At 41.7% G+C, this 231,085-nt stretch overlaps 4 protein-coding genes and 1 long non-coding RNA gene across 15 annotated transcripts; 3 read left to right on the top strand and 2 right to left on the bottom strand.

Annotated features, from left to right (window-relative positions):
* Window positions 1-39,310: 39,310 nt before the first annotated feature.
* WIPF3 (WAS/WASL interacting protein family member 3) lies at window positions 39,311-98,636 on the top strand. 5 transcript variants are annotated; one of them, XM_084618793.1, is made up of 8 exons: window positions 39,311-39,391; window positions 63,279-63,435; window positions 85,695-85,827; window positions 86,915-87,043; window positions 91,736-92,446; window positions 94,268-94,423; window positions 95,378-95,479; window positions 97,134-98,636. In XM_084618793.1, the coding sequence occupies exons 2-8, from the start codon at window positions 63,334-63,336 to the stop codon at window positions 97,172-97,174; spliced, it is 1,374 nt and encodes a 457-aa protein (XP_084474919.1). In that variant the 5' UTR covers window positions 39,311-39,391; window positions 63,279-63,333; the 3' UTR covers window positions 97,175-98,636. The 5 variants fall into 5 exon arrangements, with proteins under 5 accessions (XP_084474919.1, XP_084474920.1, XP_084474922.1 ...); XM_084618794.1 differs by lacking the exon at window positions 39,311-39,391 and adding an exon at window positions 39,545-39,871; XM_084618796.1 differs by lacking the exon at window positions 39,311-39,391 and adding an exon at window positions 39,545-39,875.
* An 8,025-nt stretch (window positions 98,637-106,661) lies between these two features.
* SCRN1 (secernin 1) lies at window positions 106,662-165,615 on the bottom strand. Its single transcript, XM_084620038.1, has 9 exons — window positions 165,427-165,615; window positions 148,497-148,656; window positions 131,044-131,225; window positions 125,147-125,349; window positions 122,086-122,280; window positions 120,389-120,554; window positions 113,660-113,840; window positions 107,315-107,474; window positions 106,662-106,978 (listed from the first exon to the last, which is right to left on the bottom strand). Exons 2-8 carry the CDS (start codon window positions 148,653-148,655, stop codon window positions 107,316-107,318), a joined length of 1,245 nt encoding a protein of 414 aa, XP_084476164.1. The 5' UTR covers window position 148,656; window positions 165,427-165,615; the 3' UTR covers window positions 106,662-106,978; window position 107,315.
* Window positions 165,616-173,905: 8,290 nt separating this feature from the next.
* LOC311516884 lies at window positions 173,906-183,011 on the top strand. The gene is made up of 2 exons (XR_014710526.1): window positions 173,906-174,347; window positions 182,246-183,011. It is a non-coding gene; the product is annotated as an uncharacterized lncRNA (long non-coding RNA).
* A 1,063-nt stretch (window positions 183,012-184,074) lies between these two features.
* Window positions 184,075-196,041, bottom strand: FKBP14 (FKBP prolyl isomerase 14). Of its 6 annotated transcripts, none has more exons than XM_084621262.1 (5): window positions 195,933-196,041; window positions 195,351-195,477; window positions 192,821-192,972; window positions 189,782-189,909; window positions 184,075-185,471 (listed from the first exon to the last, which is right to left on the bottom strand). In XM_084621262.1, exons 1-5 carry the CDS (start codon window positions 196,024-196,026, stop codon window positions 185,313-185,315), a joined length of 660 nt encoding a protein of 219 aa, XP_084477388.1. In that variant the 5' UTR covers window positions 196,027-196,041; the 3' UTR covers window positions 184,075-185,312. The 6 variants fall into 6 exon arrangements, with proteins under 6 accessions (XP_084477388.1, XP_084477391.1, XP_084477392.1 ...); XM_084621265.1 differs by lacking the exon at window positions 195,933-196,041 and adding an exon at window positions 195,608-195,926; XM_084621266.1 differs by lacking the exon at window positions 195,933-196,041 and adding an exon at window positions 195,778-195,926.
* Window positions 196,042-196,341: 300 nt separating this feature from the next.
* Window positions 196,342-229,981, top strand: PLEKHA8 (pleckstrin homology domain containing A8). Of its 2 annotated transcripts, none has more exons than XM_084618415.1 (14): window positions 196,342-196,579; window positions 207,287-207,403; window positions 208,406-208,561; window positions 210,914-211,038; window positions 212,766-212,924; window positions 213,815-213,855; window positions 215,205-215,362; window positions 217,106-217,274; window positions 217,804-217,889; window positions 218,296-218,354; window positions 220,424-220,554; window positions 221,228-221,298; window positions 222,433-222,494; window positions 223,492-229,981. In XM_084618415.1, the coding sequence occupies exons 1-14, from the start codon at window positions 196,540-196,542 to the stop codon at window positions 223,687-223,689; spliced, it is 1,572 nt and encodes a 523-aa protein (XP_084474541.1). In that variant the 5' UTR covers window positions 196,342-196,539; the 3' UTR covers window positions 223,690-229,981. The 2 variants fall into 2 exon arrangements, with proteins under 2 accessions (XP_084474541.1, XP_084474542.1); XM_084618416.1 differs by having other exon boundaries at window positions 196,497-196,579; window positions 207,274-207,403.
* Window positions 229,982-231,085: the final 1,104 nt, after the last annotated feature.

The following is a 231,085-nucleotide window of genomic DNA, read 5'->3' as shown; positions in this document are numbered from 1 at the left end:
GTGGTTTTGACTTTTATCATTTTCCTGTGTGATTTCATCTGAGAGCACAGTGTTTGTCTGGTTTCACCCACGTAGTTGCTATTGGGGCATTTAGTGCACTGGATGATGTATACCACATGTTGTGATAGGCCAGTGTAAATCTCCTAGAACTTGAAAGGTGTGTTGTGGGGGACGTTGATCATTGTAGCAGTGGAGATATGTCTGCAGGTTTTGCATCTGTTGTTCTGGCGGGATCTGGTGCCGCTTTGAATTGGTGTGGAGATTGCTTCTGATGATGAGCTTGGAGAAGTTGTGGGGGGTGGGGTGTTGATTGAAGGCCAGAAGAGGGGGTTCAGGAAAAAATTCTTTCAGCAGTCCCCATCGAGTATGGGTTGTAGTTGTTGATGATACCTCATATGAGTTCTAGTGTGGGATGGTAGGTGACAACAAGGGGTGTGTGGTTGGAAGGGGTTTTATTTCTGTATTGAAGCAGGTTCTCTCAGCATATTTCGGTGGCCAGTTCCCTGATGTGATCAACTTCTCTGGTGGAATGTCCTTGTCTGGTAAAGGCAGTTTTGGGTGTGTTAAGGTGTATATCCTAGACTTTCTCCTTGGATAAAAAATATTACCTCACCCACCTCATCTCTGTAATATCCTGGTACCGACACAGCTACAACAACATGGCACACATAATCAAAAACTAGTTATTTTTACTAGAACATGGACCGCTCTTGCAGTCCTGCTAAGGCAATGCGAGGCTTGTCTGTACAGGCGCTGGAGGACGGGCTCCTAATTGGACAACTAATACTTAAAAACATGTTAGTTCAGCAAATGCAAGAATCCTGAGGGAATACAGCACTGCTTCTATGTGGACAAGGTCTTTTAAGGCTTACCCCATCTAGATATTCATAAATTCTGCCGCAGACCCTATGATCACATGGAAACTCTGCATGCTGAAACTCAGAATTTCTAGTCCCTTCTAAAGGGATTTCCCCATATCTGTCTGCCTAGTTAGGCACTTATTGGGCTTCCACCACTGTAATGCCCATGGAAAGGTTGATTTGTCCCAACAAATGGACTTGGGAGCTCACCTGTAATGAGGCTTATTCCCATCACCCATTAGGCAAAGGGGTTAAAAGCCAAATAGGGCACCAGTAATTGATTGTTGCCTGGGGGCAGAGGTCAGCAACGATCACTAGGCACCTTCCCTTATAAGGGAGCTCAGGAACTGCAGAGGCTGTCATGGAGAAAACCCAGTAGAGTGTAGGTTAGTGGACAGGTGGAAGAGTGGTGAGTTCAGCACAGAAAGGAGATGCTAGGAGGGTTGAGGGAGAAGCCAGAGGCCTCAGAACCAAGGGGAGGTTGTGTTAAGCACAAGCTGTGGGGAAGCAGCCCAAGGGAGCTTAGAAACAGTAGCACATCTGAAGAAGCAGACTAAGCTGTTTAATACAGGGCCCCTGGGCTGGAGCCCAGAGCAGAGGGTGGGCCTGGGTTCACCTACCAGTCCCTGAGGAAGGGGCATGGAAGCCACCAGCAGAAGTATTGAGCCCAGGGTGGGGTGGAAGACTGACACCAAAGGCTGAGTGGAGGAATAGCCCAAGGGGATGGAAGGCTCTCATGTGTTGGGATATCTTGTGATGTTTCAGTTTAGACCTTTCCTTACCCTGGAAAGGGATTGAACTTTGTGACTTGGCTGAGTCTAAGCCACAGAAGACCTGGTGAGAGGCAGGTGGCCTGAAGGAGGTACTAGAAATGAGGGCCCCTTGTGGTATTACACCCTGACACAAGAGGATGCAATGGGTAGTGAGTACGCTACCTTATGCCATCATCAAATGTAAAACTATGCTGGCCTTTGTTCTTTCCAGATCTGGGCAATACTACACAGGCAAGAAAGAAAAAATGATCCTGCCCTTGCCTACTATGTAGTTGAGATTGTTGGATTATATTTTTAAAGTACTGTAGATTGAAATAAAATGTATTGACAGTGTGGGTTGTACTGCTAACAAGTCTTTGTTGGCTTTGTGTTTATTGGTCAAATCTTCTTTTTGAGAAGATATCTATATCGTTCACTTACTATTACACCATTTGCTGTATGGAAGTAAAAGAGAGATAAAATCAGAGAGGGGTGAGAGAGAGATTAGCTAATTTAAATTCTCTCACCTGGATAATTTGTTAGGTATTTCCATATATATTTACTTTCTTTATCATTCTTATAGTAAAGCAGCATACATTTGGGACCTGTTGACATAGTAGGGTCTCTTTGGAGAGCAAATAACTATACAGCGAGAATAATAATATTTGTGCATGCACAAATTTGTTGGTATCAACACATCTGCTGCCAGCTAAAGAAAAGCAGTTAGTTCTAGCTTCAGAATGGATCTTCTAGAGTTAGGGTTTTGGTACCAAGAATTATTTCTGAAAGACAGTGAATTAAATTACACTGTATAGGAAAGCAGCTGCTTCTCCCAAGATCATAGAAATTGCAGTTTATAATCTATTTTGGCCAAAACCCTCATATGGTCCCATGACATGTCCCTTATTAATAAACCAAGAGTGACAGATTACAAAATCCAAACTGTTTAATTTTAGCCTGTAGTTCTTTGGCACTTTTCTGCATTATCCCATGTATTACTAAGTGTACGAGGTCTGTCACAGGACATGCCCTCATCCCATTCATGGAAAGACTAATGAGCATGTCTGCACTCAGGAAGCAACAATTAGGTGAAGGTGGTCTGCCTGGGGAAGGGAAGCTTAAACAAGTAAAACTTGCCAAGGAGCGGGGGAGGGGAGGAGTTTGCCCAGGAGGCGAGGCTGCTAGGAACTGCTATTGAGCTCCGGGAGCCAAGCCTGAGGCTGGGGCTAGCATTTCCTTCCTCTGCCCCCCTCTGTTTGGGGACAGACTGATACTACAAGGCAGACATGAGGCAGAGGCCCCAGAAGGCTGCTCCTAGCCAGTGCCCTGCAGCATGCAGCCAGGGACTAGAAGTAATTGGACTCTGAGGGGACTTCGGGAGATAACTGAATTCCTGCCAGTGACAGAAGGATTCCCCAGGAGTGGGGGCTCCTTTATGGGGCAAAGGGACAAGAGACCCAAAGGGTATATCTACAATGCCATTAAAAAACCTGCAGTGCCAAGTCTCAAAGCCTGGGTCAGCTGACTTGGGCTCATGGGGGCTTGGGCTCACAGGGAGCCCAAACATTTACACAGCTGTCTTTAGCCCCCCTGAACCCAACTCAACTGACCTGGGCCAGCTGTTGCTGTGCTGTGGCTCTTTTACTGCATTATAAACATAGCCAAAGAGACTACACCGAGCCCAGGCTCAGAGTCAGCCAACTGCAAGTCAAGAAAATGGTCAGGGATGGCCTAGATAATACTTAGTCCTGCCTTGAGTCTCTTCCAGTCCTGTGATTCTAAGAAAACAGAACTTGAGCAGTGTTCTCATTTAGATCAGTTGTGCTGTTGTTCAGTAGGGAGAGGTCTGGTTTCAGGTATACATTGTATATATCTCATATAAATTTAAGAGGGATGGGTGAGGAAATATCTTTTACTGGACCAGCTTCTGTTGGTGGAAAAGACAAGCTTTTGAGCTCTACTGAACTCTTCTTCCTGTTTGGAAAATTTGATAGTCAGTTACTCACTTGAGCCTTGGTAACTTTTTAAAAAGCGAGCGCCACCTTGTGATCTAAGGGAATTAATGCTGCTCGTACAGTGCTGCTTTATTTGCTCATTGTTAGCGGCAAATCAATGATACATGTGTATCATCTTGCTTAGAAAAGTTTGTGCAGATCAAAATATGCAATCGTATAAATGTATTGTAAATACTGGAAAGGATACAATAAAGCAGGCAGTTTTATGATGTGCTAGGATTGTCCCAAAATGTTAAAAAAACAAAAAGTTGTTACAAATATCTGTGTGCATAGCATGATGGGACAACTCAGGGTGACTATTTTTATGCTTCATTGGAAATTGTAAAAACAGTCAAAAGCCAAATGAGACACTGCTTCAGCTACTGATGCTGTTTATCCAGATGGTGATCGCAACTGGAACATGCAACTCCTTCACAGTCCTTAAGAAAAGCCATTGTAAATTTTGACTTTAACACATTTATTCTCATTGGATGGATTTCAAGTTGTCTTTATAATCACTTCATTTGTCGTTAAGCAATCGCAACTCTTCTCTGTACTAGTAAACGTTACCTAGAGTGTAGAAGTCTTGCAATGGAAATAGCGAGACTAGTATGCTAAACAGTTGGTTTGTTTTCACTAACTATACTGAATGTAAAGGAGCCAGATTGCACAACAGCAAGCAAGTTAACTGATCCTTAAAAGGAGACCGTCAACTTGAAATCTGGTCAGCTGTAAAAAGTGAATTTAAAAGGAGCTTCAAAAGCTACACCTGCCCCTAAGTCACCCTAACAATGTTTCCAATCCAGAGCCACAAGCGTGGTGTTACAATCAGGGTCTCCTCTTTCCCCCCCCCCCCTTTGCTTGGCTTTTTAATATTTTTCATTCCTGAGACACACCATGCAAACAGGCACAACTGGCTAAATGCATATAATCAGTTTTCACTGTTTATAGAGTCAAAGCACTGAGGTTCTCCCCACCCCACCCCTTTCATGTCTCTGGTACATGAACATCACATGTTATTTACAACACTCTCCATTTAAACGACATTTTCCCAACCCGTGTTCCTTTAATTTTACTTTCTTGAGTGTTTAACATCAGAATGTTTCCTCTGGATTTCAGACTGAAGAAATGCCATAAAAACCTATTTGACCGAATAAAAAAATGGCCCACAGGAAATTAAAAATTATACTGTCTGGCGTATGCATGCTTCACTCATGAAGTGCAGATACAGTGACTGTGCTTAAGAAGCCCATACAGAGATCCATTGCACCGCTGAGTCCTGGGACTTATTGCTTTGTGCTAGAGGGAAAAGTGACTTGGGATCCCAGATTTTGTGAAATGCAGTACTTGCATAACCATGAATCCTCTCCTGTTTATCTCTGTTTTTGATCTAATATTCATGGGTTGGGGTGGGAAATCTCAAGTTTCACACACATTCTCTAACAGAAGGCAAGTATATTGTCAAGCCACAACTGTGGCCTCCTCCTGAGCCCTTAAACAAAGACAGCCTTTTACATCTCTGGTGATCCATGGAATGGGGTATTGTGAAACGTCCCTGCTGCTAATGCACTGTGAGGTGAGCAACCACCTGGACTGCTTACTGCAATCAGCTACAAAAATGGGCGAAAAACAAAGTGATTGTGTCGTCCTTCCCACTCTGGAAAGAAAGAACCTCATCCAAAGATGGTGTGGGGAGGGGGCTATTAACACAGGGATCTCAAACTCCATTCTGTGGAGAGCGCTGCATTACAGCTACGGGCCCTACAAAGTTAGAATCATGAACTACCATCCCTCCACAATAGCTATGCCCCACTGATAACAGTAGGCTTCATCCTGAGAGGAGTTGCAGGTGCTTAGCAGCTCGCAGGGTCAGCCCCCACAGAAGGTTTGCCCAGAGAGCAAGTATAAAAATGTGGCCTATATCTAGTCACTCTATATTTTTAGAGCCAGATCCTGGGCTCAGTTTTGCAGGGCCAACTTCTGTTGACTTCAGTGGGAGTTGCAACTGTGTTAAGGCCTGATCCAGTTCTACTGACTTCCGTGGATTTTGCAACAGGTTCTGTGTTCAGAATTGACCATTAGCAAAGCTACTATTGCATTCAAAATCACTCAGGGCTTGTCTCAACAGTTCTTGTGCTGCAGATAGAGTTTAAAGCAATACAACTCTCTCTATTGTTGCCAGAGCCTTACTGGTATACAGGTACTTATGTAGCACTCAAGTTAAAACAGGTATGTAAAAGTATTTTCATGTGAATGTTTTGTTTAAGAACTAAATGGAATGCCAGGGCTGTATTTTCCTGGACCCTGTCCCTTTAAGGATTAGAGCCGTACTGCAAAGGTCCGAGGGGAGCCAGCTTGAGGGAGCAGGGATGTGGTCACTGCAGTGTGGTATGCTCCTGTAGGACTCCTGAAATAGTTTTGTGCAAGCTGGATTTTTTGTACTTGTTTTCTGGGGTAATTTTTACTTATGGCAAAAGCTTCATAAAATGCTCCTGTTTTAAACTGTCCCTGGTCTGTCAGTATCATTGCTAAATTGAGGGGAATAAGTTACTCCAATATAGGTATAACTGTCTACGCTGCAGAGCTTGTGCACTTTAACTCTGTTAGGCCATGTCTATCTGTGCAGGGGTGCAGCTGTTCTGATGCAGCTGCAGCACATCTGCTGAAACCGCTCTACGCCGACATAGCGCTGTGCACATGAATGGTTATATCGTTGTAACTTACGTCGCTCAGGGGGGTGGTTTATTCATACCCCTGAGCAACATAAGTTATGCTGACATAGGCTGTAGTGTAGACATAGCCTTACGACATTGGTGTAGTTAAAGTGGTACAAAAACTACCAGTACACCAGGCTTTAGTGGGGAATAATGATGCAAGGAACTCTTAGTGTCACTATTTCTGCCCTTTATGTATCTGGCCATTGGTGGGTTAAACTGCCTGATCTGTGCTCTCAGCTGCTGAAAGAACAAATTAGGCACATGATTGCAAAAGCGAAATTCATTAATACCCCGATAAACTGAATGGGTAGTTTAAAGCACTCACAGGGCTGCTAAGTAAGGCTATCTCTGGTCATGTTTAGTAGACTGTCTTGTCTTATTTTCGAATACACGCTTGTGTGATGGCTGCCATCTTAGCTGACACACCAGGTGAGGACTTCCAGGGGTAAAAGTGTCCATGCTACAGCTTGAGCTAAAGAGCCAAGGTCGTGGCCATTGATATCCTCTGTGGATCAGCACAGAGAGGGACCTGCAGAATGTGCTCACCAGCAGAATCTGGGTACCTCAAGCACATTAAATTCAGCTATGGTGTTGATCAAATGAGCTAGGGCTATTTTGCCATCTCCCCCCTATATTAAATGAATACATTGCAGTGCAAAACACTACACCCAGTTCATTTTTACTTTCATTTATACAATAACAGCTGTCAGTAGCCACAGACCACAGTGGGTACTGAACTCTGACATGTGACAAGGTTGTTAACCTTTTGTAAACCTGAATCAGGTTGTGAGGGGGAAATAAAGACCAGCCTCTCAAGGGTGTGTGTGTCATACCTTTATTACAGTAATGGACAGTGCTTTCACATGAACTCAAGTCCTGTTTATCTTTTATACACATTTTAAACGAGAAGTTATGAAACTCTGATTTCACACCAGACATGACATGTTCACACACAACATACACTTAGTTTCTTTGCACAGAAAAACAGGATGAAAATAATCATAATCGTGGCAGCTGTCTCCAATGGATAAGGATCATCTTACTGGGTCCAATTAAATATTTAGTTGAATACACTTTAGTTTTGTGTTGTGTCATTCACTTGATTTCAATGAATTTGCACCAGCATGATACTACAGTACTGAAGTAATGAATCAGGCCCACTGTCTCCTAATCAGTGATCTGATGTGCTGTGACCAGCTTGTCTGAGATCAATAACATTACTGAAAGCCAGAACCTGATTTCCAGGCTTAAGGGCAGATTTCACAGGTGTTCTATAGTGGAACCAAGTACATCTGAATAGGTGGTTAGCTGCTGCAGATTGGCAGAATGGTCAGTATTTTGATGCTCCTACCTCTGCCAGCCATAAACCTTCTTGATCTTTGTGTCTAAACTGTTCTGCAGTGTTGCTGTATACTGTTATATAACTGCATGTCAGCAGTGGGAGAGAAGATTCCTATACATATAATTTGTGGAGAGAAGATTCCATACGTATAATCTGTAGAGAGAGCCCCCCAGCTGCAAAGTTTTGATCCACATCAGGCATCTGGATTTGATTTTTAGCTCACTAAAGAAAGATTGGTTTCAAAGTAGCAGCCATGTTAGTCTGTATGCGCAAAAAGAAAAGGGGGACTTGTGGCACCTTAGAGACTAACCAATTTATTTGAGCATAAGCTTTCGTGAGCTACAGCTCACGATGCATACTGTGGAAAGTGTAGAAGATCTTTGTGTGTATATAAAAAGATCTTCTACACTTTCCACGGTATGCATCCGATGAAGTAAGCTGTAGCTCACAAAAGCTTATGCTCAAATAAATTGGTTAGTCTCTAAGGTGCCACAAGTACTCCTTTTCTTTTTTTAAAGAAAGATTGAATTCTAAATCTGTGGATGCTTACATACAGGGATTGGTTTGGATTAGTCTCTCATTGCTGGCAAAATATTTTGGGGCTGAATGGGACTATAGAAATGACTCCTCCATGTCTACCAGAAGTTATTCTTTTTAACTGCTTCATTCAGTTTAGTACCCTTTCATTTAAAAAGGGATTCACTACTTTTAGGAATAGATTTGTTTATATTCAGGCCTTTTCCTTTTTCTGCTGTACTAAAATTCTTCCTCTTGCTATCTTTTTAATGTACAGGGAAGTTAAATATGGTTCTACATTATTGTCTTTTTTTTGTACAAAGTATCATTAAGTGCTTTGCAGTGACCGTTAAAGTGAAGTGAAAAGGAAGACTTTAAAGGACTAAGAGGAGGCTAAGACTTCAGGAGCAGACATTAAAGTAGATGGATATTAGGTCTGATTGCAGAGTGCAACAAAACCATGGAGAACTATGAAAAACAGAAAGGTAAAATTGAAGCAGATTCAGAAATGGACAGGACACCATTGGAGATAAACAAATGATTATTAGTGTGATCCCATTTTTCTGGCCCTAGTAGTTTTGCCTCAACCTTCTGTGTTCCCTGAAGCTTACAGAATTGTGATTTATATACAATGTTAAGAGAATGGCTATCATCAGGATGGAAACTGTTGAAATGAAAAAGGATTTCAGTAGAGATGGTGAGTGAGGATAAACTCTAGTTGTGTGTTGGAGGAGGTACTAAGAATGCAGAGAATGGAGGTGTTGGGAATTCTATTCAGTCAAGAATGACTCCAAGATTTATGGACTAAGATCAAATTTATCTTCTGAGTTAAAGATGAATCAAAGACATAGGAATATGGAGACTGTCCGGATGGGTAAACTGATAGGAGATACAAGGATTTAAAGACTGAGTTAATGACATTTTAGATTTGGTTTTATCCATAATATCTGGAGTTCAAGCTAGGAATGACCCTGAGATGTCCTAGACAGAAATCATAGCTAAGCTAAATACTAGTTAAGGTGGTCCTTGAGGTGCTCTGTAATAAAGAGTAAGGGGAAATTTCTCCTTTCCCCCCCTTCAGTTCAGTGAAATTGTTACAATCAGATATAAATTAGAGCAGAAGATGATCAGCCACTGTAGGGTGAGTTGAGACAGGGGTCTGTGATCAGAGGTATGGAACATCATTGACCATACCAAGAAAAGTAGCTGTTTCATTAGTGAGGATACTCGGAGTGAAATTCTGACTCCCCTTAAGTCTACATCAAAACTACAATTGATTTGAGTGGGGTCAGGACTTCACCCTAGATGTCTGACTGGATCCCATGTGGAGAACAAAAAAATGTATAATGTGCCAGGGCAAAGATAGAAGGGATGGCAGAAAGTGGCTGTTAACACACAGAGGAGTAGCTGGGTAAAAGGACAAGGACATAATCTATGGAGACACGATGACCTTGTTGCCTGTAAACTTTTTTTAGAGGGTGTTTTGTTAGTGACTTTATCTTTGGCTGGAGTAAACTTGGCAGCTACTGCAATCTAGAGGTGTTAGCGCATTGCTAGCAAACAGTGGTTGGCTACAATTCTGCAGGAAGGTCATTTTGCCCTCTGTACTGAAACGAATTCAGCTGGCAAAAGTATTGTATTGGGTTCATTTGTGCTGAGCACCTGTGGAGTTTGGCACCAGCCTTCTATGGAATATTGTACAGGAAAAGGAAATTTGAACATTTTTCCGGTGACTTCATAGAAAGACTCTCTGCTATGGGGCCTGCTCTTAATGCAATCCAGGGGCAGTTTGATTAATGGTGGGTCATGCCTTCCCATAGAGTAACTTTACTGACCTCAGAAATAACCAGACTGGATTTTATTTAATCTTTTGTTTTTTCAAGGGCATTTCATACTTGTAAAATGGGCTGGTTGGCTGGGCTGTCCTGAACATGGGAATATGTCTTTAATAATAACACTGGTACCTTTATTTGTATTACCATAGTGACTAGGGGCCCTAGTCATGGATCAGGACCCCACTGTGCTAGGTGCTGCACAAACATAGAATAAAAAACAACCCCTGCCTTAGAGAGCTCACAATTTATGTATGTCCTGGGTAGGATCGAGCAGTCCCTGCCAATTGGATGGACTAATTGTAGAAGTGTAAGCAGTGTCAGGATGAGCTCCACCCTGACATCTGGTGGTGAGGTGTGGCAAGTTGTGGAAAAGAATTTCAGGGGCCGATCTCATTTGCATAGGCACACCCACCACGCCTAGAATGAGACCATAGCTGCCCAAATGGTCACTTTGGCTGCTGTGGGATCCCCAGTGTCTCTGTTATTGGGGCAGGAAGAATAAATTGTTATTACCCTGATTATGGGAACTGTGCTTGGAACTGTACGTGGCCTTTTGTTACGATGGAGGGATTCACCATCATCTAAGTAGCACTCGCTAGGCAAGGGTCATGGGTTCCAAAACTGTGTGAATGGAGAGAGGCTGGGGACAAGTATTAATACTTGGTGGCATGGGCCCCTTGGTGAGGGCCTTACATGCTAATTGCACTTCCTCCTCTCTCCACTGTGGAATATCAGAGCTAATTTTGATTTCATTAGAAGTCTAGTTACAGGCTGCTGAGCTCACTTTGGGCTGACAGTGCACCAGCACTGGGGCTCCCCTATTATAAGCTGAATTCACCTAAGCGCTGAAATCACTGAGTGTTGTGTTAAGTAGTGGGGGAGCCTGAAGATATATTGTGGAGCAGTTTGCGGGCCGGCTGGCGAAGCAGTTCGACACGGAGCAGTGTGTGGATGGCAGGAGCTGCTTGTGGGCCGTGGAGCTGAGCGAAGGAGTTCGTGGGGCGGCTGGCGGAGCGGAGCGCAGCTGAGTGAAGGAGTTCGTGGGGCGGCTGGTGGAGCGGAGTGCAGCTGCGCGAAGGAGTTTTGTGGGGCGGCTGGCGGAGCGGAGCGGAGCGCCGCTATGGAGCTATGGGGCGGTCAGCTTCAGATCACGTAAGGTGCCTCTTACCCCCGTCCCATTTCCACCCAGGTTGGGAGGTAAAGCTCCGCCGATAAACTTTCGAACTCTGGGGCTGCCCTGACCAGGGACAGAGACTTTTGGGGCATTGGACTTTTGGGGTTGCTGGACTCAAGAACCAAAGGGAAAAGGGCATGCCCCAATTTGCCTGGGGTGGGGTTGTTTTTGCTCATGGGTTGTGTTATGAATCCGGTTGGTGGTGTTTCCCCAACATAATGCCACATTGTTTCTCTCTGTTATTAAAAGACTTTTGCTACACTCAGACTATGTGCTTGCGAGAGGGGAAGTATTGCCTCTTGGAGGCGCCCAGCGGGGGTGGTATATATTTGTCCCAGGTCACTGGGTGGGGGCTCGAGCCGGTTTGCATTGTGTTATTGGAATGGAACCCCTAGATATTGAACCCGGCCCTTGTTGCTGCCAACTCTGACGGGCAGAAGGGTTACATTTTTGGGGGCTCGTCCGGGATCGCCTGGGTCAGTACCCCTCGCAAGCACCTGTTGAGTGATCCACTACATTGGGAAACAATTTATATATTTTTTTTGTTTGTGCTTATATTTTGAGGAAATTACTGTTTGTATAATGGCTAATATGTCAGGTTTGTTGGGCCCTGGCTCAGCAGCTTCTAGCTCGGAGGCTGCAGCCTCGGCTGATGATTGGACAAAAGCTCTGGGGCAAATATTGGAAAAGGTTGTGCTGCCCCATGCTGAGTCAGACTCTTGTCGTAAGTTAAGATTATTTGCTGGGGAGGAGGAGTTTGAACCCTGGTTAGAGCATACCACTGAAATGCTGCAAGAGTGGGCCGTACCAGATGCAGAAAAGCGAAGATGCCTTATAGAGAGCCTTGGCGGCCCAGCATTAGATGTGATTCGCACCCTGAAGCTCATTGACCCTGGGGTCAGTGTGAAGGACTGCCTAGAGGCCCTTGAACACAACTTTGGGAGCGTAGAGGGCCCTGAAGACAGCTACTGTAAGTTCCTTAATTCCCGACAACAAAAGGGCGAGAAGGCTTCAGCCTACATACAGAGACTGGAGAGACTGCTTCAGAGAGCTGTCATGAGGGGAGCAGTGACTGCTGAGCAGATGGATCAGACCAGACTGGCTCAAATTGTAAGAGGAACTCAGTATCAGAACCCGATTCTACTTCATCTCCGGCTAAGAGAACGACGGGAACATCCCCCAAGTTACTCCCAGCTGATAAAAGAGGTCCGAGAGGAGGAAGAAAGGCAGGCTGCCAGTGAGTTTTGGGAAGCCCAAACATCGGAGCCAGCCAGCACAACACCACTGCAAATGGCCAGTGTACTGATGGTGAGCACCAGAGAGGAACTTGCCCAACAAATGCAGGTCCTGACGGAATGGATAGCTGAGCTGCAAAGTACCGTTGACCGAGTTAAGACTTCTAGGAATAAGAAGCCTCAAACTGTGGCGATTGAGAAGCCCACACTTAGAGCCACCATCCCCCCCAGGCGAAGGGGGAAAGGTCAATTCTTCTGCTACCGATGTGGTCAGGATGGACACAGTGCTGCCAAGTGCCGTAATGAAGAAAACCCCTCCTTAGTGTATGGAAAGCTGAGGATCAGTTGGGAGAGATCCGGTAGCTGCCAGAGGGTCTGGGGACGGGGACCCCCCAGGTCTGCAGGATTTGAAGATTCCCCCAGAAAAGACTGTCCAGCTGGGATCCCTGCAGGACTGATAGGGCCTCGAGCAGAGGTCATGGTGAGGATCGAAGGGGTGGAGTGTAAAGCAGTGCTTGACACTGGATCTCAAGTGACTATTATATTTCAGTCATTCTACCAACAGATGCTTAGGCACCTGCCTATACAGCCACTGACTGGCCTTGGCCTATGTGGCCTCAGCATGGATGAATACCCCTATCAAGGGTATGTCATAGTGCACCTGGAATTCCCAGAGGAGGTTGCTGGGGTGAGAGAAGAGGTAGACACAGCTGCCTTAATATGCCCTGACCCTAAAGGGACTTCTGATGTGTCTGTGCTGATAGGGACCAACTCCAGTCTCTTCAAGGTACTCGCGGATTACTGCAGAAGGCGGGCTGGGGACCAGTACCTGAATACCCTGATGATCCATACGCTTTGTGCTGAAGCCTATAGGAAAATTGAGAGCGCTAAAAGGGACACATCTGAGCTACCGCTTGGGGCACTGAAGTACGCGGGCACAACCCCCTTAGTAGTGCCTGCAAGGACGGAGCAAGAAGTGCTTGTCATGAGTACCTGTCTGAAAGGCAGTAAAGGGACGTTAGCAATGATAGAGCAGCCGATGGGAGGAGAGCTCCCTGAAGGAGTGCTGGTCCCCAGTGGAGTCATAACCCTACCTGCTGAAGCCCAGGAAAGGGTGACTATACTGATTGCTAATGAAACGAGTCGTGATATTTTTGTGAAGCAAGGACAAAAGATAGCAGACCTCTTTGAGCCTGAGTCGATTGTAAAACCCCAGTATGAAACTCCAGTTCCGGCAATAGACCCAGCAAAGTTTGACTTTGGAGATTCACCAGTGTCCGAGGACTGGAAAGATCGCCTGAGGAAGAAACTTTGTGAAAGATCCAAGGTGTTCTCACTGCATGAGTGGGATGTGGGATGTGCAAAAGGAGTAGAGCACAATATCAGACTACATGACTCTCGACCTTTCAGGGAGAGATCTAGGAAGATTGCTCTCTCTGAGATGGAAGATGTGCGACATCATCTTCAGGAGCTGGCTGCGAATGGCATCATTACAGAGTCCCGCAGCCCATACGCCTCACCCATCGTGGTAGTCCGCAAAAAGAATGGGAAAATCCGGATGTGTATTGACTACCGCACCCTAAACAGCCGTACGGTGGTCGACCAGTACACTATGCCTCGAGTGCAAGACGCCTTAGACTGTTTGCTGGGAAGCCAGTGGTTCTCTGTGTTGGATCTTCGAAGTGGATACTACCAGATCCCTCTGGGAGAAGAAGATAAGGAGAAGACAGCCTTCATCTGCCCATTAGGGTTTTATCAGTTCGAACGCATGCCCCAAGGGATTTCTGGAGCACCTGCCACCTTTCAACGTCTCATGGAGAAAGTTGTGGGAGACATGAATTTACTGCAAGTGTTAGTTTATTTGGATGACCTGATTGTGTTTGGAAGAACCTTAGAGGAGCATGAAGAAAGACTTCTTAAAGTGCTTGATAGGTTGGAGGATTATGGTCTGAAGCTTTCAATTGACAAATGCCAGTTCTGCAGAACCTCAGTGAAGTACGTGGGTCACATTGTGTCCCAAGAAGGTGTGAGTACTGATCCTGATAAAATAGAAGCACTCACTACATGGCCACGTCCAAGTAACTACAGAGAACTCAAGACCTTCCTTGGATTTAGTGGCTACTACCGCAGATTTGTGAAAAACTATGCTACGATTGTAAAGCCTCTGAATGATCTTACCAGGGGACATCAGTCCAGCAAGAACAAATCTAAGTCCAAGAATAAGGGGAGGTCCCCAAAGCCTCCTGTGCAGAGACACAATGGCCCCTTTGCACCATTTGGGCCACGGTGGGATGAGAGATGTGAAAGGGCTTTTCAAGAAATCATTACTTGCCTAACTCATGCTCCAGTCCTAGTTTTTGCTGACCCAAGCAAACCATTTATCCTGCATACTGATGCCAGTTTGGAGGGTCTGGGAGCAGTCCTGTACCAGGAAGTGGAAGGCAAATGTAAACCTGTAGCCTTTGCCAGCCGAGGATTGTCTGATAGTGAAACTCGCTATCCCACCCACAAGCTGGAGTTTTTGGCCTTGAAATGGGCCATCACTGAGAAATTTCGAGACTACTTGTATGGTGCTCAGTTCCAGGTGTGGACAGACAACAATCCACTGACTTATGTGTTAACAAGTGCTAAGCTGGATGCTACAGGGCAGAGATGGGTGGCCGCCTTGGCTAGCTATGAGTTCAGCATTCAGTACCGATCAGGGAGAAGCAATGTAGATGCAGATGCATTGTCCAGGCGTCCGCAGGCTCCAGAAGTTGCTGTGATACCCACAGATGGAGTGAGAGCTATTTGCAGTGTGAGTCGCCGAGAGCCAGAGGCCCGTGAAGACTTTCAGGGATGTGTTGCAGAAGCTTTGGGCCTGCCCCCTGAATGCATGCCTTCTGCTTCGGTGAACTATATTGCATTAGACCAATCTCCTTTGCCCATGCTCAATGCGGCTGACTGGCAAGAAGCCCAGCGGCAAGATATTGACATTCGTGATACACTACTTGCCAAAAGGGAGGGGCGAAGCCCAACTGCGGTTGTCCCACCTAACCCGGAGGGTAAACTACTATTGAGAGAATGGACCAAACTAAAACTGATTCAGGGAGTGCTACACCGAATGACCACTGACCCTTTACAAAAACAACGAGCACAACTAGTACTGCCAAAAAAGTACAGAGCCCTGGCCATGAGGGCCCTGCATGATGACTTTGGGCATTTAGGGATGGAGAGGACCCTGGAACTTATTCGTAGTAGGTTCTATTGGCCCCGAATGGCTGAAGATGTTCGCAGGAAATGTGAGACTTGCGCTCGATGTGTTCAAAGGAAAACTCTGCCCACGAGGGCTGCATATCTCAAGAACATCACCAGCAACAAACCTTTGGAGTTGGTATGCATTGATTTCTTGTCTGTAGAGGTAGACAAGAGGAATGTTGGGAACATTCTAGTAGTGACTGACCATTTTACACGGTATGCACAGGCATATCCCACACGTGATCAGAGGGCCACCACCGTTGCTCGAGTATTGTGGGACAAATATTTCTCAGTCTATGGATTCCCGGCTCGGATACACTCTGATCAGGGGCGGGATTTTGAGAGTCACCTTCTGAAGGAGGTGCTGAAGATAGCAGGAATTAAAAAGTCTAGGACAACGCCTTATCACCCCCAAGGTGATCCTCAGCCAGAGAGGTTCAATCGAACCCTATTAGATATGTTGGGAACTTTGCGACCAGAGCAGAAGGCAACCTGGAGCCAGCATGTCGCATTTCTGGTGCATGCCTACAATGCCACAAAGAACGATGCTACGGGAGTCACCCCATATCTCTTGATGTTTGGGCGAGAACCAAGATTACCCATAGACTTGTGCTTTGGTGTATCAGAGGATGGAGATAGCTATGAAACTCATCAGCAATATGTATCCCGACTAAGAGAAAAGCTGCGGGATGCTTATCGCTTAGCTACCGCTGCGGCTCGGAAGAACGCAGACCGCAACAAACATCGATATGATGCTAGAGTGCGTTCGCAGGAGCTCCAGCCGGGGGACAGAGTCCTGCTGCGAAATTTGGGTATTGCTGGCAAACACAAGATAGCTGACAGATGGAAGGCAATACCTTACCTGGTGATGGAAAAGCTGGGAGATCTGCCGGTCTACAAGATCAAACCTGAAGACGGTCCAGGGCAAATAAAGACGGTGCATAGAAACCTTTTGTTCCCTGTGGGGGAATTGGTAAGCACCCCTTGTGAGATGGGCCACGGCAGGGCCGCCGGGCAGAACAGAGGTGCTAGACCAAAGCCGCCATCCAACACAGACAGTGGGCCCCCTGCAGCTAACTTACCCCTATTCTGCACATCTGAGAGTGAGTCTGAGGAGGAAGACACAACCCTGGTGTATCCTGGGATGGAGACAAGATTTCAGTCTCGATCAGCTGAACCAAACGAGAGTTTTCCCTCTTCCGCCCTAAACCCAATGGCGGAACTATTTAGGCCCCTTTCTGATACCCCGGTGCTGCTGATGAGACCCCCCTGTGATGACACACACAGCTTATTGGACAATGGGGACAGACAGGTAGAGGATGTCCTGGGCACCTTGGACCCTCCAGCGTTAGAACTAGGAGTGCAGGGGCCTACGCCAGTAGCCGAGGGACCCTCCAGGGAAGCCTCTCCATCCGTCACTCAAGAGGATGTTCCCCTTACTTCGGCAACAGAGATTCTCAATAGACGAGACAGGGTGATAAGACCAGTGAAACGGTTAACTTATGATGCACCTGGGGTGACTAGTGAGGAGCCAATACATTTAGCACACAGGCTTGTGGAAGCTAAAGTGGGCTTCCTGAGGCCCTTTGGAGGAAACCAATGAGTTGGTATAAAGGGAGTGTGATTTGTCGGGACGACAAAGTCTCGGCTGGGGGGAGGATGTAAGCAGTGTCAGGATGAGCTCCACCCTGACATCTGGTGGTGAGGTGTGGCAAGTTGTGGAAAAGAATTTCAGGGGCCGATCTCATTTGCATAGGCACACCCACCACGCCTAGAATGAGACCATAGCTGCCCAAATGGTCACTTTGGCTGCTGTGGGATCCCCAGTGTCTCTGTTATTGGGGCAGGAAGAATAAATTGTTATTACCCTGATTATGGGAACTATGCTTGGAACTGTACGTGGCCTTTTGTTACGATGGAGGGATTCACCATCATCTAAGTAGCACTCGCTAGGCAAGGGTCATGGGTTCCAAAACTGTGTGAATGGAGAGAGGCTGGGGACAAGTATTAATACTTGGTGGCATGGGCCCCTTGGTGAGGGCCTTACATGCTAATTGCACTTCCTCCTCTCTCCACTGTGGAATATCAGAGCTAATTTTGATTTCATTAGAAGTCTAGTTACAGGCTGCTGAGCTCACTTTGGGCTGACAGTGCACCAGCACTGGGGCTCCCCTATTATAAGCTGAATTCACCTAAGCGCTGAAATCACTGAGTGTTGTGTTAAGTAGTGGGGGAGCCTGAAGATATATTGTGGAGCAGTTTGCGGGCCGGCTGGCGAAGCAGTTCGACACGGAGCAGTGTGTGGATGGCAGGAGCTGCTTGTGGGCCGTGGAGCTGAGCGAAGGAGTTCGTGGGGCGGCTGGCGGAGCGGAGCGCAGCTGAGTGAAGGAGTTCGTGGGGCGGCTGGTGGAGCGGAGTGCAGCTGCGCGAAGGAGTTTTGTGGGGCGGCTGGCGGAGCGGAGCGGAGCGCCGCTATGGAGCTATGGGGCGGTCAGCTTCAGATCACGTAAGGTGCCTCTTACCCCCGTCCCATTTCCACCCAGGTTGGGAGGTAAAGCTCCGCCGATAAACTTTCGAACTCTGGGGCTGCCCTGACCAGGGACAGAGACTTTTGGGGCATTGGACTTTTGGGGTTGCTGGACTCAAGAACCAAAGGGAAAAGGGCATGCCCCAATTTGCCTGGGGTGGGGTTGTTTTTGCTCATGGGTTGTGTTATGAATCCGGTTGGTGGTGTTTCCCCAACATAATGCCACATTGTTTCTCTCTGTTATTAAAAGACTTTTGCTACACTCAGACTATGTGCTTGCGAGAGGGGAAGTATTGCCTCTTGGAGGCGCCCAGCGGGGGTGGTATATATTTGTCCCAGGTCACTGGGTGGGGGCTCGAGCCGGTTTGCATTGTGTTATTGGAATGGAACCCCTAGATATTGAACCCGGCCCTTGTTGCTGCCAACTCTGACGGGCAGAAGGGTTACAGAAGTGAGTGGGTAATTTCCATGTTTGTTCACGCCCTTCTGTTGAGACTGCCAATGTCTGCAATGTGGCTAGAGAGACCACTTGGCAGAAAACTTTCAAAGTATTTTTTTCCTGAAAACTGGCTTTTTTTATTTCTAATTTTGTCTGTGACTTGTCCATGTTATTTTCATTTCTCATGAAAAATGTTCTGCATTCTTGGATCTTTAAAATTTTTTGAAAGTTTGGAAACTAGCATTTGTGGAAACTCTTTTTCAAAGTAAAGTATCTTTTGAAGCGTTGAAACAAAAACAACTTTTAACATCTTGAAAACTTCCACAAAAACTTCTCATTTTGCCACCAGCTCTACCAACAATTCACTTCAGATAGGCCACTTACAGCTATCTGAGGATAACTATGAACTGGATTTGAAGCGTTGACCAAGAGGTGAAAGGCTCTGTATCCCATTCATATTCACCTAAGCATGTCCTCTGACTTTTTGCACACACACTGGGGCATTTTTCTCTCCAAAATGGCCCCAGATATTGTAGCATAGTTAGTTAGGCTTTATTTAATAAAGTTAGGCTTTATTTTTTAAAAATTTATTCATCATAGGCCAAACTCATAGGTACTTATTCAGGTACAGGCATGCTGCAATTCTCCAAAAAGGGCCATAGTTTTGGAGTTAAATGTACCCACACACAACCACAGCATATATCATTTGAAAGCTTATTTTATGTACATTTAGATGAGGTATGATGTGGAGCTTTCCAATGGTGCTGTAAGCCTGTAGGTGAGGTGAAATGATGGTACCAAAATGAGAAAATAGTTTTTTGCACAGTTTCAGAAACACTGCAACATGACTGACTACAGTTCTTACTCCTGAAGTTAATTTCAACATCTTAATATGGTGTTAAGTGATCACAGCTACCAAAGGACAATGTATTAAAAGATTTTTATTGGTTTTGCATAGGCAAGTATTTTGAGAAATAATTAAGCTGCTTAACATATAGCAAAGTGGCAAATATCAACATTTAGCAATATACTAATGTGAAATATATTCACATCACATTCTTAATTGTCAAAGCATCTCACAAATGATTATAATTTTCTATATTTTAAATTGAAATTTACTGAGCAGATCAGTCTCACACTGAAGGTTGTGAACCAGTAGCAGTAAATTGCATGCCCAGAGTTTGTACTGCATAATGGGTAGATATAAACGTACATGAATTCCTAATGTAATGCTTTGCTACATACAACATAGCATCTAGTCTGCCTGGTAGAAGGTTTTAATTTAATTTTAATTTGTAATTGTCTATGCATGCAGTACTAGTCTTTGAAATATTCTAGAAACTAGCTTTTTAATTCAGTGATGCTTATGCACAGGTTAGTATTAGAGAGGACAAAACAGTGGCCTTCAGTTAAAGTGCTCACTAAACAAAAATGACAATTCTGAAAGTAATTAAGCACAAATTATGTTAGATATGTCTGTATATTTGTACAAAATGGAAAGTGTGGTGGTAATGCTAACAACATGCTTTGGGAATCTTACCTTTACAGGAAAGTTACAGTAGAAAGACATTGACGATACAAGCTGCTTAAACCGTACATCAAGGAGGAAAAAGCTCTCAAACTTTGAAAACTGTGTTATTTCACAATAAAAGCAAAAGAATGCAAAACTGTCAAAAGCTGCTAGTGCTGGACAGAATTCTGTGATGCTGGCAGCAGAAGCCAGGAGAGATGAACTGTATTGGTGGCTGCTGAATGAGTTTTTCTAGTTTTGCAAATCATCTAATACTCCTATCACAGGGATTGCTTTCAGAACTACTCAAGCAAGTTGAATTTGGCATGTTAGAGTTTAACTCAGGAAAGACACTGAATTTGATCAGATTCAATCATGTTCACCTGCTTCTATAGCCACCAGAAGGAGCATGTTCTCCAGTGCTTGGTCCTGTTGTTGTTTGTTTGCTTGAGGAAAAATAGAAACATTTTGAGAGAGCAACCATCTAAGGGAGGCAGCTCTCCAAACAGGAAATCACATGTTATTGTCCAGAATACCCGTGAAAGACTTAAACTGCACCCTTGGCAATCGTCACTTACCATGCCTTTCTTTCTACTTGAGTAAAATGAATCTTAAATCAAAACTATCTGGTTACACTGCAACAATAGTCACCTTTTGTCATTTCATTTTATCAGCTGATTGAAGAGAGAGACAATGATGTTGTAGCTTTGTAGCAGCTTGGAGAGAATAAAACTGTACTTCTCTCAGATGTAGAAACTGCAAGCTACTCCAGAAGCAAATTACAGGCAAGTCTAGAAAAACACTGTCATAAATGTAAAGGGAAGGGTAAACCCTTTTAAAATCCCTCCTGGCCAGAGGAAAAATCCTCTCACCTGTAAAGGGTTAAGAAGCTAAAGGTAACCTCGCTGGCACCTGACCAAAATGACCAATGAGGAGACAAGATACTTTCAAAAGCTGGGAGGAGGGAGAGAAACAAAGGGTCTGTGTCTGTTGGTATGCTGCTTTGCCGGGGATAGAACAGGAATGGAGTCTTAGAACTTTTTGTAAGTAATCTAGCTAGGTATGCGTTAGATTATGATTTCTTTAAATGGCTGAGAAAAGAATTGTGCTGAATAGAATGACTATTTCTGTCTGTGTGTCTTTTTTGTAACTTAAGGTTTTGCCTAGAGGGATTCTCAATGTTTTGAATCTAATTACCCTGTAAGGTACCTACCATCCTGATTTTACAGGGGTGATTCCTTTACTCCTAGTTACTTCTATGTCTATTAAAAGTCTTCTTGTAAGAAAACTGAATGCTTTTAAATTGTTCTCAGATCCAAGGGTTTGGGTCTGTGGTCACCTATGCAAATTGGTGAGGATTTTTACCAAACCTTTCCCAGGAAGTGGGGTGCAAGGGTTGGGAGGATTTTGGGGGGAAAGACGTGTCCAAACTACGTTTCCCAGTAAACCCAGTTAGAGTTTGGTGGTGGCAGTGGTTATTCCAAGCACAAAGGATAAAATTAATTTGTACCTTGGGGAAGTTTTAACCTAAGCTGGTAAAAGTAAGCTTAGGAGGTTTTCATGCAGGTCCCCACATCTGTACCCTAGAGTTCAGAGTGGGGGAGGAACCTTGACAAACACTGATTCTGCAATTTCATCCCATGGACAAGGCAAGCCTACCACTGTTCTGTGCAGTACAATGCCATTAGCTGATGTCATCCAAGCTGCCAGCTATCTGAATCAGGAACTTAAGTCATCCAAGTGTTTTGTGATGTTCTCCTGGAAAGTGAGCCTGATGAACAGCTTTCAAAAGAACAAGTGTTTTTTGTATAATGTCTCGTCAATCCTTCAGTCTGAAATAGCCAAAATGAAAGCTTCAGAATATTATACAAAGCCATATCATCCTTCAGAAGACCTTAAAAGAAGGTGCCTCTGAAATGCAGAGTGCATAGTATTTAACAGTTCTAAGATTATCACATCACTGCACATAAGACTGGCTGCCCAGCTACACCCTGGATCTGGTTCTCACAGTTTAATTTAATACTACACCTTCACGGATTCTGCATCAATGATGATGACTGGAGATAGTCTATCATTAGTGCTGCAAAATCTGAAGTAGTCTTCAGGGAGGTGTGTTCTTCATGGGTGAGATTTCCAGCAGCCTGAAGAAAACATAGTTATCTATGTAGAAATGTAGAATGTAGAAACCACCGATGAAAAGAATACATTCCACTCAGTGACTAGAGTGGTATTTCAAGAACAGTCTGCAAATAGTCCAGCATCACAAGAAATATCATTGTAGCATGGGAAAGAAGTCACACACTTTCCCCGGGCAAACAGAGTCTCTTATGTAGCATATGAAAAACCTAGAACATATCCAGAACCGGCTTGCCATGGAAAAAGCACTTGAGAAAATAAATTAGGTTCATTTGTAGATAAACAGGTCTGAGATCTCTCCTGGTGGTGGGGATTTTTTGTTTGTTTGTTTGTTTTTTTTTGGTCTTTTTAAGACTACTACCTTGTGATGTCCTACCAATACGAAATGACATTTGATATTGTTAATCAGTTGATTCCATTTTGGACTGGTTTCAATCACAAGCTTGCAACAAAGAGCAGCTACACAGCAGTTGCATATACACCTTTTCTGGAGATCAAATCAAACCAACTGACAGAGCCACAGTCCATACTACAATGCTGAAATGTCAGCAGCTGTAGAACATTAGCATGCTGCTTGGACCATGAATCAGCTGCTCTATCTGTTGCCCAGCAAGTGATATGGACTATCCCAAATTAACTTAGTACCAATGGGATTCACCCGGGTGGTCTTCATACCCTGTGTTGTTTCATTGCACATATTGGGGAATTTTTGGGGATGGTTAGATCATCTTGTTGATTCTGGTGTGTAGGCAGCTTATACTACAAGCAAATACTTGGTCGTAAGTAATTCAGCTGTGCTCTTTGTGGCTTGACTCTCTGGCATTTGAGGCAACTGTGCGCTCTGAAACATTATTCATTTGCCAAGTGGTGTGAGCAGGAAGGAGGTACTTGTATAGTTCCAGCATTTGTCTGGCAAGTGTTAGCTGACACTCAAAAGGTGTCATTAAAGAACTTGATGCTGTAACCCAGCACATGCTACCACTACTGGAGGAATTTCAGACCTGGGGGGGTATGCCCAGTTTCCTACATTCAAGTTCTGGGATCACTTTCTCCAGGTTTTGCAGATACTACGTCTAAATGGCTGAGTCAGAGGATGATTTGGAAATTTCTGTGAATGGCTAGCCAACTACAAAAGCAGTTTCTCCTCCCTTGGTGTTCACACCTCAGCTGCTAGAAGAGGGCCTCATCCTCCCTAACTGAACTAACCTCATTATCCCTAGCCTGATTCTTTCTTGCATATTTATACCTGCCTCTGGAAATTTCCACTACATGCATCCAATGGCATGGATACTCACCCACGAAAGCTCATGCTCCAATACGCCTGTTAGTCTATAAGGTGCCACAGGATTTTTTGCTGATTTTACAAATCCAGACCAACATGGCTACCCCTCTGAAGTTTGACACCAGGCAAGGCACTGCATTTAGCCGTATGAGTGGAAATCCATCAACCTCATGAAGAAACTTGCACAAGTACAGACAGATATCTTCCTTTCCAAATGCAAACAGATGGACATCGTACCAAATGGACTGAAGGTGAAAAATCCATTGCTAGCTACATACTACACAGACCACAGTGAGAGATTATGCCATACACTATCAAAGAAACCGATCAGCATCCTATACAGCAACTATCCTATCCTATCCCTACACTAACACTGGAACAAATCAACATATCCTTAGAGCCCCGACCAGGGTTATTCTATCTACTACCCAAGATGCCTGGGTAGTAGAAACCCTGGACACACCGGCATTGGTACTCTCACTGAAGGACTGTCAGGATATTTGGACTCTCTACTCAGACCTTACGGCACCAGCACTCCCAGTTATCTCTGTGACACCACTGATTTCCTGAGTAAACTACAATGCATCGGTGATCTTCCAGAAAACACCATCCTAGCCACCATGGATGTAGAGTATCTCTACACAAACATCCCACATGCAGATGGAATACAAGTTGTCAGGAACAGTATCCCTGATGAGGCCACAGCACAACTGGTTGCTGAGCTCTGTGACTTTATCCTCACGCACAATTATTTTAAATTTGGTGACAGTCTATACCTCCAGACTAGTGACACCGCTATGGGCACCCGCGTGGCCCCACAATATGCCAACATTTTTACAGCTGACCTGGAACAACGCTTCCTCAGCTCTCGTCCACTCATGCCCCTTCTCTAGCTACGCTACATTGATGACATCTTCATCATCTGGACCCATGGGAAGGAAACCCTGGAAGAATTCCACCATGAATTCAACAGCTTCCACCCCACCATCAACCTCAGCCTGGACCAATCTACATGGGAGGTCCACTTCCTAGACACCACGGTGCAAATAAGTGACAGTCACGTTAACACCACCCTATACCAAAAACCCACCAACTGCTATCCCTACCTTCATGCCTCCAGCTTCCACCCCGGACACACCACACGATCCATTGTCTACAGCCAAGCGCTGAGGTACAACCGCATTTGGTCCAACCCCTCAGACAGAGACCAACATCTACAAGATCTTCACCAAGCATTCTCAAAACTACGATATCCACATGAGGAAATAAGAAAACAGAACAACAGAGCCAGACGTGTACCCAGAAGCCTCCTGCTGCAAGACAAGCCCAAGAAAGAAACCAACAGAACTCCACTGGCCATCACACACAGTCCTAAGCTAAAACCTCTCCAACGCATCATCAGTGATCCACAACCCATCCTGGACAACAATCCCTCACTTTCACAGGCTTTGGGAGGCAGGCCTGTCCTCGTCCACAGACAACCTGCCAACCTGAAGCATATTCTCATCAGCAACTACATACCACACCATAGTAACTCTAACTCAGGAACCAATCCATGCAACAAACCGCGATGCCAACTCTGCCCACATATCTACACCAGTGACACCATCACAGGACCTAACCAGATCAGCCACACCATCACCGGTTCATTCACCTGCACGTCCACCAATGTAATATATGCCATCATGTGCCAGCAATGCCCCTCTGCTATGTACATCGGCCAAACTGGACAGGCCCTACGTTAAAGGATAAATGGACACAAATCAGATATTAGGAACGGCAATATACAAAAACCTGTAGGAGGACACTTCAACCTCCCTGGACACACAATAGCAGATTTAAAGGTAGCCATCCTGCAGCAAAAAAACTTCAGGACCAGACTTCAAAGATAAACTGCTGAGCTTCAGTTCATTTGCAAATTTGACACCATCAGCTCAGGATTAAACAAAGACTGAATGGCTAGCCAACTACAAAAGCAGTTTCTCCTCCCTTGGTGTTCACATGTCAGCTGCTAGAAGAGGGCCTCATCCTCCCTGATTGAACTAACCTCGTTATCCCTAGCCTGTTTCTTGCTTGCATATTTATACCTGCCTCTGGAAATTACCACTACATGCATCCAATGAAGTGGGTACTCACCCATGAAAGCTCATGCTCCAATACGTCTGTTAGTCTATAAGGTGCCACGGGACTCTTTGCCGCTTTACAGATCCAGACTAACACAGCTACCCCTCTGAAGCTTGGAAATTTCTCTCTCTCTCTTTGCCCCTCCCTCCGCCCCCCCACCCCGCATCCATTTCCATACTTCTTACTGCAAAGAGGCTCAACTATGCCAAGTGGATACCAGTCTACATTCTTGATATGTTAAATCTTCCTACACAGAACTGTGTATCTGCCAAGGCAGCGAAGACTATGGTAACCCATACACTCTGACAGATCATAACGATGAACAAGATATTGACTAGAAATATCACCAATCTATTACATTTCAGTGATACTTGAATTATTATTAGACTTATATAAATAAATTATTAGAGTTTGTTTTAGCTGTGACCTCAAATTCTCAAAGATCCCATTTTATGTCTTGAAATAATAGTCATTAAACTAAAGAACAATGACCCCATCTAAAGGTCAAAATGGCTGCTTTGAAATATTTGTATCAGTTTATATCTGTTTCTATGGTAATGGCACCACTTGACAGATCCATATCATCCTCATCTTAATGTAGAGGTAATAAATTTTCAAATGACTCTTATGGGGGGTGTGTGTGTGTGAGGGGTGGAGAGGGTACATTATCAACCAAATTGGTGATGTCTGTGGCTCACCTAGTAAATTTTGAATTTCATTGTTAATAGTGGTTCATCTGAGAGAGAACTAGGTGGAGACCTCACAACGTGATTCAATAAAAAATATTAGCAGAGCTGGTTTATAATTTTCCAACAAAATGACTTTTTGACAGTTTCAGGTTTTGACATTTTCAATTAATGTTTTTCTGATTTATGAAAAACTTTTGAGAGAATTTCATCATCTTGGATGTGGAGTGGGAGGGGGACCCAGAGGCAGAGGATGACTCAGAGGTCAGAGATGCATGCAGCCAGGAGCTCTTTTCTACCCCAGAGGAGGCTAGCCAGTCACAGCTGTCAGATGCTGGTGAAGCGCAAACAGGAGAGGAGACCCCTGGTAGGTGGATCTGATTTTGGGAATTGCTGAAGCGAGTTGTTGGGGGCAGGAGGTTTGCAGAAAGCAGACTTGTGTCTCTGTGATGCACATACCACCACATGCCTAGTCTGAGTGGCTGAACAGGCTGTTGATTGACTCCCTCACTTCCCGGGAATCTCTCTCAGATCTCCAGGAAACTCTCATGGAGATACTGGGCAAACCACTGCTCACCCTCAGCAGCGAGATATCTTCCATAATGATCACATCCTGTGAAAAGTGTGGGGACAGGAATGGTTATCAGGCCCCTCCTACAGTGCTGGCTCTCCCCAAGAGCCACGTGCCCAGTGTACAGCAGCGTCCATGATTTACCCTGCCCCTGTGGCTAATCACCAGTTTGGGGGACTTGTGGTTCATGTGTGGTTGCCTGGGGTCAGCCTGTTAGTGGACAGGTGTGTGAGTACTTGCTTTGTTTTAAATCACTGAATCAGTGTTCTGTTGCAAACAATACTGCTTCTGTAAAATGTTGCATTTCAACTTCACAGAGATGACCCTCTTTGTTATCTGCAGCTGAATGGCTGTGCAGAATTAGAAAGTGGCCAAGAAGAACTAAGGAGGACTTTCTGCGTGAGGTTATGATGCACTCCGCGGCCAAGAAGGAGGAATTGAAGGAGTAGCGGGACAGCAAGATGAGGGACTGAAACGAGAATGTGGCATGCCAGAAAGAAGCCACGGAGCGGCTCTTAAATGTTATGGAGCGCCAAGCAGACACGCTTCAGGCGATACTAACTCTGCAAACTGAGCAGCTCCGTGCCTGCCCTCCCCTGCAGCCACTGTCTCAAAACTCTTTCCCATGTTCCCCCCAGACACCGCCAACACACTTTTATCAACCTCCTGGCTCCAGTCTCTACCCGCAGCATTCCACTCCTCCCCCCTCACAGACCAGCACTGTGGACTCCCACTACCCACTGCACTCAACACCCATCCCTCTGCAGTTTGGCCCTGCTGAAGTACAGCACCTGCTGCACTGTACTCCAGAGGAAAAGGTTGGACATGATCCCTGGACATACTCAAATCTTTAGTTGTCCCAGGACCCCACCTCCTCCTGAGACCTTCCCTTCCCCCATACTCCTCACTGCTGAGGGGTTGTTTTTTGGGTTTGACTCTCTCCGCCGGTGGTTGTTTTTTAATAAAAAAATTGTGTTGGTTTGAAAGCAAACAGAGCCCTGCGAAGCAACAGACAATAATGTTAAACCTTCATATTTCATCGTCTGCACCAGTCACCTCCTAGCATTACAAGCACTGCACTCCCGAGCATCGCAACAAATATTAGTGGCTTTCAGCTGCAAATTGCTGCCTCAAGGCATCCCTGATCCTTACGGCCCCACATTGTGCCCCTCTAATAGCCCTGCTCTCTGGCTGTTCAAACTCCAGGCGCTGAGCCTCTGCAGTCCAGCCCTGAGTGAAGCTTTCACCCTTCCCTTCACAAATATTATGGCGCGTACAACACATGGCTATAAACATAGGAATATTGTCATTGGCCAGGGTCAGCTTCCCATATAGGCAGTGCCAGCAGGCCTTTAAATGGCCAAAAGCACACTCAACAGTCATTCTGCACTTGCTCAGCCTGTTGTTGAACCGCTCCTTGCTGCTGTCAAGTTGCCCCATATATGGCTTCATAAGCCATGGCATTAGGGGTAGGCAGGATCTCCCAGGATCACAATGGGCATTTCAACTTCCCCTTCCGGTGATGATCTGGTCTGGGAAGAAAGTCCCTGCGTGCAGCTTCCTGAACAAGCCAGTGTTCCGAAAGATGTGTGTCATGCACCTTTCCAGACCAGCTTGTGTTAATGTCTGTGAAATGCTCACGGTGATCCACTGAGAACCATTGAGAAATACCCCTTGTGATTAAGGTCCTCGGGGGCTAGGTGGTCTGGTGCCAGAATTGGAATGTGTCTGCCATCTATCACCCCTCCGCAGTTAGGGAAGCCCATTTTTGCAAAGCCATCTGCAGTGTCATGCACATTGCCCAGAGTGATAGAATCATAGATGATTAGGGTTGGAAGAGATCTAAGGAGGTCATCTAGTCCAATCCCCTGCTCAAAGCAGGACCAACACCAACTAAATCATCCCAGCCAGGGCTTTGTCAAGCTGGGTCTTAAAAACCTGTAAGGATGGAGATTCCGCCACCTTGTGGAGAATCATGGTCTTTTGCAGAAGGATGCAATTAATAGCCCTGCACACTTCCGTCAACACAAGTCCAACGGTCGACTTTCCCACTCCAAACTGGCTAGTGACCAATCGGTAGCAGTCTGGAGTAGCCAGCTTCCACAGTGCAATCACCACGCACTTCTCCAATGGCAGGGCAGCTCTCATTCTCTTGTCCTTATGCTGCCAGGCTAGGGCGAGCTCATCACACAGTCCCATGAATGTGGCTTTCTTTATCCTTATCTGCAGCCACTGCTCATCATCCCAGATGTGCATCATGATGTGATCCCACCACTCAGTGCTTGTTTCCCAAGCCCAAAAGCGGTGTTCCACTGTGGTCAGCACCTCCGTGAATGCCACAAGCAATCTTGTGTCATAGCTACTATGTGTGGCAACAGTGTGGGATCCATTCCTGAAGACCGCAGAGGCAGGGCACGCAGTACACAAACCGTTGAAAGATGGTGCCAAATGTGGAGGGAAGCACAGGGATTGCTGGGATGCAAAGCAATGCATTGGGATGGGACCCAGGATGCCCCGCAACCTCCTCTGTCTTCCCACAAGTCTTAGTGGCAGAAAAGGAAGAAATGCTCTGTGGATAGCTCCCCAGAGTGCAACACTCTGAATATCGCTGCAAGTGCCGCAAGTGTGAACACGCTATTGCGCAGGCAGCTGACAGTGTGAACACACACCAGCGGTTTCCCTTCAGCGCTCTCTGAGCGGTGCTATAACTCCCGGCACTGTAACTCTGCCAGTGCAGACATGCCCTCAGTATGGCCCCTCCAGTGACCAGGGTCAGCTCATCCTAACGCAGTATCCTCCTGGGTTCATAAATGTCAGTGACTCCTAAAGTAAAAGCCATTAGCACCTTTTGCTATAATACAAAGCATGTTGAGATCCTGGGATGAATGATGTTGTTGCAAAACAGTAGGTAAAGAATGAGCTCCTTAGTAGCATGTAATAGTTACAGGTTCGTGTTCTCAAATCACGTAAAGCCAGTTAAAACTATTAGCAGTAAAAGTACATTTGGATTTTATGAACACAGCTGCATTTAAAAAGATAAAGTATGTTAAAAGTAAATGTGCCTCCTTGATTCAACCTCCTCTTTGGCACATGTCTAGATCTGGTCAAAAGGAAAAGAGAGATTCTGCTCATTCAACTGCCTCAAAAAATGTCTGAAGACTACATGGAAGCTAGAGTGTAAGAGTTTATTTTAATGAGCACAAGCACATCATAGATTAACACCAGCAACTTGAAGTTATATCACCAAATCAAGGCTGTTTCCATGGGAACGCCTCCAATTCCCAAGAACTACTGTTAATGCACCAGTAAAAGCAAAAAATAAAAAGCTGGACCCAGGCTCCCAGGTCCTTAGCAACATGGCAACTATACTGTCAAGCTTTGTTATAATGGAAAAGAGGATATTTACATTTTGTAATATAAGAATGTGAGTAAATACAAGGTCCCAGCCTGTGAGATGCCCTTGACTCCTATTGAAGTCCAAAGGGCTCCAGGGCCTTCAGGAACTTGTAGGATCAGGCCCATGGTATATAATTTCCAACTACTCTAGCTGTACTGTGTCAACTCTCATTACAGCAGAGTGTAATGTGGGCTCTGCTAGTGAAATAGTTTTCATCAATGTAGTAAATCTGGCCCTGTCTGAGTGATATCTTTTGCAGTTAAGATTATGACTAGCAATTGAGAAATAGGTCCAGTGATTGAAGGATGTGGAAGTTGGGGATGTGGGGGAGGGAGGAGAGAAATATTTTAAAAAAAAGAGAAAAAGGTATTAAGTAGATTCCTTCCTCCCCTCTGCCCTGAACGTACACTCTGAAAGGGGCATTGAATAGAATAGAAAAGTAAAGCAATGAAAATCAGAGCTGTGCCTAAATTTGCTCATTTATTATTTTTTCTTCTCCTGTTTATCTAACTGCCCCTCTCTTCTAGCTAACAGCAGGCTCTCTTCTGCCATTGGCTCTCACTGTTACGGTGTGCACTCCTGGGGTTCAGTGCCTGGCCCACCTCTTCTCTGCCTTCTTCACTATCTGTCCAAACTGCACCATATCACATACTGCACCTATCCCTGGAAATGCTGGAACAAATTTTCTCACTTTCTTCTCAGAAATCTCTTCAGAGGCTTCCTGTCCATTTCAGGCTCCAGAATGGCTCTTCCGTCAATGGACACGTCCTTGTCTCCCTGACAGCTCCTCTTCCTATTATCCAGTTCATTCCCCATACACCACAAATATCAAACTTTCTTCTGCCCCTCGTTTTCCTACACTGCCACATTAATTGGAATAGTCTCTCTCCACTTAGTGGACTCCTTACCTACCTCAAAATCCCACCTCAAGAGCCATTCTTCCTTTGGCCTATGAGTCTTCACTTTCTCAGTAGCAAAACATCCATATTAGATTCTATCTCCACTTGTAAGGAAAATATTTTTAATCTCATGGTTCTGTTATTTAAGACTGCAATTATGTGGGTATATCTTCAATTTAACAGTAATTTTTTTTATTGATAGGCAAGTGTGTTAGTGGTACATTGTTCCAGAGTTTTGCAGTGAAGTGCTGAGATTCTGGGAAGGATTTCACTAACTGCTTTTTCAAATGTTGTTTTTAAAAGATACAAAAGGCCAAATTCCCCTCAAGCCCCCCTCTCCTCCCTTTCCCCCCCATTTTTAAGGCTAACAGTCACAAGATGTAGAAATATATGCTTCTTTGTGGATCAAAACTTATGGTCATAGTTACCATAATTGTGTGTGAAAGACATTTTGCATATACAAATCACTATGTAGACATATTTTGACAAATTTATGCCATGATCCCATAATCTGACCCACACAGACAGACCCCTGCACTTGTGCTTTGCAGGACTAGGGCATATGTATTACTCCTCTATTTCACCTTTTGCCAGAATTGTAAGAGTGAATGAACTTTAGGACAGATATAATTAAGAGATCTAGGAGTTGAGGCATGTCAATTGTTTCAGTTACAAAGAAGGAGCACTTAGATAAACTGAGGCATTTGTACAATACTCAATTTGCATGCACAATGGCAGGAATTGTGTGCGCAAATGTGTGTGAACCTTGGGTATTTGTTTTTAAATTCTGTTCCATAATCTTGTTCTTGGTACCCTGAGTTGCATCTTGCCATTAGACAGTTAGATTTGAAAATTTTGGCCTAAACATTACGCATGGCTGCCCTGACAAAGGGACTTCAGTATGAGTACAGGTCTGGCCTGCAATGACTAAGGAATAGAGAGATTTTTCTACCTTTACAAGGGAAGTGGAAAAGGAAAACACCGTCTTGAAAAATGCTGATGTTTGTGCCCACAAATCACATTGTACTGCTTTAGTAATACTCCCCCTAGTGGAAATGAAAATGTTATCCTGTTCCATAATATAACATTTAATGGCTATAGCAAAACTCTCAATGCCAGCTATTTGGAGTGGATCTTATTTCATGGCTATGATTTAAGAGGAGAGTTTTATTGTCTCATTTTGGTAATAGTCTGTTATACTCTAAAAAGAGACTCAACGTATTGTAGCAGCACACTTACCTGCTGTAGCTCATTCTGTACACAGTCTCATGGGATCATGTCCCAGCTAGTACCTAATCCTGCAGTTCTGATGCAGGCAAATCTCCCACTGCTTCACTGATTGTCTTGTTCGGGAGAAGGCTGTAGAACTGAATCCCTTATTTACTGTTTAGCTGTTCAAGAGCTGTCCCCAGTTAGTCAGGATTGTCCCACTTATTTGTCTAGGTACAAAGTGGCCCGCAACACTGTAGTATCTGAAAGCCTCATAATTATTAACTAGTTTATCCTTGAAACACTCTTGTTTTTATATTTCAGACTGGGAGCTGAGGACCAGAGAGATCCAAAGGAATGGCAGAGCCAGGAATCAAACCCAAATCTAGTGCCTTGACTGTGTAATGATAATACGTTCTCCCATAGACTCACTAAAGAACAAAGAAAAAGTAGGCAAAGAAAACTCAGGTGGTGTAGAAAGGTAGCAGTATGTGCTATTTATTCACTATAGGCCCAGTCCCGAAATCCTAACTGCAGCCGCACTGAAGGCAGTGAAGGATTTTCCCAAGTAGGTCATGAGTAAAGACTTTGGGATTTGGATCTAAAAGAACAAGTGAAGAATAATACTTAAACTCACCAACAATAACAATACTAACATTTTTAGAAGACATGATCTCTGAATGTATTTGAGAGAGATTACAAAGAGTATTTCTGCTGCACCAACTTTTCAGTCCCTGCATGCCTGATGTGCATTAGTATGGGTTGTGAACTGTGTATAATCTTTCTCTAATTTTGTTCAGGCAAAGAAAAGAGCATTACACTTTTCCCAGATTTAGGATCATATTATCAGAGATGACAGTCTCAAAAAACCCTACCTCCATCCCCCAGAAGAACACCCCAACAAGGAACATATCAAATATTAAATCAGTACTAGCACTTACTCTGTATATTAAATAAGATGGCTGAATGCAACTAAACAACTTCTGTGAACATTTGCATTTTTAATTAATGTAGTTCTCTTTAATTTGATTGGATAGTGCAAAATGTATATGTTAGTGCTATTTGTATTACTTCAGACTATCTAAAACAGAAGATTGTTAAACTTAACTTCTCAGATTGTGTCTCTTTTTTATATTAATGGAAAATTAGTATTTTAGGTAAAAAGAAAAGGAGTACTTGTGGCACCTTAGAGTCTAACCAATTTATCTGAGCATAAGCTTTCGTGAGCTACAGCTCACTTCATCGGATGCATACTGTGGAAAGTACAGAAGATCTTTTTATACACACAAACCATGAAAAAATGGGTGTTTACCACTACAAAAGGTTTTCTCTCCCCCCACCCCACTCTCCTGCTGGTAATAGCTTATCTAAAGTGATCACTCTCCTTACAATGTGTATGATAATCAAGTTGGGCCATTTCCAGTACAAATCCAGCTTTTCTCCCCCCCCCCCCCAAACCCACTCTCTCCTGTTGGTAATAGCTTCTCTAAAATGATCACTCTCCTTACAATGTGTATGATAATCAAGGTGGGCCATTTCCAGCACAAATCCAGGGTTTAACAAAAACGTCGGGGGAGGGGGGGAGGGGAATAGGGATAGGAAAAAACAAGGGGAAATAGGTTACCTTGCATAATGACTTAGCCACTCCCAGTCTCTATTCAAGCCTAAGTTAATTGTATCCAATTTGCAAATGAATTCCAATTCAGCAGTCTCTCGCTGGAGTCTGGATTTGAAGTTTTTCTGTTGTAATATCGCAACTTTCATGTCTGTAATCGCGTGACCAGAGAGATTGAAATGTTCTCCGACTGGTTTATGAATGTTATAAATCTTGACGTCTGATTTGTGTCCATTTATTCTTTTACGTAGAAGAATAAATGGACACAAATCAGACATCAAGAATTTTAACATTCATAAACCAGTCGGAGAACACTTCAATCTCTCTGGTCACGCGATTACAGACATGAAAGTTGCGATATTACAACAGAAAAACTTCAAATCCAGACTCCAGCGAGAGACTGCTGAATTGGAATTCATTTGCAAATTGGGTACAATTAACTTAGGCTTGAATAGAGACTGGGAGTGGCTAAGTCATTATGCAAGGTAACCTATTTCCCCTTGTTTTTCCCTATCCCCCGCCCCTCAGACGTTTTTGTCAAACCTGGATTTGTGCTGGAAATGGCCCACCTTGATTATCATATGCATTGTAAGGAGAGTGATCACTTTAGAGAAGCTATTACTAGCAGGAGAGTGGGGTGGGGGGAGAGAAAACCTTTTGTAGTGGTAAACACCCATTTTTTCATGGTCTGTGTGTATAAAAAGATCTTCTCTACTTTCCACAGTATGCATCCGATGAAGTGAGCTGTATCTCACGAAAGCTTATGCTCAAATAAATTGGTTAGTCTCTAAGGTGCCACAAGTACTCCTTTTCTTTTTGCGAATACAGACTAACATGGCTGTTACTCTGAAACCTGTCATTTTACTTTAGGTAACAAATTCAAGTGCAGGAATGTTTTGGGTTTTTTTAGAAAAGATTAATTTTAAAAGAATAATGGAGATTATTCACAGAAGGCAAACTTCAAATTTTCTTTTCATGAAAACTTGCACCAAAAACCTGATTTTTCCCTGCTCCCACCCCAGATTTGCCTCAACCAATAAACCAAGCAAAAGAGAACCCCCTGCCCTCCTGCATCTGTCTCATCACACTGAGAGCCTTTAGAAGCTGAATAGTCTCTGTGAACAGCTTGTGAATGAGCTGCATAAGAAGAATTATTTGTAAATAATTTGGCAAATAATTTTGAATAACAAAATCAACAAAATTATACCTTCCTTGTGAAAAGAAAAAAAGATGGAATGTGTTAGAATGAATAAATTATTTAATCTTAGGGGTTTATAGTGCCACCTATCACTGAAGTATCCGAGAGCATTCCACATTAATAGCAATAGTGATGTCCCTAGTGCACTTCCTGCAGTCGGACACCCTACGATGTTCTCCCATTATGGGGTCAAAACTCTGCTTGTGGTAGGGTGGTTTTTTTTAATGTATTAAGATACTTTTTTTGTAGTTTGCTTTGTTTAGATTTTTTGGATTGGTAGGGGGATTTGGGGTAGAATGAGGTGTGAGTGTCATGAGCATTCTGATGCTGGAAAAAGGAAAAGGACAACCATATAGTTAAGAATAATTATACTTAACTCTAATATTGAGTTCAGAATGGTCCTTTTAGCCCCTGGTTCAGAATATGAATGGGGAGAAGCTGTTTGTATTAACTGATATTCCTTCTTTCATTAACCAATGTTATTCAAAACTACATTTCCATTATGGGTACAAATGCTCACTAGCTACCATTCACCCATCACATATTGCACAATACCACCACAGGCCATGCTCAATATGCCTTTATGGGCCACAGCATCAAGAGGCCACTTACCCACTATATATAGACCACAGACTGTGCCCCTGCCTATCTGAGCTTCCCTGTACTTCTGGATCACATTATCATTGATTTGGGCTGTTGCTAGTTTAGGCATCAGTAGTCCCTTAGCAATTACAGGCCTACAGTGAATTTAATTTTCCACATACTGGTCTAAACTGAGGTGCCAGAAAAGCCTCATGTCGGCCCTCCTGTGAAAGTGTTTTTTAAGGGTGTAAATTCAAGATGGGATTAATCTGAACAGGATATGTAAGAAAGCAGCTGTAAATCCCAGGTACGGTGGCTGAGCACGATGAAAGAATGAGACTGATGAGCTAGGAGTGTTACACAGCTCAATTCATGAAGGCTAGCAGGAAAGCTGCTCACTGGTACAACATTCAACACCCATTAAGGGCGAGTAGCTAAACCCACAGCACCCAAAGCAACTCTTGTAGCTGCTCAAGCCAAAATACAAAGGAACCACAGAGAAGGTCACACTGACAGCATGGGACCATTACAGACTGCCTTATTGGTGAAATGGATACATTATCTGATCTACATTAAAATGTATTTTTCATATAATCAATTAAAATATATATTTAAATATTCCAAGATTGGAATTTTTTAGAATGGTAAAACATAATATAATCCATGTATTCAGAGCTAGATACTGCAAAACATTAATAATGTATTGCACTGATACACTTGATATAAAACTATTTTACTGATACAGGTATAACATATAGTAACTATACTAATCTAGTTACTTAATAAAACTCAGTAAAGGTCAGTATAAAATGATGGGAAAGCTTCATCTCTTTAGGGTGGTGCAAATTGCATTCTTCCAGCCTGAGTCCATGGAGCTAGCTGTGAGGAGAAGGAGGAGGATCTGGGGGAGGCAGAAGACAATGGGGCTCTGTGCAGGTGTCCACCTGCGCAGAGCTGATTATAGTCCTTGGGGCCTTTTTTGGCCACTTACACCACCACTGAATTGCTGTAGTGTGATTTTCCCCCTGACACTGGAAGACCCTCTCTTGGACATGCCCCACCTCTTTTTTGCAGCTACACCCAGATCCCTGGATGACTAAACAGAGTTAGACAAATTTTAAATAGTTTGGCACTAAGCCCTTTTTTCTGACTAACACTTAATGTACAATAGGGATATGTAACAAAGATAACTACTGCTGGCCAGGTGTCAAGAACATAATATTTAAGTGTGTTTGAATCATTTGGCATATAAATTATGTACCGTGGGTGAAATTTACCACTGTACAGAGCACCAAGATGAGACTTATGCACCACAGCAGTCCCACTAAAGTCCTTCAAATAGGGCTTAGGTGGTACTTAATTCATGCATAGCCCCTCTGCACAAGGTGAATTTCATCCTAATTACTTACGATGGGTTGGAAAGGGGAATAATCCTACACTTTAGCTAAACAATCCACAGGATCAGCAAGAAACAACTTTTAAAAAATATTGCTCTGCTTTTTGGTTTCCTCACTACTCCTGTCTCTGTATTTTCCTCTTTATGCTGAGGCAATATTTGTGTATAAATATATAACCTGATTTAACCCAAATAGATCATTTCAGTTTAATAATATAGGTTCCAAGCCCATTCCATAAGAATTTGTGCAAGTAATTCTGGATGTAAGTAGCCCATAAAATTGATCTCTAATCTAAGCTAAGGAGCACTGTCTTGAAAAATTGACACAAAAACTATTTTAAGATTTGGCACTTAAATCTCTCTCTCAAGTACATTTTCAATGTCATTTTTCTTCTTCTTCACGTAGAACAAAGTTGGGTTTTGGTTGTTTGGAACACCCACTCGAAAAGGGACTCACCCCAGCCTGGTGTAAATGAGGGAGGGAGGGAGGGAAGGATGGTGGGTGAGAGAGAGTGACCGAGTGGGTTGGGTGGGGTGAGGCCTAGAAAAAGAGGTGGGGAAAAGGTGTTCCGTTTTGTGCGATTAGCAAATTGACAACCCTTTAAGGTGCAAGTTAAGCACTCACTGGAAATGTGTTTAGAAGAATTTAAAACCTGTGGAACCAACTGGAGCAGATTATTGAGGCCAAGGATTTCCTGGTTTGATAACTAATCTGAAAACTGATTTTAGCAGAAGACAGAACAATGGGAAAAGGGATTTCCATGATTTAGAATTCCAGGGAAAGACTTTCCATACCTACAACACAAAGACAGTGGTCCATAGCCTGCCAGCATAGCCTTTCAACATCTTCAGTGAGATGAGATTTCCATTCTCTGGATCTATGTGAAATGGATTTGCGGAGCCTTGGAACTATTTAAAAATCCTGCAGGATGTAGAAACACCTCATTTAGATTTTCTAAAACACCTGAACATAATTTTCATTGATACAGCTCCAAGGAAATGAGCATCCAGTTACCTGAAGCACCTAGAAGGGGCTGGTGATTAAACAATCCCCAGATGGAGGATTTTCTGTTATACAAAAGCAACCACAAACATTTCTCTTTATTCCTGAAAAGCGTGGACAGAGCCTTTCAGAACACAACTTGATTGTGTGTTTCTTCCCGCGTGAGCTTTTGATAAAGGAGAATCACAGACTGAATTTGGAAAAGAAAATCTGCTGGGATGAGTAAACAATATTTTGCCTTTATAATTTAGAAGGCAAAGTCCTCCTCCTCAAGAGTTATTCTTGGGAGTGTAAAGATTTCATTTGTAGTTTCATCAACTAGTAAAACCCCCCTATTTTTATATGGTACAATTTGGGGTTTAGGGCTCCCAAAATGGCCAGACTCCAAGTGCTTTATGTATCTGTGTTATGCATCGGAGTTTGGATTTTCACAGTGGAACAGGAGCAGCTGCACTCTTCTGATTAGCAGGCAACTGTTTTAGGATTTGGGATTTTAAAAAAACAAATGCTGGATCCAGCAAGTTCCAGGGGCAGGGTACATCTGTGTTGTGCAGCTGCTCGGGTTTGCAACAGGATCTGGAATTTTTCTTTAGACACTTAAATCCGTGAGGGACAAGGAAGGGGGTAGATTTAACAACTGCTGGGCTCCAAGTAGTAGAACTGTGTGCTTTCCAGCGCTATTGGACCGGCATTCACCAGCTCCACCGAGCGAGACGGTGCAGTGTGGGGCTGAGTCACACCAGAAAAGCTGGGGAACCAGGGCCAAAAGTGGGCTGGGGCTTTTACTGTCCTCCTGCTCCAAGCTGTGCCGAAGCCCGGCGTCACCCCCCTGCCCCGGAGAAGCCAGGGGCCTTGGGCTCTATGGGGATAGCGCAGCTCGGGGGCTGGCGACCAAAGATCTCAGGATCCAGGTCTGAAGATTTCCTTGGGGAGCGGGTCGGGGCTTCGCAGGCCCCTCAGCAGGGACACCCGCCCCCGGGGCTGGGCCTGGCAGCGGAGGAGCAGGTGGGAGGGAGGGAGAGCCCCGCCCCCGCCCCCGCCTCCGCCTCCGCCTCCCCGCCCCGCACTTCCCTGCCGGCCGCGGCCAGAGCGCAGAGGAGCAGCGCCCGGCGCCTCTCTGCGGGGCGGTGGCGGCCGCTGCGGTAGCGCCGGCAGGTCAGTGAGCCAGGCTGGGGCGCGTGTGGTCCTGCCCGCCCCCTGCTGCCAGGACCCCCCCCCCCTCCGCTCCCCTCCGGGGGCAGAGTCCAGCTCCCGCGCTCCCTGAGGGGGCACCTCGGTGCTGCTCGGCGCCGGGCTCGCTTCCCTGGCGGGCTCTGCCCTCAGCCCGGCTCCCTGCCCCGCGCCGAACTTCCCCGGGCGCGGGGGACTCCCTCGAGGGAAGGCGTTCACGCCTGGGGTTTCCGCCCACCCCTTTTCCCAAACGGGTGGGCTGGGAACGGGCTGCCTGGGCAAATGCAGCTTGTCGGCATTTCCGTGCAACGCAGCCTGGGAAGCGCCCGGAGATGGACTCCAGCGGTGGAAAGTGCCCCGGGTAGCCCGGCGATGGGTGCCCACCGCCCTCGATTATCTGTCTCTTAAACACCTGAGTGGCGAGGCCCTGCCTCCCGAACCGCCTGTGCTCTTATAAAGCGCCGTGTGGGTAACGCATCTTTTAAATGGCATCTTTGGCATGAAAATGATCCACACTAGGTGCGACTGCTGAGTGCGCTCGGGACTTTTCTTGCAGTTTCTAGCTTCTAGGTGGATCCACTCAACCTTCTTGTTTGTCCAGCATTTTTTAATTATTAGCTGTAGTGGTTATATAAATAATTATACCTCCCTTATATAAAGATATAAACTAGCAAGGACTTCAATGGGGCCAAGATTTTGCCCAAGGTGCTTCAGTCCAAAGTTAGACCAAACCCAGTACAAACTGAAAACAGGGATGGTGCATGGGCCAGTAGGGTAGCTGTAAATAAGAGGGGAAAGAGTATAGCCCTTTGAGATGTCCTTTCTTTCAGCAAGCAAGAGGTATAGTGTGGCTGGTGACAATGTGGGTTTCATGTTAGTTACAAATTTAGTTAGCATCAGTCTTTTTTTTTTTTTAATCTCTTTGAGTCAGAATAATTTGTAAGAATTTATAAAGTTCCCCCTTTTCCTGTAGTTCTTAGCATTTCAACTAGATTCCCAGGGTATCTGACATAATTATTCTTGAACAATGTTAAGTTATATTAAGTGCATATAAACAGAGAATTATGTGTCTATTGTCCTTAGTGATTTAGTATTATCCATGTTAGCATAGCATATCAGGAGAATATATAGCTAAAGGATAGTTGGAGAGTTTTTTATACTTCAAATGTTGCACATTCATGAGAGTGTGAGATTATGTCACAGGCGATAGGGGGGTTGGAGGAAATGTGTGGCTGTGTAGTTACAGTTAAGAACATCAGGAGTTCTAGGAATAGGAAAGAGGCGTCCGGGCCAACATGTCAGTCCTTTTTTGGTTTGTTACTGAAGACTGGATAGTTCTGGTTAAATATTTTAGAATAGTAACAAAATCTTGCTAAAATTAAAACAATTTTCTGCATGGAAGTAAAAAGGGCAGTTAATTCAACAGGAGAAAGGAACTCTTCAGCTATATGGTAGGTGGTGGTCATTTCTACATGGAATAATCATGGAGCAGTCTTTACGTAGGGTCTGAAGTTTCCAAATGCTTTCAGTGATATAGAAATATTGCTTGAGATCATCTTCATCCATAAAATTGGTAGCTATTACAGTGTATGTCGTGATTGTTTTTATTTAACTATCTATTAATATAACTGATTTTTAACATCTCAGATGGCATGTTCTACAGACGTATGTCTTTGTATATAGATGATGTGAAAAATTAAATGAAGCAGGCTCATAAATCAAAAATGGAACTTTTAACTTTTTCTGTTAGATCAGAGTGTTTTGTCTCTTTAGTTTTATATAATTTTGTAACTTGAATACAGTCATTATAATGTTAAATTAATAGTAATAACCTAGCTTCATGTCCTTGTTTTAATAAACATACAGCATAAGTTGTCTTTGGGCAAGTTTTGCTTTGCCATAACAGTACATGTAATACCTAGCCACTGAAATATTTAAGACTGACTCCTGCTTCCCTACCATCTTCCAGGCACAGAAGTTCCTAAACTCAGTAGAACTTCTGTATGTGGTTCACTTGCGCAGGAGGGCAAGCCACAGAGAAGCTATGCAGGGAGATTATGCAACTCTATTCTTTGATACCTCTCTGAGTTAGCTTGTGGGGGTGGAGGAGTTGTTGGGCATATGCTGGATGCTAGTGCAAGTCAAATATACTGATTCACTGGCCTAAACGTTGACATGAATGGAGTGCACAATGAGCATGGATGCTGCTGCAGCCAATGGCCTTTAATAGTTTTTGCATGATCTTGGGTGAGGAGGGAAGATTCTATTCCCCCGCATCCTCTACCAAGTTCCCCTGGAGAAGACCCTTTTACTTAAGCTTCGCACATGGGTTCAGAATTCTCCCCTTAGGAGAGAATTATTCCCCTGTTTTGTTGTGCAGTTGGTTGTTTTTTGCCTTAATGATGGCAAATTAAATATGGACTTGGCCCCAACCCTGCAAGAAACTCTGTGGGTGTGGATCCTGATACCCACACAGAACTCCTTACAGGAATGTGGCTTAAGATATTACATGCAACCCATTGCCATGTTAATGCAACACTGTTATTGATTATATACTGTTTATATTACCTATGGGCTCTGTCAGGGTTCCTTCCCCACTCTGAACTCTAGGGTACGGATGTGGGGACCCACATGAAAGACCCCCTAAGCTTATTCTTACCAGCTTAGGTTAAAAACTCCCACAAGGTACAAACTTTGCTTTGGCCTTGAACGGTATGCTGCCACCACCAAGCATTTTAAACAAAGAACAGAGAAAGAGACCACTTGAAGTTGTCTTCCCCCAAAATATCCCTCCAAGCCCTACACACACCCCCTTTCCTGGGGAGGCTTAAGAATAATATCCTAACCAATTAGTTACAAAATCATCAAAGACCCAAACCCCTGGATCTTGGAACAATGGAAAAATCAGTCAGGTTCTTAAAAGAAGGATTTTATTTAAAAAAAAAAAAGGGGGGGGGGTGTAAAAATCATCTCTGTAAAATCAGGATGGAAAATAGTAAACTGGGAGGAGTGGTAGATACGCTGGAGGGGAGGGATAGGATACAGAAGGATCTAGACAAATTGGAGGATTGGGCCAAAAGAAATCTGATGAGGTTCAATAAGGATAAGTGCAGGGTCCTGCACTTAGGACGGAAGAACCCAATGCACAGCTACAGACTAGGGACCGAATGGCTAGGCAGCAGTTCTGCGGAAAAGGACCTAGGGGTGACAGTGGACGAGAAGCTGGATATGAGTCAGCAGTGTGCCCTTGTTGCCAAGAAGGCCAATGGCATTTTGGGATGTATAAGTAGGGGCATAGCGAGCAGATCGAGGGACGTGATCGTTCCCCTCTATTCGACATTGGTGAGGCCTCATCTGGAGTACTGTGTCCAGTTTTGGGCCCCACACTACAAGAAGGATGTGGATAAATTGGAGAGAGTCCAGCGAAGGGCAACAAAAATGATTAGGGGTCTGGAACACATGACTTATGAGGAGAGGCTGAGGGAGCTGGGATTGTTTAGCCTGCAGAAGAGAAGAATGAGGGGGGATTTGATAGCTGCTTTCAACTACCTGAAAGGGGGTTCCAAAGAGGATGGCTCTAGACTGTTCTCAATGGTAGCAGATGACAGAACGAGGAGTAATGGTCTCAAGTTGCAGTGGGGGAGGTTTAGATTGGATATTAGGAAAACCTTTTTCACTAAGAGGGTGGTGAAACACTGGAATGCGTTACCTAGGGAGGTGGTAGAATCTCCTTCCTTAGAGGTTTTTAAGGTCAGGCTTGACAAAGCCCTGGCTGGGATGATTTAACTGGGAATTGGTCCTGCTTCGAGCAGGGGGTTGGACTAGATGACCTTCTGGGGTCCCTTCCAACCCTGATATTCTATGATTCTACTTTACAGGGCATTCAGATTCAAAACACAGAGGATCCCCTCTGGGCAAAACCTTAAAGTTACAGAAAACAGGAATAAACCTCCCTCTTAACGCAAAGAAAATTCACATAAAACAAAAGACCTCCTGAGGTCCCTTCCAACCTTGATATTCTATGATTCTATAAACTAATCTGCCTTGCCTGGCTTACCTATACTGGTTGCAATATTGGAGACTTGGATTAGGATGGGTTGGAGAAGATGGATTTCCGTCTGGACTCTCTGTCTCAAGAGAGAACAACCAAGTAAACAAAGAGCACAAACAAAAGCCTTCCCCCACCACCTCAAGATTTGAAAGTATCTTGTCCCCTTATTGGTCCTTTGGGTCAAGTGCCAGCCAAGTTAGCTGAGTTTCTTAACCCTTTACAGGTAACAGGATGTTTCTTCTGGTCAGGAGGGATTTTATAGCACTGTATACAGAAAGGTGGTTACCTTTCCCTTTATATTTATGACACGCCCCCCCAAATCACAGATATCACAGGGTGAAACACTGGCTTTTTCTCCTAGAGCTCCAGGAAGAACAGAGTTAATAAGACACATGCACCTCTAAATATACTACTAACTGTATAAAGACTAACAATATTTTCCACATCTCAAGGACGATTTTAACCAGTTGATTCTGGGAAACTTTCACGGGAGAGTGCATCAGCTACTTTGTTAGAAGCTCCTTAAATGTGTTATATGTCAAAATCAAAATCTTGGAGAGCTAAACTCCACTGAATAAGTTTTTTGTTATTTCCCTTGGTGGTACGAAGCCACTGTAGCGCAGCATGGTTGGTTTGCAGGTGGAAACGCCGTTCCGAAACGTATGGGCGTAGCTTTTCCAGAGTGTAGACAATGGCAAAATATTCCTTTTCAGTGATTGACCAGTGGCTTTCCCTCTCAGACAGCTTCTTGCTGAGAAACACGACAGGATAGAACTCTTGATTCGATCCTTCCTGCATTAAGACTGCTCCCACACCACGCTTGGACGCATCTGTGGTTACTAGGAACGGTTTGTCCAAGTCTGGGGCCTTTAGCACAGAGTCAGACATGAATGTTGCTTTAAGCTGGTTAAAAGCCTTCTGACACTGTTCAGTACGCTGAACTGCATTTGGCTGTTTCTTTTTGGTTAGATCTGTCAGTGGGGCGGCGACTTGGCTGTAGTGTGGTACAAATCGCATGTAATATCCGGCCAAACCTAAGAAGGATTGGACCTGTTTCTTTGACTTTGGGACAGGCCACTTTTGGATAGCATCCAGTTTGGCCTGTAGGGGGTTGATAGTTCCCTGACCCACCTGGTGTCCAAGATAAGTCACTCTGTTTAGGCCTATTTGACACTTCTTAGCCTTAACAGTTAGTTCTGCCTCCCTTATGCGCTCAAAGACTTTTTGTAGATGTTCCAGGTGTTCTGCCCAGGAATCTGAAAATATGGCCACATTGTCAAGGTAGGCGACTGCATATTTTCCCAATCCCGCTAGGAGACCATCTACAAGTCTTTGGAAGGTGGCGGGTGCATTCTGCAGCCCGAAAGGGAGCATGTTAAATTCATACAGCCTGACGTGTGATGAAGGCTGACCTTTCCTTGGTGGATTCATCTAGCAGTACCTGCCAGTACCCCTTGGTTAAGTCCAAGGTAGAGATGAACTGGGACTGTCCCAGTTTCTCCAATAGTTCATCTGTGCGTGGCACTGGATAGTTGTCTGGGCGAGTTACAGCATTTAGCTTATGGTAGAAACGCATCTCCCCATCTGGTTTGGGAACTAGAACCACTGGAGATGCCCATGCACTGCGGGAGGGGTGGATTACCCCTATCTGTAGCATATCCTGGATCTCCCGTTCTATAGCAGTTTTAGCTTGAGGAGACACCCGGTAAGGTTGGGCTCTAATTGGGTGAGCGTTACCTGTGTCAATGGCGTGGTATGCCCATTCAGTCAGTCCTGGGGTGGCTGAGAACGTTGACGCGTAGCTAGTGCGCAGCTCCTTGATCTGCTGTCGCTGCATACGCCCAAGGGTTATGGAGAGGTTCACCTCTACACGCCACCATCACTTTTCCCTTTGTAGTAGACACCTGCAGGCCACTCAGCGTCATCTCCTCCCTGGGCTGTAAACTGACAAACTTTTAATTCTCTGGAATAAAAGGGCTTTAGAGAATTAATATGGTACACCTTAGGCTTTTGGTTGGAGGTGGAGAATGCTATGAGATAATTAACAGCTCCCAGGCACTCTTGGACCGTGAATGGCCCTTCCTACAACGCTTCGATTTTATGGGCCTGGAGCGCCTTTAAGACCATGACCTGGTCCCCTACTTCGAAGGAATGCTTTCTGGCATGTTTATCATACCAGGCTTTTTGCTCTTTTTGAGCATCTTTTAGGTTTTCTTTAGCAAGGGCTAAAGAGTTTTGGAGGGTGGTTTGTAGGTTGGTTACAAAGTCCAGAATGTTTGTTCCTGGAGAAGGTGTAAACCCGTCCCATTGCTGTTTCGCCAACTGTAATGGCCCCTTAAACTTGCGGCCATATACAAGTTCAAATGGTGAAAACCCTAAACTGGGATAGGGTACAGCTCTGCAGGCAAAGAGAAACTGCTGCAACACTAGATCCCAATCATTGGAGTGCTCATTTACAAATTTACATATCATGGCCACCAAAGTTCCATTAAACTTCTCCACCATGCCATTTGTTTGATGGTGGCAACCAAGTGATTTACCCCATGAGCTTCCCAAAGGCTTTCCATAGTTCCTGACAGGAAATTAGTTCCTGCATCTGTAAGGAAGTCGGAGGGCCAACCTACCCTGGCAAAAATGTCTGTTAGTGCCTGGCACATACTTTTAGCCCTGATGTTGCTTAGAGCTACTGCTTCCGGCCATCGGGTGGCAAAATCCATGGAAGTCAGTATGTACTGCTTTCCTCTGGGTGTCTTTTTCGGAAAAGGACCCAGAATATCCACAGCTACTTGCTGAAATGGAACCTCAATGATGGGGAGTGGCTGGAGAGGGGCTTTGACCTGGTCTTGGGGTTTTCCCACTCTTTGGCATACCTCATAAGATCGGACATAGGCAGAAACATCCTTGCCCATTCCCTCCCAGTGGAATGACCTCCCCAAATGGTCTTTGGTCCTGTTCACCCCAGCATGGCCACTAGGATGATTGTGGGCTAAGCTCAAGAGCTTTTCCCAGTACTTAGTTGGAACTACCAACAATCTCTGAGGATGCCAGTCTTCCTGGTGTCCACCAGAAAGAGTTTCCTTGTATAAAAGTCCTCTTTCTACAACAAACCAGGATCGATTAGAAGAGTTGAGAGGTGGTGGGTTGCTCCGTGCCTCCAAGCTCTCTGGAGGCTTTCATCTGCTTTCTGTTTGGCCTGGAACTGTTCCCTTGATGCTGGATACATCAGTTCCTCAGTGGATTGTGGACCTGGGCTTGGTCCCTCTGGAAGTGATGCAGGTGATGGGGCTGTTTCCGTTGATGGTGAACCGCTTTCCGCTGGTGCGCTATGGGGTATTTCAGGCTCTGGCTGAGCCTCTTGTGCAGGGTCATCTGCTGCTGCTGCCAGTGTAGGCTCGGTGGTGCCCTCTGGTGTTGGAGTTGCAGACGGGGTTGCAAGCGCTGGACTCAGTGCTGGCAATGGTTCTGGTGCTGGTTGCTTCGCCAGTTTTGGTTCGGGGACTGGCTTTGGCTGGGTCTCTGGGATTGGATCCACTGTGGCCGTTGCAGTCGTTGGAAGGGGATCCTGTTCCACCACCTCCATCTGGGTTTCTGGTAACATAGACAGGGCCCTGGTAGAAGGCTCAGGAACAGGGAGAGGTGTGGAAGCTTGCTTAGTCTGGCTGCGGATGACCATTCCCACCCTCTTGGCCAGCTTTACCTGGTTGGCCAAGTCTTCCCCCCAGCACCATGGGAATAGGATAATCATCATAGACTGCAAAAGTCCACGTTCCTGACCAGCCCTTGTACTGGACAGGCAACTTGGCTGTAGGCAAATCGAAAGAGTTGGACTTGAAGGGTTGAATCATCACTTGGGCCTCTGGGTTGATTAAGTTGGGGTCCCCTAAGGATTGATGGATAGCTGACACCTGTGCTCCAGTGTCCCTCCATGCTGTAACCTTCTTCCTGCCCACACTCACAGTTTCCCTTCACTCTAAGGGTATCTGGGAAGCATCTGGGCCTGAGGACCTTTGGTGTGACCCCGGTGCAATGAACTGTAATCTGTTGGGGTTCTTGGGGAAGTTGGCCTTCACATGCCCCAGCTCATTACATTTAAAACATCGCCCAGTTGACTGGTCACTGGGGCGAGGTGGGTTGCTGGAGAATGGTGTGGTGGGACAATAAGGTGTCTGGGGTTTTCCTTGGGATGTAGGTGGGGCCTTGGGTTGCCCCTGATGATAGGGTTTTGTTTCGGGTTGCCCCTTCTGATATTCGCTCCAACTGCCACTAATTTTTTTTCTCTTCTGTCACCTCCACCCATTTGGCTCCAATCTCCCCCGCCTCGATTACAGTTTTGGGCTTCCCATCTAGGATGTACCTTTCTATTTCCTCAGGAACACCCTCTAAGAACTGCTCCATTTGCATTAGGAAGGGCAACTCTTCTGGAGATTTAACACTTGCTCCTGATATCCAGGCATCCCAAAGTTTCACAATGTGGTAGGCATGTCGGGTAAATGACACATCTGGTTTCCACCTTAGGTCTCTGAACTGCCGCCGAGAATGCTCGGGTGTTAGCCCCATTCTGACTCTCGCCTGGGTTTTAAAAAGTTCATAACTGTTCATGTGTTCCTTAGGCATTTCAGCCGCCACCTCTGCTAAGGGTCCATTGAGCTGCGGCCTCAGCTCTACCATGTACTGGTCTGTAGAGATGCTGTACTCAAGGCAGGCCCTTTCAAAGTTTTCTAAGAAGGCCTTGGTATCATCGCCTGCCTTGTATGTGGGGAACTTTCTGGGATGAGAAGCGGTACCTGGAGAAGGATTGAAGGGATCTGCTGAGCCCTTGCCTTCTCCATCTCCAGTGCATGCGTCCTCTCTTTTTCTTTCTCTTCCATAGCTCTCTTGTGGGCAGCATCCTTTGCCTTCACCCTGGCTTTTTCTGCCTCTACCTCCAAGCGCCTTAAGGCCATCTGTCCATCATGCTCTTTTTGTTTCTCTTCAGCTTCGAATCTGGCCAGCTCTAATTTATTAGCTGCTTCACTGGTAGTCATTTTCCTGCTTTCTTGTGCTTAACTCTAGCTATACCCGAGAGTTAGGCAAAAAAAAAAACTTTTGAATTTCCCTGCAGGAGGTTAACTACCCTGCCTTTAGGTAGAGAAAACTCCAACTCAAAAAAGAAAAATCCCTTTGTAAAAAAACTAACACCTCTCTCTCCAGGCAAATATACAGAAAACCCTCTAGCTGCTCTCAGCTTGAAAAAAAACCTCTTCATGTCTGTGCTTTTGGTTCAAAATGATCTCTGGTTCAAAATGATCCCACCGCTCTGCCACCATGTCAGGGTTCCTTCCCCACTCTGAACTCTAGGGTACAGATGTGGGGACCCGCATGAAAGACCCCCTAAGCTTATTCTTACCAGCTTAGGTTAAAAACTCCCACAAGGTACAAACTTTGCCTTGGCCTTGAACGTATGCTGCCACCACCAAGCATTTTAAACAAAGAACAGGGAAAGAGACCACTTGGAGACGTCTTCCCACAAAATATCCCTCCAAGCCCTACACATCCCCCTTTCCTGGGGAGGCTTGAGAATAATATCCTAACCGATTTGTTACAAAATCATCAAAGACCCAAACCCCATGATCTTGGAACAATAGAAAAATCAGTCAGGTTCTTAAAAGAAGGATTTAAAAAAAAAGGGGGGTAAAAATCATCTCTGTAAAATCAGGATGGAAAATACTTTACAGGATATTCAGATTCAAAACACAGAGGATCCCCCTCTGGGCAAAACCTTAAAGTTACAGAAAACAGGAATAAACCTCCCTCTTAACACAGGGAAAATTCACATAAAACAAAAGATAAACTAATCTGCCTTGCCTGGTTTACCTATACTGGTTGCAATATTGGAGACTTGGATTAGGATGGGTTGGAGAAGACGGAACTGAGAGAGGCCAGACAGAAATCCAAGAGAGAACAACCAAGTAAACAAAGAGCACAAACAAAAGCCTCCCCCCCCCCCAAGATTTGAAAGTATCTTGTCCCCTTATTGGTCCTTTGGGTCAGGTGCCAGCCAGGTTAGCCTAGCTTCTTAACCCTTTACAGGTAACAGGATGTTGCCTCTGGCCAGGAGGGATTTTACAGGACTGTATACAGAAAGGTGGTTACCCTTCCCTCTATATTTATGACAGGCTCCACTCAAGACTGAGACCTCATTGTGTTAGGCACTAAACAAACTCATATGAAAACGTGGACTCTGGCCCAAACACTTTGCAATCTGGGTACGAGACTGTAATTAAAAGAACAAACAGTTAAAGCTATTGTGCTTTTTACTGTCTGTTTTTAATTATTTTGGGAATACAACGATGTTATGATAGGGGCTGTATACATTTTTAGATTAATAGAAATTTGGGCCTTAATCTTGCAAATTACTTCATGTAGGCAGATTCTTACTGACTTTAGTGGAGCTGTGCACGGGTGCAATGGTCAGCTTAGGCTAAATTCAGTACAGAGTCAGTACAATAGGGATTTTCATTCTGTGATCACGCAGTAGAGGAAAGTGCAACATAGACTGTATTCTCCAAATTCAGTATTAACAGCAAGGAATCAATTTCTTTTTTCTGTATTGCTTCTCCAATAAGAAAATGTAAATAAGCTGAATTTGTATACTGTTTTCTGAATGCACATCTGGTATGTCTCATTGTCTGTTACTGCATATATACTGTACTGCCATATTGGAATGTATCCTGATTTAAAGTTACTGCTAACTTTGAATTTTCTTACTCTTCTTTTAAAAAAGGCTATGTCTGTTACAATACTTATTCTTTTTTTAATTTAAGATATGTAGTTCTTTTTAAAGATTAAAGAGAGAAAATATAAATAACTTATTTCCATAAGCACTTAAAATCAGCATTTCTCTGAATGTCTCATTCTAAAATATATATATGTATTCACCTCTGGGCTAGGACTAAGCATGAGAATTTCAGTCGGAAGGTAGATATTTTAGAAAGTCAAACTACTGAAAATAGAGGCTTAAACTGAAAAAAATATTTTAACACTAACTAGCTAATGAATAAGTGCATTCTAGCAAGAATATATTAAAAAAAACTACAGAGCTTGATGGTGTTTGTGCGGAACACAGAAAGATATCCACATGGTTAAATACTGAATCCATGCCAGCATGAAACAGAATCAGGGATGTCTGCATTCAAAAGTAGTAGAGCTACCTATCAAACTGCTTTGTATGCTGGTAGTAATCTATTTGAGGCTTGAAAGTGAAAAAATCTTGTCTACAAAAAATCTATGTTTCACAGGCTCCTGTTTTTGTGGAGGTGTCTTCCCTGCAATTACTAACAGGTCTATCTCTACTTAGCTATTAAAACTAGATGAGAACAGGCATATTAAGACTAGCAGAACCTTGCTTTTTCTTCCTCTAACTTCCATAATTTATTGTTTCTGGGGGAACTTGAACATCTGCTCTATGATTATGTGAGCATGTTAGACCATTAGTTTTAAAATCATAAATCACTGCACAGGTGAAAAGTTAGGGCATCTTACTGCTGCAGGAACATTTTGTTCTGGCACAACAGAGCTCACAAAGTCCAAGCTCTCTACAGAGTATAACAACTTAATATGACTTCTCATTTTTCAGAGAGCCATTTTGAATTAATCACTATATTAACATGGCTATTATAGCAACACCTGCATTACTCTGTCATTACCTGATTCTTATATTATTGAAGAATCAAAGGATTATGTTTGTAAATTGCATTACTGTAAATTACTGTGAACATTTTCCTCTCTTTGGAAAATTGAGGAAGTCAGAAGTGGAAAATGGTTATACAGTTCTGAAACTCAGCTGGTCCTGGTGAAACCTAAACAGGGCTTCCTAGTTTTTCATGCACAAGTGGAATTTGATCAGGGTAGTCCAATGGATGTCAGAGTTCATAACAGTGATGAATGATGGTATAACCAGATCTATACCTGAAAACGTTCAAAGTGCTTTGGTGAATGCTTAAATCAGTGAGAAAAGTATGTCCTATATATGCTCAGTACATAGCTTTGCAAACGTTCATAACTTTAGGCTGTAACCAAGTGTCTTCAAATGTACTCATTCACTATTAGGTACATGTCAGCTTGGAAAGTTTAAAGCAGCCATTGGAAAACTATTATGTGAAACACCTAAAGAATTTTTCAAGTAATGTAGAAAACAGTTCCCCCATGCTTTGATAACACAAAAACCAGTTTAATGTATTTTCTTCAAACTTTCCAAAAATATCCACCTCTGGGCTAACACCAAACATGAGGAGCCTGATTCTCCACTGCTTGGCACATTGTGTTGTCTCTTAGCTCTGTGCACAGTGGATGTAAAATGCTGTTGGTTCAGCATGGTAACACTTTGTACCCTCTCTGCGTAGGGGTAAGTGATGACATAAAGTGCAAGGCGTGGAAAATCAACCCCAAGAAATTTGCAAGGTACAATTCTCTGAAATTTACAAGGAAGTATAACAGGAGCTTATCATGGAAAATGGCTGACACTGACACTTTGAATGATCGAGAAAGCTGTCAGTTGTGTCTGTTTTGCTACTTAAATATAATGAAATATCCATCATTTACATTCCTGGCAATTGCAAAGTCTTTTTGGTGTGGTAAGTTAGGGAGAACTAGGATTACAATGTTTATGCTTGGTTCCTATAGCTGTGTGAAGGCACAGGGAGTGACAATGAATTAATTAATACAATAATTAATTTACTGAGATAGTATCTAGCTTAAATAGATCTATTTAATAAATTATAAGCATGATATCTTGACTATTGAACCACTTGTTAACTGTATCACATTTTGCCTTTGTTATAAAATGACAGACAGGACTGCAGCATATGGCACTAGATCATAATGTGTTTGGACCTTTGTTTCCTTGCTTACTCCTTTGTTAAAAGGCATTGAAGATACGTTGCCTTCTTTACTAGCGCAGTATTGTGCAATGAAAAGTGTACATACTCTCTGACGTTTCTTGCGGTGTATATAATAGTACTGGCTGCTGTTAAACTTTTTGCCCAAATCAGTTACATTTTTAAAATGCACTTGGGAAGACTGTTTTTCTTTTCTTCCCTGTATAAAATCTGTGTGCCTGTTAAAGTCATCATGCAAGTATACAAGGAAAATACCATGGGCACAGGAGGTTGGTGTGGGTGGGTGGGGGTTGGGAGGTTATATATCAGGAGAACAAAGGATATCTTTGGCAACTTAATTCCAAAGAGAATACTGGCTTCTTTTGGGGTTAGTTTGAGTAACTCCAAAAGCATTTGTCAAATTGTAGCTGGAATTTGATCAGGAAGTTGCTTACTATTACTACGAATACATTTCTGTATGATAGTTTACAAATCAGTGTCTTTTAAAAAAAATTATTATTTTTATAATTTTTATAATTTATTCTAGGGCCCTAACCTGCCAACAGTTTTGCACATGCTTAGCTCTATTCCCGGGTAGTTCCACTGATTTCAATGAAACTATTCATACTATATCTGTAGTTAAGTTAAGCACGTGTGTGTTTGCAGAATCAGGTCCTTAAGGATTGATCCAGTTCCCATTGAAGTCAGTGGGAAGATTGATACTAACTTCAATAGAAGATGAATTGTTTCTTAAATTAGTATGTTGTCATTGTTTGTTTGTTACAGCAATGAGTGGCAGAAATGTGGCCCACTGAGACATCTCATGCAGCTTGCAAGGTAGAAGCAGAATGTTCTTATTAGTGGACTTTTTGTATATCTCCTTCTGCTTCCATTGTGTGTTTGTTTGCCATGCTGAATCTGCTGCCGTTGTCACCTGCAATCACTCCACATACAGCATGTCTTCCTCCACTGCAGGTGCCTCTGTCATTCTAGGTGAACTGCTTCAGTGTAGCTCACCTGTGCATCAGAGAGCAGGAACCAGATGTGGAGAGTGATCATAATAATGTTGATCAAAGGAGGAGACAAATGGTGAAGGGTAAAGGAGGATATAAAAAACTGGCAAGAAGAGGGAACAGACAACTGGAGGAGAGAAAAGGAGGGCTAAAAACTTAAGTAGAAGATAAAAAATCAAAACACAGATAGAATCGATCCTGCTAGAAATGACCTCTTTCTGCCAGTCACAGACAGGAGATAATAGCTATTCTGGGGATGGAGCTGATGCTGCGGTTAGGAAGTTGGTGCCAAAACTGATCAGCTTCTCTAGAGGAAAAAAAAACTGCACAAAAACCTGATTCCTGAACAATTCCTAATAAATAGGTGTCTCTCTTAGCCTTGCCCTTAAATATCTCCAATACTGGCAATTTCATACCATTTTCCATTGACAGTGATTCTTGAATTTTATTTGATAACAGGGAAATTATATTAAATATTTAAGATTATTGCAACACTACTGGCCTGTCTTTGACTAGTGACAATAATTGATCCCTGTATCTTTGTAATATCCATGTATGTATTTATAGATTCTTACTGTCTTCCAAAAGCTCTCTTCTGCAGTATGAATGTGTTAAAATCTGCAAACAGTTGAAACCCAAAGCCTTAAACAGAAATCAAAGTGCACAATCCTTAATCTGGTAAAATTCCCATTGGTTTAGGTGAGCGCTTTGCCACTATCAGGAATTCAGAAGTAGGTATACAAGTAAAAATATTTAGCCTCTCCTGATTCCTGACATTAATTCATTAGAGAAATAACAGTCACAAACTACCTTGAAATTATTCTTACACACAGTGGATGAAATCAAGACCCTGTATAAGTCAATGGGAGTTTTGCCATTGAATTCGGTAGAGGCAGGATTTCACCCATGGTCTTTAAGTTGGTAGATTCAATACACAGGTCACTATATTTTAATTGAGGTTTTTATAACTGTCAGCTACAACATTTTGAAAGCAATAAAACCTTTGCTTTGTGCTGTTTAAATATTTGTCAATATCCGTAGCCAAATTGTGCTATATTAGAAATGGGCAAACCAGTTAGGATAAAATAGAGAATGGACCAAACCTTTGTTAAGAACTCCAAATAAAGCTTTATGATTCTAGCCAGGACTGATAATGTTGAAATACACAAGAGAGGCTACTCTGAAAAGTGTTTCTTCCCTGGAAGTAACTTCCAGAAATCTCATGAAATTTTCAGCCCAATTTTGCTAACCCAGAAAGTTTGAATAGTTTTTATGAAGTGCAGTTGGATAAGCTTCCAAATGTTTGGGTCAAGCCAAGCAACCAAATCTCTGTTGGGTTACTTATCTCTGATCGTTTAAGTAATAAAAAACCCACACCCAAAATGGTGGCAATACGCATACATTTATTAAATAACTTAGACTTTTATAGCACCTTTTATCTACAGGTACTAACACACTTGCCCTACTGTAATGAACACATATATTGGAATCATCACTTCTTCCATCACTGGACTACAGCCACTTTTGGGGTGGAATGTAGCAACTGTTTAACAGTGTTCAGCCCAACAGTTTAAGAGAGGAAGTGAAGAATGTTACCTCCAGTTGACTCTACAGTGGATGAATAGAATGTAATGACCTCTACTGGAATTTGCTCTGGAACCTAGGATTAACATCCATACTCTGTCAAATAGACATGAGGATGAAATCCTCACCCCATTGAAACCAATGGCGTCTGGATTTCATCTAAGGCTTTAATGTCCACAAGTGGTCAGGCCCTCCATTGTACTCTAATTTAAGAGGTGGTACTCCAGCAACAGACAGTATCCCCAATACAATGTTGAGGCGTAAGATTAGTATTGAATCAGAGGGAAGAGTGCTAAAAGACCAACTATCTAATTGGAGAGTGGAACTTCCTTCCATTGAAAGAACCTGATTACGCAACTTGCAGGGATTGCTCCTGTGGGAACAGTTCTTTGTAAGAAAAGGACCAAACAATCCAACTTTGCCAGAAACATGGTCCCCATTTCAATTTTTCCTGGGATGCAGAACTGGAGAATAGCAACACTGCTGTTTTTGGAGAAACAGCAAGTCTTGAAAATGTGACTTGAGAGGGTGTGTAGAAGACTTTGTGCATGCTGCAAATCAAAACAAAAACAAAACACCCCACCTTTTTTGGATTAAAGGACTCAAGCGCTACCCTTACTCAAACACCTAAGTGATAGAAAAGTAGACAATGACCTTGAACTTCCATTAAGCAACTCTTTATTTAACACAAGCCAATGATTGACTTTGCATCAAAATCAATGTTGTTTTTGTTTAGCTCTTAAATAAGACGTCTCTCTCTGAGTGGTTTACTTAGTGTACATGTTATTCAAAGGAAACTCCTTGTGTGGGTTCTTCCCTTCTACAAATGAATGCATTCTCTTCTTTATGTCAGACTGAGTTGATCTCTACCTTCATTTGTTTTCAGATCATGGGGGCACTTTAAAGTGTGGTTCTCATTACTGTAATCTTAATGCACTTCTTCATGGTAAATTTAATTATAATTTTCTTCCATTCCTAGTTTAGAGCAAGAGGATCGTATTCTGTTCTACTACATTAGTGCAAATTCATTGAAGTCAGTAGACTTGACTCACAGCCGTGGTCATAGGGGGTGTAAATGGCAGCAGCCTTCTGCACCAACACAGAAAGCTGTGCCTCAAAATGGAGTTGAGAAGTGGACGAGAAGCTGGATATGAGTCAACAGTGTGCCCTTCTTGCCAAGAAGGCTAACGGCATATTGGGCAGCATTAGTAGGAGCATTGCCAGCAGATCGAGGGAAGTGATTATTCTACTGTATTCGGCACTGGTGAGGCCACATCTGGAGTATTGTGTCCAGTTTTGGGCCCCCCACTACAGAAAGGATGTGGACAAATTGGGGAGAGTCCAGCGGAGGGCAGTGAAAATGATTAGGGGGCTGGGGCACATGACTTATGAGGAAAGGCTGAGGGAACTGGGCTTATTAGGTTGCAGAAGAGAAGAGTGAGGGGGGATTTGATAGCAGCCTTCATCTACCTGAACGGGGCTTGCAAAGAGGATGGAGCTCGGCTGTTCTCAGTGGTGGCAGATGACAGAACAAGGAGCAATGGTCTCAAGTGCAGTGGGGGAGGTCTAGGTTGGATATTAGGAAAAACTATTTCACTAGGAGGGTGGTGAAGCACTGGAATGGGTTCCCTGGGGAGGTAGTGGAATCTCTATCCTTAGAGGTTTTAAAGGGCCAGCTTGACAAAGCCCTGGCTGGGATGATTTAGTTGGGATTGGTCCTGCTTTGAGCAGGGGATTGGACTAGATGACTTCCTGAGGTCTCTTCCAACCCTAATCTTCTGTGATTCTATGAGTCATGCCCAGGGGAGAGTAGCTGGCATTTGCAATGTCATCTTGGAATGGGGCTCCAGCAGGGAAGGGCTGCTTTGATTTGCAGCCTGGTCTCCACAGGAAACCTGCTGGAGAAGTATGGAGTCAAATCATCCCCTAGGTCATGGTTTCTTAAACTTCATTGCACCGCGTTCCTCTTCTGACAACAAAAATTACTACAAGACCAAAGGAAGGGGGACTGAAGCCTGAGTCCCCCTGTCCTAGGGTGTGCCGAAGCTTGAGGGCTTCAGCCCTGCGTGGCGGGGGGGGGCTTGGACTTGGGCTTCTGCCCTGGGCCCCAGAAAGTTTAATGACAGCCCTGCTGACCCCATTAAAATGGGGTCATGACCCAGAGTTTGAGAACTGCTGGTCTAGGTGCCAATATTATATACCTTCCTGGGTCAATGCTGCCCTCTTTTGTGGCAGTGTTGCCTGGTTGTTAGCTTCCTGGTGGAATGGGAGTTGCAGACTGTGCGTAAAGATATGGAGCTCTTAATATGTATATTAGAAAGGGTACATCAGTCTGTGGCACTGTGTATTTCTGTTGAGCTGCATATTACTATTAAGCTCATAGGACTTCCTTTGTACCACTCCATTTAGTCTCTGAGGTCTCTAATACCCACAGAGACTGGCTCCTATTTTATGTTCAGGATAATCTCGTACAAAGAAGAGAGAGTTTGTGTGCTCTTTACTTTTGTTCGTTCTTATTTTAATTTTAAAAAGTCATTAGACTGAAAGTGTCAGTTTGCTCTTTGTGTATGAAGAAACATAACATCTGGTACTTAAAAATTGCATGGTTTGGTTTGTGTTGGAATTAAAATTCCAAATTACTAATTCTGAACATAGAAGCCTATTCCAAAGTGTTTCCAATTGTGGTTTAAGAATAGCAGAAAAATTAATCTTGCTATGTAATGTATATACACTTTTCTCTGTTTTTGTCTATTTTACTTGTGTGTGTCTATTGTGTTGTCTTTGTAACATTTGTGGTGCACCTGTACCAGCAATTTCAGCTGTTCTTTGGTGTTTGACAGGAGCAAGTGGTGGATACAATTAATCATATTGTCTGTTCTTCAAACCGTGAAAGATGCTTCATAAGGCCGATTTTCCAATGTATCTTTATTTTTATAATTCTTGTACTTTTCCCATGATCTAAAAATTTTGGTTTGACTGAATATTTTAAAGAGTAGAACTCAGGGCAATATTTTTAAATTATAGCAGAAATAATATTTGATATCTAAAACTGATTTTGAAAACTAGGAGCACAGTTAATGGTTTGCCTTTTTTCTTCTATTAATCAACAAATTATATGTACATATCATCCATCATGCCTTTCTGTGCATTTGCAGAATAACTTACACAACTCCCAAGCTGCCCTGGCCCCTGAAAAATGTCAATTACAAAATTATTTTTTTTTAAAATTGCACAGAAATTGACTTGTGTAACCCAGTCAAAGTGCATGGAGGCTGTACAATTATTTCTCCATAATACATTCAGACTGAATGAAGAGGTCTGACTTTTCATACTGTCTTCATTGTTATATCATAGTGACGGTGCAATATGAAAATCTATTGGCTATAGGAGTAGAACTCTACTTCTGAAAAGGGAATTTTGTGCTTCATAAGCAAAGGCATTTTACCTTGGTGCAAGGAGGTAATAGTTCCTCTTTAGACGTCTGGTGCAATTGCATCTGAAATGTTCCAGGAATCCCATTACCAGAAAGATATTAACAAACTGGATAGATTTCAAAAATGTTCAAAGACTGGTGGACTGACTTATAAGGGAAGATGAAAACAGCTAAACAAATATATCTAGGCTAAATTTTGTGTGCCTGTGGGGTCATAATTCTACAAATATTTCACAGGTGCAGATGCCAAAGAGGTTAAATAATTCTATTTAGCCTGGTACAAGAAGGTATAACTAGGAGAAAAGGGATCAAATTAAGAAAGGCAAAAATTAGGCTGAATATCAGAAAACCTTCCTAACAGTTAGAGCTATTAGACTATGAAAGAGTTTCCCAAGGGATGTAATACAAGCCTTGTTATTTGGGACACTTAAAATTAGACTGCACAAAGTACTAAGAAATGTACAATCTTGCTTTGGCAGGGAGATGAACTAGAAAACCTAGTAGCTCTTTTCAGTCTCTTAAAATCTGTGACTTCAGGGTCTGATCCTGCACCATGAAAGTCAATCAAAGTTTTGCCACTGACTTCAGCAGTACTGGGATCAAGCCCTCTGCCCATACTAATTATGGCCACCTGGCTTCTTCCTTTGTCCTCTTGCCCCCACAAACTGCCAGCTTCAAATGCTAAATTTCTCACCCCTTTTGTTCCTTATTTCCAGGAAAGGCTCAGCCCTCTCCAACTCCAATTAAAAAACCATAATTGTACACATACACTGTAAAACTGCCTTCCCTAGCCCTCCCCGGCACTCCCAGATTGAGTAACAATATTGGCAATGGGGGAAGGGAGACATAATTCTTGTAAAAGAACTCTAGTTCTTTTAAATAACTTTGAAAGGGAAAAATAAATCGTTTGACGAAAAGAGATGGATCGGGGAAGGGGAGAGTTGTACAAATATACAGCGAGCGTTTTTTAAAATGCTACAGTGAGAGCAGAAGCAGCAAAGGGTTACAGTGTGGAGAGAGAGAGAGTGAGAGAGCACGCATTATTGATGATACCTTGAAGGGCTTCCGCTTACATTGGTGTTAGCAATCTCCTAGGCACATTTCCTTTTTAGATTCAGAGTTTATTTAACCTGCAATATGAGTATTCGTTACCAAGGAGTACCCTCCAGTTATTATTTGAAGACACAATCTTTGTTTTAACCAACAGTGGGGTGGGCAGGAAGTTGAGTGCAGTGTAATCTTCAACCAAGAAATCAAGCTAGTAAATGTGTAAGTGAAAATATTAAAGATTTTATTGCTTTGTACCAAGAGAACCCGGTGTACTAACCACACATCCGTGACATAAGTGGAGAAGAGGTTCACTTACTGATAAATAACAATCCTATTCACTAACATTTGTAGATCCTACAGTAATGGACCTCTATCTTAAGAGCCTGATTTTCACTATAGGACTTCATCTCTGTTTCCCCTGGAGTGTGCCCATCTTTTGGAATGTACCCATTTTCCGAGCACTAACCCTGCTGTGTGCAAATAACAAAGCCTGCACCTCCGCAGTCCAGTTGGGCAAATTGAAATTTTACATGCAAAACCCATTGCCTCTGCACAGACCCGTCAGAACCTGTCTGCTACACATGCTAGTCCGTGGAGACAGGTGAGCATCAGTGGACATGAAGGGGGCTGAAGAGGTGATGTCAGCTAGGGATTCTGAGCTTGAAGGGGGAGGCTGGAAAGGGTGCTGAGTATGGGGCTGACAAGGAGGTGTAGGAAAGTCAGCTAATAGGCTTTTTAAGGATTTACATTTCCTTCTCCTACCTGTCAGCCCCTCCAGAGTATGCTTTACCCCTCTGCCATGCCTGTATGTGTTCTGCAGCCCTCCCCCCCAAAAGTGTTTGTTTTTTCACTCAGAATATTTTTCCAAACCCAGTTCATATTGAAAATTAAAGTCCAGTGTTGCAGAGTAGGAAAAAAAGAAACAGAAACACTATCAGTAGATAAGACTCATTGCCCTTCCAGGCATGCTTGATTCCCAGGGCAGCCCAATAGGAGGGGTACAAGGCTACTCTGGCTTTGTATGTGGGCTGACAGACAATTCAGTGCAGGCCTGTAGACCCACTGGCCAGAGATCAGTCCTGTCCTCTCTAGTCTCACTGGGGGCACCTCTGGATTGTTCTCCTGTCATTCAGACATGTACCTGTGTCTCACGTGCTACTTTTAGTCTGTTCACCCTGTTCTCTGCTGCTGCGGGCCTCCTGCCACCAACAATCTGCTTCCAGGCTTAGCTTTCAGCTTTTGGGGCCTGATCTTCCCTCCCCAGCCAGCTGGGCTGTCACCACTTGCTGGCTATTCACACTTACCTACAACCCAATGGCTCTCTCCCTGTTTGCCCAGTCTCTGTGTGTCACCTCTTTGTCCACTGAACTTAGCATCATGGAGCCCTCTGCTGGCTGGATGCTGAAATGAGTCCCTACTGTTACTAGCATGATATGTGGTCAATATTTTTCTTCTGGCTCATGATGAAAGGGGATGGACTCGGAGGTGTCACTACTGAGCCAGTATGGTCACTACAATGCTGAAAAAAGACACTGTTTAATCTAAAACCCTCTTGATGATTTTAAAAAAAAATTGGCTGGGTCCTCTGGTCCTGGTGCTGAGGATTTGTCCCATCTCTCATTGATTCACTCTGTCATGGTATGTATTGCTTTTCTTTAGTAATATAAACTTGGGCATTGTAATGTCTACTGTTTTGCCAGCTAGAAGGCGTAATATCAGATGAATTACTAGTATTGCGAGTTTAAATATCCCACAGCAGAGCTTTTAATATTGTCCTAAAACTAAAGGTAGTATGATGCCAAACTGAATAATTTGGTCTTTCCTCGGATGACTCAGTGACCCATGAACCCCTCAGTGCCAAGGTATGTACGTTCTGGTTCACCAAAGAATGTCAGCTGTCTTAAATAAAAGCCAGGTCACATTGGTCATTAATATCATTGTGAAATGTATGTACAGATGCTATGTAAGGAATTATGTATGTATCTTGGAAATATGTTCTAAAGTCTGTATCAGAATAGAGGTAACAAACACGTTTTCTGTCAGACAAAAGATATTTGTTCACCTGTCTCTGTTCGCATGTAAATTAAGCATTGTAAGCTAACACAATGGAAGCTCCATTTACATACGAAGTCAATGGGGGGAGGATGTGAAATAAACAGGGAGGCAGCACACCACAGAATAAGCCACGTGTGTGGGGGGGGGAGGGGAGGGGAGTGGGGGGCAGTGGTGCTGGCTATCATGGGTCTGGGTACTTTGTAGGATATAAGGAGAAGGCGAGGAAAACACCCCTTTATCCTGCACCTAGGAAGTAATTGAGCAGTGCAACTACATTCATGAAAATGGGATCACAACCAGCCTTGGTTGAAATTCTGCAAAGGACCTTTGAAGTGAGATAAACTTCTGTAGACAGAAGGTTAGTCTGATAGGTGTAGTCTCTAGAAAGCATGTTATGATTTTCTTTTATATGTAACCTTTTGATTCCATTATCCTTACTCACTATCTCTTGACTCTCTGATAGTAAACTTCTTGTTGTTTTTCACGGTAAATATATCTCAATCCTGTCATACTATATAAGGAGCTGATCCTGAGATGAATCATATAGGTTGGTGTGTACAATGTTCCCTTGGGGATAGCCGGCCTGGTATTCCTGTGAGTGTTCAGTGGAGAAGGGGCTGGATGCTACAGGGCAATGCTTCCAAGGGGTTTGGGGACTGAGATGCACTTATTAAACTGAAAAGCAAAGTAAGGGCTAGCATTCCCAGAGGAGAGTGCTTAAGTGGATAACACGCTGGTAGGGTCAGGGAGCTGAAACCAATATAAGCACAAGCAAGTTTCCTTCACGCTGGAGGCAAGATGGTAATAAGGTGGCTCTCAGTCGTGGGCACCCTGAGACCCGTCATAGCCATCACTCAACTAAATCCAGCTAGGAATTTTAGCACACATTGATCCATTCTTCTTAGCAAATGATAGGGAAAATCTGGCAATTGTATTTCATGAGCATCGGTGAAATACTGTGGAGAGTGCCATACTTAAAAAAACCCCTAGACCCATGAACCAATCACCCAAAACCATAATACTAAACTTGACCTATATAACATATATTCAAATTCTGTGATTATTTAAAATCTAAGCAATTTACCTCAGAGTTAAATTATTAAAAATAATGTATTTTAAAATTATTTTCCCAATCTTTGCAGGCCTCCAGCATCTGCAGTTCTCTATTTGTAAATTATTACCCTCATCCTTTTATTGGAAAATTGAAAATACCCTTTTTTTTCCCCCTTGATTTGGTATATTACTAAAAAATTCTGAAAATAAATTTAAAATTAAAAAATGACAGTGATGCTATACATATCTGACTAACACCTGAAATTTCTAGTGCTTGGAGGGCTGTTCCTTGGAAGTAGTAGTGCACCTAATGAAACTCTATTCTGGAAAATTGTTTCTTTGTTTATTATTCAGTCATGTATGTTTTTGTTTGTTTTATTGGACCTAATCCAAAAATCCTTACAAAGTTCTTTATCTATCTATAGAAATACAAAACTCTCCTTAAAATGGAGTTTCGTCGTAATAAGGGGTTCAAGATTTGTCTTATTGTAATTTGTTCTTTTTAGCATAATTGCATTTCAAGTTATGAGCTGGATTAATCTCATAGCTGAAGTTGAACAGGTTGGCATCTGTACATTTAGAATTCATGGAAGCTGTCCAGCTATGTCAGCTGGCTCTTTACAGATATCTGAAGATAACATTCATCTAATGAGGGCTGTTCATACTGTAGTACTAGAGGCTGTAGGGTACAAAAATCTTCAGTTTGCTGAGAGCTAGCAATTTGGCTGGGACTGTTCTTCTGTTTGCAGTATGTAATGACATTTTCTTCCCGCCTCAGGACTTGGAGTTCAACTGGAATCTTTCATAGCGGAGTGAAGCTAGAAACTTGACAGATGCCTGTGCCACCCCCGCCGCCTCCTCCTCCACCACCACCTCTTCCAGCTTCTGGAGGACCACCCCCAGCACCTCCACCATTGCTATCTTCATTACCTCTGGTAAGATCTGCTTTTTATTTTGATTAGTGTAGCAGGGTAAATTTTATCACAGATTTTTGTGATAATAGCAGGGGCAAAGCCTGCAAAGTATTTTGGGTCAGGTGTTTTGAACAAAAACCTAGGCTGGGGTGTGTGTGTGTGTGTGGTTTTGTATGTGTATGTTTGTGCGCACGCAAGTTTAGCACTCATAAGTACCCCCCAAAACACAGAGAGCTTGATTTTAGTCTGAAAATGTGCATGTGGGAAGTGTTGATTTCTTCTTTCATTTCTAATAGCTTGTATTAGAGATTTTAGTGTTTTTCCTTGTGGTGTATCCCTAGGAAGAAAAACACCTATGATGCTTTTATCATGTTCACACGTATAGCTACTGTATGTAACAGATCACCTGGTTGCATGTCACCAACTAGTGCATGTGCCCTTGCAGTGAGTGGCTGATGCCCTGGCTGGAATTCCAGATTCTTATTGTACTTTGGTTATGCTGATCCTTGGGGATGCTTCTTCAGGCCCTTTTTAATGTGTTGCAGTCACTTGTTTATGGGGTGTTTCAGCCTTGAAGCTATGACTGTAGAGAAAATAATGAATACCCATATTCAAGGCCAAGCACCTCTGATTTCCTCATACACTTTCTCTGCCACGGCTATACTCCTTGCAGCATGCATTAGTTTTCTATCGCTGTAGAAATAAGTGCCCAACTCTTTCAAAAATAGAGCTTGCTTTCTTTTATGCCTTGTGGTGCTGATATAAATACATACTTCAGACCCTTGAACTTCTCTTTCCTGCTCTTACATCCATGCCTATGTTGTGAAGGAGTCTATCAGTTTTATATTTGATTATGTTCCAACTTTGTCCTCTCCTAGGGAGATATTACCTTGCAACTTCTTTATTTGCCATTCCAAGTTTTAAAGAATTAAAACTGAACCATCCTGCAAAACTATCAAAAAAGTGCAAGGTGGTGAAGGGGGAAGGAAAGAGAATAGTGCGTGGCCTGAAAACATACAGGTTGAGGAATTCTGGTTTCTCTGGTTTAATTTTGATCTTCAGGCATATTGACTGGAGTTTTCACATCTGTGTTCCTGATGTTTGTCTCACAAATCCAGTTAGATGCCGAAATAAGTGGCCTGATTTTCAGAGCAGTTTAATGCCCACAACTGCTATGGAAGTCAATAGAAGCTGCAGGTACCTGTCTCTTGACTTTAGGCACCTAACTTTAGGCATCCAGTTTGAAAAATTTTGCCATGATATACAAAGGGGCAGATCCTCAACTATGTCCCAAATGTAGGAAGTGTGTATATGTGTGCAAAAGTGGCTTCAAGCTCAACATTGCACTCCCAGATCCTGTTACAGTCTGTGCAGGGCCAGTTTCCCAGCAGAGTTAGTGCTGTTGTCAGGCTATTCTACCTTACACCAACTATAAATGGCCCCAGGTGGCTGAGAACCTAGCCAAAACCAGCATAACAAAGGGGTGTCCTGGTCATGCCACTTTTTCCCTGGTACACCATCAGCAGGAAGGGATTGTGGGATAAGAGCCTCTAGATCAGTTCCATGTAAATTCATTCCTGCACTGGGATGATCCTTTGACTAGTTATACTGGTTTTAGGGCCAGTTTACACTGGTGGCACAGTGGAAAGCAGCCACGTCACACTTTTTAGAATCTGCCCCAAAGTGTCCACCACTTCAGTTACAAGGTTACCTCTCTAGACCAGTTGGAGGCAACTATGTGGCAGGTTTTTAGGGACTAGATGGCACCTTAATGACCCAACATTCTCCACAGTCTACCTCAGAGTTATTCCTCTAGAACTAATCATGTTCTCGGGCAGACTGGTAACTGGCCTAATTCTTCTTTGGTGTAAATATCTCTCTCTCCCTCCCCCCCTTCTTGTGGTAATTGCAAATCCCTTCTGGAAGGCTGCGTAGCGGAGGCCCAACTAAATGTGTTGCTACTGTTTTCTGCAGTAGGTCTGGTTACTGCCTCCCATTATTTGTCACACATGGCACTATATCTGTTGGGGGGAAAATGGAAATATCCCAGACATAAGGAGCTTTTAGAATATGCAGCAGCTGGCTTCAGTCAGTTCATACTCTGCCTCCAAAGTGGTTACGTTTTACCTTGAATTTTGCTCTCCTTCTGTTGCCAGAGAATGCTGACATCTTCCCATCATTTCATTTTAATGAATTACAAAATGTATTTCTAATTTATAAAGCATACTCAGTACATTACCCTGTCAGCTGGAATTTGGAAAATCTTCCAGTGCAAGTGCATAATTTAAAGGGAGCAAATGGATCCTTCATAAAGAATTAGTAAGACGATTCTGCCGAATGTTATTCTCGCATAACAGTGAAAGGAATCTTCTCTGCTAAAGTTGAATCAGAGGGAAGACCATTTTTAAGAGGCCCTCAGTGTCTAGTTAGTGCTACAGAAGCAAAATGCTGACATAGGTCAGACCCCTGTTACAACTGTGCATCTGGCTAAAGGTGTTAATTGGGGAATCCATAACAAGTAGCTACAGACCCTAGATTCTTTTGCTAGGAAGATATTGTCTAGAATTTGGCATCTGTATCCTACAGCTGCTAAAACTGCCCAGCTGTTGCTACAGCTGCTGAATTTATTGTTGGAGAATGGAAATATAAAAATGATAGGCAGTAATATAAAAGTACCATTGAAACAAACAAGCTTTGCCTAGTCAATGCACACAGTTGAGTCTACACACACACGTAAGTAAAGGGGTAATTTTTATACCGATTCAGTTAAACCAGCACAAGTTTTGTATGTGGACAGACATAAGCCCGGTTTAAACTGATACAAGAGTCTTCATGCACAAGTGTTGCACTGCTGCAACTTCTGTGTGTAGACAAGACACAAGGCCTCCATTTAGTATTTAAATACCCTGCATTTTCAAGCATGCAATTATATGGGATATGAAATTATATTATTTTTAAGAGTCCTGGATACTGATACATGGACCTCTTCAGTTTTCATCTTTGCTATAACTAAGGGGAGCTTGTCAGATTGGCCTTCAGAATAAGGGGAAAACCTATATGATGGGGTATTTTATGAAAAAAATTATCCTGAAAGATCTCTTATCTTGTGTGGGAGCTTATCTTGGTATTTTATCTAGAAGATAGCACAGCTTTTCTTAGGGGATCAAATAACACTTGTGAAATGTTGCTATGCAGGTGTGATCTGACATCTGGCTTTGCTACTAGTTAATTCAGGTGAACCTGCAGAGAGTGAGTCCTTGCACTTACACAGATCAGATGACATTTGTTAAAGAAGAACCAGTCAATTACTTCCCACTTTGTTTTTGTCGTTGTGACAGAACGAAGTAGGTGATTCAGGCCAGGCGAAGTCTAACAAAGGGAAAAGAAGGATGCTGAAGAATTAAGGGGGCAAAGAGTTGAGGCTGGTAGAGTAGGAGACTGTTGATGTAAGGGGAGTGGGGACAAAAAGATTGAACACAAGGAAAGAGTGTAAAAACGGAGAGGAGGACTGAGATGGAACTAAGTTTTAAGAAAAAAATAAAAGAAAACAGCTGAAACAGAGCAAGGTTGTTAGGTTCGGTTTGGTGGAGCTTCTCATTTCTACTTCCCAGCAGTCTCCTTTCTTTTTTTCTGTCTCCCTTTGGCTTTGCCATTAATGGATTGAGATGTGGCCCTTCAGTTCATATCTGTCAGGCTTTTTGACCCTTGTGGCACACCTGCCGCCTTATGTTTGTGTGACATGGTCAAGAAGTACTTACATGTGCAACGTGGTTAGAATAATCATGGATCAAGACCACGCTGCATCAATTTTATTAAATGTCACTAATACTTTGGAGAATATTGGGTTACCCTGGCCACATGAGAAGTTAACAACTTCCACTCCCCAGGGTAAGTGAAATAATACATAGATTCATAGATATTAAGGTCAGAAGGGACCATTAAGATCGAGTCCGACCTCCTGCGCAACGCAGGCCACAGAATCTCACCCACCCCCTCCTGTGAAAAACCTCTCACCTATGTCTGAGCTATTGAGTCCTCAAATCGTGGTTTAAAGACTTCAAGGAGCAGAGAATCCTCCATTACATTACCTACTTGCCTGCATATTTTATCAACATCTCATCTAAGATAACTCTGGATCCCTCGTTAAGCCACAGTCCTCAATGATTTTGCATCTTTTCTTTTCTCCAAACCCCAAACTGCTGTTTGCTCTTGAGTCCTTTGCAATTTTAATGCCTTCCTTGAGTCAGATGCAAATTAGTTTGGTTTATACTGGTTTTTAAATCTCTTGAGCTTGGAGATAGTCTGATGTGAATGCTTTAATTATAGAACTGTGTTCTACTTATTTCGTAGCTGACATGTTTTTTTCCCATTTCTTTTGTAATTCTATCATGCAAGCAGTCACAAAAAATGTTGAAATGATACAAAGACAGAATTCAAGGCATGTTAGGAACCACCTGTGCCCAACAGCTGAAAAACTCCTGGCTGCTTGAGCATGTAATAAAACAAGGCTTTCAGATGAATTTTTGAGAGGGAATGTGGGAGTATACATGCAGCAAGAGGTGTAGGTGCTATTTGTTAGATATTTATGTGGCACCGTAGGTGGCTGATACAAAATGTAAATATAACTAGTGGGAGTAATTGAGCATCACTTTGTGTGCCTGCCTTCAGGGGTCATAGATAAAACAGAGGAGGAGTTGTAGGAAGAAAAAAAATGATAGGTTTAGGCAGTGGCTTATAGAGTCTTAAATCTGGGTCCTCCTGATGGAAAAGGGGCAATTGAGGAGTTTGTCCTCATAGTCCAATAAAACTGAAGGAGTTTGTTTCATTTAAACTTTCTAATCTTTCTGTTTTCCTGGGCTCTTTTTTTTTTTTTGAAGTGTATGTTTTTTTTATTTGGTAGGGGAACAGGTTCCTATAACAGCCCATGATGATGTTAAAAACAGGCACTGGTCTGGTACTAGAAGGATTACAAAGATGTCATTGCTTAAGCTCTCAAGAGAAGCAGGACTGGCTCTAGGTACCAGCAAAGCAAGCACATTCTTGGGACGGCACATTTCCAGGGGCGGCATTCTGGCCATCCCTTTTGTTTTTTAAATCCACCAATGTACGAAAAAAAAAATACATGAAGATCAAAAAAATCTCCAGTAGTGCGATAGGAACGTGACGTGAAAAATATCATGTCACGTCGTGACATGGTCACTCATAATGTGAACATGCGTAAATGTGTAAACGTTAACGATTGATTAAATCAGAAATCACGATTACTTGTGTGTACTGTGCTGCCCTATCAGCGCCATTCGTGCCAATTTCCATGTTGCATCAGTGATTATATGGCTAAAATGCCAGGACGAAAACAACTTTCTGGTGCTGCCTACCGGCAACAAAGAGAGAAACGGCAAAAAGGATTAGAAAAACTATCTCGTACTTCAAATAAGTATTTTTAAAAAGTCGACAATCAAGGAGAAAACTCTAAGCAACGCATTGAATGTGATTATTCATCAACTGATGAAGACCAATCAAACCAAAGATTCTTTATCAACTGATAAAGATGAACAACAATCCGACCAAAGATTATCTTCACTAACTGATAAAGATGAACAATCACAATCCATCCAAAGATTAACTACTTCACTTGAAGAGTCCAGAAACGAAGAACTGTTATCCAAATCTAAAACTGAAGAACAATTATTGGAAGGTGGAGAGACCTACATAAGATCGGATCCAAGTACATGGCCAACAATAATTACTGATGCAATGCTAATGATTATTGTGAAAAAAGATCCTTCAAAACTAGATCCTACATTTGAATATCCATTTAATGAATCGAATTGTCTATTTATGCCATCCAGTATGAAGAAGAAAATGAAAAATGGGGAACAAATTAATCGATCGTGGTGTGTGTATTCACAGACCAACAATGTAGGGTTTTTTGTTTTTGCTGCAAACTGTTCTGTAACTCAGATATTCTTCTGGCCACTGCAGGTTTTAATGACTGGCGAATTTTGCATCAGCATTTGAAAGAACGTGAAACATCAAAAAATCATTTATGCTCATGGACAAATTGGATGCGGTACAGCAAAGTCTACTAAATTCAGAAATTCTACTTTGGCAAGCTGTGTTGAAACGTTTACTGGCAATCATTAATTTCCTAGCCGAACAGTGCCTCACATTCTGTGGATCCTCGGATATTTTATATGAGAATAACAATTGAAATTTCTTGAAATTCGTTGAGTTATTGGCAAAATTTGATAGTGTTATGGCTGAGCATGTATGAAGAGTGAAACTTGGAGAGATGCACACCCATTATTTGGGTAAAAATAATGAAATGATAAAATGAAATAATACAATTATTTTCTAATGGAAAAAACACAACAGTTTTGTTATGAGGCTCATGATGATCCTATTCTCAATCCAAAAGAATTGTTTAAAGTTGAATGTTTCTATTGAATGTATTCTGGATGTAGCTATAACTTCCATTGAAGAAAGATTTTATCAGTTGCATGGTCATTGTGAAACTTTTGAATTTTTATACGATATTGGAAATATTAAAAATCAGTTTTCCAAAGAAGACCTCGTGAAGCACTGCCAAGACCTACACTTAGTGCTCAGTACTGATAACGTTGCTGACACTGATGGAGTAGAATTGTATGATGAATTAATAGCTTTATCTGAGCTAATAGTCCTAAAACTTCTCCTCTAAAAGTATTAGAATTTATAGCAAGAAATGATTTTTTCACTCCAAACACTGCTATAGCATTACGCATTCTTTTAACATTACCAATATCAGTGGCTTCTGGTGAGCGCAGTTTCTCAAAACTGAAATTACTAAATTATTTGAGGTCCACCATGTCTCTCAATCATTTGTCAGGACTCGCATTAATTTCAATTGAAAGTACCATTGCAAAACATTTAGATTTCACTGGATTACTAAGACTACGCAAGTATTAAAAAAAAAAAAAAAAACAGAAAAATTCAGTTCATGTAAATTCTTTTAATTTAGGAGAAACTGGATGCACCGGAAGACAGTAACGTTTTTCATTACAGTGTATAGTTGAACCCAAATTGTTTGTAATTGTGATTTTGTTAAAATTAAATGAGTACACTAGTAGGAAACAGTTTTATTTCACAAACTACAAATTCTCTGTTTTCATTTTTTAAAAAATTTTAAACAGTCAAAAAACCTCCCAAAACAAAAAAAATTGCAAAGTGCAAAAGTGTGTAAGAGTTCTCCCCGTAAGTTTTTCATCCATATGACTTTGAGTGTAAAAAAAAAAAAAAAGGGGGGGGGGATTTTTTTTGCTTGGGGCGGCAAAAAACCTAGAGCTGGCCCTGAAGAGAAGAATGAGAGTAGGTGTTTTGGTAACCTGCTATTTGTTTTAAAGTGCAGTAGTCTGTTTACTGATCTGCTGCATGTGTCTACAAGCATGCATTTCTGATATTATGTTCAATCAACATCTATTAAAATGTTGATATCTTAGGAAGTGTATTGTATGTACTAGATCCTCACAGTAGATGTTTGCTTAATGATTCAGACATTTCTGAAGTTAAAGAAAATATTTCTGCCTCTCTTCAGAATTATTTTGTTCTGTATAATGAAGTGTCGGGGCAGAAATGAACCAAAAAGACACGATGGTTCAAATAATTTAAAACCAACAGAATTACACCAGGAGTATATGTCCCATTGTTATGTTAAAACCAAAGGTGAAAAATGTTCTTGCTTCAGGAAAGCATTGAGTTAGTACAATGTAAAACTTGAAATAATGCTAAAGGTAAATTATCATATGGATTAATCATAACTGTTCCTGAATTCTTATTTAATGAAATAGAATTAAGGGAAAATTACAATAGCTGCTGAACATATGGCAATCTACTGGTTTCTTCAGTTGGCTATTGTACTAACTTTCTATTCTTGCATTAAAAACCGCAGAGGAACAATTCCTCTCTATGTAGCAGTGTGATAAATGCATAATTTACACAGAGATAGAATTTCCAATGTTAGGGAAAACATCAGATGATCTCTGCACTGGGGGACTTTTCCCCTCTTCTCTTTCGTGCAGTTGCTATATTTTTTTGTCAGAGAGAACCTTGTAAGCCCGCTTAAGAAAATTGGAAAACGACAGTGTTATCTCTGAAGTTGTGTGGGAGTTGTTTTGCTGTTATGACATTTTTGTACTGCTAATGTTTAGAAATGGAAATAATACATGTAGAATAACTTGGTTGAATGGCATGGGAATTTATTGCCTCATGCATTTTGGATATATCTTTGAATACTCTTAAGTCAGGTACATGATTCATGTAACTTATGAATATTTCTTAGTGTTCTGTTAACTAGTTCTGTTAAGAGACTCTCCCAGATGTAGAGGTGAAAGATCACAATACTTTTGAGCAATGTCAGATCTTGGCTGTGTTTCAAATAGACTTTGACTTCTGTGTCTCTTCTAACTTCTAGAAGGAGTGATCTAATACCAGCTTTGGTTAGAAATCTCTTTTCAAGGGGTTGTATATATCTTTTTATTCTGTAGTAGCTAGAATTGTCTTCAGTATGACTCTCAGATCTTAAGAATATAAGCAGAAAAAATTACTCTCCTTCCAGTTTGAGGTGATTTTTGGAGGCAGTAAATGCTGCTGCTCATCGGAATGAAGAGGTTCTTTATGAAGTGATGCACTGCGCAGTCACTTTCTACCCAACTTTGAAGTGAATGCAGATCCCGCAGAATAGCGGGATAAGGAACTAGGGCTGCAAGTCAAATGTGAATCTCTCACAACGCAGTGGAGCACGTTATCAGTAGGCAGTCCAGATTCTATTGCAGCCTTTTAACTTCCTAGTCTGTAGACCTTGAACTGTCAGTCAGTTTTTACTCCCGAAATATCTATTTTTGCTCCATATTTTTATCAAGCCTTTAAATAGACTCCAGAATCATAAGATTTCCCAAATACTGCAGTATTTGGGCATATGTAAAAATAGGTTTCTTACATTAAATGCAGCTTGAATTTGTTTGGCTTTAATAGCTGCAGAGAGCCAGGCTGGATTGCTGGAAGACCTGGACCATTTGGCATGAGGAGCTAAGCATTCCTGTTGGGTTTTCCAGTGCTTTCTTTATTAACTCTAGAGGCAGGATTCCTTGAACCAACAGACTAAAGAACCCCTCTCCCCCTTTTTTTTTTCTTTTTAGACCACTCACCAGTGCCAGTAGTGCCAACTCCTGTTACTTCATCAAGAATCTTGCGATATTTGGTGGTTTTCTTAAAGCTGCTCCTGGGGACAACTGATAACCTGAGAATCTCAGCTTTCACTTAAAGGGAAATTTTGAGCCCTTATTGCTGTAGTGGAAAGCTTGAAAACACAAACAGAGTGTACTCTAAAAGCTCAGAAGGCAAGCAAAAAGAGCTTCTAAATATATTTTTTTTAATCTCATGATTTTGAGGTCTAATTAATAGATTTTTTTTTAAAAGCTTGGAGTTGGCAATACTGCACCCCCAGTCTTATCTTTTTATGGTATCCCTGCATATTATCATTCAGATTAGAGTCTGAATTTGGAGTTTGGCCCATTCTGTTGCTGGGTCATCTCTCTCTGTAAAAGTGGTGATGAGAACCTTAATTTAAAAAAAAAAGGTCTCAATATAATCTCAATATTTTTAGCTTCATATGGGGTATCTTAAAAAATGGGGTGAGGGGATTAGGAGAATATGCAGTCGCCTACCTTGACGATGTGGCCATATTTTCGGATTCCTGGGCAGACCACCTGGAACATCTACACAAAGTCCTTGAGCGCATAAGGGAGGCAGGACTAACTGTTAAGGCTAAGAAGTGTCAAATAGGCCTAAACAGAGTGACTTACCTTGGACACCAGGTGGGTCAAGGAACTATCAGCCCCCTACAGGCCAAAGTGGATGCTATCCAAAAGTGGCCTGTCCCAAAGTCAAAGAAACAGGTTCAATCCTTCTTAGGCTTGGCCGGTTATTACAGACGATTTGTACCGCACTACAGCCAAATCGCTGCCCCACTGACAGACCTAACCAAAAAGAAACAGCCAAATGCTGTTCAGTGGACCGGAAAGTGTCAGAAGGCCTTTAACAAGCTTAAAGCGACACTCATGTCTGACCCTGTACTAAGGGCCCCAGACTTTGACAAACCGTTCCTAGTAACCACAGATGCATCCGAGCGTGGTGTGGGAGCAGTTTTAATGCAGAAAGGACCTGATCAAGAATTCCACCCTGTAGTGTTTCTCAGCAAAAAACTGTCTGAGAGGGAAAGCAACTGGTCAGTCACTGAAAAAGAATGTTACGCCATTGTCTACGCTCTGGAAAAGCTACGCCCATATGTTTGGGGACGGCGTTTCCACCTGCAAACCGACCATGCTGCACTAAAGTGGCTTCACACCGTCAAGGAAACTAACAAAAAACTTCTTCGGTGGAGTTTAGCTCTCCAAGATTTTGATTTCGACATCCAACACATCTCAGGAGCTTCTAACAAAGTGGCTGATGCACTCTCCCGTGAAAGTTTCCCAGAATCAACTGGTTAAAATCGTCCTTGAGATGTGGAAAATATTGTTAGTCTTTATGTACTTGGTAGTATATTTAGAGATGCATGTGTCTTATTAACTCTGTTTTCCTAGAGCTCCAGGAAGAAATCCCAGCCAGTGTTTCACCCTAGCTGAGATTTGGGGGGCGTGTCATAAATATAAAGGGAAGGGTAAACTCCTTTGAAATCCCTCCTGGCCAGGGGAAAGCTCCTCTCACCTGTAAAGGGTTAAGAAGCTAAAGGTAACCTCGCTGGCACCTGACCAAAATGACCAATGAGGAGACAAGATACTTTCAAAAGCTGGGAGGAGGGAGAGAAACAAAGGGTCTGTGTCTGTCTGTAGTCGTCTTGGCCAGGGACAGAACAGGAATGGAGTCTTAGAACTTTTAGTAAGTAATCTAGCTAGGTATGTGTTAGATTATGATTTCTTTAAATGGCTGAGAAAAGAATTGTGCTGAATAGAATAACTATTTCTGTCTGTGTATCTTTTTTGTAACTTAAGGTTTTGCCTAGAGGGGTTCTCTATGTTTTTGAATCTAATTACCCTGTAAGATATCTACCATCCTGATTTTACAGGGGGGATTTCTTTATTTCTATTTACTTCTATTTTTTATTAAAAGTCTTCTTGTAAAACACTGAATGCTTTTTCATTGTTCTCAGATCCAAGGGTTTGGGTCTGTGGTCACCTATGCAAATTGGTGAGGCTTTTTATCCAACATTTCCCAGGAAAGGGGGGGTGCAAGTGTTGGGAGGATTGTTCATTGTTCTTAAGATCCAAGGGTCTGGGTCTGTAGTCACCTAGGCAAATTGGTGAGGCTTTTTACCAAACCTTGTCCAGGAAGTGGGGTGCAAGGTTTTGGGAAGTATTTTGGGGGGAAGGACGCGTCCAAACAGCTCTTCCCCAGTAACCAGTATTAGTTTGGTGGTGGTAGCGGCCAGTCCAAGGATAACGGGTGTAATATTTTGTACCTTGGGGAAGTTTTGACCTAAGCTGGTAAAGATAAGCTGAGGAGGTTTTTCATGCAGGTCCCCACATCTGTACCCTAGAGTTCAGAGTGGGGGAGGAACCGTGACAGGGGTTATCTTGCTTTTTTCCCCCTGGCTGCTTGTGTGTGGATTTCAATTTGCCTCGCCTTGGGTAATAAAGAAAACTTGCTCTCTGTGTGTCTTGAGTATGTAGCCCATTGTGCTGTCTAATACAAGTGTAGTTGGAGATGATCTTCTTGTAGACAGTGTTGTCACCATACAGGCTGTAACTGCTCAAATAATCGGGGTATTTGTGGATATCTAATTATTTGATTTTTTTTTTTTAAATAGTGGAAGAGGCTGGCTTGAAAGGAATGGTACTTTTGTAGTCATGTTGAACTGTTACAGCTCAAGCCACATGAAACTGTAATCTTTATATATAACCTTCTGTATTTGTAGCTTCAGTGGGGCAATATGAATACGAAGATAAAACCATGCCAAGATAACATTGCTCAATTTATTTCTGTCTGGACTGGTACAAGGACATGTACTGCATATATCTGTAGATGATAATACTCTAATGGTGTGTTAACTAGGATCATGCTGACTTTGTTGGTAGGAAGCACACTTCATTTAAGCAGTTGTGTTCTGTGCAAGGCTGTTTTTATAGTAATCTCCATTGTGCTTAACATCTGACTTTAGTAGAAAACATTCCAAACTAGAATGGCCGTAAGTTTTTCATCCATATGACTTGTGCATGACTTTGCTGAGTGTAACTCACTGAAATACCAATAGGCCATCTGCGATACATACACATACTCAGGTGCAAATTGTGACTGGTGGAATTTGCAATAGATTTCAGTCAATTAGTACTATTCTTACAACCTTTCAGTTTTAAAAAAAAAACCCACACAATGCCGTGACTTAAACTTCTGTACATTGCTGGAATGTGATGTTACAAGAAACTGAAAAGATGTTCATTTTTTCCTAGTCTTAAACTGATTAGAGTTTTTCATGGATACAAAAGGTCATTTAAAACCTTTGAAATGTGTTTGCGGAGGTAGCCAGACAAGGTGAATCATATAGTTTCTTTAGAGCAGGCCTAGATTAAATTATGATGCCTGTAGGAGGTCAGAGATGCAGTTATTATTTACTTGTATTACTGTAGTACAGAGGAACCCTCATTATGGACCAGGAGCCCTAGGTGCTAGACAAATACAGAGTCAATGTGGCCAACTCTCATGACTTTATTTTGAGTCTTGTGATATTTGGCATTTTTCTTAAAGTCTCATCTCCTGGAATTATGTCATTACATGAGAATCTCAGCTTTTACGGGGGGGGGGCAATGCTAGCCCTCATAGGTGTGGCGAAAAGCTTGATAATGTGAAATCAAAAGGAAAATATAAAAACTTTAATATTTATTATTTTTAAAAATCATGAGATGTTTAAGCCAATCTTGTGATTTTTTTTTTTTGGGGGGGGGGGGGGAGTGGGAGGCAGGCTGACTCATGTTTTTGGAGGACTTCAGATTGACCATACTGCAGAGTTCACATTGCTACCCACCTTGGTGCCCTGTGTGATTATGTGTCTGAAATGGTTTGAAAGCCTGCTCTGTAGAAAGAGAACTTGACTCAAAAGTGTACACCAGCCTGATCAAATTTGGATGCCAGAAAGTTAGGCACCTCAGTAAATAAAAGCGGCTCGGCACTTCTGAAAAAACCATATAACTTCTGTTCGGTTAACTAAACATGGATTTACATCGGGGTTCTCAAACTTCATTGCACTGGGACCCCCTTCTGACAACAAAAATTACTACATGACCTCATTAGAGGGGAACCAAAGCCTGAGCCCCACCACCCCGGCGGGTGGGGGAGACGACGAGGACTAAAGTCCAAGCTAAAGTGATTTCACTAACTGGATTGGTGTGTGGTGGTGGCGGTGGTAGGAGTGATGATGGAAATGAGTGCTGGGGTCCAGCTGCAGACAGTTAAAGTCTTGTCTATGCTTCTTTCAGTTTCCCACCATAGCTACTGTGATGGGATATTGCATCCACATGCAGTATCTTTGGGGACCATATTGTGTTAAGTTTATATATTGCTGTGTGCCAAGGATTGTATGCAACTCCAGGGGGGAGGTTGCCACCGCTCTGACTGGAACTAAGAGCTGTGAGTAGTGATTAAGGAGAATCACTCAGGTTGTAAACACCTCTACCCTTGGGGAGGCTAGCATATATTGGTTTAAACTTGAGTTTCCGGAGACCAACAGGCAAAGAAAGGGTTTTTTCTATAGAGACTGACTCAGGGCCTTCTTTCTGATCCAGAAAACATAAGCAAAGTTTCTTCTTGATCCTCATTAATTAGAAGTTGACTTGTGACCTCGAGGGTGGAGTATGTATATGCTTCCAAATCATGTGTTTTAGGTTTTTTTATTGTTGTAATGCTAGATGTTCTCCGTACCCATATAAATCTTCTATCTATTTCTGACTCTTGCTAAGCTCCTGCACTCCACTGCTTTCCAATTGTGTAGTCATTTACAATTCTGTAAAGAGTATACAAAATACTACCATTCTGATTTGGTAGTGTTTTACACCTGCGGTGCACTGTGTGAATGATTACACAAGGTGCAGGGCAGTGAGAACCGGGTCCATTGACATTTAAGGGTCTTGTGGAATACGTGGGTCTTACAAAAAGCAAGTCCCTATCATCAAGTGCAGTTAGTGCTAGAAAATTCTGTTTCTAGACATAGCTGCAAGTTAAAATTAATAGTAGTCCCTATCTCCCCTTTACTATCGTAGAGGAAGGTCAAGGTGAAGGAGAAAGCACCTTGGCCTGGCCATGCTGATTCAGGTTCTGTTTAGGTCAGCACAATAAAGTGATATAGTCCTGATGTCCTAATGTAACCCACATACCTCCTGGGTGTGGTGTTCTGTCCCATCTAGTGGCACTGAGACCACTTAGGGATTAATGAGTCTGCTCTACAGCCTTGGCTAAGTGCCATCTGGCTTTTAGTTCATGCAATAGAAGCTCATGTATTTTGCTCCAGAAGTCCCAGGTTCGATCCCGCCTGCCGATGACCAGGTTCTGTCAGCATTTCAAGTGGGGGCTCGTCTGGGATTTCAACTGGGAAGTCTGTGAAGCTTGGGACGTGTTTCCTCAGCTAGGGGAAGTATGTAACCGACACGCCTTCTGAGTGTGGCACCCTGTGCTATCTCGTGGCACCGAGACCACTTACAGAGAGATTAATGAGTTTGCTCTACAGCCTTAGCTAACAGCCATATAGCTTTTAGCTCATGCAGTAAAGGCTCAGGCACTAAGCTCCAGAGGTCCCAGGTTCGATCCCACCCACTGACGACCAGGGTCTGTTGGTGTTAGACTAACAGACCCAATAAACCATTTTGTCAGTAAAGTGTACATTGAATGTGCTTTCCACCTGCATTTTGATTTGTACAATGTCTACTGAAAGAGAGAGGATGGGCACATTTTGAACACAAGTTATCTACATATTAGATTTGTTTTCCTTTATTTTTCTTTGTATATATCTGTGTGTGAACTCTAAGTGCATTAAACTAATCCATTTTCCAGACGTCTTTAAATCCTGTTAATTTAAAACAGAAAAGCCCTAAAGGCCAAGCCTGTGAGAGATGTTCAGAACTCTTAACAGACGTGGTATGCATACATCACACAAGAAGATGAATGATCAGGGAGTTATTAGTTTTCAAATGATACCTCACAAGGCATATTTTGTACAAAGACTATTACAGCAGTGTGTAAGTACAGGAGTGCTTAGTGCCACTCTGACATCCACAGCTGTGTGTCAGCCTTCTCCTGTCTCTTTTCTAGCCACAAACCTATCAGAGCTTCTTCTGGTCAAACAGCTTGTGCAATTGATTTACAATATTCTTTCCCACCATCTTGACAAACTTGTGCAGCTCTGTATTTACAACAGCATACAGTCCTTAGCTCACTTAGCCAAGGGGCGGAGACAGATGGTATCTTTCCCCTGAAAGATCTCTCCTGGCTCCCCCTACTGAGCACTTCCTTCCTGAGGCTTTTCTACTTTCTGGGCTAGTGGGGTTAATCAGCCTAACAGCTCTCTCCTTCTCATCCCCAATCTGTCAGTGAGGCACAGCTTTGCCCCTCAGATGTACTCTGGGGTGGTGATATTAGTGATCCAGTGATCAGGGTGCTGGTACAGATGCTGTTGCCCAGCTCTCTGTCACAGGCTGCCTAGGAACTGTGTAGTATAAAAGGCCGCAGATATGTTTTTGCTGTACTGTTCACTTGTTTAACAACAACTCTACCCTGAATTGCTGTGGGAATTAGATCAAGAATGCATTTCAGAATCAGAGTGAAAGTACCCAGCCCAACCCGAATACCCACCTGAGTCAAGAAGGAATTCCTCTTTCTAGGTACCATGGTAGGGTTGCCACCTGCCTGTTTTTAACCAGCCTGGCCTGTTTTTGTAGTGTCCTGCCAGCTGCTGGTGAAAATGTGCCCCTTTTTCCACTGGCACTGATGTTCTCTCTGTAAACTGCAATAAACACGTGTGACAGTGTCCATGCAGCGTGTAACTTCTGGCACGCACATGCCATGTGACTAAGAAGGGTGCATACTGGCACAGCACCTGGGTCCCACTCTGCAGGCCAGGCTCTCAGCTGAAGCTGCAGTAGCTCCTCTCAGCACTGGGGATCGGGAAGAGGGACAGACCTGAGGCTCACCAGCAGAGAAGGGTCAGGAGCAGGGACTGGGATGAGGGGAGCAGGGGCTCCTGGAAGGGGGCTCCCTTGAGGACTGAGGCTCCTGGGAAAAGGTAAGAGGCAAAGAGGCCTTGAACTGCCTTTAGTTCTCCACCTGCACCACTTCCTGTATGAGGGGAGCAGACAGGGTTAGGATACTGGTGTGGGGGCACCTGAGGGGAGAAGAGGAGGGTCAGACTGATGAGATCCCTCTAGGGGGGAGGACTGTGTCTGTTTTTTCCATGTCTCGGAGGTGGCAACACGGCACCCGTAAAGTTTTAAAAATACTAGCACAATTTTCTTCTTTAAAAAATAACTAATATTACCATAACTGGTAGAATCTTTCAAACAGCTAAATGCCTTTTACTCTTAAATAACTATGGAATCTGAGCACCTCTCAAGGATTTATGCTGAACACACCCCTGTGAGAAGACAATATTCTCCTCCATCTTGTAAAGAGAGAGAGAAGAAGATTCACATGGCTATGGTGTAGCTGTGGTGGCACACAGAGTAGACTCCCATCATGAATGGGCCCTTGGAAATCTTCCTTCAGAAAGAGTCAGCATGGGAGGATTTAGTCTTCTGAAGTCCCTCAGAATTCCATTTTCTAACTTTATTTGTGGTCAGCCTCATGCTCTACTTCTTTCATCTTATTAGGTGAATAGAAAAATACTATTTTGTTTTTACAGTGCAGATATTTGTAATCAGAAATAAATATAAAGTGAGCACTGTACACTTTGTATTAGAAAATGTAGAAAATATCCACACATTTAAATAAATGGTATTCTATCATTATTTAATAGTGCAATTAATCACATGACTAATTGTGATTAATTTTTTTAATCGCTTGACAGCCCTAGTTCTTATTATGCCTTTCTCCACTAAATTAAAGAGCCCTTTAATGTCTGGTATTTTCTCCCAGTGAGATTACTTATACACTGTGATCAAGTGATAGCTCAGTCTTCTTTTTGATGAGCTTAAACAGGTTGATCTCTTTAAGTCTCTCAGTGTAAGATTTTTCTCCAGCCCTCAAACCTTTTATCTGTGGCAGCTTTTTTTGCCCCCCTCTCCACTTATTCAATATCTTTTATAGCTTGTGGACACCTGAACTGTATGCAGTATCGTTCTAACCAGTCATCTCCCTGCTCTGACTTGCTACTCCCCTGTTTCTACATCCAAGGGTTGCATTAGCCCCCTTTTTTTTTTTTTTTTTGTCATAGCATCACACTGGGCACTCATGTTGAATTGCTTGTCTGCTATGACCTTAAATCCTTTTCAGAGGCACTGCTTTCCAGGATACAGTCACCCAGGGGCAGCGAGTTATATACACTGTAGTGCCCAGGTTCCAGCAATACTCAGGGCCCGGGGGCCCAACTCCACCAATGTTTGGGGCCAGGTCTCTCTCCCGGCCCTCCTGCCGCCCCCCTGCACCTCCCCTGAATGTCCCCTGGCCCCCACTTGCTGCCCCCGCTCACCTCCCCGAGCCCTGGAGCTTGCAGCTCACACTGACTCTGCTTTGCCGCTCCCCCGCATCAACTGCTGCCGCAGGGTCCTAGTGCCCCGCATTCACAAATGGCAAGGCAGGCTGCCCTTACCCTACCCTTCCGTCCTAGCCCTGAGCCTCTCCAATGCCCCAAACCCCTCAACCCCAGCCCTCATTCCCCCCTGCATCCTAATCCTCTGCCCCAGCCCTGAACCCCTCCCATACCCCAAAGCTCTCATCCTCAGCCCCACAGCCCTCACCCCTGCACCCCCTCCCCCAGACCTCCTCCTGCCCCCAAACTCCCTCCCAGAGCCTGCACCCCCCCATCCCCTCCTGCACCCTAATCCCCAGCCCAGGGCCTGCACCCCAGACCTCTTCCCCCCACCCAAACTCCCTCCCAGAGCCTTAGCAGGTGGGGGGCAGAGGTTTTTTTTGGAGGGGGGGGCGGGTTCTGGGCACCACCAAAATTTCTACAAACCTGCCACCCCTGCAGTCACCTGTTCTTCGCGGATGACCTGGATTCCTTGTTCCTAGGTTAATACAATCCAATCACTTAACATTGGGCTGTATTAAAACGCATTTTGTTTTGAAGGGCCCAGCTTACTATGCAGTCCAGATCGCTCTGTATGACTGCCCTGTCATCTTTATTATTTACCATTCCACTAATCTTTGTGTCATCTGCAAATTTTGTCAGTAGTGATTTTATATTTACTTTCAGATCATTGATGAAAATAGATTCATAGATACTAAGGTCAGAAAGGACCATTATGATCATCTAGTCTGATCTCCTGCACAACACAGGCCACAGAATCTCACCCACCCACTCATGCGAAAAACCTCTCACCTATGTCTGAGCTATTGAAGTCCTCAAATGTTGAATAGCATTAGTCTTAATACAAATCCCCGGGGAACCCTGCTAGAAACTCCCCCATTTGAGTTTTTTTTTTTTTTTGAGCTCAGGCAGTTCTTAGCCCATTTAATGTGTGCTTTATTGATATTGTATACTGGTAATTGTTTGAAACAGAAAGTGGTACAGCCTTACAAAAGTCTAAGTATATATTACATCTACACAGGGAGGATCATCTGAAGTTTCCAGTATTGGCTTCTGCCATAGTATATGGATGTGAACCAATGGTCTGATCTGATGTGCTACATCCTATGTAATATCCAGCAATAAAGAATTTTTGGGATATGAATGTTGGGGTGCTTGGTACAGTAGGTAGGAAAGCCTCTATAACAAAGGGATTTAAAATAACAGCATGAATAGTGTCTGTCAATGCAGAAACAATATGGCCTCCACTTACCAGCTTAAGTTTAGGTGGCGTAACATAGGACATTAAATTGCAGCCTCGGCGGTTTAGGTTGGACATTAGGAAAAACTTCCCAACTGTCAGAGTGGTTAAGCATTGGAATAAATTGCCTAGGGAGGTTGTGGAATCTCCATCGTTGGGGATTTTTAAGAACAGGTTGGACAAACACCTGTCAGGAATGGTCTAGATAATACTCAGTCCTTCCTTGAGTGCAGGGAACTGGACTAGATGACCTCTTGAGGTCCCTTCCAGTTCTATGATATGTAAGGGAAAAATATGGTGAAGCTCAGTGAGGTGAAAAATAAAGCATTTCTTTAAATTGAGGCTACTGCACATGTGACTTATTCTATTTCTGTAACAAATTATTTAACACAACATTCTTTTGTGTGAAATAATAGAGCAATAACCTGATGGTTACCAAGGAAATGAGAACTAACCAATTTAATTTCATTCTGTGTTACCTTAGGCATCTCTGGCATTTAGTAAAACAAACGATCTTCACATTCTTGTCTGCTTCCCTTTTGATTTTCAGTGAAGGACTGAGACATTTCCTATTCTGTAAATGTAGTTGCCCCATTAGTGTAGAGAAGCACTTTGTAAAAATGATACCCTTTGTGTTACACCTCTGCTCCCCCCTGTGAGTGCCAAGGAAAATGTATTTGTCTTCCTGCTCACGACACTTGTGTGTATATTTTTAAGATTGAAGGTCTAACCCCAATGAAGAGTTCATTTCTGTCTTCTGGCTGTACCAGCTTACCCAATTATTTATTTGTTTATTCTGTATAAATAACATGACAGTGAATCCCTGGCTAATTCTTCTTCCTTAACAGATATCTGTGCAGTACCCAAGAGATGAGGCTTGAAAAGTCTGTCTGCAGCTAATCAATTGGAGCAGGTTTCCTTGCTGGAGTATATTCATATTTCTGCCCTCATTGGGATACTTGTGCTAAAGGGTGCCAGCACTCACTGGCACTATTAAAATGTCACAGATAGTGTAGGTGTGGGCAATGCTGCAAACAAGAAATCCTTAGGGGAGTTCTCACAGGTGTGCAGCCAAGCAACACTGCTACTCCCATACTGTCTTGACCTTGTAATGGAAAAAGAATCCATATCAAGCTGTTCCACAGCATAATCAATCAGCAGACAGATTAACCGCTCTGGCCATGAAAATTATATATAAATGTACAATATGAGGATCTAAAACTACAGAAGTGTGAGTCGGAGTGTTTGAAGTGAAGATTCCTACAGTTCTATCCTACAATACATTTTATATTTGCAAAATGAAATATTCCCTCTTTGTGTAGTGACACACACACACACACACACACACACACACATCTCTAAAGGGAATTTAGCAGTTTATATTAGAGGGACACTGTGTCAGAGATCATTGTGACCAATTTAATCTACTACAGATTGTGTACTGAAATACAAACAATATTCCAATACCCTATCTGCTCACAAGAATGGAGCAGGCAGGCAGAGCGGACAGCTGGCATAATATGTGGACACATGAACCCAGAAAAAAACACAGCTGTTGGATCTAATTTTAAACCTAACAGTCTTGATCAAGTAGCTTTAGATCCTAATTGACTAGCTACAGTTAAATTATTAGTGGGAGTGGGGAGAAGAAAGTTTGAAGATACTGGTGAAAAGCTTTTGATACAGGCAAGATATATTTGCTCCAGTTATGGTTCGTCCATTTGTCATAGTAAGTATTGTGAATAGTTGAGGAAAAAGTGACTGGAAATAAATTCCAACTCGTATGTACCCTATAACATTGCTTATATCAGTCAGCCTTTCAGTGCCTTGATAACCAGAATTGCTTGTACGTTTAAACTTTGTTTTAAGCATGTGGGAAAGCAGAACTATTATGTAAATTAGGGAACTATCTAGGAATGACTATATTTTTTCAATGCCCTTTTGAAGAATATATGGTCACAGTATCAGTCACAAGGTTATTGCTGAGTTTTTACATCAGATGGCAGGAATGTAATAGACATTACTGTCACCTAAGAGTGCCACCTAGTGGACATTTGCAAATCCAGATTATTATTTTTTTAAAGCATAGTGAATAAAAATAGGCAATGAAATGTAAGTATCAATTGCATTTTAAATTAGCTAGGTAAAAATTCTGATCATATAGTGGCTTCTAAAAATTTTCAATCCTGTTTTCCATCTTCACAATTCTCAGATAGTATTTTTTAAGAGAGTGAGATGTTTGAGCCAGAGTAAGTATAAAGTTAAAGTGGAGCAATAATAGGCTGCTAAAGAAAAGGGTCTTGTGTGTTTCTGTTTTGGAGGGATAACTTGGCTATAATAACTTGCTCTGGACTTGGCTATAAGGACTTGCGCTGAGTTGAAGATTCTCATGTTGGAGGACAATCCAGTGCCACCCACCCACTGGCTTTGGACATTTCCACTTTGTCCTTTTTTACCTGTTTGAAGAAAAACCAAATTGCCAGACATCTGAAATAACAGATTTCTGCTTTTTTTTATTCTGTAGAGTCTCATATTCAAGAACAAACCCAAGATTTTATATTAGTGTGGTCATACCGAGACAACTGCTTGTCTTTATGCTTATAGGCCTTGAACACACTAGAATATTGTTTATTTAGCTAAATTGATTTTTAAAGCAATCTATTTAAACTGTTTAAATCTATACAATTCCCTAATACAGAGGCACTTAAACCCCAGTTGAAATGTCTGAATTATATCATCAAGATTAAACACAAGATGCTATATAGTAATGCGATCATATCAGTATTGCAGGTTGCAATGCTTATGATTAAATGGTCTTTTTTAACGAGGAAGGAGAAATACTGGAAAAAATTGTGTTCTCAAATTGCTTATGAAATCTTCCTTTCATAAAGCATTGTAGGTAAAAATCAAAAGACCTATGTGCCTTCAGTGTTAGAATTACAGGATGGGGGAAGGAGGCGGGCAGGCCTGGCACTTCTAGGAACATTGGTAGCTCATTTGCCAGAAGGTCAGATTGAAATGAAAGTAGGTCCCTTGTTTTGTTCAGATGAAATTAAACAGTGCTAGTAGAGCCCCCTTTAACTTGCAGTTTCCTAGCTTTTGTGTGTCTGAAGACAGTTGTGTTAATTCCAATAATATATAATTTAAGGCACAGTAATAAAGATTTCAAGATAACTGCCTGAGATGCTTGCTTCACTCCGGATTTACTCTATTAAAGTTTATTTATTTTGTGCTTCCTTTCTCAGCTTTTGCCTCACTGTCTAATATTGTTATCTTCAACAGGCAAGTACAGAGCCCCCAAAGCTCAGAAAGGAAGATCAAAAAGATCGAAGTGCATTACTAGCAGATATTCAGCAAGGGACTCGCTTAAGGAAAGTTACCCAAATCAGTGACCGAAGTGCACCACAGATTGAAAGTAAGTGTGCAGCTTTGTCAACTCTGAGAAAGGGGCCCAGGCCTGCCAATCTCTTGCCTGAGTAGTCCTGTAGAAGCCAATTGGACCACTTGTATGACTGAGGGTCTGCAAAATTAGTCACGGCCTTATGTTTGTCTTAAGGCCAACTTCAGTATGGACAACTACTGAGGGGAGGGCTTGATTTGCCAAATTTAGAACCCACTTTAAATCATAGGTTCTAGATTTGTCATTTAGCACTTTATAGCAACATAAGTGCACTACACTAGACATTTCACAGTCAAAATGGAATTTACACCCCTCCCCAGAAGAGCTTACATTCTAAATGAGAATGTTGAGAAGAGAATTTGTTGACTGTGGGAAAAATTAGGAGACCTTTTTTCCTTCCGTGTTTTGTTTTATTTATCTGATAAATCCTAGAAGCGGAGCTACTCTGAAACAGGAACATTTATTGGCTGCCTAGCACAGGTTTCCATTTAGCTACAAATATATTGTATTACCCCTGGAAAGCTGATTTTAAATTTAAAAGGTAAAAAAATAGTTCTAGAGGTATCTAGAGACACCTGTGGGTCATTCCATTCTCTCACAAACCACTTCCAGGCTTCTGAGTAACTGCTGGCAGGTTGCCAGATGTTTCTAACACTGAAGGAAAGAGTCTTACACATGTGTGACAGCATTAATCGGTGCTGGATACCCAGCTGATCCACCGGGGAAGTGATGTGCAGATCAGCTGGACCCAGTGAAAACCGTGCTTTCTTAAGAGATTACAAGTGACTTCTGTCACTGTCAGCTACTCTTCAGAATTGTATGAAAGATTAAAATCTGAATTTAATGATAGTTTAACAGCTCATCACAAAATGATGGCTAAATACGAGACTAAAATGTCCTAGCATTATTGAGGCACGAGAAGGTGCTGTGCTCTAAGATGTAGGTTAAATAGTAAAGTTGTCTCTCTTGCACCCTCAGTAACTTTCTTGGCTGTATATGTTAAAACAACAAAATCAGAGGCTGGTGTTTGCTGGTGTTAGCCCTTTGAAAAGCCTGAATGTAGACAACAAAACACATCTATAAACTCCTCTCCTTGTAACAGAACCCAGAGGACCTAACAGAGATGGAGGTGGACCAGCAACCAGCAAAAGTGGTGCTCAGCCATCATTGGGGGGCTTGTTTGCAGGTGGCTTTCCCATGCTGAAACCAGTTGGCCAAAGAGACATGACGGGTAAGGACACTTTTCTGTAGGAAAGAACAGACTAATGAAACTGGGATTGTAATGTGAAATAAAGACACTCCATGTAGCTTTTGTGATTTTTTTTAAACCTTTGATTTATTTTGGCACCAAACTAATATACCTTTATGTGCACCTGAATCCCCCTTGTCTGTGCCTCTGCTCTTAAACGCTAAATAGTTAACCCTCAAGACCAATGATAAGAAAAATTGCCTAATATAGAGATACTCTATGCTTCTAATCCAGTTCCTCAAATCTACTGCACTACAGATGTGCACATTGTTTTAGAGACACATAATAAAAATCACTGCCCTCTGAAGCTTACAAAGTTAGACCTTGATCCAACAAATTACTTAGCCAGACTTTCAAAGGTATTTAGGTGCCTAGTGGGATTTCTACACCTAGCTCCCATTGATGTCAATAGGCACTTTTGATGATCTCACTAAGTGCCCTTAGTCAATGGGACTTGGGCATCTAAGTCATTTTTTTATGAACATTTCAGCCGTAAGCAACTACCTAATTTTAAGCATGTGGGCTTTCACATTGACTTGAATGGGGCTACTTGCATACTTACTTAGGCACATGTTTAAGTGTTGTGCTGGACTGGGGCCCAAGGAACTAAATCTCCATCCCCCTTGATCACGTGAGTAGTCCCATTGATTTAAACAGAACCACTTGGGTGTGTAACGTCTGTGAATGTATGTTTGTAAGGAAGCCCCAAGTAAGACGTGACACAGTAACTGTGTGTGTGTGTGTGTGTGTTTGTAAAAAAAAAAAAAGTGTGTGTGGGGGAAGTGGTGTGAGGGCTGAAGGTGGTAACACTAAAGGAGTGAGAGCTATGCTTTAGTTGTGCTCTTGTTAATGTTTTGTAATCTATATCAAGTATTAATTATAATTTTGTTATATTGGTAATTTGTGGGAGTTAATGAACGCTAAGGCCCTGTCTTCACAGGAGGAATTTTCCAAAAATTTCCCACTGTTTTTGAGATCCATGAAGCTCCAGGGATACTAGTAGTGTAGACAGAGAGCCTGTTACTGCCACTGCTGTATGTACCTCCTCAGAGCAGTTGCTTTTAAGGCACAGTAGACCCCAAGCTTGTTAACACTAATGCAGCTGAACTGCTGTTGGTAAAGATGGGAAATTTTGAAAAATGGCCCTAGTCTCGATGGTGCCTAAGAGATCAGTATTAAAAGTGAGCTGAGAAATGAGTCTAGAAGGTTGCTTGGTTTCAACACCTGTGTTCACTTTTAGTCATCCCAATCTTGGCATAACTGCAAGGGTAGATAACATACATTGTATCTTAGTGTACATTGAATTATTCACCTGATACTTTTAAAACAAGAACTTAGAAATTGAAACTAGAACCTGCAGAACTTCCCCAGTCACTTTTCTAGTGGCTTTTATATAGACCTGTTTCTCCAGGTATAAGAGGAGTTGGCTTTCAGTATCTGGTTACCCAGTTGTGACAGGCTATCACCATAGGTTATAGAAAGGTCATTTTCACAGATAATGGGCTTCATGTCTCCATTTACTCCATTCTCTCTCTGTGATATGGAATTGAAATTGTCACTGCGTGATTGGTTAAGACACAACTAAATTGATTTCTCCCCCTCCCCCAATACAAACCACAAAATTGTCTCAATTTCCTGTGGCAGTCAGGAGACAAACATTTCTGAACCAGGAATGAAAATGAACAAGTGTTTTATGAGATTTCCTAGCTGGACCTAGAGACAGGAGTTAAAAATTAAAATTAAAACCTGAGCATGAAAACATGAATTTTATTCCATTTCCTCTGATAGTTTTGCAATATGCTGGACCAAGATAAGCAACACATTCTGGATGCATTGTGTTAGTAATGTGAAGCTCTGGGGAAAATATTAGTTGAATTCTTCGAAAATGTGTCAATTAACTAATCACTCAATTAAGTGAAAATGTCTTGGGACAGTTAATTAGAACTGAAACTGATCTTTCTCGCTTAGGAGCTGTGTGTGTAAGTTTAGGGGAGCTATGGATTCAGGCCCTTTGATCCTGGCCTTCTGTAACAGGTAGTCAGCAGACATATATATTGCCTTTATCAATGGAAAATAAATGCTTGCTTGATATAGAACTTTTGAAATAGTAAATGGGCTTGTCACAGAACTGCTTCCTAATCACTGAAGGCAGCTGTGGGTGCCAAAATGGTGGAGTTGCTCTTTCGGAACTAATGTAGGCTCAGACACTCAGCATCCTGTGTGCCTCCTGTGTCCACATATCCCTGGTGTATGTGGCTGAAATAGCCACAAAGTTATGGAGCCAGCCATTTTGTTATGGCCCACCCTGAAAATCCATGGGATGGAGGGATCCCCACAGAGCACATCTGCACGAAGTGAAGTGTGCACATTCACCGCATTGGAACCACATTAGTTCTGTGGCCTATTGTGTCTTCTCCATCCACTGATGGAGAAGGATTTTCCCAGAATGATTGAAGTTTGGGACACAGCTGGATCAGCAAGCAAGGAAGGTATTGTATCAGAGTTGGTGTTTTTGAGAATTTGGTTTTTAACATTAGCTCTGCAGCCAGATTTGCAAACTGATGAATCTGGGACCTCACTGTCAGAGTTAAGAAACCATGATGTGCATCACCCGCCTTCAGAGGCTGAGAGAGCAGAATTGGAATAACACCTGCATTTTTTTTATTGGCCATTGTAAAAGGCAGACTATGTGGAATATTCTAAAAGTGCTACTTTGAACCAAGTCAGTCCCCAGTGCTTCTACCACACAGGAGCAGGCATGAGCAACCTTAAGAACAGCATGTGGGTTAGTACCCAATACAGCATGCAGTTTTAAAGGCACTTGTCTGTCTCCATCTCATTCTACCTTGTGCAGAGTGGAAAGCCTGTGTCGTGAGCTGTCACTTATGATCTCCAGAATTTTCCCTAGAGTAGTTTTTCCCCTCAGGTTTGTCAGGCTCTCACATAAGGGAGTACTAAAATGGCTGATAAACTGGAGAATGTTAAGAGGAAAATGAACAAGTGTCTCTTGTAGCAAAGCCCTGCAACCCAGTCTGGCTGGGGTGTGTGTGTGTGTATATATATTTTTCATTCCAAGCCTCTCAACCACTGTCTGCAGCAATCATGGACTCCACTCCTTACTAGCCAGACTGAAAGGGGGACTAGTGCAGTCCAATCTGCAGTGGGCCACAGCACTGACAGATGTGACTGGTTTGGAGGAACAGCCTTGCTCCTAAGTGGCTGAAATTCTATCTAAATGGCCTAGGGCCAGGCACCATGAGAAGGGCCCTGCTTTTCATTCCTTTTAGTCTGGTCAGATAACACCATGGTAGTACGCTAGCCACAGAGACAAAGGGGAACCAAAAGCCTTCTCTCCACCTAGCACTAACAGGCTGGATGTCTTTGTCCCTGGGGCTTTCCACGGCATGGGAAAGTGTTACCTGATGTATTGTGTGGTTATTGATAATATTCCCTGTTAAGAGTTTCCAGCTAGACACTGGCTAAGCTTTTGAGGTTTGAAAGGTTATAGTCCCAGAATCAGGTGGAACAGAATTCAGATTTACTTTAGTGTCTGGTGGGAACCCCGATGCGCCCAAAGGCAACACACACACTGAGGGCAGAGCAGAGCTTTAAATACTTTTATTAGCACAATTAGTAAAAAAAAAAAAAAAAAGTTCCAAACCAAATGAGATAGTAGCTATAGTGTAAAATCAGGCTGATGTCCTTTGCACATACTGTCATACCTCTCATGGAAACCTAGTGGTGATCCACAACGGTCCTACCCTACCTCTGGCATACCAATCAAGTTCAGTAGTCAAGATCTTGAGGCATACATGGTGGTTTGGCCTATTATAGAGTCTGTTGGCTGTCATGAATAATCATATTAATGCCTGGCCTCCTTTATCCATAACTAGCTTTCTCACTCTAATAATGTTGGTGTCTTTATTCTGTGGGTTAGTATATTAATCATCCCAATTTATCATTTACATCAATTTGTTGCCAAGGCAAGTTCATGGTTATGTATTCCCAGATGTTCCAGTCCTAAAATATCCAAAGCTGGTATCAGTTTGATTTCCTGTAGCTACCTGGTATTTTATACGATCTTGTAGCAAAAATCCCCTAAGTAATCCACTCCTGGTTCCCCAATAGCTTAGGGTTGCTGTTAGGCAACTCACTTATGCTAAGTCTCAGAGGCCTCAAAGCCTTATGCTAGCTACTTAAGTTAATGTCTTACAGGGTATAGGCCTATAGGTTTCTTGCATTATTGCTAAATAAAATGCCTTTAGTCTAACTCTATGGGCTACAGAAAGGTAAGTCTTCAAACAGATTGCTTACACAGAAGCTCACTCCTCTGCAGAGAATGGGTACACTACATGGGGAAACTGAGGCAAAGAAATGAAGTGACTTGCCCACTGTCACCCAGCAGGCCAGTGGCAGAGGTCTCCTGAGTCCCAGTCCAATCTCCTGGAACATGCTGCCTTCTCGACCCCCTCAAGTTAGAGATTGTCCATTGCAGAAATACTATTTACGACATTTGTGTGATGGGGAAGAGTGTCAAATCCCTTGCAGTATTTCAGTAAAAGTTTTATTGGGCAAATAGGACCAGCTCCTTTTTTGCGCTGTTTTTATCTGACTATTTGATACCAGGCTTATGTGTTGGTCTTTCATGATCTACCTTGAGGTTTTGTTTTCCAGCTGGCAAGGCTGGGCAGCTGCCTGGAGTACGAGTGCCTCCTCCAAAGTCTCCAGCCCCATTGAATGGCAATGCCAAAGCAAGCAGTAATGTTTCAAGTCCACTTGATTGTCCAAGAGCAGCACACCCATCGGAGCTACTCAGTGGGCCACGAGCAGGACCAGCTCGGCCCAGCATGCCTGCCCCTCCCCCACCTCCGCCAGTTTCCAGCAAACCTTCCCTTGTTTTCCCACCTCCTCCACCTCTTCCCTCTCCTCTGGAAAAACCTGCAAAAGTGTCACCCCCGAATTTGGTGGTTCCTCCACCACCACCCCCTCCTCCGAGTGACAAGCCCGCCAAGTTTCAAGCAACAGCTTCATACCTGCCGGCTCCTCCCCTGCCCCTGGCACCGCCTTGTGGATTGCCAGTTAGAACTGACTTTTATTGCACTTCTGCCCCACAGCCTGATTTGAGGGATTATCCACCTCCAACTCCTCCCCCGCCTCCACCACCACTGCCTCCTACTCCTTCATCAAGGGGATCCTTGCCGCTGCCACCCTCCCCTACCTTTAACAGTGCTGTGAACAGCCATGACATTCCACCTGCACTGCCCCCCAAATCTCCACACTTCTTGTTCCAAAAACCTGGTATTCAGTCCATGCCTCTCCCTCCTGCCCCACCCTTCCCTCAGCCAGCTGCAGCAGTGCAGAAGAAGAGACAAGGCAGAGGTGCAGGTAAGTTTTGAAAATGAGTTTTCAAACTACACAAGGCTACAGAAAAATACAACCCTAGTCTGAGAGCTATGGTGGCAGAAGACAAGATATCTAGAGCAGCAGGATCTAGGCCCCACGTGTAGAGAGGATCTCTGAACCTGGGAGCATAGATCACTGGGAACTCAGTGAGAGCAGTTGCTCCGGCTGTGGGTCTGTCTCCCACACTGCTGAGAAAACTAGTCAGTGCTTGGCTTTCTCTTCCTGAGAGCTGAGCGGTGCAGCAGGTTGGAACCAACTTTGGGACAATAAGTATTAAGTGGATTTCCTGGGGAATCCCTTGGGAGAGATTAATTCAAATTACCTAACTCCAGTTATGCAAAAACCCAACTTTTTGAAGCTAAGCCCTTATGGAGAGGGTCATTGTCTGCTAACTACCTGTTACGGAAGGCCAGGATCAAAGGGCCTGAGCTGTATTTAAAAAAACAAAACAAGAAAAACCTGATCTGGCCAGCCTGGGTTCTGGATATAAGATAGATGAACTTCTAACCATGGGGAAAACCTAGTTGTAGGTTTCGAAAGACTAAACCTACCAGAGCCTTAGTTTGGAGTTGGGGATGATCTCTTGGTAGGCTTTTTAGCATGCATGTAAGTTTTTATTGTTTTGTTGTTTTCTCCGTCATGCTTTTACCTCAACCATAAATGTGGTTGCTTATAACTGTGGAAAATACTCTGATCATGGCCCCCTGAGAGAAAGCAAAGCACAGGTACTGGCCTTTTTTAGCAGTCTGGCTTGCTGAAGATATGCCCGTGTAAAGCAGGGAGCTGTGCAGCCATAAAATCCCTGGTCAGCAGAGTGAGAGGCAGGTTTCTGCTCTGGAGAGGTGACAGCAGAGAACTGGAACCCTAAAGGGGGTGCCCTTTGTGGACCCTGGAGGGGGAGTACAGGAGCAGTTACCCTGAAACTGTGACACACGGGGGCAGTGTGTGTGATCTATGACTGTGTGAATTTCCATAAGTGCCAACAGCAGTGAAAGAAGTGTAGAAGGGCAAAGCACAGTCTTTATGGGAAAGGAACAGTGATGAGAAAGACAGGAAAATGAGTTATGAACAACTCAAGAGAAGGCAGATAGTTGAGCTGCCTTTCTCTACCTAGCGCAACACTGAAGAGTGGACAAAGGCAAAGCTAATCAACTTGCTGTATTCTGATGAGGAAGAGGAATCATAGTTCAGGTTCACAAAGAAAATCCAGCCCAGGAGAAATCTTAGAACCAATTCCTTGGAGAGAAGCAGGGAAGAGGTTGATAGAAACATCCTCCATGTTCCATCCAGACCAAATGCATCATTGCAACAGGGATTGGGGACAGATATACGGGCAGACTGAGAGGATATAGGTGGAGAGGGGCAGACTGCATCTGGAAATCCAGCTGCTTGTAGACCAGAAGTGCCAGTTGGAAAAAATATGAAATTGGGTTTGTGAGATTGAGAAATATGCAGCTCCCCATAATAAAAACCAGCTAAAGGGTATAGGCTGAACCTTACATATGGATGTGTAGATAGCGCAATTAATTGACTATATATTTTTTTTAAAGCTAAGGGAAACACCTTTTAAATATAATGGGTCAGGTATTCAGAGATAGTGATAAGTATAGAATAGATCCAAGCATTACTGCTGTAGTGATTCTAACATGACAGCTATAAAAGTATCCTCTTACCATGGTGCCATTTGGCTTTGAACTAAACATTGTGTCAGGTCTAAAGTCCAATCAGTTCATTTTTCAAAGGAATGTCTTAAGAACTCATTCATCCATTACTGTATCTTTGTGCTGTCTGCTTCTTTTTAAGTAAGCCACACTGGAAAGTTAATTCCACCTCCGCTGCCTCCAGCAAGATCACCATCAACTGAGCTTACAAGCAAGTGTCCATATACCCAAGTTTCATCCTGGCCAGCTGCACGTGAGCCCTTTCCACAGCACAGAAATGGAAACATGCACATCCTTGGTAATATTTTCTAAATTAAACTTCTTTGCTATACTTGAAAGATTTCTACACAAAAGCCTGATAAATATACATCCTACCAAAAACCTCTCACGCAAATCTTACAGTAACTGTGAAAGTCCAGGGTGCATGAAGTCCACTGTGAAAAAGCAGTATAACTAGAGATAGAGAGATGCTCTGTAGTGTTCCTCTGTAGAAGAGCCTTATACAACAACAAAGTTATAACTTCTCATTAGGTTTTTGGACTATCTGATAGAATAGAAAAGTAGACACCTGCTATAAAATTCTACAGGACAGTGCAAAATGCTATACAAAAGTAATAACTGTCTATTAAATTATATTGGGTTTAGAGTAATATCTACAGAAGCCTAGTGGTTTCATCCCCATTAAATTCTATAGGACAGAGGTTCCCAAGGACACTTTTTTTGGTGAGTTGGCTGTTTGGTCTTATCTTTGTTTCTAGCTGCTTCATTACTCTAAAGCCAGGTCAGAATACATCAAATACTGTCCTAACCAGAGCTGTCCCTAGGGTATGGCAAATCGGGGTGACCACTCCGGGCCCTGCGCTTTGGGGGCCCGCGGGCCGGCGCGATTGCCCAGCGTGGTCAGTCCCAGAAGTGACTGATTCGTCACTTCTGCCCCAGGCTCCCCCTTCAGGACGGCCCTGGTTCTAACATCATAAAAAATTGCTGTGATTGCCAGAGGCATGTTATATGATTAGTATTGGGATGGTGCAGTTGTGAACAAAAAAGGGGTGATTAACCAGATAATCCCACTTAAGATGGAGTTTTTCCACAGCATGAACCACTGTAAACGTCACTGGGATATCAGTCAGGCACTTCAACTGTAATAGTTAACTGCCTCATCAATTTTTTTCCAGTGGTAACCCAGCTTTGTTAATGGTGGCCAGAGTTTATTTTCCAGGTAATAGACAACTTTTTTTTTTTAATTCTCCAGATGAGTTTGAATCTAAGTTTACTTTTCATTCTGTGGAAGAATTCCCCCCTCCTGATGAATTCAAGCCATTTCAGAGAATTTATCCCAGCAAGGCATCTAGAGGTAAGTATTGAAAAATCTTGTACAAGCATGACAGGATTAAAGCTGTTTTTCCAACATAGTTAAAAATGTCAATGTGAATATAAATTAAGTAACACTGGGCAACAATTTAGTGTTAAATTATGATTGAGTTGCTAGGATATCATGACAGGTTTCAGAGTAGCAGCCGTGTTAGTCTGTATTCGCAAAAAGAAAAGGAGGACTTGTGGCACCTTAGAGACTAACCAATTTATTAGAGCATAAGCTTTCGTGAGCTACAGCTCACTTCCTCAGATGCATATCGTGGAAACTGCAGCAGGCTTTATATATACACAGAGAATATGAAACAATACCTATTCCCACCCCACTGTCCTGCTGGTAATAGCTTATCTAAAGTGATTTCCAGCACAAATCCAGGTTTTCTCACCCTCCACCCCCCCACACAAATTCACTCTCCTGCTGGTGATAGCCCATCCAAAGTGACAACTCTTTACACAATGTGCATGACAATCAAGCTGGGCTATTTCCTGCATAAATCCAGGTTCTCACATCCCCCCACCCCCATACACATACACCCCCATACACATACACATGTGTATGGGGGTGGGGGGATGTGAGAACCTGGATTTATGCAGGAAATAGCCCAGCTTGATTGTCATGCACATTGTGTAAAGAGTTGTCACTTTGGATGGGCTATCACCAGCAGGAGAGTGAATTTGTGTGGGGGGGTGGAGGGTGAGAAAACCTGGATTTGTGCTGGAAATCACTTTAGATAAGCTATTACCAGCAGGACAGTGGGGTGGGAATAGGTATTGTTTCATATTCTCTGTGTATATATAAAGCCTGCTGCAGTTTCCACGATATGCATCTGAGGAAGTGAGCTGTAGCTCACGAAAGCTTATGCTCTAATAAATTGGTTAGTCTCTAAGGTGCCACAAGTCCTCCTTTTCTTTTTAGGATATCATGATATACTTTCAGTGTTACTGTTATAATGAATCCCAAAGATAGGATTCATTGTCTTTTGTTATAAAATGTTTCTAGAAAAAGACGAAACAGTAACGTGTGCTGACATGCCACCAGTTTAATTGTATTCATTACATTATTTAAGTAGGAAGCTCTTAAGTTAAAAATATTAGGTAAACAGACTTAGCATGGTCTTGACTCAGCCTTAATGTGTTCATGAACAGGTGATGTCAGAAATGAACTGTGGTTTAATACTGAACCTGTAATCACTATATACGAATATAAAAGACAGTTCCAAGATTTCAAACCTGAGTGCTTAAAGTTGCATCCTAACTCTATATTTTGGCACCTAGATAAGAATGACAGATTCTCAGAAGCACCAATACGCTGGGAGATACAGATGCTCAGCCTTTGAAAATCATATCACTGTGTTTTGGGAGCACAACTTCACCCACCCAGCTTTGAAAATAGGCATTTTAAAAATAGATAAATAAAATCACACAAGTTCCTATCCTAACTGTCCAAGCTACTATTTGTATAGATCCCATGGGTTCTGTATTATGTTAGACAACTCCCTACCCCCGAAATCTTCATGCTGGCACTACTTTTCTTAGACTGGTTCCGGTTTCTGTACAGGGGCATTGCATGATGTACTGTAAGCATATACAGAAACAATGGACATCCTGTAATAGATGGTATCCTATGTATCTTATAGATACCCCTACAAATCCTCCACTAAGAACACATGTGAGATGAGAAGATCCCTCTAACAGATCTCTGGTGCAGAACTACACAGGAGGGTGAAGATAACAAGATAATGTATGAAACAGAGGAGGTTTTGTTAAATGAGTAGAGATTATATTTTAACAATCAAATGATGCAGCATCACTGATTTGATATTTTTAACTGGAAAAAAGAAAATACTTTAATTATGCATTCTCTGAACTAGCCTAGTCATCGTATGGCAATAGAGGAGAGTGCTGGCACAGGCTTTTAAATGATTGTTGTTTACTTCAGGAATTTTTAAAACCAAGCACCATGAGATTTGAATTCTTTAGTAGTGGTCATTATGTAATTCTCATTCAAATCATCATCAAGATATCATCTCAAACAGTATTCCATGCATTACTCATATTTTTCTTCCTCATCTTTTAAATATTTTTAGTATTCCCCCAAAGAGCTCTAATTATATTTACAGGAGTTTTCAATTAGCTATCTGACAATAAGATACTCTATATATTGTATGGTTTTTGGCATGACTTTATAATCTCATTGTAAGTTACTTTGCTGCCTGTTTCCTACCTACCGCCACCCCTCCCCCCCGCAACCCGCTGCAAAATGGCCTCTTCCTCAATATTACCACAGAGGGGTCCATAATTACAGGGATCTATTGGTCAAACATATATATATATATATATATATAGGCAGGAAAAAGGGGCTGCGGACACCACTGCACGCAGTACGCTACTCTCTCTCTCAGGTTTGCTAGTGGGTGTACCTGTCAGAAGGGAATGAGCTGGAACATGACTACCTGGGCTGGACTGCCTAACAGCATTGTCATGCATTAGCAAATAAGGCAAAGCTTTTCCAAAGTGTTTCTCCTCGGTCAGAAAGCAAAACTGGGATGAATGCATTTGCCAGCATGTGTGTGTACAAGGGCACAGCTGGACCATCATGTCGCTAACATGTGACCCTTTTGTACAGTATAGATTTTCTCTTTAAATACTGCTTATTGCTGCTGCTAGCCAGGAGCCCACCTGCCACTTGTCTGACAGGCTTTCTAGACATTGTCATTCCCTCACCCCCCATAATCCCCAACATGCCCCTCTCCAGTTAGCTAAAGAAGCATGTAATAGCTAAATACTAGAAAGACGACAACTGGTATTGCTCATTCTCACCAATCTCCTTTGAACAGCTCTGCAGGCAATTGCCAGAAGTCTTCCTTCATTTATATGCTCCATGCAGCTCTTTTCACTCAATGCGAGCTGTGAAGGGCTGTAGTCTGGAACTGCAGATTGATTCCCAAGATACCTCAGTTTGCCACAGGTGCCAAAAACTCTCCTCCCCTTTCTGCCAGTTGCCAGGGTAGCTGACAGGGTGGCGAGCTCATGCAGGTTACCTTAATTACCTCACTGGAAATCAGACTTTTCCTTGCAGGTGCATCCATAGGTTGGCTTGTCTCTGGCTTAAAGTTATACAATAAAAATGGCCAGGTTAAGAGTGCTTCAGTCAGTCTTTTAATTCATGTGTTGTTTCCCTTGGAGACTCAATTTCAGGACCCTGGTCCTGAGTTCCCACAAAGTAGCTTTAATCTCTTGTTTTTCAAGAGCCCAGGAGTGTGGGGGTGCCTGAAATCATTCCAGAGGTTCTGCACTCTGGCAGGCAGCTTCTCATTAATCCTCTTCTTTCCAGGGGAGCAGTGGCTGCTTAGCTAAACAGAACTGATTTTGCAAGCAGTAGCCAGGAGGGGGAGCAGCAGCCTGCAGATCAGAGAAGGGAGGTAGGAAACTCTCCCTGGTAGGCTAGAAAGGGATCAAGAGTCTGGCTTCCATTTCAGTACAGACCTTGTGGGCAGGAGACAACCTGGACCCCTCCCTAGGTTAGCAGAGGTGGTAGTGATCTCCAAGGGAGGAAACTCAAATATGGAGCCAGAGCAGGGTAGATTTTAGGAGGATGGCTAGATTTGATGGTGGGGGCTGGGGAAAGCTGATGGCATTATGACTATTCAAATATGCATATGAAATTAAAGCCTTATTTGCATAAACTCTGCAGCATCCCAAATTGCAAATCTAGCAGGTATGTTAAATCCAGTTTAGGGGTGTAGTTCTTCCCCTTTGCTGTCTATCTCTGGATAGTGTCTTTCTCTGCAAAGTTAGCTAGTAGCCTTGTCACCACCACCTAAATACTAAGGAAGGCAGAACTGGTCATGCCCTTGTAACTAGCTGGACTTTAAGGACATCAGGTAAAGAAGATCCCAGCAACTCTGCTGTGAACAATTGGGGGTGGGGAAGTTGTTCACACGGTGCCTGACTGGTCAACAAAAAGAAGGTAACTGTGTGTGGAATCATTCATGGATGGATAAGTGGGCTGCAGGTTCCTACTTATGCTTAATATACTACCCCCCTGCCCCCCGAAGGGCTTGGGACCAGATTCATCAGTGAACTCTAGCAATTGGACAGCTACTTTGCATTGCTGGAGCCACTGACCACAGCAGTGAATCTGGCCCTGAGTCTGATGGGATAGAGGAAGTACAGAGTGAGGTTCTGGAGCTACTGAATTATCTCTTGGAAGAACAACTTTTCCAGCTGTAGAATGCAGCAGCACCATAGGGCTTCTGAAACGTAATACCCTCCTGGCTCTTTTTCTTGCCTGTACTGATCTCTTAATAAATAGTTTGCCTGTGTGTGTGACATATTGAAAAATAAATGCTGTCACCAGTATTGTAATTACAATAGTTAACTGTGCTTGAGCATATAAAATATAATAGTCAAATTTAGGTAGGCATCAACATGGGCATTGCATCTTTTCTTACAGAAAGTCTAATATGAGGCTATTCAGGAATAGTATTCTGCTACAGTATTATTGGCATTGTGCATTAAAAGCAAATGTGGAGTATGATTTCTTGCCTATTCTCATCTGTACTGGACCCTGTAATACTGTGCAGCAAATATTTTATAAGGATTTCTAAAACAATAAAGTGTCTTTGTAGATTAGTTCCTCCTTTGTACTTTAACTTGTGTGCATTAAATGGAGAAGGGGTTTTGGGCAGCAGGCTCCAGTGCTGGGACTTCAGTAGCCTGGCTGTGTTGCCCTGGGCTCCAACCATAGGGTGGCAGGTACTGACTCCCACTCCCCTCCACCCCCCCCCAAAAAAAATCCAGCCATGCAGCCCTGGCAGGGCTTCAGCCCCTGGTTCTGGCCCCCAACTCTGTCTTGGTTTCTGGCCAGGCAGTGGCAGATGCTGGCCCCAGGCACTGAGCCGCAGCAGGCTTTAACCATGGGGCTTCGGGATCTGGCTGCAAGGCTTCTGCCTCTGGAACCCAGTTCTGGCAATGCAGTAGCAGGTGTGGGTTCTGGTCCTGGCCTCCGGCTGCACAGTGGTAGGCGGTGGCCCCCAGCCATGTGGCAGCAGGCTCCGACTGTAGGGCGTCAGGTGCCAACCCTTGGCTCAGCCATGCAGTGGCAGGTGCTGACCCCCAGTTCCGGCAGTGTGGCCCTGGCGCTGATCCCCTGCCCCAGCTGCTTGCACTGACCGACAGATCTGGTCCTGGCCTCCGGCTATGCAGCAGCCGGTGCTGACCCCAGACCGCTCAGCAGCAAGCGCTGGCTCCAGCTACACGGTGGCGGGCGTGGACTCCTGGCTCCAGCCACGTGTTCTGGCCGTGGACAGACTCTGGACTCTGACCACAGCTCCAGCTGTGAAGCAGCAGGCTCTAATCTCTGGCTCCAGCCACACAGCTCCTCTCCCTGGCTCTGCCCTGGTAACATGGCAGCAGACACCAACCCCTGGCTCTGACTATGCAGCAACAGGGCTCAACCACCACCCCCATCGTCCCTGGACCCTGCTGCCTCCCCTGATCTGCATCCATCCCACCATCATCGCTGAGCCCTGGGGCTTGCGGAGAAAAGTGATATTAACAAACACATGCAAGTAACACTTTTCACAGCCTCCCAGGTAGCTACTAAGTATGCTGTGAAAAGTGATATTAGCAATCACTTTTCACAGTATTTTCATTAAGTCTACAATATACCCCTCCATATATAAATTATTTGGATGTGTATCTGTGCCTATTTAATTGTTCCTAAATTTAATTATTTTTTTAGGGAAAGTGTCAGTGAGGCCACTAGCGAGAGTTAGTGGCCGCACTCTGAGGCCACCAAAAATTTTGTTTTGATAACCCAGGCACTAGATGGTGCCTCATGGAAGCTAGCCAATAGGAGGTCCCAATCCCCACCCCTCTGCAGTAGACATCTAAGTCTGGGCTGCAGGGGGGTACCTTGCGATTCTCAGCTGCCACCCCCTTTTTTTGGAGTTAGATGCCTATGCCACTTCAGGTAAGTGTGGGAGGAGGAGGAGGGAACCTGCCTCTAACTTTGGTTAGGATACTAATTTAGGAGATCGGAAAAACCTGGTTGAAGCCACCTTCCCTCTGAGAAGGAGAAGGCCTTTGAACAGGCGTCTGCCACTTTTCCAGGGGGCTAGTCTGAGAGGGCCACTTCTCTCTCTCCTCTTGAAGCTGTTCCACTGTGGATAAAATATTTTTAAAAAGTCACTGGAGCAGGGGCAGTGGCTTCTAGGTCTCCCATGTGATTTCTCTAGCAACCACGCTACAGTGAGTCTTGTGCTTGCACACACTGTTGTTGGCCCAATACCTTTTTCTTTTTAAAATTATCTACAGTGGAACAGCTTCAAGAGGATGGATTAAGGAAATACCACATCAGACTATCCCACAGTCCAGGGATCTCCCAGATCTCAGCTGAGTTCCCTAGCTAGTGGGCTAAAAGTTGAGGGAGTTGTCCTTGCTCCCCCTAGTCAGTTTGTCTAGGCCTGCCTCTTGGGGTCCGAGTGGGTGCTGTGACAGCTGAGCAGAGGTTTTTGTGAATGGCAGGATCCCTAAATCTGGGGTTTAAGTGCTTAAATCCTTTCCTGAATCTAGCCTTAATTATTTAAAATTCCTCTGTATCCAAACCTTCATCCCACTACATTTTTATACAACACATGGTGCTGGCTGACTTTTTACACATCTGAACACATGGAAAGTGTGGGAGAAAGTGGATGTTGACTATCAGAGCCTGAGGTAGCAGGGAACTTTGACTCCATGTGCTGAACTACATTGTTGTGCTGGTAAATTAAATTTAGAAATTTAAAAAATATGGATGATACGAACACATAGGGTACCCCCACAAAACTAAATTCTTTTCACTACTCTACAGTGTGATGGTTCAGCATCCATGACTATTTGAGTGCTTGATGCTTCTGCCCAGTCAGTAAGGCACTGACTCAACAAACAATCTAAATCCGTAACTAAAGAGGGTATTGCTTTCTCCAGTATTATGGGAGAAGTGTATGCGGTGATGGTACACACAAGAGAGGGTCTCAACCTCAGCCCTTTATATAATATCACTACTATGCATGAAGGTAAGGGCCAGAGAGCACTTGGCTCAAAGGGACTTTGCAGGGGGAAATTTTTTGTACAAAATAACTTAGTACCTGGCTCATGGTGCTGAATTTATTTATTAATTTTGCCAAACAGTAGTTCCCAGAAGATATGTAATTCCCACAAGATGACTGCAAAACTCTACTTATTAGTTCCCACAAGAAAATTAGCCCAAGCTTTGCAGTGCCTTGGTTCAGTCTGAAGGCATACATCTTGACACACCCCCAGACAGGGAACAGGGCTGATGTGTGCAAATAGCTGCATGAAATGGTGGGCATAGCTTCAGAGAACAATACAAAACAGTGCACTCTCTTTAAAGTAGACATCTTTATTCCCTGCCCCCTTTGGCTCAACATAGCTAAGCCCAAATTCAGCATAGATGTGAAACAATGCCACTGTGCCACCCACTCCACTGGCTTTGAGGTTTAGTGTCTTTATCCTGCAAGCATTAAGCAAATCAGCACACATATTTTAATTTACAACATACTGTGTTTCACATAATGCTTGTACTAAGCCTGCCCTGAATGATGCTGACAAGAGCTTGAGTTTGGACAATCATGGTACATCTACACAACAAATGGCAGCCTGCAGCCATGAGTCTAAGCCTGGGTTGACAGACTTAGGCTTGCACTATGCTACTATAAATAGCTATGTTGACGTTCATGCTCAGGCTCTGAAGTCTAGGGTTGGGGTTCAGAGCCTAAGCTCTAGCTTATGCTGCAATATCTACACAGGTGTCTTTAGCACTGGAGCACAAGTCCAAGGTCTGTTGCCCCAGTCTCAGAGATTCTATGCCACAGGCTGTGAGATAAACCCTTGGAGGCCCCAATCCTGCAAGTGACTTCATGTAGGCGCATCCCTGAACCACACCAAGGCCCACTGAAGTCAAGAGAATTCAAGAAGCACAGCATTCTGTCCATAGTCAGTAAGTTGCAGGAGCAGAGCCTTAATGTGTAAGAATGAGAACACTAGCATTTTCATCTCAGTTGCGTGCTTTTAGAGCAGAAGACGTCTCCCTTCTAAGCAGAACTCCTGTCTTAGAACTAGAGAGGAGCCAAGTGCAATATCTGGTTTCAGAAATTAGATTTTGCCTTTTTTTAAACCATGGCTGCAGTACACAGAGTGCACTAACAGAAGCAAGATAGAGGAGGAACTTTTTAAAAAAAAAAAAAAACCACAAGGCTCTCGAGACATTTTACTTATTTAAGTGGACCAGCTCTTCAGTGAATCAGTATATACTCTTATTTCCAAGAGCATATACTTACATTAGTTTTATTTACCACAACACTGCAATCATTTACACCTAGGCAATATAGAACATGATTACACACACCAAATTAGTTACTATGTAAGAGAATCCAACACACTAGCGCAAAAGGCACAATAAGCACTGCCTGCCTGCATTTCCCCTAATGCACAAGCCTGTCTAGCCAGTTGCTGGTATTCCATGGTTTAGGTATAGTTTTATTTATAATCTCTATTGACTATATGAAATGGTTGACACTGTCATTCAGTATCACATTTTGAGACCGTGTGTGCTAAAGAATGTTCCTTTCATCTTTATTTTATTTCAGAATCTGACAAGCAAACTTTAAACTCCAGTCAGTCATTACTTGGCTACGTTTCCATTACATTTACCTTGCTTTGGCAGCACACATATTTGTATTATATATTCTGCTGAATACTGGCCTCTTTGGCACTTCTTAAATTATGGATGCAATTTTTTTGACTATGCACAATACTGCTTTGGCTGTTTTAAATCGCTGATGATTCAATGTACAGCAGCTGTGGCAAAATGGCCAATGTTGTTTTGGTGGGTCCCATGCTTTTCTTGGCAGGGGGGCTAGGACACCACCCCTTGCCCTTGCTGTTGGGGCATCAAGGGCCCCACTAGTGGCCCTGGAAGGTGGTAGAGGAGGGAAGTGGGTCTGGGTTTGCTCCTTACTCTAAGCCCCAGCCCCTCCCAACCCCTACAAGTTTCTTACCCTCAGTCCTTGACACTAGGAGAGGAAGTCTCCCTTCCTCCAGTTCTCAGCAACAGGGAGGAAGCAGGGAGGTTTTATTAGGTTTCTGACAGGCCTTAACTGACTACAGGTGCTCCTATTAACCTGCAGTAACCTTTCCTTTTCTACAGGGAACCACACCGTAATTAGGCTAGGGCTTATATATCTCCCCTCTCCCACAGCTCCCTGGCTCTGCTGTATTGCACAGCATATTAAAAGAATTACAGAAACACACTATAAAATATGGTTATTATAGCTATTTCATGCACTACAAAATGGTAAAACATCATAGTACACAGTGGCTCACCTCTGAACAGTTACTGAGGTTACTTGGATACTTTGTATAGTGGCCACTGTCTTACACTTGGAGTGGCAGCTATGCTGCCTAAGAGACATGTTCAATGTTACCTACAAAGTCAAGGGCATGGAATGTAGGACTCCTAGAAAGGTGTGGATCACCTCTGTCCTGTTTCCATTTGAAGCAAGTTGGAATTATAGTACTTATGGAAGAAGGGAGGTAAATTCAAAAAACAAAGACACATAAAAAACCCAAAAGGGGATACAAAGAGAATTAAAGGGGAAGAGCAATAACAATCAGAAAATCAGTTTGAGCCCAGATGTATTTCACTGGCAGATCTTTTTGAAATCGTATTCTACAAAAGCCTGGATTAATACTGTTGTTTGAGGAGATCTGATAAAGCCACTACAGGAGTTTAACAGAAAGCAAGTAAATTGAAGGCATTATTTTATGGCTGTAGAGGCTTTGTGTAGCCACAGCATAAATATAGACTTACGTGTCTGCTGAATGGATTTAGAGCTGCAAGTGGCAGATGAAGCATTAGTAAAAACTTCCTTAAACTGTGTTTGTAAGATGTTTGATGCTGATTCCAAGCATCCGAGAGCTACATATTTTCTAGGGGTTGGGTGCAGCCCCCAAACACACTGTCAGTATCAAAAGGGTGGTAAACTGATGCTCCCCTTCCGAGAAACTTCAGTGGGGACTTCTCTTCTCAATCATCAACCTCCCTCCAAAAGAAAAACTGGTTTGTTCATGCTGCTGCAATATTTCAATGGGTGGGAAATAACACCTTGTCTCCACCCAGCTCTAATATTGTCCCTCGTGTCATGAGTTAAGAAGGTTCCTTGATCAAAGCTCACTCTCTGCACTGGGTTAACTTCTTAAAGTGAAGGAGTTATGGCAAGAGCACATGAAAAGTAGATAATCACTGGAGTCACATGAATCCAAATATGAATACAGTGGGTAAAATGGTGTTTGAATGCTGATGAAAAACTGCAAATAAACCATTTGTATCCTCCTCCCTGCAGAGTGTAAGGGAGTAACATTCAGATCTTAGCTTCGCTGTGAATTTGTGCCTTGCAAGGACTAAGCAACAGTTCAGTCATGATCGTTTCCTTTTCCTTGTACTAAATAAGTGGAGATTTCCTCCGGGTGTAAAGAGCACATACCATTTGGAGAACTCACAGAATTGTCTTTCATATGGCAATACGGTCCCCCAGCCAGACTGCTGTCCCTAATTTTATTTTCAACACCCAGCCTCTATTGGAACAAAAGAAGTGTTCTGACTGAGCTGTCACTGCATTGCTGTGTCTATCAATGCTGCCTTGGAGTCATTTGATTACACAATGTACCAGGCGCTCCGTTTGATTCTGCCTGCAATACACAGTACTATGAATCTAGGGAAAGGAGAAAAAAAAAACCTACCAGACATCACAAGTGCAATAGTTGTTTTTCCAAGGTATGAACAGATGAGGGCAGCACTGAGCCCTGGGGGGCATGATTCTGCTCATGTGTTCTGGCATAAGTCAGGAGTGGCTCCATTCCAGCCAACAGTGTTACACAAGCAAGCTCAGAACCAGGCCTTATCTCTAATTCAGATGCTGCTGTTTTTGTTTTTAAAACCTCTGTAGTTTCCAATGTGAAGTGGGAAGCGTACACTTACCTGGTGAAATTCTAAGCATTTGAACTTTGCTACCTAGCCTGAGCTATGTAGGGGGAGGGGGAGATAAAAACAAACAAAAACAATTGTTTGCTTTAAAAGATTATATGGAAATTACACTGGATTGAAGTTATTCCTTGTTTTAATTTTTTGTTGCCCAAACAATGAAACATTCTGCACTACATTAGCTGGCATGCACACACGGACCAAACAGTGACTCTCTCCTTTCACTACACACAGAACGGGACCACCGCATGATTGGACAAAGGAAAGCAATTTTGTTAACTCAATATAGCTACTGAGGAACATTTTTCTAGAAAGACAGAAGGCTTTTTGTTTGTTTTCCTCCTGCAAATTCAGCTATGTGGACTGGAGACTATCTTTCAAGGCTCGAAGAACTATAGAGTCTTCTTGTGAAAAGGCTAACGGTGTCCACTGTGGCTGAAATGAGATAACAGTGGTTTAAAATCCACGTACAGCAACAATCAAATGGAAAACTAAGAGAGGCTATAACATTACATAAAGGACAAAGACTTTTGAGACAATCTGTTCAGAGAAGGTATCAAAAGGGAAATAAAGATAATGGAGGCCTGATTCTACAATCATTTAAAGTGGTGTAAACCAGGAGTAACACCACTGAAGTTATACCAGCACAATCAGAATCAAACTAAGTCTTGTATTTATACATCTTATTTATACATGTGCAGATGAGCTGCTTTTCTGACAACTTAGCAGACAATTTAGTTTCTAAATCAAAGTATTAAAACATTTGCTTACTTCACTTGAAGAACTTAATTTCTGTATCGACACAGTCATAGAAAAGGTCTGCTACTTCAGCAGGATCCAGAACCTCTGTACTGGTGAGGATGTCCTCCATAGCTTCTAAGCCTTGTCTTTCAAGGTCTAACATAATCCTCATCAGCTTCTGACCTTTATCCTAAAGGCAAGAAACAGCCAACTTAAAGTACCCATTAAACAAATTCAAGCGACTTTTTACTACTCCTCTCTGCTGGGGGGGCACTTTCACACTATTTGAAAATGTCCCATTCCTCCACCTCCCCCACCCCCGGTACTGATTTTTTTCTTTTTCTATGTTAGTGTGGTAGAACCCGAAGCAAAAATGAAAACAATGGTCTATCATTTAACATGCAGAACAAATAATAGAGACTAGTAATCAAGAAACAACTTTAGTAAAATAGTGAGTAGTAAATTCAAAGGAAATAAGAACGTTAAAGATTGAGCACAGCTTGGGGGATGAAACTTGTATAACTCTGAGAAAAAAGGAGTTTCTTTGATTCATCTCAAGTCTGGAAGCTCATTAACAACAAAAATACTGCAGAACAGCCAGGAGTTCCCGGAAGGATTTTCCAAAACCAGGCACGGGTACAGAGAACAGAATGTAGAACAGTATCCCGCAGAACATCACCCTCTTTACTCTAGGTTTAGTCATGGGATTAAAATTAATGAGTTTGCCCATTTACCTTTTAACCTTTGTATAGTCAAACAGCATCAAAGTGAAAGACAGATCAAACGTTACATCTAAATTACAGAGAAGAAAGATTCTAGCCCGGAATAAGGGCTGCATCTGTGTCAGAAACTGAAAGGTTTACTTGGCTGCTGCTTTTCAACATTTTCTATGTAGAAGGTCCTCTCCAGAAAATATATTGCTTTAGCTAGTTTTTAGCATAAAAGTCCACTTTCAACGTGAGTGTCTGTGAATGGTTGCATCAAGTGGCAGGACTGCTGTGTGTGTTTTGGAACGGACTCCTTGAAAAGAAAATGCCATTTCTATCTTCGTAGACTATTTCACTTATACTGGAAGCTGCAAATGAGATTCTCACACTCAGAAGGACCATTTTTAGCAGGAAGGGTGGCTGGGAGTTTTTTAGGTTTTCTTATTGGTACTCTATAGCTCTTCCCCAGAAGGCTAGAGTCACTTATGTTAAGCTTCAGAGTATCAAGAATCCAAAGTTTCAGCATCATGGGCCCTGGTGAATTTAGTATTTGCTCTTAAGGGTGTTCTAAAATTTCACCTCAGAACACTGAATACTTTTCATACAGAGTGGGCTGACTCAGTCTGACTTTCTTCTTTATTCTCCATGATTTGGAGGTTGGCCTCAAATTAATTTTCCAAATCCACTACCGCCTTTTTTAAAAATTTTAAACGTGGTAACTTAAACTTGTCAAGTTTACCATTTATAATTACTGAAGAAGCCTTCAAGTCACCTTATGTATCAGTTACTTCCATCACCACCATAGGACTGCTGGGCTTTTCTGATTGTGGGTCTATGTGACTCTACAGCTGATAGCAAAAGACTAACAGGTTGAGGTCAGAAAGTTTTAAACAGAAATAGGCTGCTCTGTTTGCTTTTTGGGCTCAGGCCTTTGTGTAAAACAAAAGCAAAACTTTTCTGAGAGAAAATACCATCATTTAAAGCTACAGAACTGGGGTGGGTGTCACTATGTTAAAAGAGGGTTTTCAATAGCCCTTTCCTCTGAAAAATGCACTATGAACAGTCTTTTCCTTTATTAGCTCAATAATCAGAAGGCATGTGTCTAATGAATCTTACAGAAAAAAAATGAACTAGATCTTGTTTCATTCCCTTAACGGATGAGATGGGATGCACTAGGAGAAGATACAATAAATAGGATGTTTTTTCATGATGCATGGCATTTGGTGGAGCCATTGAATTTACCTGGTTGTGCTGATGATGAAATGGGGGAGTCATCAACCTACTGTACATAGTTTGCCAAAATGGCAGATTATTGATTTAATTCAACAGACCAGTGTTTGAATCCTTAGAACACTGGTGCTGATTATAGTTGTCTGCAGCTGCAGACCCCTTCTGTAAGCCCCCTCGAGAAATCGGATCCCCTTTTATCTAACTGGAGGGTTTGCAGTTAAATTCTCCTTCTTAAACTCCACCACTAGGAGTCTGAATTGAGCTGTCAGCAGGAAACCCTGGCTTCTCTTGCTTTCTGCTGAGGACAGACTACTGCTACCCCCTGTACAACATTTGTTCTCATTCTCTGTCAGCTCCTACTCTTCGTTTCCTTGTGCATCAGTGCAGCACAGCAAGAGGGAGAGGAGGCAGTTGGCAGTCTCGCAAGAGAGCATCAGACCATTCCTACACAGGTCTGAGTATGCACCAATGATTTTGGATGGAAGGGTAAAGACCAAGGAGGGAGCCTTGGACAATGGGGAGGAGAGGCTGACATGCTCTATACTGCTAGCCAGTGTGGATTGTAATAATTGGAGCTCTGCTGATGATAGCTACCTACTTCTTTATTCTGCCCTCTTTATTGCGGGTGAAGTGAGAAAGGCATTTCCTTCTGACAATTTTGACCATCTGTAGAGTGGTCCTTTTGTGACTTGCCTGGTTTAAGGTCACTTTCTCCTCAAGGGAAATCTTCTTTCATGGCCTTTACAAGAGTGGACATCTTCGGCTACACAAATTCTGAGGGGACCAATGCTGCTCAACCTGTAGCCCAAAGGGGGTCCACACCACCCAGGGTAAGATGTAGTTATACATGTGATGTTTACCACTCATGTTCCAGCACCATCCGGTATGGGGTACACAGTGCTCTCTGCTGACGGACTTCATGAGCCTCGTCAAGGTTCCTTCCCCACTCTGAACTCTAGGGTACAGATGTGGGGACCTGCATGAAAACCCCCTAAGCTTATGTTTACCAGCTTAGGTTAAAACTTCCCCAAGGTACAAACTATTTTACCTTTTGCCCTTGGACTTTATTGCTGCCACCACCAAGCATCTAACAAATATATAACAGGGAAAGAGCCCACTTGGAAATGTCTTTCCCCCAAAAATCCTCCCCAAACCCTACACCCCTTTCCCAGGGAAGGCTTGATAAAAATCCTCACCAATTTGCATAGGTGAACACAGACCCAAACCCTTAGATCTTAAGAACAATGAAAAAGCAATCAGGTTCTTAAAAGAAGAATTTTAATTGAAGAAAAAAGTAAAAGAATCACCTCTGTAAAATCAGGATAGTAAATACCTTACAGGGTAATCAGATTCAAAACATAGAGAATCCCTCTAGGCAAAACCTTACGTTACAAAAAGACACAAAAACAGGAATATACATTCCATTCAGCACAACTAATTTTATCAGCCATTTAAACAAAACAGAATCTAACGCATATCTAGCTAGATTACTTACTAAGTTCTAAGACTCCATTCCTTTTCTGTTCCCGGCAAAAGCATCACACAGACAGAGAGAACCTTTGTTTCTCCCCCCCTCCAGCTTTCAGAGTTTCTTTCCTCATTGGTCATTTTGGTCAGGTGCCAGCGAGGTTATCCTAGCTTCTTAACCCTTTACAGGTGAAAGGGTTTTTCCTCTGGCCAGGAGGGATTTAATTTAAAGGTGTTTACCCTTCCCTTTATATTTATGACAAGCCTCAACACACCAACCAATGTTAGATACATTCCCTACTAGACAGGATACAGACAGGGCTGTCTCAGTTTGGTAATTTCTAAAAACTTCTTTTTAGAGGGAAAACAAAATTCCTGCTCTGAGGTATAAAAAGCCACTCCATTGCAAGAGATGAGATGTGCAAGACTAACTATAAATGTGAGTTTGTAAAATTCACATTAACAAATATGTGAACACAAACGACTGCTGAAACAGGAATTGCATAAGATGTCATAACTTTAACAAAAAGTTATACATTATGAATCATTCCATGGCATTTTGGGCTGTATAAGTAGGGGCATTGCCAGCAGATCGAGGGACATGATCGTTCCCCTCTATTCGACATTGGGGAGGCCTCATCTGGAGTACTGTGTCCAGTTTTGGGCCCCACACTACAAGACTAATGTGAAAAATTGGAAAACATCCAGCGGAGGGCAACAAAAATGATTAGGGGACTGGAACACATGACTTATGAGGAGAGGCTGAGGGAACTGGGATTCTTTAGTCTGCAGAAGACAAGAATGAAGGGGGATTTGATAGCTGCTTTCAATTACCTGAAAGGGGGTTCCAAAGAGGATGGATCTAGACTGTTCTCAGTGGTAGCAGATGACAGAACGAGGAGTAATGGTTTCAAGTTGTAGTGGGAGAGGTTTAGGTTGGATATCAGGAAAAACTTTTTCACTAGGACGGTGATGAAGCACTGGAATGCGTTACCTAGGGAGGTGGTTGAATCTCCTTCCTTAGAGGTTTTTAAGGTCAGGCTTGACAAAGCCCTGGCTGGATGATTTACTTGGGGATTGGTCCTGCTTTGAGCAGGGAGTTGGACTAGATGACCTCCTGAGGTCCCTTCCAACCCTGATATTCTATGATTCCGACATCTCAGTACTCCGGGATACAGTTCAACCTGTGATATTCCTGCCACAATCCTATTATAATGTGACAAAAGTTTTATAACACATCCCAATAACCAGTAACACCATTCAAAATAACTCTGTATCTTGTGACCAAATATACCGCTGTATTCACACTTGACACACTACTGTAATAATCTTTGTACAAGGTATGCCTTGTAAGATATCATTAGAAAACTCAATTTGCTGGTCAGTATTGTCCTGATAAAATGTGTGCCAACATTGTACGTGAAGCAATAAGAGTCCCCTGTATGATGTTATTAACACATGTTTCAAACCCCACAACTCCACCCAGGCAGTAGGGCAGACCTGACTTAATGAAGGAATGTGTGTTTGCCTTAATGTTCATTTAAGCAGTAAACAGAGTCATCAAGCAAGGAGGGAACACAATGGAAGTTCAAAGACGTGAAAATAACCCAGCAGGGACTATCCTTTCACATAGACTCTGTCTCTGGGTCTCAGCTAGAAATGTTTTTTGAGAGGACAAACTATAAAAAGGAGGGACAAACACCCCAAGAGACTCCCCTCCCTCTTTCCCACCTCATTCTCCACACCTGAAAAGACAAAAAGAAACAACCATTGGACTCTGGGGGATGGGTCTTGACCTGAGAGTTTGGTCAGTAATCTGCTGGAAGCATGTGGCGAGAAAGTTTGCTTTGCAACAGAGTTAGTTTCTTAAGTAGATACTAGTAAGAGTTTTATCTTTACTTTTCTTGTAACCACTTCTGACTTTTATGCCTCATTATTTATACTCACTTAAAATATCTTTGTAATTAATAAACTTGTTTTACTGTTTTATCTAATCCAGTGTGATTAAGTTGAAGTGTCTGGGTAACTCTTTAAGATAATAAACTGGCATGTTATTCCCCTATAGGAACAACAGACAATATATTTATACTGTCCAGAACAGGGCTGGACAGTACAGGACCTACATTTCTGGGGAAAAGATCTAGGACTGGGAATGTGTTGTGGTCACCCTGCAGTATAACCCAGGCTGGTGAGAGCCAGGGTATAGTTGGCAGGCTGCAGTTACACACAAACAGTCAGGGTGTGACTTGCATGCTGGAAGGCTGTTTGTGAGCGGCACAGGTGGGAGCTACATCAGCAAGGCATTGTAAGGTACACAAGGTTGCAAGGCAGAGGTGACACAGCCCCCCACTGATCTGGATTGTGCCCCGCATGTCACATATGTACAATGATTGCCTTTGAAAGTTTGAGGGATTTTATATGAGTTTTTCAGGCTCTTGTAAGTTTCCCTTTGATTCTTTTTAAGGGGCAACTTGGGCAACCTGTCAGTTTTTTGTAAACATCTCTAAACTTTGATAGTGTTCAATAATGCAGCACTTAAAGAAAAAAGCCCACCACCACGCATGAGCCCTATACAGAAGCAGACAACTTTCATCGTTTTAAAATTCTATAAGCTGAGAGTCTGAATAATAAACTCTGCCAACATCTGATGGGAATTTTTTTTTAGTTCCATGTTTACAAAAATTAGTAAGAAAAGAATGCAACCAACCATGGCTAAAATGTTCACTCCTCCATTTTTACTTCTAAGCCTCTATTCAGATTTTTAAGTGGGGGGAACCCCACTAATTTCCTTTTAATTAGATTTAAAAGTTTCGGTGGAAAAAGATTTTACAGAAACTTTTCTAGAAAGAATGAAGCGTAAGTCATGCAAACATACAAATTTTTGTTCCCACAGTCAGCATTTTAGATCCCGGGTGTTTTAGTTTTAAGAAAAAAACCTGTCTCTAAAGGCTCCAGGTCCTAGAGGCTTTACCTGATTATTCTCAGTGACAGATCGGGCCCGCTCATGTGCCTTGTACAGTTCATGTCTCCGGTCAGGCTTCTCCTGGAACCGAGGTCTCTTTTTTACAGGATCATCATCACCAAGAAAAGGCGATTGAACTTTTGGTACTAGTTTGACGTCATCAACGAAGATGAAAGGTTTAAATATGGACCTGAAAGAGATAAGAACCTTATTCACAGGGACATTGTGTATATCACTCAGCAGTATATCCAGGCTACTTTGCCAACAGAGATGCATTGGACAGTATTGCATGTGCATATCTATATTACTGTGGCAGGATGGGGTCAGATATGGCACAAAAATAACCTCTTCTAAAAGAAGGAACACATGCCACAAGAAAAATCCATTTGCTTTCAAAAACACTAGGTCCTGCAAAGCTTTACATATTAACCTCTCTTTCTCCCCCTCCATGTCAGTTTCCCCATTTCTGTGAATTATAGCATTGAGCTTCCTTCCTCTTGATTTTTTTTTTGGGGTGGTGGGAGAAGAGGGTAAATGTTTTGATCATCTTTAAATCCCAAAGTTTAGCCCCATACTACTCTCTTGCTTTCTTTTTTCCTTCATGTTCTCTCATTCCACACTTTAAGTAGTCTGTGGAAGCTGTGCTTAGAGTTTTCAAAGAAATTAACTGGCTCAGAACCAGTCTCCCAACCTAAAACTTCCCAGTGCTCTTACATTTGCACAGCATCAATTTATATGTCAATAAAGCTCTTCACACAATATACATCTTAAGTCCTGCACTCAGTTCAGAATTTCTTTGCTGAAACAAACTGAAGGTGGATATATTTAAAGCCACCCACTTATGAGGGCTAGAGGAAGATTTCTGGCCAAGTTATTACACAACCTACTAAGTATCTCTGAAGATTTGGCATTGACCAGCAGTGTCCAAATTGGGAAGTCAAGGAGAGGTTAAAGAAATGGTTACACAGAAAATACTGTAATATTTTTCATCAAACAAAGCATTTCAATCTGGAATTAGATGGGAGCTCAAAATTAAACACTGGATTTGAAACCTGTCCCTAACCTAAGGGAATTTCATATATAAAATCTAGATCTAACCTCTTGCTTAGGAACACAAGAGCAAATACTTTTAATAAACTGCATGTCACACATTTGTTTTTTAAGGCAGTGCCCTTCAGCCAGTGTGAAGGAGGATGCTAAAAGGTGAAGGACTTTTGAAAAGAAGATTGAAAACTAACGATGGACCAGGAAACTGAAGTCCATCACTGCTGCTCTATCCATCACTGTTGAGAAGCCCTGCCATCAAAAGGTTCTGACCTGAACAAACTGGGGCAAGACATGTCTTTTATTACAGATTTTTTTAAGAGAAGGCATGTAAAGCAGAAGTGACAGTAGCATGCAGAAATGGGCTGTTATTCTTTATTTGTATTTTAGCTGCACCTATTGTCTCTGATTGACAGCCATGGAGATGGAAATGCTCTCTGAACAGCGGAAGCAGGAGCAGCGCACACTGTCCCAACAATGCAGCTCAGTCTTAAACCACAGTGACCATTGCTAAGGGAGACAGTTCAGTCTCCAAGCCCACTGAATCATTGGTATCTGCAGAAACTGCCAATGAGAGTACCAGTTAGATAAGACGATAGACCACCTCACCCGCCCAGTGCCATATGTTGGGGGTTTTGTGAGGAGGATGCTTGTCCAATGAACTGCACTGAGACTAACATTTTGCATACATTCATGTTGTCAGTGTTTCCTATTGGGAACGATGGGGAGTGCGGATGAGAAGAAAAGCTTTGTGACTCCCGGCTGGGGAGGCAACAGTTAACAGACAGAGCTCAGATGAACCTGAGGCTCATTAGCCTCCCTGAAACCCAACCCTTTCTTATTTATAAGACAGACAATCAGCTGCTAGGGGTTTTCAGGGAGTGAGGAAGCAGGCTGGCATGACCAGAGTGGGACAGCTTTTCTCTTCACAAAGACACACAAACTCAGAGCTGAAAGTGAGTTTTTATTACATTTGATCATAGTTTGTCTAGAAAAGTTTTAACTCACAGAGAAGCAGGAACTCTGGTGTGGCTGTTTTTTCTTAATGTCTTGTGTACAAACCTTGGTTTATGGGGAATATAGGGTGCTGGAGCTAGGGGTGCTGCTGCACCCCCTGGGTGTAAGTGGTTTCCATTATATACAGGGGTTTACAGTATGGTTCAAAGCTCTAAGCACCCCCCACTATATAAATTGTTCCAGCACCTGTGATGGGGAGAGGGAAGGACCTCTGCAAGTCTGTCTGTTTGCAGCCAGGCTAGAGGCTGTAGCTTTGCTATGGCAAGGAAAGGAATTCCAAAGGGTGTTTAAAGCCTGCTGCAGCCTTTATGCGACACAGATGGGAGAGCAATGGGCCTTGGTAAGGCAAAGAGTATTTTGGAGAAGCAAGCCTACCTACTGCCTTGTTCAGAGTCCAATGAAGACTTGAGTTCCAGGTGAAGGGTGAACCTCCCTTCAGCACTAAAGTGATCCCACAGGGGTCTCTTAGTCACTAAGGGCTTGTCTACATTACCTGCTGGATTGACGAGCAGCGATCGATCCAGTGGGGGTTGCTTTATTGCGTCTAGTCTAGATATGATAAACCGACTGCCGAGAGCTCTCCCGTTGACTCCGGTACTCAACCAGGGCAAGAGGCGCAGGCAGAATCGACGGGAGAGCGTCAGCCGTCGACTTACCGCAGTGAAGACACCGCGGTCAATAGATCTAAGTACGTCGACTTCAGCTACGTTATTCACGTAGCTGAAGTTGCCCAACTTAGATAGATTTCCTCCTTCCCCACCCCACGGTGTAGACCAGGCCTTAGAGTACTTCAGGAAGTAGCTAAAGCAACCATCTTTGAGAATTTATGGAGAATGGGTGAGGTCCCAGAGGACTGGAGAAGGAAAAACACAGTACCTACCTTTAACATGGGGAATGAGGAGGGCCTGGGGAACGATATAGACCAATCAGCCTAGCCTCTATAAATGGAAAGATACTGGAACAAATTATTAAGCAATCAATTTATTCAAACCTAGAAGATAGTAAGATAAGTAACAGCCAACAAGGATTTGTCAAGAACAAATCATGCCAAACTAATTCAATTTTCTTCTGATGGCGTAAACAGCCCATTGGCAGGGGGGAGGGAAGGGAAGGGAGAATCAGTAGACGTGGTATACCTGGATTTTAGTAAGGTTTTTGACAGGCCCCAGATGACAGTCTTATGAGAAGAATATAAGAACTATGAAATTAACTGTAAGGTGGGTACACAACAAGTTGAAAGACCATATTCAGAGTAGTTATCAATTGTTCACTACAAGCTGGGAGAACTTATCAAGTGGAATCCCAGAACGGTCTGTCTTCTGTGAATATTCTGTATTTTCATTAATGACTTGGACGATGGGAGTTAAGAATATACTTATAAAACTTGTGGGCAACATCAAGTTGGGAAGGGTTCCAACCACTCTGAAGAACAGGATTCAAGTTCAAAATGACTGACAAATTGAAGAACTGAAATCAACAAGATGAAATTTAATAAAGACAAGTATAAAATACAGCCCTTAGGAAGGAAAAATCAAATGCACAACTACAAAACAGGGAATAACTGGCTTGGCCGTAGTACTGCAGAAGAGAATCTGGGTGTTATAGTGGATCACAAACTGAATGAGTCAGTGTTGTGGAAAAAGGCAAATGCCATTCTAGGATATATTACCATGTAAGGCACAGGAGGTAATTGTCCTGCTCTACTCAGCATTGGTGAGGCCTCAGCTGGAATAGTGTGTACAGTTCTGGGCACCACACTAAGATGTGGACAAATGGGAGAGTGTGTCCAAAGGAGAGCAACAAAAGGGATAAAAGATTTAGAAAATATGACCAATGAGGAAACGTTGAAAGAACTGGGCATATTTATGTAGAGAAGAGGCTGAAGGGGGAGTCTTCAAATAGATAAATGGTTGTTACAAAGAGGATGGTGATCAATGATTCTCAGTGTCCATGAGGGTAGGACAAGAAGTAATTTGTAGCAAGAGAATTAGGTTAGATATTAGGTAAAACTTTCTAGCTAGTAGGATAGTTAAGCACTCGTGAAATCACCATCCCTGAAGGTTTTTAAGAAGGTGTTAGACAAACACCTCTCAGGGATGGTCTTGGTTTACTTAATCCTGCCTCAGCATGGTGGGAGGGGGACTAGATGACCTCTCAAGGTCCCTTCCAGGTCTACATTTCTATGATTTCTAAGACAACTAATAGTCATCTGACTGTAGTGACCTTTGGTTGTCCAAGGGGATAGTCAGATCAGCATCCTCTCCCCAAAATTATAATTTCCCTAATGTACAGTAAGTGGCAAATATTTTCTTAAGCTGCATGTGGTTTAGTTTAAAATACAATGCAGAGTGACCCAAGCTGGGATTCACAGTTCATGGTGAGAGAGACTTGTTAGGCCATGGGTTGTTCCCTATAGTATTCCCCAGTACTCTGTCCTGCCCAGATTTAAGCAATAGGGTTTTTATTTCTTCTCAAGAGGACGTTTCAACAAACCTTTACGTAAAAATGTTTCCTGCTATTCATCATAACTTTTCTTTTGCTAATTTTATGGTGTGGTAATTTTATACGGGGCTGTGGCCACTTAGGCCACCCTAAGCAGTTCCTCTCCCTTTTTGAAGTTTACACACTGTATATATAGTACTCAGACTTGTGTGTTCTTTTAATCACGGTCTGGACAGTAGGTACAGGTTAGTGTGTCAAGTCTTTCTTTTACTCTCCCTGCCAGTCACAGGATACAGAATCAAACCACACCACTAGGCCCAACAAACAGAGTAGGGCTGGGAGCAGAACACAACAGCTGTGATGTCAAATTGATCTAGCATGTTTCATGTAAATATGTGTGGGTTTTTTTATTTTTTTATTTCTTAAAAAAAAAAAGCTTAAGTGGTCACTGGCTTTTCAACTCTGCTAGCTTCCATTTTAAATTGCAATAAGCTACATTTAAGTCACATAGCACTTCAGTGTTCCAACAAGGCTTCTAGGATGCATGTAAAGGCTCTGTCTGTTGAATGTGTTTCTTATGCTTTCTAACATAATGTAAAATGTTAGTAACCAGGCATGACTGTGTCAGACTTGTCTACTCTGACAGGAAATGGTTTTTATAGTACCACAAACTTGGGTGAGGAAGGGACAAAGGGATCACCTTGCCTGTTTTAAAGAATCAGATTTGAACCTATGAAACAAAATCTGAGTCAAGGTTGAAACTTCCCTTTAACTCTGTTCTAAAAGTTACTGGAACTAACAACATTGTGGGTTCACAAATTAACAAACGGAAATGGGGCGAATTAGGAAAGTGACTCGCAGCAAAAAGTCGTTTTGGTTTTCAAGAGTCTATTTTGAAGTATAGGCATCAGTACTGTACTTGTCCTTTTATTGAGGTATTAATACCCTGATCTAAAGCCCATACAGTCAATCGAAGACTTAATGGATTTTGTATCAGGTCTTTGTGGATTTTTTTTTTAAGATAAGTCTCTTGACATAATTAAGTACAAGAACCACGAATATTCCAAGAAAAGTTTCACCGTAACTTTATATTAAACGTGATACAACCTAGATGCAGCATAGCTTGTCAGACATCTAGTTAGCAACATGAATATGTTCAAGTTCTTGGGTTTTTTTACATTAAATCCTAATATATCTCAAAACTGCGAATGAGAAGTGCTTTAAATGCTACATGCACAATAATATTACTCACTCACAGTATTATTACTTTTGTAACACTTTGAGAACATCTGAATAAAAACTGAAAGACTAAAACTTTTTCCCATGTTGGTTTTGGGTGACTAAGCAGAGATTGCAACTTCTAAGAACTGCCACATTTTCCATAAAGTTGAATTAAGATAACTAAACATTTTTTTGAATTGTTTTCATTTCTGTAGTTTAAGAATGAGGTTTGGACAAATTTGTTCAAACTTATTTTGGCAACACTGGAAATAAAAAGGCCAGAACAATGGAATATCACTAAGCATCTTACAGTACATGCTCAGCCATTATAATATGGGGCACTGTGAGAATAATTATTCTCTTTCTCAAGATTAAAATTTAAGAACTTAAATTGAATTTACATTAATTTTACCACTGTCTGCTGATATCCCCCATAAGTGAAATGGAACAGAAGGAAAGGATGTCCCATTTAAAAGGACTTGCCTCCATGGTGAATTATTTTTCAATTACCAAAGCCAGCACTCTGAACAAGTTAAAATACCATAGCAGGGATTTAAGTGTAAGACCAAATGTATGGAATGTTAGTGAGCTACTGTTCTTTACATTAAGATTAACAAAATGTTTTTTGTCCTAGTACCATAGATATTTACCAGGATTTCTACTTCAACTGCATTAAAAGAGAAACCCATGTCTTGAAAACAAAGACATGATCCAAAGGGTGTATGGGCGGGGCATACAGCAGGTGCTGAATCTTTTGACACAGAACATAGTCCTTGTGTGGTGAGCATAGACAGGAATTGCAGCACACCTCTGTGAAGGGACATGATAAAGGGGAAGGACGGTTATATGCACCCTCTCCCTCTTTGTTCACCAATGCAGAGCCAGTCACAAGGGGCCCTAAATTTGTCACTAAAATCAGTTTAATAGCTTTCAATGTACATACACACGGCCGGAATCTCCTTATTAAAGCCTGCACCTCTAGGCCTGAGAAGGGCAGCAGACACCCTGACTTACCTTGAAGGGTCCGGAGTGCCAGTGAAGTAGTGAATGCAGGGAGAAGTAGGGTTCTGAGGCAAAACAGACACTATGCTAGCTGTAGTGAGGAAAGTTTCGGAGTCCACACAGACACCACTAGCTTTGTCACGCAAGACCTCCATCATTGTTCGCACAGTGATACTTCCTGCAAAAAGGGGAAAAAAGTGCCCCAATGGGCCTGATCCACAGCCCACCGAATTCAAAGGAAAGTACTTATACTTCAGTGGGCATTGCATCAGGCCCAATGCAAACAGTGCCAAATCATATAGGTGGGAACATACCCCCACCACTATTAGCAGCTTGTATTTACAGAACTTAAACCCTGAAACATACTAGAACAGATTACAGCTGCCTTGCACTGCCTCAGCCCTCTAACTGATGGACTTTTTGCCACTATAAATGTCTCCATTCACAGCCCCAAGTGTGAATTTGGCCCATCATGTCTAATGGATTGGAAGTAATTCAAAGTACAGAGACAAGTTTCACAACTATGGGGGTGGTAAAGATAATCTATAACGTGGATCATCAAATGTTCCCAGTGGCTTTTGGCGTAGTTATCAATGTTTAACTAGACTACACTATAGTAGTATATATATATATATAGTATATATAGTGTATATAGTACACTATACGACAGCTCTGCTACAGTTATGGTTAAGACCAGCTTTCTTTTAAAGCTCAACTGTTCTAGGTGCTTGAATTAGTTTCTATTTGTTTCCCCTCCTGACCCTCTCCTGCAGATTGAGGATTACTTTGAGTGGTGGGCATTGGACCACAGCCCCCTTACTAGTATTGTGCACTGCAGTGAGAAGTTTTTCATCCAGTCTCCTGTTGCACAAGAACTAGATTTTGTTACCATTTCAAATATCAGCAAAATCATTCTTAATGTAGAGCTTTTAAAGAGAATGGCAACACTGCTCACGCATGGCTGAACTGGTGCCTTGAACAACGATTACACATTACTCATGCACAGCAGCAGATGCTGCAGTAATTCCAAAAAGGGTTCTGGCCAGCTCCAGCTATGTTAAGTGATTAGTAAATTCTGGACCAGAACATAAGCCCATTTCTGCTGAGAGCATTTCAATAATCAAAATCTGCTCCAGTAATAAAAACATCCAGTTTGGCCTGAAAAAGGGGGCGGCGGTGGAGTCTTTCCTAAGTGCATCTTCATTGCTGTAACAGAACTCGAGTCTCATAGTTTGCAATCATAGCTTGTTTCCATAGGCAGTTGGATAATGCCTCTTCCCCTCCTCACAATAGGACTGATATGAACATCCTTCTGGAAAAACACTATGCCCTCCCTCATCGTTTTCTACTAAGGTAAGTCATCTTTTCATGCTAGGAGAACAGGGGTGCACCGGTACAATATTACTCTTATTCCCATGTATCAAACCTATAACAAAAAGACAATCAAATCACACAGATGGTGGAGTGTAAAGTTTTGTGGGTTTTTTTAAAACAGCCTTCTTCTAAATTTAGGCTGAGGCGTTAAGACTTCATCCAGGAGTTTTGCTCGAGGCAATTTGTTCTATGGATTTTCCTTCCATGTAGTTTATGGACTGGCATGTGAAAATGCTCTCCTTGTACCCACTTGAGACTACGGACGAAGGTCTGGTTGAGAAAAGTGGGAATTAAGTGGCAAGAAAAATCAGTGAGGAAAAATCCTTACTACTTACCTTCTTGTTTTTCTAGACTCTCCTGGCCTGAGCAGCAGCCTAAATGGTCCTCAGCTAGAGAAAACACTTCAGAAAAATTGAATTCTGTATCTCCAGTCCACCAGCCTTGAGTCTCTGCATAACTCCTAAGCTCAGGATGCTCAACATCAATTTTTGTAGTTAATGAAAGCTGGTTGCAAATGCACTTTACTCCCTCTATGGAAAGAGCCACAAATCACAATATACCATTACTAAAATGGAGCTAGAAGTGGTTAGAGGAGCAAAATATTTGGTTAGCAAATTAAGCCATTGACCAATCTAGACATTTCGTTGTGATAGTCACCTAATTACACATGCACAGGATTTACTCATCACGTCAAGTTTCAGGGCCTGATTCTCCAATGCATTTTGTGTCATGTTTAGATACTTATCCCTGCACCATGTGATTGCACAATGCTACCGTATCAAAATGCTATAATTTTCAACCATCTCTGCACAATGGAAAAGATTCTACAAGGTGCAAAGCAGTAGAGAATCAGGCTCTTAGATTTCCAGAAGCTAAATTACGACGCTTCATTTCCAAACAGGTATTTGAAAGTAATCTTGACCCTTTGCCCGAGACCACATTAACTAGCTCATCCAACATGGTTACAATCAACTCAAAGGAATTAACACAATAGTACTTCAGCCCAAAGTTGATCTGTGTGGCATTACTTGTTTGAAGAAAAAGTTAATCCCACTATTCAACACAGCATTATACACATTTGCTAAATAACTTTCCATCCCAGAAACTGTCACCTAATTATAACTGGAAATTTTAAATTTCTTGTTTGAAAATGGGCATCATTTGAAAGACCAGCAGAAGAAGAGCTCATGTGGAATAACACATAATCTGGTTTCCAATCAAATAGGAATACCTGTTTAAAGATTTTTTTTTAATGTTCAATATTTAAAATGCAATATCAAATTATAAATCCTTCTGTAAAAACGTAATGTATACTAACACCTAGTGTCTTTGTGAGCACAAGATTTGTTTTAAAACACAGTTCTCTAGATGTTAAGACAATAATATGGATTGAAAATAATAAGCCTTCAATGTGTGTGTTTTGTATGACTTCCCCCTCCCCCCCAAAAAAATTCTGCCTGTATTGCTTATATCCATACACATCAGACAGTATGATTAATGATTGCTACTGCAGATACTCACCAGAGGATACAGTAAACACATCATAGGAGTAATGGAAATAATTGTTTAAACTATACTCACTATCCAAACAAAACTTGACAGTGAAGGTAAGGTAGCAGGCTTATTTTTAATAGGCAGGCTAAAGTGATTTATGGAATTTTTACTTTAATAGCATCATTAACAGCTATTGTTATAAAATCAGATTTGCCTTTCTAATGCCCACTGAATAAAATTTTAAATAGTGATTACTAATCCAAGTTAAAAACTGCTATAAGCATTACTGTCTACTAACCAACTACAGAAACCAAGGGTCAGTGGCAGGCTGTTCATTTTCAGGAAACGAAAATTGGAATAATTTTGATTTGATCAACTGGAATATGTTATTATCTAGCAAAGCAAAAAAAAAACCCATTAGCACCTGTTTAAATATTACAACAATTAAACTCATTTATATTTTTTGTTCTTTCTAGTAAGTCAAATTGACAGAATTACTCAAGTCAGTGCTATGTTCAGATCAGCAAGAGGACAGTAACAGGAGTATTATTCATTTACAAATGTCTATTTCCTGGATAGCGTTATAATTAAAGTATAATTCACCGCAAAGCAGAGTTTATCAAGCAATTTCATTTAAGGAAAAAAGTTCTGTGTACCAACATTATGTAGAAGACCCAATGTGATCCTAGGGACAAGGTTTGAAAAACCCAGTGTCCCACAAAGCACTGGTGAACAGCGAACTTCCCTGCTAAGCGTAAGATACCAGTACCAGTGATTTTTGTAGTAAAGCTTTACTGTGATAAGCTCAAGAATAGCTGTTATGGTTGCAAAGAGAACCTCCTATGTAAAATAAATGTAAAACTCCTAAACCTGCAGAGAGGCTCCTCCTCCATTCCTTCTGCTGCTGGTGGTAGCTTTTGCAAGTGGCAGAAGTGTGAAAACTGGTCAGTTTCACTGGTACTAATAGGATCTTGAAGAGCAGAAGTGAAAAACAAACAAGAATAACTTCATGCTTCTGCCTGGGAAAAGCTATGAGTGGCAGCTGATGAAGGCAATGGAGTTGTTACAAGGAGGAGGGAGGAAAATTATTGTTCTTAAGCTCTGAGGATAGGACAAGAAGCAATGCGTTTAAATTGCAGCAAGGGAGGTTTAGGTTGGACATTAGGATAAACTTCCTAACTGTCAGGGTGGTTAAGCACTGGAATAAATTGCCTAGGGAGGATGTGGAATCTCCACCCTTGGAGATTTTAAAGAGCAAGTTAGACAAACACCTGTTGGCGTGGTCTAGATAATACTTAATCCTGCCACGAGTGCAGGGGATTGGACTAGATGACCTCTCAAGGTCCCTTCCAGTCCTCTGATTCTATTTAATGGGAAGGATGACTCAGAAGGCGGGTGAAGGGTAGAGTAGCAGACACACTAATTACAGCAACCAGGAGGTTCAAATAAGAGGTGAGACCACTTAACATCAGCCAGATGGATCAATATAGACAGGGTCCAGGAACGGTATCTTACTACTTCCCAGGAAGTGGGGTATCTCAGTCCCCTCCATCAGTATTTAGTATCTATGTCTGGCTAGAAGACTTATTCCTCCGGCCCATAGGGGTCTGGTAATCTTTCAAGTCTTGCCTGGAGAAATAGCGTAACTGCAGAAGGACAATCTGTCCATACAAAAGGAGAACAGTTAATGGGCTAGACTGGAGCTAGGCTGCTACCAACATCATGCAACTTTTCATTGTTTGACTAATTTGATACATCCAAGCCATTAGACTTTTCCAATTAGACCTCTTCATAACCCCTTGATATCTTTACCCCAAATGAAAGGGAATAAATAAAACAAGCTTTGAAGAGATGTTATGCAGCCTTCTTATGATAACCAGTTTGCCACCAATTAAAACTCACCTGTGATTTTTTCTGCTGCCCAATATTTCCCAACAGTCTCCAATATCCAGGCTTCTGCTCTGTCCACAATCAGAAATGCGCTTTGGAAAGCATGGCAGGAGCTCCCATCTTCATAATAATTTCCACCTTGTCCATTCTCGTCCAACAAAGAAACTATTACATTTAAGGCCTCTTTAGCTGTTGCACCTCTTTCTAGGCCAAGCCTTTAAAAAAAAAATCCAATACAGTTTAAGTAACAGTGAAAAGTCCAGTGATGTGCTGCAGTGACTCATTTATGTTAAACAAAAAGCTTTATCCTATAGTATGAGCTACAGTTTTACTGATGTCAGATGGAATCATTTCTAAAGTGTCTAACAAGAGAAGTGCATTCAGAAGTTATTGGTCAGACATCAGCAATTTCTGCTTTAAAGGTTCACTAGAAATACTAGGCCCAGAACTTTATAATTATGTTTTCATATTATCTAAACTAGTTTCTCCATCCACAAATCTACTACAATTGCTACAATTAACACAAGTACTAAGTGTAACGGGGACTGTGTCTTAAGACAGCCCGCAAGATTCTATTTACTCTCTTTAGGGAGTGTGAATTTGACTGGTAAATAGAATGTCCAAGAATTTTCTGTAGTCAAAGATAAGTACCTTATCTTTATCACCCTTCTCTTCCTGTACTCCCACACATACTGTCCATCATACCCTCCATACAAAATTAATTGCACATCAGCCTTCACTGACTGTTTTATACTGTAGACAAAGGCATCTGTTTGGAAGTACTAAAATGCAGGGTATGTGCCAAAAGTGAATGTGACTGGCTTGAAAGGAGTGTAAAAGTAAATTTGCGAATCCTAACCAGTAAATTTAACTACTTGTTTTAGAAAACAAATCAGAAGAGTAAAATCAGTGGGGTTTAGCACATTGATCTGAAGTATTTATATTCAAAATGAAACCATCCTAGTTAGGAAATTAGCAAACAGCTCTTCGGCTCTACTTAATTGCTGTCTAGGCAACAGATTAGAGGTTTCTATTTATTTAATCTTTTAATCTATTTCTGCCATCAGCCAAGTACAAGCTCTTTAGAAATGGAAATACCCACAAATATGATTTCGCTGCTATCTTAACTCTGTCATACCTTACTGTACATTCATATTTTCAGTTACATTAACCTCCCTTATTGAAAATTTACTGTAGTAATAAAAATGAAAGTGTGTATTTACATCCACCTTCTAGAGGATCAAAAAACTTTACAAAAATGAATTATGTCTCAGCATATTTATGGAGAAGTCCTATCCAATCTAAGCCTTTCTGATAGGTGGGAAAACCAAGGCAGCGGTTAAAATCTAAATTTCTGAGACACTTTTCTCTAAAGTTGGGAACAAAATTTGACAGATGGGGCCTGATCTTCAGAGCTGTGAACCGCCCACACTTCCAACTGAAGTCAGTCTCAAAATACAGCCCTGGGTGTCTGAAGCAGGGCATCTAAAGGAGTGCCCCTTTTGAAAATGCAGCTTTAAATCACTTACCCATGTTTGCACATCAAGCCTGTGGCAGAGCCAAGGCCTCCTCATCAGATTCTCAAACAAACCTTGACATTCCACAACAAGAAGTTTGGGGAAGCAAAGAATGGAGAAGGTTGATTTTATGGTAAAAGGATCTCATTTTGCACTGTTTCCAGCTAAATGTAGAAGTTGAGCAAAGGCTAAGAATCTTTATCCCAGAGATGGGTCTGAGCACTCAGTGGAAGCAAGCCCAGCCCAAGGGGTGAGCTCACTCCAATATCTGCTTCCCCTCGCACGCTGCTGAGCATCTCTGGAGAAAGTCTCATGGCTGTGTGTATGGGCTTCCTCTAACATTCTCTCATCCTTCAGCTTTGCCAACTTCCTGCTCAAGCAGTGCAACATCTCCAACCACTGTACGTGCAATCCCAGTCACTCCCTCTCAAAGCCAGGACTCCTGACTTAAAAAATCAGATAAGACCTAGTATTCAGACAGTTGGCAGATGTCCCAGGACCTCATCCTGAATGTGCAATTAGATAGAAGGGTGCAGCTGATGCGTAATGGCCACCGGCCAACCAGCAGCATGTACTCCATCGCTCCATACGGGGAGGGCAGGCACTAACTTTCTTTTGCATTGATGTTACGGATGGTCATGCATTTCAAGGGCAGAGCTTTGTTACTGTCATGGCATTTCAAATACCACTAAACAATTTTAATTTTTGTACAAAAAGTTTGTTTCAAAAGTTCTTTCCCCTGAGACACACTGGAGTATGATACCCCAATGAATCAATTAGATTTCCTGCTACTAACAGTGGAAAACCCAACGCACTGGCAGATATCTCTGTATAACAGGCATAGTTTTTGCTGATCAAACAGTCGCTGCATTTGGCACAGCAGTCATTTCACACCTTTATTTTTTCCCTCAGAGACCCAGCCAAGAGGATTAGGATATAATTAAAGGACTGGGGAAGGCATATTGTGAAACTAAAATCTGATCAAACAAAACCTGATTACAGATTGAAGTTGGTTTCCCTGGTAATTTTCTTCTTCCCAAAATGGGCAGACTCTAGCTCCCCAGCTAAAGGATCTGGATGCCTGATTTCCACTAAAGCTGACTGAGTATCCTAATCCTCTACACACTTATGTTTCTAGAAAAGATGAGCACATAAATGACACACAAAGTTGGGCATAAGATCTCTGGGGCCCAGGCTGCTGGAGTCAGGATCAGAAGTCTGGTGTGGAGGAGGCAGGGGGAGAGGAAGAGAAATAGCACGGAGTTGCTGCCAGCTCTGCTCCTGTTGGTGTGAGGATATGTTTTTAGAGCGGTGGTTTGAAGATACTGAGGCAAATGGGACAACCTCAGAGTTGCTGTGTCCGCACAGAGTCTTGAGTGTACAAGGCTGGCTCTGATGGGCCACAAAGCAGATTCTACAATCTGTCTTTGTCCCCACTCCTCTTCAGGGGAAACAATTCATTCACTTGTTTCAAACAGATAAGCACTCCTAAGGCCACCTGTAAATTATTGGGAGCAGAGAATAAAATAAGCACCTTGTTTAGGAGGTCTGTCCTACAGCAGACCTGTAGCAGAGGTGAAAAAATCCAACATAACTTCTGTCTAAAGATCTGCTGATCCCCATAACTTTCCACCTCCTTAAGCCTGGCCAATTACTTTAACACTAAGCTCTTGAGTAAAAATCAATCCTCTGAGGCTTCTAGAGGGGGAGGGGGCTTTAAATCCATTCTATCCCCAGCCTGGAATTCTTCATTAACAAAGGAGCTCAGTGACACGCCCTCCAACAAGGCAGTCACAGCAAAATTACAACGTTAACCTGAAATTCTTAGCTCTTCAACTTGAACTCCTAACTGTAGATTCAGACTTTCAAACAAGCTACTAAAATGTAAATGAGTTTTAAATAAATAGACATTTGAACCGATACTGCTACTTTAAAGACAAGCATCTTCAGCTAAGAGTAACGTCAACTTGGCCAAATTAGTTTTAGGAAAAGTCAAAAATAGCCAGATATTAAACAAATGATGACATTTAGGAAATAGAAATCTCTGGTAACCCCAAAGCTCTTTTCAGACAGATGTGTTAAACCTTCGTGAGGTGCCCTGGCACTTTATTTATGCATCATTTTGTCTCATGTCCACAGTTAAATCAGATAAAAATAAAGCCTTCTGATTGTGGTACCTAGGACTCTTCAGAATGAACTGTTAGAATGGTAAGGAAGGAAGCAACGGTGACACTTCAAGTTTAGAATGAAATGTGTTTGTTTTTTTGCAATGTTGTTGGGGTTTTCTATGCATGCCTAACAGCACCCCACCACATTTTTGGAGTCCTGGTCCATATTTGCTGGATTTTAATTCCTAACTTGCCAGTGACAGAATTCCAGAGAAATGTTAGGCCGGCTTCTTACTTTCTGCATGAAGTATACCTAAGGAGTTGGAGTACAATCTAAGGCAGGAGGATGATGGCGTAGGCCCCTTCAGAAGGGCTCAGTCTCACATGGCCTCTTCATGTCTGGCTCAGATGTTAGGATTTGGGCTGAAGTGCCTGAGCAGTCTTATTGGTCTGAATACTCTTTTGTCAGCTGTAAAGTTTAGAAACAATTTCCAAGGAAGCAAGCTTGTTTTCTGAAACAAAAGCAAAAAGTATACCAAGTTTGAAAAGCCTAGAGCTAAGACTTAATGCCAACATAGGACTTGAAAGTGGGGTGAAGGGAAAATTAGGGCAGAAAAGAGTATGTTTCCTAGAGTATATCAACACTACAGGGACTATACTGGCATAGTTATGTCACTATAGCTATGCTGACGCAATGCCGTAGTGTAAACCAGCCTGCACCAATTGAAGAGGGTTTTCCTGTCACCACTTCCCTGAACAACAGAAACTGGGTCAATGGAAGCATTTTTCCATTGACATAACTGCATCTACATTGGGCATTAGGTGAGCATACCTACAGCTTTCAGGGGTGTGGCTCTCATACCCCCAATCGACATTAAGTGTAGATCAGGCCGTAATTATGCTTTGATTTCTCAACAGATTGCCTTCCCAATTAATCTCAAATCATGCAACTGGTATGGTCTGCAAATGGCTGAAAAGTGGTGCTGTCAGTACCGGTGGTGTCCACATAGCCTACAGGCATTGATTCTGTACTTGCTGGGTCTCTGTATTCTGGATATCACCCAAAAGAGAATTTTAATGTCATTATCCAGTATTTTAGAAGTTTTCACAACTAAAAAGGGGAATTGCAACAGCGTGCTGGCTGTTTATAGTGATCTCTAGTTCTCCTTGGTGCGAGCTATTGTTGGCTTTGATCTTTGTCCTCTCCTTCACTGAATGAATTGTTCAGACAGTGGGTGATGCCCAACCACTACTGGTTTCTCCTTAGGTTGGCATCTACTCATATATTGCTGAGGATCCAGTGTTACTAAATGGCATATGTGCTTAACTGCTAAACTAGACTTCTGACCTGTCATGATTCACACTTACTACAACTGGTAAGAACTCTTTATCCAGGCTGTTACTTGTTAAAACCTAGTAGCCTGTGGGACAGATATAAGTTTGATAGTATCAACCAGCCATAAGACATGCCATTAAAAAGAGAATCTTTGCTAAACAACAGGATACAATCATTTTATTCTGACCATTACCTCCATTTATGGCAGTCCATTTGCTCCCTCACTAGAAGCAGAGTTCAGGTTTTCTATTAGCTCATTTGTGCCATTTCCTTTCTTCCTCCTGCTTGGTTTTGTTTTTATGATTCTCCTCACTGCCGCTCAATGTGCAGCTTCAGACTTACAATGCAGAGCAAGCCTTTCAGGCAGCCAGCCTGGAGTGAATGAACTTTCAGAAGTTTGTTTGCCAGCATTCAACAGAAGGGCAAAGGGTTTACATTGGAATTCATGTGCTGAAGTGGGGCTACAGTAACTTACTTATTCTAAGTTCTACAGTAACTTACTTATTTTATGCATAGGAGTAAGCTTTCTTGGTCAGAGTTGGATGCTTTAAAGAAGAAAACGATGGGCAATACAGAGCTGAGTTAATCACTTCTTCCTCACTACAGCTTTCCTTATTCTGACAATATATCACTTCTGTTCTAAATAGTAGGTAGACATGCTGCTGATTTTAATGAATGCAGACTAGGTTGAAGTGGCAATATTTGCTAGTTTGATACATTCCAAATATTACAAAATGTTATCTTGATCATGTTCAAGGCCCTGTATAAATAGCATTTCTATAGGTGATGTCTACAGCCTATACAGTTTTAAAACCCAATCTTAGTGTCTACTTCATTGATATATTGTGCCATTATTGCTAATGCCACAATACCCTGATTCAATACAAGCATCTTGCAGCCTTTAATAGGCCAAGTGATTGATCCGTAGTCCAGCCATTAACCACACACCTGACAAGATCCATTCCCAGCAGGGCTTCAGTTTCAGAAGCTGGCTCTCTGGTGGTGATGGCTTCATTAGCGATGCAGACTCCATGTTCATTGGCTCCCATTTCTGCCCCCCAAAGCCAGGCAGGTCTGCTTAGCACAATAGCATGAGTCTTCGGCACCTGATCAATTGCAATGTATGTACACTGCATTGGGGGTAGAGAGAGAATGCTGAATGAAACTGAAAGCTAGCCATTATCTTGCTCCACTAGAATACATTATTTTCTTACATAGTGAAGTCTAGTCAAGGAGATTTTAGTAAATTACATTTCCATACCTACAAATTCTAAAACACATGGTATTTCTAGGCTTCACAAAAAATGCGGGAGGGGAAGTGAGAGAAGGGCTATTACAATTATCACACAATTTGTATGTCTCTTGAAAAATACACAGCTAATCTTCACTTTATAGAAAGGGTGAAGCATTTTTATATTCCATGTTGATAGTACCAGAGCTCCAAAAGATGATACATATCATGAATGACAAGCTGAGAGGGAGACAGAACTCATACAGCAGCAATAGAGATACCATACCTGTCAAAACATAAGGGACACAAACCACATTTTGTAACTAGTAATACTGTTTATAAAGATGGAATGTACACTAATCTCGACCTTCACCTGGATACAACATTAGGTGCCTTATGAAACACTAACTCCATTACTGCAACAAAACAGAATAAGCTAAAGGACCTCCTGAGAAAACACCAACCGTATCCATTTAAATTTGCTGGTTGTGTATATGTGGGAGAAATAAAGACTAAGAGTTTATCAGAACACAATGGTAGTGGTCACAGGAAAGTAACGTCTAGACCAGGGATCGGCAACTTTTGGCACACGGCCTGTCAGGGAAATCCACTGGCGGGCCGGGATGGTTTGTTTACCTGCAGCGTCCACAGGTTCGGCCGATTGCAGCTCCCACTGGCCGCGGTTCACCGTCCCAGGGCAATGGGGCTGCGGGAAGCAGCGTGGGCCGAGGGATGTGCTAGCCACCGCTTCCCACAGCCCCAGTTGGCCTGGATCGGCGAACCATGGCCAGTGGGAACTGCAATTGGCTGAACCTGCAAACACTGCAAGTAAACAAACCATCCTGGCCTGCCAGCGGGGCTGCATGCCAAAGGTTGCTGATCCCTGGTCTAGACTGATTTGCCTGAATTTAAGTTTTTGCAGTGGACCATTTAAAATTACAAATCAGAAGTCTATGGATATGTTCAGACAAGAAGAGGGAAAAAACCCAAGAGTGCATCTTTGAAAAGCCAAGCAAGAGAATAATCCATCAGTTTTCCTTCACAAACACTTTTTATTTTACTCTGTAGTTTGACATCTCCCTAGCATTTAAAGATGGAAAGGTCTTCCGAAACTGTAGAAGAAAAAGCCTGATTTATTGTTAGGTTATGTGCACATATGGGGGAGGGGGGGTGAAGGAGACATTTGATAAAAAGTCAATAAGACATAAAAAAGTGAGGGGAAGTGAAGGTGAAGAAATGTTTATATTTTAGTTTTGAATGCAATTAGTACTGTGGTCACTTTTTTTTTTTCCAGGAATACATTCCACAGTCTAGATCCTATTCTTGTGAAAACCTTCTCTTCTGTACTCATACGTCTCCCCTTACTGGACAACATTCCTGTGTAAGGTATCTGGCCTGGGAGGTCATGCTGCTGGAGAGAGGTGATTGGACATCAGCTATATCAAGTGTTTCAGTAACCTCCAGCAGGAAAAAGGTCATTTACCATAGCAACATGTATTGTCTCTGTACCACGTTCTGAAGTCTGAGGGTACTGCGGCATGTAGTGTATAGACACTTGCACGCCCAGTTAGCATGGGTATAAATAGCAATATAGATAGTGAGGCATGCCTTAAGTGAGTAGAATGCCCTACATGTCTGAACCCTAGGATATGTACCCCACACAGCTTTCTACGTGCCTAAGCAATGCCTTCAGTGTCTACACTGCTATTTTTAAGCAATGTAGTGTCCTGCTTTCTCCATTGCGGTGAAAGGCTCCAGCAGCAGGGAAGGGCTCTGCGGCGGGGAGACAGCAGGGAAAGTCTCCAGCAGTTCCCTACTGCTGGAGTCCTTCCCCGCTACCTCCACCTGCCTGAGCCGTTTACTGCTGCATGTAGCTACACATCACAGTGGACGCAGCCTGCCTTTCACTGTGGCATGTAGCTACGTGTGTAGTGCCTGTACTCTACATGACAACACTGGTGTGGACAAGGCAAGTTACTGCCAATCAAAAGGTGGTGTTACAGGGTTGTCTTGCTAGCTTCTCAACTAACTTGTTTAGAAGATAAAGATTAGATGCTGGGTGGTAGCTTTAGGTCTCTGCCCTTGAGCAATTATTTCTTTTTGTACTGGTTGGCCCATTATATGTTTTAGGATGACTGGTAGATTCCCTCATCAGAAGTGTGACATTGTTAATAGAGGTCTCAGACATTCTCTACTCTCACCAACCAAGAAGAGCCTGAATCAGTCAGATGCAGTGACCCTGACTGTTCTCAATGCTTCCACAACTTCTACTTGTGCAAACAAGCTAACCTGTTGGAAGTAAGGCACTGTGTTTCTAGTCCTGCTCTCATCTTGCTCTTCTTGGAGGCCTCTGAAGACAGGCAGATTTCCTCTGTAAAATAAGAACTTCTTATAAAGCAGAAGATGCCGTGCTTTGAAGTTACATGGAGGCTGCCTGGATTTAGAAAACTACGGTCTGCAGAAGTACTGCAGGGCGTGACTCCACAGCCTCTGATAAAGGAGAGAGAGGCTCCCCTTCAGTCCCTTTTCACAGTTGTATAGGTTCCTGTATTCATTGTTCCTGCCACAGATTCTCTAGTTTTATTCCTTCCAGCTCTATGGATCACAGGTTGTCTCAGAACTATAACAATCTGTGGGATTGTGAAGCATGGCTAGAAAGGGTTAAACATCCTGCAAAATAAATAACCCTCAAAAGACATGTGGAGAGATGATGTTTGTGTTTTTGTGTATTTACACAGGTATGAGTAGGGTCACAATGTAATCAACAGTCACTGCCTATGCTGTATTCTGATAATTCAGAGGCCAAAAGAACATCCTATCATTTAAATGAATTGTAAACATGGGATATCTCGATATTCATCTCTCTTTGAAAATGTACTGTGAATGGTGGAGGAACAAGCAAATGACCTTATGTTAATTCATATAGCTAAGTACTGGTGATGGACATCCTTCAAAGTCATCCTAATTACTTTCTGTTCCCTGAGAAAATTCCAACTTTTCAAAAGACATGAAATTGTATAAAAGATCATTGGGTCCTGATTCTGTCATCTCAGAGCTGCTTAGGCTTCATCAGGGGAAGTTTGAGTCACAAGACTGAGGTCCCAGTTATGCTGGTACGCCCTGAATATGAGATTTGGACATTGGACTATAACCTATGAACTATTTCTGAAAGAACTCTTTGCAACTACAAAGCTCACCATCTCGGCTCTGAATCTGAACCTCAATGAATTGAATGCATGTCTGTATGTATATTGATCTTTTAATCATACTCTCTCTCTTGTTTTTTAAAAATTTTAGTTTAGTTAATGAGAATTGGCTGTAGCGTGTATTTGGGTAAGATTTGGAATATTCAATAACCTGGGAGGTGCCACCGGACTCCTCATTGTTTTTCTGGGAGGTAATGTGTCCAATCCTTTGGGACTGGTAGAACTTTTTCTTTTATATGATGAAAAAAGATTTTCAGAAATCATCACATTTGACTTAGGTACATCGATGGAGGCCTGAGGCTGGATCAATTTAAGGGAACTGTGTGGTTTGGACTTCTGAGTAACCAGTGAGATAATAAAGAAGCTGTTTTATGATGGTTTGGTAAATCTAAGTATTGGAATATCCACCAGCTTTATGGGGATTGTCTGCCCCATTCGTTGCAGTTCACCCTAATTGAGTGATCATAGCTGGCTCCCCACTAGGACCCTGGTCACAGGGATCAAAGGGGGGAACCCCTTCAGTGCTAGTGTGTCAATTGTTGTATCGAAGAGGGAAGTCGTGTGCATGGTTGCCAACGTGAAACTTTGATTTTTGCCTTGTACAAATAGATGAAGTCACCTCACCAGCTGCAGTATTCCTTTGTATTTCTCTATACTTAGGGAAGGAAATATCTTGAATACTGAAGATACCGAGGTAAAGTTAGAGCTTCTCTAAACAAACACTTAATTTGCAGCAAGCTGGGAGTGCATGGCAAGTTCACATTAGTGTCCACTTAGAGCCAGCTGACATGCACTAACAGTTCCGTAGCGCATTTTGATTTACTTTTGCTTTAAAGCTACTCACACACCAACCTGCCATGAAGTCTTCATTTAGATAAGCCCTTTATCTCAACTACTAAATGGCTTTTGTAAGGATAAAAAAAAAAATCTCATTTACTGGAGTGCAGCATCTTCTTCCAGACACTAAGAAGTTACTGAGTTCCATAATATGAGTACATTCTATTCTTGTTAAGTACACAACTTGGGTTAACATAAAAGGGAGTGGTGTCCAGGGCCGTCCTTACCCATACGTAAATTACACAGCTGTGTAGGGCACCAGGAAATTTGGGGCACCAAATTGCCCCAAAATTCCTGGTGCCCTACACAGCCGCGTGCTGCTCCAGTGGCCAGCCCAATCCCTGGCCGGCTAAGCTGCCCCCGCCTCTTCCCACCCCTGCTCCACCCCCACTCCACCCCTTCCCCTGAGCTACGTTCCGGGGGACTGCAGCAGGGGTTGGGCGCGCCCTACACTCACCAGGCGGTGGGAAGTGGAGCAACCCGGCCCCAGCCTGCTCTGCGCTGCCAGTGAGTGCTGGGGGGCAGTTCCCCCCTGCTCCCCAAGTCTCAAAGTTTGGAGCCAGGGGAACAGAGCAGATCAGGTTGGGGCTGGGTCACTCCACTTCCCGCCGCCCCATGAGTGCGGGGTCGGGCCCGCCCTGCAATCACTGGGCAGCAGGAAGTGGAGTGACCTGGCCCCAACCCGCTCGCGCTTGGGGGGGTGGTTTCCCTCCTGCCCCCCACAGACTTTGGGCGCAGCCCCCTCCACATGCCCCACGCCCCCACAAGGGGGCTGCGTAGGGCACCACAATGTCTAGGGACGGCCCTGGTTGTGCCCATCAGGACAGAATTATAGCAGGGCTAACTTATATTTAAACTTGGCCCTTTTGTTCGAGCTATGTGGCAATAGATCAGGATTTCTACATATGTGTGTTGCATTTAAATATTTTGTGCAAACATTGCAGCCTATAGAATGCTCATGGACTGTTTGCTGCAAGTATTCAATATTCATTCACACTTAACTAGACTGGTCACCTAAGTGACATGGTAATATTTTTGTTCCCTGACTGGATGATCATAACTTCTATATTCAGGCATTCATCCTGTTTAATTTACTGGGGGCTTTGATTTCCTTGGGGAGAGGATGGGAGCACTTAGAGAGAGGTAGCTGGAGAGAGCCAGGTCTAGGGAGTTTTAACTTTTTCCTTGTTCCACAAAAGCATCATGTTCTGATTACATACACTTACACCCCACCCCATAAGTCAAAAATGTCTGGGGTTCCCTTCCAAACCTGAGGATGTATGGAAAATAAAAAGCACTGGGAACAAGACTGATTGCTGCTCATTGAGGCAGTTTCCATGGTCACATTCACATAGTAAAAATAACGAGGAGTCCTTGTGGCACCTTAGAGACTAACAAATTTATTTGGGCATAAGCTTTCATGGGTTAGAACCCACTTCATCAGATGCATGGAGTGAAAGTACAGGAGCAGGTATAAATACATGAAAGGATATGGGTTGCTTTACCAAGGGTGAGGTCAGTCTAACGAGATAAATCAATTAACAAATTTGAATTTCCCCAATACTAATTTCTCCCTACTGTTACTCACACCTTCTTGTCAACTGTCTGTAATGGGCCACTCTCTTACCACTTCAAAAGTTATTTTTCCTCCCTTGGTATCCTGTTGTTAATTGATTTATCTCATTAGACTGAGCTCACACTTGGTAAAGCAACCCCCATCCTTTCATGTATTTATACCTGCTCCTGTACTTTCACTCCATGCATCTGATGAAGTGGGTTCTAGCCCACGAAATCTTATGCCCAAATAAACGTTAGTCTCTAAGGTGCCACAAGGACTCCTCATTATTTTTGCTGATACAGACTAACACAGCTACCACTCTGAAATCTATTCACATAGCGGTAACAGTTAAAGCACATTCCTTCCACTCTTGTTGCAAGGATGCAGAACATTCTAAGAGAAATGCATCTGCTGAGCTGTGAAAACACCTGGAGGCATCTCGGTTTTAATCTCTCAATTATGAAAAGGTCTCATTCCATAACAGAGAATTCGTTGAGCACAGTGGGAGCTAGTAAAGTAGCAAACCAATAAAATGCTGCCACTGTCTTCTATAATTTTTTTTCATATTCTCTGAATTGTCTACATACATTGAAGACAGTCTGTATTTTTACACAGAAATTCTGTGCAATTTCAGCTTCTATATTTTAACCTAAGTTAAAATAGCTTTTGTGCTTGCGTAATTTGTTTGGATTTCAACTAGGGCTATCAATTAATCGCAGTTAACTCATGCGATTAACTCGAAAAAATAATTACAATTAAAAATAATTGTGATTAATAGCAATTTTAATCACATTGTTAAACAATACCAATTGAAATTTATTAAATAGTTTGGATGTTTTTCTACATTTTCATATATATTGAATTCTGTGTTGTAACTGAAATCAAAGTGTATTTTTTTATTACAAATAGTTGCACTGTAAAAATGATAAAATAGTATTTTTCAATTCACCTCATACAAGTACTGTAGTGCAATCTCTTTGTCACGAAAGCACAGCTTACAAATGTAGATTTTTTTTGTTACATAACTGCATTCAAAAACAGAACAATGTAAAACTTCAGAGCCTACAAGTCCACGCAGTCCTACTTCTTGTTCAGCCAATCGCTCAGACAAACAAGTTTGTTTACATTTACAGGAGATAATGCTGTTCTCTTCTTACTTACGATGTCAGCAGAGAGTGAGAACAGGCATTTGCATGGCACTTTTGTAATTGGCATTGTAAGGTATTTATGTGCCTGTTATGCTAAATATTCGCATGCCCCTTCATGCTTTGGCCACCATTCCAGAGGACGTGCTTCCATGCTGATGACGCTCATTAAAAAAATAATGTGTTAATTAAATTTGTGACTGAACTCTGTAGGGGAGAATTGTATGTCCCCTGCTCAGTTTCACCCACATTCTGCCATATATTTCATGTTGTAGCAGTCTCGGATGATGACTGTCACTGCAGATTTCACAAAACACAAAGAAGGTACCAATGTGAGATTTCTAAAGATTGCTACAGCACTCGACCCAAGGCTTAAGAATCTGAAGTGCCTTCCAAAAGGGACAAGGTGTGGAGCATGCTTTCAGAAGTCTTAAAAGAGCAACACTCTGATGGAAACTATAGAACCCAAACCACCAAAAAAGAAAATCAACCTTCTGCTGGTGGCATCTGACTAAAATGATGAAAATGAACATGCATCAGTCCGCAGTGCTCTGGATTGTTATTGAGCAGAACCCGTCATCAGCATGGATGCATTTCCCCTAGAATGGTGGAGGAAGCATGAAGTGACATGAATCTTGAGCACATCTGGCAAGTAAATATCTTGCAATGATGGCTACAAAAGTTCCATGAGAACGCCTGTTCTTACTTTCAGGTGACATTGTAAACAAGAAGTGGGCAGCATTATCTCCCAAGAAGTAGGAATAAGTGGACTTGCAGGCTCTACAATTTTCCATTTTTATTTTTGAATGCAGTTTTTTGTACATAATTCCACATTTGTAAGTTCAACATTCATGATAAAGAGATTGCACTACAGTACTTGTATTAGATGAATTGAAAAACACTATTTTTACAGTAAAAATACTTGTAATCAAAAATATAAAGTGAGCACTGTACACTTTGTATTCTGTGTTGTAATTGAAATCAATATATTTGAAGATGTAGAAAACATCCAAAAATATTTATTTACATTTTTTTTCCAATGGTGCAATTAATTTTTTCAGTCCAGAACACAGAAAAAGAAGAGGGTGTTCTTAAAATGGCCTGAATTAGCTTTTCTTCCCTTCTTCCCATTAATACAAGGGAACAATAGAAGAGTGAGATGGGCAGGAAGAAAGCAAGCTGGGTTTCTAGTCATGCTGGATGCTCTAAAAAAGCCAACAGCTTTTTCATGAGACGAACAGCATTGCAGGAACTTATTTCCATATACTTTCCCTCCTGGTTCTCCATACTAGTCTGAGTGGTTGGCCTCTCTCCCGGTCACCGTTGCCATCTCTTGAAATATTTGGTGTTTTTTCTTAAAGACCCAGCTCCTGGAGACCCTCAGCTTCCATTTTAAAATAGAGCACATTTCTGGTCCTCTTGGTTAAAGCTTAACAGCGTGAACTCTACAGCCTCAAAAACCAGAATGCAAATAAAAAAAAACCCATTATTGTAGCTAATTGTGATTTGGGGGAGGGGGTGCTGAGCTCTGGTGGGGCTGCCTCATGATTTTTTAATGTGGTTAGCCTTACTGTCATTGTGTGCACCATTCATAGAACACTGGCACAAGTGACTACAATGTAGCTAACACTACAAATCATAGAATCATAGAATATCAGGGTTGGAAGGGACCCCAGAAGGTCATCTAGTCCAACCCCCTGCTCGAAGCAGGACCAATTCCCAGTTAAATCATCCCAGCCAGGGCTTTGTCAAGCCTGACCTTAAAAACTTCTAAGGAAGGAGATTCTACCACCTCCCTAGGTAACGCATTCCAGTGTTTCACCACCCTCCTCGTGAAAAAGTTTTTCCTAATATCCAATCTAAACCTCCCCCACTGCAACTTGAGACCATTACTCCTTGTTCTGTCATCTGCTACCATTGAGAACAGTCTAGAGCCATCCTCTTTGGAACCCCCTTTCAGGTAGCTGAAAGCAGCTATCAAATCCCCCCTCATTCTTCTCTTCTGCAGACTACACAATCCCAGCTCCCTCAGCCTCTCCTCATAAGTCATGTGTTCTAGACCCCTAATCATTTTTGTTGCCCTTCGCTGGACTCTCTCCAATTTATCCACATCCTTCTTGTAGTGTGAGGCCCAAAACTGGACACAGTACTCCAGATGAGGCCTCACCAATGTCGAATAGAAGGGAACGATCACGTCCCTCGATCTGCTCGCTATGCCCCTACTTATACATCCCAAAATGCCATTGGCTTTCTTGGCAACAAGGGCACACTGCTGACTCATATCCAGCTTCTCATCCACTGTCACCCCTAGGTCCTTTTCTGCAGAACTGCTGCCTAGCCATTCGGCCCCTAGTCTGTAGCGGTGCATTGGATTCTTCCGTCCTAAGTGCAGGACCCTGCACTTATCCTTATTGAACCTCATCAGATTTCTTTTGGCCCAATCCTCCAATTTGTCTAGGTCCTTCTGTATCCTATCCCTGCCCTCCAGCGTATCTACCACTCCTCCCAGTTTAGTATCATCCGCAAATTTGCTGAGAGTGCAATCTACACCATCCTCCAGATCATTTATGAAGATATTGAACAAAACCGGCCCCAGGACCGACCCCTGGGGCACTCCACTTGACACCGGCTGCCAACTAGACATGGAGCCATTGATCACTACCCGTTGAGCCCGACAATCTAGCCAGCTTCCTACCCACCTTATAGTGCATTCATCCAGCCCATACTTCCTTAACTTGCTGACAAGAATACTGTGGGAGACCGTGTCAAAAGCTTTGCTAAAGTCAAGAAACAATACATCCACTGCTTTCCCTTCATCCACAGAACCAGTAATCTCATCATAAAAGGCGATTAGATTAGTCAGGCATGACCTTCCCTTGGTGAATCCATGCTGGCTGTTCCTGATCACTTTCCTCTCATGCAAGTGCTTCAGGATTGATTCTTTGAGGACCTGCTCCATGATTTTTCCAGGGACTGAGGTGAGGCTGACTGGCCTATAGTTCCCAGGATCCTCCTTCTTCCCTTTTTTAAAGATTGGCACTACATTAGCCTTTTTCCAGTCATCCGGGACTTCCCCCGTTCGCCATGAGTTTTCAAAGATAATGGCCAATGGCTCTGCAATCACAGCCGCCAATTCCTTCAGCACTCTCGGATGCAACTCGTCCGGCCCCATGGACTTGTGCACGTCCAGCTTTTCTAAATAGTCCCTAACCACCTAAATGTTGATTACTGAATCTGATGAGTGCATCTACCTAAAATTTTAACCACAGCACACTATCATTTTACTCAAATCTGAGGCATCCTACAAGTGATAGCAACATAAAGTCTCAAATTTTTGTAACTAGCATTTTTAATTTTAGAATTGTAGCCACGATCACTTAAATACTTCTAAAAATTCCACCTAGAATGACAAAACGCTGCATGTGTGCTCATAGCACTGCCATACCCTCACTTCGCGCTGCTGCTGCCTGAAACAGGAAAAGTTGAGGGGAAAATGGGGCAGCAAGGTACAAGAAAGCATGAGAGACTTTGCATGCAATTCCCCACCACCACCCCCCTCACCACCCCCCTAAGGAGAATCAAGCAGCCTGGAAATTAAAGGTTCTTCTGTTTCACTTCTAGCATAAAGGAAAAAATTGATGACAGATCTAAATATAGTTCAAAGCTTTCCAACAAGATGGGGGAATAAAGACAAGCACAAGAGATTCTCTTTTATTAATGAAAAGCAACTATTGTACTTGGTCAGCAGCAGTCTGATTCCTAGCACTGCCAGCCAAGCTAGTACTTCATAGTGGCCAAGTCAGAATTTGTCATTGGTCGATGAAGACAGTGGTGATGGGATGTTTTAGAAAAGGGGTATTCTCTGAAGAAAACCTGTAGATTCTGGGATACAGGTAGCAGAGATCACACCCACTACCCAGGTGCACACTTTCATTTTTGGATAACTGTGCGAATACTGTAGGGCTCATAGTAGTTTTTGGTTTGCTCACTTCTGCTATAAGGCAAGTACTGTAGCATAACTTGGTAAGAACTTTACCTTCTATAAAAGGCCTAGTAGGCTTAGCACCATATAGATATAAAAACATCGGAGCAAAACATTGCATATTGTTCCTACATTCAGATTTCAAGCAGCAATCAGTAACACCTGGATGATTTTGTACATGCATCTTATCTCATCCCTAGCTGTATTGTCCATAGCTCTTCCACTTGAAAAGACCAATGATAACAGGATTGCAATTTAGCCAAAGGCAAACTTTAGAGGGTTGAAAGAACTGAAGCATATACTTGCAATTCATAATAGAATTACACACTTGGTTTTTTCAGGGAATTTGAAGCACTGGAAATAAGCTAAACATTAGTATAACAATTTTCAAATAAACAGAATACCATAAAGTGCACTGAGGCACTGGAGCCAGGGAGAATTCTCAGCAGGTGCCAGATGCCAAAACTGATTCAGCAATAAAGAATGTGTCTCTTGCTTGCATATATTAGGATCTATTAGTCTCTTGGGCAACAAGAGTAAGTAAAACTTTAATAGTGTATGAAGTTCATTAGCATTAAAGACATCTTCAAAACACATAAGACAAACGGGATTTAAAAACCACTACAAAAGCACCATTAAAACTACAAACATGGTATCCCATGCCACCCGAAATTGATTTTTGACCACTGCTTTTGGGGAAGGGTTCTAAACTGGACTGCAGTGTTCGCTCTGCATTGCTCTGAACAGATTCATATATTGCTTGTTACTTATAATCTGATTTTAAACATCTCACTTGCAGATATAATCCAGGTGTCAATTTTTAAGCGAGTGACTCAAGTTAACTGACGTGTCAGCAGACCCAAATAGTGGCATTAGCGTGATGCCAGCAGATTATTTTGAATGTTAATGCTCAGAGGTCTCAAATAGCTGAAACCAACGTCAAGAAATAAAACATCTAATTCCCTAGGTCCTCTACCATTAATAGTAACTGACTATCCCATTTCTAAATGAAGATAAAGGAAAGCTATCATTGAGCTCCAATTTATCTCTAGAGACTTTTTAGCAATGTAGCAGAGATTTCTTTATCAGTGCCAGAGGAATACAAACTACATTAACTTTTCCTATCTATTGGAGTGGCTTATTTCTTCATGAGATGGCATCCCACATTTTGTATTAGAATAGCATTCAGCAGATTCAGAATGCTGCAAAAAGATATGTAACACACAAATTTCCACCATACACAAATCACAATCCCTTATTAAATAAATCTTCTGTCACTTAATAGGGTTCTAAATAAGTTACCCTGAGAGGACTATAGAAAAGATTCTCTGAAAGGATAAATTCTGTGTGTGGTACAATATTTGTTTTGTTTTTTAAAAACAATCCTATAAAACTCTAGCCAGGATACTCTTAATTCTCTGGTTCACTTTATTTGCCCCATTAAATTCTATGCATTTTTTCCTATGGGGTTTGGTGCCTCAAACCAGCCAGTAAAATTATTTAAATCAAATTTTTATTAGAGCCATCCTAAATGGTGAATTGCTCAGGTGATTCTTATACCGTCTTTTGTAGTCCGCCAGTAAAAAAGCTATCATAAGAATGGCCATACTGGATTAGACCAATGGCCCATCTAGCCCAGCATCCTGTCTTCCAACAGTGGCCAGTGCCAGATCCTTCAGAGGGAATGAAGAGAACAAGGTGATTATCGAGTAATCCATTCCCGGTCATCCAGTCCCAGGTTCTGGGTGTCCCTAAACCTCTGACTGCCAGAGCATGGGGTTGCGTCCCTGACCATCTTGGCTAATAGCCATTGCTATACCTATCCTTCATTAACTTAATTTTTTTTTAACCCAGTTATACTTTTGGCCTTCACAACATCCCCTGGCAACGTGTTCCACAGGTGGACCATACATTGTGTGAAATACTTAGTTATCTTTGTTTTAAACCTGCTGCCCATTAATTTCATTGGGTGACCCCTGGTTCTTGTGTTATGTGAAGGAGTAACATTTCCATATTTTCCATCTCCTCACTGTTCATGATTTCCTAAAATGATCATATCCACTCTTAGTCACCTCTTTTCTAAGCTGAACAATCCCAGTCCCCTCACATGGAACCTGTTCCATACCATCGGGTGAGATGTTCCACGTTTGTTGCCTTTCTGTGTACTTTTTCCAATTCTAATATCTTTTCTGAGATGGGGTGACCAGAATGGCACACAGTATTCAAGATGTTGGCATATTATGGATTCATACAGTGGGATTATGGTATTTTCTGTCTCATTATCTATCCCTTTCCTAATGGTTCTTAACATTTGCTTTTTTGGACTGCCACTGCACACTGAGCAGATGTTTTCAGAGAACTATCCAAGATGACTCCAAGATCTTTCTTCAGTGGTGATAATTAATTTAGACCCCATTATTTTGTAAGTGTAGTTGGGATTATGTTTTCCAATGTGCATTATTTTGCATTTATCAACATTGAATTTCATCTGCCTTTTTGTTGCCCAATCACCCAGTTGTGAGATCCCTTTGCCACTCTTTGCAGTCTGTTTTGGATTTAACTCTTCTAAGTAATTTAGTATCATCTGCAAACTTTGCTACTTCACCCCCCTTTTTTCAGATAATTTATTAATATGTTGAACAGCACTGGCCCTAGTACAGATCCTTGGGGGACCACTGTTTACCTCTCTTCACTGTGAAAACCGACCATTTATTTCTACCCTTTGTTTCCTATCTTTTAACCAGTTACTGATCCATGAAAGTGCCTTCTCTCTTATCCCACGACTGCTTGCTTTGCTTAAGGTATTTGGTATGGGACCTCATCAAAGGATTTTTGAAAGTCCAAGTACACTATATCAACTGGATCATCCCTGTCCACATAGGAGGCAGATTCATGGGGCAATCTCACTTATGAAGTGATCCACAAAATGAACCACTGCTTTAAAATAAATCCAGAATCTGAACAAGTCAGGAGTTAAGAAGAATATAATGTAATGTATTAAATACTTTCATTCCAAAGTAAAATGTATGGATTGAGTACCATAGAAGGGAAGCTGACATAAAGCCACAGCATAAGACAGTGAAAAATTGTGTTCATAAAAATATAGAAGCAAAGGAGGAAGGAGACTAGGTCCCAAAAAAGGACCAATCATTTAGAAAAAATAAAACTGCAAATCTGAAAATTTGACACATCCCTTTAGGACTAAACTGATAATCACTGAATTCTCTGCCCCGTTTGGTGAGCAAAAATTTTTATAACAATATCAGAGAAAGTTATAGCAAAAAGAAGCAAAGGATACTACTGACAGCTCTAGAAAATTTTATGGAATCTACTGGTGCTTTCTGAGGCAGCCCATGGTGTTTTCATAAGCTTTCTTTAATATATTTTTTATCAGCTACTGAAATTGACAGCTCTGTGAATTTGCTTGAGATGTAGGTTTAGTCTTCCATGACTGATTTTTTAAAAAAAAGAATTAAACAGCTGAATTTATAAACTGTCTCTCCAAGTTTTGTGAGCTTCTAGGGATACAATTTGACAATATATAGAATTCCTGTCCAATCCAATTAAGTCAGTGCATAGCTTCTGTGTATAGGACTGAAAGTGTGCATTTGCTACCAGAAACAGCAATATGCATGGTAGACAGGTTCTTTGCACTGTAACATATGCACAAGTTTCAGCTAATAGAAACCCAAGGCAAAATACCTGTTATACTATATTTTGTATTGCAAAAAATTAGCATACCTGAAATCACAGTGGAAAGGTGGTTCTTGCTAGTTTAATATTGAAATCTAGATTGCAAGACAGCAACATTATCAAAATATAGTAAGCAGACATTTCATATGCACCAAAACTCCTAGAATTTTTCTCACAACTTAGACTTCTACCCATTTCACAGCAATTGAACAAAAGAATATGGGATGCATTATCAAGTTATCTGGAAAAGGCCTTTGAAATGGCCAGGTTAAATCAAACAAGGGTATTTCAAGAGGTAATGTCTTTCCAATATTAACGTTTCCTAGACAGCACATCTTTATATGGCTGAATCTGTTTAAATTGTTCTTGTAGATGTAAATCGCCAATATCTCTCCCCTGTGGTCCCTTTTTACCCTATGATTCTAGGCTTTAAGAGACAGGGCAACAAGTCAATTTACAGTTGCACTGATGGAGGAAAAATTTAATAAAGTAGCAAAGCCATCAGGCAGAGCCCATTTAGTTCCATGAAGACAATGGAAACATGACATCAAAACTTACTGCCGTCATGAGTTACATTATCAGAAAAATATTAGTTTAAATTCTGTAGTAAGTTTGTGTGATGTACAGTGCAGAAGGTGTAGTGATGAAGGAGTGGTGCTATTTCCCAGAGTAATTTTGGATTTGGTGTTGGCTAGAACTGGGAAGAGTGCATATGGACTAAACAGTCATGCTTTTCCGTGGAGGTGTGCTCGCAACACTCAAAACTGGCAAATTCGAAGAATTTTGCAGTGGTCAAATTGGAAGAGACATCAGCAGACTCAGCTTCTCTCGTGACCAATTATTCTTTAACCGTAAGCCCACAGGAGGTGAAAGGTTGAGATATTAACCTACTGTGGCCCCTAGTCCAATGTTGTTTCTTCACAGTTTTGATGCGGTGACATCTTCAAACCTTGCCCCGTATTAAATAAAGTGTAAACTCAACACCTCCAAATAACAATCTCCCAGGCTATTAGCCTAATATTTTGTTTTGCACCAATGCCCTAGTATCTAATTTTATGAAAAGTCTGTACAGACTACAGATAGTGTAATCTCTCTGCTAGACTGTAAGCGCCTCAGAGACAGCATTTTTGTTCTGTTGTTTGTACAGCACCTAGTACAATGAAGTCCTGGTCTACGATTAGTGCCATAGTGCCACCCTAGGACAATAAAATTTAAAAAATTAAGTTTGAAAATGTTTTGGTGGCAGCCAGTAATAAGTTATGCTGAAGCTGATCTAATCAAATGAATAAGACACAAAGAAAATGGGGGGGAGAGGGGAAGAATACCCTAATAAGCTTTTGTTTGTCTTCATTTATATTTCACAATGGTATAAGAACATTTGTTGAAAGATTCCTTAGTAGTGCAATAAGATGGATGAGCAGTGCTTAGTTCCTATGTTAAGGTACAACACTCTACCAAGGCTTGTTTTCCATTTTTAAATTTCTAAAACTAAGCTTTACAACTACACTTTGTTTTCTTTACTGTCAGGAATGCTACAGTAACAGTGCTATGTTCTATGAACCAGCACAGATTTATTGCAGCGTTTCCATGCGCCACTGCAATTAACAGCATCTGGTCATTTAGGAAAAGTGCGTTTCCTCAGACCCAAAGTTCAGTAGTTTAGTACAGGGTATGTAAATGCTAGAGGTTTGCTGCATCTTTATATTAGACATGCGTTAACTGGGCCAGATAAGAGCAGCACTGGCCAACTCATTCCTTTTGATGTTTGAAAGTATTTGTCAGTTGAAAGGAATAAATATTTGTTGCTATTCCAAGCTTATAAGGAAAATTTTATCTTGACCAAAAAAAAAAAAAAAAAAAAAAAGAGTATTGGCAAGTAGTACAGACCGAAGAACAAGCAGCTAAGTTGTAAACATATCAGCCTATCCACTGCAGAAAACGGCAAAAAGATTCTCCTCAGCTTTAAATTTAAAGAATTTACAGTAAAAGCTTTGTTATCCGGCATGTTGGGGGAATGAGGAGTGCCGGTTAGTCAAAAATTCCGATTAACTAAAAGTTATACCTACCAATAGAGGGAGGGGGCGGGGGCTCGGGGCAAGGGGTTGGGGCATGAGAGGAGTTTCGGGGTGCTGGATCTGGGCGGCACTCACCTCGGGCAGCTTCCTGGAAGCGGCGACATGTCCCTGCTGCTCCTAGGTGGACGCGCAGCCAGGCATCTCTGTGTGCTGCCTCCACCCGCAGGCGCCTCCCCCACAGCTCCCATTGGCTGCGGTTTCTGCCCACTGGGAGCTGTGGAACCAGTGCTCAGGGTGGGGTGAGGCAGGGGCACTGCATGGACTCTCCATGGCCGTTTCTCCACCTAGGAGCAGACGGGACATGTTGCCGCTTCTGGGGAGCCACACCGAGTCAGGAAGGGAGCCTGGCAACCCTATTGAAGATTTGTATTGGGAGATATCAGAAATACTGGTTTCTAGAGCTTTCCATTTGGTAAAGTGCCGGATTACATAGTTTTTACTGTAGTTGCCATTTGGGAACTCCCAAGAATCTTCTCATCAGCCCTCCCCAACTCCTACCAGGATTGTCCTGGTAGACAGGCTCAGAATGAAGCATTATTCAATCATTCTGGACCTTATAAATTTGAGTTTAGGGAATACAGACTACAAAATCTGACAGGAATTAAAGGGGCACCTTTACCTTTTGAAATGGCACTCACTTATACTGTAATTTTAAGCACAATGAAGCCCATTACCTCAACTTTGCTTCCTGGATCATGAGCAGCAGCAGCAAAGTAGACCACCTCCTGTACTTCTTCTCGAGGCCGTGCAGAATTTTTTCCAAACACAACAAGCCCATCTTTAGTGCGTGGTGGAAAAGCAACAAAACAATAACTGGGAGGAGCCACAGCCATCCTAAAAAAGTGAAGGGAAAAGGGTAATGCAAGTATAACTAGTATTTCAACAAACTTTCAAAAATCATTAAATATGTAGCTAGAGCTGGAGAACAAATATTTCACTGTCATTCATTTTATTCCCTTGTCATGTCAGTTAAATGCAATTAGTGAAAGAGAAACAGGTCAGGTCAGTTTAGTCTTATTTGGGGTTCGATAAACACAATTAAATTACAGTGAGCTACAGACTTCCCATACACAACTGTGAAGGCAGAGGGGTAAGGGGAAGGGGAGAAGAGAAGGTGATTGTGTCTTGGTAATAAGACCAGTTAGCCTCTGAAGAAGGAATATACCGAACAACTCTGATGCAGAGTAACACTTGACCTAGAAGCATTCTGCTGAGTCAGAAATAGGCACTGCACCAGAGTAGAGAGATGCAGAAGACTGTTAAATATTCTACTGTAGTCGTCTTCTTCTAATGCAGTTTTTTTTTAAAAAAAGTATGAGTGATCTCTCAAATGGTATAATGGTATAACTGGAACTAGGACTAAAATATACATAAAGCACAAGTGGTAGCAGAGGCTGCCTGTCAGTTTAACTACCTATGCAAAAAGAAGAGTTATAATAGTAACTGCTAAGTGATTGAACCTGGTTTTCTTCTATGGTTTGTCTGCAGATTTTTAAACCTCAGGTTAATTGATTGCCAGTTTGTAAAGGCTAGTCCGGAAACTCCTCCAATGCTTTTATAAGGATACAAATGTTTGAAGTGTCCAAACTGCCAGTTAATATATTTATGAAGGTTAACCAGCTAACAATCATGGTTTGTCTTTAAGCACAGAAATTTCATCTATCAGATGTAAATTCAAAAGAAAATTATTCAAGACACAATACAAACAGTACAAGCTTCCATAAAAAGAAAGGTGTTACAGTGAAAGACATTTGGGGAAAAAATGCAACTGTTTACTTTGGTACTTCTATAGCTCATCACTTATGGTATCAGAGTGCCTCCCAAATTAATAAAAGTGAGATCTACCCCTTCTCTGTCTGCAGGAGTCACTTAAAAAGTAGCAGATGTAATCTAAACTATATGATCATAAAGTTCCCAACTACCATTGCTTAAGTTATACAATGACTCTCTCAAATATGTGGTACTCTATTACAAAGCTGCTTTTCGTCATTGACTTATAATAATATCTGAAAACCTGACACATCATGCACTCCATGCAATTCAAGAATTGAAACAAACATTTTAAAAACTATAAATAGAACTGAGCAAACAGATTTTTTTGGTTTGATTAGGTGGCTAACTTGAAATCCAGAAACAATTTTGTTTTTGGGTTTTCTTCACCAAAATAAAAAAAAACCCCAAAGATTTCATTTTGAGTTAAAAAAAAATTTTTTTTAGTTTTTGGTGAGGTTTGGGGGTTTTTTGGGTTAAAACTAAATTTCTAACCAAAAGACCTTGAAACAAAGATGAAACATTTCAAAAACAGGAATGAAATGTTTTGGCTTTAAAAAAAATCCTTTTTTTCCAGCCAAAACTATTCACCAAATTCAACCCAGATTCCAAAAATTACCCGATTTTAGGGCAGAGATCATTCAACTCTTCCTGCTGGACGATGAGTCATATTGTCACTAGTAGGTTAGGGTCACAGAGACAAGAGGTGGTACTGGAGCATTACAGTGCTGTCAGGTCTCTCTCACATACTATCCTTGACTTATAGCCTACCTATTGGCTTGGCTCACATAAACATGCAACATTCAAAAAGCAGGTATTTGACATTCTGCAAAATGCTGAAGCCCCGTTCAGCATAAGCAATTTTCTCAACAGTGAGGTTTTTGGCACAGTAAGGACAAACTGTACTTATTTTGCTCACACCTTGAAAGCTGATACAGTTTCAACTGGCCTCAAATTAAGCTCTGTATACTGTAGTTCTGACTTTATTCACTTCATCAAGTGCTTATTCCCTTTTGAAATATAGCTATAGTATTTTCCTGATTCTACAGTAAGTTGTATGATCCATCCTATAATCACAGCCATTTTTACTGGAACCAATCTTCCAGTGTGCCAAGTACCAAAGTTTTGAGTGCTAATGTTTGCACTGAGACCTTTACATACCACATTTGTTGACCATGTATTCAGCCACTTGTTTAAAAGGTTCAATCTCTAATGGTGCTCCAGCATGACCATTATAACATATAACATGGGAAATAGCTTTCCCACAGCAGACATCACTGCAACTGACAGAACAGTAAAAACAGAATCTCTAGTGCTCTGGATTTTTTCAAACTATATTACAATCTTCCCCACTGTTGGAGTTCTGTTTGCCCCAATACAGATGTGTATGAAGTAAACAGCAGAGAAATATTGCAACCTAAAATAAAGCCCTTCACTTGATATACTGGCAATCTGGTTGGCAAAACTGATTAATATTTTCTCCTTACTGTTCTTCTTCTATAAATATACTTAAGAGCCTGACACTAAACTCTTGTTCTCTGCATACATATATGGATGGGAGCACATACAGTTTGTTAGGTAGGAGTTTTTGTTAGAATCTTACTCGGCTCATTCAAACATGCATCACTGACTGCAATTTCTGCCCCCTTCAGTTTGTTCATAATGCTGCTGCTAAACTCCAACTTCTTTGCCCATCTGGCTGATCATGTAACAAACTTCTCTGAATGCCTCCATTGACTTATCATGTGATATATTTCAACTTCTCAGAACCTTCAAAGCTCTACATACTGTTCATCTCTAGTTAAGTTTTGCAATGAACCTCCCCTGTCCTTTCCACCAGTACCATCAGCCTCCTCAGTTTATCAGATTCTCACAATCACCTCCATGCCTTCTTCCATGCATATTATGTCCTCCTGGAGCTCATCTTCAAGGTCTCTACTCTGTTCATATTTAAGACTTAAAGGCCCGCTTCTGTCATACTGCCTGTTCTGAATTCAGTTGGCTTGTATACATACAGTTATCTATTGTCCCTCTTTCCCTAATCTGTATTTGTCATTCTTAGACGGTCCTCTGAGCAGGGATCGTTCTTAAGTCTTTGGAAAGACTAGCACATAGTATGCACTACTGTAAATACACTTAGAAGAATGCCTCTTGCTATATTTTCACAACTAAAGAGGTATATTTTGTGTTACTTCAACATTTTCTAGCGCACAAGCCCATATTCTCATACATATACTTTTCATACATAAACTGTATGATGCTCCAGTGTGGACACTTCTATTTAACCAAAGAAACTCCCCACGACTGTGCTAACTTAAACTTGCACTACATGATCACTGGCACTGTTCTAACATGTTTCTCTGAAACACAGTGCTTAGCTGCAGCAATTCTTGGAAACCAGCATAGGCAGATGTGATAGCAGCCAATGGTTTTTGTTCATTAAACATAGGTAATTGCTGGTTTTCAATATTGTGAAATAGACATCACACCATTAAGAGTTAAACAGAGGTACCTACTTTACAATTTAAGGTTAAAAATCCTTATCTTCAGCCACTGTGAATTATTCAAAACAATGGAACTACACAGATGGACAACAGCTGTGGATCTGGCCCGGTGCCAGTAAGTTTTAACTTTACCACATTCTATGAGTGAGCCGTTAAGTAGTTCCAGGTAGGTTATTTGTGAAAGATTGATAATACACTGGTTAGATGTAGATCAGAATGGACAGTGGGAAAGTCAGAAAACAACCCAATTCTGCAGTGATATCTGAAGTGACAACTCACAGGTAATGAATATAATTTGATTGATCTCACTCTTCAAGTGCAGTTTGATAAAAATTAATTATAAAAGGGAACTTGGCTTTATGTGCTGGTACCTTTGTATTTCTTTAGTTGTCTTTTGGTTACCATGGCAGTCTACTTAATGTGTGTCTATACAATATGAAGAACCTTTGATTTAACGTGTTCCTTTATTTTCCAGTATATCTCATTGTGACAAATTTCATTTAAAGATGGCAGAATTAAACTCAGTTTGACAAAGTCACCATTAAGAGCTAATCTGTGTAATACTTTGTTGCAGAAAGAAGATATAGAACAGAATGACTTAGAGCCCTATACAACACACTGGATGTCCCACTGTGAAACATCAGCTATGACCTACATTAGAGTTTTAGAAGCCACGAGTCTGAACAACAGGATCAAGTTTTTGTATCAGCCTGTGCCATATTTTTAACCTAAAACTATGGCAACGCAGATATGGATTACAAATCTAGAGATTTTATCTCTATCGGGGTCTACAATGTTTCGTTTATGTAGATATTTGCACTGGCTTCATTTCCAGGATATGAGTGCCTTACAAATTCTAAGTTATATTAAGAAGGATATTAAGTTCCCATCAGACTCTCTCATGTTATTTATCCACATAGGATTAAGTTCTCAAAGCGAAATATGGGGAACACAGCAGCCATTATTGTTCACTGAGTCTGTGTAGGGGAGGGTAGTGACACAGGTGAGATGCTACAGCCATCTAAATAAATCTAAGTGATGCATGTCCTGTTCCTGGTTTTGGTTTTTATAACCAGTGCTACCACAGTAGTGCAGACGTATGGGATAGATTACAGTATTCTGCAGGACTTTGCATCTTTGACAGGCTCACTCCATCGTGCAGAATCTTTGGACTCGTCAACACTGTGTATATCTACCTGCATATACCCCTTTTATTTTCATATTTTAAAAAGCCAAAGACACTGAAATATCCTCCATGTATTTCCCATTTTAAGTGCCAAAATTTCTTTAACTGAAGTAGAATGATGAGTGGAGAGGAAAGGTGAATGGAGAATAGGAGACGTCTCCATTTTTTTTAAATGGGCAACTATATTTGATATTGGGCCAGAGGTAAAGACTCCTAAAAATGAAATGAGAGACTTACATTACCTATGAGTTTTAAAATAGAGATTTCAAGGCCAGAATGTATCATTAGATCCTCTAATCTGATCTCCCGCACTCTGGCAATTAACTTTACCCAGTTACCCCTGTAACTTGACATATTTCCTAGAAAGCCATGAAGTCTTGACATGAAAACATCAAGCGATGGAGAATTTCTTCCCCTTGGCAGTTTGTTCCAATGTTTATCACCTCAATGTTAAAGTATTTGTACATTATTTCTACTCTGAATTTCTCTAGCTTCAGCTTCCAGCCACTTGTTCTTGTTATGCCTTTCTCTGCTAGATTAACGAGCCCTTTAGTACCGGATATTTTCTCCCCATGAAGATATTTATACACTAATCAAGTAACCTCTCAATCTTTTTGATAAGCTAAATAGATCAAGCTCTCTGATTCTTTCATTGAAAGTAATTTTTTTTACCCCTTGGATAATTTTGGTGGATACTTTCTGCACCCTGTCCAGTTTTTCAACATCCTTTTTAAAATTAGACTCCCCAGTGCCATATACAGAGGTAAAAATCACCTGCTGGAAGGGCCCTTGAGAAGTCCTCAAGTCCAGCCCCTTGTGCGGAGACAGGACCATATAAACCTACCATTCCTGACAGGTGTTTGTCTAACCCCTTCTTAACCTCCAATGAGGCCCTTTGAAGCCTATTCCAGTGCTTACCTATCCCTATAGTTAAAAAGCTTATCTTAACAGCTAACCTAAATCTCCCTTGCTGTAGATTAAGCCCATAACTTCTCCTACCTTCATTGGACAGGGAGAACAAGTGATTACAGTCCTCTTTGTAACAGCCCTTAATATATTTGAAGACTTCTCAGGTAGTCTTCCCCCCTCCCCCAGTCTTCTTTTCTCAAGACGAAACATGCCCAGTTTTTTTTAAACCTTTCCTCATAGGTTAAGTTTTCTAAACCTTTTATCATTTTTGTTGTTCTCCTCTGGACTCTCCAATTTGTCCACATCTTTCTTAGTGTGTTGCCCAGAACTTGGCTCAAGCTGAAGGCTCACCAGTGCTGAATAGACTGGGACAATTACCTTCAGTGTTTTACACATGATACTCCTGTTATTACACCCTAGAATATTGGCCTTTTTCACAGTTTCATCACATTGCTGACTTGGCTTGTTGGCATCCTTTCATCTGCGAGAAACGGTGGAATTGCAACCTATGATGTAGATGGTTTGCAATATCTCATGTGACTGAACAGTCCAATTTTTCTCTTCAAGTTCTAGGAGCCAGCTTCTGTCATGGACTTTGATACCCTGATTGAGACAATGGTGCCAAGTGTTACGATCACTTGCCAAGATTTCCCATTGGTTAGGATCAATTCCAAATTCCTTCATATCTCACTTGCATGTGTCTTTATAGTGAAGCTTGGGATGTCCTGTTGTTCTTGGTCCCTCTGATAACTCCCCATATAGCATGTCCTTGGGTATGCGTCTGTCTTATTGCTGACTCTTTCAATTTGTTATCCACTAAAACCCCTATATCTTTTTCAGCAGTACTGACTCCTTGATAGTTATTCCCTGTTTTGTAGTTGTGCATTTGTTTTGTTTTTTTCCTTCCTTGGTGCAGTGCTTTGTACTTGTCTTTACTGAATTTCATCTTGTTGATTTCAGATCAGTTCTCCCATTCATCAAGATTGTTTTGAATTCTAATCCTGTCCTCCAAGTGGTTGGAACCCCTCCCAGCTTGATGTCATCCACAGATTTTATACTCATACTCTCCATTCCATTATCCAGGTCATTAAACAAAAATATTGAATACTGTAGTACCAGACCCAGGTCAGGCTTTTGCAGGCCCCCACCAGATACGTAACCTCAGTCTGACAGTAAATCATTGCTTGTTGAGTACAGTTTTTCAACCAGTTTTGGATGCACCTTATAATAATTTCATCTAGACCATACTCCGTAGAGTGTCATGTGCATCTGATCAAAAGCCTTACTAAAATCAAGATCATCACATCTACAGCTTCCCCCATCTACTAGGCCAGCAACCTGTCAAATAAGGAAGTTAGGTTGGTTTGGCATGATTTGTCCTTGACAAATCCATATTGTCTATTATTTGTAAACCTTTTATCCTCTAGGTGCTTATAAATTGATTGTTTAATAATTTGTTCATGTGTCTTTCTCAGTATCAAAGTTAGGCTGACTGGTCTAATTGCAAGCTCCTCTTTCTTTCCCTTTTTAAAGATAGGTACTCTATTTGTCTTCACCGACCTTTGAGAACTCATGGGGGATCACTGCTAACAGTTCAGAGATTATTTCAGCTGGTTCCTTAAGCACCTTAGAGTGCATTTCTTCTGACCCTGCTGACTTATGTAAATACTTTTAAAGTTAGATGCATTCAACCTGTTCTTATGCATTCAAGGATCTCATTAGCCCTATTTGCCACAGCCTTACACTAGGAAGAAATAATTTAAAAATAGTTTCAGGATTGTTACGCAATATGTAGCAAGAATGAATTTTTGGAAACCTCTGAATTCACTATATAGATATTTGAAGTATCACCAAAATGGGTATATATTGCATGGGAGAAAGCGAAAGGCTTTGTGAGACGGTATTCATAAAAACCTTCACCTATGGGTACGTAGGATAGTTACATTTCCAATTACATCCTTTCCAGAAGTCCCAAGTGTAGTTGCCAAAAAAAAAAAAAAAAAAAAAAAAAGCTTTTTTTGTCATTTCTTCCCCCCCACCCCCATGGAGAACTTTATTCCCAAATGCACTTTAAGGAAAAATGCATTATTAAATTCCACAACTGCACCTACATGTGAGCCATTTGCTCAAACAACTATCCAATCCCACATTTTCCTCTGACTTAAGGTGTAAGTAATGGCTCTTACCACATTTTATGGTCATTTAGTTATATGTGTGTCATTATTTTAAGTCTTTGATATAAAAATTTAAGTTGGAGCAAACAAAGTTGCTACTATCTTGCTTGTTTATTGACCCAGTGATAAAGAAAGGGTTTTTCAGCGTGCACTAGACACTCTCAAAACTAGTTGAGATAAATTTAAATTGCAGAAACACAATAGAAATTAAGATGAAATTCTGTTCCTCAAATATTTCAGAAGAGAAGGCAGCAGAGACCAGGTCTGAGGCCAGAGAAAAAGGGAAATGAAATGGAGGAAAAAAGAGATGGTGGGGGGGAGGATTAGTTCTTGGGAAAGAAACACTTTTAAAGTAGGTATTCACTTTGTGCTAGAGTTGCTACAGGAATGAAGTGATGTGGGATGGTGTTTTAAGAGGATGTAGTCCATGAGCATTTCAACAAGTAGTCCTCAAAGTTTTCCATAGTGTGAACTCATGTCCTCGGCCAACAGGGCACCTATGTGAGGAAAAGCAGCCACAGCAGGAAAGATGGTCCAGTGTTTGGGGCACTAGCCTGGTACTTGGGAGGCCCATGTTCAACTCCCTGCTCTGCCACACGCTTCCTGTATGGCCTTGGGCAAGTCACTTGGGCCTGGTCTACACTTAAATTTTGCTGTAATAGCTATGTCTGTTTGCAGTGTGGAGAGAAAAAATAAATTACACCCATAACAGACATAGACATGCCAGGAAAAACCCAAGAAGTATAGACACAATTATATCAGCAAAAAAGTGATCATGCTGTTACAGCTTATTTCATTCGTGAACTGGAAACTTTTGCTGGTATAAGCTGCATCTCCCCGACATGGCTTGCCAGAACAGTTATCTGGCAAATCCTTTCTACTATAGCCAGGGCCTATATCTTTGTGCCTCCATTCTCCAGTCTCTAAAATGAAAATAATACTTCTCTACCTCACAGAGGTCAGCATTAGAGACAATGAGACACTATTTTGCTAATGGAAGGCCAAAGAAATAGATAGGTGGATCACTTAGAGCATGCTGACTTCCTCCAAGACATCTGGAAATTTGACCAGGATGGTTTGGAGCCAGTTTAGGAATTACAAGATAAATAAGCTGTGCTTTTATAATGTTTACATGTATGTTCTTGGTTTAGTGTCCCCAAAAAAGTAAACCATGTATACTGAGAACATGATTTCCAAACACTCTTAACTTGATCAAGTCAAAGTCAGTTTGGGCCAGAATAAGGCCACATATTGCTTCTCTGCAAGAATTACTTCCATGCCAAACTTCAGATTTCAAAGGTCAGCCATTTTGACTATTCAAAAACAAACAAAAAAATTCAAATGGAAAAAGGGTATTTTCAGCCTCTCCAATTTCAAGCATCACCGAACAGTTTTTACTCAAGGTATTTTAATGAAGTCACCATGTAGACACCAAGCAAAGAAATTTCCATTACAAGTTTCACAAAGTTATAATCTATGTGAACATAGGACTTGATAGTTGATGCTTTTATAGGGGTTGTTCCTCAATTTTACTTGGAAATATTTATCTAGTGTATTAGAATTACAAATACTTAGATATTAATACTTTTAATGCCTTCCTGTTTAGCCAATCTGACTCCTATTTCTGGGACAGTAAGATTGCATGCAAGTGTTTTTTTGCCTATGAATGGTCCTTTGTCTTCAGATTGCAAAAACAGCGGTCTTAACAGTGAAAATGCAGCATTTCAGTAACTAGGAAACAGTCTACAGAAAAACTAGACAAGTGTGGGAAAGCTGGGTCAGAAAAAAGTCTGTCTTGAAGTTTAACTAGCATTTATTTAACTGAATGAATGCTCAGTCTTTGCACTGTTTTAATTGTCTGTCTTGACAAAGTACCCTTCAGCTTTATCTCAGTGAAACCAAAAAACTCTCCCTATTAGTGTCATATATTAAAAGATCTTTAGATTTAATATGAAAAAAGCTATTTGGCTAGAGTTTTAGGGTTGTAAGTGATTTTGATATACAAAGCAGGTATCTGGGCAGTAGATTTATTTAACATTTCCTGAACAGTGGAAACTCAAAATTCATAATCTCAGCACAAGCTATTTCTGTCTGTAGACCTATTTCTTTAAGGAGTTTCACAGAGGACTGTTGTGCCACAAGGAAATATTAAAAATAATTGGTGATTCTGCACCAACTGTGTTCTAATTCATCAGAATGGAGAAGTATTATGGTTTGGTTGGATTATTCTTTATCAAATATTCATTTTAAAAATAAAAAATGTTACAATATATCAAGATGTTCCCCACAAAGCCTAACATGAAAGCCCAAAGTGGCCTCTAGATTTCCTACAGCTACACAATCTCTTCCCGTTCGCCAACATCTCTTAAAGGAACACCAGAACAATCAGTACGATGCATTTTCAAACAATTTCCCTTGGTATGTCTTAGCTAAGATCATATGGGCTAGTCTATACTAGAAAGTTAGGTAGTAGTAGGACATGACATGGAGGAGGAGGAATTTTAACATGGGAGTTACGACTTGGCAGTCAATGTGTACATGTTAGCTTGTCATTGGTAAAACCCTATGGAAACTAAGTTAATATTGTGTCAGCTGGTTGTGATTAACAATAACATGGCAGATTGTCCCTGTCTTGACTGATTTAGGATTTATTAACATAATTTGACTCAGTTTGATTTTGCACGACCTAAAGTGCTAGTGAAGGAGCACATAGCTGGTTTACACACCATTGCTCATTATTCCATCCTACATAATCCACTATTCGACTCTTTGGTCCTTGATTTCCCTGGTGTTAATCACTATTTTTATTTCCATTAAAGTGCCCTGCAAAAGGGTTTATTAATCTTTAAAGAACTCTACATTTACTTCTTTAATGCTTGCTAAGAGCAATACTCAAGTCATTCACCAATAAATAAAATCCTTCAGTGCCTCCCATCCTAAAACAAATCCATCTTGAGTTTGATGTTTTTTCATATCATTACATGGTAAAAAATGAATTGGTACTGATTGCCAAAAGAGGGTGATTTTCAGAAACGGAAGGCAGAAGCAGAAATGGCTAAAGTTGATACAGAGAAAAAATCTGCAAAAAAACAAGAAAAGCATATTTGGATTTTGGTTTCACTGCTGTTGCAGCTAACGGAGAAATCAGGCCTCAATGTGTGCAGTAACGCTAGCAAACAATAGACTGAAACCAATAAAATTAAGACACCATTTAGAAACAAAACATGACCTGGTAGGAAAGAACAGAGGGTTTTTTTTTTAATGAAAGCTATAAGAAATTAACAAAAAAAACACAATGAAAAATGTGCTTTAAAAGTTGCGTTCCACACTGCCAAGAATAAAAAGCCTTACACAACTGGGGAAAAACTGATTCTCCCAGCAGCAATTGACATTTGCCGGACAGTGTGGCAGAGAAGTTAAAAATTATCCCACTGTCAGACAACATGGTCAGCCGCTGAATCTCTGACATGTCAGAAAATATCAATGCACACCTGATTTCTCGATTGCAATCCAGTTGGATGAAGCAATGGATATATCAAAAGAAACTCATGTAATTGTTTATATTTGGTGCTCTCACAAAACATTATTGGAAGTTTTTTGTTCTGAAAGCCAATTAAGATGCATGCAACTGGATCTGAACTGATCAACTTGTGAGAAGTTAGGAAGTCATTTAAAATGTTAAAGTGGAAAGCTTGCATTGGAATCTGCACAGATGAAGCCCCTTCTTTGTCTGGAGATAGAGCAGGCTTGAAAGCCAAAGTGCTTGTAACTGATACACCACAAAGCCATTGCAACTTGAAACATGGATTGGGAACTTACTGATATTCTGAGTTCTGCTATTACATTTTTTGAACTTTATCAAGATGCAGCCCACAAAGGCATGTCTCTTTGCAATGCTTTGCATAGAAATGGGAGCTGAGCATGATGCTCTGCTGTTTCACACTGAAGTCAGGTGGCTATCCAGGGGAAAGTGTTGCAATGCGTTTATGAACTGAGAAACGGAGTTCAACTTTTTCTAGTGGATTTGAATTTCAGCAACGCAGAGACACTGCGTGATCCCTGCTGGCTTGTGCTTTTAGCTTACCTTGCTGATATTTTTGACAAACTGAATTCTCTAAATGTCTCCTTGCAAGGAGTGGAAAGTACTATTTTTGACCTGCACAATGAGATATCAGCATACAAGAGACAGATAGATCTCTAGAAAACAAAGATCAAAACTGGTTTAAGCATTCCATTCCAGTGGTTAACTGACACTATCAACAAAACAGAATCTGAACTATTGAGCATTGTGGAACCAATCAAGAATCACTTGACTTCTCTCAGAGCCTGTTTGGATAAATATTTTCCCAGAGGAAATGCATCCCTGAATGACTGGATTAGCCAATCTTTTTAGCTGAGGCAGTGACCTTGTCCCATCTCCAAAATGACATTCAGGAGAACCTGACTGAACTTCAGAGTGATAGGACAATGGACATTCAATTGGGGAAAAATAGTCTTTGGGGGATTTTTGGTTGAAAGTTGGTTCAGAATATCCAGCATTATCAAAGTGTGTGATCAAACCTATTTTACTGTTGAGCTCATCTTATTTGTGTGAGATCAGGTTCTCTGCACTGGCTGTGCTAAAGACAAAGCACTGTTCGAGACTGGAAGTGGAGGACAACCTCAAAGTGTCGGTTTCAAAAATCTCCCCACAAATTGATAAACTGCCTGCAAAGAAACAGGAACAACCTTCACACTAATTGGCAAGTATCTACGTATTTGAAACTTACAGGTGTAGGTAATTTAATTAATGTTGTGCTAAGGTCTCTGTTGGGTTTATGAATAGGCTATCAAGCATACTTTTGCATGCATAGGTGTTGGAACTAGAGGTGTTGCCACACTCCCTAGTGGTTTCCACCATGTACAGGGTTTACAGTATGGCTCGTAGTACCCCCACTATACAAATTGTTCCAGCACCCATGTTTTCATGTGTCTATTTTTGTCGGGGGGCGGGGGAGGCACAGCCAAAACTTGTAACTCAAACAGGGGGCTCAGCTCAAAAGGTTTGAAAACTGCGGACTTAAAGGATGTGTTGACCCATTATACAGGAGAAGAATTTACTCCTGGGGGAATTCTGCACCACTGTGCGTGCATAATTAATGAGCTGTGCATACCTTTAAGTTTGGGGGCAGAAAAAAGCTTCTGCCAGAAAGTTGCTACAGTTCTGCCTTTGCCCACCAGATAGAACAGAGCAGCAGCTCCAGGCCAGTTAAGGAAGAGAAAGAGTCTGCCTTCTTCACAGTGCCTATTGGGCCAGGTCAGGAGACAGGGTCTATGGGAAGACAGACAGCGTGGGGCTGGGGGGTCAGATAGGGGCTCATAAGGGCTAGTCGGAGAGGACAGACTGGGGCAGGAGCTAAATGGGAGTGAAGGCAAAGGGCCACAGGGGGGAGGGAGATGCAGGGCCACATGGTGACAGGGAGGGGCTGCAGGGCCACATAGGGATAGGGGTGGCTGAATGGGGGCACAGAGACACATGGAGACAGGAGGAGAGGGTGCGGGGTCACATGGGGATGCGGGAAGTGGGTGTATGAGTGGGGATGAAGGGACACATGTGGACAGGGCTGCAAGAACACACAGGGACAGGGGCAGATGTGCCTGACTAAAGGGGAGGCTGGGGTCAGCCAAGGTCTACATGGGGGAAGCTCCCTAACAATCCCTTCCCACCCACCTCAAAAAACCTGTTCCATACTTTTCCCACCCATATCCAACAACCCTCCAAGTTCACATCCAAACTCCCAGAAATTACTTCCCTCTCCCTCAGCTCCTCCATTAGCCCTGACTCTCTGAAGCCTTTGCACTGCTTTTGAGGGGAGTGGGAAATACGGTTCTGAATTGTAGTTTAAATGAATTATTACTCAGTTCTGTATTAATTTGCCTAGTAAGGAATATATTTGTCAAAAACCATTTCCTGTACCTTTTTTGTTGTCTGTATTGTTACAGACATACTTGCTGACAGGTATTTTGAAATAAATGACCAAAAATAATTGAAACTGGTGTGATTAGATTGTGTTATCTTGACAAATAAAATATGCAGAATTTGAAAATATTGTGTGCAGAATTTTTATTTTTTTGTCACAGTATTCTCCCAGGAGAAAGAATTTCACCCTACATGCATACTTTGTGAATTCACACTGACCAGGTCATTTCACATTACTGAAAATTTCATGTTAGTGAGTCGGTGAACAAAAAAGGCAGAGAATGCATCAAAAGTATTTTGTTCACTTATTTTAAAAGATATAGTTCGGTTTGTGTTGGTTATACCACAATGGAGCATAGTAAGTGTACCTAGTATAGCTTGTAACAATAATTACTACTTAACAAAAACACATCACTGCAGAACTCTGCTGTTTAAATGGCATCAGAGAAACTGGAATAGGCAGCAATTTTTGGTGCTAACTGTGAATGTGTATGTTCCCTAAGTTCTACTGAATTTACAGAGATTTAAGGAGAATCAGAGCACCCCTGAGACAAAAATCTGGCCTTTGAGGCCACATTACACAGAACTGTGGTTACAAGAAACAAGTTGGTATTGAAAGTTTACAAAATATAAGTGAGTGTATTAATTCCGTACCAACTGTATGCAGTTAACTTTTTTCTGAGTAGCTAGGTTCACTAGCTCTTTTCAGAGAGCTAAAGTAAATATTAAAAAAATAGTCATGCCTTGTTTTAGCAGTAAAAATACATTGTCCTCCAAAATTTCTACGAATATAAAACAAGCTCATAAACTGTAAATGGATTTGCTTACTTGTTATCAGACTTTTTGTAACTTGTCTATTTTCAGATTGTAAAAGGTGGCTTTGGGACCTTAAATGCTTGACAGATTTTATCTACTTTAGAAGTGTTACATGTGATTGAATTAAGTTCTCTCCAGGCTTGGATGCTCTGAAATCAATGAGTGTCTTGTTTTCAATGGGAGAAAGCTCAAGCCCCTTCAAATACTTGGTTTTGTTGGGGTTTTGTTTTGTTTTGTTTTTGAGTGCAGCAGTTTGTTTAGATGTGTTTCAAAATTAGAATTAAGAGGAAATAAAGCAATCACTATCCACAGCATGTGCCCTGATGGCTGTCAGCAGTTAGTTAATCCTATTCCCATAAATTTCTAGTAAAAGATTAATAGTTTTTGGTATTATATTCATTTAAGTTGTTAGTTCATATCACAGCATGAAAAGAGATTTATACATACATGATATTTTCCTATTTGAGTCTATTACAACACAATTGCTTCTCTCTTATCAAATCTAACGCCCCATATGGTACATAGCTTTACTCAAATGAGTAGTCTTATTAATTTTGGTGTGACTGTTCATGTGAATAGAAGTTATATCTTTCCATGTTTTGAAGATCAAGGCCCTAATACGTAGCCTTATGAGAGCATCTGGCTGTCTTCCTCTTGAGCTGCTGCTAAAACATGCTATCCTTCTGAATTATGGATATAAATATTGGTGTAAAGTCCATTTTGTAAATGTAAGTACCCAACTCAATACATTATAGATATAGGTTTCAATTCAGTAGATACTTGCACATGTAAGTAACTTTACTCACTGGACTACTCCTACAAGCAAAATTAAGCATATATGAAGTGTTTCCAGGATTTCAAGATGACTGTAAAGCTCCATTTTTTAAAAAAAGAGAGCATCTTAAACCCTTTCTCACCACTTTTAATTGTTTTTCTTAAGAATGATCAGAGATTCCCTTTTCATACTAGAGACAAGGACAAGACTTACTGATGTCAGCCTCAAAATTCATTTGAGACCTTTACCTCACATCCTTACTCTTAAGATTCTGCATACCAAAAACAAACAACAAAAAGCAAATAACTATTCAATCTTAGGCTTTGTGGTTAAAAAAAAACCAATTACCATTTAGAGAAAAAATTGCATTACTGCCACAATAAGTAATCCACAAAAACTGCATGCATTGCAGGTTTACAAGACATTTCTTCAGAATTCTACTGTACTTAAGTAAATAAAGGGGTATTAAAAAACTGCAATCATCTAACAAACCAGAATAAAATGCCACACTTGTTCTCTGTAATCTGAACAAAACACACATCAATCACTCCACAGACCCTTAGTGTGGGACTCCCTGGCAAGATGTGTTCTAACACAATTAAAATCACTTCTGTAGAGCAGGGTTAGAGGAGACAGAATAAGGAACAGAATCTAGATAGAGGAGGTAGCCATATTATGCTGCACTGTATATAGACATCAGGTCTTAACCCTTCTGACTGAAATATCTGTGGTCATATTAAGGAGCCACAATGAGTAAGGCAGACAAGATTGTGCTAACACTATGGAAGCAGGTGAATGGAAAATTTCATAGAGACCGTGAGCCACTCAGCAGACAAACTACTATTCAGGAACTTGAGAGGCTATAACCATAGGGCCAAACATACGTGGACACAGATTTGGTGCATGGGTAGGGCTAGCCACATACCGTACTCTTTATATTCCAGAGCTATAGTGGCGCACACGAGCTACTGTTATCTGGCTGGCTTAGACGCACCTAGCCCTATAGCGATGCACGAGGTAGGCAGGCTAACTCCCCAGCTCTGGATCTGTTCCACATCCTCCAGCCCCGTGGTTTTCCACCTGCCCTTCGCAGACCTCGCGGGGCGGGGCGGGCCGCAAACTATGTCGAAGATTTCCAAATTGGGGTCTGAAATTGTCTAGGCGTTTGCAACTGAACAAACGTTGAAAAGCACCGCACTAGCCCGCTATGGCTTGGAAGAGTCACACCCACTCCGGGTGGGAGCTCTCCAGCTGCACCCCCCGCTGAAGACAGCAATAAGCCGAGGGCCAGGGCTGGCTCAGCGCGCCCCCCTGCCCACAGCGGTAGAGTCCCTCCCGCACGCCCTGGTCGCCGCAGAGCAGCGGCAGGAGCCGGGGGCTCAGCCCAACGCCCGGAGCGCCCAGCGCGGGGGAGCCCCAAGACCGGCTCAAAGGAGGCGCCTGCAGGCACCGCTTGCGCCAGCCCCAGCAGAGGCCAGGGCAGCAGCGGCTCCGGAGACCGGGCATCTCACCTGCCAGGCGCTCGGGCTGCTCCCGGGCTCCTCTCCAGCTGCCCCGGGCTTCTGCTGTGATAGAAGCCGCGAGGGCGGGGGCGGCGGCGGCCTCTCCAGGTAACAGCTGGGCTCCGGCTCCCGGGACCAGCCTCTCAGCAGCCCGCCGCCAGCCCCGCCCGCTGCTTGCTCCGAGCCGGGGGCAGGGCCGGGCGGGTGGCGGGGAGGCGGAGCTCGGGGGGGGGCCGCTGCAGTCGGTGCAGCAGGAGCCGCGCGCGGCAGCTAGCGGAGGGAGGAGCGGGGCTGGGCTGGGTCTAGACGCAGAGGGCCCCGCGCTCGGGGGGTGCCCACGCCAGGCCGTGCCCCAGGCGGGTCTCTTGCATGGCCTCGGTGAGGGGGCAAATGACAGGAGCTCAGCGTGCACCCAGTTCCCCTCCCCGGCCTGGGGCCGCTTGGCGCACACGTTTTGAACGGTTGGCCCAAGAGCCGTCCACACGCACAGGACCAGCTGAGGATGTCTGCTGCAGGAGGGCGCTATGCGTCTCCCACGTCTGTGGCGGGGACCCTCGCTCTGCACAGCCATGAGCCTGCCTCAATCCCATCCAACCGCCTCCAGCCTAGAAAGAGCGATGCAAAACCTAGAAAGAAAGGTCAAAGGAAAATGGAGTCAGGACTGGAGGGTTGGGATGAACAGAGAGCATCAAAGGCCAGAGTCTTCAGGGGAAGAGCAGGGACAAGCAGGGATGGGGGGAAATCCGAAGGGACCGGCGGAGTTGCATGAGCAGCATAGGAAACATCAGAGGAGTAGTCTGACAATAGAGAAACAGAATCAGTTTATTGAACCTTGTGTCAAAAGAAAAATCTGAAAGAAAAACAACATATGTAATTTCTGGAACTGTGCACTCTAGCATTAACTTTCTCCCAGTCCACAGACAGTAGTTAAAATCTGGATGATTTAAGGAATTTTTGCGAGGTAAGGGCTGCTTTGGACACTGCTTCCATGAATTACTGCTATCCACCCCTATGGTCTGCGTGAAATGAATTTGCTACGCTCAGGCTGGTTCCAAGTGAGCAAATGTCCACATCACAGGAAATGCCCTCACAATTTGTGCCCCTTGTTGGAAGTCTCAGCAGCAAGGATAAGGACTAAGTTGGGATTTTGATTGAATTATTCGCTCTTCCAGAACAGAGTTGAGCCACATTGGTAATTGTGCCTGGATGTGAGCTACATAACTGTTTACTTTACTCATACCAGGAGTTATGAGAACTAGCATCTATTCTAAAGTTTGTCACAAGCTTTGAGCAAGGCATGTAACCTCTCTGTAATTCAGTTACTTCATATCTAATCTGTGGGGGATTTTGAGGGGATAGTAAGACTTTTTGAGATCTTCAGATGAAAAGTGCTCTGTACATTATTATAAGGTTAACACTGTACAGATGATCTGTTTATCTACTTGTTTTTATTAAAATGTAAGTAAAATGTATGGACATACAAAAACATTTTTTAGTTTTGCTTGTAAGAGATGAGAGGTGAAAGGAAGAGGACGATGAGAAAGGATACCTATATTTAGAGAGGGGAAATGAAAAGCACAAAAGGCCTTTCATCTGTGAAAGGAAAAAGGCAAAAGACAGATATGGCAAAAACCAGCTGTCTCCGTATTCATACCCCTCTCTTACCCTCCTTTGAATCAGAGCAGTCGCTGTGTTAGTTAGTACCCATTACGCCTTTGGCATTTAGGGTAGTCCCTCTGAGGGTACCTAAAAATCAACAAGCAACAGTAGTTGAAGGTCAAAGTGTATTTAGTAGACCTACTGCAAAAAACAAAAACAAAAAATATATAGCACTGATTTATTTGATTCATTATCACCCAGAGTAAGTCAGAGAGGCCTCTTTTTGTCTCCAGGCTTGACATACAAGATCAATTGAGTTTATTAATCTGTGGCACTATGTCAGGTGGCCATGTGTGCAGTCTGAGGGGTAAGGTATCTCCTGATTTGCACAAATCCATGAAGAGAAAGAAAAGAGTATTAGTGTAAGGAATGATCAGGTTAGTCCAATGTTTGAAATGACACCTAAAAAAATCTAAGGTGCACACTTAATGTAGCTCTCTGAAGCTGTGACCCATCGATTATCTGATGGGTCCAAGAGGAAAGCAAAACAAAAAGCCATAATGCATCTTGCCAAATTGTGCAAATATTGTAAATATGAGAAAAAACTCTTCCCATCCCTCTTAATTCTCCAAGTTGATCATAAAATGAGGTTAGTTTTTAAATTATGAGGGGAAAAAGCATGGTAGCTTAGGTGCTAAAGTATGTAGGATATTGGCTATTTGGTTTATGCAACTTGCTAATGAGTTGACAACAAATGACAACAAAATACAGCAGAAACCGTCTTGCAGACAACACAGCAAATAAAAACAGGCCAAGAGGTTTGATAAGGGCTCACATTTCTTTCACTTATAAAAGCCAATTTCGTCCAGAAGCTAACATGAACTTGAAAATGTATAAATACTGTTTCCTAATTCAAATGGTAGAATGTTGGCTATGGTGAATTGTCCACATTTTCCAAGTCTTGATTTTATGGGTGTGTATGTTCATGTGTGAGGATCCAAATCAGGCAGATGCAATAAGCAGGATCTTCAGCTGGTGCAAGTCAGCACAGTTCTTGTTGACTTCCTTATCGCAAGAGAATGCGGAACAGGACTGAGGGAAAGCAATGCAACTATGCCAATATATGCATGCTGAGGATCTAGCTCACTATTTGTAAAAACTGGAAATATACTGGTGAATACTCTTCAGAACTGCTGCTGAATACACCAGTATAGACTGGAACAAAAATTACAGTTGTTAAATACAGAAGAATCCTATGCAGATTTTCAGTGTCTACTTCCTGATGTATACCAACTGTTCAGATTCCTCAGGATTGAAATTGTGTTCATTAAACTAGAAGGGTGAGAAAAGATGTAATGGTTTTGTTAAGGCTTCTGGCTTTTTTTTAAAACTGAAAAATGTGCCAATATATATTTTTTTTCTAAATGCCTGTATAGCTACCGGACCCCATTTTGTTGGTAGTTTTTTTTTATTTAGTCAGACCATTCCCTCAGTCTGGATCTGCTCTCTAGTGGAATACTGATTCAAAGTAGAAAGCTGATGACATGGCATGTGTATGACATACACAGTTTGGTGGCTTTAACTGACAGCTACAAGTTGTAACAATAAGCCTCTACCATTAAGTCTGTTCTATAACCTGTAAGAATTCAGTTTATAGTGCAGTATGGCATAGAATTTCCAAAAGTGCTAAAGGGCAACACTGAGTACCTTTGAAAAGTCTACCCTACATGTCTATGGAATGACAGTAGTGCCACAGATTAATAAACTCAATTTATCTTGTATGTCAGGCCTGGAGACAAGAAGAGGAGAGTCACCTGTATTTGCTTTTGACTTAATCTTGTAAGGTTGGATTAGACAGTTGTGGTTACATTTCCTACCCCTAACATGGGCTCATACATACAGGCTGGCAGATATTAGACTAAGATGGCACCTGCTGTGTTTGGTTGTTTATTCAGAATGGTAAAGATGGGAGATAACCCTAGCTGTAGTTCTTTTATCCAGTTATACCACTGAAGAATAATCAATTTAAATGCAAACAGCTGCAGCTGCATGTAAGATGTCATTGTACACACAATAGCAGGCTTAGATGCCAGGTTCTCATTCATGCACCATAGGAATGTAATTCATTTCACTATGATATAAGGTGACATAACAGAACATAACTGCTCAGCCAGTGTCATTGTGAAAGTGAAGCACAGCAGGCCACAAAGACTGCAGAAATTATTCCAGTGCAGTGACCATAAATGTCATATAATACCAGACAGACAACATTGCAGCACATAACCAAACTTCTCCATCTTCTGTTCTATTTCTTAAAGAAGGCCTTCATTCCAGGGAAAGCATACATCCATTTACCTATTGCTTGATTTTCATAAGCAGCCTTGCCAAGTTTTCAGGTAAAGTTCTAAAGCTATCCCTGTGGCATCATAATTATTTCTACAACGACAAATAGTGTTGTCACAAATTAGACTTATTCCTGTGAGATCAAACAAAGAATGTAGATTGTAAACTGTGCAGAGTAGAAATTTTCTCTTACCGTGTATTTGTACAGTGTCTGCTACTATGGGTATAGTACATTTAATAATAGAGAAGTTAGGCTATGATGAGGAAAGCTGAAATCCAGGTTGAAGTGGCTATAATAATAACAAAAGGAATACAGAAAATGCCTGGTGATGAGCTTTCATTTTTTTTAAATTCACAATATGCCTGTTGCAATACTGCTGTTTATCATAGATATGCCAGTAAGGCTGCATGTATGGTTGCTAATATGAAGTTCCCTTTACTGAAATGCTTGCAGCAGAGCCAATGACTGTAACTGATATTTCATTTCCATCTGCAACAAATACACCATCGCCTGTGTGGTATATTTTGATGTACTGTACATCCGAAATAGTAATGGGTTTTTGATAAGTCATGTTTAAATATGGAGCATAGAGTTTCTCTTTGCTTGGCATGTTTATATAAACATAGCAATGCTAGGAGCTAAAAGGTATATCACAGCTCATGCATCAAGGAATACTGAGAGGAAAGTCCCAGTATTGTATGGACGATGCAGATAATTCTTTAAAATTACTAGATAACATGAAACAGCCTTATATCTAATACTAGTATGTCATGTCTCAATAATCTGTACATAAAATGCTGTGAAGGCAAACAACAGCATATATAGCGAAAAAAGATCAGGCTGTAATAAGATAGACAGAAAATACCACTATGTGATTTATCAGCCATCTGGCACAATCCAAGCAACACTCATTCATGGGAGGTTCTAGTTTTCTGATTAGTTACCACAGCAACAGGTCTTCAGAGTATGCTTTAACGTCATGCACCTGTCAGCACCCATTTGACTACACAGTTTACCTTATGCACTGGTGGGCTGCCAAAGATGACATTCTTCCCAGTTTACTTTTTTGTTTGCACCAAGTCTTCCATTATACAATTAATGTGCTTTTCAGGGGATTTAGAACTTGAACATGGGTTTTAAAAAGTGGCATACAAAAGTGAAGCTCTTAGCTCAAAAGTGAAGAAAATTATTACTATTATTAAGCCATTTCCAGGTTATCGTGATACAGAAATTAGTAGGTGCTGGCTGGTTTTAAGGTGGCTTCATATAACTCAGAAATATTTTAAATCTAAAATAAAAAATTCATAGTTTGATCTAAGCACTATTGGTATGTTGGAAAAAAATATAAATTAAAAATAGCCAAGATTCTTCCTCTCAAGGACAGAAATTTCTGCATATTCTTTTTTTTCTCTTGTGTAGTTTTATGGAAATCAGAAAATGTCCAAAGGCTACATGAATGGCCTTCATACATTTCACAGCATACAACCGGTGAAAAATTGGTTGTTAGACAGCGGAAGAACAACACTTTTCAAAAAGTTTGGAATCCTTGGCAGCCTTTGTATATTATTCCTAGTATAGTTATAGCGATACAGAAATGTCAAAAATGAAATAGCCACGGTAATGAAATTTAACTACTACTGGGTGTGTACAGCAGCCAAAAGAAACTGAGCAGTTTAGATGGTTGGTAATGGCTCCTGTATGGAGGAAGTTGTTTAACCATAGGTCATTGGGTCAAGCTTAGCCCAAGTTAGTAGTGACTGAATGGTGTTGACAACTGGCAGAACATGAAGGATGAGGCCCCGCTGAGGTCAATGTGAGTTCTGACCATTTCTTCTCTATGTATGGAGCATGCACCTGTAGATAGGCAACAAAAACTACACTATCCATTAACAAGTTTTGTCCTGGAACAGCCCCGGATTTTGGGTTGGGGATGGATCATTTCCAGAGGTGGAGTCATGGAATTCCTCCACTTAAAGGCAGTACTACTAGTCCTGCCTTAATAAACAACGAAGCATCATGGTCAGAATCTGTGAAGGCAAAACCCAGCAGTATAGCCTTTGCTATTAGTATCATCATAGTGTTACTAATTTTTCTGCTACCTGTAGTCACATTGATTCTTTCATCAGAGGCTGACGTTGTGTCACTAATGGGTTTTTTGTTCTTAAACAATGAAAATGTGTCTATTTCCCCCCCCCCCCCAAGATTAGAGACCAGCTCTAAACTATGCTGCTTGCTTCCAGATATAGGGGAAGCTATATATAAATATAATGGGTATTACCTTGTTCATTTGTTCAGGGGACGAGGCGGAGGGGGAATCATCAGCAGTTTTTGCAGAAATCAATTCAATGGTAGTGAAATGAAAGAGGAAATCAAAGTGACTGGATTGATTGAATGCTTACAGTCTTAATAGCAGATGAAGAATCAATTATCCTTTCTGTGCCATTTAATCTCCTTTAAAGAGGCTGACACAGATTAGAAAAATAAGAGCACTGTATCTGATGTGGAGAGGACCAATGAGTGGTAATTGACATCAACCTCAGACTTTTGTCTAATGTGGAGAAAAATCAAAACAATAAAATCTGGCGTTAGGGCAATCCTGACTAGATGGCTAGAATATGTGTTTTTGGGGCGTAAGGGCTCAAAAGTCAAATCCTAGTGATCTAAAAAAGTCCCTTTTGTTTACCCTTTATCAAACTATGACACAAGTGTGGTTGAAGAAGGCTAAGTAAAAGGGGGAAAAAAAACACCATGAAAGCTTTAAGAGACAAACAAATGTTGTCATCACTTAAAGACAATATTAATGTAGTAGTAGTCGTAGATCTCATATGGTGTGGCCCATGTAAAAGCTCTGCAGCTAGCCCGTGGAGAATTTCCTCTGGTGCAGACACTGCATAGGGTCACCTACATTGCCCCAGCCTTTCCCCCTAGTAAGATCCAGCACAGGGGTCAGCCAAAGATAGGGTTGGGGGATGAGGGAGGCATGTCAAGGAAATCTCAATAGTGATTAGGAAATTCCATGAGACCAGCTGTCCTGGGGAGATTTTTGCCACTGAGGGTTTAAAGCTCACAAGCATAGCTAGTCTCACCAGATTCCAGCTGCAGCTAAGCCAAAACCAGAAAACAAGTCAGTTCCAGCTTTGGAACAATCTAGAATCAAAATCATTGTGCAGGGTAGGATTCTAATCTGAAGGGATACTTGAAGGGATCATAATCAAGGTTCTAGTTTCGCCAGTCTCAGTTTTTTATCATCCCATTTTAAGCCATCTTAATTAGAAGGTTTTGAGTAGAAATCTAGCAATAGGCACAGCACAGCTATTGCAAACTAACAGTGTTTATTATTGTGTCAAGGAATTATTTTGTTGTGTACCAGCAGAAAACTAAGTCAGAGAACATACAGTATTATGAATTATGATTAACTTAGGGGAAGCTATATTTATCTAAAATTGTACATTCAGGCTAGTGTGTTTTTCTCTGTACTTGAAGAATCATTCAGCATTGAGGATGTATGAAACTTTTGTTGCAAACAATGGGAAATTCACCAGATTTTGGGGTATGTTTGGGGACCGGCCTGAACCCAACCCCCTGATTTGAATAGTCCTGAAAGGGGCTTTGGAACTCTATCTGAAATGTGAAAGATAAAAAGTAGAACTGGCATAGAAATAGGTTGAGCAGCGAATTCTAATCCAAATTCAGCTCAAGATCTGGGGTTTTGGTTGGGGCCCATCAGGAGCATAACCTGAAATATCTAGAGATTTGAGGAGGACCAATAACATGTAATTTTAGACAGGACCACTCAGAAAGCATCTAATGAATCATTTCTTTTAAGAGAATTTATGCTAGCAGTTTATTTAATATGCACTTGGATCGCTTTGGAATTTACGACCCATTCATACACAGTGATCATTAAAATGCAATTTCTCTGTACTAGCAGCATTAATGACATTGCAAGGACACCAGGGAATGAGGAACAGGAAAAGACCTCTGACCCAATAAATCTATTCCCTGTGATAGGAGGGAAGGTGCTCTCATGGGTTGGTAACTGGTTAAAAGATAGGAAACAAAGGGTAGGTATAAATTGTCAGTTTTCAGAATGGAGAGAGGTAAATAGTGGTGTCCCCTAGGGGTCTGTACTGGGCCCAGTCCTATTCAACATATTCATAAATGATCTGGAAAAGGGGATGAACAGTGAGGTGGCAAAATTTGCAGATGATACAAAAGTACAAAAAATAGTTAAGACCCAGGCAAACTGCTGGGTTTTTATTTGTCTGTGGGTTTTTGAATTCACTTTTTCAACCCTTTCTCCCCAACTAGGAAGCCTAATGCCTATCTGTCTGCACGTCCTCACATCATATATATGGTCACCACTCTCCCTCTCTTTTCCCCACATTATCTCTCTTCTGTCCTTTTCTGACCCTTTTTAACTTCAAATCTTATTTTGTTTGTATTTTTTTGCCAATTTGTTTTTTCTCTTTTTCTTCTTTGTGGGTCCTCTCCGCCCTTGTCTCATCCCTTCCCTCCCCATGCACGTTCCCCAGAAGACTGTGAGTAGCTCACAGTGGAGGGATGGAAATCTGCCGGTGGCTGGGAAGGGCTGCACCTGTTCTTGAAGCAGAGCTGTGGGCCGAAGGAACAAGGAAGAGAAGCTTGGACTACTTGGCTCCTAAGTGCTAACTGATCCAGCAGCCCCTGTGTACATAAGCTTCTCCAATGGTTGCCTGAATTCAAGGACACTAGGGAAGCAGAGCTGGTGGGAAAGTGGGAGTTTTCAAGATAAGTCATGCAAACCCCACAATATTTTGATTCTGAAATATTACTACAGCGCTCCAGGAGTTATAGTTTGGTTTCCTCATGCTCTCATTCTCTCTCTACAGGCTGAGCTCCCTGCACAGGATACATCTCACATGATATACCAGACTTCCCTTTTGAGGATGGGACTTGATGCATCATGGGAAATGAAATCCATCTCTGAACAGATCAGGAGCATGAGGTATCTAAACAATTCCCACAAGATACCGTGGCGATGTTTCAGCATCCAAAGATGACAGTTTTCATGAGTTCGGTTTTTTGACGTAAAAATCAGTTTTCTACAGAAAGAGTTTTCTTTTACAAAAAAATTAATAGATCTGTCAAGCGATTAAAAAATTAATTGTGATTAATCGTACCATTAATTACGCTGTTAAACAATAAGAGAATACTATTCATTTAAATATTTTTGGATGTTTTCTACATTTTCAAATATATTTTCAGTTACAACACAGAACACAAAGGGTACAGTGCTCACTTTATATATATTTTTATTACAAATATTTGCACTGAAAAAAACAAAAGAAGTAAGATTTTTTCAATTCACCTAATACAAGTATTATAATGCAATCATTTTACTATGAAAGTTGAACTGGCAAATGTAGAATGATGTACAAAAAAAAACCTGCATTCAAAAATAAAACAATGTAAAATTGTAGAGTTTGCAGGTCCATTCAGTCCTACATCTTGTTCAGCCAAATGCTCAGACAAACAAGTTTGGTTACAATTTGCAGGAGATAATGCTGCCAGCTTCCTGTTTGCAATGTTACCTGAAAGTGAGAACAGGCATTCCCATGGCACTGTTTTAGTGGTGTCCCAAGACATTTACATACCAGATGTGCTAAAGATTCATATGTCCCTTAATGCTTCAACCACCATTCCAGAGGACATGTGCCCATGCTGATAGTGGGTTCTGCTCAATAACGATCCAAAGCAGTGTGGACCCACGCATGTTCATTTTCATAGAATCATAGCATATCAGGGTTGGAAGGGACCTCAGGAGGTCATCTTGTCCAACCCCCTGCTCAAAAGCAGGACCTATCCCCAATTAAATCATCCCAGCCAGGGCTTTGTCAAGGCTGACTTTAAAAACTTCTAAGGAAGGAGATTCCACCACCTCCCTAGGCAACGCATTCCAGTGTTTCACCACCCTCCTCGTGAAAAAGTTTTTCCTAATATCCAACCTAAACCTCCCCCACTGCAACTTGAGACCATTACTCCTTGTCCTGTCCTCTTCCACCACTGAGAATAGTCTAGAACCATCCTCTCTGGAACTACCTCTCAGGTAGTTGAAAGCAGCTATCAAATCCCCCCTCATTCTTCTCTTCTGCAGACTAAACAATCCCAGTTCCCTCAGCCTCTCCTCATAAGTCATGTGTTCCAGACCCCTAATCATTTTTGTTGCCCTTCGCTGGACTCTTTCCAATTTATCCACATCCTTCTTGTAGTGTGGGGCCCAAAACTGGACACAGTACTCCAGATGAGGCCTCAACAATGTCGAATAGAGGGGGACGATCACGTCCCTCAATCTGCTCGCTATGCCGCTACTTATACATCCCAAAATGCCATTGGCCTTCTTGGCAACAAGGGCACACTGCTGACTCATATCCAGCTTCTCGTGCACTGTCACCCCTAGGTCCTTTTCCGCAGAACTGCTGCCTAGCCATTCGGTCCCTAGTCTGTAGCTGTGCATTGGGTTCTTCTGTCCTAAGTGCAGGATTGATTCTTTGAGGACCTGCTCCATGATTTTTCCAGGGACTGAAGTGAAGCTGACTGGCCTGTAGTTCCCAAGATCTTCCTTCTTCCCTTTTTTAAAGATTGGCACTACATTAGCCTTTTTCCCGTCATCCGGGACTTCCCCTGTTTGCCACGAGTTTTCAAAGATAATGGCCAATGGCTCTGCAATCACAGCCGCCAGTTCCTTTAGCACTCTCGGATGCAACTCGTCCGGCCCCATGGACTTGTGCACGTCCAGCTTTTCTAAATAGTCCCTAACCACCTCTTTCTCCACAGAGGGCTGGCCATCTATTCCCCATGTTGTGATGCCCAGCGCAGCAGTCTGGGAGCTGACCTTGTTAGTGAAGACAGAGGCAAAAAAAGCATTGAGTACATTAGCTTTTTCCACATCCTCTGTCACTAGGTTGCCTCCCTCGTTCATTAAGGGGCCCACACATTCCTTGGCTTTCTTCTTGTTGCCAACATACCTGAAGAAACCTTTCTTGTTACTCTTAACATCTCTCGCTAGCTGCAGCTCCAGGTGCGATTTGGCCCTCCTGATTTCATTCCTACATGCCCGAGCAATATTTTTATACTCTTCCCTGGTCATATGTCCAACCTTCCACTTCTTGTAAGCTTCTTTTTTATGTTTAAGATCCGCTAGGATTTCACCGTTAAGCCAAGCTGGTCGCCTGCCATATTTACTATTCTTTCGACACATTGGGATGGTTTGTCCCTGTAACCTCAACAGGGATTCCTTGAAATACAGCCAGCTCTCCTGGACTCCTTTCCCCTTCATGTTAGTCCCCCAGGGGATCCTACCCATCCGTTCCCTGAGGAAGTCAAAGTCTGCTTTCCTGAAGTCCAGGGTCCGTATCCTGCTGCTTACCTTTCTTCCCTGTGTCAGGATCCTGAACTCAATCAACTCATGGTCACTGCCTCCCAGATTCCCATCCACTTTTGCTTCCCCTACTAATTCTTCCTGGTTTGTGAGCAGCAGGTCAAGAAAAGCTCCCCCCCTAGTTGGCTCCTCTAGCACTTGCACCAGGAAATTGTCCCCTACGCTTTCCAAAAACTTCCTGGATTGCCTATGCACCGCTGTACTGCTCTCCCAGCAGATATCAGGAAAATTAAAGTCACCCATGAGAACCAGGGCGTGCGATCTAGTAGCTTCCGCGAGCTGCCGGAAGAAAGCTTCATCCACCTCATCCCCCTGGTCCGGTGGTCTATAGCAGACTCCCACCACTACATCACTCTTGTTGCTCACACTTCTAAACTTAATTCAGAGACACTCAGGTTTTTCTGCAGTTTCGTACCGGAGCTCTGAGCAGTCATACTGCTCCCTTACATACAGTGCTACTCCCCCACCTTTTCTGCCCTGCCTGTCCTTCCTGAACAGTTTATAACCATCCATGACAGTACTCCATTCATGTGAGTTATCCCACCAAGTCTCTGTTATTCCAATCACGTCATAATTCCTTGACATCACCAGGACCTCCAGTTCTCCCTGCTTGTTTCCAAGGCTTTGTGCATTCGTATATAAGCACTTGAGATAACCTGCTGATCGCTCCTCATTTTCAGTATGAGGCAGGAGCCCTCCCCTCACAGACATTCCTGCCTGTGCTTCCTCCCGGTATCCCGCTTTCCCACTTACCTCAGGGCTTTGGTCTCCTTCCCCCAGTGAACCTAGTTTAAAGCCCTCCTCACTAGGTTAGCCAGCCTGCTCGCAAAGATGCTCTTCCCTCTCTTCGTAAGGTGGAGCCCGTCTCTGCCTAGCACTCCTCCTTCATGGAACACCAAGAATACCTCATCATCTGAGTCAGATGCCACCAGGGGAAGGTTGATTTTCTTTTTTGGTGGTTCTGGTTCTGTAGTTTCCATATCGGAGTATTGGTCTTTTAAGACTTCTGAAAGCATGCTCCACACCCCGTCCCTCTCAGATTTTGGACTGCACTTCAGATTCTTAAACCTTGAGTCAAGTGCTGTAACTATTTTTAGAAATCCCATATTGGTACCTTCTCTGTGTTTTTTCAAATCTGCAGTGAAAGTGTTCTTAAAATGAATATGTGCTGGGTCATCATCTGAGGCTGCTAGATATGAAATATATGGCAGAATGTAGGTAAAACAACAGAAGCCATACAATTCTTCCCCCCACCCAAGGAGTTCAGTCACAAATTTAATAAATGCATTATTTTTTTAACAAGCATCATCAGGATGGACGCATGTCCTCTGGATTGGTGGCCGAAACATGAAAGGGCGTGTGAATGTTTAGCATATCTGGCACATAAATACCTTGCAACGCCTGCTACAAAAGTGCCATGTGAACATACTGTTCTGACTTGAAGGTGACATTCTAAATAAGAAGCAGGCAGCATTATTTCCCATAAATGTAAACAAACTTGTTTCTCTTAGTGGTTGGCTGAATAAGAAGGAGGACTGAGTGGACTTGTAGGCTCTAAACTTTTGCATTGTTTTGTTTTTGAGTGCAGTTATGTAACAAAAAAAATCTACATTTATAAGTTGCACTTTCATGATAAAGAGATTGCACAATAGTACTTGTATGAGATGAATTGAAAAATACTATTTCTTATTTTTACAGTGCAAATATTTGTAATAAAAATAATAATATAAAGTGAGCACCGTACACTTTGTATTCTGTGTTGTAACAGAAATCAATTTATTTGAAAATGTAGAAAAATACGCAAAAATATTCAATACATTTCAATTGCTTTCTATTGTTTAACAGTGCTATTAATTGCAATTAATTAATTGTGATTAATTTTTTTAGTTAATCACATGAGTTAACTGTGATTAACTGACAGCCCTAAACATTAATTTAGTCAAAAAAATCAATTTTCTATGGAAAAAAACAGTTTTGATGGAAATTTTTTGAACAGCTCTAACAGGCAGCTTTTACAAAGCCACTGTTGCTTTACTCACTGTTACAGTAGCAGGTTTGCAGCAGGGAGGATCTTAGTTCATTGAGTTTTAGTGTCTCAATTCCTCCTAGGTCCATCTGACAGCCATAGGGCACCCCCACCCTGACTTTGGGGCATGTTTCTGTAAAGTGAAAATAACCAAATCTCTGGTATAGCAGTAAGCATTGCAAAATCTGGAATGGGCTAAAATGTGCACAATCCTGAGAGCTGAGAGAGCAATATTACCAGCCCCAAGTGTTTAAAAAGTCACAAGTCAGACATAAAAAACAAAGGTTAAAATAATGAGTAATAATAAAGTGGGGAAGGGATGCCTTCTGAATTTTGGGTGTTTAAGATTCACATTTTCAAGCTATTCTTCACAACCATAATGGCTAAAAAAAAAAAAAAAAAAAAAAAAACTTTCTAAAGAAAACATGCTGCCATAATCATACCACCACCACCACCACACCAAATATTAGCAGACTCCTCGTAAAGCCACAGGGGTTGGTAAATTACAGGCATGATGCTAAAAAGTGAAAATTTTAAAAGCTAGTGCTGTGGAGATGGAGGTAAAGAAAGCTTCTTTTCCATCATGGTGTCTGCAAACAACATAGCAGCAAAGTTCCTTTGACAGGTTAATAGGCTGGCAAATCTGCATTGCCTCTGCTTGGAGACAGAGCTGATTAGAAAAGGAGTACTTGTGGCACCTTAGAGACTAACAAATTTATTTGAGCATAAGTTTTCGTGAGCTACAGCTCACTTCATTGGATGCATGCAGTGACTGTATGTATCCCATGAAGTGAGCTGTCGCTCACGAAAGCTTATGCTCAGAAAACTTATGCTCAAATAAATTGGTTAGTCTCTAAGGTGCCACAAGTACTCCTTTTCTTTTTGCGGATACAGACTAACACGACTGCTACTCTGAGAGCTGATTAGAGATGATTAAACAAATGTGAATCAGACCAGCTGCTTCAGTAGTAGCAGACCTCTGTCTGAAAGGGCCAGGTGTGACATTCTCTCACTGCATTTCAGACAGTTGCACTTGCTAAATATCTGAAGGGGCTTGGAGAATTTAAACTTGTAATCTGGATCAATGTCCCAGATAGCTGGTTCAGTTTTTATGTAATTCTTATATCAGATTTTTATAGGTGCATATACAGCACGATAAGTTTATTTTACCACATCTTGACTTTTTTTTTTTTACAGCTTGACTTTTCTTTTTTAAAGACAAACAAGTGTCGAGAACTGTAATAACATACTGCTAAGACTACTGTTACGATTTTTTTTTTTTTAAATGTGATTTCCTCCCAGGCAGGAGGTTGCATATAGCAGTTCTCACTGATGTTACTAAGTACAGATGTAAAGATTGGTCAATTACCAAGCTTTCTGTTTTTTCAGGAGCGTACCAAAGAATTTTTATTGAAATGTAGACACAAATATACAAAGTAAGACTTTTTTTCATTCCATTCTGGGCACCTTAGTGATTTTTGTGTTACTTGTTGCCTTCCCCGAAATGTCAAAAATACCTGTAGGCAACTCAGAGGGGAACCATAAAAAATATCTCTAAGAATGGATTGACGGATGAAGAAATTATTGGGGATAGAGGAAAGGGAGAAGAAGTAAAGGGCATAAACATTGTGAAAAGAGGAGCATTAGATTAGTCAAGGAGTTAGAACAGCTACTCGGTTTATTCAACTAAAAATCTAAGCTGGTATCAGGAAAATAATTGCTAGCAGTGAAACCTATTAGACCTATTAGTGAGATTTAATAGGCTCCCAAAGGAAGTGACATTGCTTCAGTTATTTAAAACTCCCAAACAGATAGAAAATATACAGTAGGGAAAAATCTTGTTTCAGGAAGAAAAGAAATGAACAAGATGGTTCACTTGGTCTCTTCTTTTAATAATTCTTGGGCACAATAGATATAATCATGCCTCTAGCTTCTAAACATTAATTCCAGTAATTGGTGAAATTTGAAGCAGATCCTTAAACTATAACTTTCTACTATTTAGTGTAGTAAAAGTAACATTATGCTGGAGTTTGGGTGAAATCTTGATGAAGCTAGTGGACATCATAGCTGCCTTTCATTCAGGATAAATGTAAAAAGCTATTAAGCTCCCTTACAGAATAAAATAACAGATGACAGGGGCCGTTTCCCAAAACACAGGCCACATGCAAGGAGCTGAGCTATGTGGCAGCGTGCAAATGCAGGGGGACTGGGTATTAATTTGGAAGAGCTATATGTGTGAGAGAGAAACAGCTAGAAATTCCACAAGGCAGACAGAGAAGGCAGCAAGGAAGCCCTAGAGACAGCCAGAGAACACTTGTACCAGGACCCTAAGAGAGTGCTTTTGGGTGGAGTGCTGGCTGGAAAGAGGCTTGAAATTGTGAGGGGGAAAAAACCACAATCAATAAATCTGCTGTGTTCAGGGAAACTGGGTTTTATTTACATTCTTTGTAAATAAACTGAGTTGAATTAAAGAAATTCCTGACTCCGTCATCAATTTCTCCTCCAAATGGACACAACCTTCAAGACCTCAGATAATGGCTAACCACTCAGATCAAAACATGTAAACAGTAATATTACATAGAATAAGGAAAGACACCAAGAAAGTTTTAAAAATTATTTCAGTATATAAGCAGCACTCCCAAAGCCTTGACAAAAGCTCTCTTGTTCTAAAATATAGCAAATCTAAAATTGACATATAAAATGGGCTTTTAGGGGTGATCCTGTTCCCATTGCCTTCAGTGGGTGCAGGATTCAATCACTCTATGGCAGCTGTGAATGAGCACAGTGTGTACTGTCCTATCAAACCACAAAAGAGACTGTAGAAGGCACAGCAGGCTACACAACTGCAGAGAAGAGCCCCAGTACATTATAACATCACTAATGAGCAGTCTCCAGTCCTTCAGCACAACATTTACAAACATTTAAAGAGTTTGTTTCTATGAGAGCATATACTGCACACATAACCCACTTGATGTATCACACTGATACATCTTAGGAAGGGAAAATTGAAGGTGCACCTATCTAGTGAGATCTTTGGTTATTGCATATATTAACTGTTTTGTAAGTCATAATGTTGAGATAGAAGTGATCACAGATCTATGCCCAATTATCTGAAAGGAGATTATCACTTATAGCAGGAAATCAGTGGCATCCTCCTGAACTGTTAAAATAATCTGTTTTCTTCAGTGTCTTTGAACTAAAGATCTTGCTGAATCTGTTCTCTGTGGCTATAATTTCAGGACGGAAGATATTGAATTAATAGAGCTCTATCAGCAGCATAAAGATGAATATGATGAACAGACTCATTATTTGTAGTTCCACATATTTATAAGACCATTGGGTAAAACACTACGGGCTACAGTGTTGTCAATATACCTAGGACTCCTAGATCTACATCATCTTCTCATTTAGCATTGCTAATATTTTCTTGATTTTCTAGTCTAGAGGGAATTAGGAGACCAGATGAAAAATAGGAGGCGCACACTAAATCTTCAGAAAACAGCATTGACCTTGAATAGAGAGAGGAAGTATGACAATCTCACAGAAGCTGTGACCTCCCTGTTCAGAGTACCTGGCCTCTGGTTTTCAAAGAAGGAGAAGTGTAACCTCAGGGTTCTTTTGGACTCATTCTCAAAGATACCCAGTGACAAAAAATAAGAAAAAGAAAACAACCTCCCCCACTTTTTTCCCCACCTTTCTTCCTACGCTCTAATTTAATTGTTAGCAAAAACAGTGTATGGAGTCTGTAAGTGAAGTAGAGTGAGGCTGAATGATGCAATATAATAATAAATTACAGAACAGACAATCTCTTAACTGTTCAATTTGAGATGTTCTAATATTTGGATTTTTTTGAAAAAGTGTAGAAATTGCTTTGGTGTATTAGCTGGATGCTAGCACATTTTCAATCTTAAGTCTCTTTGAGTTATTCCACCCCACATCCTGCAATATATAGACACTTTTATTATGGAACAAAAGCTTTAAGAAATAGATGGTTTTCACAGTGTGTTATTAGTTTTTCTTTATATATCATATAGAAATGTTTAAAAGGACAAAACATTTCTTTTCATTTTTTCAGGTCAACTTTAGAGGCCTGGAATGTGATTAGCTCATTATGGAGTTTATGGTTTACTTTACAATATAAATTACCATACTTTGGAAATTTCACTACTGCTGAAATTATATGGATTAATAAATGATAGACTGGACTCTTTATTCTATTTTGAATACATAGACTGCTGCAGAAACCTTCGGCACCTGCTAGTTAATCCATAGGCTATACTACCAGTAGGATCATTGTGCCTGCGATACAGATGCAGCCAATGTAACTAACATTAAAGGAAGAGGGAAACTTTGTACGGCACCAAGTGCCATACAGTTACAGCACTTGTATACGGTGAATTGAAAAATACTATTTCTTGGTGCCAATAGAAAATAATGGGCAACATATTCATTTTATCACACTGATACATCCTCAGAAGTATATTACTAATCCACATATCTTGACAGCAGAGGAATTTTCAACTGCCCAGCTGCAGCTAAAATGATTTTGCTGATTCTTTGCACCACTGGACAATGAGCTGTATTGGTTTCAATGTGGACTCTCAATGTTTATTTGAGAAGTATGATTTCAATTAGCTGTACAGTAGAAATTAGACACTGTTTCCAGCCATATTAACACAAGATACCCAACCATAATTGGTACTTGCAAGCAGCTTTCCTCAGATCCTGTAACCAGCAGCTGAATGATTAAAGTGAGACTCTAAACAGCTCCTTCCAAACAGACAATTTATCTGTTCACCCAAGAGCAGAGAAAAGGGTTAAAGCTACAGAAACTCTGCATGCTTAGGTCTTATTTGGAACTCTTAGCTGCCTTTGACATTCCACTGGGCCTGCATCCCAGTCTGACTGCTCTTCACGAACAGCCCTTGACCACTGAAGCCCCCTCCTTCTCTAAAGAAAGATTGTAATTGTTTAGTGCCCCTTTTATCTTAGGACCTGAGCCTTGGTGAACCAGGTGTGCAATTTTGCCTGGCCCCTGGAAGCAGCATCTTCCCAACTGATAGCCCAGTTCCCTTAACTCCCATGAAGTCTTTTCTTGTCAGTGGCCATTGTTTTGTTTCCTGATTGCTCTTCCTAAGAGCTCCTTTTGGTTTAACTCCTCAAGACAGACTAAGCAATATCAAGCAAGTAAATATAATGTTAAAAAAAAAGAAATCTTCCACTTGCTCCATGACAATGTAGCACAATAAGACGTTCATGCCTTGAACATATTTTTCTAAGTCACTTTATTGTTTAAAATTTCAGCACACTTGATCTTCAATTTATTTTTGTACCGCTCATGAAATACTGCAAGAACCATACTGCACTGTAGAGTATACACCTCTGCAACTCTAAATACTGATTTCCCACTCCACGGGCAATGTAAAAAAGACAAAGCAAAAACCTCAAAACTATTTAAGGTAGTGACAGGAATTGAACCAATGCGGGTGTCCTTGTGACCACTTCACTTCCTCTCAGGCTACCTTTTCCCCTTATAGCTAAGCAACTTGAAACTTGAGCATTCAGCCTAAGGCATATTTAGTAGGTCAAAGAAAACATGGTCTCTCTGCATCAATGCAAGTTTCTTAATTCCAATGCATAAGATACTTATTAGCATTGAAAGTTTTCCATTTAGAAGGGTAGGTGTTGTGCTATAACTTGCTATTTTTGAGATATTTGTACACATATCCCTTCCTTCCTCAACCCAAATGGAATGTTAATAACTGACAGTTCAAATAAATAGCAAAAATAACTAGCAACATCTAACTCCTACCCTGGTTCTAGCGCATATCACTGAAATAAATATAAAATGAATCATTGGTTTGTTGGGGTACTAAAGAAGCTTACTATATTTATAAAAATAAACCAGGGGAAGACAGTAATTTTTCTTATTCTGTCCCATGTAGATTACACTATATTGCTACAGCTGAGAAGGCTCATAACATGTCACACCTTTGTAGTGTACCTCTTTTTGACAGCTTCAGAAAAATTAGTTGGCACTTCTTTTTTTGTGCTTTTCAAACACAGATTTGCAAAAGAAAATAATGCCATATAACTGAAGTCACTGATTTAAAATTAAACAAGCTTTGTATTATTAAAGAGAGAGAGTGTCACCTGAAATATATATAGCACAGAAGAAGGAAATGCAAGGCCGATAAAGGACTGGATTTTCCTTTTAGGAAGTTTGTTATATGGCAAGTTTTTGTTTCATAATGCAAAATAAGTTAATACAAAATAAGGGTTCATACAACGAAAACCACTATTACTGCATAAACCTTTTCAACTGCTGCACAAAAATACCTAAAAATAGTTAAAACATTTTGGATCATCAACAGACAATCTTTTGAATATGAAAAACAAAGTGTTTCTTCTGTTCCATTAGAAACTGTCAGCGCCAAACACTGAATCAAAAATGTTACAAAACTTGACACTATAAGTTGCTTCACAGAAAATTCTGCCAGGCTTCTCTACAGCTCGTCATGCTTGTATGTGAACTCCCTGGCAGATATAAATCCATCACGGTCTTCATCTTCTTTATCAAATATGTCGTCAGCCAAAACATCATGATAGCTGTCATTTACTGGTGCTCCATGATTTTCAAATTCCTTCTTCAAATATGCTTTCACCTGTTGGGCAAGAGAGATTAATAGTTTTTAGGGCTGTCAAGTGATTAAATAAATGGTATTCTATTATTAACAGTGTGATTAAGTGCGATTAATTTTTTTAATATTTTGGATGTTTTCTACATTTTCAAATATATTGATTTCAATTACAACACAGAATACAAAGTGTACAGTGATCACTTTATATTTTTATTTCAAGTATTTACACTGTAAAAAAACAAAAGAAATAGTATTTTTCAATTTACCTAATACAAGTACTGTAGTGCAATCTCTTTATCATGGAAGTTGACTTACAAATGTAGAATTATGTACCCAAAAAACCTGCATTCAAAAATAAAACAATGTAACATTTTAGAGCCTGCACATCCATTCAGTCCTACTTCTTGTTCAGCCAACCACTCAGACACACAAGTTTGTTTACATTTGCAGGAGATAATGCTGCCTGCTTCTTGTTTACCATGTCACCTGAAAGTTAGAACAGGCGTGCTCATGGTATTGTTGTTGCCGGCATCATAAGATATTTATGTGCCAGATGTGCTAAAGATTCATATGTCCCTTCATGCTTCAACCACCATTCCAGGGGACAGGCGCCCATGCTGATGACGGGTTCTGCTCAATAACAATCCAAAGCAGTGCAGACCGACATGTTCATTTTCGGCATCTGACTCAGATGCCAACAGCGGAAAGTTGATTTTCTTTTTTGGTGGTTCAGGTTCTTCAGTTTCCGCATAAGAGTGTTGCTCTCTTTTAAGGCTTCTGAAAGCATGCTCCACACCTCGTCCCTCTCAGATTTTGGAAGGCACCTCAGATCCTTAAACCTTGGGTCGAGTGCTGTAGCTATCCTTGGAAATCTCACATTGGTAACTTTGCGTTCTGTAAAATCTGCAGTGAAAGTGTTCATAAAATGAACATGTGCTGGGTCATCATCCGAGACTGCTACAACGTGAAATATATGACAGAATGTGGGTAAAACAGAGCAGGGGACATAGAATTCTCCCCCAAGGAGTTCAGTCACAAATTTAATTAATGCATTGTTTTTTTAACAAGCATCATCAGCATGGAAGCATGTCCTCTGGAATGGTGGCTGAAGCATGAAGGGGCATATGAATGTTTAGCATATCTGCCACGTAAATACCTTGCAATGCTGGCTACAAAAGTCCCATGCAAATGCCTCTTCTCACTTCTGGTGACATTGTAAATAAGAAGAGGGCAGCATTATCTCCTGTAAATGTAAACAAACTTGTTTGTCTAGCAATTTGTAAATTGCACTTTCATGACAAAGAGATTGCACTATAGTATTTGTGTGAGGTGAATTGAAAAATACTATTTCTTTTGTTTATCAATTTTACAGTGCAAATATTTGTAATAAAAAATAATGTACTTTGATTTCAAATACAACACAGTATACAATAATACATGAAAATGTAGAAAAACATCCAAAATATTTAATACATTTCAACTGGTATTCTATTTTTTTAAACAGTGTGATTAAAACTGATTAATCGTGATTACATTTTTTAATCACGATTAATTTTTGAGTTAATCGCGTGAGTTAACTACGATTAATCAACAGCCATAATAGTTTTAATCATAAGGCTTTATTAAAATTCAGTTAATGGAGAAGAGACAGGCCTAGGAAAAGGAGTACTTGTGGCACCTTAGAGACTAACCAATTTATTATAAATTGGTTAGTCTCTAAGGTGCCACAAGTACTCCTTTTCTTTTTGCGAATACAGACTAACACGGCTGTTACTCTGAAAACAGGCCTAGGAAAAGCTATCATATTTGTTATGGGTGTACTAGACAATAAATAACTACTTCCCATTGTCACTAAGGATATAAGCTTGTCTGATAGATTTCTGCAGCCTAACTCAGAGAAGATAGCAAGGTCTTTGGTATCAAAGACAATAAAAATAGTAGGCACAAATCATCATAGCTTTAGGGTATATGCCAGAAAAAGCGCTATGAAAGTGTGTCCTTTAAGTTTGTCTGTCTGTACTGTAAAGTGAATATAACTAAAGAATGGAAATTTTTGGCTTCCAGTTATTTAGAGAGCAAAATAATTTCTCTTGCTCACAAATATCAGACGACAGTATAAGATCCACCTAACCAAAAAGAAAAAAGAAAAGAAATCAACCTCAGATCTTTATCAACTTGTTAGGTTGAGTTTCCACACCAAAATGTATTTGGGAAACTGTCCACTACCAGCATTTATTGCAGGAACAGAAATCACTATATTAAAAAATTATTCTGACACCAGAAGAACCCCACAATAAAAATCTTACGTATGAGACATGCATTTAAAAATTACTTAAACTCACTGCTGGAACATACCTATGCAGACTAGTACATTTAATTATTCTGAGTGACAACTCAATCCTCATTCAGTTGTTTGAAGTTTATCCATCTTAAATCCTGAGAGTTCTAAACCATATAACCTTCTACTGAGGTAGAAAGATATTGTAAATTAGGTAATTACAGATGACTTACCCTACAATACCCAAAATTTGTTTAGGATTGAATTAACACCAAGCCAATGGGTCATATCTTCCAGGTTTTAAAATCTCTTATCCACATCAATACACTGCTTTGTGGCATTTGTTATGGTAAGTCAATAGGCATTAATATATTGATAATTTGCAAGGCTGGCTAACACGGTGCATTAGTGAACTGGATCAGTCTTTCAGCTCTAATTCCTGTCCTCGACTGAAAACAAAAAAGGAGTTTAGTGGTCTCACCTAGCTCCCTAATGTTCCCAAACTTTTTTCCCCCTGAGGCCCAGCTGTGCAGCTGCAATAGGCATTGTGGCCCACTGTTAACATGCAACCATCAGGGAGAGGGCACTGCAGGGACCAGGGCCAGTGAGAGGGCGAATGGGCCAGGCAGGTGCCACAGCCAGCCTCCACCTCAGCAACATGCTGAGTGCCTTGAGCTCATCACCCGACAGCCCTGCACCAGTCACCCACGTAGCACCCTGGCCTGCCTCACACGCTCCAACTGCCCGGGAACAAGGGAGGGCTTGGGAACCACCAGCATCAGGCGGAGGCAGGTGCGCGGGCCAAGCCCATCTGTTACCACCTGGACAATGTCGTGATCAGGACCATCAAGGTAACAGCAGCAGCGCCAAGCCCAGCCCTAGGGGGGCTATGGGGCTTATACTCCAGGATTCCCAACAGATACAGATTGCAGGGTGCAGCGGCTCAGAGCAGAAACAGCCGCGAACCCTCTGGCCTCCTCCAGCCACCAGGGGAATCACCACTTTTCGGAGCGGCCCCTTCTCTTCGCCCTCTGCCCAGTGGCTCCGCTTCGCCCTCTGCCACCCAATAGGGCACTGGGCTGTTCTGGCCCTGGGTGGGGGCCATCATCAGCTGCCACTCCACCAATATATAAAATGTTGGGGGAGCAAGGCAGCAACAACCCTCATGCCCCCACACTCCACCCATAGTCAACCACCTGGGACTGTGTTGCGGCCTACAGTTTGGGAACCCCTGCCCTAATGGATATTTTGGCTCATCACAAAAGATACATCGTATAGCTAGTACACACTGGTATAATTCAATAGGAAGGGAACAAGTCTGAAATAGCAGGAGAGATCCAGGACAGGATTGTTGCACATGCAGAAGCCTGCCTGGCTAGAGTTTTTGATTTTCAGTGTAAAATAAAATATACCACCACTTAAATATTCTTTAAACACAGATGATAAAACTAAGTGTTGAAACCTACAGTTCTTTCCACCATTAAGTTCTATATTAAAGCAGAGTCCCAATTAGAAGAGTGGCCAGCAGAGGACGAACAATGTTGAATGCTTTGTCCTTTCAGGAAGGTCACATGATGAAGTGCCATCGGATATTGGTGTTACAGCAGTAAGATTTGAAATCCAAGTTGTGGTACAAAAAACCTCTGACAAAGGTTTAAAGTAATTTTTTAACTTCTAAAAAGTTCTAAGTCACACAAATTAATATAAACATTCTAAGTGGTGCAAACCACACTTAAAATGGGTGACAGGAGGATGGATCACTTGATGATTACCTGTTCTGTTCATTCCCTCTGAAGCACCTGGCATTGGACACTGTTGGAAGACAGAATACTGGACTAGATGGATCTTTGGTCTGACCCAGTATGGCTGTTCTCATGTTATGTTAACCTAGGCCTCCATCCTGCACCTATGCACGTGAGCAGTATCTATAGACTCAAGGCCCTTTCCTAGCACTAGCTAGATCAAGCCATAGTGCACTAGACCCTTTCTTGACAAATATCAGATTTTACTTCAACCTTTTATGAAAGGGAAGAGTGTAGCTAGTTAGCACACTCACCTCATCCTTGGATAGCTTCCAGTCATCATTAAGATCCATCTGTTGGAATGACTCATGAGACCTTGGTCCACTTCTAATTTCTAGAAGGTCAATGTTGAATATCAGCGTGCTCTCAGGTGGAATTTTTCCTACCAAAGATGTTAAACATTGAGACAAATTAAGCGTTACATTCAGTACCTTAGAAAATCCATCAATATTTGGGCAAAGTCTTCTATTAATCCAGTTTCATTAAAGTTGTTTAGGATTGCTGGTGACTGAATTAATAAGGATTACTGTATGTGTAGTAGAGCGAAGGTATGGATTTGACCCATTCAAACTGTAGGTGGCCTCTGATCCTGCGGAGAGTGAAACATATGTGTAACTTTACCATTGGAGACAGGTATGCATTTAAGTCAATCCACAAACATCAAGTGTTTTGGGAAGACAAGGTCCTTGGATCGGTCAGCCTCAGGCAGCAGAGCGTAGATCACCTCTGTACATCCGATGAAGTGAGCTCTAGCTCACGAAAGCTTATGCTCAAATAAATTGGTTAGTCTCTAAGGTGCCACAAGTACTCCTTTTCTTTTTGCGAATACAGACTAACATGGCTACTACTCTGAAACCTATCTTGAATGGGGATTTAAATTAGGCTGACTGTGGACAGCACCAAAGGGTCGCAGATAGGGCAGCTGAGGATAGCCAGAGCCTAAGAAAGCCCTGGCCATGTTCCCTATATCATCAGCAGAGGAAAGGTATCACAGGACTGCTCTATGCTGGGGTGATCCTCTCATTGCTGGCTCTAGGGCTGCAGCGCAGAATCCCAACCTTTTAAATATGTTGCTGGTTAATCTGATTGGACCTATGTGCTCAGTGTACATGCACTAAGTGAATTACTTCATTTTAGATGCTTGAATAGGCTGCTCGTTTTCTGATGGAGACACAGAAAGCAGTCCACTTTTGGCTCAAAATGGTTGGAATTTTTAAATTTATCACACACTGGCTTTATCACCATTTTATCTTTTAGCATTTAGGTTAGTAAGTCAGTAAGATAATTTAAATGATTAACATTTTAACATGATTAACATTTGAGGCACACAGCTATCAAAAGCACATTTTCATCTTCGGCACACCACTTTATTTTGTGACTGCTGTGCAAAGCCTACAGAAGCAGAATACACATCCTCGCTTTTGTTCCCCAGACTACAGCCCCCTGCCCCCAACACTATCCTCACAGCTCTGAAACAGTTTCCTCCAGGTCATCTCTTCTACTACTTGCCTGATAGGGTGCTAATGATCTCCAGAAAGCTCAGTAAGAGAGATGCTAACAGCCTTTTAGCATGTGCAAGTGAGTAGTGAGTCTTGGGAATACAACTGAAAGGGGACAGTGAGTGGGCAGTGATTCTTCTTAGGGTTACAGGAAAGAGTACAAGGGTAGCACCAAGGATGGAGGGCCTGGGGACAGCATGTGTGCATTGGGGAAGGCAGCATGAAGAAAGAAAATGGACCGGTTATTCCACATACCTGCTGAGTGTATTATTTGAAAGAGCCGTAGGCAGGCACACACTTTACAAAAGTTTTCTGGAGCAAACCATTTCTTATGGCAACTGGCAGGTTTGTTTAATTCTACAACAGGCCTTTAAATATACAAAATAAAGTCGCACTGTATGGATTGACAATTCTTCCTTAGAAGTCTGGGGGCTAGCTCACCACTGCCTTGTTTCTTAATTATTTACACTTGTGCTAAATAAGTGTGCATAAAGTGGCACCAAGTGAAAATGGTAGCATTTGACATCCTTTTTGTGTAGTTATTTACATCTGGGCACGGTAGTAGAGAATTAGGTACCATGGTTGTCCTGCTGGCAAAAGACTAGCCAAGATGCATTAATTTAAATTACATGCTAAAAGCTTGCTTTGCTTCTTGCATCATTTCTGGAAGACAAAACACAGTGCTTTTAGAAAGCTATAATTGAAAGTTTTATTTTAAGGGAAAATGTGTTTAGTTGCCCTCCACCTCTTGCTCCTCCAGTTTTGCCAGAATACACACACACAGTATATGGAGTCAAGTATTCCCAATTCCTAAACTAGTTTTGTATTATGAGAAGGCATAGTAGGAGAGTTAAGTTTCCTCAGAGAATACTTACTCCATCTGTATTAAAGGTCACACATTGCCTTAGATCCACATGACAGACAATCCACAGTGATGCAAGTACTTAGCCCTATTAACTGTTCAAATAAGGATTTTTTAAAAAAAAAAAAAAAATCACAATGTTGTAGCCTAACAGCTAGCTATCTCCAGTTTGCACTCTCTTGTCCCAACAAGACATATGGAAGTATTTACCATCTTGGAAAGTGAAAAATCACTGCTAAAGCTTGATAAAGTGAGGCAGAGCCACATTACCACCACCAATTCTGATAAATCAATCCTACAGCACAGAGACAAGTCTTTACAGTGGATATACATACAGCTGTGCTAGGGTCTGGTCAGTCACACCACACCTTGTTGAAGAAGTGCAATAGCTGACTTCCATTCAGGGCAGGCTAAATGGTGGAACAATTAAATGCCTCTTTGTTTAGCAATAGCTGAAACAATGGAAACCCCCTTCTCAAATACAAGACCATATACAAGCCTGGGCAATGGCTGGGATTTCCCAGTGGCCTAACAAACAGAGAGGCAGACGACTGATGTGATTGGAGGTGTGTATCAGCACACTTGCCATAGAAGCATACTGAGAAGGCAGCAAGGAAGGCCAACAGCTAGACGGAGAAGAACTTGACATTGAGAAAGAGCTAAGGGAGAGAGTTTTTGGGTTGAATGCTGGCTGGAAAGAGGCTTAGATCTCCTGCTGCTTGATTGCTGTTGTGTTCAGGAAAACAGGACTTTATGTACATTCTTTCTAAAGAAGGAGGATTGCATCAAAGAAATGTCTAACTCCTATCAATTTCTCTTCCTAAGGGAAACAACCTACAAGACCTCAAAAATCTGTTAACTACTTAGGACAAAAGAGGTAACAATACAGGTTTAGGAATGCATTGAGCTTGAGGAGGATTTTAAAGTATTACCTTTCCCTTCTTTTCCGTAAGCAAGGGATGGAGGAACAGTTAGTTGTCGCTTTTCTCCTACACACATATCCTTCAAACCTTTGTCCCAGCCTTTAATGGCTTCCTTTATGCCAAGTGTAAACCACATAGGTTGACCATTGTTATGCTTGTGGCTGAAAAAAATGGAACAAAATATTTTAGTCCCTAAACTGTTTAGTATGTCCAAGATTAACCATATCCTAAGCTGAACAGGCTCATACTGCAGAGTTACAGAATTAAACCCCTCAATAATAACTTGGCACCTCTTTAGTGACAACAGACCTAGACCTTGCACTTCTAAAGCATAGAAAAAAGCAGTGAAATTAAAAATAAAAACAAAACCTCACCCTACACATGAAAATGTCGGTGGCTAGAGCCAGCACATTTTCTTTTTATGCTGGAAGCAGCAAATCTAATAATTTGTATCTCTGATCACTGGTTTCCGTTTAGTTACTGATCATTGTAGAAATGGAATCATACGGTTAAGAACACACAGTCTGATTTGATGTATTGATTAGTTGGTAGACAATAAAGGCTGAGATTTGTTTCTGAACCTTGATAGTAGATTGTAAAATACGTAGTATGTTTAAAAGTGTTAACTGTGTTTGTCTTTTGAAATAACCATGTCAGGTAGAAACTCACAGAAGCCAATATGAGCCAACAACACTACACAATAGATGTGTAAGTTTAGCACAGAGGAAGTAAATGGATTCAGGGAGAACTTTAAGTTTAGATAGGTAGAATGTAACCCCTCCCTTCCAAACTGAAATGTGGCTAGTACACCAGGGCGATAACCACTGTACAGCATGCCATAGGATTCCTAGACACCAATCCAATGCTCTTAAGCACGTGACTAATCACAGTCATATTTAACAAAATGTTTAGAAAAAATTAAAGTCAATAAAATTGGACTGAATTCAATCCCACTGACTTCCATGGGACTTAACATGTGCTTAACTTTAAGTGCATGTTCAAATACTTAGATCTGAATGGGACACTTGCACATTTCAAATAAAGAACATGCTTAAGTACTTCGCTGAAATGGTGCCTTAGCAACTACAAGACTCAGGACCTCTACTTTAGGTATTATTCAGAAGTCACTGCTAGCAGCTCAGTGCTGTTGAGTACGATGATGGAATATGAGTTGTAGTACTACAGTATAAAAAAGTGCCTCAAAAACCACTTTATATAGCATATAGGTTTTCTACAAGGTCTCCCATCCAAATAGTGACCAGGCCCAATCTTGTTTAGTTTAAACATCTAAGCACTTCAGACCTGTGCAGTTAGAATCTTTCTTAACCAGTACAGCTGGTTGAAAACATTGTGAAAATTTGTCACCATTTTCATAGATATATTGTTTTTAGCTGATTTTTCTGACCAGCTGTATTTACCAGATACTGAAAGAAGACACTTCAAAAAATACAGAAATTAGTCATCAGCGAACAATTTGTTAGAGGGAATGACAAACATTAATAAAATTCCTTTATCTGTAAGAGATAATTGGTCAAAATTTACTATTTGGTGAGAGACGTTAGTTTAGACTGATCTGTAAAGAAAGAACAAGCAGTCTGTACTAGCTGGACCTCTTGTAGAAAACATATTTTGGACCTAGCCTGCAAACATTTAAGCATGTTCATTGCTCCTCATCGCCATAGCATCTGACTTTCATGTAAACTCAGTATCAGTAGTGAAGCTGATTTCATGGAATTTCTGGCTCTTCTCCCTTTTGGGGATAAAATGTCTGTTTAGAAACAGATTTTTTTTTTTTTTGGTTGATTAGTTTCAGGGATGGGGGGAGGGAGGAGAGGGGAAGAGTGATGTTTAGATAGAAGATGTCAATGTCGCAATTATCACTTTTCCTGTAATGGAAATTACTTTTTAAAGTGAAAGGCTCTGCAGAGTTTCCTAGAGATAGATTCTGGATTGGCCCAATCTCCTTTGGAAACTTGTTCTATAATCAGATGTCCTTTTCTGCACATGAGAAGCCCCACTGAGTTACTCAAGACTATTTATGAGCATAAAGTTACTCATACCTATATTTGCAAGATTGAGGCCAATACCTGAATCAGCCGCCCCCACTCCCTGTAAAAAAACAAAAACAAAAAAAAACCCAGTTGCTTAAGGCCACCATCCTTCAAGGGGTTCCATGAGGGTCTGTCTGTGTGGAGCAATTTGGATGTTTAGTTTTATTTTTGGGTCTTCATTGGAAGTGAGGGTGAGGGGGAAAGAAGCGCGGAAACACAGATCACATCCTTAAAAACAAGTATATTCCATCAGTTATATTGCAAGAGAAGGAATTAATGAGGGACACTTTATTGTTAAAATGAGTATATTGGGGTACGGATATATTGATGGGGTTTAGCTGTTTTATACATATATCCTAGTGCCATGGAGCTTAGGCAATCACTATCCAGACCTAATCTTTTTTTAAAGATCACCAAAATAGCTTTAAGCCAGCACCTAATCTCTTAGCTACATGTATTTATCTTACCTGCTTGAAAGAGTTACTTACGTGGAGTGAAACATTGAACCGTCTTTTTCCAAGTAGCCTTCATAATGCACCAACAGCATATCCCCCCACTTGGTTTTCCTCTGACAAATGAATGGCTTATGGAGCACCTCAATCTTCACTTCTGCTTCTGGGATAAGAGCCCCAGTCACACAGGTAACAACCACACAGAAAAGGGGAGCCCCACAGGCCACCCTCATCCTCGAGTCACAGCAAAGGCTATTTGCCTCCAAAAGAAAAAGAAAAAAACAAACAACCACCTGGATGAGGGATGCGTAAAGGGGTTTCATACAGCAGGGAGCAAGGGCCCTCACCGCGCCTTCTCCTGGGGCGGCTCCATTCGGCGCTTTTCGCAGCCGCCAGCACGGGGGGATTCGGTCGTTCCTTGCCCAGCGACGCGGCCAGGCGCGGAGTTTCGCGGGGCACTTACGGCAGGTTTCGCTGGAACGGACTCGGGCTTCGGGCTCCCCAGGGGCTCCAGCCCCCTGCCGAGGTGGGTGGTGCCGGGGGGAGAGGAAGGAGCCGCCGCCTCCACCCTCGGCTCATCGCTCCCCGGCAGCAGCCCGCAGACGTGGCAAAACTCACCCCAAAGCGGGCTCACAACTTCAGCCGGCGGCCCCAGCCCACAGGAGCCGGGCTCCTCTCTCTCCGATTGGTTCTCTCCGAGGGGGCGAGCCATAAAGTGGCGCTATCTATTGGGAGGCAGACCTGTCTGTCTCCCCCCCCCGCGCCCAACCGACAGCCAGCGCCGATCAGCGCTCGGAGAAAACGATTGGTGCTCCCGGAAGAGAACGTTCGTGGACAATCCGGCCTTGTTGGAATCCTCACACAATTGAATCGGCTCCCGTGCGCCTGCGATTGGGTGGCGCTGTTGCCGGAGCCGCATTCTTATTGGTTCCCGGAAGCCGCTGCCTTTGGGTGTTCTATCTGCTCCCTTCCCGAGTCCGCGCACGCTGCTCACGTGGTGGCTCTTGGGGGGGGGGGGTGGTGGCTGGGGCATGCGGAAGGCTTTGGTTGTGCGCTAGAAGCGTAGTGCGGGTCTGCCTGAAACAAGCCCCAGGATGGCCCTGGGTGTCGGTGGCTCGGCGGTGGGGCGCAGGGGGTGGTTGACGGCTTAAAAGGTCGCGGGGGCGGGAGAGGGGGGGGTGTTCCCCTGTCCCGAGCAGAGCTGGATGGGGCGGCCCTTGCCACCATGGAGGGGGTGCTATACAAGTGGACCAACTATCTGAGCGGTGAGTGCCTTCCCCCCTTCCTCCAGCCCCGCGAGCCGTGCCTGCCCGGGGCAGCCTGGGCGCGCCGGGGCGGGGGTGGTGTTCACCCGGGACGCGATTCTGTAGGTGCGGGAGTGGCTTTGGGGGACAAAGGAGCGTGTTGGATCCTGCTGACTTCTAGCCGTAGGGGTCCCAATCGTTCCCTCTCCCTCGGGAGAGCCAGGCTAGCCGCTCCCGCTGAATCGGGAAAACCGAACCCTGGCACCTCCCAGCGAGCACGGGTGTTGTCAAACCCTGAGTCTGGCACGTGGACCCAGACATCGTTTGTCTCCCAGCTAGTGCAAGAATTCCATAAAAACACATACCTGGCGCCCGGGTCTTGTCGGGTCCAGCAGTATTTTAGCCGTAGACATCTAGATTTTATTGCATATATGGAGACCAAGGGTACCAACTTCACCATAAAGATCCAGGAACTGGTACAGCCTTGATCCTGGCGGTTGTACAGCCTTGTATTTCTAATGCAAAAAAAACCCCGCAAAAACAAATGTTGCTATTTTATGGCACCCAAAACCAATAGACCCGGATACCTAGGGCTGCCAGCATTGCATCTTAAAAATAAGAGACTGTTTTCTTAGCACCCCTGCTTCTCCCATCCTCCTGCTATTATTATTATCCTCATTAATCATAATAATAAGCAGTAATACTCACCTACACTCACCAGAGGTATTTCTTGCTGATTTTTGCAGTACTCATTAACTCCTGAATTTGTTGTACAGAGATGGGGAAAAAATAAGGAACATCCCTAGTAATAAGGGACTTGCCAGCCTTACCTATAACCCAGACCATAAGTGCTGTAAAAATCCAGGTGTGGCACTGGAGTCCACGTGGATCTTGGCTGTCTTTAGCCACAAACTCCAAAATGTACAATCTAAATAGAAAGCCATTGTAGCAGCCTCAACTTTATTGGCAAAATCTGCATCTGGATGCAGCCCAGCCCCAGTCTAAAGCTGGTGCCCTGAGATTTACATAACAGTCTCAAGGATTTAAATACACATCTTCCATTGAAATATGCTTAAAATTAATGGACGAGCTAAATCCTCTAGACTGTTTTGGAAATCTCAGTCAAGAGCTGATTGACTAAAACTACACATAATGCGATCATCTACTTTTGCTAGATGAGATGGGTCCCATTTCTGTGTTCTGGTATAAAATTAGGCTGTATCTAGAAAAGTCAAGAGGTTAAGTTTTGTTTATTGGAGCTTCATTAAAATACAATGTACGTAGATTTATCTGGTTTCAGAGTAGCAGCCGTGTTAGTCTGTATTCGCAAAAATAAAAGGAGTACTTGTGGCACCTTAGAGACTAACATTTATTTGAGCAAAAAGAAAAGGAGTACTTGTGCAGGACAGTGGGGTGGGAGGAGGTATTGTTTCATGGTCTCTGTGTGTATATAATGTCTTCTGCAGCTTCCACGGTATGCATCCGATGAAGTGAGCTGTAGCTCACGAAAGCTCCTGCTCAAATAAATTGGTTAGTCTCTAAGGTGCCACAAGTACTCCTTTTCTTTTTGCGAATACAGACTAACACGGCTGTTACTCTGAAACCTGTCATTTATTTGAGCATAAGCTTTCGTGAGCTACAGCTCACTTCATCGGATTTTTCTGATATGAAGGGACACATGCTGTCTACAGAATTGTTAACCCCAAACATTCAAAAATTCTGACTCAGGCCCCTTAAAAATAATAATTTTGGCTTGAAAAATCAGGAGGTTTTTTTTTTTTTAATTTAGTTTTGAATTCTTTTTATTTTCCCTCTTGAGTTTTGAGCTGTTAGGGTCACATTTTCCAGTGTTTTTCAGCAACCATTAGGGCCAAACGCTTTTTATACATTTAAAAAAAAAAAAAAGCTGAATCTGTTGTATTTATGGTGGTCCAGAAACTGTGGCTTTAAGAAAAACTCCAAATAATGTGAGATTCACAATAGAATTTTGAGAGTTCACAACATGAGGTCTATCTACAAAGTTAAATTTTGAGGATCTAAGTGGAAAAAAATAGGCAATACCTGCAGGATCCTGGTCTACTTGGATTTTTCCCTGGTGCCAGGATGTACCAGGTGCAGATTTTTATGGTGAAGTAGAAACGCTTTGTCTCCATTTATGCAATAAAATCTAGAGATCTGTGGCTAAAACATAGCTGGAACTGATAAAACCCAAGTGCCAGGTATGTGGATTTTTTGTGTTTTGTTTTGTTTTTGTGGTGTTCTTGCACTGGATTGTGATGGGGCCTGAATTTTTCTGGTTAAGTAGCTGTTTTCTGGTAGAAGCAGCTGTTGTCTACTTTGATGGTAGAGTTTGGGAATTTGAAGCCAAAAAAATGTACTGAGCTGTGATGCCTTGCAGTTTGAATTTTTCAGTTAAATTTGACCAACTGCATTTCTTCTCTATGTAGCCAGTAGAGTTTTAGGATTAGTTGGTTGTCTGTGTTTTTTGTTTGTCTGTTTAATCCCAAACTGGATCCTCTGGGATCCAGATGTTGGATTCGTGTTCTTGTGCTACTGCACTAGATAGCAACTTGATTTAGGTTTATTGGTGCACTAGGAGATGCTACACTTGTTCCTCTCTTTAGACAGATATTTGGAGGTTGGGTTGAAAATTGGCAGGATCCAGCTGAGAGATGTTTCTCCAGTGCTATTGTCCCTCTGTGCCTCAATTCCCCCTCAGTAAAATGGGGACAGTAGTACTTGTCTACCTCACGAGGTTGTTCAAAGGATACATATATTAAAAAGACTGAATTGCTGTGGCATCTCTCATATAAGAGAGAGGTTTGGAGTTGGGATACATTAGGGTCCAGATTTTTCCATTGAAATAGGAGCAGCTACATTTGTTTTCTATTTGGATTTTACAATCTGAGACTCAAAATTGCCATGTGGAAACAGCAAAAAAATTGCTATGATCCTGCTGGATCCAGGTTTTTGCATTGCTTGGGACACATTAGAGTCTATGATTTTTTTTTGGTGCTGTAGGAGCTGCTACACTTTTTTTCTGTTCATTCCATGGAATTTGGGGAATGAGGGCCAAAACTTGCAGGGCTCCAGTAGGTGATAGATCTGGGTTTTCATGTACTGTGATATGCCAAAGACAGAATATTTTAGTGCACTCAGAGCAGCTAGACTTGTTGTCTGTTTAGGAAACTGAGGCCAATCCAGGTTTTTACAGTGCTCATACTCTGGGATGTGTCAGGATTTGAGTTTCTTGGTACAGTAGGAACAGCCAGACTTGTTCTCTAGTTTGATGGGACTTGTGGCCAAAAATCTGCAGGATCTATCAGGATTCAGCTAGATCCAGACTTACTTTAAAACACAAAATGAAACAAACTAATTGAAACACACCTGAATCAAAATCCATTTTCATAAAGAAGGGAGATGCTTTGAAAATCTCAATAAAACTAATGCAGAATGAGGGCGTCTCCCTTCTCTAGGCGTGTAAGACTTAGCAAGTCTGAGTACCCAGTGGGCCCACACAGAGAGGGAGACTGTGATAGATGGTGATGTAATTTTCTCTTTAGTGGCTATGCCAAACCCTGGCCCTGCTACTGAATTTCACAGGTCAGTCTCATCAGTGCCTCTTCTTTTGTTATTACTTAAATTATAAATTCATAGATATTTAGGTCAGAAGGGACCATTATGATCATCTAGTCTGACCACCTGCACAACGCAGGCCACAGAATTTCACCCACCACTCCTACCAAAAAAAAACCTCACACCTATATCTGTGCTATTGAAGTCCTCAAATCGTAGTTTAAAGACTTCAAGGAGCAGAGAATCCTCCAGCAAGTGACCCGTGCCCCATGCTACAGAGGAAGGCGAAAAACCTCCAGGGCCTCTTCCAATCTGCCCTGGAGGAAAATTCCTTCCCGATCCCAAATATGGTAGTCAGCTAAACCCTGAGCATATGGGCAAGATTCATCAGCCAGATACTACAGAAAATTCTTTCCTGGGTAACTCGGCTCTCACCCCATCTAATAGCCCATCACAGGCCATTGGGCCTATTTACCATGAATATTTAATTGCCAAAACCATGTTATCCCATCATACCATCTCCTCCATAAACTTACCGAGTTTAATCGTAAAGCCAGATAGATCTTTTGCCCCAACTGCTTCCTTCGGAAGGCTATTCGAAAACTTCACTCCTCTGATGGTTAAAAACCTTCGTCTAATTTCTAGTCTAAATTTCCTAGTGGCCAGTTTATATCCATTTGCTCTTGTGTCCACATTGGTATTGAGTTTAAATAATTCCTCTCCCTCTCCGGTATTTATCCCTCTGATATATTTATAGAGAGCAATCATATCTCCCCTCAACCTTCTTTTAATTAGGCTAAAAAGCCAAGCTCCCTGAGTCTCCTTTCATAAGACAAGTTTTCGTTAGGACTATGAAGTATTTTTGTTCTGTATTTGTAAAATGCTGAGTAAATTTTCAGTTGTGAATAGTGTTTCTGTAATAAACAATGTAGTGCTACAGAGGCAATATATAATGGGTATAATGTACCAAACAGTACAAGTTCCTGTTACGTTGTAAAGTGCATAACTGTATAATACAACGCTGAACAAACATGGAGTGGGGTGTGGCATTTACAGATTGATTGCTTCCAAGAAGAGGAGAAGTAGAACTGTGACATGAGAGCCAGCAAACTATCCTTTCATAGAAAATCAGACATCAGAGATGGAGAAAAGAGTTACCTCTGCTAATACAGGAATTTGCCCTCCAGTACATGTTCCACTGCTTTATCCAAACTAGATGTGTTGCATAGTGTAAATATTATTATATATAAAATGTGTGCAAAATATGATGGGACCCTGAGTACAACAAAGATATAAAAGTGCATAACTGTTCAAATCTTTTTCTATCTTTCTATACCACGAATCTGTAATGCTTTGTTTCATATGGTCCAAGATCATATGAGACATTCATGGAAACAGCAAGCTTATTTAAAATATTTGAAAAAGTGTGCCTTCCTTTTCTCTCCTAAAGATAGCAGAGGATGGAGTCTGCTGGTGGTCATCATCTCCAGTGGTAATGTTTCTATCACTGACACTCATGAGAGAAGATGAAATTTGCCTTGAAGTTTTTCCAATGTCCTAACGAGTGGTTCCTCCACTGTATTTTAATTTTCAACGTTGTACGTTTTTTTTTCCCCTGAAAACTTCCTTCTCCCATATATCCAGTTTATCAAAGATCATACAAATGTTTGGGCCCAGTTCTCAACTGCTGATGTAATGGATACACCTGCAAAAACCATGCAAGCAAAGTATATACACCTTATAAAAGGATATATAGACTCTCATTTACTAGGTTTGAACACAGAGGCAGGATCATGTGGTCACACTACTTGTGTGAACAATGAGACCATTCCTGTCTTCCCTCACCCTGCCAATTTGAGAGAGTGGGAAGCCCTGCACAATTTCCACTGAATTATTAAACCTAATACTAGGTGGTTATACCTTCACAGGGTTTTTAGAAACTCTAACTAGTCCTCTCTAAACACCTACAGAGGGAGGTATTAAATATTGGAGGCATAGAGAAGGAACTTGTCTGAGGACACAAAGAATGTGTGCGATTATCTCTTGATAGAACAGGATGTGATCCAGGAACTGAGTCCATTAAATTAGACCAGGTCTTTCTATCTAATGTGAATCAGACCTACTAAATGTGAGCTGACATAGATTCTGAAACACCGTGGTGACATACACAGCACCAGTTTGATTCTTGACTGACAACAATCAAGACATTTTCTTTTTGTATTAGTTGGTTTGAGTAGGTTAGATGAAGTACACAGTGGTGGTGCACTGAGGCTCAGATCCTCAAAGGTATTTAGGCAACTAATTCCTGTTGACAGCAATGGGAGTTAGGTGCCTAAATCCTTTGAAGATTTGAGCCTGAGTGCTTTGGAAGCTGATTTACATATATGTCTGAAATAGAGCCATAGCCCAATGTTTGTCTTAGACCTAGTTTACATCTTAGAAGTTACTTTTGCTGAGTCTTAGGAGACTGACTTGTAAAAAAAAAAAATAGCCTGATTTCAGACAAGACTTTTATAGGGTGAGTAAATTACCATTTATTATGGAGTATAAACAGCCCATAACGAAGTATATGCTGAAGATGGGAAGCATCTTCCTTTAATTATGTTGGTAATAGCTTGGTACTTCCAAATGTTCTTTCTACTCAAATTCAATTAACTTCACACTTTGAACATGAGAAGTATTTTACTTGAGATCAGCTTGCCAGAGTCTTCGTGTCTTAACTTGTAGATTAAAAAGTCTTCTAAATCAGAGATGGCAAGTACTGATTACGTCGACTGGCCCATGCGTATGCAAGCACAGAATTATTCTCTGCAGTACCTTTTCTCGCACTTTACCTAGTCTCTTAACAAGTTACATGTGAAGTAACTTCCACCATTTCCCTTAGGAAAGCTATGCTGCAGTCTAATGCTTGCTCTCAGACCTTTTCCTGGTATGTAAATGTTCCCGTAATTTAATTTTATAACTCTTAATTATACCTTGTTGTACCACCCCTAAATTATTCCTCTTCCTTGAAATGATACACCCTTCAGATACTTGCCATGGTTAATCATGCTACACTGTACTAAATATAGTTATCTCTTTGAATCTTTCTTTGAGTCATTCCCTCCAATAAGCGTTACGGCTGTTGCCTGAATACCTTTCCGTTTGTCTGATTTTAATATGCCAAGACCTAAAACTGAACAGCAAATTTCAGGCTGAATATAAAGTTCTAAATCACCTTTTTTTTTTTTTTTTTAATGCCATCATATTACGTTGAAACTTGCATCTTAATAAATTCATTTTTTTAATTAAAACTTCAAAGAACACTAACTGATAGAGGCAGATTCTAAATACATAGGCTAACATTTTCAAAAGTGTCTCCTAAATTTGGGTGCTGAACTTAAGACACCTGGTGCCTGAGTTTTCAGAGTGCTGAGCATGCGCCGTTCCAGTTGACGTCAACCCCTTGAGAGAATGGCAGAGACTTGATTTTTTTTTTTTTTTTCCCCCATCTGACCCAGGGGAAAATTCCTTCCTGACCCCAGACATGGCGATCAGTTAGACCCTGAGCACATGGGCAGGACCCACTAGCCAGACACCTAGGAAAAAATTCTGTGTGGTCACTCAGAGCCCTCCCCGTCTAGTGTCCCATCACCAGCTGTTGGAGATATTTGATGCTGGCAGTTGCAGATCGGCTACGTGCCATTGTAGGCAGTCATCATAAACTCATCAAGCTCAGTCTTTAAGCCAGTTAGGCTTTTTGCCCCCACTGCTCCCTTTGGAAGGCTGTTCCAGAACTTCACCCCTCTGATAGGTAGAACCCTCCTCTAATGTCAGGCCTAAACTTGTTGATGACCAGATTATATCCATTTTTTCTTGTGTCAGCATTGGGGCTTAACTTAAATAACTCCTCACCCTCCCTGGTATTTATCCCTCTGATGTATTTATAGAGATCAATCATATTTCCCCTTAGCCTTTTTTCAGTTAGGCTAAACAAGTCAGGCTCTTTCAGTCTCCTCTCATAAGGTAGATTTCCATTCCTCGGATCATCTTAGTCCTTTTCTGCACCTGTTCCAGTTTGAATTCACCTTTCCTAAACATGGGAGACTAAGTCCCCAGTTTATAGCAGAAATTCTTGTTGTTAGTCCCTAAGTGCATGACCTTCCACTTTGCACTACTCCATTTCATCCCATTTCTATTACTCCATTTCAAAGTCGTCCAGATCTTTTTTGTATGATATTCCAGGCCTCCTCCATATTGGCTGTACCTCCCAACTTTGTGCCATCTGCAAATTTTATTTGCACACTCCCATTTTTTGTGCCAAGATCATTAATAAAAACATTAAGTTTCCCAAGACCAATCCCCGAGGAACTCCACTAATAACCTCCCTCCAGCCTGACAGTTCACCTTCCTGTTTGACCAGTTGTAGTCTCCCCTTTAACCAGTTCCTTATACATCTTTCATTCTCATATTAATCCCCATCTTCTCCAATTTAACTGATTTCCCACATGGAACTGTATCAAATGCTTTACTGAAATCCAAGTAGACTAGATCTACTGCATTTCCTTTGTCTAAAAAAATCAGTTATCTTCTCAAAGAAGATCAGGTTGCTCTGGCACAATCTACCTTTTGCAAAACCATGTTGTATTTTATCCCAATAACAGTTTGCCTTTATGTCCTTAGCTACTTTCTCTTTCAAAATTTGTTCCAAGACCTTACATACATCTGAGGTCAAACTAACAGGTCTGTAGTTTCCTGGATCACTTTTTTCTCCTTTTCTTAAGAATAGGTACCATATTAGCAATTCTCCAGTCATGGGGTATGACCACTCCCTCCCCCCGAGTTTACAGATTCATTAAAAATCCTTGCTATTGGGCTTGCAATTTCATGTACCAGTTCCTTTAATGTTCTTGGATGGAGATTATCTGTCCACCTCCCGCATCCTCCCAATTTAGTCCCATTAAACTGTTTGAGCTTGACTTCCACCTTGGATGTGGTAATTTCTACTTCCATTAGCCACTAGCACTAAGATCCTCATTTCTCTCAGTTTTTAATAAGGGTAAGTATTAGTTTAGGTGTTGGACCATGCCTTGATTATCTTTAATCTCCACCCCATCCTCATAGTTTAGCGGTCCCACTTCTTTCCTTGTTTTTCTTTTTGTTTATACGACTATAGAACCTTTTACTGTTGATTTTAATTCCCTTTGCAAGGTCCATCTCTGCTTGGCTTTTGGCATTCTCACTTTTCCCCTGCACTTTATGACCTGCAAGAGGTAGCTTTCCTTGCTGATCTATCCCATCTTCTGTTCCTTGTAGGCTTTCTCCTTTCTCTTAATAACCTGTTTGAGATGCGTGCTTATTCAGCATGGTCTGCAACTCTTCCCTACGAATGTTTTCCCCTTGCTTGGGATTCAGGCTTCAGATAGTTTGTGCAACTTTGATTTAAAGTAATTGCAAGCCGCTTCCAAGATTCATATCCTTGAGTTCTTCAGTGCAGTCCACTTCCCGAACTAATTCCTTTACTTTTTTTCCCAAGTTTGCCGTTTTGAAATTTTGCACTTGCTCAGAACTGAAAACACAGGAAGAGGTTTCCAGGGGCTCCTAGGAAGTGAATAATCTACGTTACAAAACATTTTTTTTAAATGAGTGACTTAAAGTATATACAAAAAGAACAGGAGTACTTGTGGCACCTTAGAGACTAACAAATTTATTAGAGCATAAGCTTTCATGGGCTACAGCCCACTTCTTCGGATGCATAGAATGGAACATATAATAAGAAGATTTTTTTATATATATATATATATACACACACATACACAGATAAGTTGGAAGTTGCCATGAGAGGCTGATTAGTTAACCTAAGATTAGTTAAGTACCACTTGTCTGCAGGTTGGCCACAGCACTGGGGCCCCTTATGTGTTCTGGGTAGGTTTTGGCGGCTGCCTGCAGGAGCCTGCCAGGGCTGAATTAGGGGGACTGTGGGAGCCTTCCAGGGCCCAATGAGGAACTGAAGAGTCTGCCAGTGGGAAGGCAGCTAGTGGGAGGGAGAGGAGCTTTTCTCAGGGGGAGCAGGTGGACAGGAGAGCCAGGGCCTGCATTTTTTGCATACCCATTTTGTATGCGTTTAAGGTAAGCAGATTTTTAAAAATGTAATGGATGGTCTTTTGGTTTTTATTTCTTAAAACAAACCAACAAAAACAAGCAAACCCTCATGATTTTGGGGGTTCTGGCTCATGATTTTTGAACTCTTGGGATTGGCCACACTAACTTCTTTACATCAATACTGTTAGAAGTAAAAGTAAACATGGTACCTGATATTAACCTTTAACAGTACAAATAAATTGCTTACTGACACTGTCCTCTAAAATGAAAGGCCAGAGAAGGTATACGTGCAGTACTCCCCTTCCTGTGCATCTCCACTACTTTTAGTATATGTGAGACCACAAATTCCTTTCTCCATTGGCATGTGAAGTAACTGCATAAACTAAAGGGGCCAAGAGGACTTTGGATCGGGGGGCCAGTGAGCTATGGCCCTCCCACTTTTTACCGGCTGTAAGGGTGAGCGATGGGAGGGGGCGGGGCCTCTGGAAGGGGGTGCGGCCTCGGGGGGAAAGGGAGCAGGTGGGGACAGGGCCACAGTTTGGGCACTGGTGGCCCCCCACTTTTACGGACCTTCCACTGTTCCTGCTTTGAATGCTTTAAAAATGCCAGACCCTCAAAATAACACGTACATGTTAGAGCAGTGGTGGGCAGCCCATCAGGGTAATCTGATTGCAGGCCACGAGACACTTTGCTGATTTTGACCGTCTGCAGGCACAGCCTTTAGCAGCTCCCAGTGTCCAGGAACGGCAAACCATGCCCACTGGGAGCTGCGGGGGGCCATTCCTGCAGATAATTTCTTCCACTAAATGTTCTTGTCTGATTTTCACCTGCATCTCACGAATCCAGCTGGGCTGTAGGAAAGGCCTGTAATTGCTGCCAAAGGCTGTTGTGGTAAAGCTCAGTAAAAATCTCTATGGAAATGAGGTTAATTGACCTTTAACCATCTTGAGTATCTCCTGTTTGGGCTTTCCTTGTATAGATTCCCACAAGAAATCCACATCGTTGTTGGACTAAAGAAATGTGTGTTCTATGAAAGATTAAATCACTGAGAAATGCAGTTTTGCTTTGCAGGCTGGCAGCCTCGATGGTTTTTTCTCTGTGGCGGTATCTTGTCATATTATGACTCTCAGGAAGATGCCTGGAAGGGTTGTAAGGGAAGCATCCAAATGGCCGTGTGTGAAATTCAAGGTAACTAAGGAACTTCAGAACCTCCTGCGCAAAATTCTTCTAATTCCTTACTCCCTTATGGTTCTTAAATATCATTTTTTGTGATCTGACATGTCTTGTATCATGACTTCTCCTCCTCCTTCCACTCCCATAGCACAACATGAATATAACCTCTATTAAACATTAAATAAAGAACAAAGCATTCCAAGAACTTTTGTGTGCAGCATGCCCATCTAGTATGATGGGCATGCTGCATGTTGGCATAACACTTCAATTTCTTTTGTGAGCCATGGTGTAGGGGCTCACAGGTCCAGCTAAATCTTCCCTGGCACAGATCTAAAGCAAGAAAATCCACTGTGACGGTGTAAATCATGAACAAACTTCTGCACTTCAGCTCTTATTCCATTAGGAGTGAGCAGACTAGTGACAATAATTGAGGTATAACTATAGGTAGGAAAACTGAAAGATGGACAGAGATACAGACTTGTTGGAGGAGGTTGCCTCAAAACTGCCTTTCACAGCAGAGAGAGTGTTCCCTTTTACCGACCATCCCGCACGTGTATAAATCACATAAACGTGTCATACACCACGTCCCCTCTTCCATTTTTTTTTCTTTCTCTCTCCCTCCCTTTGTTTTGTACTTCTTTCTCACTGTATTGTAGCCAGCTGGACATGACTGAGAATTCAGCATTGCTCTTTTTTTCTTTTGTTGTTAAAGTGGAAGGGATTCCTGTTTCATGGCATGGAACATTCCTTCCCCCAGAGGCTCACAGGTTAAACTCACTAGCCTGGGTCACAAAATGGCAAGTTGGAAAGTTTTTTTGACTGTTGATAACTAGCTTTCTAATATTATTTGACCTCAAGTTTTCCCCATACATTTGCAAGAATCCCAGTATTTTTCTGTTGCAAAGTTAGGATGGGTTGGCTGCGTGGGTGTGAGGGAAAGCATGCACCATACTGGAGGGTTTTGACTCAGAAACCGGAGGGTTTCAATTCAGTGACTTTAATCTGTGTTGCTCCTAGTTCACCATGCAGATAGTACTCGGATGGATCTGATTATTCCTGGAGAGCAGTACTTCTATCTGAAAGCCAGAAGCGCAGCTGAGAGGCAAAAGTGGCTGGTTGCACTTGGAACTGCCAAGGCCTGCTTGACAGACAGTAGGACACAGAGAGAAAAAGGTAAGAACATTCTCTCAGAGCTGTGTCTATCTGGCATTTCTAGCCTTTTTGAACAATGCATTTTTTACTTGTTCTTTATCTCCCCATTTTTTCTAGGAGTTTTGCAAATAGGAATGGTAAAATCTGTACTCGAGCTAAAGTGTCCAAACCTGGGCAGGGGGCTTTCGGCACCTCTGAAAATCAGGTCTAATCAGAGATGTAGGACCTTGACTCTAATTCTGACTTTGAACATTGTGATCTTGGTTTATTTTACATTATGAAAAAACTAATTAATCCCATCGGCTACTTAAGCCTTCGAAGACCTCCTGTGAGAGTTAAATAGGGAACACACAGACTTTGCAAAGGAATGTCTTAAACACACATACACACGCTTACTCTAGGAATGCACGTGAGACTCAGGCTGTGTCTACACTGCCATTTTCAGTGCTAAAACTTTAGTCATTCTGGGGTGTGAGGAAACACACCCTTGAGTGACAAAAATTTTAGCACTGAAAAGTGCCAGTATAGATGGCGCTTTATTGCTGGGAGCCGCGCTATCCTGGCGATAAAGCAGCAGCGCTGTGACGTGGGCAGTGTAGACATATCCTTACAGATCTAGGAGAAAAACAATAATTCCCTCCCTCCATGACCTCACCACTCCTGAGAGTCTTTTGGGTCCGAGATCTGCCCGTGTTCAGGCTAGATGGAGACGCCCTTGTCTCCCTGCAGCAAGTCCCTCCTGCTGCTGGCGGTGGTCAGCCACTTCCACGCAGAAACCTTCCTGCTAATAAGCACAGTCTTGGTGAAGAGTCCCAGTGTGAGGCCCCAGGCCCCAGCCTTCTGAGTTCTCCTGCTCAACACCCTTGTTGAATAGAGGGTGGTAAAGCAGGCAAGAGTCATTAGCAAGTCAATCGTTGGCACCATCTGGGTGACTCTTCCTGTGTTAACTCTCCCAAAGGTGAGAAACTTTCCCTTCATCTCTGGCCTTGCTATGCATCACATCAGACTATAAATACATCAGTTCAAACTGGCTCTCGACACAGAGTCAGACACAAAATGCAGGGTCTACTCCACAATGCAAGTTTACAATAGTGAACAGTTAGCCAGTGCATAAAGGTTACACACCCACAGATAAATAGTATTATGCACGTGGTGTTAATGTGGTATATATTAAATATAAGTGTTGGGCAATCATGTAAAATCTTGTTATGCTTACTCTTACTCACTTGAAAGTATCCCACAATACCTTGTAACAGTATAACTCAGCATTTGGCATAAGGAAACTATCAAAGGCACGGTATGTAAGTATTCTACCCTGGTTCAGGTAGGGAGTGCCTTCATGACCCATTTAGTTCAGAATTCTGTTCCAAAAACAAAGTGTAAGAGGGGAACACCGTGCTACCAAAAAAACAAGGTAATTTTCTTATTAGTCTTGGATGACGTGCTTTTTTTTGTAAACAGGTCTAGTATAAATAGAGGTAGGTTTGGGGGCTTATTTTGGGAACACATCTTCTGCATAAGGTGAAATGAACATGCTGTGAGAACCTGCTTCTCAGAATGATTGGTGATGTATTATTTCTCTTTCCTGTACCAGACTGTTTTGTCTATAGACAATAATTTGGTCTCTTGGACATTTTTAATATTGAACCCCAAGTGTTGTCAAAATTAATTGGCTATACATTTTTAATCAATAAAATCATACAAAACAAGATGAAATTCACAAGTTGACACAATGTCACAAGGTGAAATATCCGTGGTGTATTTGCAGAACTTGAAATACTTTCATCTAACAATTTAACTTTTTTAAATTTGTGGATCATTAATAATCTATTGGGGGTTTTTAAACTGGCTTTCAGGCATTCAGATCCCTTAATTATTAATAATGCGATAGATGGATGTTAAGATGAGCTGTCTTTGTCAAACTCCCTTTTCCACCCTCCTGTAGTTTACAAACAAGGAGCTATGACCCTCTGACAACTGTTGTTTATACCTCCGATTATTTAGCAAACAGGCACATTATAGTATGTAGGGATTTAGTTCTTGAATAAAAAGGCTCATGAAGTCAGACATTTTGTGGTAGAGACTCTTTTTTCTTTCTCTCTTGTAGTAAGTTTGTGTGTTTATAACTTAACAGCTCAGTTGGAACACTCTATTCCTGTTTGTGTTGGCAAATATCAAAAGGTCATGTTTTTCAACTGTCATAAAATGACAGTTCTAAGCCTTATGTTTTCAAATCAATAGAGCATGTGTTGAAATGTCGATCAGATGGGTTGGACTGGATTGCAATAGTACTAGTTATTTCCTCAACTTTCCAAAAACATCTACTGCAAGACTGATGGGATGTGTCCAACTCTCTTCTTGTCTCATTTTTAGAGCTCACTGAAAACACCGAAGCCTTGAAAACCAAAATGTCAGAGCTTAGGCTGTACTGTGACCTCCTTGTTCAGCAAGTGGATAAAACTAAGGAAGCTAGCATTTGTGGTGTATCAGAATCAGAGGTACAACTTTGTTTTCATACAGCCCTACCCCACTGGGTGCTGAGCACTCTGGACTTGTCCCGTGGATTGAACACCTCACAGAACAAATGCATCATGACTTCAAGAAAAGAAGCATGTTATCCAGTTTAATGTTGCACTGACTTTCCTGCTGAATGCACATAGGAGAAAAGTACCTAAAGGCTTCAGTTAGCAATATGATATTTTTATTATGTATTGCTATCCATTATGCTGGCTAGTACTGAGGTCATATACAGTAACTATGATCAGGATAGTAATGCCTCAAAAAAAATTTATGGTTTCACTGACCTTGTGCCTGTAGTTCATGTTTCCAGGAATAAAGTGCACATACTTGATGAAGAGATGCTATGCAAGAAGTGCTTAATACTTGATCCTAATTAGCCTGCAGTCCAGGACTGTTAAAATCCTCCTTCAGTCAGTTCTGTTCTTAGGCTGAATACGTAATGATTAAGAGAGAATGTAGAGTCACAGTGAACCTCAACTAAAGGAAGAAACTTGTTGACTAGCCCATGTGATGGCTTTTGGAGTTTTAACCGAGCGTTCATTGGTTTTGTGTTAGAAAAGAAATACCAGTTCCAGAAGCATCTCTTACAAGCTTTCCTAAAGAAGGAGCTCTGTTTGGGAATGGCCTTTTAAAGAAGAGGGTATGCTCCTTCTCAGTGCGAGGGGTAGGGAGGTGGAAGGATTTTATGTGCAAAGAACTTAACCTCTCGGAGAGGAGGTGTGGTTTTCCAAGTTGTACGGTCCTGCAGTGGTGCCTCCCAGTGGAATTTTATTCGCAAGTTGCAGGGCTGGCAGATGACTGCATGAAGGGGAGTTATTGTGGTGTCCAAGCCAGCCAACTAGAGATACTGGCTGAAGTCTTGATGACGGATTTAACAAACTGTGTGGTGGTAGTAATGTTATTGTGCCTAATTTGGTCTTGAATAAAGGACAAGTAAGCAGTTGTTAGGACTGTTGTAACAAACACACATATAATGTTGTTGTATTTACCCACTTCATAATTCAGCGTTATGGGGCAAATAAGTCCATATTATTACTGTCCCTTTACCTGGCCATAGATTATTCAGAGCTGGAAGGGTTTAGCCTAATAGCAATCCGCTATCAATAACATGTTTGTTTCTGTGTTACGTCTAATACACAAGGGTCAGGACAGATATAACCCTTTGCCCGGAGTATGTTCTATAGACAAAGTAGGGGTTTGGTGCCAGCATAGTACTTTTGCTTTGCACCTTGTTCAGTTGCAGTCACCTTTCTTTGGGTTTAGGTACAATACATAAATAATCTTATCCTAGGCCACTTAAAATGTCATCTTTTCATTCTCTTGCCATGGTGTCCTCTGATCATACCAATCGAATAGCAGAATGTCAGGTCCTGGACCAATACTGAATTCACCATGGCATGTGTTTACCATGTTTTAACTCTGGGCATATGGCTTATAAATAGATGTTGCTGTTGAAATGCTGCATTTTGAGATTGGTGTCACTGGAGGCTGACAGCAACAGGAGCATCTTCAGAAGCTGCAATCCCAATAGTGTCTGCTGTCATTGCTGTGATCAGATGGCCTCTTATGTGTAGTTCTTTGAAAATATTGAGCTTCTGATAATTAGGAAACAGGACTGTTGGGATGATGGGTTTTGTAAACTTCAGTCTTTCCAAATTAAGCATTGATGGCAAATAAAGTGTCTTGCCATCTGGTTATTTCACAGAATGGAATTGATATGGGAGCTCTGTTGAAATCGACATGTAACACATTCCTGAAGACTCTTGAAGAATGTATGCAGATTGCAAATGTGGCCTTCTCTTCTGAGTTATTACATCACACCCCATCAGGATCTCCACACTTGGCTGTTCTCAAATTAAACAAGGTAATGTTGTGCAATCTCTGCTGTCACTCTCAACATGGAGAGCTTACTACCTTTCCTGGAAAGTAGTAGCTGTGGTGGTAAGGAATGGGGTTTTTAGCCCAGGATAGAGATCGTAACCATCCACTGGTGACATCCTGGTGTGTCATATGGATTGTAAGTGATGCAAGACTCAACTGTACATTTAAGTCACCGTTCACTTACTGTTAATAGCAGTTGAAACTCCTTACTCAGTAATACTTGGTATCTGATCCAGCTGTCAATATCCATGGCCCAGAATATTGTGACTGTGTTCTAGCTGCAATGGAAGCCCCAAATGAATTTTAAAAATAACCCCAGCAGCATGTCTGCAATTGTAAGCTACCCAGAAGTTGTAGAGTTCATCTCACTGGTCTCACCATCACAGTCTCAGATTCCCCAGGCCTATTTGTGAAGCTGGAGCAACTCTCCTGGCTAACAACAGATTAAGGAGAAGGGAAGAAGGGACACATGTTTCTTCATCTGGCATGTGTCAGGTTTTTTAATTTAAACATACTCAGGAAGAGGGTTTCATTTCCTTTACCCAGCCTTTCACAATGGCCCCACCTGTTCCCCAGCTCCCACATGATTGCCATACTTTGTTTTGTTTGTGGAGGTAGGCAGTATGCTGCCTGGGGATTAGCCTCTCTTTTGATCTTTGCCAGGTAACCTTCGGAATAGATCATTTACCTGAGAAAGGCCCGATATTTTCATGGTACAGACCTCATTGCATATGTTCGTGTGGGCCCCAGATCAGGGAAATATGAAGCATACACTTAATTTTCCTCATTGACTTCCATTTGAGTTAATAAATGTAAAGTTTGAGAAGAACAAAATGCTGCTTTCTTTTAAGAATACATTTTTGGTTTTTATAGGTAACCCCTCCCGTCTCCTCCAGTAGCACTGCAACAGAAAGGTACGCTGACGCTCCTTGTCTTTTGGTTGGTTGGTTTGTTTTCTTCTAAGAATGGCATAATTTTTTTTCTGGTTATGTCTGACTCTCCCATCGTGTTTTTTTTTTGTTTGTTTTGTTTTGTTTTTTAATGTATTGATATTGCAAATACCAGATACAAGCACTAACTCTATTGCTAAGTGGATTTTCTCTCACTTAGCTCGCACTTTTCCCTTTTGGCTACTTCCTGGTGACTTCTCTTACCGTTATCCTTATTGCAACCTTCTGCTGCTGGTAGCTAGCCAACCATCTCACACACGCTTTACTGCTCTCTTCCCCACCTCTGGTTTCTGCTCCCATGCATTGCCATTATGAGTGCTGCTGCAGAAAACAAAGCTAGCAGGAGGCAGTGAATGAGCTGTCCATCGCAGCAGTGACCAATAATGCCACCAGTGCCAGTATAATGTGCCACTGGAACATTTCTTTAAAATCTGGTCTGTCCCAACCACCTTCATCTACGCTGGTGACGTGCGCCCTATCAGCCTCCAATGCAAAGCAAACATTTTCCCCAGATCTCTGATGTATCTTTTAAGCCGAGTATTTAAAAACAAGAGTTGTAAAAACATGTTCTGTTTGCTGAAAAGGGTAATCTCTCTTCTGGGTTTTCTTAGTTTTAATAACAGTAGTAGACTAATTCCAGTAAATATTTAATTCCTTTTTAGCATAAAATTTTGATTTTTGTTCTAATTACACGAACAGTTCCTTAAAGGCAACTTGCTTCTGTCTGAAATCTTTTTTAAATGTTACAGATAATACCTTAAATTACTATAACTGAGATTGGGAGTTCTTTGTGCATTCGATGACTTGTTGTGTATAGTTTGTTTTTCCACTTGTATGGCCATTTTCATCTGTTTGTTTGGGCTGTTCACTCGGAAAACAATGGAGAAAAAGATATCTGCGGGGAAAAATAGGAAAATATGACTAAAACTGTGGGAGCAGGACTGTTTCAGATACAATATCTGCCGCTTACCATTTATTTATTTATTTATTTAAACAAACTGGATTTCAAGTTGGCTGTGCCCCTCTTTTTAAATAATGTATGTCCTTTTTTTCTCTCTCATATATTCCATATTCTTGGCTTAGGATTGTTTCAGTAAATATACACACTGGAAAAACATTTCTGGAGCCACATGGTTCCTTCTGATGTTTTTAGACAAACATTTTTCTCACAGCAATCTAGAAATGGCAACACTTTTGGATTTCCAGTCCCTCTTTCACATTGTTATGTACAGTTTTTTTGATAGGAAGAGACATGCCAAGCAAAGTGTTACATTTGCCATTTGGTTTACATTTGTGTTCCCCCCCCCCATCAGGCAGATGGAATTGAACAGTTGTGAAAATGGCTCCGTAAAGGCAGAAACTAATCATTGTGAACAAACCCCGATTAGCACTCTGATACCCTCACATCTGAAATCTAATGAGGAAGACTGTGACATTTCAGCTGAAGACCATGTAGAAAAGAAGTTGACAGGTAAACGAATGGAACAAAATATTATCCAGGGTGGGTGGTTAGTACTTTTGAGCACAGTCTTATAAGGAGTGTGAGATATCTCATTTCCCAAGAGAGACGGAGTATGTCAGGACTTATTACAAGATTACTGAAGTTTTACTTTGAGCTCTGTCCATTTCCCAGGGGTTAAGTCTTCCCAACACAATTCACACCCTTGTTGGTGGCCTTGGTAGAGAGACCAAGAACTGAAGAGGTACAGGACTAAACTGCTGTCACACTAGAGCTCATTCTTCTGGGTCACAATTGATGGAAATTGGCAATGCACTCAGGCAACATTTGCACTGCACATGCTATGTGGACCAGGGGCTTCATTCCCCAAGGCCCTTCGTTGGCACCCTTTTCAAATACTAAAGGCCAGATTATCAAGAGTGCATATGAGAGCTGTGTGTGCAGGTTTCTGAACAAGTGGCCTTCAATTCACTCATACGTGCACTGACATATCTTTCAAAACCAAAACAAAAAACCCCAAACTCCTCCCCCTTAAATGACGAGGTTATTTGTTTTAGGAAAATTCCACCACTATTCAATCAGCATTGTATTAAAGTATCCATTACTCTAGCTGGCATCTGTCCGAAATAGGCAAAGTTAAAACATTTTATTTATATTTTGATTTGACATTGTTTCAGAAATAGCCTGATATTTATGCTAATGTGGTTATATCAAAGCAATTCAGTATACGATGGAATCCAGCCCAGAGACACTATGCTGGAGTGTTTGAGGTTTTATTATTATTTGTTGAGTAGACTAGGTCAGACTCAGACCTCTTGTGTTTCCCTTACTGTACATTATGCAGGACAGGCACTCGCAACCGGTGGTCTAGCAGAATTTGTGCACAAACATAAGAAGTATCAAGGTTCCTCTCCGCTTACCAAGTTATGCTCTGTCTGTCACAAGTATTTAGCTCTCCCGCTGGCTCTCCAGAATTTCCTTTGCACTTGTTTAGTTTGGTCTCACATAGGCAGAAGAAATAGTTGAAAAATCAGAAATACAGTAATGGGGAGGGAAAACGACTACGCGTTCCTATCATGAAGATGTTGTGCAGCCTTGTCTGATGAGAGGTCTCCACTTCCCCATGCTCATCCCACCTACTCTAAAACCAAGTCCACGTCCCCCTTTCCCTAAGTTTGGTTTTCATTTACTTAGAAATTCATGGTAATACAACATACTTTCAGCCCAAACCTTTTCCCCAGTCTTGGCTGAACTTAGGGTTCCTTCAGTCCTTTCTCCACCAAGCCACTCCCACAGCCCTTTCTATCCAGGTAAGATAACAGGACACGTGTGAGTCAACATTTAATCCTTTTCCAGCAAGTTCAATATGGCTCTCACATAGGGTGTCTTAGGCAAACACTGCCATCCTTTTGCATATTTTTATTCTTAGTCGCATTTTTTTCCCCTTCAGTGGACAAAGGAAAAAGAAGAATAAAGTAAAAGATGTGATGACATTTCACAAAGTGACATCTCTTCCATGGAGCTGGTGCTCTTCCAATTTGAGTAGCGAGAGTGGCCGGTATTGTGTAGTCCTGCTAGTGCCTGTAGAAAACCGTGCATGCAAAGATCAATAGAGCCATTCATTCTGAATACCTTAGAAGATACCATTAAATTAATAAGGTAGATAACCAGAGGAGAACTAGTCAGAGAATCTCATTCAAATTAGATAACTGGTATCATTCAGCAACTGAGGTTTCCTTTCTTTTTAAATGTAAGGTGATGAAGTTAAAGACGATGGAGAAAGCAAGATGCTGCCCATAGAGGGCAACAGTGCTAACGAATCGCTGCAGTTGGCAATGGATTCCATAAGTGGACCGGCTCCATCACACTGTGGAGAAGGAAAAGAAGAGGATTTACCTACCTTCTTCAGTGTCATGAACATTAGGTAGTGTAGCTCCTGCATGCAGTAGATGAACAGTTGCTGGTATATTGAGACTATATGGTTAAAGCCCTTAATCAATTGAGTATTTGATCCATTCAATGGTGAATTTACTTAAATCCCAACAGAGATAATTTTGTACATCGTACTGTTTGTAGTAAATCTATAATACGTTTTGTAGTGCTAGAAGTTGGAACAAGGCAGTCTAATAGGTGAGTACTATGGTAAAAGGTCCATCACTTAAATACTACTTTGTGTGATTTTTATCCTCCCCACTCCCTAACTCACCCCCACCATCCTTGGGATGGTTCCTTTGCAAGAGTAACTGGCAGCAATACTTGCTGAACTTCTGAAAATTTGGTCAATTAATCACAAGTTGGAAAATTACTCTATTTAGAGTGAAATATTGTGAAATATTTATTGATTGCAGTGTGACCTCCTTCCAAAAAAGCAAACCCTTCTTCCATTGCTTGTGGGTAAGGTATGACAGGAGTATTTAATGTTTTTTTCTTTGTGTTCATACTGGAATCTCAAGGTTTAGTGACATTGAACTCCAGGAGGGTGACGGCATCCCCACAGAGGAATTTCTGCAATCGTGTTATGCAATAGTGCCAGTCTTAGGTAAGTGGTTACTTACTTTCACTACAGTTAGTGTCTGTAGCAGCTATGCCATGAATCCTTTTAGATTGCTGCCTAATAAGAGAAATGGCTGAGGTGTGACTCAGGCTCACTAAGATCATTCAATTCTTTAATCCTATTTGAGGATAAGGATATTGACTTCCTTTATAAAGTGCTTTAAGATCTATAGGTAAAACTTGCTATAAGAGCTAGGTCGTATTATTTTGGTGTCTTTAGCTCATGTACAGACTGGAGTTTTGGGTCCTGTAACAGAAGGAAGAAAAAGACTTCCATCTTTCTGTTTCTCTTTTTAACTGTTGAGAAAAGCTTTTTGGTAGTAGGTGAAATGGATATTGCTGAGTCAAGAGTACTAAGAAACTGCTTTAAAATGTTGCCTTCTTTCTTCTAGACAAACTTGGACCAACAGTCTTTGCTCCTGTTAAAATGGATTTTGTAGGTAATATCAAGGTAATAGCCATTTCTAACACTGACTTTTCAACAAAACAAAACTTAAAATTAAACAGATGCTGAAACACCCAAACAAATAGTGTATAAATGTAGATACCGGTTTCCTTAAGTCGGGGTGCGCAACCAAACTTATATCTAACTTTATGAACAATAATCCCATACTCAATCTACTGAATATCTTAAAATCATAGAAATTAGATAGGCCTTTTCTTTAGCAAGTCCACTATTCCACACTCCAGATAATGCAGGATTGGCCCCCAGTATTTATTGTACTTAATAAATAATAATAATTGTAATTTCTCCTCTTGTGATTTTAAATGATTCAAGGGGTGGGCTGCTGTCACTTCTGTTGGAAAACTATTCAGCATTCTTATAGATCTCACCATTAGAATAGGGTTTTCCCCCCTGATAATTCAACGTAACTTTTTACATTGCTTAGTTTCACCCCATTATTCCAAGTAATACATTCTTGTGCTACTCTAAAGAACTCCTTTCCCTCCTTGCCTCTTTCATCCTTTGGGTGCAATAGGTGGCTTGTTCCATCTTTAATACCTGAGAGTTTAAAGATGTGTTTAAAACCATGAGGTAGGCAGAAATTGAGCTTACAAACTGCTGATCTCTAGTACCCAAACGGTATCCATTACCCAGCTGGCTTGCTGTTACAGTTATGACTGTATGTAGAAACACATAGTGACGTTGGGTCTAATGCAATACAGTAACCCTCACAAAGGAAGTGTGTGGTCTGTTTGGAGCAGGTGGAGGTGGGTCAGGCATGTGGAATATACAGGGGTGGGGTTGGTATCTGGAGGTTTTTTAATATTTGCGTAACGCTCCTATTGGTCAGATCAAAATGCAGAAAGGGATGTTACACTGTGTACTGCAAGTACAGAATATTTTTTCAACACAGTCCAACTTTTGCGTGGAACCAGATTTTTTTTAAACTCCGTTTGAGTGATGGCCTGATAAAAACCATTCAGCATGCTAGAATATAGCAGTTAATGAATATGACTGAAGTTGCTGTTTAGATTCTGTACTGATAGTGTTTTAATTAAAGGCCTCACTAGCCACATCCGCTTTGTTAATGCTGTAGGCTGAAAAGAAACCTTGCATTTCCTTCCTCTATCAGAAGCCAGCGAGTACATTGTGAGACCAGGTCCTCAGCTGACATAAATCAGCGTAGCTCTTTTGAAATCCGTGCTGTTTTACACCAGCTGATGAGCCACCTCTGAATCTGAACATTTTCTTTTGGCTCCAAGCTTGAAAAGGTTTTGTGTGCTACTCACAAGATGAAGGGAAAGAATATTTATCACTTAAAAAAAAATTAAACACATGATGGGGAACATCACTTATTTCAGGCTTCCAAAGAAATACTTTTTAAAAATGGAAAATAGCTTCCTCGCGTACACCATTGTGCCTGCTTCTCTTCTACTACAGCACAGGGTCCTGCTGTAGCTACTAGCATTGAGCAAGTGCATAAAAAATATACAATTTAACAGAAAAGAATGCTATAGAAACCGAAAAGGACTGGGAAAGATAGCACTGAGAGTGGAAAGGCAAAATATATCTCTAATATATACAACAAGAGCCTGTTAAGACAGTCTGATTGTGTTGGCTTTTTTTTTTTTTTTACAAGGGTGGGTTATATGAAACAAGCTACATTTATAAAAAAATAAAACAAACATTCTGAGTCTCTTACAGAATCTGCTGCTCCAGCTGCCACTGTAATGATGCCTTAACCATGTTTTTCTTTTCCCTGAAGTGCTCAGAGCATGAACTTCCCTCTCTGAAAGTTGAGGTAACCATTCTTCCCGGGGAGAATGGACAGAACTCTCTTCATGGCCCGTCACTGCCACTCCAGATTTAAAATGACAGGGGGCTGTTGAACAAAGCAAGGCACTTTGCCCCTCAAATTTGGAGTCTACTACTGAGTGTACACTGCAAGGAATTAATCTGGGAACTGGAATTCCTTTTATGTGTGAAAGGCCTGGTAAATAGCTCTTGTGAGGCAGAATGTTTTTGTCATATCAAATGGAACCATGTAAAAGTATAAACTGTTGTCTTCTCTTCAGAAAATAAATCAGAAATATATAACCAACAGACAGGAGTTCCACACTCTCCAGAAGATAGTGCTCCATGAAGTGAGTGCTGAGCTAGCACACATTAGAAACTCTGCAACTGAGGCCCTTTTGTGGCTAAAAAGGTAACTGCCAAGTGCCAAACCTTCAGTTTAATTGTAGGTGTTACCCAGATCCCTTCACCAATGTAGATCGGGCTCAGGAAGCAATTCTTGCTAGTTTCGTTGCACACCTGAGTAGTCCAAACACACTGCGTTCAAATTTAACATCCCAGTTATGATCCCAGTATTGGGCATACCATGCACAAGGTCTAAATACCTACTTTTTCCTAGAGAAATAACTGAATAGTCTTCCTAGGTAACTCTTCCTGCCACGCCTCTGAGTCATCCAGAGGACCTAGGCTACAGCACTTAAACTCTGACTTGGAGCACAGCCTGTCTGGGTGGTTGGGGAGTGGTGGCTGAAAGGGATTAGTAATGGATCCATCTCTTTACCCAAATGAAAAAAATGGCTAGTCAATATTGTGTTTGCTGTTACAAGTGAATAGGCCAAGAGGAGACTTCACATGTGTTTTCTCCAGGCATTTCCACCGAGGCAACAAGACATGGACTCTGCTCACAGTGAGCAGCCTTTAGTAATGTCACATTTTGGCCAAAATGGTTTAAAGTTTTATGTGAAACAAATGAGTTTTTGTATGCATACGTAGGGATGTTACACACCCTTCTATTTCACTCAGCAATTTTGGGGGGCTGTCTGGTGATAAATATTTTGCTTTTTTTTTTGGTTTCTTCCTGACAGAGGCTTAAAGTTTTTGAAGGGATTTTTGACAGAAGTTAAGAATGGAGAAAAGAATATTCAAACAGCTCTGAGTAAGTGCCAATTGCTTTATTGTTCTTACTTTTTTATTTATATAATTGAGCTTTTTCTCCATTATTCAGGGTCTGGGTATTCTTCTCTTATTAATATTAAAATTAGTGTTCCCTGTAGCTTGCCTTCAAGAAATACCTTCTCTGAAAACTGTAATCTTGAGCCAAATACCCTATTTACAGATAACTACATTGTACGAGGCAAGTCTTTATTTGATGGGATTTTTCCCCCAAATTTTGTTTTTACATGTAGTTAAAAATGGGGGAGGGACATCCCAAATGTATCTTAAAGCAAGTTAAAACTTTGTAAGAAACTTTATGCTTATATAAGGCTTTTCTTTACTGAGCCTCTTGGCATCCCTGTGAGGTAGGCACAATAAGTGCTGAATCTGTTTTATACATGGGGAAAGCACAGAGCTTAAGATGTTAAACAGCTGGATGTGGGAGCTGCTGAAAGTGCACAGAGCTGAAATGACCGTACTAAGCACGTAGTATTTGCTCAGCCCCTGTGGAGACGCTCTTCCCCATAGTATGGTGTAATTGGCACAGTGCTCAGCAGCTCACACTGAACGGAGTACTAGAGAGACTGAGAACCCTGGGGGTGAGGCATGGGCAGAGCTAGGGCTAATCAACAAAAATTGTACTTGCAAATAAATTGGTCTCCATTGACAGAGAGGATTTATTGGGTAACTTATTTGCCAAATCCTATTTGACCATCTGTAGAAATGGTCGGATAATGAAGAAACATACTGGTGAATAACTTTCTTTATTTGCAGTAAATTGTTAAAGCACTTTTCACGAAAAGAATTTCCAGCAAGTAATCCGAGCAGCTGTATCCAGGGGGGAGTATTCTCCCATGCCCTCCAGTGAATGCACAGGATGTGTGGGGCAGCCTTTTTAGGCCTTTCGGTTACTGCTACTGCCAACCACAGGAGTAGTGGCTAACTGGCATGGGTTTAAGAGCTCCCATTGGAAGAAATTGAGAGCAGGGTAAGATCTGAGAGCTGGCTGTTTACACTGAAGTGCTGTGCAGAGGTGTAAGGAAAAAATCCTCTCTCACAGCCAGGTGGAAGTGAGCTGGAAGAAAATTTTAAAAATACTGTTGGGAACTTATTTTTTCTTTTCCTTTCTTTTAAGACAATGCTTATGGCAAGACCTTACGGCAGCATCACGGCTGGGTTGTGCGAGGGGTTTTTGCGGTAAGTGGCTAACATCTTAATTGCTGACTCAGCTAGTCAGAATCTTGGCTGCATTCACCTGTTAATCCAGTCTTATGCTATGGTTGATACTTGATGAAATGTACTGAAATGTAAGTACCGAAAGAACTAACGGAGATGTTCACTTTGTCAGATCTCTGCCTCAGAGGCAAGGGTTGGGGCTAGCATTTTAGGTTTAATGTTTGATTTTCACAGAGGAATCTATTTTTCTTCTAGTTTAAGAATTTTTGTCTGTGTTTAGATTTAGTCTAGAAATGTCTCTTGCCACACATCGTATAGGGTCTTTTCTAGGAAAATAAAAATAAAGTCAGAATATTTTATAGTGCCTCATTAACAACATCTTTTCCTAATATTTTTAAATGCATTTCTGGAATGTAGTTCTGTCTCCTCAAGATGTTCTTTCCTCCAGTGCATGAAACATTAGAGTAGAGTGGGAGGGAAGACTGAAACGTAATAGTTGTGAAAACAAGACCCACTTTACTCAAATAGAGTAACCAAGAAAACAGGAAAAAGAAAAGGACGACTTGTGGCACCTTAGAGACTAACAAATTTATTTGATCATAAGCTTTCGTGAGCTACAGCCAAGCTAGCAGTGCCCCCTGGTGTCTGTTATAAATAGTATTGAAGAGACTATGTGAAGTCCCAGCCAGATGTAATAACAACACTTTTCATGACTAAGGGATAAGCAGCAAGATTTGGGGTAAAATTATTGGGGGGGGGAAAAAAACTTAGACTTCCAAGTTCGAGTTCTTGAAAATTAGACGTAGGCTCCTTTTGAAAATGCACCCATGTTGGTTATTTTAATGTTTTTAAAGTCTAAATTTAAAAAAAAATCACCACTTGTAATCACAAAATCTGCTATATAGGCACTTTCTAAAAATCAGGCCTCTGTAAAGTGTCTCATAATGGGGACACAAAAGTTGAAGTATCAAAAATCACTTTTCAAGTCTGAGATTTTGAACTTCTGTTCCTCTCCCAGTTAGCTTTAAGGGCAGCACCAACGTATGAAGACTTTGTGGCAGCACTGTCTGTGAAGAAGTGTGATAATCAGGAAGAAGCTTTTTATAATGCAATGCAGAGAGACCTCCACATTTACTTGCCAGCCATGGAAAAGCAGCTGAATATCTTGGACACTCTCTATGAAGTACATGGGTTGGAGTCGGATGAGGTGGTGTAACCACAGTGACACAGTACCTCAAAACTACAGGCACTGCATTTGTTAACGAGCTTTTCTGAATGCCGTTTCTCTTTGTTGTATCTTTCCTTAGCATGGGAGGTGGAGGAATCGGTGTGCGTGTGTATTTTTAATCCTTGTTTGTGTTTAAATGCAGCGGTGCTGTTTCTTTGAAGGCTGCAACTGTCTGCATGGTGAATACCTTTGGGCTAAATAATTCTTCTTTTTACATGAATGTAACAGAGCAGAATTAGGCCTTCTCTCTCCAGTGCACACTACTAGCACCACGAGTGCGGAGGGGCAGCTTTGATGGGAGCACTGATGCTGTGCTGATGTCGTCATTTTGCCCTCACCCTGTTCTGTGCCTGTCCGCGTGCTGTGATGCTAGTCTCCATTTCACTGGTCTTCTGTCTGTCTGTGTTAGCGGAGGCGCAGAGCTAGTGAGAGCTGTGCTGCACTGATAGCAGAAGAGGGGGCAGTAGAACTCTCTACCTGATTAACTGAGTGGTCAGTCTGGTCCCATCTTGAGGTAAACTTTGGGTTGCATCCTTGTGTTTTATATAGTGACTTGATTTTACTCACGGCCCTGTTTTAAAAAAAATTGCAGTAAAGACTGTTACTGCAAGTGTTGCCTTGATGGCCAGGGTCCCTTGGCCTCCCCTAAGGGTCACCCTGTCACATTAGGCATGCTCTCCCTGTGCTGTCCTAGGTACTGTCCACCTCCTCACAGGTCCATGAAAACAGAGTTGTCTTTCAGTGTTAGTAGGCTCCTGGAGCTGTTCTACGAAGAAGCTCCTCCTGCCTCATCCTGTTTTTGTGTCTGTGTCTGTCTGTCTGTCTGTGTGTGAGAAAGAGACAGACAGAAAAATAATCCTTAAATTCACTGTGATGCCAGCCTTGTTGCTGATGTCCCAGCAGGGGGAGGCCTCTACGTGGCAGAAGGAGAGAAGGTTGTCAAGATGCATCACCTTGATCTTGGTACTAGTATCATGACTGCTTCCTTTGCCCTTGTGCGGTTAACAAGGCTTTAGTGCTAAGCGCTGGAGCTGTTGGGCCAGATCCTCAACAAATGTAAATTGGCAAAGCCCCATTGTTTCCACTGGAGCTGCGCCCATCTACAGTAGCTGAAGATCGGTCCTGTTGTATTTACTCAGGTAACAGACAGAATAAACTTTTCAAAAGCCCCTAAGTCATTGAAAGTCAGTGGGACGTAGACTTGTAAGTGTCTAAGTCACGTAGGTGCTTTTGAAAAGTTTGCCTATAACCTTCTTTTTAAAGGCCCTATTCAAAACCAAATCCCATAACTACTGCTGGGTATTGTGTGGTTTAAACACAACCAGCAATCTAACAAGTTATATAAAAATGCTTCTAGATTAGCATTTGGAGGGGGTCTGGGTGTTGGTTTTGTTTTTTGCCAGTGGGGTTTATAAAAGGCTGGTTTTGAAATGAGTCAGTTCTAGGGGGAACTATAGTTCTTCATAAAACCATCACACATTAGTGTAGCTATAAGTATATAATCCAAAAGTGTCTAGGTTTGACTGTGAATTAAGGATAATGGGGATTTTTGCCATGCTTTCCTCCCACTGATACAAGTAAAAGAAACAGGTCCACTGGTACTGTTGGAGTCAAGAATTAATAGCTTTCCCTGTAGTTATTCAAATGATTAAAAAGTGAAATTTGACTTTGTGTAGAGGGCCAGCACAAGGTATTTGGACTGTTTAGTCCCACTTCAGGGTTTAAGTAGATCTTTAGTGCATAGGACTTTTGCTGGCCTTCTGCATGGGGTGAATTTCACATTGTACATTAGAGAGAAGGGAGGAACACTTTAGAATGAAGGGCTTGGGAGAGTGGTGAGCCACTATAAATAGAGGAGAAAACAACTCTTCAGTGACATTTTGACATTTTTGTTGCCATCTCGCAGGAGAAATGCTTTTACTTAGGTCCAGCAAATCAAGGATACCAAGAGGAATTCTAGTGATGTGCAGTGCTCCCTGTGCCTGGATTCCTATAGAACAGGTTGTTTAAGCATAATTCCATGTTTGAAGCACAGCTATATACTTAGTGCTCAAACCATTCTATCCAGGGAATACTAAAAATTGCCAACTTGGAAGAAAGCACAAAACAGCTATAGGAAAAGACCAAAAACTTTAAATTTGGTGCCTGAAGGTAGACACCAAAAGCAATAGATAAATAGTAATTGGCTTGATTTTTCTCTTTTCTTTTCAGAGCTGTGGGTGCTGAGCCCCTTTGAAAATTGAGGCATTTTCTATTCATGCTTGCATATAGAATTGAATATTTTTTTTTGGCCAGAGGTTGCTTCTGTTATTCCACTAGCTGCAGTACTAAGAATGAAGCCAGCTACCCTTGCGATTTACACATATAATTCTCTTTAGCATAAATGCTGAGTAATCCACACAAATGTCAATAGAACAACCCCAGGCCATGCCCCCTAGTAAGTGGTTTCTTCAGGGTTACAGCTAAGGTTCTTCACTGAGGTGATGTTTCGACGTTGGCTTCATAACTCTCTTCAGGATGCTCTGGGAAGATAGTGATTGCACAAGTAGAGACTACATTTTCACACAGTGGAGGAAAGGACAGAGAGATCCTCTTTTATGAAGTAAATTTTAAAAGAAACGAATTGTGGAGTTAGAATGAATAAAAAGTGGAATTTTCTTTTGCTCTAAGCTTCTCTCATAGTGGGGGACGGTTCCCAGCATTCACACTTTTACCAGTGGGGAAAATCCAAACTTACCGGTGCAAAGAGGGAAAGGATTTTCATTTCTAAAGTAGAACACCGTTCGTGACCTCATTTTAATTTTTTTAACTTCAGAACTGACATTTTCCTGCATCTGATACGCAGACAGACCAATAAATTATTTTGCTTATGTGGGGCACACTCCTCTTCTGAAGAGTTTCCTTGTCTCCATTCTTCCTTGCAGAATTAGCTCTTTTACAATTGCTGGTCAGGGGCTTTCTTGGGAAACAGTGACAAAACTGAAGTAACTATCCAATATATCAGATTGCCAGCTATGGCCCAATATGTAGGCACTTGTTCTTTATAATTCCTAAATCAAAGGAATCTTCTCTATTTTTCTGACTAACACCACTGATCATTTTAAAGTTCAGAGACAAAAATATGGTGTTGTTTTTCCCAGAGTGGGTTGACTCTTTAGTTTTAAAAGAATTTGTGCTTGCCTCACAGCCAAGCAACAAGCATGCATCTTGGAACTGATCTGACAGCTACAAGATTAAAATGTGCTTTTACTCCCACATGCTGATACTGTTATAGCCGTTTTGCATACCTTACATGAACTGCATTGATTTGTTAACCTTTATCAGTCTGAAGTTTTACATCTGTTTCCTTTAGAAATGCTTTCAGTTATTTCCTTTGTCTGGCAGTTGCATACTCTCAGGGATTCTACATAGCCATGGCAAAAATATAGTCGGCTTACAATACAAGGCTGCTTTTTGTGAGAAGTTGGTATAGTTCAGTTCAGAACCCCAGCAAAAAGTATGACACTAGCACAGACTATCCAATGCACATGTTTGCTAAGACGTGATAAACCCCAAAGCAATCTGATACAAATACTGTAGAGAACAATAGCTGTCAGCATATTTTAATAAAGGTCATATCTCTTTGTAATACAGTGCCACTGGCATTAGAGCAGAGCTCCCCAATAATTCAAATAAAGAGTTCTGCTTAGAAGTGGATGAGATTTTTTTTTTTATTTGATTTGATTTTTGCTGTTTTTCAAACAAACGTACTCTAACATCCTTTTCAATACTTTAAGACACCATAATCAACAGTTGCATGTGGCTGCACCCTAGCATCAAGGCACCATGGGTATGCTCTGGGGAACTATTAATACTCAAGTGTTTAGAGGTATAGATTAATGGATCACTGAAACATACCCAGGAGGCTCATCTTTATGTTATAGTATGACCCTTAACTTTTAAAAGCAAAATTTTAAATTTGAAGTGCATTTTAAACAAGTGTTTGGTATTTTAAGGGCCATATGTTTTCACTCTTGGTAAAAGAAATTTATAGTAAATCAATAGTTTGGGCGACAGTACAGTCACTGTTTACATTACATTGAACATATTTTGTGGTTTAAGAATTGTCAAACTTTTTTTTGTAGTTGCAAGATTTTATGTATTTAGATGTGCTGCTGTATTCTCCAGGTCGGGTCTAATGCTGTAGCTTATGCCTACGTCGACACTGCACTTCACGGGTGTGTGGCCATTATAGAATACTTTTCTTTTTAAATAAGGGTTCCCCTCATTCAGTGGACTTCCTCCACTCACTTGTGTTTCAAGCTTCTGTTTGGTTTTTGCAAAAGGTGGTTAAAAGAACCCTGAGTTCCTATGAAGCTCTGTAACAAGCAATAGCCAAGCCCTTGCAGGGCTAAAAATTCCCTTTCACCTGACCTCCCCATCTCATGCCTGCTTTGCTGTCGGCTATGCTGCTTTCAGGCTACAGTGTCTCCTGTAGAACTCCTGGGGAGTTCGAAACCGCCACAATGCCACTGTATTAAAGTGATTAAAAACAGAGACTTCGAAGATGGGCCCAAGGTCAAAGCTGGACAGCCAAGCGAAAGGGGGCTTGTGAAGAATGTGCTGCCTTTTTTGAAGTGTCTCTCCCTGGCACTGCAGTGCTTTGCCAATCACAGTAAAACTCTGGGAAGTTTTAATTTGACCTTTGAAATCTAAATCAATACACTTCAGTAGTGACAGTTTCCAGCTCTTATTGGCAAAAGCACAGTTTCAAAGAGAGGCTCATTTCTCTCCACTTGCCTGCAAAGTGCTGATAAGAAGGCAAGGTGAGACAGACAGCACAACTGAATCCAGGACCACCCTACCCTGAAAAAACTAAAAGCTTTTGGCTTCCATGTGGTCTCCAAGTGTATAAAAATCACTTGTGTAGTGGGGTAGCGTTGTGGGAGAGGATGGATTCCTAGCACACAAGTGAAACTATCCCGTGGTAAGTCTGGAAGTACCCATGGTTCATGTGAGGGTTTAAACAGTGCTGTGAGATCAAAATGGCCAAAGTAATGAACTTGAAAACTTGGACTTCATTGTCTAGAGCAGTGGTCCCCAAACTGTGGGGCGCACTGCCCTAGGTGGGCGTGGAGGAACATTTGGTGGGCGGGGTACAGCAGGGATGGGAGCACCACCCAGCGCCGCTCTGCCCCCTGCCGTGGCTCCCAGCTCCTGGCCCCAGCCATGGCTCTGCTCCCAGCTGTGGTTCCTGGCCCTGCCATGGCTCCAGCCTCAGCCCTAACCGTGACCACGCTCTGCTACTGGCTCCCAGCCTGGGGGGGACGGCACCGTTAGATGGGAAGGTCACGAGGTAGAAAGTTTTGGGACCATTGGTCTAGAGTTTAATTTTGCCCCTGATTTAGGAAGGTCTTCCTGTTCAGGACTGCACTTAAAACGCATGTTTAAGCACACATCTAAGGACTGTCCTGAACATGGATGGACTAAAGCATATGTTTAAGTGTTTTCCTGAATCAGGGTCTAAAACCAGTGTCTGTGTGTGTGTGTGTATGCACATTTCTGCACGTGCCTGATTTAAGCACACAAATCCCCCATTGCATTAGAATGCATACTTGCTCAAGATGTGGATGTTAGCTATTTTTAATATACTTATCTTATTCTATAACTAAAGGGACACCCCAGAAGCCCCAAAGGCTTATTAATTTTCCCTGTTTCAATATCCTGACTAGGTTTTTAGCTCTAAGCTTGTTTATCCTAATTAGTCTTAACATTCATGGGCCCATATTTGCTCTTTGACACCTTTAAACAAAAATCACAACAATTTGAGGTTCCTATGTAGTGTTTTATCATGTCTCCATGTAGTTACACTTAATTAGAGCAAGGAAATCACACTCAAGAATAAAATAACAAAACTGAAAAGTGAAGTGTTTTGCTTGTGCATTTTCCTTTCCCAGCTCCTTCATTTTTCCAAGGACATGTTGGACATTAATTTTATGAACATTAAACTAGGCTTATAGTGAGCATTGCTTGGATGTATAGTATTTAAGATGAGAGAAGGTATGTGGCCTTTTATTTTACTTTGTCTTGACTGATGAACAAACCCCTCTGTGTTGTAAACACATTGATACTAGACCAAATGAAAGCAGGTCAGGCACCAACCTGCTTTCAATCTATGCTGATTCTCTCTACAGAATTATATTCCATACTTAAGATTTAGTTTTGTTGTTTGTTTTTGAGAAATGTTTGAAGAACTCTGTCAGATTTTTATATTTAGCGATAATAAACTTATTTTTAAATATGCCTATTTTAAAATTTCGTTTTCTCTGCATGGTTTCCTAAGAAGCTTTGTTTATAATTTTTATTTATTACTTGTAAATACGGTGGGGCTTAAGCTCCAGTCTTGGCTCCATTATTCTAGGCACTGTAATAAGTTCTGGTTAGTGGAAACAGCCTGTATGTATCTTTTTTTTTCTTTTCTTTTTTTTATGAGAATGTTCATGCCAATGGAAACTGTTGGATTTATAATAAAAAATGATTTGCTAAGAGCTGAAGCCAGCAAATATTTGTGGCTTCCTGGGCCAGAAAAGCTCCTGAAGACCATAGATATGGTTCATTCCCAAAACATTACCCACTATCTGCTAAGGTCATAAAACTGAGAGGTGAGAGAGTTTCTTCAGCTCCAGAGCTGGAGGAATTTCTGTGCATCATTCCTAGATACAGATGAAGGCAAGTGTTGCCTGATTGTTAATTAGATATCCTTTAGCGTTTCCAGTTTAATATGCCATGGTTTGGCAGGGTTCCACTGCCTCCAGATTGGCCAGAGAATTCTTGATAGAATGAAGACCCCTGTGTAAATGCAAGAGACACACTTAGGGAAGACCTTATGAATCTGTGATACTTTCACTAGTACAACCAGCAATATCAGAAACCCTGCAACATAGCAAAGTAGACAGAGATAATACACAATGTCCACCACTTGCATACTCGCACTATCCTTTGCGGAAAACTGAAGTAGGTAACATAGATGATCAGCAAGTGGTCATCACTGTGGCATACTCAGGAAGATCCCAAATGCTTAGGCCTAGGTTGGCCCTTTTATTACAAGTTGCATGGTCACCATACATATTCATAACAGTGCTCAACCCCCTATCAATATCAAGATTTCCTCATCCTAACAATGTTGGGGTGTCCTCTTACAGACTACCTACTATTTTACCTCAACTAAATTAGCATATACATTACCTGGTTACCATAGCATTCTTGCAGTTGACCATCTGCTGATGTTCCTATCTTAAAATATCCAAAACTAGCATAAACTGGTATTTTGTGGTCACCTGCCAGCAGTTTAGCTATACCTGTTTTTACAGCACTCTATCTTGTGACATGATATAGGGTCACTTAC

This window comes from Lepidochelys olivacea (genome assembly GCF_965140295.1).
Source record: "Lepidochelys olivacea isolate rLepOli2 genome assembly, chromosome: 2".
In the NCBI taxonomy this organism is placed as follows: domain Eukaryota; kingdom Metazoa; phylum Chordata; order Testudines; family Cheloniidae; genus Lepidochelys; species Lepidochelys olivacea.
Note: the sequence above shows the minus strand (reverse complement) of the source record. Positions and strands in the feature narration are given on the sequence as shown.

Bases quoted from the DNA above. Each gene is read 5' to 3' on its own strand.
- FKBP14 (XM_084621261.1), bottom strand. From the start codon at position 195,637: ATGAAACCCCTTTACGCATCCCTCATCCAGGTGGTTGTTTGTTTTTTT. The intron at 192,973-195,350 runs GTAAGTAACTCT...CATTTTTTTCAG, and splicing joins GGTTCAATGTTTCACTCCAC to CCACAAGCATAACAATGGTC. The intron at 189,910-192,820 runs GTAATACTTTAA...CATCTTTGGTAG, and splicing joins TTACGGAAAAGAAGGGAAAG to GAAAAATTCCACCTGAGAGC.
- SCRN1 (XM_084620038.1), bottom strand. From the start codon at position 148,655: ATGGCTGTGGCTCCTCCCAGTTATTGTTTTGTTGCTTTTCCACCACGC. The intron at 113,841-120,388 runs GTAAGTCAGGGT...TATCTCTTTCAG, and splicing joins GGCACTCCGGACCCTTCAAG to GTCCATATTTAAACCTTTCA. The intron at 107,475-113,659 runs GTAAAGCCTCTA...TCTTGCCTTTAG, and splicing joins CTGTCACTGAGAATAATCAG to GATAAAGGTCAGAAGCTGAT.
- WIPF3 (XM_084618793.1), top strand. From the start codon at position 63,334: ATGCCTGTGCCACCCCCGCCGCCTCCTCCTCCACCACCACCTCTTCCA. The intron at 63,436-85,694 runs GTAAGATCTGCT...TATCTTCAACAG, and splicing joins TGCTATCTTCATTACCTCTG to GCAAGTACAGAGCCCCCAAA. The intron at 87,044-91,735 runs GTAAGGACACTT...TTTGTTTTCCAG, and splicing joins TGGCCAAAGAGACATGACGG to CTGGCAAGGCTGGGCAGCTG.
- PLEKHA8 (XM_084618415.1), top strand. From the start codon at position 196,540: ATGGAGGGGGTGCTATACAAGTGGACCAACTATCTGAGCG. The intron at 215,363-217,105 runs GTAAACGAATGG...TTTAAATGTAAG, and splicing joins TGTAGAAAAGAAGTTGACAG to GTGATGAAGTTAAAGACGAT. The intron at 221,299-222,432 runs GTAAGTGCCAAT...CTTTCTTTTAAG, and splicing joins GAATATTCAAACAGCTCTGA to ACAATGCTTATGGCAAGACC.